Source organism: Opisthocomus hoazin, chromosome 4 (genome assembly GCF_030867145.1).
Source record: "Opisthocomus hoazin isolate bOpiHoa1 chromosome 4, bOpiHoa1.hap1, whole genome shotgun sequence".
Taxonomy (NCBI): domain Eukaryota; kingdom Metazoa; phylum Chordata; class Aves; order Opisthocomiformes; family Opisthocomidae; genus Opisthocomus; species Opisthocomus hoazin.
Window position 1 is genome coordinate 24,409,546 of NC_134417.1, and position 254,915 is coordinate 24,664,460.

The 254,915-nt window shown below is 42.8% G+C and overlaps 1 protein-coding gene across 7 annotated transcripts; it reads right to left on the reverse strand.

The window, feature by feature from the left end:
- Window positions 1-25,168: 25,168 nt before the first annotated feature.
- On the reverse strand, window positions 25,169-234,169 carry LOC104334451 (uncharacterized). Of its 7 annotated transcripts, XM_075418363.1 has the most exons (37): window positions 233,995-234,169; window positions 219,876-220,010; window positions 219,116-219,225; window positions 217,561-217,665; window positions 116,716-116,838; window positions 96,660-96,782; window positions 89,654-89,779; window positions 84,916-85,038; window positions 82,132-82,254; window positions 79,413-79,550; window positions 77,291-77,413; window positions 76,594-76,716; window positions 75,513-75,671; window positions 72,797-72,928; window positions 70,674-70,802; window positions 70,198-70,326; window positions 69,238-69,372; window positions 68,116-68,250; window positions 67,543-67,668; window positions 66,341-66,472; window positions 65,318-65,446; window positions 63,621-63,752; window positions 60,468-60,596; window positions 53,894-54,022; window positions 49,108-49,236; window positions 47,326-47,454; window positions 45,109-45,237; window positions 44,760-44,888; window positions 43,548-43,679; window positions 38,967-39,095; window positions 37,972-38,097; window positions 37,160-37,288; window positions 34,778-34,906; window positions 34,339-34,467; window positions 33,554-33,679; window positions 31,003-31,131; window positions 25,169-29,976 (listed from the first exon to the last, which is right to left on the reverse strand). In XM_075418363.1, exons 1-37 carry the CDS (start codon window positions 234,081-234,083, stop codon window positions 29,897-29,899), a joined length of 4,662 nt encoding a protein of 1,553 aa, XP_075274478.1. In that variant the 5' UTR covers window positions 234,084-234,169; the 3' UTR covers window positions 25,169-29,896. The 7 variants fall into 7 exon arrangements, 6 of the variants coding, with proteins under 6 accessions (XP_075274478.1, XP_075274479.1, XP_075274480.1 ...); XM_075418364.1 differs by lacking the exon at window positions 45,109-45,237; XM_075418365.1 differs by lacking the exon at window positions 44,760-44,888.
- Between the last annotated feature and the right edge of the window lie 20,746 nt (window positions 234,170-254,915).

Sequence of the window (254,915 nt, forward strand, 5' to 3'; positions counted from 1 at the left end):
CTCGGACCCGCGCTGCAGCCCGAGAGCCGCTCTTACATGCCTGCGAAAATATGTACCCCACTGACCACACAAGTAAACATGTGCCTCGTGAACTACATGATTCATATGTGATTTGAGGGTTTAGGAGCAGAGATTTTTGCCTTTTTTTTTTTTTTTATCATCCTATCCAGCGTGTTTGAAATCACAGCCCAGGAACACGAAGCCTCTACGTAAATGGTTTTCTATTATTTATTGTATTTATGTCTTCTTTTTATATATCACCCCAAACCTTACAGTAAAAACTGGCATGAAAGCTTTGAAAACAAAGGTAAAACCTTCACTGAGGCTTTAATGTCTGCTGGGAGTGCTGCAATTCTCCGCGGGAGCATCAGAAGCGGTGCCCAGCGGGGATGGCGGCAGGCGGTGGACGGGCAGCCCTGCTCCCCGCAGACCCCCTCCCCACGCCTGCTTGTACACACAACATTTCTTCTCTGTATCAATGTGTCTAACATGTGAGAAATAAAGTGTGGAAAACTTCTTTCAGCTGCATTTCATGGGCAGGCTCTTTGATCAGCCGGTGCCTGAATATTATTCAGCACACAGGGAAATGGACAACTTAGGTAGAGAGCTAGCTGCCGCTAAACGGCTGTCGACGTTGCCAGCAGTCATTAGGCAGCCCTTGGCTTTGAACAACAATATCCTAAGCCGAGAGACAAACTCCTCCTTCCCCTGTGCCGGGGCAATATTTCGCAGCTACCGCCCCAACGCACCAACCTGCGGCGCAACCTCGCAGCAGCTCGCGACTCGAAACAAGTAGCGAGAGTTTAGTTAACCCCGGCTTGCGTTCCTGACTGCGATTTTGTTTAAAGAGCGTCAGGCGAGGAGGGAATCCTGAGCAGGGTTTCTCGGAACGTTGGCGGTGATGTATTTTCCTTCGCGGAGCAGCGCAAGGCCCTCGCAGCCCTAATTGCCGGGTGCTCTCTCGTGGCTGCTCGGGGAAGTGCTCCCCATCCCTCCTCCAGCTCAGACCAGGCTTTCTTCAAAACAAATGAAAGGAAAGGGCCGGTTGCCAACTGGAAGGAACCCCGGGCGATTGCAAAGTCCCCGGGAAGAGGACTCTTTAGAGCCCAGTACACAAGTGCTGGGCTGCCGCAGCTCCTTGCTGGGCTGGTGTTGGGCAGCAAATTAGGTTTTTTACCTAATTATTGACTGAGTAGCCAAGAAACAAGCAGGAGCTAAACCAGGTCTTGCTGGGCAGAGCTACCACTGGTGACCTCCTTGTGCCGGCAGCAAGTTTCTCTCTATTTGCTGATAGCTACTACAGCGATTTTGAAATTCTACTTTACCTTTTTTTTTTTTTCCCAGTCATGCCAAGTATAAGAAACAGAGTATACGTGAGCGTGCAGAGCATTTTACATGAGCCAGACCTGAGCAGTGTGGAAAGGCTGTCTTGATTCATTGCACTCATATGATTTTGGCCGCAGTAAATTCACTCTCCTGCTACAGCATGCAATTTGAGGGTTTATTGAATACTGGCACAAACAGGAGTCATCAAAGTCTAGATAATTGCAGGGCTTTTTTTCGCTTCCGCTGTCATTTCTTTACCAGCTATTGTCTCGCTGCTTGGGAAAGCACAGCCAAATACCTCTCATAAGAAATAAAATATTAAACAAGTAAATTTTCTTTCTTCTATTTCTTTTCCTTGTGGTAAGACTTCCTCCTATGTATGATTCTTCACAGTCTCCTGAAAGTTTTGGTTTCTTCTCCTATTTCAGCATCCCTTTATTCACCGTTGTCTCTGAAACATGTTATACAAGATCCCATCTTTTTTCTTTTTTTTGTTAGCACCCAAAATCTTGGCATCTTTTGGTTAGAGATAGAAACCTAACACCTTTTCTTCACAGAAGGAGTTTGGCCTGTGCAGTCCCTGGAGACGCTTTCTGTTCTGCTCAGCAAGCAGCAGACGGTCTGTTGGGAGAGCACCTTCCCCCATCAGCCTTCGCCCACCATTTGTCTGCCCCGCTCTCCCCACACTTCAGTTCCCCTAAAAATTACCCGCAGCTCATTGGACATTTCAGAAAAGACAACTGCTCCATCACAGTCGAAATATGAGCTCACACATATGGTTGAAGTTAAGCTAAGGTCTTCTTCCCAGAAATGCTTTGTGAAGTTCTTCTCCAGGCAAGTCTTTTCCAGTAAGATAGTGTCTCCTCTCCTGCTATTTTGCTTAGTCTCGCTTTCTTTTATCTTCCTTGTCGAACTTAAATGTCGCCATTCACTGCTAGCAGATGTGGTTTGGGATTCCTACATTCTTTTATGCCTTTATTTCAGTGCTTTCATCACAGCTTCTCTTTCAGCTAGGTGAATCAAAGGCCTTTCCATAGTCCAGTCAATGCAAGCTATACATGATGGCTTGTTTTATTTGGCAGTCTTCTCCAGTATGTGATTCATTGTCTGCAGGTGATTCATAGTTAGGAAATTACTTCTGAACCCTGCCAGTGCTTGTGGTTGATTAAAGTTCAGAAGTCCCTGTAGTCTGTTCACCAGCGCTTTTTTGTCAACTCAAATATTTGTGTGCAGTAAAGAACAGTAAAAAGTGGATGTGCTATTGACATGAGCAATTTACTTGAATGTTTGCATCTTTAGAAAGTTCTACCAAAATCTCTAGAACTGGCATGAAACTGTTTCACAATGTCTGACTAAATGAATCACGTTTTACAAATAAATATCTGTCAAATTGTTCAATTACTCGAGATCCAGTCATTAAGCAATAAAATAAAGCAGTAAATAGGAGACATCTGCTGCAAAGTGCTACAGAAACATAAGCATCTTTCTCAAGTTACCTTCTTTGCATTTCGGTATAATGATTCACCAAAAATGTCTTACCCAAGGCAATCAAACATCAGAAAATTGTCCCCTGCAAAACAATATTGGCATAGCGTGGTACCTTACCCAAAGCAAATACAGCTTAAGGTCTCGGTGGAGGCTACCTAGGAACAAAGAGGAGAAGACTGATCAGTTGACATGCTGCAGCGTTATTAGGTGAGATCAGACAGTTCAGGATACTGAAACCTTGAAAGAATAATAGTATTGGAAGTCATTGCTTCTGATCTTGAATTCATTTTTTAAAGATGTAAATGCTGCCCTTCCTTTGAAAGATAATATTTCCCATAACGGCCAAGAGAGAACGCAGCTTTGTCTTTAGAGCAGAGCTGCTTGTGGGAATAACATTAAAACTCAAGGCATGGATGGTTGAGGGCTTTAAACACTCAGCCTCTAAGGACCGCCTGACCAAATCCGTTGCAGTGGTAACTGAATACCAAAGGTTGGTAACTTCTAGGTAGCTGCCGTCGGACCGAAGGAGGGGTAACAGCTTATTTCCATCAGGCACGTCTCCACATCAGGACTGTCACTTTCCCCAGAAGTATGAGAGGCTTTTTGGCAGCATCAGCCTACACTGTTGACCCAGCAAATAGTATTTCCAAGAACACAAATTAATTAAAATACCTTTTGGAAAGGCACTCAGATAACCAAATTTTAAGGAGCTGTAGCCTCTTCCCTTTGCTTTCAGGCAGCTCAGGCTCGTTGCTTCATCCAGAGTGTCAGTTTGCAGAGTAGTGCTTGATTCACATTTCTTTGAAAAAGAAAATATTTTTAAAACTTATCTTGATAGTTATAGAATTTCCTGTGAAAGATACATTTTTGCTGCCAAAAGATTCCTACAATTCTCAAGTAGCACTTCAAAAACGGTAAAGCTGGAATGACACTTGCATATTTTACTGGTAATGGAGCATAGTAAAAACAGAAATGGAAAGAATACTCAAGTATCCAAAGCTGTATTATCACAGAAGTATCAGCTTGTTTCAGACCTTTCTCTGTATAACATTTCAGCACCAGCAGCAATACCTATAACTTGGCTCATGGGTTATGTTTAAAATTGGAATTACACATATTAAACCCACACCGCACGAAGGTTTCTGTGTATAATTCAAAATTCTTTTCTAAACAGAAACCCTGTAACTGCTCAGTGCTTCAGGTTGCAACGTTTTCTCTATACATAGCTCCACTTACAGGATTGGGTGAGTTTTGCCAAAAGTGAGGTTTCAAATATCTATTTAGTGCTTTTAGTTACTTTCCACAGCTCTCACGCGGCTGAGAAGCTCCAGCAAGCGCAGTGTTTTAAACCTTCTCCCAAATGCTTGTTTAGACAAATATTTTTGCTGACTTCAATTTCTCCCAGGGGAATTTACTTTGGAGAAGAGCTGGTTTAAAAAAACCTCCCCCAGGATTTGACTATCACTGGCAACAATTTAGCAAGAACATTCAGACATCACGAAATGCAAAATTGGATTTAAAAAAAAAAAATCCCTAAAACAGGAGGTTAAGACCTCAGTTTTCCAGCTCATCCAAGAAATTGCAGCCACTGCAACTTAAATTAAGATGTTGAACAACCAGGAGCTGAACGCTTAACTTGTAGCCACCCTTTAAACCTGTCTCAGAAGACACAGAAATGCTCCCGCTTAGGCACGATTTTCCAAAAGCCATCGGCTCCTTTCTGCCGGCTGCCACGTGTGTTCGCAAGTCTTGCTGGCTCAGCAAACCCCCAGGTTAGATTTGCCCACTGAGACCAGCCTACCACGCTCCTCTTTTATTAAATAAACTAAAAGCAACAACAACAAATTTGGCATTTTATTCACACGCAGTACTCAGCTTTGAATTCCTGCCTCATTTAGCCAAAGATATTTGGCTTGGTCACTCTTCCTCTTTGATAGCTTAGATATTGGGGCGCTTCGCCTTGATGCAACATGTGCTTTTTATTTTAGGCTGTGCAAAAGTTATGGCGTGACGCTAGGGAAAATCTATTCCCCCGCATCCCAGGATAAAAAGGATGGTAGTCGATTCAAATTGGTGTCCACTCTTCCATGACAAGTGCAGGCACATCGAGCTGATAAATGTATTTATCTCCAGTCTTCCTCTATGGCTCAGACATGAAGAGAAGCACAAAATCCGCCATGAGTGGCAGAAGGACTTCCATGAGCAGCCGTGCCTCTGGCTCATCTACTCTGTTTCCAGATTACTTTTTTAATTAACCTGAAAATGTCCAAAACAGAAAGTGCATCTTTAAAGCAGGACTCAAAAGACAAAGAAGGCATACTGATAAAACACAAAACTACTATGGTTTTCTGCTTTTGTTCTGAGAGAAAAAACATTGTTATTATAAATCTCCAGTGTTCCTAGTTATGATATAGGGGCCCATCACACATGGGGAGGTGAGAGGAGGTAGAAGGATGATTTTCTGATATAAAACCGCAAGATTATGTGTCGCACTCGATTATGCACAAGGAGAAGCGAGTGGAACTGCACATGCAAACACCACTAGAGCTGATGTCCACACGCGGCCCGACTGCCCGGCCATCGCAAACCGGTGGGGAGGCGAACGGCTTCAGGAGCTGACTGGTCCCACTGGCATGTTTTTAGGACGTATAAAAGAAGTTTAAAACAAACAGTGAGCACAAAGCACTAATGTGGTGAGACCCCTTGGCGAAAGCCTGGAGAGACTCCTTGGAAACAACAACTCTTCAGAATCATTTACAAATGCTGCCCCATCTGTAAACACAAGAAACATCCCTAATGTAAACAGCGTCCCTCGCTCTGGAAGTGCGAGGAGAAATGAACAGGAAGCAAGGCAGCAGACGGAGGAATAAATCAATGACAGACTTTTATGAAACAAGACATCTTGGTCCTTACGCATATACTCACACACCAAAATCGCTTATTAACTCCACATGGATCAAGCGAACTCTTTGGAAAAGAGAGCCCGAGGAGATGAGGAACATGAAAGGAGCATCTAGAAACAGATGGGACATAACGTTTTCAATAAACCCGAATATTGATGGGAATCTCACATAGCGGCAGCTAAACTACCTCGTGCTGTGAGCCCATCAAATTTCACAAGCTTAACAACATCGGGCTGAATCTATACATGCGGATGCGAATTTGCAGAGGATAAATCTAGCATGTTATTTGTAGCTGATGAGCTGTGTGGTTCAGCAATAGGGATGCTCCCTTCAGGTTAATATGAGGTACTCACATAGCAGGAGCTTCTCAATGTGCTTTGAAATCAAGGGTATTATCACTCACCAATATGTCTTGCCTAGTCTATGGTTAATTAGCTGATCCGACAACTCCCTTTCCCAGTCTCTGAACTGTGGCTGGGTCAGAAACTCTTGTTCTAAACCAGGATCTGGACCTTACTTTTAAATAATTAAAAAAAAAAATCCTCAGTGTCTGGTAGCATTCCGTAGTTATTATTTGCATTACAGGAAGACCAACAGGCCCCAAAATAAGACCAGAGCCCATATGCTCAGCTCTGTACAAATATAGTGTAATTCTTCTTGCCTTGAAGAATTTACAGTCAAAATACACAGAAATGATCAGAAGTTCTAACACAGGTCATTAGCAATACAGAGAATAAATCCCACTTCCTTGATACCCCACTAACGCCTTCTAATGACTGCTGAAGGTTGGTTTTTGATCACGAGCCGCTGTACAACTATTCCCTGTGATAGAGAAGAAAAGCAATCTTGACTGAAGAGAGAAAATGCCTCAAGGTGCAATTAGATTTCCCGGTAAAAAGCTTTGTGTATCTTCAGATCTGACAAGATATTAATAGCCGCCAATTAAACCTGACACAACAGACAATAAAAATCTAGAGCTATCTCTAATATGTAACACCACCTACAACTTAATTACCTTAATCACATTTACCCTTACTGTGAGGCTGGCAATTCATGACCAATCGTTCCACCGACCTCCATCAAGCGTTTGATAAAAAACACCTCTGAGGAAAACCTGCACTTTACAAGAATTCTCCATTAGGCTCCGGATTAAGAAAGGAAATTAGTACCTAGGGTCAAATCGCTTTGGTACTATTTACATTGGAAAGGGTGTCCCTGATTTATATCTCTATAAATATTATCTCCTCACTAGGTGCCAGCTGCCAATGCTGGGCCAGGCTGGACGGCGTAGGGTGTAAATCAGGACACGCCATGGTGCGTCCTCTGCGTCTGAGGATTCCACCTGAAGGGCAGGTCCCTCTGGTAAAGCATGGTGTGATGGGGTGACCTTCCCAGGAGCCGTCCCTGGTGATGTGGTGGAGGTGTAGGCTGTGACACAAGATCCTTCATTTCAGGCTCTAGGAAATTCGAGGCAGAAATATGAGCCCAGAAATGAGCATCGTGGTCACAGAAGGTGGGACACATAGGTAGACACACTTCTGTATACTGGCTGTCCCATTCAGATCAACAGTGCACACGAACCAAGGGATATACCAGTAATTTGTAAGCACTCCTTTAAGCAGAAGCAGCAGCTGCCTGACTGGCTCGGGGCAGGATTTATTTAGAGGACACCTCGCCCTTTCCCCCAAGTCCGTAGAAATTGGGCTGTGCTCAGGAAGATGGGTTTTCTCCAGACTTCATGAGACAGTATAAGCCCTTATCATGAAGTCCTGAAAACGGCTCACAGACTGGGTTGGTCCTGCGTTTCCATCTCTTTCTGTGCTGCGAGGTCAGTCCTAACGGCTGAGCGCGAGACAAGTGTGGTGCTGGGCATCCTGCTCTTGCTCCAAAAGCTCTTCAGGACCCACCTTGTCACTCTGCATCTTTCCAGGGCACAAGGAGGTTGGACTCAATGATCTTAAAGGTCTTTTCCAACCTAAACGATTTAATGATTCTAAGGCAATGACTCCATCACTGTGTTTTTGCTGTGATCTCATGCAGTCCTGACCCATTCAACAGGGGAAGGGTGATGCCAAAGCAAAGAGCCCCACATTCAAATCAAAGCTGAGCTGCTGCTGTGGGGGATTCCCAGCAGAGACAGTGCTTGGGTCACCAAACCACCTTCAAGGATGCTGCCTGGGAAGAGTCTTGGTTAAGTCAGCAGAGGCTCTGCAGTGCACAGCCATTTGTAGGGGGTGTTTGGGAGAAAGAACATAAAATGTTTGCTTTACATTTCTGAAAAGGGCCTGTGCTGGTCAAACTCAAGGGTATTTTTGACAAAAGATGGCCCAACAGAAGTATTTCAAAGAGGAAATCTGTATCACTACGTACAGCGTTACTCTCCTACTCCAAGCGTTAGCAGGATTTATGGTAATATTATGCCTTCAACTATTGCTACCACAACTGCTAGTTCTACCCAGTCATTAAATACAGGCTTTTGGAATAGCTAAGAGCCTTTCATAGTAAAAAAAAAAAAAAAAAAAAGTATCCTCATTTTACTATTGCAGAAACCAAGGCAGAGAGCAAAGACTATAGATCTTCTCAAAATCCCACTCTGTGAAATGTCCAGACTGGAAAACTGCGACGCTCAGAAAAAAAAATAATATGGGATCTAGGAAAGCTTCAACTGTTTTACAGAAACATTTATGCACATCAAAACGTTTCATCCCACGCCGCTGCCACTGCAGGTAGCTGCTAATTAAAATCTGGTGTGCTGTGGCTACCGTCTTAAAAACTCTGGCCAGCATATGTTTTATTTCTCTTCATTACTTCTTTTTTAGCTTCTCAGCTTGTCTGACGATATTTTCAAAATTCAGTTGTGTGTTTAAAGATTGAGTTTAATAAGCTTGTATGATATATAAAGAGATTATAATTTATTATTTAAAAAGTTTCCTGACAAGACGTCTACAAGAAACATGACCCAAACCACACCGCCTTGTAATAATACCTCTTAAAAATTCCTGACCTCCCACTAAACACTCCTGCAGACTTCCCTGCTTCAGTCCTCGCTGAATATCTCATATATGTCCCCTATAACGTTACACAGCAGGAAATGAAACGGGAAAGTCATCAGCTCAGACAGACAAACGATGGCAATTATCTAGCACCATGTTATTTTCTCTCGGTATAGACACAATGCACTTTTTCTGACAGTGGAGAGCTGGAGGCTAACCAAGCAGATCTGGTTCCCTTGCGACATCTGGTCATCTTCCCTTTTCTTAAAAATGGGCTGCTAAGGAATATGGTGCACTGGAAAAGGAGAGCCAACACGGGCTGCATCGGTGCGTACAGGGTGCGGTGAGTAGAGCCATGGGAAGTACAGCTGTGGGAAGTACGGATGTGAGAGGTCCGGGTGTGAGAGGTCCAGGAGTGAGAAGTCCAGGCATAAATGTGAGCAGCACAGTCCCTCTGCAGAGAGCCTTGGTTGACAGGGATTTGGGTGCTTGGGTACCCCACCCAGGCTCAACCTAGGGGTGATGCTGCCTGTGCCCGCACCAAAGCAAGACTTCTCAGGGGCTTCTCCGCTCCCTGCTCCTCCCATCGTGTTTGCTGTGACAGAGGCTGAGCCCTATGTTCAGGTCCAACTGCAAATCCCGGCCGGGGGAGCTGGAGCTGTGGGCCACCACTGCCTTTTCGGCACTGCTGCTGCCACTGTGTCCCTGCAGCTGTCCCAGAGAACAGGTGGGTATTGCATTGACACGGTGATTTGCCAGTTTGCCATTTGTGTCACTATGGATCCAATATTCGCTAAAAAGGACTTGCTTTTCTAGATGGAGGAGAGCCATTTTTTTATTTTTTATTTGGTTTTTGCTCCTTGTGATGGGGGTTTGTAACTTTCAGGCTGTTACTGTAAGAGAGCTTTTGTGTGAGCTCGGTACACTGAGTCGCATGCCAGCGACTATTCATGATCACTAATAGGTAAAACTACTCCAGGATTTAAAGCTTTTAACAAGACCTTGTCTAGACTGGTATTTAGTGGCAATACAATTAAATCATACTGGAAAAGGAAAAAAAAAAAAAAAAGATTAAATTCTTTTAATTACCTTTTGAAGCCACTTCTCCCCTGCAGAGGTCAGACCTTGATCTGATTTAAATCGGTGCACATCAGGTGTCACTCCACTGACGCGGCAGCAGCGTAAAGGTTCAAAGGATCGCAGTGCCGCACTAGCTAAAGCCTGATCTATACTGATCTATTATACAGCTATATTTGCAACAAATTAAGCGGGTTTCTTTTTCTTTTTTTTCTTTTTTTTTTCTCTTACAGCCTTTGCCAAAGGAGTGCCACAGCATGGGGTGGTGTCTCTGGACTTCATGTGCAATGCCCGAGATGCACACACTGGGCAGAAACCTTCCTGGGGTGGATGGATGGATGTGTTTTCCCTGCCCGCTCCCCACGGACATCTCCTCGCTCTCATGTGCCACCCTGCCCCATAGACCCGCAGCGTGTAGCGAAGGCCAGCAATGGTTTTGCTGAAGGCAGATGCCAATGGGCTCCCATTGGTGACTGAGTCGTCTTTTGTGGCCACTCCACGTGGCACTGACCCAGGGACCATTCCACCTCTGAAATAGGCTCACCGTCCCCAGCCCAGAGTGGGAGAGGGCTGGTCCCTATCTGTTCCTCCCATGTCATCCCATTTATCGTTTCCCAGTGGATGGCTCGGTGGCATTGCTTCGCTCCTTGAGCTTTTGCAGCCCTCCATATCAGATGCATCTCCGATGCCTGATACTCTTTCCCTAGATAATTAAACCTTCATTTGTTACTTCCTTGCAACTCCAGATTTTAAAACTACACATTTTTTTTCTCTGTTAGGTTAGGACCGCTTCCAACTTCCAATCCCCAATTTAGATTACATGCTCAGAAACTAACTCCAAACATTTACTGCGTTTGAAGGTCACGGTGCTATTGATTGATTTCCAGTTATAATGTATGTTGTCCTAACATGAGTTAAAAACATTCTGGGCTAAATCCAAAAATGCTGGGATCAAAGCATCTGGACTTGTTGCTTTCATGTTTGGCACATAAAGGGGCTGGCAGTCACCAATGTGGTCTTGGCTGGGCTATAGTTGTTTTCATTCTCTGATGTGAAACAGTTGGGAATCACAGACCCTCCAACAGTTATAGTGGACTAAATAAAAATTGGCTTAATAACCTGCCAAGCATTTGAAAGTGCCAGTCTCCACAGTTTTTCACAACTTATTGGCTATGGCATGTTTTTCTTTTCATTTCTTGAGTGGGTTTTTTTTTTCTTTGTCTCTCTTTATTTTTAAAGGATTTTCTATAAAATTGGACTTTTTCAGTTGAGTATTTAAAATAGGTAAACTCTTCATCTGATCAGACTCAATTTATCATCTTTGATCTGACTTCACTCATTCCTTCAGCTGCTCCATCTGATTTTTTTACTTTTTGAAAAGAAGACTATTAAAACATTTTCCCTATCTGAATTATCACAGAAGAAAATAAACAAGGGCCGATTTCTTGGCTAGCCTGCCTTACAGATATCCCAGCACTGCCATATGCACATCAGCTTTTCACTTTCAAATCCACTTTAAACAGATTATTCCTAAAGTTTCTTTACTAGTCTCCCTAAAAGGCTTCTATTTATGTTTGCTGTTTATAAAATAGCATCCAGAGGCCATTGTGCAATGCGCTGCACATAGTCACAAGCCATCAAGCTCTCGAGACAAACAATGGAAATACTTTACAGATGGGAGCTGTTTTACAGATGGCGTACGGGGGCAGGAGAGACGCGAAGGTCGGAGAGAGGAAGAAATATGGATGTTGGCCATGGTTGCGAAAGAAGCCAGTGGCAGAGCCAGGCACTTAACCCATGTTTCTATCCAATTGCTTCCTTATTAATTAATTTTCCTCTCTCATCCTTTTAGAACACACATTATAATTTTTACCCCCTTCTCTCATGTTTCCAAAAAAATAAAGCACTTGAAAAATCTAATTCTTCATGCACATCACAGGCTTTTCTGTCACTTTGGCTAATTTCAAGAAGCTCTGCACTGGCTTTGGGAGTGATGCTCTGGAGCAGACATGGGGGCTGCCCATGGCGAGGGCACCCTGGGGCGGTACCAGGAAGGTCAATGCCTTCAAAGTAAAAGAGCTGCTCTCATTATTTCCAGCTGGGCAACGGCATCTTGTTGCACATTAGGTTGAGGTTTACTTTCAGACAAGTTTTAGTGTAGCCTATCGGTCAGAGAAAGCAATGCTGCCCCTCTCGCTTCCCACTCTTGACAGCTAATCCACAGGAAAAATGAATTTATTGCGGCCTCATCAGAGGTCCAGCATTGTACCAGACCTCGGCATTCAAGATTGATGCGATAAATGTTCTTTACTCCATCCCTGCATGGCTTTCAGCAACCATCTCCTGAGGGACCACATGCTGCAAAAACCCTTTTCAGCTGCCCAAGCTGAGTTGAGATTCCCTGAATTCATCAACCGATATCACAGGGAGAAATAGGAGGAGAAAAAGGACTGTATGGTCCTTAACCTCTGAATGAGGAGCAGGGTCTGCTCTGACTGATTTTTAAACAGCTCGTTTTCAACGTCTCTGTGAAGCTTCCAATCGGTTCTGGGACGGTAATGCTTAGGTTGAAGAGAGACTAAAACCAGCTAAAAAGTAATGTTTTAGAGACAGTCAGGACATGAGGGATGAGGTGTTTAAGTAAAGAGATGATTTCAGTTCTGGTGCCTTTGGCAGGGCTAAATATCTCTTTAGAGCTCATAATAATGAAAAAAAATGAATCTACCGCTAAGAAGACCAACGCTGAGCATAAAGAACATATTTACCATTAATATGTCATCTAGAGACATCTAAAAGTAAGATTACTTTGTAGTAAAATTAATATAAATTTGGCCTGCTAGAGGTTTTTAAGGACTTTTTTGTGTTCAGGTGAAACATTATCAATCGGTGCTGTGTGTGGCTGTATTTATACAGTTTGCTTTTCATATTGCCATTAGAAAAACCTGTGCACATTCTTTCCATGTAAAATAATTTTGTAAAATAACTTAGTCCAACAGTTACACCTAGTCTGAGTATCAAGGACTTTTTTTCTTATTTTTAATGTTTTGATTATAAGTGAGTAAATGAGCATATGTGCAATTATATTTTGGGTGCAATGGCTTCAGCTGCCACATTTTGGCATTTTATTTTATTAGCTAAAAGCTCACATATGGTTTCCATGTTTCCAATCTGGCTTTAAGGATGCAATGGCTGAATTAAGCAATGTTTCTCCTCACTCCAATTCCCTTAGATATACTTAAAAAGTCCATTCAGATTATAAAAAAAGTAAATTAAGGTTTATAATATTCAGAAGGTGGCCCATGGTAGTGACTAATACAGTGCTATCTTGTAAGTGCCCTTGCACCCTGCAGAAACTGTTAAAAGCCGTGTCTTGCAGTTTAAAATATTAAATCAGTTCTATGATCCTGTGGGGCAGAGTCACGCCTGAATGCCAAAATACTTCTTTTACGAACAATGATGCCATTATATCAGCACAGGAGCCGCCAGATAACAGGTCACCCTGCATGGCCACCCGGACGTGCAGGTTCTCCAGCACCTCCCAGTGTTGGACCTGGGGATCTGGGAAGGTCTTTGAGAGCCCCCAGTCAATTCAATCTAACAAATTCTGGAAAAATGACCCGAGGGCAGGAGCTCAGGGCCATCTGATGCATTGCCATGAGTGTGATCCACACGAGCTGAGTGGCAGATGGGACAGAGGTCTGGAAGAGGTGCACAGCTCCAGGGAGGGCATTACTGAGGAGAAACAAGTGTGCTGCAGCCTCAGAAACAGCCACGCTCAGGAGACCAATAGGGCTGAAGTACCATTATACATATGTATATATATATATGCATATATATATATATATGTAAGTTTGAGTAAAACTGAAAAGGTACTTGCTTTCACGTGGGAGACTATCTCCCAATGCACAAAGTGTGGTTATGAAATGGGCAATGAGCAACTGTGTATCCCATGGGGAAAGAAATTGCCTGCGTTTGCAGCAGAGGTGGCGTGCTCGGATGTTAGGCAAAGCTTCCCAACTGCAAAGGTTGTGGAGCACTTAATGAAAAGAATGAAGTTAGCGAGTCCCTTGAGAAGAGGTTTTCAATAACTGTGCAGGCAAACACATGTCAGGGATGGTCTTGGCACCAGAGCAGCAGCTTGACTATGTGACCTCCCCAGGTCCCAGCCAACCCCACATTTCTGTGAGCTCATGAAAACACATCTAGCATGTCTGGAAGCACAGGAGCGTGGGACTTCTCTACTGCATTGATGCAGACTCAGGATATCTCTCTTTTATATCCTTCTTCTCCAGGCTACCAACCTAACCAACAAGCAAAGTCCCATGGTCCCTTTTCTGGGCTTCGTAATTTACTTTGGTCCACGTATTTCTGCTGAAGTGGAACAGGTTCAGCATGGGGTGATGTGTGTGCACTCACACTACGCACCTGTGTTTGCTGCTGACAGTTGGTGTCACGTGAGGGGATTTTTTCACAGCCACCTTCTGATCAAGGCCACCCTATTTGGGTTGACGTGAGGTGTGCAGAGACCGAAGTATTGTGATCCAATCCGTATCGCATCTCACAGGCGTAAGAAAAATAATTGGTTGGCAGATACTGAGCCCAAATCTCTACCAGTTATCATTGCTGGGGGGCAACTGGTCTATGCTTACAGTACTTGCCTGAGTTTTTGTTGACCAGTAAGCAATCTGCCTGAGTGAAGACTGAAGGGTAGAAATACAGACTTGCTTCTCCAGATCTTCAAGTTTCCATCTAAATCCATCCTAATCCAGCAAAACATGCAAGTTTGAACATAAACCATATCCATAGGTACACTTAAGTATGGGATTAAACGGTTTGCTGAATAGGGTCACTACATTACTAAGGCATTGGCTGCTAGTCTTGGCTCTTATTTCAGCTAAATTGAGATGGGAAAAGGTTTCCACACTGGGATGAAGCCAAGGTATTTTTCTCTCCCTTTCTCTCTCCTTTTATTTTTTCTCTTTCTCCAATAGTACAAGATAGATGTCTGACAACTGTTTCTATCTTGCTAACATCCTGGAGTTTACATCTTTGGGTATGGGAAATTTAAGACCAAATCTCAGCTCAGATGCATTCAGCTGAGGGTTGTAATCCCAGTTCTTGCACAGGTGAGCTATTCTGACCGCTGGGCTGTTTAAAAGCAGCAGCTTTTCTTGTGATCTGAGTAAATCACAGACTAAGAAGCGGAGGCAGTGGAAGGTACGGTCTAAGGTCATCTGATCCTCCACAGAGCTTTGGTGCTGACAAATGATTTTCTAAAATTTTATTTGAATTGAAATGTCCTCACCAGCTCTAAACATTCAACTGATATTTAAAAGGCTGGCCCTATTTTTTTCAGTTCTTTGGAAATATCAAAATCCCATAACTTTGCGTGGAGTCATGGAGAAGAAGGTGACCTCAGCTTTTCTGAAAAATCAACTTTACGTATCATGTTTGCAAACAGAATTACTGTCTGTGAGCCCTTTTAAAGATGTAGACCTTGGAAGTCTTCCCTTCTTAGTACCAATGAAATGAAATAATCAAAACATTGAGAGTTTGGAGAACAAGTGAATACCGCGTTGAGAATTCCACATAGTGCCTGGACTGGTCCACATGGACATGTAATCTGCAAGATCAAGAGATGCTTCAGCCCTTCTGCTGACACTTGAAAAGATCATTACAAGGCTTAAGGAGGAAAACAAAGTAATGGAAACATCCGCTAAAAAGGAACGTTTTCAATCGCTGGTACTCCATTCATTACAGGCCTGAGTGGTTCCAGAGACAACAGAAAACTATGCATTGTTGCAATGCCAAGAACAAGAAAGGCAATATGGATGTCGTGTTGCTTCTCACTCATTGCAATCTGAATGTTTTCATGCCCTTCCCATCTTGCCCGGCTGCGTTCATCAGCCAGGACTTCAGTGCCGTTGTGTCACTCATGACCAAATGCGTGGTGCTGAGCAGGGGGTGGTGGGAACATTCTGGGGCCCTTCCAGCCAGACACTGGTTGGGGTGCTGGCACCGGAGCCGCATCTGCTTGCGCAGCCCCAAGAGCAACATAAGGCATTCGCTCAAGAGCAGGCAGACATTGGGCAGGATTTCTGCCTAATGCATTGTCAAGCTAAAAAGCTTTTATGGGAGGTAAAGTTTTTTATGGGAGGTAAAAACACAGCAGTCATTTAATTAACAATACCTCAAAGCCTTTCCTATAGAGAACCACATGGCTGAAGTTTTCCCAGGCCCACTGTGATAACCTTGTTAAAATTTGGACAGTATTATTTAATCTTTGCTCTGTAAGCCAGACTTCTGTGATTTCCCCAGTGTCACTACAGCGTGGCAATTGCCTATATTAGAGCACAGACTCTCCAGCATGGTGAATATTTGAAAATGTCACCATATGTTACAGGTATCTCAAGGGCACTTTGAAAAACTTCATCTCAAGGCCCAGGAAGACACACACAAAAACAGAGCACTGTGGTATTTTTCAGAAATTGAAGCAGTGGCCCTTTGTTGGAGCTTGCTTCCAACCCATGTCTAATGGAGGTGAGGGTGCACCGTTTCTGATTAGTACCCAAGGGACTTCTGCTCTAAATACTCACTGCTTCACCAGGCAAGGCAGAAATAACCCTACATTGTCCATTCTTTCCTGCATTGAGGTCAGCAGGCCAACGGACTATAACCAGGAGTAAGACATCAGCTACCACAGCCCAGTGTAAAGTCCATCGCTGTCTACTGCAGTCATTGACTTCTGTTGAGTTTTGATTAAGCTAGAATAGGTTAAGAAATGGGCATATGTGGTGAAATTGTGCAACTTGTATTGTTTTGGCACTACATGTATTCTAAACTAATGATCTTGGCTGAGACAGGCCCTTTTTTGATCTTTCCTTTTTGGCCTCTTGTAACTTAAGCTTACCCCAAAATTTATGGAAAGAATACGTATCCGCTTTCTGCCAGTCAGTGAAGATTAGTATTTGCAAAGACAATTTTTCTTGTGCTATTGTGCATCTTGGTGCTGTTTTCTATATCTCTTAAATGTAAAAATAAACAAACATCCATACATCTGGGAGCAGATTTCCAAGTGGAGCTCAGCGCCAGACTTTTTTCCTTTTTTGAGTGCTCAGCACCCACAATGGGGCCAGAATTTAAAGCCAGTTCAGCTAAACCAGGGCCAAGTTTCCACAGAAACACGGAGATCTGGAAGCTCCCATCATGACAAATATTCACAGATACATCATTCAACTCATCCTCCCACCCAGGGATGATAAAATGACATAGTAACATAGCATTAATAACATCAGCTATTGATAACAACAGCAACGACCCTATGAAGGACGCATAAACAGCTGGGAGGAATGTTGGCTGCAGAGGGCGATTGCTCAAGTCCCCGGTGAAGACCTGAGTGTTTGCTTATGTTCTTGCTTGGCAAGATACGGCACTATCAAGATACTATTCAATGTTTGAGTAAGAGTATCACTTCTGACATGCCTCTGATTCCTTGAAACAGAAGAAAGCCATTGGGAAGAGAGATATGCCGTTGGTAACTGCTCTTCCTTGCCGGTTTACTGGGCCTAACCCTGATTTATGAAGTGCGGCGCTGGACAGGATGTTGCCAGTTGAGGCTGTGTATAGCACATCAGCAGCAGAATTTAGGGATGGCCTATGTCCTGCAGGGAAAAGGCTCTACACTGGATGGAAGATGATCTGAGCAGGTGTTTTCCATCTCCAGCTTCTATGGTGAATAGAGTCTTTCAGTTTGATGCCTGCCAAGTGCACATTTAATTGGATAGGAGAGAGAGTTGGGTGAGCAAAGCGGGGAAGTCCTGCCCTTAGTCATACCAACAGCCTGATGAATTTCTTTCTGCTACAGTCCCTCCTGTTTTGCATTTATTTCCCACAAGCATTTGAATGAACCAAATTAATGGAAAAGCAATTTCATGCTCTCATGCAAAAGAGTTACAGGAAATCATTTTTGCACATACAAATAGTTGTGCTGCTAATCAGGGGACAACAACGTCATGTGCCAGATAAGCTGCATGGTCAGACTTTGGGTGTCTGATCAACATCTGAATATCAAACACAGGAATAGTGACTATTCACGCCACAAAAGTGTTTGTTGAGAAATTAATGAGAAAAATAAATGTTATGGAATAACAATTACATAGATCATCTACCTCGTAAGACATTGTGTAGCATGTTAGGAAAAACATTCATGGCGTGTGACTGCTTTGCATGCCTTTTTCGTAAGACTTTTTTTCCAGCATTACATATATAAAAAAAAACCCAACCCACACTTATTTGCTTACTGTTTGTAACACTCTGCAACTTTAAAAATTCTTCCTCCCCAGTGCAAACATACTTCCTCAGAGAGGCAGCAGCAGAGCCCCGCTAAGATGCTTAAGAGGAGGTCAAGAGAAAAGCCATTCACCAGGGGAATCTCTCTCACTCCTTAATACATTTTTATTACTACCTATGCACACAGTGTTCTCTCAGAGGCTAGATGAATAAATATGCCTCTTTTGAGCAAACATTTATAATGCTGTTTAAACATGGGGGAAGAACAGTTTCAGCTTAAAAATGATACTAGCACCATGTTTACATTTTTTTTTCCCAAGCTGCAGTTAAAATGAAAATATCCAGACAGACATTCAGCATGAGGCTTGGAAAAGCATGTTTCTTTTGGCCACTTCCACTACAGAATTTCACCTAAAAATGAAATACAAAAGATTGGGGTTGGGGGGGAAATACAAAAGAAAGATTTGTTTGTAGATGAAATACTCTGTGCAAATCCATCCAAATAATCAGTGTAATTCTTCATTAATAACAGACTTGGAAGATACTTAGAAATGTTTCTTTTGCTTTGAACTTACTGAAGGCAGAGTTCTTGAGCTGGCGATGTACTTGTGCACAGACTTGACTTGGAGTGAAAGGGTGCTCTTTGCCTCCTCCTCCAGCACCCGAAGCCCAGCAGATAAGGCACTGGCCCATTTTGGGCCACTCAGGGCTCAGCCCTCGGTGGCAGATCTGCCCCTGGGTGAGGAGCTTTCTCCCTCTTTATCACCTCTTCACATCCAGATTTTAAATTCCCTAGGGCAAGGAGCAGCTCTTATAAAATAAGATGATGGAGTCACAAGGTGGAACTTTGGACACTGTGTCAGCAGCGTTAATAACGCTGGTTTCAAGAGGACTTCTCACATACTGAAAGTTAAGCAGCCCTTAAGAGCTCCCCTGGCTGGGGACGGGAGGAGGGTAATTCGCCCCTCTAAGGATCCCTGTCCACCGAGCTGTGAGAAACTTCAAATCTCACTGACTTCACTGGCACTTCAGGGCACTCAGCACCTTCCAAGATTAATTCCTCAAGCAGGGAGAGGTCTAGAAACGTATATATTAGAGCACTTTACATCTTCAGCTGCAGTAGGGCTCTTTCTGGTGAGCTTGACAAAGGACAGATTATATATTATGCTGTGCCATAAACTTCAGCAATCTAAGAATTCGGAAAATACCCCATTCTATTACTCTCCTAGCTTTGACATGAAATATTAAACACCGCTTACCAAAGTAATGTTATTGAACACAGATGTCCGCTATCACATTCAAATTGTTCAAGTCAATCTAGGTTTATGTATTTTCTTTACTTAAGCGTTTGTATAAACCCAAGCGTGCCCTGACAGTAATGATTTCACAATGCACTATATTCAATTAAGGAGACAAATATGCATTTACATTTTTACTGAACTTGTTTCACATACACATGAGCTCCAGCTCCAACTTCTTTTTGATGTTTGGTGGAAAACAAAGGAATAGAAAGGGTGCCACCTACTGAGTCACTCGGACATTTTTGGAGGCTGAAAAATTGTGCAAATTACAAATATGCTCATTCCAGTTAAAAATAAACAAATGTTCAAGCTCTATTTATAAGCCTGTGGGAAGACAGCCATAGATAGCATTTTTCTTATCAAAACACTCGGTGACGAGGGCACTTACCAGGGTGTAGGAGACGCCAGCTCCAGCTCCCTCTTGTATCTTGGCGGGTTTGAATTCACCTATTCCTCTGGAAAACCCAAGCAAAATGAATCAGTATCTGTGATCGCAGTGCCTGAATATCTTTTGCAAGCGATGGATGTGACACAACGAATGAGGATCTAGAAGTGTTGCACCATCAACGAGAACCGTTCCTCAGGACCCATGTCATTTAGCAATCTGTCACTAATTGGAAATGTATGCTGTTAAATAGGTTGCAGATAAACTGTATCAAATGGATGAGATTTAAGCAGATACTTAAATTTAAAAACCCGCAGAGAAGGTGCAGGAAGCCTGAAGATGACCTTTGTAACATACTTAAAGGCTCACGAATGAAGACAAGCTCTCAGTACTTCTTAAAATCTAGTGGCCCTTTCTGATCTCCATCAAGGTACAGCCCTGTGTTTACCAGGTATATTGAAAGTGTTGTGCTGCTGCTGCGATTTCCTCACTTGGGGAGGATAAACAATCCAAATAAACTTTAACGTTGCCTTGATACCAGGCAGAGACGCTGCCATTCACGGTTTTTCTTTAGTGGCAAAGGTACACAGCCTAGTCAGCCTTGACTTTTGTGAGGGCAAGTTTACCATGCCTAGCAAGGGCTCTGTGAATACACCTGAAGCAGGATGCTCGCACCTCTGATAAATCAGGAGCCTGTATCTGGTCTGAACTGAAGCTGGTGATGAAGCAATGCCTTTGGAGGGATGGAGAAAATACAAAGAATCCTCCTGACTGGCCACCAAGGCAGCTCTCCTCCACTCGCCTTCACAGCTCTGTACTGAAAAGTTCTGATGTGCCACACATGGGTTGTTGCTTAACTTTCTTCCACACAAGGTACTTACACTGATTTTCTTTGAAAATGTTGTAGTCATGACTGATAGAGCCACAGTTTTTTATTCTCCCTGATGGCATACAGAGGAGGGGGGAGACACGACGTGATGTCAGGTGTGTCGCGTGTCAGGGGAATGGCAGGAAAAGCAAAAGTCTGGGATTTTTCATCTCTAATGGAAGCAGGCCAGCTTTGGGACTGAAAAAGGATAGATCAAAAACTAAGAATCACAAAGCTTGGCAAACAAATATCTCAAGCACAAATAAGACTTTAAATACTATGGTAAGGAGGCACTGGAGTAGGTTATTTTTCACTCACAAACCACCTTCTCTTCCCTAATGCTGGTTCCCAAAGGATCCCAAGTGCTTGCCCCACACATCCCATTAATCCCTCCCCACTGAGCGGAAGCTTAGCACCACGGAGCCCCCCCCCAGACCTGCAGATGCAGCTTTATCTTGGTCTCTGCAGATGCAGGCAGACCCGAGGTTTTCACAGGTATCATGTGTATTTAACGTTTACCAAAATTTCTTGTGTCGGGGACTGGTGTAGCAATAACTTACTTGGGGAAAATAATTGTGAAACATTAACAAGTCCTTATTAACAGGTGTTTCTGGCAGAGATTCCTTCAGGGCAACTTGGACAAGGCACCACAGTTGAGTTGGTAATGGCATTTTTTTCCCAGAGGGACCTTCAAAGTCTCTTGTTTGGTGCTTTGTATTCCTGGCAGCAGAGTCAGGAAGAAACCCAGTTTTCAACATCCTGCCTACTCAAAATAAAACATTCATTTCTTTGCCATAATGTTTTTCACGTCTCCCATGACTTGGCACACGTTTATCACGTGATGGCTGTAGCGCAGGGCACTGAAGAACCGTTTATATACTCCAGATAACAGGCGCTGCTGATGCGGCCCTTTATCAGTTCCTGAAGTGTTCGGGGGCTGCTTTCTGCTTGCACAAGCACTCTTTGAGGTAGGCATTAAAATGGATTTTTACCGCTGCGACGTTTAGGAGAAATCATTCTGTCCCAAACCCTTACAGAGCTTTTTTAATTTTTCCCAGGGGAGGCAGCCCTGGCTCCCTACAGGACGCTGTGTGGTGGGGATGGGAGGGGGGCTGTACCCTTGGGAGCAGCACCGTTTGGTTTTTCTTTTTTACAAAAAAAGCTAAGGATTTTTTTTGCAGCTAGAAATCAGATATGAGAAAATTCACTGCAAATTCATCATGACAGTACACTTCCTATTTTTAAGGTGAAAAACTGGATTTAAAGGGACGGATGCACTGCCCAAGTCACATTTCTCCATTATCCCTTGTAGATACCACATTATCAGACCAGTGACACCAGACCACCAAACAAACCTGCAAAGCTTTCCAAGAGAAGGAAAACTCTTGGTACCACTCCACAGCAGAAGAGTTTGCAACAAGAAACCAAACCAAAACAACCCCTGTCAACACTCTTTCCAAAGACATAAAGATTCTCCAGGCACTTGACATCCACCTTAACTTTTTAAGTAGCGTATCTTGGAGAGAAGATTCCTGTTGGATCAAAGGGGAGTTGGATCAAAGACTTTGCTACAACAATAGCTGTGCTGGCAAACCATCCCCTTTCAACACATTCCTGAGTTTGTATTTTAAGTGGTTTTTGCCACATTGGCAGCCAAAAATAACTATTTTCTGATCAAATTCATTAGTTCTAGTAAAAATGTTAACATGCTAAATGTGACTGCGAACAGTTCTAATAGTCCATCAAGGCAGCTGTTGAAACCTGTTGCTTTTGAGAGCGTGGAGAAGGGCTCTGCAAAGGCTCGAGGGGAGCGATGTCCTGGCCAGAGCGATTCGTTGTGAGGCTGCTCCCGCAGCACTCCCACCCCTCATTACCCGGGAATACGGCCCTTATTTAATGTGAAGCTATTATGCCTGCTGTTCTGTACTTCATATATACCCTTAAGGTTGAAGTAATAATTAACAGCAGCCTTCTCATGTGCCTAGGAGTACAAGGCCAAGATCCACAACGGCTACGACAATGTAAATGTCAAATAGAAAAAGGAAAAAAAGCAAACCGGCAGGCAGGAATTACCCCCCAGCCTCTGCTCACAGCAATCTTACTCTTTGCTGATGACATACAGCAAGGAATCCTACCGCATATCTTACAGGACACATAAATCATTTAAAACTGCATTTCTGGTTGAAAAAAACCCTCCAGCTACAAAAACCAGAGAACTTTCATTAAGTCACTTTGTAAGTAATTTATAGCATGCTAAGACTCACAAAGTAACAAAGAAACGACAGGGCAGTTTCTTGTTAATGAGAACTCGAACAACAGGGCAGCATCAGCGGGAACGTGGAGCATTTCCACCCCAAATATGGCTTCACTTCACCAGGTGACATGCACTCGGTTACCTCTGGTGCTCCTACGCTGGAAAGCCTCCATGCCATTGCCAAAGCAGGGGACAGGGACAAGACAACCCTTGAATTTCACAGTGGCTTTCCTTCCTATTTCTGGATGAACCAAGAAGGACTTGTAGGTAGAAAGAAAACATCAAAGCAAAATATAGAAACTTCTGCAAATTGGAAAGGTGCAAAATTTGGATTACTTTTGGTAAAAGGTTTGTGCAAGTACTAAGGCCACCTGGGCCGAAATGGAACTCAGTTGCTGTGGACAAACACGGTGGTCTTGGAGCAAGACCATCACCTTGCTACGTCCATGTAGCCTTTGCTCAGATAGGCCATTGTCTACAACTAATGCTAGTAGGTCATACTTTACTAAATTAATTAGCCAAGATTTGACCTCTGAGTAGCACCAAGCCTAACTCTTTGATCTCTTACATGTAGAAATCACAGACCTTAAAATAATTAATTAGTTTAATTATCATTAGGCTCTTGGAGTCACTAGAGGGAGACCTGAACACATGCCTTAAGCCAAGATGTTACATCTGGACTGGAAAAACACCCAGTAGATGATGGCACGAAACATTTTAAGCATTAACTATAATATCTACACCACATACAGCTTCTCAAGATGTTTCGCTGTCATCAGCTTGCTAAAAGATAAAGATTTATTGGGCTATTACTGAAAAGGAAGCTAGATACTGCCAAATGGCATGGACAGTTAGATGACTAGTTGCTGACATCTTTATTCATATATAAAATGAAACAACTGAGTTGTATTTTTTTTAACTACCATGCTTGAAGGAATCAACAAAGCAGTGTCTTATCATACAGAACTTTAAAGACATTTTTAAATCATTTCATGGGCTTTGGACAGTTGTGGTTTTTTTTTACTGTGTGCATACAGAATCCTCTGTTAGCACCCTGTGAACTTTTAGTGCTGGCTGAAATAAGAGATAAGCAGTGCTGGCTACAGATTAGTTCAGCAGTGCCTGAAGATGCCGAGGGGATCATACCACGGAGCAGTGCTTCCTGGATCACGGTCACAAATCACTCGTATTCCGCTGCCATGTATCGGCCGTAGGCATACAGGAACATTTCAAGTGCTGCAGAGGACATGGCTTTTTTACACAGACCTGTGCTGACTCTGCATAAGTTGAGAATATTACAGCTTAATAGTCCCATGTCTAGTTTTTGATCAGCTCTCAATAGCAATCATCGAAACTGAAATGTTAGTGCAGCAACAGCAATAATTTATATGAATAGTTGAACTATAGCTTCTAATAGAGAAATTATTAAGTTGCAATGATTAAAGAACTCTTTATGATATACATTAAAAAGACAACCAACCAAATGAACTTAATTACTCTCTTCTTCGTTGACAACTGTATGAAATGTGAAATAAATCACATACGACAAAATCCTGCAGTACTACAGAGCTCAGTTTAAAAGTGTTTGCTCTAAAATGTAGAGGTCCAAGCCTGCAGAGCTGTTCTCCCAGAAGCTAGCCATACCTGTCCACTTTTTATTCTGACAGCTTGATATACTGTTCCCCCTTTGTTACACATTCTGAATTCAATTTAGCGTGCTACTTCCAATTAACCAGCGCACACTTACTGCATTATTTGGCATTGAACAGGCGCATGTGTTCCTTTAGCTCCTGCCAACGTGCAAAGACAATACCCCTCAGGTGAACGGGGCTGTTTGCTCGCCGAGCATTAGGCTCTGGGAAGCGGCCAAGGCGGCTGATGGAAGCCCGCAGGTGTGCAGTTTCAAATGCCTTCAAAGTGCTTCATGTCCAAGTCGTCCAGAAACATTACACTTCATAACCATCCTCTTCCAGCAAGATTTATGCTGTGTTTTGAATATTTCTAATACTCTGGAGTCCGAGTGCCAGAAACCTCTCTTTATCAGGCTCAGTCACTGGACAAGCCGCTCCGGTCAGGGATCATATATAAACCCATTTATGTATAGGCCATTATTTATTCTATACAAACTACGAAAAGCAGGTGTGATTTCAGTGTGCTTGCTCTGAATGTGAATTAGTTTAACAAAGTTTCATCCACAATGTAAGCCTATTGCTTTAGGACTATCAATGAGGAGGAAACAGGAATGAGTTTTAATGACATGTTTATATAAAAAAATTAGCATCCTTTCACTACAATACGTGTACAACAAAGTACAGTACAGTTCTCAGATACATCCCACATATTCTTTGAAGGCGGGTTACAAAGTCACAAAAATAATATTGCTATGCAAGTGCTTATTAAAAGCAATAAAAAGAACAGAATAAACAATTTATGCTCTACAAGTCCAAGATTTATTGTCTACCACTGGAAATTGCTTTACAGTGTTTGAATATAAAGCTTTGACTCTGCAAAAGAATTACTGGGCACAGCTGCAGCTCACACATTGAGCTTCTGCAGCCAGCCACAGGTCAACGTGCAGAAAAAAATCCTTCAAGAACTGGGGACTGAGAAGGTTTCTGCCCGAACTACTAAAAAATTAAGATGGGGATGGGAGGATGGAGGCTTCTTGCTCCACCAGTTCTCTCAAGACCCCTTCCTAAGCTCTTCTTTGCTCTGATAAGAAGCTAAACTCTAACAGAAACATTGTTATTTGTCACTGTTAGATCAACAGCATGAAGCTATGATGGCTCCAAAATGTGTCTTTGGCTCTTCTGGGAAGGACATAGAGGTATCATTTCCATGTTTGTCCCTTTGGCAACTCTGGATACTATGATGGTTATTACTTACACAAACAGAAATCTGCAGCCAATCAAAATAATACGGTTGGCAAGAAATCTGGGCAAACTTTAATAGCTACAGTTCTTCAACATAAAAAGGATAAAAGTAGAATAATAATTTTGGCAGGGGAATCGGGGAATTTTTTAAATTCTGATTGTTTTCCTATGAGGATAGTGTTATAAATACTGAAGTCTAACTTAAAACATGTTGCTCTGGCTTCATGAATTCACATGGAGTAAGATTCTGCTGGACTCACTGAGTTACACTCGACTCCTTTCCACTCTTTGCAGACTGAAGCTATCTGGAATACACAGCAAGGTAAGAGAGTGGGACTTGGCACAGAAACTGCAGGGTTGAGATAATTTAAATGTCTTTCTGAAAGTATTTATCTGTGCATGCAAGTGTGTTACAGTGGAATACACAGAGCACTCTTTTCAAGAAAGCATAATTAACTTCAGCCCTCTGGGAAATGGAGAGCCAAGGCAGGCACTTACCAAGTGGAAGATGGACATAAATTTAAATATAAAAAGTATTTTCACTGAAGTTTTCACTTTCATTTTCAACAAGCTCCAGTGCTATGCTCAGGACAGTATCTGCCTGACAGTCTTTCACTGGAATCTGATGAAGCAAATAAGCAGAGTGACATGATTTTAATAGCAATTACACTCACTTGCCACAAAATTAATTGACGGAAAAGCAGATTTAGTAGCTTTTTTGATTTAAAAAGTCCATGCTGTCTAATAAAGACTATTTTGTAGGGACAGAATGAGGTAAATTTGTTAATCTGCAGCAAGGAGTAGAATCAAAACATATTAATAACATCACAAGCAAGCAAACTACCATAATTAGTAGGTAATGATGTAAAGTTCTGGCTCTTCTAGAAAACAACATCCTGTAAACATTTTACCTGCCTTGTGAAAAAAGTGAATAGAACAAAGAAAAGACATTTAAAACTACCCCAATCAAAATTCATCTTTTAATATTTCTGAAATATTGAATTTTGATTTTTACCTTTATATGATTGCACTTTGCTTTGGAACAAAAAAGTCATATTGAGCCCCAAATCAGAATGATGTGTTTAATGGCACTGAAGTGAACTTCTTTCACAAAGGCAATAACATAAACAAGCTAAGAAGTATTTTGAAGGAGGAATGAATAAAAAAGACTACTGTATATGAATGGTTTTGTATTAATTAGCATTTTCCGATTTAAAAAAAAGTTTGCTGAAATATTTCCCAGGCAGATCAACTGGGGCCTCTAATTCATTGGCACAGCCTCAGTACCAGTCACTTCAAGTATGTGTTTCATCATGTACCTAGAATTGTGACATTCTTTAAAAATACTTCGTACAAAAATCTTTTATTTCCTTTATACTACATATTTACAATTCTATTTTCAAGGTACTGCGGAAAATGTAAACAAGTATACACAGGTGTAAATAATATGGCTTGAGAAAGGTTTCCCGTTCAATGAGCTGCTCTAATCACACAGATAAGAAAAAACCCAGGACATTTTACAAATGGCTGTCAAACAGCAAAATGTAAGTTCTTGGGTTTCACGCGTTAGCTGCTGAGTAACCGTACCAGTCACCGGGCATCCTTCCCTAAACTGAACTGTCTGACGTACTGGAACGGGGCTGGTGGAGGGTCACCAAGGTAACTGGGGCTGACACAGTTGGGTCTGTGGGAGCAGGGTTTGCTCAGCCTTCAGAAGAGAAGACCAAGGGGAGGTATTACTGGTGTCTGCAGCTGCCCCATGGGGGCTACAGATGAGATGAAGCCAAACACTTCTCAGAGATGCACACGGAAAGGATAAGTGGCAGTGAACGAAAGCTGAAACTCGGGAAATTACGATTAGAAACTAGGAAAAACAAAACTGTGAGCATGAAATTGTGAGCACTGGGACAGGGGCTCAAAGAGGTGGTGGGATCTCCATCCTTGGAGATATCCAGAACTCAACTGGACGAATCTCTGAGCAAGCCCATTTAACTTTGAAGTTGGCCAGGCTTTGAAGTGAAGCCTGGACCTCCAGAGGTCTCTTACAACTTAACTTACTCTATGATTCTACGAAAAATCTTGACTATAGTGCAACACTTGCATTACTATTGTAGTTTGGCTCTGCGGTAAATACATAGTTAAGATCAAAATATGTCAATTGCTTAACTTGGATCGTTCTTCTCCAGCAGTCGCTAAGATTAAAACTAATCATCTCACATAAGATTTACCTTCTCAGTTCCAGTTCAGTGAAATTGCCCCAGATTCACATAATTGTAGGATCAGACCCAGGTCATCATATCTCCAAAAGAACCTTTAAAATGTCACAGCTGACAGCCAAGCCCTGCTGAGAGCCACACACTTCTGACTAGTTTGGAGACAACAACAATTTTGTGATATTTACATTGAGTAAACTTTCCAGCAACATTCACAGAGCTCTAAAGAAGAAATGACAAGGGATCAGCATCAGCCTCTGTGATTTTCTGGCTGAAGGCACAGTTGGTTAATTAATTGTGGCACATTCACAAATATCTTTACTTTGTTTAGGATGACTTTCAATATCTATAAAGTGACGAATAACAACAATAAGACTTCCATGAAGCTTAAAAAACACCTACCAAACCTGTATTGCTTCCAATAGATCACAGTTTGAATTAAACTCCCAGGTGAACAAGCGTTGTGTGCTTCGTACCGGACAGTTAATGACTACAGATGTGCTTAAGCCCTGAGGTGAACCTTACGGTAAAACCGCTACTTCACCTACTCATTATCCAACCACAACAACAAACAACCTCTTTAAAAATCACGTTAGTATCAATTATTGTCATGTTTTCTACTCCAAGACAAAAATCTTCTCTTGCAGAGTTGCAATTTGCTATGGCGTCTGAATGATAGCATGAACACAAGACCTGGAACGGCATGTGCCACCATGTCTACTGAGCCCGTGGTCCTGACGCCCTTTAGTAAGTACACTTTTGATATAGTCAAGTCTCAAGACGTTACTACACAGGTTTTGTAACCCTGAACCTAAAGAGAGGTATAAAGAGGCACTCTGAAACATTTTAGTCTGGTGAACTCAGAATATCAAAATAAAGAACATTATTTCTTTATAATGATTTAGTCCTATTATCAAAGAACAACCTGTTCAAACAGACAAAATAGCACCAAAATGTCTTTGTTCTATTAAGTGACCAACAGCAGCTGTTGCACTGTATCAGGACTTTTTAAAGCTGACAAACTATTGTGCAGTAAAAGCACATTATAATCCTTTACAAAAAGAACACAGAGATTATCTTTAAACATCTATCCTTGCTTATTATCTGCTTTCTCCATCCAAGGTAAAACACTTTTCTATATTATTAGGTACTACTTGATGAGAACTTCTCCACAGTTTGACTTGACAAACGACTGAGAAACTCAACTGATAAGATGGGAGAACGCAGAAAGCCAACAGAGCCTGACAGACGGCACCATGCTCTTTGGAAGACAGACTCAGACATAAGCAAGGTATAGATGGAGACTTTCCAACCAGTCAATCCACACTAAAAATGTGGTACATATTCTTAAATTAATTAACAACTTATCAAGGACTGTGGTGGATTTTTCTTCAGTTGCAAGTTTAAAATTAGATTGGATGCTTCTCTAGAAAACACAATGTTACTCAAAGAGGAATTCACCTGCTGAATCCCACTAGTTTCTGTGCCACGTGACTTTGCAGTGGATCCATACTGGCTTCACCATCTGTGAAACGCACATTAAACTTCACGCTGGTTGTCAAGCGCGTTTAGAAAGTCACTTATACGTGGTGTGGCTCACTGCAAGTTGATGTGTTACATGCTGCTTATCCTGATACTCTTTGGAGCTGGTCTTACTGAAAACATGTCCAAGCTTTCAAACAATGAATTATATTATATATCAGAAAGAATGTCCAGAGCAGATTAATAGAAGGGTAAGAGGCTAGTAATAAATATATGAAACAGATTCAACTTTTTAAAAGGATCCAGCTACTAAATGGCCTCTGTAGTCTTCCATAAGAAGTGTGAATACTTCAGTACAATTCAAGCTGAATTGAATAGCTGTTTTCATATCCAAATTCAAATACCGTCTGTGCATATAAAACAGTTAATTTATTAGTGCAAATGTTACTTTTGTACAGCTCTTGGAAAAATATTCCCTCTTTCTTGAGTTTGTTCTTCATAAATAGGAAGCTTCGGAGGGCCACCTAGAGAATTAAGTAGAAACATTGCTTCAGGTCTATATAAAATAATACTGAAATATTATACAGATTATATAATTTACGCTTCAATAATTCAATAAATTGTACTCTTCAAAAGCAGGTAGAGGACTAAGTTACACTGGCTTCCTCACAGAGAGTAGACAAAACAATAAAACATGTCTCAAATGGAAGGGTCCAAAATTGTTTCCTAAACTAAATGCAGAATTGCATGTTATCACCGTCAAGCCAGTTGTGATTAGACTACAAGTGGGAGGAAACTTCACACAGTACTACACCTCACTAAGAGAAGAAATTATCTAAATAAAAAAAAACAAAACCAAAAGCATTCTGTGATAGTTCAATGAGCTCTTTAGCACCCTCACAGACCAATCCGAATCTGTTTTCCAATGTTTTATCTACTTATCTGGCTTCTCACGTCTCAGCATGCTCTTCAAAACCTGCCACCTCTACACAAAAAAAATGAGCATGATGGCATGCACGGCAAGTAAACCTCCTTATTCATCTTAGTGGATATCAACTATTTCAGCGTAAGATTTCATACTGGCAGGCCTAGAAGTGTGTACAGCTCTCCTGCACAACTGTGCTGGAGGCAACCTTAGGAATTCTCGAGCAGGCTGTGCAAGATCTCCACTTCACAGCCTGTTCTGAGGGGAAAAAACTGCAGAGAGTCACTTCAGCTTGGCCAAGACCTCACAATCATCTGGAACGACTCCCAGCATTCACACCATCAGCACCATCGGGCTTCTGGACCCTTAGGAGGGCAACACACATCAACACAACCCTTCCAAGCAAAGGTGCTGCTATCATGAGTTCTGAGTTATCTACCAGAGATGGAAATGCAGAATGGCTTCTGCTTCACGCAGCCCGACGCAGAAAGTGTGGTGGCTGCTGCTGAGCACCATGTTTGCGTGGTGGGTTGATACTTCTGTCCAAACAGCCCACTGACCACCACCATGGCCAATGAGTGATTTCTTCTACTAAGAAAGTCTGCGCATCGCCAGCTTGTGTTACCTTCTCGGCAGGTTGGCCCCATCCACGCTGCTGGGCATACGCAGTTCCCATTGTACGGATTGCACTGGGATTTGCTGGCACACTGGCATCGCAGGGAGCAGTCGGGGCCATACTGGTCTGACCTGCATTCTGGAAGAACAGAAGTGTTTCGAAGAGGATGAATGCTCCCTAGTAGTCTCCCTGTTCTCCGGGATCAGGAAGCTACTCAGACAGCTACATCTGTTAACATTAAAACATGACATTTTGGAAAGCCTTGCACTCTTCAAGTTTCGTCTTCCACATGGTCTGCCCAAACTGTAGCCCAGCTGTCCTAAGGAAGTTCCCAGAATGGAAATCACTGCTGGTGCAAAACCAGGGGTTGACAGCCCAGCAGAAAAGATCTTGGGATCTGCTCAGGAAAGTTACTGTCAGCATCCTGGATCCACACTATCTCCTGCACCTCTCCACCGCACGGCTTGGCTGTCGGCGCGCGCCAGCAAAGAGCATTCACTCAAAGAACGTGAAACTGAAAATTAATCCCTTTTATGTATGCTGTTCTGTCTTACTCTGCACAATTCTGCTGCCTCCTGGCAAACTGAACTCACAAAACGTCTCACTCCCAAATACAAATATGTTTCATACCTAGGCTGATAAATTCTCACTGCAGTTCTTTTATGCAGTCAGAGTAAAGGCATGAAGGAAAAGTTCAGAGCAGGTCACAAGGCAGGGTGCTAAACAGGCTGTAAACAATAGCCCTCTCTCCCTCAGCTCGCTAGAAAACACTGTAAATAATCCAGGCGCTCACTTTCTCACATGGGTGCCATTAGGTAAATAAAAGTGCTGCGGAGCCCCGCATCAGCTGCAGCCCCAACACGTGGGAGAACTCTCCCCGTGCGCTCAGAGCTTGGCCTTTTCAATTAGGAAATGTTATGAGAAAAGGTCTCCTTGAACACCTCTGGACCTGATTTTAATTTATGTAATACCACATTTTCATGTTAATAACAATGTATATTTAAGACATCTGTTTGAAAGTCTGCAATGTTAATTTACTACAGAAAAAGAGCGCCCATAAAAGTCTGTTACGTTCTCTCTTTTTTTTTTTTTTAATTAACATTTTGCCTGTTTAATGGGTGCTTTACCAGAGTTCAAATTAAAATCAGGCCTTTTATCTTTATGGCTGCTGAACAGTCACAGCTGTTCACAGTTATATCACAGATGAACTGAGCCTAATTGAAAATAAAAATGCAAATAAAACCTACCCATAACAGCTTTTCATGGATGGGGGCTACACTAGCTGATTTAAGAAAAGTAAAAATGACTCCTAGAGTTTGCAAGAAGCAAAACCTCGGTTCACATTTTTGGTGCTGAGCTTCCCCCTTGCGTTCTGCTTCTGCCTAAAATTTCGCTGGAGAGGCCCCTGGCTGCGGGGGAGGACTGGTGTCTGCCCTCGGACCAGCGTCCACAGACTGGGTGGCTTCGGTTTCTGACCACAGCGCGGACAGGGAAGCAAATCCTTTTCCATTTGCTCTTTGCAGGTCGCACTAGCACTTCAGCTCCCAGCAATTACTTTGCATTAATAACAGGCTGTTTAAAGCCGTTTCCTGCCCTATCCTAGAACAAAAGGAGAAATAATATTCCCCCACTGTGATTCGGGGGCTCGAGAGGATTATGGTTCCTGGTGTGAACCTCCAATAGCAGCACATGCATATTCACTCCTTTTATCTCGTTTGCTACAACGTTAGGATCACAAATTTCTTCTTACACTTGTTTAAACCACTGCTACTCCTTTTACTCCAGTGATTACCCTAAATTCATGCCGGCATAACTGTGATCAGGATTTGGCTCAAGAACCTAACCTGCCATGGCTGCCGCGCAGCTCTGCAGTCATCTCATCAGGGTACAGCGGTGGGATCGGTTTTCCCTACAGGAGAATTTTCTCACCTATTTTTACACCCTCATTGCAAAATAATTCTGCTGTCGTGGGCGAACCATTTCCCAAACCCAGAGCCTAAGTGCCTGTGCTGCAAATGAGGGAATTTTATTTGGATTAAATGCTCCTGGACTGCTGCTGAACCCCAGAAGCAGGCGTAGCTGTTGCAGCTCCGCCACCCTCATCCGCAGGGATACCTCCCTGCTTCCCGGGGAGGGAAACCCGGAGCTGGACATACTGTTGCTTTGGTCTGAAACGGGTCACAAATGTCCGGTGACAAAACACACGGCAATCGGATCCCTTCATGCTCACTTGCACCCTCTCGAGTCTTCCCCTCTACATCTACAAAACCGTGGGCTTCTTGGCGTATTCTTCACCAGCGCGTGTTCTCCAAAACTCAAGGTAAATGACATTTTACAGCTGACCTGTAAACAGTTTTCCTATCAGTGTATCAGTGTAAATATTGATTATATCAAGAGGTACAGCCTGGTGATAAAGCTGTTGATAACCCCTAGGAGTAATTTGCTACGAACAATGTGTTCTTGAATACTGACAGACGTCCTTTCACAGTTACGCTTAGGCTAACAGGTCAGATTGGTTTAACTGTACCTAAGTACAACCCATAGGAAATATCACCCTTACCCATGCCACATTTGTCTCCAGTCTTCCCAGGCGGGCAGAGGCACTTCCCAGTCTCGTGGTCACAAGGAGCTCCTCCGCAGTCGCACTGGTGCCGGCACCTCTCTCCGAACCAGCCCCTGTCGCAGCCTGACGGCAAGAGCGCGGTTTTAGACGTACATTTGAATGGCAAGGTGTACATTAATCCAGGGCAGTTTTCCCCAACATGTCTCAGAGGAAAGCTCATAAACTCTCCACTGAAGCTAGTGCAAATGCCAAGGTTAATGAAGAAATTAACATAGCAGTACAGGCATAATATTTATATGAACTCACTTTATGTTGGGTTGATCTAATCTGATCTATCAAAGGTATCTGTAAATCTGTCCCAGAAATGCAACTGGCACTTATTTTCATTTTCAGTTAGAATTGTCTAGAAGACCATTTCACAACACTCAACAGGTGTGACATGCACCTATTTAATAATCTTATTTGGAGTTTTAGAAGCAAATTTAAAATCAGTGAAAGGAAGTGATTTTTAATAAAAAGCATATGGAATTCATTGCTGCAAGACATCACGGAAACCGGGACTTTCACCCTATTAATCGGAACCAGATTAGTTAATTTATAAGGAAATGAGAACACCCAGCTATATAACAGGTAAACAATTCCAAATCTTGTGTTTCAGGATATTCACAAAGCTCAAAATGTGGAAAAAGTTTATCTCAACATACATTTAAGCAACAGGGGTTTTGGGGGGGTTTATTTTGATTTTGTTTGTTTTTTCTTTTGCATCAGAGAGGCAGAAGTACCTTTCTCGCAGTAGACACCTTGATAACCCAAAGGGCAAATGCACTGTCCTGTCACCGCATCGCAGCTTGCTCCGTTTTTACAGGCACATGCGTGAAGACAGCCCAGTCCATAAAATCCAAGGGGGCACCCTGAAAAATCAGCGTATCCTATGAGGAAGGTTTATGAAAAAAAACACCTACCCCTTTAAAATCTTCTGTATTGTCAGCTACGCTCCTTGGGAACCAGCAAAAATGATATTTACCGTTAATTCCAATAATGCCATGTGCTTTTAAACGCCCCAGTGTCAGAGATATGCAAGTTACTCAGATCTGGAAGCAGCCGGCTAATCTGGGACACCCCAAAAATTTTAACTGAAAGGGGCAAGATGTTTATGTGACTGAGCTGAACCCCCCCATCCCGTCACTACTGGGACAGGCTGCCCAGGGTGCCGCCGCTTACTGTGCTCGCAGGAGTGGCCGTAGTAACCCTCGGGGCATCGGCAGCAGCCCGTGAATCTGTCGCAGGTGCCGTTGTGCTGGCACGAGCAGTCCAAGCCGCAGCCAGACCCGTACTTCCCTGGGAGACATTCTGCTGGCAGGACATGGACAGAAAAACAGATGAACAAACGAAAAAAATCACTGACCTCACTCAGAAAAGCTCCAGTGTGATAGCTTATATAGTTGAGATATAATGCCCATACAATAACTTGCAGAGCCAAGCAGAACATTTGTTTTGAAGACACATCATTTCTGCACAAATATGATGTATTTACATACATTGATAAGAAATCTTTTATATTATATAGATGCTCAAACAGCAATTTCGTTGTACTTTCTCTAGTCTACCTTTTTTAACTTGTCTGTTCATGTAGTCAATGTTGAACCTGCATCGTATGTTGTAAAGCCATGTAGTAAATAGCATAAATGGTATCTTCTATTTTTTTTCTGTATCTACACCAATATTTTCTTTCAGGCACTTAGAAAGTGTGAAAGAAAACATGAAGCTTTTCCTCCTCTGTGTTGTCATTGGAGTTCACACTGTTCCAATTCCTAATAAAACCAGGAGGATCTTTTTCACACATAGCAACAGACTTCCCATGTATAATGAGATATTTGCTTTTACAGAACCAAACGCATCTCAAATTACTGAAAGCCCAGTCACGCAAAAGTGACTGTGCCAATATAATTAACCTACGCATCATTTCTGCGTAAGTTAACTTCCCACTGCTGCGATAGTTTGAATCTGGGCAGACCAACTTAAATGAGTGTGGATGTCCAAATAATCAGATTCATAACTCTGCAAATGTCAGATAAGATCTTTCAAGAACATCATACCTAATCACTGGAAAAAGTACGCCTGATTACTGATTAGCTGTCTTCGATTTCTAGTCAAAACACGCTCAAAACCACACTGTTGTGGAAATCAAGACTCAAATTTCCAATAACTTGGCTATCTCTATCAAAAGATGAACAATGCAGCTCTTTCTACTGATACAACATGCAGTCCCTTACACCACGTGTGCATGTCTGCTCCCCGTGCTTGACATCGGAGACGTTTTCTCCAAGCACATCTGTAAAATGGACCCGCGATCCACTACTTCGCGAGGTGACATCTCCATGACCCTCCTGAGGCTTTTCCACCCAAATGCAGCCTACGAGTGGCCACAGAGATTTCAAGGAACAGACAAATACAGATGAACACAAGTGGCCTACACAACACGAAGTTTGCCAGTTATTGGTGAACTCTGCTTTTTTAGTGCCTGCCCATGGTGGTATTCACGATGAGAGTGCCTCCGTGTAGTCTGCATCTTTCCCTTTCTCCCTGCTCCTTCCCTGCACGCATGCACAGATTGGGTCTCTGAGTCTTCTCAGGTGCAAAGTGAAACAATTGCATTGAAGAATTCTGCTAAAAAGTGTCATTTCTATGTGACACTCTTATACAGGGACAATCTCCTATAATGACCGGTTCTTTGTCAAGATATGTATGGAGTTGGACATGGATATTCTATAGATATCAGGGACAGAAAGGCTGAAAATGAAGGCCCTAGAGTGTGTTGGGGAGATGGCAGTGCGGCAGTTACGATGTTATGATGACATTGTCTTGAATGTAAACTCAGAACTAACTATTTATTTGACATCATACCAGTAAACTCACGGTTTCCTGAACGTTTAAGTCTGTAACTATACAGATATCTCTTCCCTGGAGACATCAATCGGAACAGAAACACAGAATGACTTTTGGGAGGTGGACTTTGAAAAACTCTGCTCTGGGCTGGCAGGAGGGTTTCTGGAGTGAAAACAGATCATACTCTGTTTAAATGTGTTTTGTGTATGGGAGAGCTGTCACGGACAACTAAGGGCAAGATTGCAAGGCAATCTCAATTGCTTTGGACAGACGTTGTCAGAACTGTACTAGCAGGGAAGTCAATACATGGGAAGTTCAACTGCAGTCCAGTATCAAAGAGAAGAGAATAACAAGAGAGAACCTAACGAAGGAGGAGGGAGATGTGGGCTTCCGCTGACCTTGGAGAAGCACATGAAAGAAGATAAAAACCAACTTTCCCATGAACAAAAGAACATAAAAGTTGGACTGGTGAAGAAATAAGAGTGCGTGCAAAAGAATTCATGAGAGTTGCAGAGCAGGAATCACGAGGAAACTGTCTCTGAAAAAAGACCCAAAGCTCTAACTAGGGGCAGTTCTGCGTGACAGAAGCTACAGAGACAACAAATGCAGCTGGGAGGGAGTCTACTTGAGTAAAAACTGTCCCCTTTTCTGAGTCTGTAGACATCACAAACTCCTGTTTGAATGTACACATCCACTATCATCAAAGCAGAAAATTACCTTTCTCACACGATCTTCCTGTCCAGCCAGGCCCGCAAGTGCAGTTGCCATCCACGTGGTCACAGATACCACCGTTCTGACAGGTACATGTCAGGTGGCAGTTGGGGCCATATTGTCCCTGGGGACACACTACAGAGAATTAACAAAGTTTGAAAAAAAAAAAAAAAAATTAGCATCCCCCAAAAGAATGAAGGTGACAGGGAAAAAACACAAACGCATACTCCCCACAGAGTATCCCAAGTGCCTGGTGTCTCCCGAGGGCTGTGGGATACTCTACCCCATGCTTATTAGCAGTTTCATCCAAACACTCCCTGTCTTGCTGTATCTCCTCACTTGGCTTTGCTCCACATTTGTTCCTCCTGCTCTCATCTCTCAGGCCCTCTTCAGAATATCCTCTCCATTCACTTTTTCAGCTCAACCAATCTACTTCTAAGTTTAAACCCATCCATCCACTGCGCCCTCATGTTGCCCATGTTGTGTAGTACAAGCTACCCTTTTCCCCTTCTCTATCTTTGTGTTGTGCGGACTGCAATCACTGACAACACTGACTTTGGCTTTGTGGAGAAACCAGTGCAATGGTACCAAAGGTGGTGGAGGAAAGCAGTGAGATGTGGGCAGGAGACAGGGGCGGGACAAAGCTGGGGTGATGAAGCGGAGAGGGACAGAGGCCGAGTACACAGCAAAGAGCAGTGTTATCAAGCAAAGGCATTGGGAAACACAGCTATAAACAATGTTTGGCGCTGAGTTTTATTTGCTGGTTGTTTTAAGTATGTCACCAACTGACGAGATGACCTTGGGTCCCGCTTTGTTACCTTGCTGACAGCTGGGTCCCATTTGGCCGGGAGGACAGCTACACTTGCCAGTCCGTGGGTCGCACCGACCTTTACCGCATGCACAGAACAGGGTGCAGTCCTTCCCGTACCGATTTTCAGGGCAAGCTGAAGGAAACACAGCCTTTTGTTAAACACCCTGGGTATCCAAAGCCAGTTTTCATTTTCAACATAGGCAGGATCTTACAGGTAGAGTTGGCTTCATTTTTATTCCAGCTAATGTGCTTCAAAGCAAGAATTATGAAACAAAAACCCATCCAAAGACATGAGTGCTTCATCCTCTGAAACTTTACTTGAGGTTATAAATATAATCCATGGTTTCACGTGGAACATCTATTAGGTTTCCTACCAAAATGGTGAGCGTACAACATTCAGCTGCTCATCATTCCAGCTAAAGATGTTTTTCCTTCCGTAATATTGACGCAGTCTTATGCCGAAGAGCAAAGCTACAGGCTGCTAAACATTAAAGCATTGCCTTTCCGTGAATAAGCTGAAGAGACCTTCATAGAGTTCATAGCTTTGGAAATAGCACAGGAATTCAGCCATGAAATTTGGCTCTGAAGTAGAGAAGTAAGAGTAGGGTTGCCATGGAGTCTTTACCAGTTTTGCCATGACAAAACTTGATCTTTTTCCCATTTATTGAAACTAATGGCACCACAGTGTGAAGCAAAATATTGAGATAATTTCTCAACCTACAAGTTTTGGACAGGAAGAAGGAACTTGAGCAATTCATGCTGAGCTGGCTCTAGAAATAATTTTGGGCAAGCAGGTTGTAATCCTGGGATGAGTGTCTTGCTTCTAAGCACGCAGAAGAGAGGGAAAATATTTTGCAAGAGATTTTTTACAAAGTTGGAATCCTGATTTACAATTCAAGGAGGAGGTAGCTGGGATCTGTCTGTTTTTCTGCTGACAAGCTCTTATGCAGATTATTCTCTCTGCTGTTTTTTGAAAGAAGCAGAACACAAATGTTGGCTTACTTTTACTACAGTCGGCTCCAATGAAACCAGGCGCGCAATCACAAGTTCCCGACGCAGGGTCGCAACGGCCTCCATTCATGCATTTACAGGGGTTTTGGCAGTTTAAACCGTAAGTACCTTTTGGACACCCTGTTTTAAAAGAACAAAAAAGCAATTAGGCTATGCTGCTACTGGACCCATTGCATTTCATGGCTTTCAACCAAAGACAGATTTTCATTTTCTAACTCTATTCGCTTCTAGAGGGCCAGGAGTAGGCATTGACAAGCAGATGGTTGCCTCAGGCAACACATTCCTCAGGCCAGCAAGGCAGCGCTGATATGCAATGTCAAAGCCCTGGGGAGCCGGACCAACTACTGCTGCCAGGCCTTCTCCTCCTGCTCCTCATACGTGACCTTAGCAAGAAAAGCAAGCCCAGTTCCTCAGAGATTGTCCTCTTGGATTTCTGTTCCAAACCAACCCGTTCCCCCTTTCCCTCCTATGGCAGAGATGGAGAGATGAGGCCCTGGTCCCTCTTCCTTTGGGCAGCAACAGCCTGGTTTGCCTGAGATGGTGAGAAGCTGTGAGCCATCTCTGCCTCTTTTAGCAGTTATTTTAGCTGACCAGTTATGGGTACTAGGGCAGGCCTCGTCTTTTAAAAAAGTTTAAGTTGAAGAAAGTTTGTTTCCTCTATAACCTACTCTTTCTCTCCAAGCTGGAGCTGGCATTGCTCTGGCACATCTAGTGGGCTGTGGATGGAAGACATGATAATACCACAAAAATTCGGGAGACACCTTCTCAGAAGATAGCTATAGCTTAGCTCATGTCTTCAGGGTACTCTTTAGAGTGCTGGAAGGTGGAACTGAGGAAGAGAGCTGGGCAGAGCTGCTAGGCACATGCCTCTGTCTGTCAGGGTTGCCTCCACTGTGCCACCACTGAACTCTGGAGATGCAGGTTATTCTCCCAATTTTCCAGTGTACTAGAAGGGGGAGAAGCTGGTGCTTTTAGAGCAATATGATCATCATTCAACAACTACACTAGTGGTACTGTCTCTACACATCATTTCTTTGCTCCTTCCATCCTTCTCTTCCTCTGGCAAAAGGAAAGCCTATGGCTACTTCGGAAATGTGGTTGAATATATATTTGCACATGTCTCCAAGCAACAGATCTCTCACAATCTGTGCATAAATAACTTTATATATTTTCTCTCTTTACTGAAGGCATGAAAGCATGATCTGAGTGGCTGGAGAAATCTCTGGATTTCTTGAACTATTCAATAGAGAGAGAGAACTTACGGTAAAGCTTTAAAGGGATGCCTTTTAAAATAAAACTGAAAATTGGCTTCTGCTCAAATCAGGATAGCAGATCATCAAGACTAAACAGATACACACTTTTACAACATGCAATACTCTCCCCAGCCCTTCTCAACCATGGCTTCTTCTCAATGAATACTTCGTCACCAGTGCTTCCATCTGTCAGTACAGAAAATCTGTTCCTTGTGCAAACCCTGGCATCAGGGAGTGAGCCCTGCAACATCTATTTCGCTTCCACCAAGACATCAAATTGAGGACACACCCAGAGTCAATGATTTAATTGGACTCCAAGTGAGTTTCTCTTCTCCTCCTCCTTTTCCTTTCAGTCATCATTTGGCTCTTCTCTTCTTTAGTTCTTTTTCCCACACTCCCAAACATGTTACTTCTCCCTGGCTAAGCTTTCAGAGTTGCTCCTCAGCTCAAGACTAGCAAGACCTGCTCCATTACTGAAAGGGATGCAGTAATTCCACTTTTACCAATTTATTTACCTTCGCAAAGTTTTACTTATTTTGCTTCAACAGGGAGCAGCTCATGCAGGGCAATCATATCACCTGCGATGTTCATGGGATTATTAACAAGGCCACCTCATCTGTTACTGCTTTGCAGAAGAACTATGCAGATAGCCAGGGCAATCTAAACAGTGCCCTGCCATTTAAGCTGGCTCTGCCCTTATAACGAGCATTAGCCTCTAGCCACCAGTTATCTCATAAAGACATTTTCTAATTTAACAGTTTCCTGTGCATCTGACTTATGTTTTTCTGAGAATGGCTGAGCAGCAGCCAGATTTCTAACTCCTTTCCTGATATTTAATTTCTGGTTTGGGTGGGTTTACCATGACCAAGAGCTCCTAAATCTTTTCATACCAACTGCATACACTAGGGCTTTTCTTACCAACGTTATTAATTACATATTGTCCAAAAAATTGCTTCTGAAGCGTCCTGTTACCTACAGCTTGAAGGTGAAGCTGGTGAGGTCTTTCTGTTCCAGGGTTCACCCAGCCCAGCAGATGTTAGAGAGATGCAGCATGGGGGTTTTTATCCATTACAACACCGCTTACTGCTTTTTATTCATGTCTTCACTCAAGTAGAGCTGCCTGTGCACCCAGTTGTGGGCAACTGATGGGAACCTCATTGCTAGTTTGTCTGCTTCCTCTGGATCCTGCCAAGACACTGTTTCAGCTCTTCACTCCAAAATTTGAGAACATGAAAGCCTCGTTGCTCTTGGCTCCTGGAAATTTGAATTCCCAGCCAACTACACCTTTTATAGATACTTTCTTGAACCTTTTTTCACAGTACTATAAATACAGCAGTTGTTGCCAGGAATCATTTCCAGCAGCATCCAACCACATGTTGACTGGACTGAAGCCCATTTCACGTCTTTGGAAGCGGCTCCCTATGCTGTTTTTAATATTATATCGAAAGCTTCTTCATCCTGGAGCAGCCCCAGTTCTCTCTGCAGTGGGAACACGGAGTATTCCCACCAAAGTCACGCTAGTTATCCTTGGTTATCAGACAGTCACTTCAGAATCAGGTCCATGATCTCTCACTCCACTGACCTGAACCTAAAAATAACTTCCACTCAAACTGTTTTTCTTTCCATTTTTGTGTCTGCCTATGCATTTGTCAGAGTAGCATGGGAAAGAATTGAAAAAAGAAAAAAAAAACCTACGTAGATGCAAGATAAATTTCCTCTCTCTGTGAAGCTCTACCGTTCCATTATCTCTCCAGTAAACGTCTAACAAAACTATATTTATTAAGCGAGAATTTGCAGTGCGAGATACTGTGTATTTTTGGTATCCAAAAGAAAACAGCACCATGAAGACTCATGTCTCATTCGCTATGGGTTTAATCCTAGCTACACAGGAGCCCATGGCAAAATCCCCTCTGCGTGCAATGAAACACTTTTCATTTTGTAAGTAATTTCTTTTGTATCAGAACTTCAGTGTAATTATTAATGCTTTAAATTTTAAAATTCTGAACTAAAAGCCTAAGGATCTAAGCAAGCTCGAGGACATTTACTATAATCTACAGAGATTTAGTACTACACACACAGGTAATGACTACCAAAAGATTGCTACTTAAAAGTAATAGGCTAGCCACGATTAAGTCTTTTAAAATGATACTGTTAAATAGTTGATCTCCCCTACCGCTTTACTATAATATTTATTATAATCTAATGTATAATGGATCCAGATGGCTCTAGCCTAGACGTTGAAAGCTGGATTTCGATCCCATTTACACTGAGAACTGAGGTACAAAGGAGGACAGAATCCATCCTTACATTTACATTTTTATTTGAAAGAATAACTTGTGATGACGTGACAGTAATACAAACGCCCATCTCTAAAATGAGCCTCATTCCTACTTCTACTCGTGGAATAAAGCAGAGGTTTAACCCCTACTAGTGCTGCACGTATTGCAGCCGGGTTTGTATCCAAATTGTCACCAAAAAAAGCAAGCAAACTGAACGGAGCCACGCCGGTTTCCTAGGAAAGGAAAATCAGCATTTGCCAAAGACTGGAAGGCTGAGCTTGAAAGACGACAGCTTTTTTTGTTTGTTTGTTTTTAAAAATCAGGCTATTACAAGCCAAGGAGTAAAAACAAAATTAAAGTTGTAAATAAAAAGGTAATTAGCTGTCTCCTTTTTTGGAAACTTTCGTGTATGTTTCTTATCTGTTGCCACATTCCACCAGGAACTTCACAGATGTCCTAAAATACCGGCATGAGGCATGTGGATCTGGGAATACTTTTTATGGAGACTTTGGCCAATTGGCATTTTGTCCTCTACACTAGTCACCATTTTTCAATCCCGAATAACAATTTGTTTAATTTGATTGCTCCTCAGCAGGTCCTATAACTTCACTGACTTTGTGATTCACTTCCATTTATTGCGATTTGCAGCTTGTTATTTTCTAATAAGCATTTGTCCTTACTGAAGCACGCAGATATTTCAGGAACTAGTTTGGCCTAGGTATTTGGAAATGAAAGAGCTACACAATATCCAGGTGTGGCTGAAGATGAGAGGTGTTGTCATTCTTCAGTGTGGCATGAAATTGGAAAGAATTCAGCTAGTAAATGGGTCTGAGTTATTTTTTAAATTTATTTAAAAAAAAATTTTAAAAAATTAATCCCCTGCAATAATACAGGTATTTTTATTATTATAAGTTAACCCAACCTATGCTTACTTTATCTCAGTCAACACTGAAAGTACTGATACAGATCAAGTCAAAGACCCAGCTTCTGCATAACTGGGTCCTCGCTCAGAAAACGGGCAGCCCAGCAATGATACTCACGGAGGCTGCAGCGGGCCCCGTAGTAGCCCGGGCGGCACGCGCAGTCGCCAGTCACTGGGTGACATTCCTCATTCTCGGCAGAGCACTGACACACCCGGTTACAGTTTTTACCATACGTGCCCGGTGGACAAGCTTAGGGAAGAGGAAATGTAAACGAATAAATTAAATTTGTCTTGGTAAATATAGCACTCAAACAAAGAGCCAGCTCAAATTTATTAAATAAAACCCCTGCCTACAGAACGACATTCTCCTCTGGGACTTTGGATTTATTACATTTACTTGGGGGTTACTTCACTGCTTGATTTTGTTTTGTTCAGTCAATTTGTGCCCAACTGTCAGGGGCCAGATACAATTTTCTTGTCACTAGAAAAAATCATAGGGAAATGTCAGGTAAAATTGTCTAAAATAACAGTATAATTCACAAGGGACCAGGTGTGTGGATAAAGACATTCTACCTTTTGCAGGGACTTTCAACTTGCAAAGCTGCCGTACCACCAACATCATTCCCAGGTTTCATTCTTGGCTGTTGCATCCACATTGCCTACAGGCTTTGGACTTTGACGTCTAATTCCTACCTCTCGCTTCAATTAAGGTGCCCTGGTTGTGATTCAGGATTTAGAATCCTTTAGTGGAGGAATACGGGACACCAACATCTTTAATTCTTTTTTGTTGTTGTTCTTTTTGCTAAAGCGGTTCTCATGCAAAACATTGTAAGGAAGAACAACGTTAAAATCACAGAACGAGCCCTCTTTCAAAGACAGCTCCAGACGGCCAAACTGAACACTGAAGAAAAACCAGATCGTGACCTTTCCAGGAGCTCTGACAGCGGGAAGGGACAGTGTCTTGCAGGGACAAGGCCAACAGAAAGCAGAGCTGCTGCTGCTTTAGCGTGGCACAGCGATGGCCATGGGTGGGCTCTGCCAGCACCTCCTCGGCCTGTTTGGATCCAGCTCGGTCCCCGGCTTCTCCCCACCAGCCTGAGAGCTGCGAACCTGGAGAGGGCAAACCTCGCCAGCCCAAACCGCACCAGATGCAGGGGACAGAGCCGGCCAAACCGTCTGGGTGAGTGACAAGCAGCCCTTGTCCATCTCCACTGCTGTGAGGTTGGTGTCTCCTCCCTCTTCGGGCATTGTATCATCAGGTTTTGATTTAAGAAATTGGTTTCTTCATTAGTTTACAAGGAAAGTATTTGCATTCTTATGACAAACTTACTTTTCTCGCAGCCGTAGCCAGTGAATCCTGGAGGACAGCTGCACTCTCCCGTCAGGTGATGGCAGGGGGTACCGGCGGGACACTGGCAGCGCCGGGCACAGCCCGCACCATAGCGGCCGGGCAAGCAAGCTGCAACGGTGCAACTGATCCTCGTTAGGGCACGGGGCAGACAGCACAGGGCAAAGCTACTCCCCTCCAAGGGATCTGCTGCACCCATCCCCGTGAACACCTCCAGACTGACCCCGCTGCGCAATGTGGGAGTGAAAGGATCCAGTCACCGGCTCTGGATCCATGAGGAACATATGCACTAGCCTGAACTTTCCACCATAAACACTCAGCAGACACTCACGTTTGTCACAGTGCCTCCCTCGCCATCCCTTTTCACAGCGACATGCTCCAGTCTGGTGGTGGCAGGACAAGCTGTGTACGCAGTCACATTGCTCCTCACATCGCTTGCCAAAAAGTCCCAGGGGACAGGCTGCGAGGAGAAGCAGGAGAGCAACAGGTCTTCCTGCTGCACTGAAAGCATCCACCATTGGCAAAGGAGCCAATATCATTCTTCTTGCACACAGAATCAGAGAATGCTTTGGGTTGGAAGGGACCTTAGAGGTCATGTAGACCAACCCCCCCGCAGTGAGCAGGGACATGTTCAACTAGACCAGGTTGCTCAGAGCCCCGTCCAGCCTGGCCTCGAATGTTTCCAGGGATGGGGCATTGACCACCTCTCTGGGCAATCTGTTCCAGTGTTTCAGCACCCTCAGGGTAAAAAATTTCTTCCTCATATCTAGTCTATATCTACCCTCCCTTAGTTTAAAGCCATTACTCCTTGTCCCATCGCAACAAGCCCTGCCGAAAATATTTTCCCCATCTTTCCTATAGGTCCCTCCAGGTACTGGCAGGCTGCTGTAAGGTCTCCCCCCAGCCTTCTCTTCTCCGGGCTGAACAGCCCCACATGGCGATGGATATTTAGAAGACTGCATACCCAGAAGATATCACTGGAGGAGGATATATTAAAAATATCAAAAGCATTTAGCATTGGCTGCTAATGAGTCTGCACATGAAAGTTTGCAAAGGCTTAGTTGTAGTCTAGGGTACAAACCCCGGTGGCACCTATAGAGATGGCGATGCCATTCACCGTTACACAATTAGACACAGACAGAGGGACAGTTATTTGAACAGTGAAAAGACACTGTGCCCATGTACTGCTTTCCACCCGACAGGTCTCTGCAAAATGATCAAAGAGAAAGTGAGGCCTGAAGAAAAGGAAGGTGGGCACGGCGAAGGCTTTACAGGTCACACTAGTGGCCAAGGCTTTGTGAGCTCTCAGCACCACAGGAGACATCAGAAAAAAGCTTCTGGCTTGCAAAAATCACAGCACCTCAGCAGCCGAGCTGAAAGCACATTTCAAGTCATCTGATACCTACTGATTAGGAGATTTTTATTTCGGGGATTTACACGGCTCTAAACATGCCAGACAGCTGCGTGAAATTTGGGCAGTCTGGACCACGTGCAAGGCAGGTACAATCTGAACCACCACAGGCCATTTTGCTCAGCTCCCCTCGATGACCCACAGAGACGCAGCAGCATGTGGCTGATTTGGCAGACTCTCCTTACAACTCACTTTTGTCAGTTCTTCTACCCGTACAGTATAGAAATACCTTCATTTTGTTAGCAGGCAGGGAACAGAAGTAGGAGGAGATAAAGTGATTTGGACAAGGGCATGTGTTTGTGGTTGGGCAGAGACCTGCCTGAGGGGCTCCTGAGACACATGGCGAGTGCTCATACTGACATTATTTCTTATTGTCCTACAGAATACGGAAAAATTAAGATACAAGCTAGAAATGGACTTCATACTGAAGAGGAAAAAATGTCTGATTGCAGATGAAAGTGTTAAAATAAAGCATGCCTAGAAGGAACTGCCCTTATCAACATCACAGCTGTCCCCAGTCCAGCCGGCGCGGCAGATGCACTTCCCCGAGTGCTGGTCACAAACCCCATGGTGGCAGCTACAGTTCTGCTCACAGCCCTCGCCGTATCGCCCGTCCCCACACTCTGAAATGAGATGGGGCAGACTGATGGGGGGCCAGGCTGGAGGGGCTCCAGGGAGATCACACTCCTGCCTCTGAAATACGGTGAGCCACCTAAGCTAGCCCTAAAAATCTTCAGTGAAGGAGATTTTGAAACTTCCCTTGACAAAATTCTCTAGAAATACATCGTTCTCCTCTTGGAGGATTTCTTTTATTATTTTTTTCTCCTGAAATTGAGGTCATTACTTATCTTCCCTGTCCCCAAGGGGCAGAGAATAGCTTGCTTCTCTCCTCTGTCCAGCAAGTTTCTAGAACCAGGGTACGTTCAAGAGCCAATACCACACCTCCCCTCAGTCTTCTCATCTCTGACCAAAAAACCCCAACTTTTTCAACCTCTCCACACCTGGTGCTCTCCAGCCCTCTGCCCCTCCTCTCTCTTTTTCCTGGGCTGTCTCAAACCAGACCTCACCAGAACCGAATTTCCTTGCAGAGTGACTGAATCGCGGCGCCGAAGGGATGGAAGCCATGCCGAGACTCACCCAGCTCACACGCTGTCCCTGTCCAGCCCTGGGGACACCGGCACTTGCCCGTCACCCGGTCGCAGGTCGTCTGGCCGTGGCAGACGCAGCGCTGTAGGCAGTTTGCCCCGTACCATCCGGGAGGACAGGCTGCAAGGAGGAGGTAGGAGAAAAGCCTTCTGTTAAGAGAGCAGGAGGAGGACACAGGTGAAACACCACCTTTCCAGGCTCACATCTCCTCTCGCCTGGGTGATCGTGGAGGTGCTGTGGGAGGCACAGCCGAGTAAAAACAGGGCCATGACTGGTAAGAAATTACACAGGCCACTGTAAAACTCCTCTGGGAACAAAGTAGGCGACAAAGCAAATTCGCTGTGACGCACCAAATGACCTCAAGATTTTCTGTTTGAACCCATGAAAAAGATCCCTTGGTTCCCACCAGCTTTCTCAACACTGAGGAGTGGAGTTACTGATTTCTCCATTTTCAGCATTTCTTTGTACAGTCCTCTTCAAATCCCAACTCCTTTTCTAATTGATCCTGATACCCACAGCTGGCTGATGACATTTTACAGTTTACCTAATTTTAACTGAGCGAGTTTATTAATTTCCATCACAACCTGATCCTATGGATAGAAGTTCATTTTTTGGCATAAAAAAACACACACACCTGTCATGTGCCAGAGTGGCACCTTTTTAAGATGCTAACAGGAGAAAGTTGGCACTCTGCAAAACCTCAGTCACCAGAGGATGGCTTACCCAGCCTCACACAGTTATTCTACCTCCTTACTTCCAAGGAGAAAAATATCCCCAACCGTACCACTAAAGGGTATGATTGACAATGTCTCTGTATTTGACAACTCCTTTTTTTAACTTTTGCTTTGTATTTGAGGCCTTCGTGCAAACCAGAAAACTATACATTGTGTTGTACACGTCATCATGAAGAACGTTTTCGTGCTTTCTCAACTTTTTATTCCTTCATGGAAAAAGCTCTTCATACTCTGTTTTAAAGGGGGACCCCCCTTCGTTTATATGCTCCTCTACCCCTGCCAGCTTTCATTGCCTTTCCCTAACCATCCTCTCGGTACACTGAAGAGCTGCTTGCGTGGAGATGCTGACTCCAAGCCCCAGCTCAGGCAGGAGCATCCGCAGCAGCATCCCCAGCTCCGTGGCACTGCTTACAGAGCCAGGTACCTTGCAAAGCACGCACAGAAAAAAGAGCCTTCTGCAACAGGGATGGGCAGACTTTTTCTAGTGGCTTGGCTGCAGGGGACTGGGATGTGTAACATAAGCCTTAGCGCAGCCTTTCTTTGCCAGGGTCTTTTCTTAAGGCTCCTTGGAGTTGGGCTTGTGTTTGAGTCACACGCACTGGTCTAATTGCCAAGGCTGGAAGTCCCAATGCCTTTCACATGTTCTGGATTTAGCCTACGTCTAGAACAGCATATGGTAACGACAAGGATCAGTTGGGCGCATGGGATGGTAAAGCAGGCCACAGAAAAGAAACAGTTTCACTTCAGTGTCATAAATGGGAGTTTTATGGACCTTTTCTCCCTTAATCAGCCCTCTTTCCAGTTTATGACTGTTTCAACCCCTGCTGTCCTATGTACACCAAGCTCCTACACTCGGCCCCTACAACATGGTGTCATGGATTTATTTAATGGACTGATCTGCGTCACTGTGTGGATATAAAACCAATGACAACACAGGGCAATGAGCTGATAATTAACACACCAACGAAGTCCCCCTGAGCAGAAGTTTAATTTTTCCCTCCTATAACCCCTGGTCAGGGGTTTGAATTTCTGACTGTACCTTCTTGGCAGGTGGCTCCTTTCCAGCCCGGGCTACAAAGGCACGTCCCAGTTACGTGATGACAGAGCGCTCCGTTGTGACAGCGACAAGCGTGACTGCAGCCTGGCCCATAGCTGTCCCCATGGCAGGCTGCAACGAGAAAAGTCCATAAAACCCCATCAGCAAGCATCAAAGGAGCCATTGCACAGAGCAAACCTGAGACGCAACCCAATGCCAGAGAAACCAGCTGGAAATTGGTTTCAGACGAGACACTTTTCACATCAGAAGGGCGCCTGAGTCCATACATTAACCATGCCTGACACTAAATGACGTGGCTTAAAAACAGGTATCATAGCATGTTCTGGAGTGGTTTTTATCGCCGGGCAGGATCGCCCGGGTGATGGATCAGCTGTCATCCCCTGCCCTGCGGAATGTCTTTGTGCTAAACTAATGGTCCAGCAGAACCGCCAGCCTGACAGCCCGGGTATTTATTTGCATCCTGGTAAGAGAACTGACAACTTCATTGTTTTCAGTGTTCATTTTTCACAGCTGGATGCCTTCTCTCACCAAGAGTCTCATTCTTTGGTCAGAGAGGGGTGATATTTCCAACTCATTCAGTTAAGCAGCTGGCTCCCATGTGAAAACTTAACGCAGCCATCTCACAAATGTACACTTGCTGCAGCTCTGTTTTCTGTGCCGCTGCCTATGAAAAACAGCAGTGATAAAATTCCTGTAGTCACCATTGCACTGAAGATTTGAATAGCTTTAAATGGTGGAACACAGACAGTACTGCTACCCCGTTTCTTTTAGGTATTACTCACAGAAGACAAAATGAATCGATGCAGTGGATAGCCTCCTTGCACGGTTTTTGTGCCTGACTCGCAGAGGCTCTCCCCTTCAGCTGTACGAATCTGTCAAGAGCCTCTCCTCCCCGCAGCGCTGCTGGCACACATTGGAGATGCAAAAAAGGCTCTGATCCCTGATCCAGAAGAGCATCCTACACTCACTGGATGCGACACCTCCCAGGATCAGATGCAAACAGTGATTTTTCACCAAAACCCTCTATGCTGTTGAGGGTGCCAGTGTGCAGAACAAACTGCAGTGCTGCAGGAGGACATGTGCCTGGGGACCGAAGGGAGGAGCAAAACCATCTTGACCTCAGGGGTGAACTTGGTTGACATTATCTGACCCATTCTCAGCTCTTTTCTTCCCATCTGAGGACTTCCAGCTTCCCGGCACGGTTCTCACAGACACCATTTCTCCCAGGACTTTTCAACACTGTTCATATTTGTCATCGCTTGGACCCCATCCACACTGAAACCACAAGAAAGTGCAGGAGCTGGGTCCCATCACAGTTAAAAGTTTGTTCTGCAAATGAGGCTTGGTTGCCAAGTTAAAGGTTCAGCCCATCCTACAGAGCTCTGGCTCAGTTTTGGGAGAAGAACTAAATATTTCCACAATACAGAGCAGAACTGTATCACAACCAAGCCAAAGGAAAAACCAGCTCATAACCAGGTCCCCTGACTGGTTACTGGTGGTTCGTGTGAGGTTTTTTGGAGGCTGCATGCAAAGATCTTGTTACTCTTACCGAGAATACAGAAGAGTTTTCCAGTGAAAATTCTGGTAAGAAAGCAGAAATTTCTGGAGAAGAAAATTTTAATTGTCCTACTGGGTGCATACAAACGTTCCTTAGCTTCTTGGTAGGATAAAGTACTTTTCTGAAGAATAAGGTAACAAGTGATGTATTAAAGCTATTTTACGAAGCCCCACAACCGAATGTACAAATATCCCTGGGACTTTTCTCCTTTCTTTATGATGAGTGCGAAGGAAAGAAGCCATAGAAAGGTTTAATTTATTAGACTTCTTCCTGCTTCAAAATTTTCCTCACTGTGCCTTGCCTCTGTAAGTGGAGGATTTATTGACTTGCAGTCCTTAAAATCTCTTTTTTTAACCCAGAGTAAGAAACACGTGAAACTGGAGAACAAAACATTCAGACTGGAAGTCAACAGCCGTCAAAAGCGTCAGGGGGCACAGGGAAATGATGGGCACTAAGACTCTAAAGGGTGCCCAGAAGCTTTGATTTCATGCAGCTCCTGTGGATTCTTCTCCCCAAAAAGAAGCTTCAGCTTTAAAAGAAAAGGGATTTTGCAAAGTCAAGTGCTCACACACCACAAAATGTCAAACCCCTGGTTATCAGCACCCCGAGCAGAGACTCTGGCAGAGCAGATCTTTCCATACTCCTTTATTTTGCAAACCGATGTGGTCTTGTTTTGCCACAAGGAACTGCTTCTGTGAAGATCCTGTTGAGCTCCAACAGCTCCAGGAAGGGACATTTTTAGTGCTAACAGAACCAGGGCAAAATGCAGATGCTGAATTGGGTTCAGCTTCTACAGTCCCTACACAGCATGAGATTTTTTTTTGGTGAGTTATTTTTTTTGTCTGTTTTTGGAAACTGCAAAATTGGGATGAGTTTGTACATAAAAAGGAAGGTTACACCTCTGGCACAAAGAGATGTCAAATGTCAAGTCCTCACTTCTGTATTGCCGAGACATCCTGACACTCAATGGAATCATTTATTTTAAACATAGGCAACACACCTTTCCTAAACCTTTTTCTTGGAAACCTAAAATATCTCAGACAGACACTCACTCTCCCCTTGCCTTCTCCAGGATAAAAAAAAAAAAAAAAAAAAAAAAAAATCACCAAACACAACCTTAAGCTGAGGCTTGGCAGATTTCATCCCAGATTAATAGAATTCATTTACAAGGAATTGAAAAATACAATCCTGTACTGGAAAGTGTTTGGCAGCTTCAACAAAAGGCCCTACTGTCTGTATTGCCCATAATTAGATAGCAGTGTATAAAATGCACTGCCTGGCCAGCTTAAGATCAATTCAAATCCCATGATGTCAAAATTATTCATCAACATCCTCCAGCACACTGCCTGCAATCTGATTACTTGAACACGAGTGCTGTCTTTCCAGCTGCTAGAGCTGGCGAGTCCCAGGAACCGGCAAGGCGAATATTAAACACCCCACAGGGGTGGGGAGTTGTGAGCCGGTGTCTCTGACCCGTGGTTGCCTTACTCCGCGCAGCTTTGGAGCAGCATGCCTGATGTTCAGTCTTCAAATCAAAACGAAGATTCATCGTTTAGCCAAGAGAAAAGCAGGTTACCCTTTGCACTGTTAACTGGCCTTGCTCTTTTACTTACAGGCAAAGGAGACCTCGGAGGCTTTGGCATCTTCACCACAGTGAGGAATAAATCAACCCAGCATAAATCTCTAATTGCCGTGGCGCAAGAGAATAAATAGCTTTTTTCTCATGTGAGCAGAGGGGGACACAGAAGGCCGTTGACAAAGAGCTGCATTTCTTAATTCAATTTAATGAAATATGTAACAAAGCTTCCCATCCCTAACGCAGTCTAAGGAGCGGGGAAGGGCCAAGGTGACACACTGCTAATGCCACAGCTTGACAGTAGAAGTGGGCTGTGACCAAGTAGACATCGTACCTGTTCAGCAGCACCTTCTCTGCTCTGTGGTATGGCTGTGTGGCTCTGCATTTGTTTCACGGTCATCTCATTAACCTACACCCACCAGGGAGTATTTCCACCATCATCCTCTTCAAGTGGTGGGAGACGGAAAGCCAAGTGTTCCTATGGGGGGCCACCATGGAGCAAAATGGACTGCAGTGGTGCGATGTTTGCAGAAATATCTAAAAAGTGGCAAGATCCACCAGCACTGCCCCTCCTGTAAATCAAAAGAGCAGGGGATTTTGCAGGAGAAGCCCTTTCAGCAGACAGGCTGTGTTGCGTGGTGGGAGCAAACGAGAGAAAAATATTATGAGGAGCAAGCGCAGCCCTCAAACAGGGTGTACATCCAGAGAATAGCATTGTTTCAATAAAAGTATCATTTCTATTTTCTAAATTAAACTCTTTTTTAATCGCAGAAATCTGCGACCTATGGATTAAAGAAGTTTTACGAAAGTGTTCCCTAACAACAAAAGCTGGCTCCTTGTTGGGCTGCTTTGGGCCCCAGCTCTGCAACGCAGCCCTGCAGACAGCAGTCGTATTTTCAAAAGGAAGTACCGACCTTGTCATCACCCTAAAGCGAAACCAGGAAGCTGAGAGGCTAAAACCTGAAAATCTTCAAGAAAAAAAAGGTATTTGCTAAATTCTGCAAATAGGTTCAGTGATGTCCATATGTAATGCCATGTAGCTAAAGAAAATAATTTCCCATGAACTTTAGTGAACAATTTCTCAGAAGAGCCAATTTTATATAAGCATACACACAAACATACAAAACCCCTTATTATCTTAGAGACTGTGGGATAATCCAGACTTGTGAAAACCTAGGAAACTGACTTTTTTTTAAATAAGTATCTTTTCTAAGAATTAGTTAAAAGAATCATTTGTCATGATCAAACAACAAAACAGTCCCAGCTCTGATTTTTCTACTTTGTGCATTTGTGATCTACCACTTTATAACTGATAATTTGATGAGATACACCAGAAATGGAGATACAACATTTCATCTCCATGTTGCAGAAAAATAAAAAGCAGAGATTCGTCATACGGTAGGAGACAGCTCCGCTATTTAAAATCTGACGATTCCCATGTTTGACAAGCGTCAACCGCAGTTAAAAAAAAAAAATGAAGTTGATTATTTACACAGCTACCAAAAATTCTTCCCTTTTTGGGCATCTTTGGAAAGGAACGTGACCTATCTAATATTGCACCCTGGTAGGTGACCCTCCCTTCCAGCAGCAACCCAGTCAGCGCTGAGGGGCTGGCGAGCATGGCGCGTACGTACGCTGGTCGCAGGTCTCGCCCAGCCAGCCGGGCAGGCAGCGGCAGGTTCCCAGGACGTGGTCGCAGCCGGCAGCATTCTGGCACTTGCACACCTGGTGGCAGTCAAGCCCAAAGAATCCATCCGGACAAGCTGAAAATACAAAACATCCTTTTTTTTAGCCAAGCTTACTTTTCTTTTTGGTATAAACTCTAGCTCCGAGATCTGAGAACATAGGGCGCTCATCTTCTCAGGGATGCTTTGTCACACATCACCCTGTGCACACACTTAAGAGCCAAAGTTGCTTCAAAGGTTAAGCCTGCGCAATTCTGCTACATGTATCTCCGCAAAATGTGACCCATTTTACACAAGAAACAGATTTCTGCATAGAAAAACACGGCTGAGAATATTGAAAAATCATTAAACAGCAAAGAGAATGGATCTGGAGTCACACAAGCCAGTGCTTGCACTTCTGTAATGGACAGAGGAAAAAGGAAAAAATTCAACATAATGCAAGAGTAGGGGGCCATGACTGCTATCTCCCTGTCTTTTGAAATGCAAAACTTATGCTCCCATTTACTCTCCTGACACCTTTCTAAAGATTTTTTAAGAGTCAACATAAGCCAGTCTTGTAGTTCAGTGCTGAAATGAAAACTTGGCGAAGAGAATGAGCAGAGAAAACCAAGACAAATGAAGTGCAGCAGAACAACTCCAGGGAGCTTAAGGAGCTCGGTACATACACCTAGGACACATAAGGAAGAGCAGCCCCACGGAGTCAATTTACATCTGTACCAGTGTTGACAGTGATGCAAATAAGCCGTTGGTGCCTGTCAGTGGGCCACATCATACCCAAAATGCTGCATTATAAGAAAGTTAAGGCTGCTATGCAGAGCTACAAAAAAACTAAAATTAGGAATTATGTTGTCTATATAGCCTTAGTTTAACTTCCATCTGCATATACATATATGTGTATTTAGGTTATACAAGTGCAAGCATAATTCTGTTATACTAAACGATAATAAATCTGTAGATACACAATTTAAAGTCATTCCTTCCACAGAACCACTGAATCACTCAGCCTCAGGACCAATGATGCTCATTAAATAAGCAGTTATTCAATAAACCTTAGCTCTTTGTCCTCCTTTTTCAATATAAACTTTTATTTAAAACCCAGTTCACACACTTCTACCCATCCCTGGTAGTGTTAAAGGGCAGGCTGGACCGGGCTTTAAGCAACCTGGGCTAGTGAAAGGTGTCCCTGCCTATGGCAGGAGGGTTGGAACGAGATGGTCTGCACGGTCCCTTCCAGCCCCAACCATTCCATGATTCTATGAAATCAGAACAACTGGCTTCCCAATAGAGTCGTATGACATTTATCATCATATATGCTACCCAATGACCCTCTGCATTAACTTCATAGCTCTCTCCCAGGTCAGAATAACACCGTCATCCACACGTGTCTCTTCCACTGTTGGACTCTTCTGTCCCTTTTCTTGCCCTGGCTCTTGTTCACCCTCAGGTTCTTTATCTCAGTCTACTCATACTGCCTCTTCCACAAATGCAAATTCAGTCCTCTAACAGAACGAACTGCTGTCTGCTTTGGTTACAAGATGGGGGAAAAATCTGATATTTGTGGATACAGGTAAACCTGGAGCTTCCACCAGCGACGGTGACAGTGCAACACACGATAACACCTGCTTTGTCTTCTCTATTCTCCTGCTCAGTTTGTGACTGCATATGATTATTTCATCTACTCAAAATCAAAAGGCTGCTCTTCCCTTCATCCTGACCAGAATGCAGCTTCTTCTCTGGCATATGAAAGATTTCAGGCTTACACCACTTTCCAAGTATGTACTGTCTCTGAAAAACAGAAAAGTGCCTCATGCTGATACAAAACTGTAAGGCATCCCTCAGCTCTGCTCAGTTCGTACTGGAGAGCGAGCTGTTATCAAGTTGTAAGGAAGAGACATCAGCACGTGGTTTCAATCTTTACGTCCTTATTTACCATGCTTCCACAGCGTGTGCGGCACAGCGTACAAGAAAGGACTTCTCCTACTCAACCCTAGGTGACATCAAAGACTGACAAAGTTTTTCTTTGTTTAATGCAAGGACTACGTAGCATCGTCAGCTGTTCCTAGAAATGCACCGTATTTATTTTTCCCTTTTATCTCATTAAAATAGAACTCTTGCTAGGCTGTCTTATGATAATGGCGAACTGCTGAAATCCCAAGAGAGAAGCCCTGTCAGCCTGTCCTGTGGTAGTGCCGATTTAGACAGCAGTTCAAATGCAAGCTTTGAGTGCTGCACTTCACCAGGGCTATACGTTGCTATTATTTATGTATCAGTTAATAAACACACTGTAGGAAAAGTCCGAGACTCCTGCTGCCACCAATTTGTGGGCCAGTTCTGTGGCATTTTGGGCTATTCGGTCAGATCAAGCAGCAAACCAGATAATTCTTCTGTTGGCTTGATCCCGTCACTGGACACATGCCTTGGGTCACACAACACATACCAAAGCAGCAGGGAACAAAATTAAACGCAATTATGGTGCAGTGAAGACAACTGCAACCTTCAAAGCGGGAGCAGCAGATGCTCAGCACTTCACGCAGTTATATCAATTCTAACAACTGCCTTCCCAAACGGGAGCAGAGCAGCCCCGGCACAGGGCAGGGCGACCCGGCTGCCTCAGCACGACGCACTCGTAACAGAGCCGCGAGCCAGGATGGCAAACGCAGGCACACCTTGACTCCTCTCGGGTTTGCTGGTGGGCAGCTGGGCTGCCTGACAGGGGGGACACCATGGCCCAGGCTTCCCGCGTGTCAGATGTTAACATTTATTTGAAGAAACCATCAACATATTTAGCTATTTATTACCAGAAGGATTGTTCTGGGGTTTTAGGGTTTTTTGGGGGTGCTTTTATACTGTTCTTTTTTTAATTTTATTTTTTATTTGCCTGTTAGGTCTAAGTGCATTAACACCATAGCCCTGGAGCAGTGGGTGAATACAACAGGCACCTTTTCTGGAGAAAATGCTACTCACTCTATCTATTCTCTACCAGGTTAGAGAAAGGACTTACAAAGCCACCTTTTGCTATGATCACTGCCTTGGCAGAGTCTGGGAGTGCAGAGGTATGAACTGATACTTCAGTTCAGGAACGGCCAGAATCCCACATGTGCCTCAGGGGCCTCCTCCCCAGGCGCGCAGCATTGTCCACTCCAACGGGAAAGCTATCCAGTGGCATTGCTGCATCACTCTCAAGGCACCACCAAGAAGGATTCATTTTCCTTTGGTAATGCTAGACCTTGTCAAGACCCGTACATGATTTCTTCAGTGTTCAGGTTGTATCACTTGCTGCTTTCAAGAAAATGCCAAGGAAGCCTTTCCTATGTTGTTCAGACGGCCTGCAAACATTTCTTAGTAGATTACTTCTGTTTTCAGGCTTATTTGCAAACATTAGCCGCTTTGCAACTGAAACAGTTCTTGTTTTGCAGCTCTTCTGAAAGAGTTACAAGAGTCACAAGACTCGTTTTTGCAATGGACAGCTGAAGGATGGCGCAAGCATGTACCACCTTTAGAAATGTCTAATTTTCTTTCAGAAAGTGACTTGATAGCTTTATTCTTACCCATCATTATTTTATGTGATCACACCACTGCTGGAGAGGCAGCAGTAGGACTGAATGATACCAGATGGAGATGAAGAAGAGCCGATTGAAGCTGACTCTGAGCAAAGCAGAACTGAGGTGCCTACGGACAGACAACAGGACTGTGAAGAGCGTGAGGTCTCTTGGCACCATCCTGTGGCACAGCAGTTCAGCCAGCTCCTGAATAATTCACAGCAGGGTCTCACAGAATGGCAACCTGGAGCAACAGTGTCTCCTGCTACTGCTTAGCTTGGAAACTGTCCTGTGCCGGTGGATGATGGTGTGGCTTTGGTTGTTATCTGTATTACCGATGGGTGATATACGTAGGTACACAACAATTTCAATCACAGAATCGTTAAGTTTAGAAAAGACCTCTAAAATTTGCAGTGAATATTGCAAATATCTTCTGAGCCACCATACTGTCCCCACTCTTCACGCTCTTTTCAGGGAATACAATCAGATACAAGGTCTTGGGTCATAACCTCAAAACACTCTATTCTGGCAAACTGAAACTTTTGCCTTCATTCAATTAAAACTGAAATATGACGGAAGCATCACCCCTGCCTCTAACACCATGGCACACTCAAGCACGATGGAGCTTCTCCCTTAGGTTGGCTGCCTCACCAGTGGATGAACACTGGTCAGCTGTCAAGACACTGCAGCACCTCAGGTTTGAGCACAAATGCTCAAAGTGACAAATACAAGCTCGCTTCACCATAGTGCCAAAAATCCTCCAAGAGCTTTCTACAGTTGCTAGTGCAGAGTAAGGTGGGAAAGCTTGGTTAACTTCACCATAAAGAGCTATATTACAAAAGCCCAATGCTGAGAATTAGCCAGGGCTAAGATTACATTGACAATGCTAATAAATCATAACAGATCATAGAAATCTGTAGCAAATAAAGAACTTGGACATGGCCGCTGAAGTAACGTTTTGCAACAGGGACTGGCACGTAAGCCTACGAAGCCCTACTTCATCCTGAAGGTAGCAAATGAACCAAAAGGAACAGCAGTACTTTGTTCCCACCTGAACAAAGAAAACCAATCAGAAAAAAACCCGCAAAGGCAAATTCTGGGATGTCTGCAATTTCAATTTGAACCAGGAACACACGCTGCCACAATGCAAAACATCAGAAGCAACGACTGCAGGCTCAAATACGCTCATTATGCAGGGGTGATGTTAATATTAATTATTAATATTAATGAACATTAGATTTTGTAAGATACTGTCTTCTCCTAGGACTCTGAACTTAGAAGGCTGCAAAAGTTTCAGTTTCAATGTTTCTGTGATGGTGGAAAAGTCCCTCCCAGCCCTAGGATGAAGCATCAGCAGCACGTGAGAAGACCAACGCAACTCAGCCGCGTTGGGTCTCAAGCTCCACGTTCCCGTCTGCGAGGCGCGGAGCTTGGCTGGCGTGGGTGGATTGCCAAGAGGACGGCAAAAAGCACAGCCTCGCCAGAAGGAAACCCTGCCAGTCTCCGTGTCGCTAAAAACAGAAGTGCTACAGCTCCTCAGAGAAAAGGTGCCAAGAAGGTTCTACCAAGGGCAAACCACCCACACGTTTTGCTCCCTCTTCATCTTCTGGAACCAGTCAAACCATTCTGGCTGAAACTTTCTATGTGAAAAGGTGACACAGGTCAGCTCAGAGCAAACACCCTGCCTGCTTGAGAGAAAACATGCAGAAAAGAGGGTCTTGCAAAGGGTAGAACGCTCAATTCTACTCCCCCCTCCACAATCTTCTTCCAGGAATTTAAGAAGATGAAGATGTCCAAAGTGACTGATTTGGAAGTTGAGACTTGTATTTTATTTTTTTTTCCAGCAGACATCACCCAAGCTTCTCCATATTCCTCACACCTAGTTTGGCAAAGGATATTAGGCTCTTCGTCCTCATTTTGAATCGTGCTGGAATGAACAGATTTACACCACAACACAGATCACTGTACTGATTTTCTAATTAAAAATAATAGTTGAAAAAAAGGACAGACTGATGAAAACAAAGTTCAACTAAATCATTTTAAAAAGAGATGTAGTGGAGATGCAATAAATTATGAAGCACATAATGCAGCAGACCCTTAAAAAGACTATTTATTTTGTGTAAAAATTCCTGGTAGGAATGAGGGGGGAACAACCCGAAGCGCCCGAAGCCCAGCCGGGGGTGCTTTGCTCCCGTTGCTGGGGAGGCTGTGGAGCATCTCCCTTCCCATCAGAGGGCAGCAGCTCCCTGCAAGGAACTCTGCCTTCAGCGACCCGCCGATAAAGCTGCTCCCTCACCACAATAGTTGTTCCTTTGGTTTCATGATCATCATCTGTAGAATCTTCAATCATTTACACTTCAATAACTGTGACTACATCTGACTGGCTACGTGCTGTTTCTGTTGTATTCTAGACTGTACTTGTTATGATCGGCACAGCGATGCAGCAACACAGCAGCCTTCTCAGACGACGCCACAGGCAGACTCACAATAACGTGTCTAAGGAATCCCATCCAACCTTTTCAACACTTCACCAAATGATAAGGTAACACGAAATGGTCTGTTGGATTTATTAACATTAAAAATATATCCGTTCTTAAAGAGTTCCTTTGGGAAGATGCACAGACACATGTTTTCCTCTAAACTAGGATCAAGCAAGTTTAGTGCAGGACAAGCACCTTTCTAGTCAGTGGTCAAACAGCTTAAAAAAAGGGTCTTCATAAAGATGTGATACAGCAGGAATCTTAGGCATGTATCTAATTTTAACCACATCAAAACATGTGCCCAACGCTAGGCACATGGTGAAACACTTTGCTGAGCTAGGATGGAAGCGCACATTTCGGTATCGCCTTCCAGCCAAGTTCAATGGCTTATTTAGATCAGGTGCTGTAAATTGTAAAACCAGCTCTCTGGCTATCTGAGAAAACAAAACCCAAACCGAAACCCATCTGCCTAAGCCTGCAAGGGCCCGGTGGGAGCAGCGGTACCTCTTCCACAGAAGGTTCCCGTCCAGCCGGCCGTGCACGTACAGGCTCCGCTCACGTGGTCGCAGGCAGCTCCATTCTGGCACTGACAGCTGTGCCGGCAGCTCGGGCCAAAGCTTCCCTCGGGGCATCCTGCAGCAGAGGAATCAAAGCCAGATGATGGGTTAATCCTGGAGCAGATCAGGGATCAACGGGGAATTTTTAGATACGTGGGAATTCTTACTATTTCCAAAAGAAGAATCAAGGCATAATGGTAATGCCTTAAAACTGATGTGATTAAGTGTTCTTCTTGGGGTCCAGGTAAGCTGGGCTGTTTTTATTAAGGTCTATTTTAGAAAAATACCGGGGTGCTAAAAGACTAAATTCTGCACAGAAACCTAGTATTGTCTCGTAGTTTCAAAGCCTGTGACTTCATAGGTTCTGCCTGAAGACACTTTGCACACTGGTCTGGAATTGCTTATATGCACATCTCCCTCGGGACTTCATCAGCCAGGAGGGGAAAAGCTCTCAGCCTCCGCGCCTCCTTCTGAGGCCCTGTCCTCTGTTTTCCCACAAACCCTCCTTCCCCAGAAAGCTGGAGAAAATATGAAATGCGGTGGCTTCCTTTAGAAAGCTCCAGACTGAACGCTGCATACTTCACTTTCAGGCTCTGCTTTGAAAAATTCAAGTGAAAATGTTACATCTAGTGGACAGATTAACAATTACTTTTCCACAGCAGTTAATGTAAGGAGTTTTAAAAGATTTGCATGGTGTTCACTATTGGAAGAAAGAAAACAACAGTTGAGAACGAAAACAAATTTCTTGTTTCAGGATTATAGGAAAATCAATTAAGAATAGGGCCAGTTGCCTAATTCACATTAGATATTTTGGACAGGCTGAAATAGAGAGATATACTTGGCTAAACACTATATCACAGGGCCTCTACTCATGTTTGAAGGTCTTGTGAACTCCCCTCTAAATGAGTTAGGTATGTTATTGCCAGAACTCATTTCTAAAAGAGTGTATGATTTTAGCATTTACATCAACAAAGTGATTTTCAGGCAATCTGGAAAGAATCACAGAGAACAGAAAACAACGAGGATCCTCAAAGACAACTCTGCGTCTGGAATGAAGCAGTGCACTTGGTGCTGCCTGTGCAGAGCCTTAGGTGGGCAGTGAGAGGAGTCGACGTGAATTCAGTTGCTCCTGCAGCTTAGTGACTCTCCACCAACCTGAGCCAGCCCCTGGGGTGTCTCACAGGGGCTATAGGTTGGGATGGGCGACAGAAGAATAGCAAGGTTCCTACGTATTTCTTTGCTTTCAATCATCTGTGTTGCAAAACAGGCTGTTGTTTAAGTGTGGAGTTGTTTGGATGTATTTTTTGCACTTAGAGTTGAAATTCAGTCCCAGGGTTGGATCGGTGTCAAATCCTATTTGCACCACCTCCTATTGCCAAAGCTGCCGACCATTGTGCATCAATCCTCCTACACTAGTTCAACAAATAAACACATAGAAGTGCACTTGTGCCTTAAAAGCTTGATCCTCCTCAGCGTTTACGAGAATCTATGCAAGGAAAATAGCATTCCAGTGCAGTAATAGGTGTGGGGGTTTCAGCTGAGCTGTCTTCAAACCTACGGCGTTTAGCCTCTCAAGGTGACGGCAACGGGTCTGTACATGTCACAAATGATTTCGCAATCCGCATCACAGAGAATCTGCCCTCTGCTCGAGCAGGTGCAGGCTGCTGCAATGCGTGCCGAGATGCATCCACCCCGCCGGAGAACCTGAGCTGCCTGCAGAGCCGCACAGGGAAAGAGCCTGACCTGAAGCGTGAGGCTAGAGAAGCCCTGGGACCAGAGGAGCTCTCCAGTAAAGATCGTGCCTCCAAGGCAGCATTAAAAGTTTAGGGAATAATTATGGCTTTCATATTCTTGCACACACACACAGAGATATATATGCATGTTCTTACACACATATTCATATATATACTCACACAATTAAAGTGGGATAAAAAGCCAACTGAATAAAACAGAAAACCCACAGACAGAACATTCGAGGTTGCCAGATGTTTTGTCCGCAGCAATGGCTTCACTGATTACCTTGCCAGAGAAGATGACAACCAGCTCTTTGGGTACTTTCTGTCTGCAGACATGCTGTTTTGAGAGAGGTCAAGAGTGAAAGGGAAGTGGAACTGGCAGCTCCTTCTCCAGGAGCTGGTCTTCCCAACTAACTTCCATTCCCTCTGTGCCAACAGCAACAAGAGCCCTAAGATCGATTTTGCCGGGTGTTTGTCTTAGGTCACCGTTCCAGATTAATTGTTTTGACATTTCTGTGTGACACCAGCAGTTAATTCTGCCTACGCCACTGAGACTCTGGTGGCTACATGTGTGCTACTGTAAGACTGTTAAACTAATAGATAAAATATTTATTTTATTTAACAACATCAATATAATCAACAATAATAACAGCAGCTTAACTACGCAACTTCTTGCCACAAGATGAAGTGGATACCAAATGTTTGCACGGAATCAAAAAAGAAACAGGCACTGTAATTGGAAAAAAAGAAATCCAGTTGTATTAAATCTAGAGATATTGCTTCTGTCTCTAGAAGCTCCTTAGTGACAAATTGATGAAACGTGGGGAGACATACCAGGAATTATCCATATACCTGTTTTTATCCTCTTAAGGCATCTACAACTGACCGCTGTTAGAGACAGATTAGTGGAGATCATGGGCCTCTGGTAAGACCACTGTGCATTTTTTTTTTCAATAAATAGAGGACTCTAAAATCTTCCTGATTTTGCTTCTGGTATGTACATGTGAAGCATTTCTATATGTCCGGCCTCAAAAAGAAGATTTATGAAGAAAATTTGCAGACCTAAACCTGGATAAATAAAACTGATATGGAAACTTCTATGCCACAAGCCAAATTTATATCAATCTTATCACTCACATGAGGTCTTCACATTAAAAATAGCTGCTGAGTCCAAAACAAGTCTGAAAATAACTTCTCTGGAATCTAAATTAGGGAAACTACCCAACCCTGATGAAAGCCAAGAGCCCTGCGACGCGCTGGCCAGACCGGAGGCGGTACAGCCAGGAGGTCTTCCTGGGAGGGATTCACAGGAAAAGTAATTTCTGGTTTTGCAAATTCCCCGCGCTGACAAAGCGGCAACTTACTCCGTTCGCAGTGTTTCCCAGTGAATCCTGGCTCACAGAAGCAGGAGCCAGTGACCGGATCACAGCTACCATCGCTGTTGTTGCAGACACACGTGTTTTCACAGCGCTGTCCCCAACGGCCACTGTTGCAGGCTGCAAAGTAAAACAGTATTTACATTGAGAATCAGCTTTGAGCTCGGCTAACAGATTATTTTACATCTAAATGAGAGAACAAAAAAGATGCTAAATGGCTACTTAAGATACAGGCATTCTGGACCAGACTCATAGCTGTAGCATGGGGCATAGATTAATGGACATCAATGCAATTTTTGCTGAAAGTAGGGGTCCGTAGGCAGATATTATGCCATCCACATAAAACTAGTCATTCATAATCAATCCATATCCATCAATCCACAGTCTCCAACGCATAATTTCATGGAAATAAAGTATCAGCTATTGACTCAGTTAGCAAAAATCTGCCCAACCAGAATAGCTAATGGGTAAAACAAGACAGATTTGTGAGCACCCTCCACATTTTCCTCAAAATACTGCGAAACGCAACATGGACACCGACAGACAAATCTCACAATCTTTGTGTTTCACTCTAAAAATCCCACAATACTGCCATGGTTATGACAATGGACCACAGCATCTCCTTCCTTTCTTGTAAGGGTAAAGATGAAAGTGCCCATCAGGGCAACAGAAACCTGGTTTTGGAGCTGGGCATCTGTTTCCCGCCGCATCTGCAATAGCTGAAGAGCTGCCTTACAGAGACATCTCTGCAAAGCAACTTTTCTCATATCTTTTCCTGAATAGAAACATAAGCTTTTCTTTGCTATGGTCTCTTAATTCTTTAGACAGCCTAGGGAGTTATGAAAAGTTATCTAAATAGCTCTACACATTACCAGCTGGTTTGATTTTTAAAATACGCATATTCGTGGAAACTTCAGATTTTCCCAGTTTTCCTCAGTGCCAAGCCTGAGAAGCCAGGTCCAAAACTCACTGTCAATTAATTCATATGGTTTTATGTGTTCAAGACCAAGCTTAGAACGAGGTTTGTATTCTGTTGGCTTTTTGCAAGAGGGATCATAACGAATCCAGGAGAAAAGATGGGAAACAGGAAAAGGAAAGAATCAAGCAGGATGGCTTAACATTTATATGGTGCTACCCAAAAAGGGCAAACCTGCACTCTCACACGGCCATCAATATGGAGAGTGATGCTAAAGTCAACAGAAGGATGCTCTGCTCTTCTAGAGAATGGAATTTCTCCTAGCATTTATATTCACAAGTTAAGGAGTGACCTTAGGACACACAGCTGTACATGCCACTCACTTGTTGAATAAATCTCCCCTCGACAAAATGAAAAATGGAGAATTAATCTTAAAACTAATCTGTGCTGAAAATGAAAAACAAAACTGTCTGTCAGTCAAAACGCTGACAGGACAGATGGTATTGGGCAAAGGGATCCATAGTGTTGAAATAAGAGCTTATACCAATACTTTGCGCTTCATCAGCCATCTATTTCAATACGTTGAACCTAGATAATTAAGGATTATAACCACCCAGGCTGTGCAAACCTGTAAACATACCATTTCCGAAGCAATAAGATTAGCGAAAGTATATTAAAAAACCTGTAATAGACTAAGAACAAACAGAGCCGGTTCTCCCATTTGCCGTTAAGTCCCTGGGAGATGCCGTGCGCCCTGTGTTTGACTTACGGTGTTTGCAGTCGTGGCCAGTCCAGCCGGGGGGACACGCGCACTCTCCGGTGACGTGGTGACACTGAGCACTGCTGCTACAGCTGCACAAGAGCAGGCAGCTCTGTCCATAGTAACCATCAGGGCAGGCTGAAAACAGGCAAACAGGCTGCAATTTCACCTAGATAAGAACTCAGGCACAGACTGATCTTTTCGAACCAGACAGCAACAGTTTGCTCCCTAAAACAGGCATTAGGCGAATCCAGAAATCCAAACCGCAAAATGAAAGAAACATCTGCAATTTGTATACTAGGTGTCTGCGGCCGAGTCCTGCAAAGCGGGAACAGCTTGAGTGACTTTTGGGTACTTCTCCCGCACATCAGCATCAACCAGCAGAGGGCAAACAGCGTGCTGAGCAAACCGTCACCAAAAGCCATTTTGTGACGGACAAGGAGACATCATGTGCCACCACTGAGCTCACGCACGAAGCAGTGCTGTCCCTGAAAGCCTGTCTGTAGTGCCAGCATGAAGCCCTACCCAGGCAGCTTTTAATACCCAGAGGTGGAGTAAGGAGCCACACTACGGCAACGCAGACCAGTCGCTCGAGCATATTCCCATGGTCTCTGCTGGATCTGCAGAGACAGCGTTGGTATTACTCCTACGTCCTCACTACTATTTAATCCTAAATTATGTACAACAGGGAGTGCTGCTGTGAACATAACCCAGAAGTGGAGCCATAGGGGCCAACTGGTCAGCTCCTCTTGCCAAGCAACCAGGGTTCCAACGCAATATTGTGGCTATTCAACATTGCACATATTGTCATAAATTAGGTCTAACAATAACATCGATTTGAGATGCAATTTAGCTGTCATCTGCAGTTGTCTGTAATCTCCCTTCAGTAAATAATGTCACATTCAACAAAGGGAATTCCTGAAGCCAACTCTACCTCGGATCAGTGTGTGTAACGTAACAAGCATCTCGCAAACCAGCAAGAAGGCAAAAACCAAACTGACTTTCGTGGAGAAGGCTGGTGTGAGGACTTACGTGCCGAGCAGGATGCGCCGGTGTAGCCAGGGGGACAGTCGCAGGCTCCCGTTGAGGTGTTGCACTGTCCCCCGTTGGTGCAGGGCTTGCAGGCGGACTGGCAGTCTGGTCCCCACCGGCCTGCTGGGCAATCTAGGGAAAAAAACCCACACAAGATGTCCCCAGTGCCATTTTCCGTTTCAAGGCAACTATAGATTTTTGACATTACCTAGTAGAATTTAAAATTAACAGTATAACTAAGCAGGACAAAGAGTTGATGTATTATCTCTCTAGACCTACAGTGCTGTCACAATAAACCTGAATGAGTCAAGTCCCTGTACCGCAGCACGCAAGAACACATCTAAAGAGAAACCCAAAGGCTCTCTTCTGTGTCTGTTGATTGGTTTGGTTTCTGATTCAGTAATGCCGGGAGCATTTGAACATATCTGAAAAATGAATTACTGCACTCAGCGAAGGAAACCTGTGGAGGACAGTAATCTGCAGACAGATGCAGGAGGGGAGGGCTGCTGCTGTATTTTTGCTGGGCCGAGTAGGAGACAGGATGGTCATCCAGTCCAGAGGAACATGAGGTGGAGCCCAGGTCTCCATTCAGCTCCACGTCCTTCACCAGGCTCCTGCTCGGTGGTGCAGTAAGCCACCACCCAGGTCCATGCAGGGTGGGTGCTCCTCAGGCGTGCAACAGCCAGGGCTCTGCAGGTGGAAGGTAGTTCAGTGTCCTTGAGACTTCTTCCATCCCTTTACTTCATTACCCACAGGAATGTTCTCCTGTTTAATTCCTCCCTCTGTTCCAGGTCCTTCACTTGGTGGTTCCACAACAGCTGTCTTTGGCCAGAGCCATGTGACAGCTCCTGAGGCAGGTTGTGTGCATATGACAGCACAGTTCCAAGCTCTGCTTTGGGACTCAGAGCTGCTGCAATGCCCCATTATTTCTGCCCAACTTGTGCAAACCCAGTCCAGCATATAAATTACTATTATTAATTGGAGCAGAGATACGGGTGAGGGTAACTAAATCACACTCCCTCCTTTAGAAGCGATCCCACATGATGGATGTCATATGTTCTGCACCAAAACTGATCCTTTACCCATTCTGCAAATGAAGCCTCTTGCATTGCAGCAGTCTTGGTGGGAAGCAGAGTAACTCCACTTTTTACCATGTGTTCCAAAGCAAGGCACTCACCACCCCAGTCCAACACCTAACACACCTTGCTCACACATAGCACCGGTCTTCCCAGGTGGGCAAACACACTGCCCCGTCTTTGGATCGCATGGTGCTTCTCCACAGCTGCACCTCTGCCTGCAGTTCGCCCCAAAGCTCCCAGGTTGACAAGCTGGTCAAAAGAAAGCCAAAGACATAATCAGTATAACGAAGCATTTTGAAGACATTAGGAGGCACCACCAAGAGCAATTTTAAATTGCGCCGTGATGGTAAAAAGTGATCTTTGTTAGCATCAGTGTCTCAGCGACCGGTGGTCTGTAATTCACTGCAACAGAGCTCTAGAAAATCTGTGCCTGAAGCTTCAAAAGGAACTACAGCTACCTGGAGAAATGTTAGTATTAGTAACTAGCCTCGGCCTTCTGCCTCGATCTTTACAAGCAGAGTACCACAGCAGTTGCCAGGCTCCAAATATCAATGTGGCTTCAGTGGGGAACCACCAGCTCCTATCAACAACAAACATACCCTTTTATTTGCAACTTCTCTATCTGAACATGAGTTTCCAGAGTAAGCTTTCCCATACAATGTGTACTTCCCAGGGAAAGATGCAGCGAGTACCTACACAAATGGCATTTGTCTCCACGAAAGCCAGGCGGACATGGATGCCTGCAGACTCCTGTCTGATGATCACATAGGACATCAGTAGGACAGTTGCACCTCAGTTTGCAACCAGACCCATAAAAGCCAGGCGTGCACTCTGGAAAATGCAAGTAGACACAGAACATGTATAAGAAATAGGAAAAGTTAAGAAAACTGAATGAAAGTCAGAAAATAATTTGGACAGAAATTTGCAGAAAATCTATTATAATGCACATTTTAGAGGTGCTGATAATGAAGTCCAAATATGTATTAACCACTTGCATGAACATTTCAAAGAGGTTACTGCTTAAATCCAACCCAGAAACAGAGTGGCAGAATACTTAAGGATATATTCAATTACAGCCATTACAGAATTACTCTTCTTATCTGTCTGTACCTTCTGCTGCTCTCTGCCTCAGTGCAAAGACAGTGCTGGGCAAGGGATGCTCTCCCCAAAACCGAGCACGTCACCAAAAATGCTAAAGATATTAAATATTGTCACTGTTATTCTCCACCAAACCCCCCAGAACTAGTGTCGTAAACTCGACACATTCCTGCCTGCCCAGAGAGGAATCTGAAGGGAGAATCTTCATTGCGCGGCTCCATCGCTGTCTGAAGAGGGCTACTGAGACATGCCGACATGAATGTGGAATACAATTCTCTTTGAACTACCCCCAAAAACTACAAAGAGCAAGTTGAATTCAAAGGCCTGCAAATCTGAAGGAAAAGTAGCATTACTGAAACCGTTCACAAATAACCCTGCTGCCATAAAACACAGCTTTTGCCATTTATTTACTGTCTGTGCAGAAAAAGGAACGAACAAAAGTGAAAACTCCCACAATCTTCATTATTTAGGGCTGTGTTAGCATTTGGTTTCTAGGTTTCTGTTGTCGTTTGATCAGGCTAAAACTCCTGCATTCCCCTTGATGTCCCCGTGATATCAGGCACTCATGGAGTTTGCTGTATGAAGAACCACTGACAAAATAATTAGTAGAATATGAATAAATTAGTAGCAGCAGCAGTCAAAGCAAATAGGGGGAAGAATGAGAAATGACGCTAGGGCAAAGGAAGAAGCAGACGTAGGGACTCTGGCTTTCTGTTCTACCTTTCTGACACATTTTGCCGTGATAACCAGGCTTGCAGGTGCACGTCCCGTTCCTCGCGTCGCATTCCAGCGTCTGCTCTTTCACGCACCGACACTCCTCCGAGCAGCCAGCGCCGAAGGCCCACCTGGGACAGGCTGCAGCCAGATGAAAAGGAATCATTAGCTCTGTAATTATGCAGGAGTTATTTGAAACTGCACACCGCTGCAGAATACAACCGCTGCAAAAAGCAAAACGTTCATTTTACTCTCAGCAAATACATCCACATTCCTATGACAGTGCCTATTAATGTGTGGGTGTGTAAAATATAGTTTACATGATCGCTATATTAAGTAATTCATTTCATTTCAAGCAACATGTGGTGAATTCAAGAACTAGAAACGTTTCAAACGAAACTTAGTTAAGTTTCTGAATGAAAAAATATTTGGATACGCTCCAAGACAAAAGCTTTCACGAAAAAAAAATCGTATAGCTATTTTTCAGTCTTGCATAGATCTTACAAACAAAATTTGTAAGTGCAAAGACCATCTAGTTTGTAACATTTTTGATTTGATTCTTTTCATTCCCACTTAACATTTCACCCTCACCCTGCCCTAGTCAGCCCCGCTCCTCCACTCCCACTCCAACCGCATCGGCAGCCGCTAACTAGCTCCAACTAGACTCCAACCTCACCAAGAACCCTCATGTTAACCTACCTGTCCCAACCCAGCTCTACCTATAGTCCTCACCTTTGAGCATCAGTAAATCTCAGCCCTTATGTCAAAAATCTAATTGCTAGAGGAAAAGATTTATGACATTTCTGGGGTTTCCTGGCACGCATCAAAAGTCATCTCCTACCACTACTCCCAGCTCCTCGCAGAACCCAAAGCCTTGCTCATTTTATACGTGATGTGGAACCTTTTTAAGACCACTATGTTGTGCATGTGTTAAATAAACAGATCTGAAAAATCAGGGGGACTTACTAAGATGGCAGAAGCGCCCGTAGAGCCCGGGGTCACATAGGCAGGCTCCGTAGAGTCTGTGGCAATAGCCGTTGTTGGCACAGTTGCACGGCTTGTTACAGCTCTTTCCGAAGAGGCCTTTAGGGCAACCTTTCGAGTACACAAACACAACAGGGCATCAGCTCTGACACGAACACCAAATCCGCCCTCTTTCAGTTGGCGCTACAGAAAAGATCACGCCGACTTCGTTGCTGACCTGGGGCTCAGCGTAGCGCAACTTAGAAGGCACTGGCTTTCTCTCGCCCTTTGTCTTGCCTATTATTTAAACAAAAGTCACCACAAGGCAAGCTGCAGGGTTATCGTATGTCTCGCCCAACGGAGACTGTTCTCATCTGGGCCCCTAAGATTTACCACGCATCATTACATCTAGATCAAAACATGGGGAAAGACGTGGTGAGGTTTTGGGCACGCAGCACCCCACAGCGAGGGAGCCCTACCGTCCTCGCAGAGCTCGCCATGCACGCCGGGCGGGCACCGGCACTGCCCCGTCGCTGGGTCGCAGGAGCCGCCGTTCCGGCACTCGCAAACGCTGGCACAGCCTCTGCCGTACGTCCCGAGGGAGCAAGCTGTGGACAAAGCAGGGAAGATGAATGGGCCAAGACATCCTTTTCCTCTGCTAGAAACGAAGTACCACGTGATGTATCCAAATTCTCCCCAGCACTTCCTACCCTTCACGCAATGCGTGAGGCTGAAAAACATCGCCTCTAAAGTACAAACCTTGAAAACCAGAGAACAGTTTTCAATATTTGGAGATAACTATTTGAAACACCTTTTTTTTGTTCCTCCCAAATACTATTATAAAAAAAAAACCAACCCACATTGTGTTTTTCTAATATAGTCTCTTAAATTCCCGGGATGATCGTGGCAGAATTAGATCCACAACAGCACGGAATTCCTTCCTAAAGCTCTCACCGCTTCCGCACGAGACAAACTGTGAAATGAAGCCTTGCTCCACTGTCTGCAGCCTGAGCTAGCTGAGTAAATACAGTTGCCGGAGTCACCCGACTTCACTGACATTTTATCAATGTACATTAAGAAACTTGACTTTTCACATCAATTTTCATCCAGCTTCTTTGGTGCATTATTACAGAAATTCAGTTCCAGCTTTCTCAACTGTTTAGCATACCCTAAGCCCATGAACTATGCTGTGTATTAAGAAAGTGAGAGAAAGGAGTGAGAGAGATCACATATGACTAATTCATACAGATTATATATTGTATTTATCATTGTCAATGCCTACTTCACCAGACTGCAGGTTTGGCTCAATAACAGAGTCCCAAAGTTCTTTAAATTCCAGAAGCAAATTCCACCAGATTACATGCACGAATATCTATTGTAAATATAGAACAAAAATGTTCTTATTAATTACGATGTGAACTAAAGAATTTGGATCCTCTCTTGAAATGTTTATAACTTATCCTAAACCACTAGTGCACCATGAATAGAAGTAAGAACATCCTAACTTGATAGCCTGAACTGTCCTGAGTAGACTAGAAATTATCATTTTAATCCTCTTCATACCTATTCTCTCTACTGTCCCCAGTGTTTATAAACCAAACCCACGATCAGTCTCCCAAAATAACAACGGGCAGACTCCTGGTTTCAATCATTTTCTGTTTTTTCTATATCTCTGTCCTTGTGATGATGCCTCCTAAACAATCTTGACAGCCATTAACCTGAAGATTGCTGTCTGCCGACGCTAAGTAATAATTCTTTATCAACTCCTTGTGTCATCAGTGATAGCACAGACTTTGGGTATGATGGGCCATCGTGCCATACGCCGTGGAGGGACTCATCTCAAACACGCAGGAGACTGCTATGTGAAAGGATAAGTTTTGCCAAACCGCAGATGAAGTACAGTGCATGGTACATCAAGAAATCACCACTCTATCTTCCCAGTTGGTTTTGACACATACTTCTGAATCAGAAGGATCTCCTGCCAAGAAGCAGGAATCAGGAGAGTAAAAAGCTATTACAAAAGGCACTGACTGACTTGGCAAGAGAATTCTGAAAAATACAGTTTCCAGTATTCAAAAATGACCATGCCAAAAAAATTACGTTAATAATAAAAAGAATGATAAGAAAAAAAACAGGCCCATGTTTACCAACACAAGGAGGGAGGGGAAAAAAGGCAATGTCTTGGGATGCTATAAAGGAAAAATTAAGTTCAGCATCTATGTCCACCCAGATTGTTTACACCACCTGCCAGGACAGACTTCCGACAGTCAGTGAGGCAAGCTGTGCAGCAAAGCACGGCAGGCAAACCTGGGGTCTTCTCTGCAGCAGAGTGAATAGCATTGAACCCCAGCACAAACACTTCGGCAGGGGCACTGCACTGCACTGGAAGGCAGAGACCTCGCTGTTTGAGGGTTCGTACCGTATGCTGCAGCATCCCCTACACTTTCTATTTAATGTGCCACATTACAATAAAATTCTGATTTGCTTATGACACAGCTGTGCTCCTTGGAGAGCTTTACAGATTCAAAGCACAACCGGTTATTCCTATTTCCCAGCCACCCTGTAGGACAAAGCCCCCACCCTGCAGCCACACCATACTCACTCTCGTTACAGAGAACGCCGGTCCACCCAGGGGAGCAAACGCAGCCGCTGTGGTCACTGTTACACCTCCCTCCGTTCAGACAATCCTCGCAGGTCAAGCTACAGTCATTGCCAAAAGTGTTATCAAGGCAAACTGAAATGGAAAAATATACAGAAGGCTTGGTGAGCATCCAGACAAAAGACTTCCACAAGCTCTTACCGATCGTTCCAGATGCCCGACTGCAAAATGGAACCTGCACAACATTGATAGTCTGAAACAACCAGCATTAGCGTTAATGCTGGCAGCATTGCAAAAGTCACTGAGTTGTCCCAAAAGATGGACCCAAACGGAGATTCACAAATTTCTCGTCAAACTGTAGAGTCTAAATAAAAAGATTGGTGGGACTTCATCTGGAATTTGCTCCCTTAAATGCTGTAAGTCCCCAAAGAGCACTTAAAACTACTTTTTAAGAGTAAATATTTTGCCTTCAGAAAAAGTGAATTTGCACCTAATGCTTGATGATATTGTATATAATTAAAAGTATTTCTTGGGAGAGAATCTCATTTTCTGCTTGCTAGGCTCGCCTTTTTGTTATTCTGTTGCAGTAGGTGGATGCGGTGCTATTTAAGCATAGTCAAGTGATGTTTTCTACAGCATAGTTCAAGCGTTGTTCTAGGAAAACAAAGCATAATACACATTTATCACTTCCTTTTTTCTTAATGGATATGAAAAATAAAGGGTTAGTCTACATAGACAAATGAAGAAATATGAAACTGCATTCCTCCCTCACCTACCCCACCCTCCTTTTCTCTCTTGCACCCGAATACAAGCGCAGACACCCGCACCCTCCTGTTCTCTCTGTGGGGTCTATTGAGAAAGGCACAGAGCGTAAATGTTATTCTCTGCTAAAACATCTCGGTGACATTAGGATCCTACCCACACAGATGGTTTATTGCCTTCGAGGCTTTATGGCTGTGGCTGGAGGCTTTTTGGAAGGGGATTTTGAACAACACCTGAAAGCGAGCTGGCAGATTATTTCAGCTAAGAGTAAGTCAGCAGGCTGGTTGCTTTTCACCAGCAATTTTCTATGTGAGGCCAGATTTCCCCTAGGTCTCAGCACCCAACTGTTCCATTTTCTGCAGCTGAACAAACGCCCAAGCTTTCAGAGACATTCAGAATCCCAGTGCTCCTTCTTGGAACGGGTTACAAATTCATACTTCAGGAGAAGAATACAGATTACCATTAAAAAGATCATGCTTCTACATTAAAAAGGCATTCAGTCTATAGAAAATAGTTAATTACTTACACCAGCTTATTGTTTAAAGCTGTATTTTTATAATATAGATAGCAGCACAAAAATACATCTGAAAGTGTAAGGAATAAATCAAAATTTGAGAGGCATAAGAACTACTAAACCACTCGAAGTTGCATTATCCCATTGCTTTTTCCTACAAACCATCATGTGCTGTGAAGCCTCAGCTTTAGAAAAAGTGCAGATGCTCAGCTATGACTGATAATACCCAAATTTATGTGGCTAAACATAAATAAAACATGCAAAAACTGGTCAATAAATATTTCATTGTGGTTTCTAGGCCTGATAATTTTGCCTGTGGTTATCTCATTTATCAGTTTCCCAAATGGTTATCAGCGTTGTTGAGTCCAGCTGGATGCTATGTGATTTGGGAGGTCTTAACAATTTTGTTCATAAAAATAAGTTAATTTTTTATTAAAGCCAAGACCAGTTCCTGATTTTTTCCTGTAGGGCCCAGTCCTCAGAAGAGTAATTAGAGCTCATATAAAAGTCACAGGATGTACATAATAAAAATAAGAAATCGCCTTCCTCTCTGGTGGCCCACCAGCACGTACTGCACCCATCAGAAATAAAGCACAGGGTTTCAATCCGTCTCATTCTGTAAGTGGAGAAGTCTCCACCTTCAGCTGGGAAAGACTGAAGTCGTGCAAAGTCCAGGCGGGGGGCAATGCTGCTTTGCCCCCAGCTCCTTTGACTGAGTGTGCTCCCGTGCTCTCCTTGGCCAGCCTGAGCTCCACGTGGACGGGTCCGTGCGCTTCCCAGAGAAGATGCCCAAAGCATCAAAAGGGACCTGTATCACCAGAGGGCTGTTTTATTCCACAAACAAGAACATACATATCTTATGCAAAAATCCCTGTAATTATTATAAAAGGGCTTGGAAACAGGCACACATGACCCCACCCCCCCTTCCTAGCTCCTGGAGAAGGGGAATATTTCCCAAGGGCTTGTTCTCAGCAGAGCAGCTCTGGTGGGTTTTGTGCACTGCAGTAGCCCACGCAGCCCCTTCGCCCCTGGGATGGGCTCTCTCTGTCTGTTGCCTCCAGGGCTTTGAGCAGACACCCTGTTTTTCCAAGAAGCCTCCCATCCCTTGCTTGCTGTGCCGCTCACTTTTCCCACGCCTCCCTCCGCATCCCTCCTCTCTGCATCCAGGCAGCAGCAGCCACGACCGGGGAGCCTCCTTGTTCCCCAGACTGTCCCATTCGGGATGGGACATGCGGCGATGCCCCATTTGGGATGGGACACGTGGCAACACCTTTTCCCTGCTGGCGGAGGACAGGCGGAAAGCAGGATTAATGCTCACCCCTCCTCTGCTCCTCTTCATGGCTTAAACCCTGCCAGTCCAGCATCACTCTTGCTCCAAATCCTCTTTCCAAGATGATTTCCCCCATTTGCTGCATTAGCTAAAAGCGACACTCGTTCACTTACCGACCCTGTGCACCAGGGTAAGCTCTCCTCGCTGGTCTTCATCCTCGTAGAGGGAACCAAGCGCGTAGTGAAGGAGCTGGGGGGGACCTCTGAACTGCAGCCCTGGAGCCCCGGCGAACCCCGCTGCCTCCTCTGTATTGGCCTCCTCCCCGCCTAGGGCTGACACACACACACACGGGCCATCAGCACCCGGCCCCGAGTCTCCCCCTGCACCACCTTCCTATCATTTACATCTTTTATTTTTTTTGTTATGCTGGTACACCCCTGTGCAGCCTGCACAGCAGTCACAGCAGCTTCATTTTCTCATTTGTATTTATAAACAGAGTTTCTGCTATCCAAAAAAGAGAAAAGGAGGGGGAAAAAAAAGAAATCTTTCCATTTCCATTCTCCTGGAAAAAAAGTCTAGTCCTGGAGAGTCCAAAAAAATTAAATGAGGAGTTAAATTTTCCCCACTTAAAGTCTGAGATTATTTTTAGTTAATGAAGGTCATTACTCTAGCTCATTTTGGAGATGACAAACACAGAGTGAGGCTGGTTGTCCAATTTGTTTTCAAACCAAACCTAAAATTTGAGCCTTAAAATGAAGTGAAATCAGTTGGCTTTCTTTTTGGAATTGATTAAAATATCAAACTCTTCCCAAGGTTTAGCAGGTGCTAAATCTGGTTACAAAAAGAAGTTGCTAGTTGAAACTCTGTACTGGTTATACTGGCAGAAATCCAGAATCATGCCACTGAGATTGGTGGAAAACTTGTCTTGGTTCATCAAAGCAGAATGTGGCTACCTTTCTACCACAGGATGTTAAACTTCATCAAACAGTGCAAGAAAACTGTGAGTATAGTATTTATTTCTAAAACATGAGGCTCAGGTTTTCAAACATCTCCAGGAGATTTTAGTGCTCATCTCCCATTAATCTCTGGCAAAACCCCTTGCTTACGGATGAAACTGGGATCCACGTGTTGCGCATAGCTCTACCTTGGCTCATTCAGAGATGGCTCAAGCTGGGCTCCCAAATCCCAGGACGTGTGAAAATCTCAGTTAAATTCACATTTAAATCAGGCCTTGAAGACATAGACACAACTTACCGATGCAGGACCATCTGTCAACACCAAGCCTGTAACCCTCCTTGCACGCACATTCATACGACCCCAGAGAATTAACACAGAAATGGTCGCAGTTGCCATTATCAAGACGACATTCATCCACGTCTAGAAAACCAGATAATAAAAATGCCAATTAAGTGCAAGTACCTCTGCTTGGAGAGTGCATTCTGAGCCTGGCTGGCTGCAGCTGAAAAATTATTCTGCACATAAGAAAACTCAATTTTCTTAGCACTTTGGGGCTCTCTGTTTCTCACCAGTATTGAAGATATTAAAAAAATATCAGTGCAACATGGAATAGACTGTTTCACCTGTTTTAGTCTCGAGTGAAAACAGCTGCTTTAAGCTGCAAAGCTCAGTTGATCCTTTGGTTCTTTTAACGGCTCTCCTTCTGCAGAAGTAGTCTTTACCACACATCGATATACAGCGTCCATGGAGAGAGGAGGGAAAGTTCCTCGCTGCTGGCTCGTCTCCCGCAGCCCCGCTCGCCCGGGCTGGAGGCTGCGTTATTACCAAATTCCAGTCGCACAAAGTGGAAACGACACGATCGCAAAGCCTCATTAGCAAAGCTGGCTTACGGTCACTGATTCTCCTATTAGGGAAGTGCCCACCAAGCCCCGGGGTGAGCTCTGACAGCATTTCTTCTACCCACTGCTGTGCTTAGTTAGACCCAGGCACTCACCGTCGCAGGCGCAGCCGTCGGCGTTCGGCTGGAACCCCGCTTTGCAGGCACACTCGTAGCCGCCCGCGTGGTTGATGCAGAACTGGGAGCAGCAGGACTCTCCGGTCTCGCACTCGTCCAGCTCTGCAAGCAAGGGGCAGCTCATTCAGCCCTTGGGCATGGTCCAAGCTGCGGCCACAGTGTGGCTCCGTAGCTGCTGTGCTTTTCAGCACACGCTTTTCTACACCTTCCTCTCCCTTCACCCCCATTAAACACTGTCTGAGTCCTGACAGTGGCTGTCTTCCACCTCCTTCCACAGCAGCCAATACCCTCCACGTCCAGGGAGAGACATCTCTTCTGCAAGTCTTCGCTACCACGAGGCGATTTACAAAACAGACAACAACTAGCTCTCACCAGCCCACAAACACCATCTATGTAACAGTAATCTACATTTAACCATTTATACGCTCAACCTCTGTCAGTGCGAACAGTGAAACAAAGCTCTGATCCAACACCACGTTGGCTGGACATCAGCAGCCTGCTAGGTGCCAAAACAGTTTTTTGATAACTAATTGCCCATCGCCTTCTCCTGCCCTGTGCCCACCCAAAAGCTGGTATCGTCGACAGTGCTGTTCTGTTGATTAGACAGGAGAATCGCGCTGTTATCTTTTCACTGCAGGCTCGCAGCTGATCTTAGCCCTTGCAGCCTGCTGAGCGGGTCGGTGGCCATCCAAGGGCCACCTTGTCAACGCTGAGCCTGCAAAACGCTTTTGAACGTTACCCAGACGAGCAGGCGCGGATGGGAAAGGTCAGCGTCTCAATTAACCTTGGAAGGAGTACCAACATTATTAGGAAACACTGACAGGAGGAAGAGGAGAAAGAAAATGTAATTAATCAATTGAGGTGGGGAGGTCAGCACGAAAATGATTAATGCGGGTTATTTGAATGCGGAGTGTTTTCCAGAAATGTCACAAGCTGAGCTCCTCTGCAGTACATCAGACGATGCCTTGCTCTGGGGTCTAGCAACAGCCCCTTGTCTGTGTAGGAATGCAAAACGTGCATCCAACAAACAGGAGATTTTTGCCGTTACGAGCAGCTTTTCACGTCCTGAGCCTTGCCAATCCCTTCCCCTGTGCTCCCGCTCCCCTCGCTGTGGCTGCGGTAACTGCTTCCCTCTGAAATCTCTGTCAGCGGGGCACGGGCAGGAGGCTGCTCTTCCTCCTATCCCACCCCTGCGAGGCTCCGGGTCCAAACCTGCCTCCCTCCCTTTCTCTTCTTTGGGTTTTAAGCTCCAGCATCAACCGCCCTTGCAGACCTCGGTGCTTCCCTCTCCCCTGCTCCTCTCCCGTCTCCTGCACTTGGCTTTTTTTGTTGGAAGACTCTTCTCATCTGTAATGCCTCTCACATTTACCAGAGCTCCTGCTCCCTACCTCTCCTCATGTCTTACTACGCCACTCTGTGATGCCTCTTTCCTCGCCTTCCCCCCTTCTTGGCTATTCTTTAAAATTTTAATGGCATAGTGACAGAGAGCCTAAACCAGAATGAGATACAGTTTGCATAGCAAAAGCCGTAAACACAAAAAATCACATCGTAAAAATCATTTAAAACACGACAGAATTTTTAAGCTCTTCTCTCGAAATAAAAACAAATCTAACTATGGCTTTCACTTCCCAAGTGAGACTTCTCACAGCCAGAAGCGCAATCTCATCACTGAGCGAATCTGATGGAAATAGAGCAACTTCCCTAGCACAAAGTGGAGTTTGCGCAGGAAGCACTTCAGAAAAGCGGTCCTGCTGCCAGCTGAGGAAGGGAAGAAAACAAATCCAGCCAAGTGATGCTTGGGCTGGACACAATGAGATTACAGCCACGGCAACCGGCAACACACCAAAGTGTCATCTTCCATTTGGGGGGCAGAACTCCTTCCCCTCGTCAATTAATCAACCCAGCGAACACGCAGAGCGAGGCAAGCTGGAGCAGCAGCCGAGGAAGCACCAGAGGATGGTATTAATTAAAACTCGTAGGAGAAGGGCAAGGGATGGGAAGGCATTTCCTTGAGCGACAGCTCTCCCGCAGCCTCCCCTTGCAGGGGCCTGCCACACCTCCTCCTCCCTCCCGCGGAGATGCAGCATCTGCCATGAATTACCTGCGCATGTCTTGCCATCGGAGCCGAGGCGATAGCCGTCGTCGCAGGAGCAGCGCGGCCCCGCAGCCGTGTGCTCGCAGCGGTGAGAGCAGCCGCCGTTGTTGTCCTGGCAGCTATCGACAATTTCCATTTCGATGCCTTGCGGAGAAATAAATCAAAAGGATGTTAAAAAGCAAGCACAGGGGGAGAGCCACTGGAGAATAAGCCTTTCAGAAAAACGCGTCCACAAGCCAGCTGCTGTAGCACAGAATATAAACTCGGCTCCCACACACCCCCAAGAAGAGCACGTTTTGGAGTCACCAAACTCTGGATATTTGGCTCCTTGTGTCACAACAGTGGATGCTCTCAACTTTGGCAGCGTGAAGCTGGCTCACCGTTTCAGCAGTCTGCCTGCTGTGGGAGTGTCTACAGGTTTCCTGAGATTTACGTTTTGTTTGAACACAACACTGAGTCCCACCCTTGCCCCAGAGCAGGACAGGAACCATGTGAGAAACCCAGCCAGTTCACTCAAACCAGTCTGCTTATGCTTTCCAAAAAAGTAGCTTTCAGTTTTCCATGCGAACGGGAAAGCGTTGGGTTCTGAAACATCCATCGAACACAAAGGCCTTAAAACTTTCAAAGCAGAGTCCTGTTGCCGAGCCTGACACCTAACCACGAAGCAAAACAATCTACAGGTCTTGACCCTTGGGTGTCCCCTTCAAGGGGACACATGGCAGCTCCTCTGCTAAGACTTTGTCCCCCTACAATTACGGGCAGGGTGGTGGGACGACGCTGTGGACAGACCAGCCGTGGACAGTCCAGCCCACTGTCCTGCATCCAGCTGCACCGGACAGCCCTCACAACAGTTTGGCCAGGTCCAGTTGAAACCCTCATGGAGGAAAGGGAGCATCTGTCCACCTCATTCCTACCAAGGTACTTCATTAAGCGATTTGATCAGGATGAAAAGAAAATATAAGGTCGGTTATAAACTTTCTCTTGAAAGATTAGCCAGATTGTCTTGTTACAAAGCTATTTTGTGATTAATTCATTTCCCATACTATGTAGGAGAACCAAGAGACGTCCTCCCTGAAGGAACCATTGTACTTCGAGAAACACCCAGCTCAGAGCGATGGCCATCAGATCTGATACAGAAGGATGGCATTCCCCCACTGCCGTGGCTCATGGACACATCTGCACCGCTGACCCTGATTCTACCCCTTTTTGTGCCCCCAGGGAGCAACCTGCCGGCCCGACAAGGAATGCGAGTCTACCTTGCAGAGGGTATGAATTAGGAGAACGTATATTACAGGCTACATCTCATGCATGGTATGATTATTTGCACCAGGGAGAAGAAATCTAGTCTCCTCTGCAGTGTGTTAAGCTGGGATTTAGGACACCCAGTGATCAAACACAGAATCTGACTTAATACACTATCTTCATCATTTAGTGTGCCTCAGTTCTTCATCAGCAAAACTGGAACAACATCTCTTCCCCATGCCACTGGGGAAATGAAATAAACAAAGATTGGAAGTTGCTCAAACACTGGAATAATCCTGATCATAAATATATGCACAATGTTTTTGGTTTTATTGTTTGCTCTGTAATGTTGTGCCTAAGGCACAGAGAATCACCTTCCCCAGAGATCTGCTGAACATAGAGAAAAAATATCAGAAAATCACAACACATCTAAACGGTCTAAACAATTTTTTTTATCCGCGTAACAGATCATTTCATATCTATATATTAATTAAATTTCCTACGCCACTGCACTACGCACAGATCGCCATCACCAGTGAAATAATTCTTTTAGGATGTCTCTCTCGTAATTTTTTTTTGTTTTTAACGCACATTCATGCTTTAAAACACTCTTAAAGAAAGCACTCACTCTCTGGCATGCAGCATATTTTCTTAAGGAAATTCTGCTGGAAGTTCTTGCACAGTATTATGAGACTCCGTGATCTTTGCCCACCTCTGCTAAAACAGGTCATGCTTTCGTCTGCATTCCAGTGAGCTTATGTTAGGTCCATAATAACACCAACTCTTCCACATCACCTCCTTTATTAAGCTAAATTTGCCCTCAAAGACAGCCCAGGGATCACCTATCAACTAACAGCGCTGGGACTCAGTCCCCTGCTCGAGAGCAGCAGTGCTGATTAAGAAACCCCGCTGGCAAGAGGGAAGAATGGGAGGGAAGACAACAAGGCTCAGAATTGTTTCAGTCTGGGAAATTTGAGTTGTTCAAATATTTTTTTTTCATCCCTAGTCTTGCATTTCTGCCTTTTTTTCTTTTTTAAAGCATCTACTTAACAGTGTCAATACTCTCAGGAGAAACATAAGTAAACCTAGGCAGATCGAGACAAGAGCAGAACATCATGTTGGTTTTCTTTTGCATCAGATCCAGCATATAAAAAAAACTGGGAGGAGGAGGGCTGGAATGAATACATTTCATAGAACAGCAATTATTTTGGTCGCTCTGGAATCTAATTCGCCAGGCTCGGAAGATAAACCAACAGGGCTATTTGCTCTTTGAAACGCAGTAATTAAGGTCTGTGAGCATAGGCTTAGGAATGTCTCAACCTGCAAAACCAGCAGTAGCAGAAGATGAAGAAAGCAGTATTAAGCTTCAGCTTTTGCATACGTTTGTTTTGCTGTGAGTGCTAATCCGAGTGAATTAAAAATGAAGCATAGCAGTTTGCGGATAAGCTAGCCTGAAATGCGTAGCTGTAGAAGTGTCACTTACGGTAGCACTGCTTTCCATCAGCCCCCAGCTCGAAGCCAGGGTTACAGGCACAGGTGAAGGACCCCGCAGTGTTCACACAACGATGAGCACACCTGGCTCTCCCTTCTGCACACTCATCAATGTCTACGAAGCAGAGAGAAAGGCAGAGACATGCATCTGGGTATTAAAATAAAAGAAAAATATTGCTCTACGCGCACATGTATGTCTTTCCGACCATTCTCTGAAAAGAGCATCCTGATGTTAGTCTACACATGACAGCATCTGATGAACGCAGGAACACTGAACTCACAACATTATTCTCCAGAGTAATCTTCTTTTCTAAACACTGCCGACCTTGAACCTTTCAACATGACTATTTACAATATCAGACATTATATTTACAGTATCAGCCAAAGGAGCTTGTTTATTATTCCTACAACAAAAGCAATGGCAAAAGAAGTCGCATGAAGAACTCAGAAAAAAGTCCTGGCTCCCAGTAACCTAAAATTATCACTAGCTCCTCACAGCCATTATGTTCAAGTTAATGGAGCAGGAAAGATGTGATTATCTCCTGAATGTCAAATGAATTGGATTAAGTGGTGGCTGGGTCTCAGCAGGTACGATGGAGACAGATCTTCTCCGTCACACCCCTGAGCCCTGCAGCTTCCTCTGCAGAAGCCCAGCAGGGAGGCACCCACTCTAAGCATGGGAGTTTCACCCCACCTCCAAGCAAAGAAAAAGGCAAAGAGCTGTAGGTGGGGAGGCTGTTCTTCACCCAGTCCTCTGTCAAGCAGTCTGCTCCTCAGCTTTCCACTCACTAGTCTGCATTTGGAAGTTAAATGCCACCAAAGGCATCCATCCTCCTAAAATCTCAGTGGAGCGTAAAAATATTTTAAAGGAATAGTTACTGAAAGAAAAAAAAAAAAAAAACAAAGCAAAAACTTATACTTCATACTGCTGCTGGGGAGCACAGCTGCAGAAAACACCAACCTCTGTGCAAAGACAGGCGTTGTCTTGCACATGGCAAACCCCTGACCCATCTCCTGCTCCTTCTCTTGTTCTGACGTTGCGCTTGCAAAATACAGATTATTTTTTGCGCTGATCCTGGGTCAGTGTCTCGCACAAAGGAGACAACAGTCTGGTGTGCAGCTCCTCACCTTTTACCACAGCTAACCACTTTCTAACAGGTTTTTTGCTCCATATGTGCTGTCACCAGCGTCGTACTCACGGCCCCCTTGAACACAAGTAGCTTTACAAATGCAATCAGCCCACTTGCAAAAAGAGGCCCCAGGCAGTGCAACCACCACACACCGGCTCATGAAAAATTTCAGGATAAATGACAGCTTCTCTGAAGCAGCAATGGGAGTAGCTGCTGTTTCGAATAAAATGGGTTATCTCCCCTCTTTCTGTAATTAATTGTCACTTTGCAAGCAGAATATGTTGGCAAATGCTGCAAATGTTCTTCTCTCTTTTTCTGCTTTTTCAAATAGAAAATAGAAAAATAAAAAGTTAGAAAACTGAAGCACAGCCACCATCCTGCACATGTTGCTCTCTATCTTGTAAATACAGCTAATCGCTAAAGTCTGACATTTCAGCTGCCCTCTGTCTCCTCCTAGCTTGGTTTCCAAACAGTCAAATACCAGCCTGAATTTTGCAAAAGACACTGAATAACTTCTAGGAGAAAAAAAAAGTAACTGCATATCCATGGCAAGATGTGATGCTTAATGATTCAAAAGACTGTTGCCATGAGGTTGGGAAGAAAATGTGTTCCAGTATAGAAGACCGCAAGTTACCTAGTGCTTTAATTTATACATAAATTAACAGAATTGTCAACGCGTAGCTGAGATAAAACGAGTAACATGCTGACCCTAGAATTAAACCCACTGCTGTTTTCATCTATTGATCATCAGTGAAGTGTCTATGCTACTTGAAAATACTTTGTTTTTTCAGTAAACTTTGTGACGAGTAACCCCAGTAAGAGAGGGGAATCACTGAGGTGTAAAATGCTGCTCGTAGAAGGGCTTACAGGCAACTGAGTAAAATACTTAGGGCAGGAAATAAGTATTTTGCAAAGCACCCAGCATCTTCTATACATAAGACAATTTGAATACTGGCAAAATTTTGGCCAAGTTTTCCAAAGGAGGAGTTTAAAATTAGCGTCTGAATACGTACCCTGATCCTGACAAGGTTGTGCACCATGAAGTCCACAAGTGCTTTTTACTTCATAAAGTTGATAAACAACCTTCCAAGCATCATATTGAAAGAGGAAAGCAGGTATTTTGGTCTCCAATTCCCGCACATTTCAGGTCAGAAATGCTTTAAGTCTTGCTGAAAATCCCAGACTAAATACAGGACTTCGGAATCCAGCCTTCTAAGCTCCTGTCTTTGGAAATCTTCGACTTCATGATTTCTTCCTTCACAGTAGTTTCTTTATTAATATGGAAACTGTTCTCCAGCTGAAAATTGACTGCTAAATAGGTGTTCAGCAACCTGGTTCAGAGTGTTACTTGAACCAATTTTCCAGGAGCTGTATCTGGGGCATTATTTTAAAGGGACCCTACAAGAATAACACCACAGCATCTACAAACCCAGTTGCTAGAAAACATGATTTAAGAGCTCATAGAGTAATTTTCATTGCTATAATGGTCCTTCAAGACTGTCGGCTGACATAAATACCACAGAGAGAACTGCTGTTTCAAAATGCATACGTATGTTTCTATATCATATTCCTTTCCATTCAAAGCTCTGTAAGCCAGAGCACCGATTAATACCTTTCTTCCCAATAAATAGTCCATAGTTTCTTACCTACACAGGACTTCTTGTCTGCAGAAAGATAATGCCCTGGATGACACTCGCATTTTGCAATTCCTCTCTCACTTTGACAGATTTGTGAGCATCCGCCGTTCCCACTTCTGCAGGGGTCTATCACTGAAACCAATTAGAGCACACTGTCAACTTAAAGGTCACTTTTTGTCTGAAAATGGTCTTACCTGCCATCGTTACAACTAACAACGAAGATTACTGCAGCTGGAAGAGATAAGCCTGGAAAAAAAAATACATAGATTTGACATAATTTGGTGAACAGTAAAGCCGTTGTTTTTCTGTATGCTATTTTCTCTCTTGCTGGACGGCATTTTTCATAGAGCACTAGCAACGCTTTACACAGTGGGAAACGGGGCTCGTATTACACCTTGGAAGCAGGACAAGAAAATAACATTTTATCCTTATTTTGCCGTAACTTGAGCAGAATTCAAGAGCTGCTCTAAACAATAGCAATTAGCACTCCAACATGTGTGAACCCATAAACACATACAACGGTGGAGCTTGCCATGGAACAATGCGCATTTAAAAGTCTCCAGAGGAAACAAACACTGAAGAGCCCCAAAAGACCTCCTTCAGTCGAAAACCACATGCCATTCATGTTGCACATCAAGATTTTTTTTATTTTTTGAACAATAACATACCGTTTTTCATGGATAAGCTGCTCTAAGTGGCAAGTACTTAGAAACACTATTTATAAAGTGTCTGCAGAAGTCTTCACCTCAAAGATCTCACTGCATTCCATGGGTTTATGTCAGGAACACATACCTGCTGGAAGCATACTGATGTATTTGCCCAGTTAAAGACTTTGCACGCATGAAAATAGACCTATTGGGACTGTTTGGATAAGTCTGATTTGGGTTAAGAGCCCGAGTTTTCTCTGTCAGAATCTGACATTCTGCACAAGGTTTAGGTTTCAGTGTGGAGTACTATATACACAAACACACTGGTGAATAACATTACATAGGCAAATGTGGAGGACACCTTTCAAAATGTGTCCTCTAGAGTTCTGCTTAGTTTTAAAGAAAGCTTTTTAAAAGTTAAGCCTATTTCCTTTCCATTTAAGCTCTAATTCAGTTTTAGCATTTTGCTAATTATTGTCCAGTTTGAGACATTTGACCAGCCTGACATCCCCTTCGCTGGCCATCTCAAGCTCTGTAGAAGCCATCCTCTGCTGGGGCAAGAGGAAAGTCAACATCACCTCACCAGTTCTGGCAGTGAGGTCAGGGCTTCAGTAGTCCTAAGGAAGGGCTGTAGGTCTTTTCCTCCAGACCTTGCTGTTTTGCTTTTCCAGCAGCTAACCACACACATATATAGAGCTACGCAGGAGAAAGGAGTAAGGGGGAAAGACCTCATACAGACACATTTAAATACAGGGTGGGTTTTTTTTTCATTTTCTCCAGTTTTCACTTTCCTGTGTACCCAGTGGCATCTTTTGCCACTGTTCGGCAAAGGAGGACGTTGCCCCAGAACACCTTCAGATTCCCTCGTTTCACCTCCTGGCATCTCAAGAACACAACCATTCAAGTCTGCAGGCTGAGTTTGATTTGACAGCATAAGGAAAAAAAAAAAGAATCACTGTTAAGGTTGTAGAACTGAAATTTTCTTGGACTTTCAACACGATAGGTTGCAAATAGGTTTCAAAGGGACAGCAGCACTTCATTCTACATGACGCTTTCAAGGCTGACAACTTGGCTCTGCAGTTCAACAACTTGAGGTCTACAAAGGATTTAATTTCAAGCAAGAATTCGTTCCTTGTTGATATGAAATATTGAGTTATTTGCCGATTTTTTTTCTGTTTGGATAAATTAAATTAAATCACTATCAAACAGCATCTGTTAAACCTGCATATTATAAAGGTTTTCAGAGCATCCAAAGCTTTAATTTGAGAATGATTACAGTGTAGAGTAAAACTTGTGATACTCTGTGACATGACAACAAGCAAACAACAAATTACAGGCTAGCTGCTAGTAAAACATAGTAATTTGAATAAAGATAGCAGCCTTGGAAGTCCTCAGACAAGAGAAAAGTTTGTAAAGGAAAGAACTTCAGGACATAAGGCAACCACTGATTGTCTTGTTTTCCACCGATGTATCTGTTCCTTCCTCTTATAGGCAGGTTTCAGGAAAAGCTGAAAATAACTCCTTAGTGTTCTTTTTCCTACACATATGGCTCTTATTGTTTGACTTCATAACTTTAGTGGATAACAGACTCCATCCTACAAAGCTCTATTCCAAGCTGTTAAAAACTATGGCAAAAATTTTACTGGAATTGTTTCATTTCCTAGATGTCCCAGGACATCCAGGAACTTCATCGGAAAAAGCCATGGTGATGCACTGATCTGGGATGACAGCAATGTTCTCAGTGAAGCGTGAGTATGGACTCCGCATGTACTGTGGACTTTCCAGAACCTTCACTGGAAGGCTGTAACAAACAGGGTCTCCAGTCCTATCTACCATGACCTCTAGAGCACCTAAAGAAAGAGAATTGGGCTTTAGCAAGTTAATTTTCTTCCTCACAGCAACCATGACTTTACACTTGAGAAAAAATAATGTGGTCAGGAGTAAAATTCTGATTTTATGGCAGGGAAAGTTAAGGGGGTAAAATAGCATTGACTTATAGGATGGAAACTCAAAGTGGCTTGAGAAAGATATTTGTTCTTACTATCCCTGGATAACCCAACAAGGAATTCACTCTAGCAGACATTTTTTATAGCCCATTCTCTTACGCAAGTATCACATCTACTGCTGACCACATCCATAGATGTCTCACCCCCAAAGCAGCTACCTCACCACTTTGTCTGATGCCATACCAGTCCATCCTATCGGTTTCCCTCCGCGCTGAAGGCTGCACCACCCTGCTAGGCTTGGGTATTTCTGTAGGGCCTTTCAGGGCTACGGGGTGCAGCACTGGCTCCCAAGGAGCCAGCGAGGATGCCTCCACACCTGCAGCACAGCCACAACTACTGTAGTAAATACTCACACAACGCTGTAGTGTCCCTGTCCAGACTAGCACTACAGCAGCCAGGCTCACGTCCTCCCACCTTTTCTACTTCAAACATCTCTAAATGCCAAGCCAAATGTATATTCATGGCTACCTTATGCTCATTTGTTCCTGTAAAAATCTTGCCCATCCGCTTAACGAGCACATTTTGCTCCCAGGTGTTTATTCACTAAGGTATTTATGGGAGAAAAACATCCTACTCAGTCTTCATTTTACCAGCTGAGCTCCCCTTGCAAGAGAGATTCTCCTTCCTCTGACCACAGCTGTCCTCCTGGGGGGTTGTGCTATTATATTTTGATTTACACCAGCCTGAACACAGGTAACCAGGCATACACGCCAACTCCAGATAAGGTCTCACCGCAGACGAAGCTGACCTTGCCCCTTCTCCACTGCTCAGTAATTATGGCTGCTGATGAACTGCTGCCTTCAGTAGGTGGCTGACCCTCATCAGCCCCACGATGAGAGGGAGCGAGCAGCCACAGCTGCCTGCACGATGTCAAAACCTCAGCAATTAGGGACTGAGCCTGCTCATTTTGCTGTTGAGCTGAGCCAGAGCGCGAAGTGGCCCATGAAGCTTTGAACCGCTCCATGACTGCCCAAGGGACAACCCTCACCTAACCGGGTATCGCCACACTCAAACCCTGCCGATCCAACCTCTGTCCCACCACAACACCATAAAAACCACCAAAAAGTTTCACGCAGGGGTCCGCACGCCCAGCTGGCTTGGCCAAGTACATCTCCAGAGGAGCTCAAGGAGCCACGACAGCTTTGGCAACGGGCTGGAGAACCGCAGAGGAAGGTCTCTGGTGTCCTGTCCCCACTAACGCTCTCCTTTTCCAACTCCTCCTGATAATCGCAGGGACACACCGCGGGCACCCCGCGAGAGCCGGAGGTGAGGCGAGCTGGCCGTGATGCTCGCTGGAGCGCGGCGTGAGGTCCCTGTGGAGGGCAGGACTCAGGGAGGCTGAGAGTGAAGGCCAAGCGCTCGCTGCACACAGCGTGAGCTGGAAGCAAGCTGAACAGCAGGATTTACTTACACTTTATACACAGCACAGAAAATCTCTGAGCAGAAGAGGAGCCATATGGAAACGGTTTTGTGACAGGAATTCTAGCGCAATAAATCCATAAATTTGGCCCTGTCTTTCTCTGACATATTCAAGGGTAGCATGTGTGTGCGCTTGTGTTGGGGAAGATGGGGGCGTTGACTTTAAAACTGATGAATATGTTAAGATATACGAGAAAAAAAGCCAACAATCAGACCCAAAGGTAGCATTTCTGTTCTGCTTGTGAGAGTGTTTGCTTAGAAACCTGAAGGGGAGGATGAATGAATCAGACTGTGATCAGGAGCAATGTAAGCCAAAAGCAGATAAAGAAAGGGTTTTATGTAGAAAGCAACATGGTACACAGGCCAAGTCTCTATACAACTTGACGAGTAATAAAATGTTAGAATTCATCCACAATCAAGTTCCTAACCTATGTCATCATTGTCAGTGTGCAACGAACAGCCAGGGGTCTACAAGGCCAAAATCTTGCTCAAAGTTGTGAACCGACGTGAACTTCACACCTCAAACACGTGTCCTTTTAATCCTGTTAATAAGTGATTCCTAAAGCTGCTTTTGGCAAGCAGGGTGAAATATGAATGAAGCAATCCGAAGCACTATCCTGGCGTCTTTTAAATGGCCTTTGATGTGCATCTCCGGGCAGGTAGCGCAGGACTTACCCTCGCAGGATCTGGCGTCCCTCTTCAGCTGGTAGCCCGGCCGGCACTGGCACTTATAGCGGTCTTCCCCGAGCTGAACGCACTCCTGCTCGCAGCCCCCCTTGTTAACACTGCAGGAATGAACGGCTGGAGCGAAGGAAGCATTGAGGGAACGCATGTCAACAACCCTAGAAACTTATTTATTTCCTATTTCAAATACGTAAATGACAGTAGAAACACACCAACCTCGCCAAGCAGCTTTCACAAATGCCCCTGTCCCCGTCCCCTGCGTGATTACTCTCCCCTGCATTCGTGGTGCTTGTTTGACGCCGTGTCCGGCACTGGCAAAAGCCCGGGATTCCAGCGAGAGGCAGGGGAGATCTCAAAGCTGTAACGCTGGCTGAAGTACAGCCGCTCTTTGATCTGACAGCGGCCAAGCACTCCAGAATCCACTGGGGTAAGGAAAGGGACTAAAAGAGCGGCCCTACTAGCACTTGCTCATTGCTGGGTTTTTTTGTCCCTCCTATCATTGATTGAAAAAAAATCAAATAATTGTCTTTCAGGATGATTTCCTCAGGCTCATGCACAGCAATCTGCAAACGACAGGAGTCACCAGCTCCGCAGTACAGACTGACAACGTAAACCACGAGGAGCAGCAAGAGGCCCTTGAGCACCCCTCTAAAGATGCTGCTGCTTCTTCTACCCAGACAAATGAATATTCTTTTTTGTTCAACATATATCCCCAGCCTCTGGAGAAACATTTCTCCTCCTGCCAAAATACACTGACACACACCCACACCTATTCGCACACTGTGTATAAAAATAAACTCGGTCGTTTGAACCTGTTGTTGTGCCGTACGTATGCAAGTGTGAGCGTGTGCACAACTGCATCTATATGTATTTGAACAGTAGGGATGTACATGAGTAGCTGGGAAGACTATTTAGTCCTTCAAGAAAGGCAAGAAACTCTGGCCCCAATGAAGACAGCAAAGAGCTTTGATATTTATTTTTGGAATATTAATATTAATTCATTAATCTGTAATAGGCATTAACATTAACCACAAAAGCTGCTGTAGGATGCATTTCACCCTGTGCTCCCAATTAGCAAATACTTAGTTTGTGCAGTCGAGCATGTGTTAAAAAGACAAAAAGAAAAGCAAATTGTTACATTAGCACGGATGCACACACAGCAGCAGCCAGGAGACACCTCGCCGCACGCTGAGCCTGACCCTGGCTTCCGACCTCCGCCTGTGCCTGCAAACCTCCCGCCCAGCTAGCGATGGAACTCGAAAGCACCTCGATTCCTATGTGGGAGACAGCAGACCCGACATGGTCAAAGCTTCCTGCTTGCTGCACATTTGTATCCCAAGACCTGTTTTTCAGCAAGAATATTCAAATAAGATGAAAACATTTCAGAACATGAAAAATGCCTTAAATCAGCTCCAAGTGACAGAATAGACATCTCCATATTTTAAAGGTGCCATTTTCTCCCTCCTTTTCTGGGCATAAGCCAATTTGGATGTAAGAGGAGGTAAGAAGCAAGAGAGATTTGGAGGCTTTGAAGACACAATGGGATGGGCGCGAACTCCTGCACCGAGAGCTTGCCCCGGCAGGGCCATGCAGCCTGCCCCGTCGCAGGGCTCTGCCGGCGGCCGGGGAGCGAGGGATCTCACTCCTTGCATCACGCCTGCTGCTGAGGCATCGCACAGGCTATGGGAGAGGAGGTGCCAGACTGAACGGGAAGAGCTGTCGGGGAAGGAACAGGACAAACCGTGCGTGTGCTGCCAGGTGCCAGCAACGCGTCTTTGACCAGAAAAAGGGAGCGACTTGGGATGTCGTGAGCCTAACGGCATCTCTTGTAAAGGGGCTTGTGGCTGGAGGACTGAGCGTGTGCATGGGTTTCAGGCAGAAATATGGCATGCCTTCCACTTTCAAAGATTTATTCTTGAAGTTTGGTAGAAACCCAGCCCCACTTCCGAGTACAGACAGGCACAGCAGTAGGAGCCTGGCCCCGGCTCTTTGCCGGGGTGGCTGGGGAGGGAGACAGCATCGCAGGAGAGGGGATGGCAGCGGGAGACATCACACAGGAAAGACAAGGATCTGCATTTCTCAAGCCATTATTTTTTTACAATAATGCTCATATCTGTGCAAAAAAAACCTGGGTACGAAGCTGTAGTTGGATGTATACATAGCAAGCATGGGGTTAGAACATGCGGCCTCTTCAAGCCTGTGTTTTCCATCACCTTAAATCCAACCTTATCAATGACATGAAATGCAACTTCAGGCACACTGTGCTTTTACTTTCGCGGAAAAACACAGATTATAGATTTGTAGAGATATTTTCTTTGTTACTTCATCTATTAAGAGCCCTAGTGTACAAAAGTCTCCATAAAAACCTGCACCTCAACAGTTTTTACATGTAAGGCAGACATCAAAGGGAAGGTCTGGCACCAGAGATTAATCGGGGTCTAAAGACCATGCTCTGCTTTCACTTCCAGGAGTTAAACCAAGAATAGATTCTAGTGAAGACAATGAATTTGCATCAGTCCAAGAACACAGTCCAATACTACAGTAAACATGTTCTCTGTCTGAGTTTCTGCTTTCCAGACACCAGTTGGTTAAACTTTAACGATGTTAAATTCGTCACATTAACATAATCAAGGCATTAAAACCAAAACAAAATGGACAGTGTTAGCTTTGGTTATTCTAATTACCTAATTTGTAGTGCACGCTCAGTCTGGCACATGTATCTAAAAATGAATTCAACATTGAGCAAAATTTGTGGGACCAAAAAGCTAAGAAAGAAAAGGAGCATTGAAAAAGACGGGATTCTGGCACGGCACAAAGTATCAGAAATCATCAAAGGATTGAAGAAGAAAGTATTTTACTCTCACATGCTAGTTATCACTGAACAAGGCAACCCACTGTAGAGGCTGTTCGCCTTAGGGTAGGAGTAGCAGTTTCTAATGAGAGCAGGAGGAATGACAAACAACAGAGAGATTTCTTCAAACCATGTCTTTTGAGGTTCATGCTAGCAAAGGAGGGATGGACCACCAGCAGTTAGTCAGGACCCAGACTCACTGTGATGACCTGGCAGCAGGAATGGACTCCCTGGAAAGAGCTTGTGACAAAAGTTCAGCAATCTTCCACGCAATCACAGGAGAAAGCAGCTTATGCCAGGGGTTTTTGACTCTTCAGATGTAGGCTGAATATGTTTTAAGAAGACAGAGCCACTTCCTTATGTATGGGAGACTTCCAAGCCATCTAGGCTGCAAAATCTGCTTCCCCTCAAGTGATTTTGGCACTTTTGCTCCCAGAAACATAGGGTTGCCAAAAAGAAAAGGAAGACGTGGAAAGAATGCACATAACAGAAATCTGGGCTGGGTTCCTCTGAAAAGCCTGTCTACAGGGATGCTTGTTTCTTCTTTCTGCAGCTGAGGTAATCACCTTCCATAAACAGCTCATTTCCAGAACGTAGTCCCTTTATATTCTTAGTATGTGGGAGAGATCTTTCCATCCTCTAAAGTACCCACAGAACAAATATTATTGCTAATGCAAGCCCTATTTGAAATGCTAGATGTTCTGCTCAGCTGCATTAGGTCAAAAGAGAGGTGTATTACTGGGTTTACTTCTTGATCAGATGAGTGCTCAAAACTGATGTACGAACTGGGGCAGCAGAAGAGGCAAACCCCATCCCCAAGGGTCAGGGCGAGCAGTCAGTGCCCAAATCCTGATGTTAGGCACTCCTGGATTACTGGTTTATAAGAAATACTTCTCTCCAACCTCATCCATTAGTAACTGTCTTGTGCTCCAACGCATGAGAGCTTATTATATCCATTTATTTTGGTGTCTTGTCTAAACGGCTGAAACTGAACTCAATATCCTCCGCTCAGTATTGTGTATATCCATTATCATGATAGCAGCTCTCTCTGAAACTTGCTCCTGTCTCTCATCTTAGGATTTATTTCTGTTTCTCCTCAGTAATTTCTGAGATACTGCAAACAGAACTGAACAGTGTATGAAGTATTCTTAATAACTTCTTGTGAATACTTACAGCTGTGAAATGAAAACTTGCCTTCTGATCATGTTCATAGCTAGGACAACTCCAAACTGAGCTTCGTGGTTACTCGTGCCATGAGAAAACTTTACTATGCTATGTCCACAGAAGGTTTTACATATTACACAGGCAAAATCATTTAATTGCCATAACACCTACTTTTTGCGTTTATCATTGAGTTATCTCGTGCTTTTACCCTTGAAGCCAATTTAGTCCTTTTTTGCATAAAATTCCCTCTGCACCACAGCTGAAAATGAGACTGTTCAGAGAGAGTAACTCCACTCAAACATCACATCTTTCACTTCTGGGTCTTCCCCAGTCAGATCTGATCGGAGAGGGATGAATTTCTCACTTTTCTTTTAATTCACAGAAAAACACTAGTGTTTCTAGTTAAACACAAACCTCTCCGCTTTTACATTATTTTTTTCCCCTCACACTAGTGTTTCCTTACCCTTCGCTTCTCCAGCTAGGATAATCAAGAAAAGATTGAAACTTCACCACATTTTTAATTGCAATTAATTGCCAAGACACTGAAGGTCTCTGTATGCGGTAAACCCCAACAAAGCTAAAAGGGTAAGTTCTTGAAATAAAAAACATTATTCCCTCAGCTTCAGCACTGGTACATCTTGTGTTCTAGTTGCACCAGTAAATTTACTGTTATGATAATACCAGAAATGACTGATGACATATTCGGCTGATGCTAAGCACCCCCAAGGGACTTTGTGCGAGAACCGACACAACGACCAGACTGCGAGCGAACTTATTCTGCAGATGTGGTCTCACCATACTTGACTGTTCATCTCATATTACCTAAAAACAGGCTTAAAAAGTTAAACAGATTATGTCCTTTTCTTCTTCCCAAATGACAGAACTTTTTCATCCTTTCTGCAGAATTCAGCAACTTGACTTTTGTACCGATGGAAATGCAACTCAAGGACAGCATATTTTGTTTTGTAATTAGTATTCGCAACACACAGAATTAACTCTGTAGGTCTTGTTTCAGGGCTGACGGTCCACCCTAAGAAACACAGGGATTATTTTGACTGGCAGAGCACAGAAACGGGCGTTGTGTCAGGGGCTGCCCCGCTGAGCTCCGCCGTGCTTTCACTCACATGAGCATACACGGGGTACCTCCGTGCTGTAAATCAGTGGCTTTTCACCCGAATCTGAAAAACGGGGTACAGCCTTTGGGATCATACCCACTCTCTTCCTACTGTCTCCTAATACCTGCTTATTGGAACAGGATTCCTCTGACCAACAGCAGACGTCTGTCAGTACAACCACCAGCATCGTCCAGATCCGCAGAGCAGTCGCCGAGACGAGACCTGCGGCCAGCCCGTGCTCCATATTTAATGTCAGCAGCACGAGGAGTGCAGCTACAAGCAAGCATTCATGAATCGAAGATCTGCGATACGGGAACTTTAAAACTCACTGAAGGAAAGGCAATCAGTTTGGTTTGCAACTTCTTTTGTTAGTGGCTTTCATGTGTTGACTTTTGCTCAAGCGTGCCATGGAGGAGCACAGCACGGGTTCTGCTGGCTGAGCAAGGGACATTCGGTATCAGTTGTAACGGAGATGTTACCAACAGGACTGCAGCGGGTGAAGATGTGTCCCTGATGTACAGGAGCAAGGCAACCTTTCAAAGACCGATGTAGATAAAGGAATGGATCCAAGGGCATAAGACCGCTCTGGGCACAAGTAGTTTTCACAAATCTATAGCACCCTAATTATCAGGCCACAGCATGAGCAGAATCTCAGGAAAAGTGCTCAAAACTCTCAGCTTCACATGCATGAGCACCTCCTGCTAAAAAGATTAGCACAAGCTAAACATCCATGCGTCGGAGGAGAGTCTTCAGCCCACCCCATCCATAATTCTCACTGTGCCTAATAATTAAAATGTAAAACAGACCCAAGCAGCCAATTCTGCATTACTGTTTTACCTGAAAAATTCAACATACAGCAAAGGGTGATGAGAAGAGATGAAGGGTAGAGGCTTTTTCCCTTCATGCACTTTCTGAAAACCAGCGAAGACCTCTGAGTGCGTATTTAAACACTTCATTAGCCTTTTAGAGCTCCCTCCCTAGCTACCAGTCCAGAGCACCATATTCCCAAATGTATCTTAGTAATTCACGAATATGACCTCTGCTCTTGAGCATCCCAAAGAGGATTTTCTGCTCTGCTCAGTGTAGCACAGTCACAGAGATTTTACTTCATCATCTCACCCCTTGCCCCAGTTAATGATGTCCTCCTGCCTCTGCTCCTGCCACCACGTGGGAAAGGCCACAGGGTCCCAGTCTGGGCAGTCTGATGGAGATGGTCACCTACTGCAAGGTTAAAATCAGTTTCAGGGTGGCAACCATAGGATTTTAGTTTGTCTTCATCACTGAAGACGCAAGCTGCACTTTGGGACTGCTTGGCTGGAAGAGCAGCGCTCTGCCAGGCACCTGCGGGCAGGAGATATCGCTATCCACTCTTCAGAAAAAACTGGCAAAAAGACTCAGCAGGAGGAAGAGCAACAGGGGCAGAAAAGCCCAGGGCACAGCTGGGACACGGAGGGGAATGTGGCACAAAGAAAGTAAGCTCAGCATTGGAAAAAACATTTTCACTGGAAATGAAGACCCCCTATTTCACAGAATCACAGAATGTTAGGGGTTGGAAGGGACCTCTGTGGGTCATCTAGTCCAACCCCCCAGTTTCTTTAATGCCTGCTGCGAAACAAAAGAAAGCTTCACAGGATTGCATCACAGAAACATAGGACATCATTCCTGCTTTGTCCTCAAAAAAAGATGATGTTTAGAAACACCTGAATTTTTGCAAACCACCTGAACTGGAAGGGATACCAACAGCCTTTGTGAATTAGGCAAAACTCAGACTGGGGAAGCCTACAAGCCTTTCCACTTACGCACAGACAGCTTTAGCAGGGAAAAACACGCCCTGAAGCACGTGAAGCGCTTGTTAATGTGTCCTTACCTATGCAAGTGCGCCCGTCGGCATGGAGCCTGTATCCCGCCCGGCACTGGCAGTGGAAGGAGCCTTGGGTGTTGACACAGCCTTGCTGGCAGCCACCGTTCACCACCGCGCACTCGTCCACGTCTAGAGGAGGAAGGCAGACGGCGAGAATTATACAAGACAGCCTCGGCAAAGACATAGCCCGGCTCTCCTGGACAGCACGTAGCTCATACATAATGCAGCCTTCACACTCGGCCTGGGTCTTTGTTTACTTCGCTTCTATGCTGTAAACAGAGCAAAACAAATGAAATTTTATGGTGTTTTCCAGCGTTCCTGCAGGCACTGTCTCTGTAGTCTCTCCTTCTGAAGCCCTTGTTAATTAGAGTGATCTGTGACAGGGCTGCTTCCTCGGGACCAAGAGGAAAATACAGGGAAAGAATTCGGGTAAGATATCACATTTGAGCTTATAGGTACCACTGGTCAAACATGTGGCTTTTGTAAAAATTTGCTGTATGAAGGTTTCCTTTTGCATCAGGCCTTTAATCCTATCAGCAATTGTTTCTGAGGGTACAAGCACGTATAAATGCAAAAAAGCCACGCTAGAGCAACCTTACATTTTCAACCACTGAATACACAGAGAGCTTAGACATTACACTTAAAAAGAAATATGATTTTGTGCCACATTTTCTGTAACTCTTGTCCCTTGGGTTTCCTTGTGTTCACCTGAACTTCCCATGGCTTCTTCTCAGATGACGTCTCAGAAAAATGATGTGATTTCCTAATGATACCTTTTCTGAACCTAGGCAGGTAACTCCCTATATCTCACATTTCAGGGGATTACATTCAGTCAAATGAAGAGGAGAAACTAGCATTAAACCAGCTTGGAACGCTGCTGTAATGTTTTATCTGAAAATGACGGGCAAAAAAAGATAAAGAACAGTTTAAGTAAATAGGTGAATGTTTAAAACAGACCACAAAGCTGAATTTCCAAAAGTAGCACACAAGCAGCTTCTGAACCTTTTCAGTAACACCAGGCTACTGTAAACAGCATTTGATTGGCACGGTGACACCGTTACCTTCAAAATCGACACAGAAGCCATTGGAAATAAGGGTCAGCTAATCCATCTCCTGACACAATTTCACCTGGTAGATGTTTGCCTCGAGTTTGTCGGTCCTTTCCTTAGCATCCGCCAGGGATGGCAAACTCCACCTCCATCCGTCTCACCCAGGGCAATGCTGGTACCCGACCATCCTGACCGCCGAGGCCATTCTCCTCTTGCCGAAGCCAAACCTCCCTCCTGCAGCAGGCATCTATAAAGATCTCCCCTTTCAATGTTTAAAAATCCCATTGATTTAATTGCTCATTAGATCATACTCTCAGTCGTCTAAGGGGTTTAACCACATAAGCAGGTGTGAATGAGGAGACTGGGATTTAAAGAAAGAGAGGAGTGGCGGCAATAAGAGGCAAGGCTGCAATTGCTGCTGTGGGGCCGCGAGCCGGCAGCCGAGCAGAACACAGCAACAAAGAGCGGTTTTTCCCCCCCCATATTGCACTTAAGGAGAAAAGGGTCTGGCTTTCCTATTTTTGCTGTTGATACATCTGCTTTGCATTTAGCTTTCATGGTTTAATTTTTTTTTTTATGCTTTTATGTTTGTTCCGTTTTAGAAAAGCTAGAAAATTAAATGAAAAAGGAAGTTATAAAGATGAGCTGGAAACACACAACATCCTGGTCCTAAGGAAATGTATGTACAAAGTAAGATTTTAATACTTCACATGTGAAGTTCACTCACCTAAAATGAAGTCCGGGTGTTGACTAGTGTTTAAATTCAGACCATTTGCTAATGTGCGCCACTTTTTAATCCTTCTGTTCTATTTGCTGTTCTACTGGACTGTATACTATGTAAATTTCCTACTTCCTGGAGACATCTGGAATAGTCTTCTTTTAAACAGAAGTTTTGCCTTTTTCATGTAAACTGTAAACAGAAAATGTTTTTCATCTTGTTGAATTCTATACTGTTAAGAAATAGCCGGCTGAAAAATGCCAAGATGAAATCAAAACCAGGAAACTATTTGTCTTGAGTATCACAGAAGTAAAATAAGCAAAAAAGGCTTAGAAAAATATAACCAGGAAGCAGCTGAACTATGTAGTACACCACATTCTAGTATTTATACCTCAATAAACTCTAATACTGGGAGCTTCAATATATTAATTTTATAGGCTACAATCAGCTGCAGAAATTCTCTAATATACCAAACACAGTTTTAAGTGGGGATATCAGCACTTACAAAGGAGAAAAAATAGCTAGTAAAACCAAGCGCTTGGAGATAGCTCTATTTGTTAAGTCTTTATCTGAACATTTAAAGATGTGACTTGGTTTATGGGGGAGCTCTGCACCCAGCAGCTCCCGCTGCGGCTCTTCCTTCAACGGCTTTTCCCTCGTGCTGGCACATCCCGAAAGGCAATATCACTAAATGCAAAAGAAAAGACCCTAAAATACTTGTATAGACAAGCTATACCTAACCCCACCCCGAGACTCCCTGCAGCACGTCGGGGGGAAAAGCAGAGGTGAGATAAACCAGCCTGCAAGGCAACGCCCCGACCCTTCCCGGGCTGCCACGTGATGACAGCCGATCCCTTACAGTCTCCGGCTTTCTCTGCAAGATCAATATTTCAAGGATTATGTGTTGAAAGATTCCTTCACACACTACAGATAGAATCAAGAAAAATGCAACGTGCAGTCGCCTTTCAGTGTCTCCCACATCTTAAGGCCAGGAAACCACTTTGCCCCCAGTTACAGAAGAAAAATGCTGTAATTATTTTGTCTGGGGAGCAGTCTGCAAAGTAGGCACTAATCTAAACGCTGGAGCTGCACTTGAAAGCTTGAAAAGTCTAACCGGTTTGGACTTTTATATTCAAATCGCTATACCAGTAAAGGACATAACACACCAGGAAAACAACAGCTTATGCTGTTACAGGTACAGAAGTAGCCATTTCTTTTTCTACACAAGAGTAACTACAGAAATAGAAAATCATTCTAGAATTATGAAGTTATAATACCATTTAAAAATATTCTAGAAATATTAAGTCACTCTACTGTAATTCTGGAATATTACAGGATTATGGAAGATTGTATCTGTCTAACAATACACTATAATTAAGTCTGGATTAGTTTCCACTGCAGATCAAACTGAAAAACCTACATGCTCAACTTTCTATGGTTACAATTTAGGATGCTTATCTGAATAACCCAAATTTCAAGCCATTTATGGCTTGCTTATCACAAAGTCAGACCGTGATGAAAGCAGCTGCGTTCCCACTAAACAGAGGGAGAGCAATTTGCCGGGACAAGAGGCGACATGAGAACGGCGTGCTGTCCCAGGGCTATCCCGCGGAGGGGATTATGCTGCTGGGTGAATGGAGCAGCTTCGCTGTGTGAATATCCCCCTTCTCACCTACGGAAGATTACAAGAGAGATGCATTTTAGTGGGATTCCCCGCTGAAGGTATCTCTGCTTTCCACGCTGTCCGTACGCAGCACATGCCCCGCAGACGGGGATCGTGTTCCCATTTACCCACTTATCATCGGGAACAACCTGGTAAGAATAACCTTACGGTCAGCCACACAAGCCAAAAGTGAATCCTATGTGTTTCCAAGATGTAAAGTGCTTTAGCCACCATGACATGCACCTTTTTTAGCTCTTCATGCTCCTGAGGTCTGTGCATTTGGACTGAGCTCTGCGCATTGCGACTGCACGCTGAGCTTTCCTCTGTCCCAAGAGGACACACATCTCATGTCCCGAACATGGGAAAAGAGGATGCAGTGGATGAAGGCACAACCGGCTGCCAGCACCATGCCCTTTCCAAGGGCAGATCCTACTGATGAAGCTACACATTTTGAAGTCCTCTATATGAGGGCTCTGCTAATCTGTAAGGAAGCTTGTCCCCAGTTGATCTGATGGGCCATGTTGGCAACAGCGTGATTTCCCTGACCAAAACCTGTTTAAATACAGAGCTGGGTGATTGCTGGTTTGGAATTCAGGGTCATCACATCAGTGGCTTTTCTCATATTGTTACTAAAATGTTTAGGAACAGCTATGACCAATCAGTGCCTTAAAAATAAACTGACAGCAGCGTTAAACACAGAAAATTGGTGAACCTGCAATTGTGTTTTTATAAAGGAAAAAAACAAACAAAACAAAGAAAGATGCTGCCAGCTCAATTCCCTACTAACAAAACAGCTTAGCTTTTTAAACCATTAAAAAAATGTAAGTAACATGCAAAAGTAAATGCCAAAAGAAGAAAAACCCCAGTTCTGATGGCAGCAGGACTGAGTGTTTGCAGTATCCTCTCCATTTTTATGATCTCCTCCCCCTTTTCTGGCCTTATTGTGCAAGACAGAGTTGTGAGCGGGTGGACTACTTTTCACAGCTCCCAGTTTTGTAGTTCTCCACTTGCAACAGCCCAGAACCACTTGTAGATCAAGAGCAGGCTGCAGCCACAGCTCCCACAACTCCAAGCAGAGCAGAGTTGGTACTGCCCAAGGCCCTCATGGTTACACTGCAAACCCTCCTTAAATCTGCACTCAAATACCTGAAGGATCACAAGCCTCCAACGGGACTCAGAAATGCCACTTCATGCAATCCCAAGTCCTCTTTGCTTTTAAATCCTTTTTTTTTTTTTCCCAAGGAACCTTTCCAGAAATCTCCGCAGTGACTGCTCCCATGATCACTGCATCCCCCGCTCTCCCATAGGTCTGCAATGATGCAGCCATGATCCCCTGCAGGCATACGCACCCATCTGGGCTCTGGTGCAGGACAATTAACACTTCAGGTCTCAAAGCTCCTGCAGAAATATTGAAAGGCAGGTCTGCTTTTCTTTCTAATTCAGTTTATATGTTAAAGTACTGCATTCCTCACAAGGTCATTATTAGGTCAATATTTGCAAATTTTACTGCTTTTCCCACGCCTTCCTTCTGCCCACATGTGTGCAGCTGCTCTGAAAGCACAAGATGAAAAGGTCTTCTAATACTATGTTTATCGCACACTTTTCCTGCTTGCACATTATTAGTAAAATGAACGGTATAAGGTTATTTAAAATACAGCCTCTACTGCAGACCAGAGTTCCCCTCTTTGGGTTGGCCAAGCCAACGACGGCACTACCATTTTGAGAATCCCAGGTGGAAAGGGAGATGCTGTGCCGTGGGTATCCCTGCGACGGCATTCACATCGAGGACACCTTGTCAAAAAAGCACCACGTGAGGCCGAAGCAGGCACAGGGCAGCAGAGCCAGGTTTACCTCTGGGCTGGGTCCACGGAGCCAGTGGCATTTCTTCTGGGTGATAAACCAACGGACTTTTTCTCCCTCGGCTGTACAAACCTGCACAGATTGGTATCTGTTTGAAGCCAGTACTTCCCGATAGACAAGCAGATAAAAAATTTCCTCTTCACCGTGCTCAGGCACTGCTGGAGACTGAAACCAGAACTGTATAGTATGGGCCTCTTCGTTTGAGGGTTTTATTTTTTTTTAGTTTTGGCAAAAACTCTTTAGCTTGGCAAACAAAGAGCAACATGGAGAGAGGCAGAGACCAAACAGTTGTGAGCATCACCCACTCCACAAACACCAGAGACGTGATACGGATGAAAATACATCTGCCCAGCTGGGAGCTGATGCAAGAAACACGCCCTGGGTACGTTCTAGCACAGTCGCCTGCACGCAGGGACCCGAAACACCACGATACCATCTGTGGATCTGGCCCTGATGACTTTCACAGGAGAGTAACTGCACCCTTTTTCCCGGATGCCTAAGAAATACTACATAAAATTGGAATGAATGACACATGCGTGTTGCCATTTTCATTCACCACAATCCCCCCAGCTCACCGCAGCATCCACCAGAAGCAGGGAAACACAAAACCCTACTTTACTCAGCCTTTACGCAGAGGATGGTTTACACTGATAGTTTTAAAGTCAGCTTATAATTAAAAATAATTATAGTAATTATTTATAAAAAGTCATGACCAGAAAGAGGAACCGTAGTCTACTCTTTGCAGCATTGTCTTAAAATTCAGTAAAATTAGGGTTTCCTCTCTTCTTTGCCCAGGGAGCTCTGCAGGTCGTCGGTCCACACACAATATCGTGAGGATTAGTCAGTAATGATGGTGACAGAGAAACAGGGGAGGGAAGGCTGGATCTTATGTAAAGAACCACAAACCTTAAGTGGCTATATTTGAAATCATTGCAAGTGGATAAACTGTTCAGCTCAAACCATTTATCTGGAAATAAGTTAACAAAAATCTGGCTTACCGCTCCCTCACCCTGACTAGCTCGCCTCGTCTCTTCAGCTGCGGATCATTTCGTACATCTGACATGAAATCCCCTCATTGTTTGTTATTTAACACGATATTTAAAATCAACAAAGATGTACGACAGCGCTTTCCCTTCTGTTATTTTTTAACAGCACTGTGATTAGTCTCTTTTATATATTCCAAAGGATGTTTAAACCTCACACAAATTTTGAAGTGAAAATATCATATGGTATTTCCCCACTAATTTAACATGGCGGATTTTACATATTAATTTAGTGTGTTTCTAAATTAAATAATTTATATACTTAAGGGAAGGAATGGAAACAGGCTTGGTTCCCAGTCACTGATCACAAAAGTCAGAAATTATTTCTGTAAGAGTGAAACATAAAACAAGACCTGCTATTGCTATAAGTAGATAAATTTGTGACAGATTCAGCTCACAGCTTCCTTTAACTCACGTACTCTCCCAAGTCTCCAGTTTGAAAATGTCCATAATTTGACAACCAGTGTGAATCCACTCACAAATGTCCTCACTATTAACCACGACAATTTTCTCTTGCAGCAGAAGTTTTCAAAATTCTCTCTCCTGTTTTACTAACACTAAAGTGGTTCTCAAGGTTGGAAAGTTTGATTGGAGGGGTTTTGAAACTCCCGTTGTTGGAAAAATATTTGTTCAATTCTTCCACAATGAAGGCAGTTTGACATTAGTATTGACTCTCGGAAGAAAAATACAAGTTTAAAGCCCGGTCAAAAACAAAGCCTAAAATTGAACAAGAAAAAGCAGAATTTCTGTTCATTTTAATAGAAAACATATTTCTGTTTCATTGAACCAAACTGAGCAGCAAAGAGGGAAAAGAGCAGTTTTTGATAGCTGTGAGATTTCAAATTGCAAAAGCCCTAGTCTAGGGATTTTTAAGCTTCACAAAAAACCCCATAAATATGCTACAAGCTCTTTTGAGTGGTCTACTAGAACCTGATGTTAAAACTCCTTCATGAAATAGCTTTCAGCATAGATAAATGTGCTCCTGCAGAGCCAGCTGGGTCATTTTGAACTGTTAGCGCTCCTAGGCTTTTATTTTTGCTCCTCAGCTATTTGTTTCTGCCCTTTCCTGGCCCCTCCGATGGATTATATGAGCATCCGTTGTCTGCTCCGGCTCAAAGCCAGCCAGGTTAGCTCCGAACGCTGCTGAAGCTGACTGAGCTTTCAGTAAGTCACAGGTGTCTGAGGCAAGCCTGCTACAACAAAATTAATTAACGGCATAGCTTCAGCAAACCGTACCGAAAGGAACATGTCACATCTGATAAGAGATTGGTTAAAAGGCACGGTTAAGAGATTCCTTACCCAATTTAGTCCCTGCGAGCCAACTCCACAATGAAAGAGGACCCTTGTTAGAGCAGTGAGTTTTCCACTATGTTTCTTCTTTGTCCGGGATTAAGGGCAAAGCAGCTTTAAGCAGCACCTATTTCGGCAGGGCTAGCCAATTAGCCACGCATAGAAACAGGCTTTCCAAGTTGCCTGATTATTTACCTGTCCCTGAAAATCAACGGCATTAAAAAAACCAAAGCTTTTTATACTGGCTTGACTGGCTTAAAATCTGTCACCTTCCTTTAGACCTCCCCGGTGATTCGGTCACATTGCAGAGAGGAACCGTCTACCCCGTAGTTGGTACTTTGCCCTAGATTTCAGATGTTTTCCAGGTAGCTACAGTGACTTCTAGCTGTCTCCAGGTCAGGCTTCCTTTCTCTCACCCCTGGTTTCTTTTTCTTTACACTGAGAACACCAAAGGACAGGGACCACGGCACTGTGAAATGCTGAACAGCAGAGTCATCTACGGGACTAGGTCTGCGCTAGGTAATAAATATTTATGTCCAGGTCTGAAGGGAGATGCATTTCCCGATGACTGTTCTCAAGGAGGGAAGAGGACAGCAGCATCTCTGAGGGACGGCGTTTTGGGGAGATTCATGGAACGGTTGTGGAGGAAAGGCAGAGAGCTTCTTCCAGCACACGCGCCCAGCCCAAGCTGCCCCAAAACCCACTTGTGGGGAAAAGACTTCTATAAGCACCGAAAGGGACAATCCACCCGATCCAGTCATAAAGACCTGGATTTAATTTCCTGATCCGTCACTGGTCTTATTGGAGAATAAATACATGGATAAATTGCTGTGACATGTCACACAACCCTGTTAGTCGGGGCCACAGATGATTTAATGACATTGATTTGCCAAAGATCCCGGTAATTTGAATTCATTGTCGGGATGGGGGAGGAATGTATCAGGGAAAAAGATGCTCTAAGATTTTTTTTTTTTTTACCTTTTTTTTTTTTTTTTTTATATTACTTTCCTGTGAATACTGGCACAACGCAACCATTGAAAGTGGTGACTTGTTCCTCACCAGTGCCTGGATCCCGCAATCACAGTTCATTTCTCTGATGTCCCTCAAGAGCAGATCTCCTGGACAGAGTGATGTGAAAAGACAAAAATGGCCAATATCTGTACTGCCAATTTCTGCTTACTTTCAATGCCTGACATGCCAACCTCTCCAGAGACACTTAACAGTGGTTTAGCTCAATAAACAGCCAAGAGCCCCTCATCCACAACTCTATATGCAAACCATATGCTGCAGTTGAAAACTCTGATGATTATTATTAGAACTGTCCGTTCAATTTAAATGAGGTCAAGAATGAAAACTATTTCAAATTCAATAAACAGGCCATCTGAAAGTGTAGACGCTGTGGAGGACAAGCTTAACTTAATTGACAGGTAAAGCTTCATTTCTAATCCTCATTTTGATATCGTCTGTAGCCTCAGGAGTCAAAACACATCACTGCTCAGTCCTGAAAATATGCAGAGAAAATGAAAATGTCAGCTGAATGAAAAAAAAAGAGAAGCATCTGTTTGATAGCTGTGTAAGCCTGTGATATGTAAACTGCTTTGGAATCAAGCAGCCCTAATTAGAGTTTAAAGGCATTCTTCATCAAATATACACACACAGACATACATATATGAGTTTTAAGCAATTATTGAGGCCAGATAATTTGCAAGAAAATCAGGGTATAGAATTAAAGCACGGAACATCAAAATTTCATGGACCAACGTGACACAATATCGTGACATTTTCACACAGCCATGGAGAAATACTTTCCTCTATCTTTTCACAAAACAGATCTGTACATTTCGCTCCACTCTCAGTCTTTAAAACAAAAAAGGACGATCCACTTCTGAATCTCAGAGCAGTACAAAGCATCGCAGCAAAGTAAAGCCAAAAGGAAGACTGCTAGGGTTACCAGCCCCCACAGTGGGGTAATACTAACACATATTTTGGCAACCGTACACCCTTCATGACTCCAGCTCACATCAATACGAAACCCGCAGGGACGGACGCAGACTCTCAGTGGAAAACTGGTGCCAGGGTAAGTGAATGACCACATGAAATAACAAGGCAGTACAACCCGAAGAATGACAATCCAGACAAACGCGTAACTTATGATCTTTAACAGTGTTTATATACTGAAGAAAACAGCCTCGTTAATTTTAGTGTTTCCTGCAGAAAAGAAGTGAATGAACCGGCTGTAGACAGTGCAGTTGGAAGAGGGCATTTTGCCTGCGCATCACAGCAGTGTGCGCTGAAACATGATAATTAAAGTTTTATATAATTTCTGCTTAGGAGAAAGGCTTTGAGATCACTGGCATCAGCAGCTTCACCGCAACCCTCCTGCAAGTGTTTCTGATGTGGGGCAGAATAGCAGAAGGAAAAATCTGCTATGGGGCCATCAATTTTTAAATACTATTCCTCAGCACAATTCAGCCAGGCCGTGCTGGGAGGCGGGAGGGTGGCAAAGGAGGAAAGGACCTCTATGAGGAGATGTGCTTAATAAGCGACAGCATGATGCAGCCCAAACTCCTTGCACAGATTCAAATCTGAGATATACTGAGGAGGTTTATACGTTGGGCCATCAGTGTCTTTTCTCGGCAGGATATGACAGTCTGAAGAAACAGTGATGGAATAAAAAAAGAGCGAAATGACTGATCCGATTAGAACATCTGTATTTTGTTAGCAGCAATATTAATGCCCACTTGCTGAGCTCAGTAAGTGTCTTTACTACAGGATACACAGGGAAACGTCTTTTCCACACACAGTAGGTAAAATATGCAAAAGAATGATAATCATGCAAATACCTTCATAATCTGATGTTTCCGCTTACAGTACATATGGGCTGCTGGTCGGAAACCTGAGCGCTATTTGTGACAAATGTCCTACCTGGGTTGGTAAAAAGCTTTAAGACATCACACGGATAGACTTCTCTCGCAAACTAACTGGAGCAGGAGCCAATCTTGGTAAAAATTGGTCTGGGAGGAGCAACCGCCAGTCAGAACCGCGTTGTTCAACATGTGCAAGGTGGGCAAGTCTGGCACTGTGCTTGCAGCGACAGGACTGTGCCGGGCTAGGGAAACAGCGCGGGAACACGCGCCATTCGGCCACAAGCTCCGTCTCTCTGCCAGTCTCGCCCAGCCAAGGTCACAGCACAATCCGCTCTGTCTCTGTAAAAACTGGCTCAGACACTGCTCCACAGCCACTACTCACAGGGTGCCTCCTCAAGAAGCCACCACAAGCGTCCGTCCACCACCGGAGCTATCACGATCCAAGGCCAATCTGCAAAATAAATCACCCGCGAGCAGAGGACAGCCTGTTACACAGATTTTCTTGCTCTGCTTCCTTATGACATATATTAATTGTGACTCTGCCAAAATTCATCCATGAGACGACAGAATCGGCATTAACACATCCCAGACCTGTCTATACCAACTTCCAGAGCTGGATCCCAACAAACAAGGTCACCAAGCACAGAAGATTCCTTTCCTCTTTCTTCCCCCCTTTTTTTTTTTTACTTCTTACTGAGATTAAAAATGACATCAAACTGATCACTTGATTGCTCCATTTTTATTAGTTGTTTTTGGACTCTTCGGCTGACATGGAGACTCTTGCAGGACAGTCACCGTTAACAAGGTTCTCAGGTAGGTCTTTCACAAAGATCTGGTATGCAATAACAACAGGTTTATTTCAAGTTGATCTTCTAATAAACCCCAGTTAAAGCCCTCAGGTATTCATGTAATTGAAGTTTGAGTAATCCAATATGATGTTGATCAAACTACTGATCTTTTAATAACGAACTGTAGCCCTCCCAGCAGTTGCCGTCTTGCTGACAGTCGTGTCTGGATCGCTTCCTCTGGGCCAACGCTTTGAACAGAGAAGCTGACAGCTTTCTGTTTGGTTTAGATTTTATCACAAATTGTTTTAAAGCTTCTTCAGGCTATATCAGACTGCTACATAGAAATGGGATTTCTATTAGTTGTCCCAGTGAAGACTGGTATTAAATGCTTCTAAAGAGGAGTATAAACACCACGCAGGAGTTGTACTTCTTCCTATCTCTGTATCTGCTGTTAGTCCTTGTTTACACGGCCTGTAGGCAAAGCCATAGAAAAAGCACTAGTTACCCTGCACAATGCTCTCACTGAAAGGCAAATGTGCACATTTTTCCTCTCATAATTTCCATTTAAAGTGTGAATTGAAGGTTTCTAAGCCTTGCCTCTCTACACAAGAGTAATTCAGTCGCAATTTCCATTTTCAATGTGCTCAAAATGAACACCAAGATGACTCATGTGCTGTTTATAAGATGCTTATATTTGCTGGTAAATACCTTGCTACAAACAAGCTATAATTTAAGTATTCAAAAGTCTTGCTTCTGCATAAAATTACTACTAACCGTAATTTTGGAGACCATGACCAGAGCTTCAATTTCAGGCTTGCAAAGCTCTTCCTACACAATGATTCTTAAAAGTACGAGTGTATTTTCTTCTCTGACAACGGCAATCATTGTATCTCTGTAATTGCAGAAAAGATTACCTAGCTTTTAATTCACATTAGTCAGCTGCAACAATACCAGGCTTCTTTCCCTTCCTTTAAAATAAACTAATTATTGTCAATCAGCCCCGCAGAATGTTAACATTCTCCATAACCTGCCTTTCAGAGGTAGTCATAAATGCTAGAAACTAGCTAATATAAACTAATCAGAGCCCTAGAAATATCTCAAAACATATTTGTACTGCAGTCGATCATTTTTGTCATATTATTCCCAAATATTATATTTTGTCTGGACAATAATAGTCCTTTCGTATAGTTATATAGTGCTTTTCATCTAACTATTCAAAGCTCTCGCACTAATTAAACCACATTAAATCCCTGAGCGGTGCAGCAAATACTATAGTATTTCAAAATCTGAAATGTTTCCATTGTCACGAGCTGATCAATAAAGCTTTATGCATCGAGCAGTTTGGACAAAGAAAACTTTTCAGGCCCGCGTGTTTGCTCATGCCCAACTTTCTGCACAAACTCACAACTGCAAGAGCTGGAACCACATGCAGAGAAACCACGCAGGGGACGACTGTTATTCTCCCCGCGCTTTACACGACCACTCCTTTCCAAAGATAATAGCAAGTTACAGTTCCCACTTCGTCTTTCCTCCCAGCTGGTAGAGCCCACGTGAGGGTTTTCAGCTCCCGGAGGAAGACACGGGCGCTGGAAGCCTCAGGGAAGCAGCCCATGTGCCGAGTCTATAATCAGCCGTGACGCACGGCGAGCTTTCAAGCGCCATATGGACTAGCCCAGCAGACGCCGTGGAGATGGGACTCTGCGTTTGTTGTTACCTGGGAGGCCCGTCACATCTAGAAACAATTTTTCCCTTTCAGTCCGTATCAGATCAGTGATCAATAATTCATCTGATAACTGAAATGCAGAAAGGGGTGCCAGTTTTCCGCGGTTTGTGAATAATACCGCGCTTTTTGGAAAACACCCTGCTTTGGAGCACAGCAGAAGATGTGCTGCAGCAAACGTATGACACACCCATATGCCACGACACACCCAGCCCTGTGTAATCCCCACATAACCTGAAAATTAAACTGCCAGTTGCGTGGTTGGTTTATGCAAAAGGCTGTTATTAAAATGCTGCAGCTGAATTAAGCATTCAAAGAGGAAAATCTAGACACCAAAATAAACCCTCTGTGAGAAAAAAGGGATTTTTCCTGCATGGAAAAAAGAGATTTACCAACATAATCTTGAAACAATCATTGAAGTCTTGAAATAGAAGTGGTCCCAGTCTGTCCAGAGAGCCAAATGCAGGTAGGACTCCTTCAGCTGTTGCTTTGGAGTCTGGGATCAGGATATTCCTCTTGACAGCAGCCATTTCTACCCAACTGGTTCGCATAAAACTTCTGCTTAAAAAAAGGACTGAAAACTGACTGTGCCTGTCCTCAGCTCCAATCAATAACAACATGCATCCAGGATAAACGAGCTCTCTCTTCACTGGCAATATTCACTCTGGAGGAAGCTGTCACAACTGTTAGCTCATCTGCCCTGAGGGATATCAGATGTGAGAAATTATGTGGCTTAGCTCACAGCCGTCTTTGCTCAGTGTGTAAGAGAGGAGCGGGGAGACTTTAGCAACAGCCGAGCATGAATCAGGAAAAATCTAAGCAAGTGCAATTAAAATTCAAAAATAAATCAATTATCAGAGCATCAGATGCTGTTCTCTGCTAAGACCACCACATAAGTGCTCAAAAAATAGGCTGGAAGTGTCTGTTCTGGTCCAAGTGATGTGTCTACCTTTCCCTGACTGAAAAAACAGGTCAGACCCAAAATGACTCTGATTTTGCTGAGTATATGATACGTTTTAATAAGATTGAAAGGGTTCGTGCGTCCCCAGCTGCCAACGGAGTGGGTTAGGCTTGGGAGGACACACAAAATGAGAGGGGACTGGGCAAACCAACCCTCGGCACTCGCTCCACGCCGAGAGCCTGAGATGAGCCTGCTGAAATGCAGCTCGGGTTCCTGCCTGCCTGCATTCAGGTAATTCATTTTAAAAGCCCAACAATCTACAGTTCACACTACCTTTATGCATCTGTCGTCACTTTTAGTACTTCTTTTGAGAACATTTTTTGCTGTAGTGCTACCATGAAGAGACAAATGCAGAAAGATGACACTATTTGCCTAGGAGAGTGCAAGTGCTTCTCGCAGCTATTGATCCCAGCTGGCTCCGGATGCAGTCCAGGAGCGTGAAGAAAGGTCAGGCAAATGACCCCCAGCCTTCATTTCCTCTCAACAGCCAGAGACAAATGCTTCAAAACGAGAATCATGAATTTCCAAAAAGATTTACTCAGGAGCAGAAATAAAATTACAATCCCAGTAAAATTCGCAAGCGTAGCTATGGATGCCTTCAGTAGTTCCTGCCCGGACCTCCTCTGCAGCCGTGCACAAACACCACGCCCTTCTCCTGCCGAAAGTCAATAGTCTCCAGAAAACCATGGAAGTCTGACCGCATAATGCTAAATAGTGTTTAGAATGCACAATTAATCCTTAATCTTCATTAATATACTTCCCTTTATGAAAGGAGTAAGGGAACCCTTGATTTTTTTCAGCTGCGATCTGAAATCAAAAGCAGTAATTATGCTTTTTATTTGTGACTAAAGATACTGATTTGACAGGTAGGAGCAACCATAAATAGACAATATTTAAATGTAAAAACAGATATTGCTTCTTGTCAAATTCACTTCAAACGATCAGACATCTACAGGTACTCTGGATGTACAAAGTCATGGAGAAGAAAATGTTTATTCTTCGGCCTCTGACAGTGTTTCACAGCTTTTTTATATTTTGAAACCTAAATACTTGGAGTTTGCTGATTCAGCTATAAGAACCCATGTTAGAGTCCCAAGGTACACAAAAGCATGTAATGACAGGGTTGGAAATATCAGAAATTAGATTTTCTCCTCTTATCTCTCACAATTCTTTTTCTTTTGCCTAATTTTTTTCTCTTCCTTTTTGAACTGCTATAAAAAGCAATAGGTTAAAATGTCTTAATTATCAACAGTGTTCATCCAGGGTCTGTTAAGTTCACAAGATGCAGTTGTCCGTTCCCCTAATTCTCGAGGCGGACATTAAGTGGGCACAGTAATTAAGTCACAAATAATTAGGTAATTGTGATATAATTCCTACAACTGGTTTTATTTCCATATCTCAAGACAAGGCCTGAAAATAGCGAAAGATGAAGAAGGCTGGGCGGCTTCACCTCGTCTGGGATTGCCTTCACTCGACTGCTCTATGATTTGAGTTCATGCCAAGTGGTACTGGTTGCTCCTGTCATCAGAAATGGTATATTTTTATTTTTGTAAAAGAGAATTTGTTTTCCTTATTCTCTTTCTATTGAAGTGTTCCTGAAAGTAACTAATTCTGTGTCATGGCATGCCGTAGTGTTACGAGTCAAATGCAGCTTTCTCAGATAAGGCAATGCAAAAGCATCCTGAATGCCTCCAGTGGACTAATTTATCCTGTTCTATTAAAAAATAAATTAATTAAAAAGCTCCTTGGCACCTCCCTGGAGGTGTACAGCATTAGGTCCTTGAGGTTCTTTTTCACAGGACAGGGCCGAAGCCTGGTGCATTGATTTGCTGGGCAAGGAAAACCGGCCAAGTGCAGAATTAGCACTTTTGTGTTTGTCCTCTTTGACAAAACCAGAGCTTGCCAAGAATAAGTTACTCCTCAAACCTTACAGACTAAATAAATGCTGAGGTCATTTTAATAAACACTGTCTTGCTCTTAGACACATCCCTCACTACCGTGTTTAGCCCAGCTATTCACTCTTCTGTGGCAACAGTGTTTGAAGAGCTCCCGTCCAACCTGGGATCAGGCTCAATCCGTAACACCAGTGACTGTGACATTACTGGGGTAAGGAGCGGTGGCCCGGCAAAGTCACACACCGGCTCTGGACACAGCTGCTCCCAAAGTCCCACCGGCAAGGGGCAGGAAACCTGAGGCTGGACCGAAACCCCTGGGGACGGGGTTGCAGTGATCGCAATATTACTCTAATCAGTAAAATCAAAGCTTCTTTTCATCAACAGCTAATCAAAGGACTTCATTTGTCTCTAACTTCCTCTGGTTGCCTTGATAGATGAGAGCACAATAATATAAATAAGAAATGACAGTTTACTAAAGAAGGTTAACATAAGGTCACAACCTTTTTCTATTTGACTTCTGGAGCTTACTCATGTGTGAAAATGTGCTTTTGTAGCTGTAGCCTCAGCAGTCCTTACAGATCTGGACTTGTGCCAATAACTGAGTTTTAAAATTGTATTTATGTCCAGAAAACACCATTTCTGCTTTTTTTGTGATGTTCCAGTAGAATTGTTCCGCATCACCATAAAATATTAAAATACCTACACTTCTCACAGCGTATCTCACTGACACAAGTAGTCGGCAGTACCTCTGCTTAAGAAACAAGGAGGTACTGCACACGCACACACACATTTCTTCTCCCTTCCGCAGACCAAGTTACAGCTTTCTGAGCAAACCCACCCATGGGCACCGGCCAGACTGCCCCCAAAGCACTGGACACCAGTACGGATGCACACAGCACAGAATCAGGCCGACAGCCATACACTCGTAAATGTCAAATATTAATTTGTTGCATTATTTGTGCAGTGATTTAAATTCGAGTCTTTTCTCATCATGAATTTCCATCAGACACGTGAAGAGCGAGAGGTAAGCATGAGCTTTCTGTCAAAATCTGTCACGCCTACGCGACTATCTGCCAGAAAATATTTCGCTGTCAGATAAGAAAACTGAAGTTCTGTCCAGAAACACCGGAGAGTACAATCTGCAGTACACCATGTAGATAATTAGTTTTGAAAGGCTAATCAGTTCACCGGTCTCGCTGGCGTTTCTACATAGACGCATGTGCCTTCACCTTCCTACAGCTTGTCTCTTGATGTGAACATCCCTCGTTGAAGTGGTCAGACTTTCCATACCACAGAACTTTGAATAATGTATGCTGCCGTAAGAGCCCCCAACGAGTTAGCAAAGATCCTTACGGGCCTCAGGAGGAGTACGGACCCCACACTTGATTCCTTCCCCACATAGCTCCAACCAGCTGCCAAACCACCCAAGAAAGGGAAGGTTTAGTCAATGCTGATAGCAATAACTTATTTTAAGATTATCTCGTCTATTTTATGCTGCTGTCTCGTTCATATTCATGGAGCCTTGCCTTGCACACACCTTTGACACCCTAGAAGACAGAGATGCTGAGCATCCTCAGCTCATTCCAACTGTGACATTAGGGCTCTGGGTCTCCTGAAGCGGCTCACAAAACTCCCAACTATTATTGATCACATCAGCAGTACATTCCATTATGTTATTGTATTAGTGAATTTTTACCCACTTTCCCTTCCTTAGCATTAAACAACTACAAAACGCTAAAACCTTTTTTATTTTTTCAAAAGATACAGTTATTTCCTGACAAGATTTTTGCTTTTTGTCAGAAGGATGCTCTGTTCTGCTTCTGAAAAAACAGGATCAATCTTTGCACTAGGAATGACTTACTGAATAAAACCTGTGTTACTTCCACGGTGCTCTTCTAATGATACACCTTATTTGTACCTTGGCTTATAAAAAAACCCGTACACCAATTGATCATTTCGGTCACTAGTGAAATAAAACCAACCATGAGATGGATAATGGGAGCAGAACAATAGTACACATCTATTTAATGCTCGAGTTCAGACTAAGAGGTAACATAAAGCACAATGATGCTATAAAGAAAGAAAGAATGCAACTACCCAGAGCAACTATCAGCCTTATCCTCCAAAAACGCTGGCTAACCTGAATGAGAAGGCTGTTTGACTCTCATCTGCAAAATGACCCCTCTGGGCAATGCAGAGGCATCAATAAAACACCAATTCAGCGTCAGCTCCTGACAGACCAGCATCTTCTAGCCCCACGCGCACTCTTGTTCGGAAGCTCACTTTTCCCTTATGTAGTAATGAACCACTAAGTTACTTCTGTTGTAATATCCGACGGCTGGAAGTTGGCTAAAGCTGGCCTTCTCGCAAGTCAGTATAGCCATATGCTCATCGTCAATTATCACCTCCACAGAAGATCAGGTGTAATTAGCATCACTTTGTCCTATGACTCAAGCATTTCCAGTTTATTGTATGCTTCCATTTTTGTCTGAAGATTTAAAAAAGCAGTTTCGAAACAGCTAAGAATATATTCTCCCATAATTCCTGGTAAGGTAGTATATAGTGGAAGAATCAAGTATCTTCAGCTCTGTTTGAGTTTTTAAAGAATGTCAAAATACTAGAATTTAAAGTATATTTTAAGAATAGAATTGTGCAGAAGGAACATTAACTAATTTATTAACACAAAAATATTTTAAAGGAATCGGGACTCTTCTATGCTAAGCAATTCAGGATTACAATGAGTAGGATCCCTGCTTTCAAAAACTTAAGTTTTTGGACAGCTTTTACGCAGACCTGAAAGCAGTAGGTAGTCATCAACATATAGATCCACCCACTGGTTCATGGCCATATTACCAGCCAGTCCCCACAAGAGGTCAGAGAAGGCTGAGCCGAAGTAGCAGGAACCTGGGAATCACACGAAGTATTTCCGGCCTGAGCTCTCAAAAAGCCAAAATGAAATCATGGAGGACCATAATGAAAAGCTTCAATCAAAACAAAATAACCATCTACAGCTTATTTACACTGTCAAGTTGGATATCAAATGATAGGTTGCTGTGGAAAATTATTCTACCATCTTCTAGTGAAAAAAGGAGTGCAGTCAAATAAATTATGAAGTCAGGATAAAGCATACGACCACAGCCAAAAAATACATTGCTTTGTAAAAACTTTAAGAAAGGAGTTGAAGGACAACGGTAAAATGAAATGCTGGAAGAAAGGAATTTGTGAGATACTACGCAACAGGAAAAGCCAGAGAAGATGGTTTCTTGTGAAAAGATGACAAAGAAGTTTATGAAAACCTACCTAGTACCTTGCATCTCGAGATAATCAAAAAACCATCAACAACATACTTTCTGCAGCAATGAAATGCAATCGAGGGCGCAATCCAGGCACACAGCCAGCGCACACAAGATGACAGGGCAGCAAACCTTCATTACCTGTGCTGGAGGAGAGTTCAGGAAGGAAGAACTGCTCTGGTCTGCAACACAGTACACCTTGGCCACTTTACACCTGATCTCCCCTACATTTTGCAGCATCTGATGATGCAAAAAAATGTAGTGACTGTAGGTCCACAGATCAGATGGGCTTATTTACACCTACTCTATGTTTACCAGCGCATCTTTAAGAAGTCTAACCATAATTCATTATGCATTCTAACATAAGCTTATGTGATGTTTTGCTTCTACACAAACTCAAGCTTTTGCATAAGTACAAATTTTACCCCATAATGCACCAACTAGACTTCTATTTCCCTTAGGAAGAATACAAATGGGTTTACGTGGCATGTGGTTTTAAATCCTTTTATATTCAGCTAATCTCTAGCTGTGGAATTGTGATTGAAATGCAAAAATGTATGTGTATTTTCTGATAAAGAATATTCTGGTTTAGAGACAGAAGAAATGTTATCAAAGATATACCCTTTCTTCAAGTTTTCAAAGTGGTGATGAAAATTCCATAATCAGAACATGGCACAGTCAATCCATGTTAAGCGATAACATTTTTTCAAAAAAAAAAAAAGAAAACAAAAATCCAACCCTTTGAAGTGTTCTTATGGTTACACCTTCATAATCCAGACAAGAGAAGATCTGCACTCTTGACAACTCTGAGTATGTGTTCTTCAGCTGTCTCCAGATAAAAGCTAACATTTCCTTTTCCTTTCTAATGTCATCTTTGATTTCTTCATAGCAGTGAGACACAGTACAAAACATTACCTCCACACGATTTTCCATCTTCCTCCAGCTTCTGGCCAGTTGGACATTTGCAGTGGTAGCTGCCGATGGTATTCCAGCACTGGCCATGACAGCCGCCGTTCTCAGCGGTGCACTCGTTTACGTCTGTCGGAAGGAAGCATACAGCAGTCAGCAAAGAGCAGGCATCGACTACATTACCCGGTTAATCTGAAGACCATCGTGTATGATTCTGATGTGACAAAATGAGAAAGCTACCATGACATACAGCCAAGGACCTTGAAGGCAACCACACAAGCAGTGACTCCCAGCTCCGCTGCTGTGCCCCCAACTCAACCAAGCGGTGCAGCGGTGGGATTGGCCTCCCCAAGTTCTGCGCAAGGCAAGCTATGGGGCCCCCCAGCTCGGGGCCCTGCCCAGGTCACCACCTTCCCACTTCTGCGCAACAAGATGGGGAACCATCCCTTTACTGTCATTTCCACCAGGCTTACTTGTGCATTAGGTTGCTTTTAGCAGTCACGGCAGAGATGCGAAACCTCTAAAAGACGACAGTATTTTAAATCAATTAAGGTCCTTCTTTCCCTCAGATCTGTGTGCACTAGTATCTACAGACTGTACTTATTCACCTGATCGAGTCAGTGCTTGCCCACATGCAAAAATAGAACTTTACACATTATAAATGAAGAACAGTAAAGAACCACATAAATAAATGAATAAGTAATTAGGTTAGCCAATGGCAGAGAAAAATCGATAGTGAAGACATTTGCTTTTTAACCCGTATATTTATATACCCTACATAAAAGTTTCTGAAGAAATGCGATAGAATTTATCAGGCCAGTAATACCGCCCTGCTGAACAGGATCACGGACAACAGATGGTATGGAAGAAACTCTAAAGCAGAAAATTTATCAAACGGAATAGTAAATGGAACAAAACCAGCAGGTAGGTGTTTGCTGCGCTGATTTCATGTATTCTGGAATGCAGACTCGTGCAATGCTTTCCAGCTTGCTTGGCTCTCTCTGAAGCGTTTATGTCACACAGACACATCATTCATCAGCGCAGGGGTAAGCAGGGACAGCAACGAACCTGCGTGAGAACTGAATCATGGAGTGGTTGGGGTTGGAAGGGACCTTATAGACCACCTCGTTCTAACCCCCCTGCCAAGGGCAGGGACATCTTCCACCAGATCAGGCTGCTCAGATTCCGGTCCAACCTGACCTTGAGCACTACCAGGGAGGGGGCAGCCACAGCTTCTCTGGGCAATCTCTGCTGGGGCCTCACCACCCTCATCGTGGAGAATTTCTTCTTTATATCTAATTGAAAGAATAACGGGCTGTGGCCGTCTTTTTTGAAATGTTTTTGCTTTGACAAATATCTTGAACTGGCTTGGTGGCAGAGCAGACCTCGGCATGTGGGTAAGGGGAAAGCTAGGGCTAAGGGGACACACCACTTTCTCAAAGCCTGGCAAGAGGGTGCAGGTGACAGATCTCATGTCCGCAAGGCCTTTTGCACTGGTGGAGATCACACGTTCAGCCTAGAGAGCAAGAAAAGCAGGGGAAGGGGAAGGATTAAGCAACAGAAGATAAGCATCATCTTTGACTGCAGAAATCGCAGGCAGTTACTCTGTATTAGCAGCACTCTGCATCTCCAGTGGGGATATGCAGCTTCTTAAAAAACTTCTAATCAGACTCTGGTCAAAAGAAATACAAAGTGTTGTAAAGACAAATGGAAAAAAGAAAGAATTTCACATTCATGAAAAAGAAATGAGAGCCTTTCAACTGCATCCTTAGCTGTTCAAGATTTACCAAGGTTGGTTAGTTTTTCGATGAGCTTGAGCTTAGCTTTACTAGCTCATTTCTGATCCTGGCTAAAAAACAGAGGTTAAACGAAATTTTGGGGAGGTTTCAGACTATTAAAAAGCTAAAAGAAAAGTGTATCCTGAAACGCTAACATTTACTAAAATGCAGCTGAAGAGGCACAAACTCACTAAAGCCATCTCTTTTCTCTATAGCTCTAAATTCCAGTGTAACGGTCGACTCAACAAAACTTCCTTTCTCCTCAGTAATACTGAAAAACACCGGCAAGCTATATAAAGAAAATATTCAGTTATCTCAGAGCTACACAACAAACCAAATCCTAACTCGCGTGAAGTCAGCAAGGCTCTTCTCGATTTCGTGGGAGCACAATTTAGACAGAAACTTTTCAGAAGAAAAACACTCCCTTCTGCCCGAAATTGCAAAAACAAATCGTACCAAAATAAGACATTCGTCTGTTCGCTTCTGTGCAGCAAGAGATGGAGAAAACATATGACAAGTGACAGATTTTAGACATATTCCTCAAAGCATTGGAAGAAGGCACACTCGCGCTGAGCATCGTGCAAATCGACAAAGCAGGCATGTTCCAAATGATTTACTCCCTCTAACTAGCAGACATCTTGATGTGCCTTGTGGTAATAAACAGTAATGAGCCACATAATAACCCTGCTCCACAGCTTCGACTTCTATTTATACCAACAGTATCGAAAACTAATAAGATCTCTTGCTCTTTTTATTTTTTAAACAAAATAATGGGAAGAACTACTTTATTCTTCTACACTGTGTTGAGCACCCTCAATGCTACCTGACCTCCTAGCACAAAATATTGACTAAGTGATGTAGTCTATGATATACAGCCCAATTTATTAACACCAGGGTCTATTTTGAACCAAAACATTGGAAGAAAACCTTTCTAGCTGAGGAGCTAATCATTATCCTCTTGATTTCACTAGGGTATAATACATTCGGAAGTGTATAGTGCTATTGCATACTAATGTATAGAATGTTTTTCCTTCTGATTGCAGCAAGTTTCTATTAGCAATCAGAAATCTTTTCCTTTCTTCTTCAGCATAAAAGGCTGTGGTCCGCCTAGGAGTTCTGCCCCCAGAAATCTCGGTGCTATATGACTGATAACCTCATCTTCATCTTCCAGGTCTCTGTCTTCTTAATGCTCTGTCCAGGATTTCCTTGTCTCTGCCTCAATACTTGTTTTCATCCTTTGATGAAATGTTTTCACCCATTTCTTTGCTGCTTCTTACACTAGAGATCCCCCGCTTTTTCTATCACTCACAGAAAATCTGACTTCTCATCCACGTCTCTTTAAAACTTATACCTCATTTAAAGCTAATCATCATAACTCAGAAGTTAAATTACAGTTTATTTTAAGACACCAAAATAAGCTTTTTGATGCAGCTCTGTCCCTATTAGATATCACTCACATTTGAAGGAATACACTCACTAGGTATAAACTGTACTAGTTTTAACCTTCATGTTACGAAAATTTGCTCTCTAAGCATCTGCGTCCTCGGCTGTACTGTCTCGTGTGCAAGAGCTGCTCCATTACCTGTACGCTGCCAAGTTGTTTCGTACAACCCGGTAAGAAAGGTCAGAAGTTGCCTCAGTCCAAGACTCATGAAAATAAATGATCTGAATGTGAAGTAATAAAGAATGTGTTTTACATTTGTAAAAAGATGGTTCATATAGCTCTTGTAAGCCACAGTCAGCTGTTCTGTATTCCTAAAATACACAGAGTAGTCAGCATTTTAAAATACGATTACAGCTTTGCCACTGTAAAAAAGGGGAAAAAAACCCCAAGAAAAACAATTCTGTCAAATGACAAATTTCTGTCTGCTTTCCATATCCAATGTCATTCAAGGTTGCAGATAAATTTGCCTGTTGAATAACAAGAAAAATGACAGAAAATTTCTGACATGTAACAAGTCTGCCAGGTTAGGTCTGACAAGAGTTCAATGTTATCAAGACTATCAATCCATCTGTAATGACACGCTGTAGGCGCTTCAAAAAAAATAAATGTGATGTTTGCTACTGCAATGTTTCACATTTATTTATAGAGCCAATGTTGTAACACAAAAACATTATCCATGGGACGTACTCCATGTGAGCTTTCAATCCTGCCCTGTGTCTTCAGGAAAAACAACAAGAAAAAACACTTCATCTACTTGATATTAACTTCATACACGATCTGTCTACCATACGTGTGGAAAAAACCCACAGCTTATTTTAAATCCACTCATATTCAAAAATGTGAATTGTAGAGAGGCACCGATGTCCCACATTCCCTGCACATGTGGTATTACAGAACTGCACTGCGTAACAAGGTATTCTTTTACCTAAAAATCTCATCAAATATTTGAAAAGTAGAGAAGAATGCCTTTTCTCCCTGAAACGGACCACCTTTGCACAAGTAAATATGCCTAGGAGCTATATGCCAAATGGAGAAGGACTGATTCCAGTCTTGCTACTTCTGTATTCTTCTTCAGTGTTCCTCACTCCCTGCCTGAAAATCTCACCCAGCAGAGCAAGTCAGAGACACCCCCGGCTCCAGGGAAAACCACCCCTCACCGGGTTTTGATGCAAGCCTAGGCGACTTCAGCTTTCCTACAAATAAATGAAAACCTCATATAAAAGCAGCCACTGGACAAAGTGTTTTTTGTTGGTAATTCAGTCTCCTGCACACACCCCTACGCTGAGCTACAGGTGAGGGCTGCAGCCCTGTGGGTCCTCTGCACGGAGCCAAACGGAGCATTTTCAAGTGCCAGCAAGGGATCCAGCCTGCCCTGGCTGCCCGGCTGCCGGAGCAGGGTCTGCACCGAGCAGGCAGCACCCTGCGAGGAGAGGACCTCGTTCCGCAGCAGGAGAACAGCAGAGTGAATCACCACTTCATCTGGGCAGCAACTGGCATGTTTAGATCTATGGGACACACCAGCTCACCTACTACCTACAGGTTCAAGTATTTTAAAGTATATTTTACCTGTACAACAAGTCTATGTAACATGCATTAAGATAAAGACTCATTTCTAAGATAGCAAAGAGAATTTCCTAACTGCAGCCCAATATTTAAAACCTGTTTTCCAGGGTTTCTATATTTATCAGCTGTATATGAGCAACAACTTCAGTGATTTAATGCAGCCGCATGCAAACTTGCCATTCCAGTGACCAGCCTTTGGGGCTAACCCGCGCTCTGACCCGTAAGCCGCTGACTTCAGTGCATGTCAGAGCTCGCTGGACTCGGAATAAATCACTGAAGTGGAAAAAAATCTGTAAAATCATTCACATTGTTATTGCAATACCACGAGAACAAAGCCTACCATCATGGAGAGTGGAGGTTATTTTAATTAGCTGAAAAGTGTTAGGCTAACACATTGTACTTCAATTAGGGGTCAAAGTAACAAGAATATATTTATTTAGGAGGAAGACAGTGTTTCACTAATAGCACTTCTTCCCAGTTGGGATTTTCTCCTGCAGACTATGAAGAAGATGGTCTGATTTCAAGAATCTCAATGTTACATCTCTATCTAAGAAAGAGATTTGATTGCTCTCTCTAACCGGCTCTGGTAGCTTCTATTGACTTTAATACCCATCTAGAGACGTAAACTCCTAACTCAGAAAACATAATTTGAATACTTTCAGGTACAAAACCCTCATAAAGGTTAGAAATAAAGCTTAAATAGAGTTTATAATGTGCAACTTCAATGCATCTGGATGTGTACTTCATATATCCCAGTGCCCGGCACATGAACAAAGGAGTACATATGCAACTGTATTACAATTTGCTTTTATAAGGAGGTGTTACAGGCAAGTGTCTACAAATCATAATGCACGCTTGACAACTTCTCACTTACAGATCAAAATCATTTGATTCAACTTTTTAAAAGCGCTAAAGATCCAGCAAACAGGTAGCTCCTTACCGTACAGGTTTAGACACTGTTTTTTAAAATTATGGCCCAGATGGTCTGCAAGCGAAACCATATGTCTGAAAAAATCCCGAAACCTGAGAAAGTTGATTTGAACTTTAAAGGCCACTCGCTGCTATGATGCAACGTAGCACATGTTAATACCTATGCACACACATCATAGCGATGCTCTGTGTAAATACAATGTAAGGAGCAAATACATCGGACAGGCTGGCGAGCACAATGCTCACACCCCGGAGACTGCATTTGTCTTTTTCTTCATTTTGTGCCAGAGCTTTGTAGCAGTCATCTTTGAACAGTAATTGTCTCTAAAACATAAATTACATCCATCACTTCCAGTGCTAACCACAAATTATCTGCCTGAATAGAAAACAAAGCTGCTCATTCTGATAGTCAAGCACAGTCCTACACGTGTATTGATTAAGCACTCTTCATGCTTTATTAGGTTTTCTTCCTCCACAAAGTCAATAGCAGGATGAATATTTCTTCTTGTGCTGTTTTGAAGTATCGTAAATCTGAACTGTTATTAACAAGCGTCTGATTAGCAGAGCAAACTCATCTGAGAGTTTGGCACAGACTTCGTGCGTGAACTCCCAGAAAACACCCGTCACTGCCACCATCTCCACTGGCAGCCGTAGCCCTTGTACTTTCACGAGTTATCACCTCCTCTTTTTAATTTTTTTTTCCTTTTTTAAAAAGAAATTACTGCTGCACTCATTCCTGTCTATCCCCATGCCACATCCATATACGCAGAGCGCGGCAGTCACGTCAGGAACGCGTGCGTGGCCCGTGTTCCCCGGGGATGCGGGTCTCTGCCACGGTTTCCTTTTTTTTGTTACTGGGGCACTAAAAAATTCCGTTTCATGAAACTTAGATGCAAAACCAAAATCAAACAAAGCCCCTTGTTAAACACACTGTGCTAGTATTAATTTTTCCTTATTAAAATCAGCATCTGAAGAAGAAAAGCAAACAGATTCATCAAGCATTTGCACTTGCTCTCATTAAGAGCAACTCCTTTGAAGTCAGAATAAAACTCTGCAGAGGGAAAAAACAGGTTCAAAGTTTAAAGAAGTGAAGCAGCAAGGCCTTAAAAACCCGACATTTCTTTTCTTTCCTAATGTCCTGAGCACCAATGACATTTTGCAACAATAACATCCAAACTGTTGTCGGAAAAAATACCAGCTTTGATTTTTTTTTTTTACTCCCACTTTAAAATTCTGTACCAAGCCGGAATAACGATGTCCTAAAAGAGAAATGCAGGACCTAAATCATGCACAAAGTTTCCCTTTCTACACCAAACAAAATAACTAAAATGTGGCAGGGGGGGGGGAATATATCGCATTACAATGAAATCCTGTAATAGTCCTCATTTTCAAAATACATTTTCCGAGATAAGGTATGAATAATGCAACTGAACAGCCCAGCGCATCTGAATTAAGCAACAACAGACTAACGGATGCTAACTGGCAATGATTGGAGCTGATTGTGGAGTACGGCTGGAACTGTGATTACAAACAGAGCTTTTGCATCCCGCCAAACCTCAAGTACCGCTGCTGCAATTAAAGATATTTTATCAAATTAGACAAGTGTTTGCCTCTGCCTGCTCTGATGGTTACGAGCAAAACATAAAAGAAAGCATCATTTGCTGTACTGCAACTTTCTTTACATCAGAGCTCTGCCGAGATGGGTTTTTTCTGCTTCGACTCTTTATGCCACAAAATGGAGCATTTTTAGGAAGAATTCAGGACTCTGCAGTGACATCCTTAAAAGCCTTTGCTTTTGTCTAAAAGTGCTTTTGCCCTAAAAATGCATGCTCTTTGTGGTATATCTAGCTTCCTGCACCAACAAGTGCTGGTTATGCCCAAACAAACAGAAGAAAAGACGTTAAACTTTCAAAGTTTGATTTCCCTACATAAGCCCTTATGTATTTTGCAGGCAGGTACACATTCTTCACAGATCATTTCCAAAGCAGTGACTATTAGCAAGACTTCAGGACTCTTTGCAACCGGATTTCTTTGATGTTTGGAGTGCTAAACCCCAGGCATGAGGTGCAAGCACAAGTCAGGCAGTTGCCCCAAGTGAACCACGTCCTGGTGCCTGAAGGGGAGTTCACAAAGCGCCCCTTGAACCTGAGACGGGCTTGCTTCTTGCTGCCTTCTGCTTTCCTGGATGAGAAAGTCCGTAGGAGACGTCAGCCACTTGGTCACAAACTAAGGCTGACTCTTTTCCAGTATTTCCTAATTTTCCCAACAAGATGTCCAACTTTACTCTCTTGCTCCTGTACGTCAAGAAAATTTATAGAACTTACTTCTTCCAGAACTTCTGCCTTTCCTCCAGCTTCCTATGATCTCCTACAAATCTGCTCATCAGAACTGAATTGAGAAAGGATATAGAAAAAACAGGCATGCTAGGTCATTTCTAAAAGCTCAGCATTTACAATCGTTAAGATTAGTTTTATAAATCTCCCTAAGAACTAGTTGCTTCCGTCTTTTAAGAAAAATCAAGGCTATGCAAAACTATGGAGGTTCTCAGGCCAAGACAGCTGGAGAGCGACAGCCAGTATATGCGTGTAAATAACCTGAAGGTACCCATGGGGTAGCTAATGTCAACATTTTCAGGACCAAACCCAAGCTCAGACATACAGCACTGGCATCAAAAGAGCACAGCAAGGAAATGAAGGCGGCAGCTTGTGCGCTCTGCTCAGCCCGTATTTTTAAAGAGATTTAAGATGTCACCTCCTATGAAGAGCACTGCAATAGTCCAACACATAAATAACAAAAGCAGAGATAAAGACAGAGCTGTAAGTTGTTCATGCCTTTCAGACTCACCAGGATAAAAGGTGAACGAATGATTTCAAACAGAAATAAATATCCTTGCTCCAGGTAAAACCTGTAATGATGGGTCAAATTCTACCAATTCAGCGGCGGCATACTTTGGTACCCATGTGCAATGTGGGATGTTTAATAGCTCTGCTATGCTATTACTTGAAAATCTATGTACAGTAGCAATTTGAGTTTGTGACAGCAGGAGCCTGAGCAGGGCAAGCTCCAGCCGGCAGGATGCAGGAACAGGGAATTGGGCGCTACAAGAACGGCTTATCTGGAAATTGGCTTCCAGACATTCACGTAAAGGAAACTCAAACCAAGGTTTTAGCTTGTCGTTGCATAAAAGATGACAAAGAAAAGTACTGTTGTAAGTGTAAAGTAAGGTTTTATTCTACCTTTGTCTCCTTCTCCATCTTTATTCTGTACTCAGAAAAAGAACTGATCAATCATCTAACCAAGTGCACGGCTCCTTTTCTCCAAGCCTGTAAAAAAAAAAATGCCTCAAACCCAGAGGTGTCCTCCCTTCCACTGCCAGGCAAGAGGGAAGGGAGGGATGCCTAAAGCATTACGCAGCAGATCTTGGTACTTCAATTCACAGAATCACAGAATGGTTGGGGTTGGAAGGGACCTCTGTGGGTCATCTAGTCCAACCCTCCTGCTGAAGCAGGGTCACCCAGAGCAGGCTGCAGAGGACCTTGTCCAGGCAGGTCTTGAATATCTCCAGAGAAGGAGACTCCACAACCTCCCTGGGCAGCCTGGGCCAGGGCTCCATCACCCTCAGAGGGAAGAAGTTCTTCCTCATGTTCAGACAGAACTTCCTGTGCTTCAGTTTGTGCCCATTGCCCCTTGTCCTGTCGCTGGGCACCACTGAAAAGAGTTTGGCCCTGTCCTCCTGACCCCCACCCTTCAGATATTTATAAGCATTTATAAGATCCCCAATTCACGTTGGGGTAGGCTCTCACCTGGTACAAACCACAATTTGATATCACGCCAGCAATGTGGCCAGAGCCGCTTGTGCGAAGCAAGGGGTGCTGCGGCAGGAGGAACCCCCCAGCAGAGCACACACCGAAGCCCACTGCCTGCCACAACCCTCATTATGGGGCTGAACCCACAGGTCCAGAAGTTTCTCCTTACCATACAAACAGGCTGATTATTACAATAGTTAGCTTGCTCCAACTGTACAAATTAGGCAGCTTAAATTTCAGGGCACTCCTATTGTAATGAGCCAGTTTCTTACAAACTGTTCTTTTTCATAGTACAATTAACCCCAGGACTAAGCATGTGAGCAAATTAGTTCATTTTTCACATGAATAATGAAAACTTTTTTCTTTTTTTTTTTTTCCTGAAACCATTACAAGCTGAAATGAATGTAAAAGATTTCTCAGTAGAGAAAGGATGATGTGCACCCAGCTTCTCACCTAGAATTGGAATTCATTATTGAGATTTAAATGGAAGCCCCTATTTTCTTATTTTGCTTAACAGTTGTCCTTGCCAGTCAATGTCAATCACCAGTAGAACAGACTCTACTCATCAGATATAGCCTGGGATTAGATCAAATCGCAATGAATGGCATGCCCCGCTACTGACTTAAATGGGTTAAATATTTCTTTCTTCCTATGTCCTCCTGAATATTCTCTCCATCTTTTGTTTTTCGTTTCTAGAAGATCTTCCTAACAGTTATGTGGGCAGAATTACTCACTTCCCTGACAAAAATCCTGCACTAACTGTAGTTGTAAAGTCATCTCGTTTTCTGCTACAGAAAATCACTTTTCTGGAATCATTCCCTGCGTGGCTGACACACAACCATACAACCAGGTCACTTGTTTACAACAGACATAAACGACAACTTGGTATTTGGTTTACACAGACATATGCCATTACCACTCAGCTGCACTCAGTCACTGTGCCTTCTAGTAACTGATCTTGTGTGTCAAGGGCAAAGGAATCCATGGAAAAAAAATTATTAAACCTTCAGTTTAATTTGTAAAGAAACCCAAGGGAAGTCATTATTCCCAGAGACTTCATTGCCTAATTTGTCTTCCAAATTCTTCTAACTTCTCTGACACCAACGGGTGCTTGCTAACTCTTGCTTCGTGTGACTGCAGGGCAGGTTTGCTAAGGAGCGCAGCACGCAAAGAGCAGCATCGCTCGGTGCCGAGCACCTTGCTGAAAGGGAGCCGCTGGGTGCTTCAGAAAGGCGGCTGTTTCATTTAGCGCGAAACGGGAGCGCAGGATTTCAGAGAGGTCTGGATCCTTCTCACTAGAGATGGCAGCGAGGTGAGCGTCCTTTAACTGGAAGGGAATTCCCACTGCCGAATTCAAGCAGGACACTTAAACTTGGACATAGGGTTATATCAAGCTGGAAGAAAAGCAATGTACAAACCATTAACTTGCATACAGTTTTTGCCAGGGACAAGCAGGAAGCAAAGAACGGAAGAAAGAAGATTTTCTTTTTCCAGTTAAATTAACAATGAGTAGCAGAGAACAGCTGAGATTTCTCGAGGCCTTTCCCAGCAGAACAACACTGAGGTCTCCTTTAAAACAAATAGATCAGGCTCAGTGTGATGCTGTAAGCCAGACACTGTGCAGAAGGAACAATCTGGCAGAAAGTTACCTCAGCCTGACCCCGGCATTTGAACCTGGGACCTTCACCGCTTGTGCACGCACATCTGCTGACCACGTGTAGCGGCTCTCGTTAGCAGGAGCGGCAGACTTCGTTTTACAGCCTGGGAGTTCTGGTTATAAAAATATGTGATGTCAAGATTTTTAAACTGTCAAATGCCAAAGGTGATCACAGGCAGAAATTAGAGGGCTGGAATTCTTAATCCTGCATTGCTAAAACTGATTCCTACCAGAGCCAGAAAGAACCAGTTTTATGTAACTTGAACTTTACACTCTGGTTTCCAATACAAACTAGATTTGCCTTTTAAATCTATCTGGATGTCAGGCGTCTGGTTTCAATGGAGAGCCATACCCAATTTTTTCAGGGGGTATAATGAAAAAGAAATTTGCATTTGTGTTTTCAGCAAGGCATCAGTGAGGTGGTGTAAATAATCTAAAACTTTGGAGTTACTGCATCTGTTGGTCTTTTCAAACATGACCATTTTACCCTTTAAAACATGTGTTCCTCTACCTCTCTCCCTACAAAGGGCAGACATATTTTATTTTACGTTCCTCACTATTAACAAAGGGTATACCGTTATAAAGTCTTAACCACTACTACCCCTCCTATAAAATTGTTGGGTTTAGGATAATCAACTCTGTTTTTTGAGCAGCAGTAAGGTCAAAGTATTAAATTTAATACTCTTAAACAGAACATGTATTAGAAGTAAGTTTAAAGCTCTTACAAGCTATTGTAAATGTTCGACAAATTAAAGACAGACATCAAAGGGCAAACACTATCAGGGGCAGAAAAATGCAAACACGGCCATACAGGCTATGCAGAAATAAATATGCATCCACTTGGCACTTGTGTGCAGCACACATAACTTAGGCAAAGACAAGCATATCCCACAGACACCGAGTCCTGTTTTCAGAAGACCAGGGAAATAAATCAATAAATATGTTTACCTTGATCTTTAACTCGCTCTTACGGACCACTCAGAGCATCTAATTTAACCAAACCTCTTCAAACCAAAGGCTGCTCGCTCTTCAGCACGTGGAAAAATAGTTGAACAACATATGTCAGAAGAATCCAAGGCTGAACAGCCTGGCCTGAGCATACCCCAGACTGGATAGAGCACTATTTAAAACCAGGACCTTCCTTGCTGTATGCCTAAGGCCCTCCTAAGTGTGAGCATCTAGGCAGGAGAGCAGTGGTGCCAGGGCCATAGGTCGACGCCCGTTCACAGCTCAGATTTCCACATTTGGAATTTCACCCTTCAGTTCCAATCAAAAAATAAATTCCTCACATTCAACCTAGCCTAATTACGTTTTTTGCATGGAAGAGACAGCCAAATTCATTCTGACGCACAAAAGGGAAGTGTGATATATGAGCAAAGCACATGTAGTATAATGTTACGGATGGTTCTGAAAATCTAGCCAGAAACATACGTCGCTCCTAACATCGTAGCTGTTGCCAACAGTTACCACCTAATGTTGTCTGAGAGACTGCAGCAATTCTGTGTTCAAAGGAAAAGGCAAAGACTCTGGTATCTCAGATCCCACCCTGCCATTAATGATAGAAACAGCGAATTTTTAACAACTGGAGAGCATTCCTAGAGAAGGCAGCAATCCTCTTCATCAGGTGGGACGTATTCACTGTGTATGTGTCCCTGAGTTACTTAAAAAACAACACACAGCCCCCAAATCCCGACAGTTGGCCGTGAAGCTTTCCGAGGAAAGAACTGATGCAGTGAGGCCAGCAAGCTGATCTTCAGTTACAGGATACTGCAGTGGTGCATTTTACTTTGTCTATGTACACTGTACCTACTCCTTGGCCCACCTAGAAGCTTAAAAGACTTAACTCTACTAAATATTTATGCCTGGTCTCCCAGGTACCCACATTAGGAGCATTAACAAACAGTGAAAAGGATTGATAACATGTGGATACTTCTGCACAATTTTTTTTTTTAAATGTGGGAAAGGTGTGAACAGTGACCAACACACCTAAGGCTAAAACCCTGTTACTACATCACCAGAGCAAAAGACCACAGGTACAAAGATGGGAGAGGAGGAAATTAATAGTTGAACTTAACAGACAACCTTCTATATGACATAAAGCTAAGAAGGATTATTTAGGAGCTTTAGACTACCCCAAATTATTAATGGAAATTGGTTTAGCAGCTGGCCTTTCTACCTAGTAGCCAACCGTACTGCTAGTATAGCCCACGGTTGACCTTCCCGCTGGACGTTACAGGGGTTTTGGTGAGATACTCTGTGGCGACAAGTCCTGAAATCTGGAGAAACACAGCCCCAGTGTACACCTCTGCCAGACCCGTGCCAGCTCCGCGCAGGATTAGGTCACCGTCCCCGTTGCAGTGCAGTCACCAGGTCCAGGTGATGCTCTCGGTCTTTGCACCAGTGTGGACAAGCGATCGGCAGAAACAGGAGGATGAAGAGGACCATTGCAGCCCAGAGAGCAGCGGCAGCAGGAGACAGCCAAGCAGAGATGAGCTCAAAAGGAATCTGCCTCATTTTCTGGCACTTCTGTAGCCCATGCAGAGTAGCATCCCTGTGGCTGGATCAGTGGTATCCCAGAAACCTGAATAATTGCATCTATGCACTACTCCAGAAGAGCTTTGCAACACTTCTGGATGAAAAGCAATACTTCAAGCAGAAGATACCTGCGCCTGGTCTAATATGAGAACATTAACATGCAGGGGCAGCCCTGTCTTTTCTGATGCGCATCGTCCAGAAAGACCCAGCAGAAAAACTCACTAAAATAAATGCTAATAAACATGCTTATCAGAAAATATCTTTAATGAATGCTCTGGTATTGTTGAAAATAATTTCACACTCCAAATGATGAAAAAAGTGAAAAGAAAAAGAAAAGCTCAAATCTGGATGTAGGCACTGCACCGAGAACAGGAGCTTAAAACAGCAAAGCAGGGGTAGACGTGAGATGAAGGAGACAAGGCAGTGGGATGTGACTTTTTCCTCTACCTTTTTTTTTTTCCTCCTTTTTTAAGGGATCACTTTCTGCAATCCCTCTTGTGCATCATTGTCAGAGCAGGGACTGAGAGACAGCATCTCTAGGAAGAAATCAGCTGGTTGGGAGGAGGACCAACAATTTTTGTGACACCAAGATTCAGGCTGTGGTTTTAACTGGTCTCCTAAGCCTGCGACCTGGAGAGGTAACATTCCTCACACCATATACAATAATCTTCTGCATCCTCCAGTAAAAGTTCTTCAAAGTGCAAAACACTTTCATGTAATTTTGTCCTTTTTCCCTCCTTTTCCCCCTTCTCAGCATCCATACACTTCTGATTAAATTATGAACTGGCTGACTACTTTTTTGTGGGGTTTTTCCCTCAAATGCTGAAATATAATTATAAAAAGGGGGGAATAAAATTACAAATTCAACCAAGGTCATTAATGTACAAAATGCAAATTGTCTCCCATTTGTCAAAGACCCTGGGGAAGTCTAGAGATAATTGAAATGATAGATGAACAGAGGAGACTAACTGCTAATGGTCTGTATATCAATGAATCAATGTCATATTTATGAAAGGCTTTGGGAAATTATTTTAAATACTTCATCTATAGCTAAAGTTTAGCCTACTTTTTCTTTTTACTGCTGAAAAATCAATGATAAAGTTCAGTTTATAGTTACACATGTGTAAACCTGCAGTAACTTAAGCTCAGTAGCAAGGTATCAAAAAGACTACTGACGTTTGTGCCAGAAATCATGAAATTACTCAATTACCATGGATTTTGCTATAACTAAGAGCAATATACATTTCAGAGATAATCAAATATAGGACCAGCCCTCTCCCTCAAAGCATTTAAGCTCCTCTGTTTTCCTGCGCACCTCATTTTCTCCAGAATTTGAGTAAGTTGGAAAAACAGGGAGTACACATATCACTGATTCTCCCCGCTTCCCCGTTTTCCTCATACGTTCAATTCTGAGCTGAACTGCTTTGGGCAGGGGCTATTTTCAGATGCATTTCTGGGGCACTGACTGAACAGGCACAGGGGAAAGGAAAAGCAGAAATATTTCTTTTTCAAGCAAAAAGTGAAGCAAATCTTGGAGGTAACTTTGGTACAGTGGCACAGAAAAGCGTATTTCAACTTCAGCTGAGGAAATACTACAAACCAGTAAGTCACTCTGCAAAGTGTCCTCCCAGTTGTGTAGGGGCTGTGGTACACCAGCAAGCGACAGTGAGGACAAGGCGTAAATAAAGAGGAAGTTTCAAACATTGATAATTCATTTTGGTTGAATCTCTGAATAGTTTGGGGAAGGGGTTGGTTGAGAGGGTTTCTTTTTTATTATTATTATCCTTCTCCACCCACTTACCGTCCCCTGGTATTTTTCTGCTTTTCTTCCCGCACCACAGGAAGGGTTCGGATGAAGAGAAGCCAGTAGGACACCTGCAGGCTTTTTTATTATCAAAAAAAAAAAAAAAGCTTTTTCTAGCAAAAAGAAATAAACCATCACATCCCATTTAAGTGGCAGATTGCAGTACACTGAAACGGGTAACATCACTATGAAATCACCTGAATGAAACCCCTTTTCATTCCCTCTCTCATTGAGCAAAACCACGCGGGGGGACGGGGAGAAGAGGGGACTTTTTATGAATGGCCTGTAGGATGGAGGGAGACTGGCTAGTACCACGATCGGGCAGCTGGTGGAAACACCAGCTAATATGGAAATGACATCTGGATTTCCCCAGAATTGGAATAACCTGGTTATATCTCAAAAATACAACTGATTCTCCTATTACAGGATTTGGCACACAAAGCAAGTGAATAAGGCTCTCAGGAAAACATCGCTATCTAAGAAGAAACTTTCATGCTGTCTGAGAAAAAATAACCCATATGCACTGCAGGTAGAAAGTCCACACTAAATTTTCTAGTCACTACCGCTTACAACCACAAAAATTTATAAAAGAGTAAAGAAGTCCCATCGAGCTGCTGCGAAAACAAGGGGTGACTCCCATGTGTTGGAACCAGCCCTGATTACACAACACCGCTGGGGATGGTGGAGATCTGGACCAGCTTCCCTTGTGGTAACAACAAACCTTGCAGAACACAAGTCACACATAAAAGGACTCTGCAAATCCATCTGTTGAGAACCAGCACTGGCCATACCGCAAATCTCTTCTGATAAAGACTTGTGAATAAATACTCCAGAAATTCTCCTCAGAAAGGGGTTAGTTTTACTGCATAAAGCAAAACTTGCAGTACTTATTTTATGGAAGACAGAAATAATAGCTAGCAGCACAAACGTAAGAAGGCGCCTTACAAACTACAAGACATTCTTGGGGAGAAAATCCGAGTTGGATGTTTCAGTTGGTTGCAGAGGCCTGAAAACACACAAAAATACTGCCTGCTTGACGCTGGTTTGCTTATCTACCCGTCCTTTCTCCCCCCACCACCCACTTTAAATCGTCATTTCTGTCAGTCTACCTCATCCTGAGTTCAAAATGACCACTTTAACATCAGTAATGTAACATCTCACCTTAGTTAAATGAACACATATTTTTCTCCTTTTCTCTATTATTACACGTTTACTCATCAGTGATCAGGCAGGGGAGCGGCAGTGCTCCCTCTCCACAGCCCCAAAGCTGCCCTTCCCTCCTGCAGGCTCCCTCATCCTCCCCAAACCCTTCCCCCAAGAAAGAGACCCAGAGAAGAGAGAAAAAGGTCTCCACCAAAGAATACAATCTCCAACAAAAAATAAAGTTGAGCTTTAGAGAAACCTTAAACTTTCCAGGGAAGGTGGGATGTAATCAAGTTGTTATGCTGAGCATCTCAGTTCTGCTGCTTTCCATCTGTGCTGAATTTCCACCTGAGGCTTCATGGAGACACCAAAGGAGCAAAAAACCTGGCCTTTACGGATGTTAGGGGAACATTAACTCTCCATCCCCATGGACTCTAGCGCTATGTACTGGGAAGAGGGATATCAGGCAGTGAGCTCCCCTCGCAGGTGTACCACGAGGCTCGATTAACGACGCCTTGCGAAGGGCTGCGTCTCTCCGCTGTTGTTGTTAGAGCTTACTAAGCAGCCAATTACCAAAACATCCAATTCCTCCTTTTGCTGAAGTACATTTGTTCTGCTAGACTTCAATTTTTTGAATGAGTGAAATAGAAGTAAGATAATTTCCATGAGTTAATGACACAGTACACGTTAATCGATCAGTTACTCTGCACGAGGAGATCTCTATTTGCAGGGAACAATTTATATGCAGCCTTTCAGGGACATGATTACTTGCAGTCCCAGTGTTTCAGCACACTCTTCCCTTTTTATTTTTTTGCCGTTTTACAGATGTGTGTGTCTCAAACTCCTACATGAAAGCAGATTACCCGCCACTGGTTACCCAACACATCCACAGAAGTTAGGTAGGGGAGGCATCTCTCCAGCCACAAGTTTTGATTTGTGGATGAAATTCCCCTCTTAATTGAGTCATGCTTCTTTTGCTAACAAAGTCTTGCCGAAACCCTGCGATAAATTTGCTTCTTTGTAGATTAAGTCTTCCCTCATGTCATATCCTCCACTTTCTTATTATTTCGTTAAGGTTTTGAGTTATTTATACAAACTGTTAATTTCAAATACTCATTATGGAAATACTGCAAACCCAGAAGATGTCACAGTCATTTCTTTTACAGCTTTCCTTTTTGTAGGCGACATTCATATTGCAGAATAATTTAGACAGTAATTTAATCACAGGGTTTAGAGGTCCAGCAAATGTTACATTTACATAATGTCAGTCTTTCAGCAGATAATTTGGTCCTTTGCATGTGTTAAAAGACGACATGGCTTGTTAAGATCATGTTAGTACGTTTAACCCAACAGATGAATGGCTGGTTTGTTAATCTGCCATATATTTCTAATTTTCCCAAGGATGATTAGAAAATTCTATTTAGAGTAAATTCATGAGCACTTTCTTTCCATCAGAGTGACAAATCAAAAAGATTATTAAATCTCAGGGTCTAGAAATCTCCATAAAATGGTCATAAGTCCCTGCTTATGCTTCCCAGTGAATACGAGTGCTTCCCTTATATATTACATTAGTTAATATTTTGCTTATGCCTGCTTTGAGTACATGTGACTGAAGATATTAAAATGTGACCCATAGCTTAAGTTTATAATATTCTCAGAAGAAAGTATGAGCAGTCCGCAGTCTGGAAACATAATATTCTTCTTTCTCCTGTCAACTGCTGCTAAAGAGAATGAAATAGAATGTAAGAAATATGATTCAGTTTCAGTGTGGTAATGCTCTTATCCTACCCTGGACCCTCAAATGATAAAATAAAAGGAGGTAAATCATTATTACTGAAAGAGAAATCACATGTCCATACAAGTGATTTTCAAAAAGTACTACTGTGTATTTAAATTTAGAAGAATAACAACATAGTCAAACAGCATCTCAGCAGCCTTAACACTGAACACCTACAGTTAATACTGTATTTCTGGCTTTTCATTTTGAAGTTGTACATTGTGTCCTTGGTACTTACATTAAATGAAACCTCCCTTTCAATTTAAACTTGTACAAGACCAAGATTTACAACAGAAAAAAACTGATGCATCATCTGCCCAGCCCATGCCCCTGTAGGATATTCCCCTATTTTCCATTGCCTCACTTGTCTGGTTTTAAATGTACTGTAGCTAAACACAGACAAAATCAATAAGCCAAAAATTACACCTGAGGCCGATAGCACATTTTGATCATTTACTTGTATCTTGGAGCAATTTCACCACCCTTTAAAACAGAAATGTGTTTACCTAGAGGAAAAATTCATACAGTCTTCTATCAATGAAATATATAATAGACATCCAGAGCGAGGGTCTGAAAGAAGCTGGAGAGCAGGGTACCAGAACAATACGAGAAAAGAGACACTCATTATTCTCCTTAATCCACTCTCAACTGATGATTGTTACCAGTTCTACTTCTACATCGCAGAGAAACACTCACTTTCTCTCCTGGCATAAGATTTTGAAAGGATCATATTTCATTTCTGAAACAATTTTATTTCTTCTTGTCATATACTTAATAATAAATTGAAGTACTGCCACTTCCCCCGTATTTGTGTGGTACCCTCTCTTTGCAGGATATTGGACATACGGCTGTAGTCCTCGCTGCAGGCTGATAAGAAACCTAATTTGAGTTGTGTAAGAAACCTAATTTGAGTTGTGATGCGAGGGCCAGCGTAAGGAAGGGGAAGGTACAGCTGTTTGGTAATACAAATCCGGAGAACAACGCACAAAAGTTTCAAGTCAGTAGTTTGCAATCTGTATCCCTTATGAATTATTTTGACTACTTAAACCAACTGAATGGGTTTTTCCATTCATTATTTGTCTTCAAAGTTAAATCCAAACAGCACTTCTGTTACAGCAAGTTTGGGCTGAGGACTTCAGGAAAATAATTAAATCCTGCTCCTTCAAGATGCAAGACAACTGTGTATCATCTTAGCAACAAAAGAACAGAACTGGTTAATTTGCATTAATACTTAAGATGATAAAGTTCTAAAACCATCAGAATTAAATCACAGATTTAATTACTACTAAGGTTAAAAAAAGGAGTATTTGGTGTTGACACTTAAATACAGTGAGTTCCAAATTTAAAGTTAAGACATAGCATCTACAGGCAACTCCAAACGCACTGGCAAGTTTGTCATCCAAGTGATCAAATCCTAAGCTCAAGACACTTCCTTTGTGTATTCTTTAACATAGTTTGCACTATGGCACTAAGACTGGATGACCCATCGCCAGATGTCTTCCCTTACTCAGTCTCTAGCTCCTTAGACAGTTTCAGTGAATAGCCCACCAACAAGGGACTGGATGTCCTTGAGTCAGAAGGTCCCACCATTTGACCCCTTCGACAAACAAACTGGCACAGATGCTATGACTTGTGGATGTGCACTAGGAACACGTCGGAGACAACATGCATGATGTCAAACTAGTCCAAAAGTCAATGTGTATACTGATGTAAAATGAGATCTTTAATGGCAAAATCCTTTAAAGTTCTTTATATCACCCAAACAATAAAATTAAAAAGAACTACTTGTTTTCCTAATTAAACACCATGAAGTGCCAAAAACTGATGTATTTTCATCTCCAGCATGTTTTTGTCATTCTCCTCCTTGCAGCCCCTGACGTTTACCTACAGAAAAAAAATCTCATCCACCTGGAGTGATAAAAAATAAAAGCTGGCTTACAAATCCAAACAAAATGCCCAACTCTTATACAAGAAAGTAGTGAAAAGTTATAGAAGTTACTCCACAACGTTCTCATTAGCACTTCTTTACATAAGAATGAGAGCCAAAAACACAGCTCTGTGAGGAATAAATGCCACAGCTATTTGTTGAGGCTACTACAATCCGACCAGTGGCTTCTTGAATTTCGTAGCTGTACCTCCTTCACTGACAACTATCAGGGAGCTTAACTCCAGATAAAAGCCTAAACCAGGATGAAGGCACGCACACAATATGCTTACAAACTGAAGAAGGAAAAAATCTCAAAAGGTCAGATTTACTTTATGGTGAATATATACTCAGACACACACATAACACTCCGATTCGTATCTTAACCCTAGTAAAGCCACAGAAGGGTAAGACATGAAGCTGAAATATTATATGTGTATTCCCTATTGTATACCGACAGTTCACAACATAGCACGATAGAGAACATTTTACCACTCTTCTTTTGCAAGCGAACATCATTCATTGCCAGGAGTGAGGCACTACTATGGTTTCTGGTACCAAAGAGTTACACAGCATTATTGGGACCCAACTCCAGCCTCCACCAGTGTCAAACCTGCGATGGGCAGCAACAACCCTCCAGTACCAGGCACGGGGTGCGCAACCTGCCTGCTTTCCCTGAGAACCCACGATTACGAATAACTGGCTGCTGGCACCGAAGGAAACCTTGCGTAATCCTCGCTAACACAACTAATCCTCCTCTTACTGTAAGAATGAGTCATGCAGTGCAAAGCGAAGCAGTGCCTTTATGATATATAAGTTTTTCATACACCCAGGTTACACATTTAATTTGCTATTTACTGAAGCCGCCAGACTTGGCAGTAGAGGGAGACTGCACGATCGCCAAAATAATTGGAGAGAATTAAGACTAGACAGCACAGTGATGACAAATGCCTCAGGAGAGATCACACAGATGTTTCCTGCTGCTAAACAAACTACCTGCAACCCCAGTCAGAAAACAATAATCTCATGGATACAAATCCTCACCCCAGTGCAAAAGGGGAATATTTCGGTGACTTGATGAGCATCTCACCTCCCTGCACCATCCTGCACAAGGCACGTAGCTCCTGAGCTGATGTCATGGCGAAGTCTGGAAGGTGTCAGTCTCAAATGGGCAAGCTGAGAAACAAGATCTCTGATTTAATTAGGCCACAACTTTATTAATCTATTTCTTCAGGGAACTACCAGTGATAGCTCACAGAGTGTAGGCCACGATTCATTTTTTAATCATTTCTGTCTGGTAAAGAGCTGTGTCAACTTTTCCCTCCCTCCTCCTCTGCATGGCGGTGTTGGGTTTGCATGGCAAGGTTTGGGTAGCTGGGAAGCCACAGGAACGGCTTCCGTGAGCAGTTGCCAGCAGCTTCCCCTGTGTCCGACAGCAGGACTTGTGACCCCGTGGGGCACCCACACCGGAGCGGTCTGTTGCTGAAGGACCACACCCCGTGGAAGGGACCCACACTGGAGCAGTTCGTGAAGAATGGCAGCCCATGGGAGGACCCATGTTGGAGCAGTTCATGGAGGACTGTCTCCCATGGGAGCGACCCTGCTCTGGAACAGGTGAAGAGTGTGAGGAGAAAGATGCGGCAGAGAACATGGGAGATGAGCTGACCACAACCCCCCTTCCCCATCCCCCTTCACCGCTTGGGTGGAGGAGGGAGAAAAACCAGGAATGAAGTTGAGCCTAGGACGAACGGAGGAGTCGGGAAAGGTGGTCTAATATTTAGTATTTATTTCTCACTACCCTACTCTGATTTGATAGGCAATAAATTCAATTAATTTCCCCAGGTTGAGTGTGGTTTTGCCCATGATGGTAACTGGTGAATGATCTCCCTGTCCTTATCTCAAGCCACGAGCCCTTCTTTGTGTTCCCTCTCCCTTGTCCAGCTGAAGAGGGGAGTGATAGAGTGGCTTCAGTGGGACCCTGGTGTCCTCTGAGTAATAACAAAAGGAAAGGATATGGGGGGTTGAGGGGGCAACTTTACTGCTGTTGACCCCGTGCTGTACCCCACTTCTTTCTAAGGACAACCTCAATCCCCTAGGGAAGAAGCACTTGCACCAGCAACCTGCAGGTATCACGTATTTGTTCATCTCCTCCTCCTCCATCTCAGCCGAGCGTGGAGATAATTAACAGTTCCCTCTACGGAATGTCCCACTGGGAAGGTAGACATTAATATCTTTAAAAAAATCACATAAAATGCAAGATATTCAGAGGGCAATTATGCACTCACATCATTCCTGCTGCCTTCAGGCCTTGTCACCACCTGAAGATAAGTCCTCCACATACCCTCCCCTTGTCAAATCCCAAATGAATGTTGTTTACAGGAAGAACAAACACTTCACAGGGCTCTTCCTCGGGGCAACGAGCCCATCTGGTCTTGTGTTGGCCAGCCAAGAATTCTTTTACCTTTGAGGTACAGCTGCAAATTTCCAGGGGAAATTTGAAGGCCCAGCACACAGTAGAACCAAATATTAGCTCTCATCATCATCATCTTTTTTTTTAATTTTTTTTTTTTTTTTACAGAAAGGCTACAGCCCAAGACATGTTCAGATGAAGGCACAACAATCAACTTTTCTGGCACTTGCAACTTTTGGGCCAAGTACTCTGCAGGCAGAGCTCCAAAGACTTCAGAGTTACACCAAGAAAGAGTATGTTAATTGTCTGGCCAAGAGGATAAAAAAATTGTTCGTGTTATTGTTGTTAGAAACCAAATGACAAGCAATTCATTATTGTACTATAATTCAGTGCAATTTATTGGTTGATTTGCTGTGAGGGATTTTAGCTACATACTAATATGCACGCCATAAAAAGAATGCAAATTCAGTAATGCAAGTCTAAATGAATGAGAAGTAACATTTTCTCACAGTTTGCAAGAAATTAACCTTTAACGTCTTTCCTATGCTTTGGGAACAGCACTTGGCCAAAAGCTCTTATAGTAATAAAGCAGTGACCCATAGCAAAGAATAAATGTCAGAGTGAAATGATAACAGCAAGCCTATTTGCCAGAAAGTGGTAATTTATAAGATTTTAATTTGAGATCATCATGGGGGGTCAGCCTTATCAAATAATTCAAAATGTAGGTCACAATTACAGCCCTTGAAGCATGGCTCTACTCTGAAATGTGACTGTAAAAATGGCATGTTTATTATTTCTAAATGATTTCTTTATCAGATATATTGAGTTTACAAGTAAAACGGTAATGGGACAGATTTGCTTTTTGCTTTCTCCAATTTTTACCTTTGTGTAGCTCACTGATTTCAGCAGTCATTTCTAATTCACATTACCCTAAAAGGAAAATCAGACCACTCGGTTTCTCACCTTCCTCCTTAAAGTTCTGCAGAGCCAAATTATGTACTTGTTGTTCCCTGTGTCACCGTAAGCTTTCAACAAATTTGCACATGTCTAAGCTAACTGGAATGTAAAAAACCCAAACCTAATGACAAGGAAAACAAAATACAATCCACCTCTCACTTCAGGCAAATTCCTTGGGTGGTGTTGGTCAGAGTGGCTCCATCAAAATCAATGGAGCTCGCTAACGTACAGCTTTCTCTACAGCGCTGCTGTCTTTTGGCTTTGTTGGCTCTTCATGTCTAACAGCAGAAGGAGAACAGACACTTAGCAGGTTTTTTAAATCACCCTGTCCAAATCAGTAGCTGTGAAACGCTACTACCTGTCTGGAGCAGATCACTAGGAATGACTCATATGCTGGATTCCAGCCAAAATGAACCATCCAAAGAAGACGGTCCAGAAAGAAAGAACGAACCACCAAACGCATTTCTTACTCTTCCTCACAACATTTTTCACACCTGTGAACTCCCAGTTCCAGATGGATTCTTGATATAACACCATGTAGTCGCTTATTACTCCAGGCTCCTCAGCCTATTTTCAGAGACAAATTTGGGACAGTTCTTGACCGATTTCCAGAGAAATAAAATTAATTCTAATGAAGCAACAGGACGGTGAGCAAGACCCACCAGATAAAGACAAGTGTGTTTGCTCCACCATTGCCTGTGCAGAGATATGGAGACAAGGATGTGGTTTATGGGCAGGAGGGACCTCGCCTGTCAATAGTACACACAGTGGAGTCAATTCAATACTGTTGCTGCCGAGAAGCAAGTCCTATCCATCCTGTTGTGTCTTGAGAACTTGTATCTTCCCTTCTTTTTCCTTTAAACTACAATGAGAGTTATCAAGGCTGAAAGAGCCCTTACTCCTTTCTTTGGCAAAAGAAGCTGTAAACACAGAGAACAAATCTATCAAGAACAATGGGCTGCTTCTCCTTTCCATTGCACAGCTTGGAATCAGAGTTTGATTAAATCAGACTTAAACGCAATGCAAGTGAGAAGATGACAAAATGTCTCCATGCTCTCCATTCAAAATAGGGTCATATTCTAACTTTGTCACACCTCCAATTTTATTTAATAATTTTATTCAATAATTACATTTCCTCAGTAATTCTGTATTTTCACATTCTTCTGTCACAACTTTCTGTAAGCCAGTATATGCATCCATAAAACTCAATCTTGGCATGCAAATAGATGACCAAAACAGACTGAAGTCTGTATTTGTCTGTGCTAGAAATTGTCATGGACTAAAAAAAACCCAACCTGCAGAACACAGATTTCGTGGGACTGCTGAACTCCACAATTCCAACAAGTAAAACTCTGCCATTACTTCAAAATACTTTTAAATTGATCTCATGTTCTCCAAGACATATTCCCCGAAGAACGAGTAACTGGGCAGTTATATAGACTGAAGAGCTGGTGGCATTGTCTGGGGGTGACAGCTGAACCCAAGGGAGCACAACATTAAACATAATACCTTTCTTTATAAAACAAGATGGGAGAAATACAACAAATTATTCCTTACAGACAATTTGTTGCTTAATGGCCTGAAGCAATACCAAGGGCTGTTAGAGCTGATAAGACAGTCCTTAACCATAGTAACAATCTACACGCTGGGATTAACGCTATCATAAAGTTCAAGCAATGGTTTATAACTCTACATATTGGCAGAAGCAACCAATTTTCTGTCTCTCGGAAAGCCAAATATCTTACATTAAGTAAATCATCATCCAAAAGCAAGGAGGGGGGGAAAAAAAAAAACTTCTGCCCACCAAATGAATAGGTTTCACTTATTATAGTATGTGTTTGAAAATACATAATTATATGTCAGGAAACAGAAGATGAAGTAATGCAATGAAAACACCTTTTTGCTCTTTTCTCCCAGGTTGAGTCAGCGTTCAGACAGCATTTTAGGGCTGATGCACAAGGCTTAGCAGACACAGAAGGATAAGCCTGCTTTTAGGAGGCAAACGCCTGGCAGTACACGCTTGGTCACAAGCACAGGTGAAATGACTGGAGATTTTCCAGAAGCAGTTGATATTTTGTCTAACAATCTACCAGCAAAAAATGTCTGAAAAACACATCCTCTTTAATGGGACCTATCTCTTCAACGCTTCCATGGACAGCAGTCCAAATCTCTTGAAAACAAAGTATGAAAAGCTGAAGGTTGACAGTGAGAGTCAAAGTAAGCCCAAACTCATTCTTAATAAATACTGCATACTATTCAAAGCTTTTAAAAACTCTATTGGGGTGCCAAATGCCACAACAGCAAGCTACCTCATTAAAATTTTAACATTCAACTTCTGATCAAGACTGGAAAAAACTCAATAATCATCTCTCTCCAAGTCATCTACTGCATTTGAGTTTCCAGATGGGTCTGGAGCAGACGCAAGTTCAAGAGCAGCAAGGGCTGAATTCCTACTAGAACAGCTTGCTTTTTCTTACAAAGGATCAAAAATAGGTTAATTAATATTAGAACTATCTTTTAAGTTCTCCCGTACAGTAAGAACTTTGAAACTAAAGCACAATAGGTTTCTATTCGCACATCTGAGTATTTTGTATCTTTGTTTGCACTGGAGAAAAATGAAGAGGGAGTTGGCAGCGTTGCACTGTTTGATTTTATCCCTATCGCCTCCTTAGACAAAGCCTGCACTGGTGTCTGTCCATGATCGGGCTTCTACGTACTGCTGGGATACAAAAAAAAAACCCTAGCATGCATTTACCGCCCCCCCCCCCTTTGTCTACTGTAATTTAAAAAAAAACACCAAAAGCACAACAAACCACATTTTAAGTAGGAAGCTTTCATAAAATATACTGGCCTTCTGGCATTTCAACACCCTGTGTATCATCTTGCTACTTTCTTCTTAATAAGCAGCTACATTACTCTTGCAAACTAGCAATGGGTGTGGAAGTATTTATTATCGCATATATTTTCCATACAGATCATCAAAGGATAGTGCAAATTGTCTGTGTGCAGAGAGGGTGAAAGAAAAATGTAATTACTCTTGCTTGATCTGTTTATTTCAGCAGTTGGACACAAGTCATTGCCATGACATTTTCATTTTCCTGGGTACACGACTGGATTCTAATCTCATTTGTGCTGGTATAACTGCAGGAGGATGAGCGAGCTTTCCTCCCATTTACATTTTGGTAAGCAACTGCAGGAATCAGACCTGTAACCCTTGATCATTCATTCTGGTTCACCTCTTGCATGTAACAGCAGCTGTCAAAAAGTTTTTGGAAAACTGTCAATCGCTGGTACGAGATAAAATCTTGATTAATAAAAATAATTTAAAGCTGAGTTTGTTCTATTGAAAAGAGAGGTCATTGGCACTACAGTGTCAAGAAGCCAATATTTTTCAAACACATGGTATTCTTAGGGGAAATCAAAGCAAAGTCTGTACAGAGACTCCTGCCAAGTGAGCTAACAACTCCATTTAACAAACAAAATCATCCTGATGCTTAGAAGAACTTCTTCCTTAACAAATAAAAATCAAAGCAAAATACAGACCAAAGTAAAATTACTCCCATGATCAAATCAGAAACTAAGGACCAAACTGCGTGTTGAGGGAAGTGGAGTGTGTGTGTGGGAGTTTTGCTTTTAACAAGCAAAAAGACTAATGGAAATGATCAACGGTGAAAATGCAGTTATCTGAGCTTCTGTTTAGCTGTTCCGTGATTTACCGAGAAGTTGCTTAACAGATTTGACTCCACAGCTCTGCTCAAACTGAGAAAGTCACGAGAAAGACTCTGTAGGATTTGAGATGATCTTACTCAGCCCGACTGTCCCTTTATTTGCACCCAGTTTACGGGTGGGCACTCTCTCCAACACCAGCCAGCTGGGTACCATTGCTACCGCTAGCTCACCTGAGAGTGGCCAGAGACTTGGTGCGAGGGTCGCAATAACCGGGTTACTCCACCCGCATGCACAGATCTGCAGAACAGCACTGGGCTTGGCAGCTTTCAGTGCTGATACATTTCAAAAACAAACCCAAGCCACAGAGGCCATTCCCAGACAGGGCTTTTGGGGATGCTAAATATCCTTTCCACCTCCGATTACTCATGCTTTTATACCAGTACAATGCACAGATAACAAGGTGGTGAAGTATCCCACCAGATAGCAGATACATGGACATACAACATTATAATGAGTTAAAGACTAACAAGGAAACTTCACAGAGATACAGAGACTCTTGCTCCAAATTTTAATTTGGAGGAACTACGCCAGGGCTCCAACAGATCCAGTGCGGTATCAGGGAGGGTCACCTCCAGCTAAGCTCGGAGAGCAGCTCTGGTACCCTGAATTCTCCGATCGAAACCTAAAACGCCTTTGCATCAAGTTTTCTTTATTGAAGTTACTAGAGGCTATGCCTTAGAAGGAAAAAAAAAACCAACACCAGAAGTCAAGATTCTTTCTGTGATTCTATGAAGATGCGCTTCTACAGATACGCGTCTGTGTGTACGTTGCAGATAACTAACTCGCTACATGACAATATGCATTGGAGATGAAACCAAAGCAAATGCCAGCATGATATACTGTGTCAGTAACATCAAAGGAGAAGGGGAGGGGAAGCGAGTGTGAAAATCAAACAGAGTGCTTGGGAAAGAAAGCTAATTTTGAGTTTGATGTGCACAAGTGACACTCATTAAAAATTGACGAGTGCATGTGAGAGGATGCCACCTGGGATTATGCAACTGCTAATTAACATTTAACACCATTTTCTAACCTTATAAAATATTCTTAGCCTGCTGAAGGCTTCTTCATAACAAGCACAATGAAAAAAAAAAAAAACCCACAACCCACCCAGCACCTAGCAACAGCAAATCGAATGGGAAAACTTTCTGAACTTTGTAAAGCAACACAGGAGACACACAGGGCTTGCTTAAAGGGACTCTGCCATGGCCAGCACAGTTCAGCAACAGGTCACCATCTGTGTCTGCGCCCTGCTCCTCCCCAGCTGCGGGGACACGGCTGAGGCCAAAGGGACAGAGGAGCAGAGGGCCATGGTGCTTGTTACAGGTACCGTTGGGCGAACGGGCCTCCTGGTGCCAACAGCTCCTGCCTGGATTTTCATGGAATCATTCAGGTTGGAAAAGACCCTTAAAGATCGTTGAGTCCAAGTGTAAACCTAACACTGCCAAGTCCACCGCTAAACCATGTCCCTAAGCACCATGTCTACACACCTTTTAAATACCTCCAGCACATATTAATATCAAATTAATATGAAATCCAGCACATATGAATATTAAATATTTTCCAGCACAGCACCTGATTTCACCCTGAATGACGCCCTCCTATTTACTGTAAGCCACAGCTGAGAGTATTACGGGAGGTCTCTCACCCTTGAGATTTAGCATGAGCCTTGCAACAGCTGCTAATTTTCCCGCAAAAACCCGTCTCCTGGATAGACGCCTCTACCCAACCGCCGAATCCTGGTTTCCAGTCCTTTGTGACAGCAGTCAGAGGAAATATGGACTCCAAGGCACCTATCATCTCTCCTTGCTGGAAGTTCACATGGCCTAGGGGTCCCAAAATAGTAATTTTGAGAAGCTGGGTAGGAAGTACTGGAGAAACAAGAAGAATAACTGAAAAGAGCAGGACAAAGTAAAAAAGTGGACAGAAAGCAGACAAGATGACAACAAGACCTGCGCCTGGTGGAACAAATCATCACAGTGAGGTGAAAGGGACACACTTGCTGATTCAGCACAAAGTCTAAAGACCCTGGGAACTTGCACTTCAGGGCATTTAAAAAAACCTAAGCCCAAAGCAACAAAGTTTATAGATGACATTTGGGCTTGGCTATTTATGCTGGGTGTTTACACTGTGCATTTCATAGTTTCAACAGCGGACAGAGACCAGGCGGACAACCCAAACAGAGCTTGCTTCTACTGGGCCCCGTGCACGGGCACTTCGACAGATCTCTCTGCAGGAAGGACAATATGGTTCTTTGCAGTTACGAGACATTTGTATAAACCCCGGAGACTTCCAGACTTTTATGTGTCCCAGGAAGAAAGTGTTTTTGTAAAAGATCTACATCTAACGCTGTATGTGTACACTGTAAGATTATGAAAAAAAGATGGCCCCATGATATCTTAGATATGGCCCTAACTGCAGCATACCGACATATTTAGATAGATTTTAATTAATACACTGGTATTCACACAGCACACCCAGAAGGATTCTTGGGTCTTTCTTCACATGCTTCCAGATGAACTTGCTAATTGAATGGTTAAATGCTTTCCACTGAGGCAAGATAAGAGATTCTCCCTCTTTTCACTGGAAAAAGAGAACGGAATTAACTCTTACAAATAAGTCTTTACAATAAAAATCTTTTAAAACAGAGTAATACCTCCAGCACTTTCAGATTTGTTACAGTTTACCCACGTTCCTTAGGTTTCATAGATACCAACAGCTATTGATGTAATTTATCCACACCCAAAAGATGTGCTGTGTTGCCTTGCAGTTCTCTGTTGTCATCAACAGCTACAATGGAACTTCTATCCTGGGCAACTCATAAGAACAACATGCATGCAGGGAAGACTGAGCATACAGATAACAATACAGGATGTTTCCCTAAAGGAGAAGCATAAAAGAGGGAAGAAAAAGGGCCTGGTAAATGAGCAGCAGTGATATGCCATCTACAACAGAAGACAACGTGAAAGACCAAGACCAAGAGGAGCGAGTTGGGGGACAAGCAGCAATAGACATTGGCTCTGCAGACATGGTACTGAAGAAAAGCAGGGAATTGGAAGAAAAATAATTTTTGAATAAAAGGAGAGTTGCTTTTTCTTGCAGAATTTGAAGCAGTGCACTTCAGATGTTCTGCCTGGGACTGTCCAAGGCTCCATCCACAGCTCCTGCCCTTTTGCTTTTAGCGGGCAGCGTCAGGAGCAGGGACAGCTCTGGAGTTACTAGAGCTGTACCCAGAGTAGGACATCACAGCACATCCAGAACGGAAGGCTATAACCTGTATAAACTGTACAGCAGATACATTCACTAAATAGAAGATGAAAGTGTTATCAACATAGGAGAGAAGAACAAAGGATGCCTAGGATACGTATGCTATCAGTAAATAAGAACATTTTCTTTTTTATGGGCCAATTAAAAAAAAAAAAAAATCAACTGCTGTATTATAGTAAACAGTTTCCTGGGCTAAATAAGAGCACCCAGTCAGACCCAGCGCAGGACCACGCTTCATGACCGGTATCCACTTGCATCGCTGAGCATGCCTGCACTCAGGTTTGGATTTACAAACCCCAGATAATATGCTGGCTTTCTCCTTACAAATTGCAAAATCTACACTGAGAAAATGTACAGAATGAAGTTGAGATTTTTTTTTTTTTTTTTTTTTACCATTACACATCATTGCTTTAAAAAGTTGAAAAGGATGGCCTTTCCTGAAATGGCTCCTGTTTAAATGTAAAAATATATTTTCACATAAAGAGGTACTTATTTTTCAGAAAACCCAGAGAGATAAAGCTTACTGATTACCATGAACTGTCATCTTCACAGGAAAAAGAGAAAAAAAAGATCAAACACAGACTTAAAAATCTGCCCAAAGCTTCTAACCCTTAAGCTAACAAAAGAAAAACAGTAAATCAGCTTTAAAAATATACGATCCAAAACTTTATATTCCTGGAAAAGCATGTGTCTGAAAATTATTACACTGCAAATATGAAGTAAGAGAAAATAAAGACTCTATCTTACATGCCAGAAGGAAATAGAGCAATTAAAAAAAAAGACACGGGCTTGAAAAGCCTGTTCAAAGAATGGGGGAGCAGGTTACTTTGATTGCCAGTATGCAAACGAGGAAGGCTATAGAGAAACGGCATGCAGGGATGTGATTTGTTTGTTTGTTTTTAAAACTCTTGCCAGAGCTTTCCATGAACTTTCTGTTTGTATTGTAAAATATCATTTTAACATTTTTCTTATTTCTTTATTTTCAAGCATTTGAGTCTGGAAAGCCACTGAGAGTGAATTTTGTGACACACTTCAAGCAGGCGGGGTTTTTTAAGATTATTGTCAACAATCAATCATATAACAAAAGCTTACATTTCTCCATACTTCCTTTATTTATATGTTTCTGTCTGTACTCAGAGGCAAACCAAAACCCCCAGGACATGGCGTGGATTTTCTGCTGATTATGCAGTCCACCACGTTTGCCAGCTGTTTCACAGCGTACCAAATCCAAGATATACTGGAATAATTAGTTCCGAGAGCTACACCCGCACAGGCAAGTATGATCAGATCCACACCCGGGAGAAATGGTAACGTGGATTTACTGTATTCCACAGGAAACCAGAAAAATCCCATCCACTGGGAAAAACCCCTTTTCCAGAACACTGGACAGGCAGCCAGGCTCACCTTGCTTCCTGCTGGCTTTACCCCTGGTTTACCTGCAGTTGATAACAACACAACAGGTGGTTGGAAACTTCCACTCTCACAAGAAGGACATGGAACTGTTGGAGCGGGTCCAAAGGAGGGCTACAAAAATCTTCCGAGGGCTGGAGCACCTCTCCTATGAGGACAGGCTGAGAGAGTTGGGCTTGTTCAGCCTGGAGAAGACAAGGCTGCGGGGAGACCTGATTGCAGCCTTTCAGTACTTAAAGGGAGCCTATAGGAAAGATGACGACAATCTTTTTAGTAGAGACAGCAGTGACAGGACGAGGGGTAATGGTTTTAAACTAAAACAGGGTAGGTTTAGGCTGGATATAAGGAAGAAATTCTTTACAATGAGGGTGCTGAAACACTGGAACTGGTTGCCCAGAGAGGCAGTGGAGGCCCCATCCCTGGAAACATTCAAGACCAGGTTGGACGGGGCTCTGAGCAATCTGATCTAGTTAGTGGTGTCCCTGCTCGCTCCGGGGGGGTTGGACTAGATGACCTCTAGGGGTCCCTTCCAACCCACAACTTTCTACGATTTTATTTGGTAAATGGGGATCTGAGTAAGTCTTTCGCTGTGCCGAATGAAAATTTGTATGATTTGGCCAACAAAACTGAAATGATGAAGTTTTGGTACTAGAAGATTTTTAAAAGTTAGTCATTACTGCAGGACATTTCTTGATGGACTTCTTGCCTAAAACCAGCGTTCGCAAGAGGAGAATTAATTTGAATTGTCAACTCTTCAAGAAGGAAACGTAGGGAAAAGTAAATACAGCATAGAAAAATGCAACTCTCTTCCACCTCTCTAAACTACAGCAATACCAAAATCAAAACATGATGAATTGTAAGTGGCAGGTTATGTAAAATTGCAAAGGAAACAAAATTTTTCCTATTTTTGCAAAGAAGCTGCAGCCAATAAAGCCAAGGTGCTTTGCACAAAAATACACACCATCTCTGAAGCAGCAGGGATACATTTCGTTTTGTTTCCGGTCACTGTGCCTTAAAATCTCCCTCAGATTCAGGACTAGGGTGATAAAAAGGAGTGCAAGAGTTTAAACCCTCCCTGCTTTCCTTCTTCACCAACAAAAAGTAGGCTTGATATTTGCTAATGCAGAAAGGCATCTTACTACAGTTCCATTCAACTTTTTATTGTCACGTACTTCACTGCAAGCAGGGGAAAAGCAAAGTTGTCTCTACTTGCCATGCATACAGTATTTTGTGTAGGAAAACAAGACGCGTACACACACGCATGCACCAATTCGCAGCGGTGAGGATAGCCACACAGTCCCTGAAACCAAGTATGGGTCGCCTTCAAGTTCGCTTACGAGGTCTTACCCACCCTTGATTTCTGGAGCCATGGGGACGGCTTGGGGCGAGCTGCCGCATCTCTGCAGAACCCAGCGCGGGGTGAAGATGCTGAGTGGGGCATCCATCTGCACAGAGTCCTTATGGATTGATCATAAAACAAAGGGGTTTTGGCCAAGAAACACATGTGCCTGACCTAATGACTTATATTTCCTGCACAACATTCCTCTTACATCATTTGTACTGTCTCCGTTGCACTTTACTGGGACTAATAAACATTCCACACTTACTCTGCAATGTATTTTCTCCCTGCGAGACAGCCTACTTGCCATTAGCATGTAAACTGCACACTTGCCAGTCAGGCTAACCTCATCAATCCCGGCCGAGGCAGAGGAGCTTGTACCCTCCTACAATATCTCTGGTATTGTACTTTAAAGCTATTCATGCATTTATTTAAAAAAAAAAAAAAAAAACAAACAAAAAAACAAAAAAACCCACCAAACTGAAAGATTCAATCTCTAGACTTCAAAAATAGTACATATTAATGGAAAGAAAAAGGATCACTTGAGTTATTTTTAAACTTACACTTGAATTTTTTAACACAGAGGAATCCATTTTTGTGTTTCCCAGAAGAATATATTACAATTTCATCCCTGGTTTGAATTAAGAAAGCAGAATGAAGGAATTAAGATTTTTTTAAAACAACTATCAAAACCACGCTCCGGATTTCTGTGTTTATGCACTCTCTCAGTAATGACTAGTAACTCACCCCCTGAGGAGCAGAATAAATTAAGCGTGTACCACGTTAACACAGCTGCTTCTTCTGGGGCGGACTTCAACAACCCCGCAAGCCCCTGCACTGCATGGAGAAGCTGATATCCTCGATGCCTCGAAGAACAGAGCTGTGCCCACACGCTGCCCGCACGCCCCGCGAGAGAGGCAGTCAGTGCCGGAGGAGCCCACAGTTGGAACAAGACTAGGCAAGAGGGGACCCGAAGTGTCCCCGACAGTCAGAGCCTGACCTGGTTCAGCATCCCGGCTGGCTGATGTCTGGGGGATCAGCACATCAGGAGGGAAAGGAAGAAGTCCTCTCCTCTCTTCCTATTCTCGTTGGGATTTATCGAGACAAAAATTGCACCTGGGGCACAGGATACAACCGTTGCGGTTGGGCACAGAATTTGTCTCCTCCTGCTGAATTAATTTGTACTTTTTCTGGCCTCTACGTACTGTAGAGCTGAGTTCCCTCCTCTCACGTTGCTTGAACTTCCCACTTTCTCTAAAAAGCAAGCACGGGTAGCTTTGTTTTGCAGTAAGAAGAGAAAGGAAGAGAAAGACTCTGAGCCTCACTCAAGACTGTATGAGAAAACCGCCAAAATAATAAAAAGACCTTTTCAAATTTCACCTCTGGTATTTTAGAACCAATTCCTGAATTCCTCTGGAGGATTTGTGAATGAAGAATTTCAATATGTTGCCTATGCCTGAATTAACATGAGACTTCATTAAACAGAAGTAAAGCCAAAGCCTGAAAGATCAGACCTCAAAGTGCAAAAACATTTGCCATTTCAGAAGCTCCTCTCTTTAGCAGTGCTACTTCCTAGCAAAGCTTTTCCAGATGATACTTCACAAACTGAACATTGCTCATAATGTGAACAAAAGCTTTCACTAGTAGGAAGGGGGGGAAAAAAAGCATCCACGTTATTTCATTCTGCAGAGTGGCTGTTGTACAGCAATTACTTTGCATAAAATCTTCCATAATGAATTAAGAACACTGAGTTAGTGCAGCAGCCAGTCTGACATAGCAGGCAATCCATCACAGAAATGATTCATAAATTAAATCATCCCCACCTAAGGCCTTCACTTATCACTGTATAATAGCTCCTAAGGAGTCATTATGGGTATTCTGTCAATAATGCATAAACTTCATGACCCTTTTAACTCCTGCCGCCCCTCAGATCCAAGCTGTAACAGCCCATCGCTCCTTTCCCCTCATCCACGACCGCTGCACGCTGTTTTCTCACGCCCGCCGAAGCTGATGAGTGTGCTGTCATTGATCTCCAGCAACAGAAACTCTCCTTCCCTTCACCTTAAAAACAAAGAAATTCAAACCCAGCAGCGCAGCCAGGGCTGAAGCTGCATGCAGAAGACGTGGGGAAGCAAGGGAATTTAAGAATTAAATGCCCACTTTGCTTGTATCGCCAAAGCTCTACCCAAACCGTCATTAGCACGATACACAACGCGCATACAGAGGTGGGCTCGTTCAGTCAGTTGAACTGCCAACAATTTTATTAATCCTTCTCAGTTTTCTGCTTTCACGTGGTGGTTTCGTGTGCAATTTCACCGATAAGAATTGCTAAAGCCAGATGGGAAAGCCCTGTTCGACATGGCCTGTGTGACTCGGTGGGTTTTCTCATACATTCCACCCTAGCACCACAGCCACCAGACCAAGGTGACGAGCTATCTGCCAACTGCCAGCGCTGCCAAGGTGAAAGCGGCTCGAAGAATCACAGAATCATGGACTGCTTTGGGTTGGAAGGGACCTTTAGAGGCCGTCTAGCCCAGCCCCCTGCAGTGAGCAGGGACATCTTCAACTACACCAGGTTGCTCAGAGCCCCGTCCAAGCTGACCTTGAATGTTTCCAGGGATGGGGTCTCCGCTGCCTCTCTGGGCAAGGCACCTCCTGTAGCATCAGACACCTAGGAAGCCTTTCAGCATTTACATCGAGGAAAGAGGCTTTTCAAGTGAAGTGTTTTATGTCAAGAAGTAAGCAAAACTGTAACTTCAAATTTGAAATATATTGGTTAGGGAAGAGAACAACTGAATGTGAAATTCTGAGTCTGACGTTTTACAGCCCTTGTTTGAAGCGAGCTATTTTGCGGAGGTTTCTTTTGGTAGAAGAAATACTAGGGCCAAATTCAGAAACGAGCGTATTACTACTAAACAATAGCATAATAGGTTATACCTTTACTAGTTTAAGGACTGCTTCACAGAAGGAAACAGTGTTTGTTCCTTTACAAACTTGAATAAGTTAAGAAACCAGTTTAGTTATGTACAAGAAACCATCCTGCAACTTCGTAAGAAAACACAAAAGTGACAGTCTGAATATCACAGACTCTCTGCTTAAAAGGAAGATTTATGAAAAGAAAAAAAAAAAAAGAAATCCCTTTTTAGCACAATGGATGTACAAGAGAATTTGTACTTCTGATAAAATCTCTGTCCAAAAAAAAGCGCTGAAGAGTTCGGGGGTCTCTTGGAAATAAACGAAAACTCAAATTCTGAGTTTACCTCAGGATGCCCTTTGCTGTGCAGCACAGTGTAAGTCAGCGCAGTCTGCAGGTGCGTACATCTAGTAAAACCGACTAAAATACAGCCTGCCTCATTACTGTAGCTTTTGCAATTTCACTGCTATTCATCTTACACCTCGCAGAGTTCACTCGTGGATCAGTCACATCAATTACTGCTTCACGCTACGAGGCTCGGATATTACCTGAAGGAAAGCTCCGTGCATCCCAATTCAAAGGCTGCCAAGGTGCAGTTGTGACTTAAACATTGTCATTTAGTTTTCACACACAACCAGGAAACCTATCATTGTGAAAATGGGTAATCAGCCCAATAATCTTGCTTTCACTTCAATTACAAGGCTGCAGTTCACAGTTCTAAGAAGCAAGTGAAAGTGTATTTTTTTTTTTCCTGCAGTAAATATTATTTGTGGTTTACTGGAATTTTCAAGGAAAGACAAAAAGAATGAGAATGAAATAAAGAATAGATAAACTGCAAGGAACCACACATACTGGGTTTCTTTCTAGTGTTACACTTTGGGATGGTTCAGGTATTTCTCTTTCAGGGATTTTATGCACGGTAAGCAGTAACAGTAACCAGAAATATTTTCATTGCACCAGCCTTCTGGATCCACTGGGAAAAATCATCTCTTATAATAGCAGCACCAAATACTTCATGTCATTTTAAACCTCTGGATGCCTAAACCCATCCTTTACTTCACTAGTAATTACTTTTTTAGAAAAAGGAAATATTACCTGCCCGACAATTTAAGCCAGCACTGCCACATCAATCTCTCTCCTCAGGCGGCGTCTCAGATGGAGTGTTCCTCCCAACAGCGAAGCCCTGGCTCGGGGACACACAGAGGGCTGAAGCATCCCAATACGACTTTCACTCTTACACTGGGGAAGGTCAAAGAAATGACAACTTGCATTGCTTCAGGCTAACAGTTGTTAGATTTGGTACAACTAGGTATTTTTTCCTACCACTTTGCAAGACAGAAGGGCTCAAATAGAAGCATATTTTCATTTTTTCTGTGCCGTTTGCATATCTGAACACTACAAGCTGTGGACTCTCCCAGAACTAGTAACTCCACTTCTGCCGACGCTGTCTCTGACACTCTCTGTGTTGAATACACAAACACATTTTCCACAGGATATAGAATATCCTGAAAACCATTATTTCCACTAGCAACATTTCTGAGAATTGCAAATTATTCAAATCCGACAGGACAAGAGGCAATGGCCACAAGTTGCATCAGGGGAGGCTGAGATTGGATATTAGGAAAAATTTCTTCACTGAAGGAGTGGTCAGACATTGGAACAGGCTGCCCAGGGAAGTGGTGGAGTCCCCATCCTTGGAGGGGTTCAAAAAAACGTGTAGATGTGGCACTTCGGGACATGATTTAGCAGGCATGGGAGTGTTAGGTGGATGGTTGGACTTGGTGATATTAGAGGTCTCTTCCAACCTTTATGATTCTATGATTCCAATTTCCGTTAAGAACAAAGCCAGATTTCCACTGATGTGACAGGCGTTGAGCAGAAGCTGCCAGTGAACCACGGGATACATGAATGGGACAGTCACACTGACACAGTGTCATAGGGACACTTCCTCCAGTGGTGTAAATGATGGGTGAACCTCAACAGAGGCAGCCAGGAGGATTTACAGGAACTGAGGATCTTCCCAACATTATGCAGCAACGTGACCAACAAGGACACGGCATTGGCTTCAGCTCTCCCACAGGACGATTACACCAGCACCATGGTTCAGCTGAACTTGTGTGCTACCTAGAACTCTCATTTCACATCTGATACAGCTGCACAAGCACTGAAATCTCTTAATTGCTGCTCTTAGAGTACGTGAGCAATAACTTTTTTAGGACTCTGAGTGGGAGGAGAAGCAGTCAGGAAGATGGCTGTGCTTCAGGGGGAGGGGGTTTGGAAGGCAGGCTTTTGTTGTTGTTCTCCATGTTAATATAAAAATACATGAACATGGGATCTGACGTATATTTTATAGACTCACAGCTCTTTAATCCTGGCTGCTCTCTGGCTAACCTGCCTTCAGTCACCCCGTTGTCACCTGTCACTCCGCAGTAAATGTGTGGGTTTGCACTAACACAAAGCTATGGGCCCAGCTTTTCTTCTGGCAGAACTTTCCTTTTGGTTTTTTTTCCCCTCTTTTTTTCCTTTTTCATTTCTTTACCTCATTCTGTGCACCTGTGCACTGGTTTATATGAGGAAAATCAGCTTCATGCAATCAGTATAACTTCAAGTGTATTTGGTGAAAAGCCACGTCCGCAACTCAGCTGCGTGTTGAACTGGGTTTCCTGCAAACTTACATCGAAGGTATTTATCTGAAACACAAGATAACCACCTGCCTTGGAAGGTAACCACTTGACACACACATACTACTTGGGCTACTTAGAAGAAAGAAAGAAGAACTTGCCTAGAATAAGCATTTTCCTTTCACTGAATTTATTGTGTACCCAGATGCATGGCAAACCTTACTTGATCTCTCTGTTGCGTGTGCACTGTGTCTTATTCAGATTAGAACACAAATGCAAGCCGCTGGCTTCACGTCTTTACTTCGTATGCCTTGACTTTTTTATACCCTTACCTGGCCCAGTTCCATTTATTAGGAGCATATAAAAAACGACTGCCTTCTATAACTCTCCTAACAATGCCTCCAGCCTGAAGGCTTCATGAAGTTATAAGCAAAGATTTATATGTAATAAATTATTGAAAATGAAAAAGGTCTTAAATAAGTTCTGTCTTCAATAAAAGAAGTAGTATATTTCCGAAAACAATGACTTTTCCAATGAAGGGGAAGATAAAATGGTATTTAACAGGTATTCTGATACCATAAAATAGAATATAATATTTGCATGCTCTAATATATTTCAGAAAAAGATGCTAATTCAAACCCTGCATTAAGAAATGACTTACTATTGTAAATTGGAACTCCAAAATAAACCAAATAAACTCCACTACAGACTTATAGCTACACAGCCCAGTTGGCAAAGAGAATCCACTTAAAGATTTAATTAAAAACCCCACAAGCATATTATTGCTAAAAGAACAAGAGGAAACCTAGACTGAGATTTCCTGCCTTTGTAGCACATGCTTTCTCTCTCAAATATCCCTTTCATAATTTTCTCGTAGGAGTCCTACATCTACACTCCATCACTCAGTTCATAAAATGGACACAGCTTTCATACAAAGAAGCTGCTAAGTGGATTAAAACTTATTATTCATGCACGGCTTCCTGCCTTACTCTGTTTTGCCAAGACTGCTCCTTGACCAAACTTGGCTTAATTCATACATTATTTTAAGATAATGTTACCTATAGAAAACACATAAATAGATCACGAAGCTATGCTACTTAGATTCAACTCTTGAGTTCAAACTCTAAATACAGTTCTAAAATCTACTATCATGTGCTTTTTATACTTTTACTTTAAATGACAGTAAATCCATTTCCACTATACTGGCAGTTGACTTTGACTAGACAGTTTAGGATCAAATTAAGCTGGTTTTAGATAGTTTACTTCTCTGTCTTATGTTGCAGTACCTACAATGTCCGTAACACCGTCCTAATGGAATTTATACCCACATTACACAAACACCGTATCAAGCATGGAAGCCAAAATGAGAACGGCACTTTCCCAACAACATGAATGAAATATTGAAATAATATCATACAGAAACCTCATGGGCAGTTTCTTCTAAATTACAAAGTCTTAAAAAGCTGTGCTATGGTTTCGTTGTAAAAAGCTTCCACCTATTATACTGACAGAAAAACTTCTTAAAAATTTGTTTTCACTTTCAGTACGCAGAAGGAAGATAATGGTATAAGAGAAAGGTTATCAGATGGCTGCAGTAGAATCAGTAGGATAATGTCAGTATTTAATTATCTTAAAAACAGTAAGTTAATGTTAATACTGCTAATGAGCAAGTTACCACTTCTGTACCCACGACAAGTAGTTTCCCCAACCAAAGGTGAGAATTAATGATAAGGCTTGAACCTCAGCCGGTGCGGGGATGGGAAACTTGCTGTGAAAGTTGATACTCTGCACACTGCTACTTTCCACTCCTCTCTGCAGACTCCTCAGAGAATCACAAAAAACATTTTAAGAATTCGATGTAATAAGTAACTAGCCACCGATTTATAAATACCAGTAGGGACCTACCAGCAACTTCAGTTAAGGCCAAAGCAGAGGCCAAGGGGAGCACGCTGCTCAGGAGTTCACAACAGCCATGACTGACGTCCATGCACCTGGAGCTGATTTCAGCTGCTGCGGCTACATTGCTAAATAAATTTAAACATGGATAAGGAAATTTTGCATTGACTAGGACAACAGCATCACGTGCCTGGTTCAGTCAGTTGTATTGGAAATGAGAAACACTCTCCGACTTGAGAGGCTTCTTGGGAAGCTCCTGAAGGCAAGAGGAGGGAGCTGCGTGGTGGCCAGGCAAGAGGACTGCGAGCCTGTCCTGTGTCTCTGGTCACTGGTTTCCACAACAGGAGAGGGAAGACCATGAAACTGAAAATACAACAGTAGTCTGAAAACAAAAATATGTAAGGATTTATATTTACAGCAGCAGAACACTGGACCTGATCACCCAAACTGATCCAGCTACCCCAAATTCCCACAAAATGGGCACTTCTATTTGGCCACCACGGCCCCAGGAAGTCCTGTTCTGCTCAGCACACTTGCACAGTTCCTAGGAATATGTCAGAAGAATTAGTATTTAGTTCAAGGCTTGGTTTTCCTTTTTAGCCCTACATACTGCTGACTAGGCTCCACACAAAATTCCCTGGAAATCAAATATGCATTTTGCATTTGGGAAAGAAAAAAAAAAAATTAACACACAAAACTCATTTTTCTTCACAGTCATACATTTTTCCAGCAAAGCAGTATATTCCCTGCTAGCAGTAATTTTTTGACCATTGAAATACTGTTTCTCTTTATAAATATTGTGCTCTCAGAGATGTCCAGGAGATTGCCCCATTCCCAGGAGAACTTTAGCTTTATCTTGATCAGTTTATTGCCTTCCTCCCATTGATTTCCATCAGCCCAGCAATTTCATTTTGATCCTAAAAACCCTGACGATCATTTTTTTCCTTGCTGAATGCATCACTGGCCATGAAGATCCTGCTATCAGAGCTATCCTAAGAAGTACGGGTGGGTTTGCTTAGCCCTCAGAAAAGCCTAACGCCCATTTCCAGGAGTGTGCTGACTGCAGAGCTGCCAGCAAACAGAATCTGGTTTAGTTTCTTCCATCAGCAGGTTGGACTGTAAATACATGCAGAAGTAGACCCGCAAGTAAGAAGGTGTCATCGTTACCGACTTGTCTTCAGGATCATGCCAGGCTTTACTATCTTCATAATCACGATTTACCATTTAAAAGCTGCCCCAAGCTATTGTCAATTTATAGCGGACACCCATGCTGAGCAATAATGGCTCGCACTGTGATAAAATAGATTTATTCTCAATATAAATATACTTACTGAAACAGCTTTTCTTAAATCTTTATTTATGAGGCACATCAGATAGCCCAATAAATGAAATTTTTCTATGTATCAGACTTTTCACTTCATTTCCTAGAAAGATTACAGAACACCATCAACACAAGGATCACACTAAAGGCTACCCATTCTAAACAATCATTTCAGAGAAAATAAAACACTATGCAGAAAGTTATCTCTACAGAAATCCACACAAATATCAGTCTATATGCTTGTGCTCAGCTTTAAAATGGACAAAGGTAGCTCAGACTTCAAAAGAGATGGAGTCTAGTTGATGGACCTTCTGGAGATATTTATCTGACAAAAGACTTTCAAATTAGCCCCCTCCCCCTTATGATATTATCTTTTTTACGTACTAAAAAAACCTGGCCTTTAATATTCACCTAGCAGTACATTGGGTTGTGTTGAAATTAATAAATAATAGAGCCACTAGCAACACACAATTGATTTTCTGCTGGATTTGTCTATCTCGTCAGAATTTTAAGAACTGTTTAAACAGATATATCCATTATGTGTTGGAAAGAATTTTAAAACTCCCCAGTAGGGCTGTAGCTGATGACATATTGACAGTCTCTCAGACTGAAATAATTTTGGACATTCCGCTTATGCAGTCTGCAGATACAGAGCCAAAACCACCCAGCTGAAGGGCAAAGTGAAGGTCAAATGCCTAAAGCACTCACAAAAAGCAGCTACGCTACACCACCACTGCTTCTACCCTTGGTCATCACTCAATGAAGACAGAAGCAATTCCTGTTATCAACTGTACAAATAAAATTATTAAAGCATCAGACTGTTTCTCCATCGAAAAGAGTGCCCGAAGGACTGAGATTTTAACTCCACTGCTAAGGAACTGAGCAGTTCTTATCTTCATTTGCTAATGCAAATAGACTACCTCCACCAATTCCCCACAGCAGCTCCCAGCTCCTTTGCAAAGCACTCCTGAAGTTACCTTTCCCCACGCTTCGCGCCTGTTATGGCACAACTGAAGAGAACACTTCATGCACTAAAACTTGAAGGCTTCAGGTTTTCCCTTTGAGATGCAGGGCACCAGAACGTTGTCACCTTGCTAATAAAATGGAATGATGCGGTTTCACATCCATTTACCAATCCCTTGGAAACTGAGGTAATTTTTCTCTTTTTACATTTTGATGCACTATTTTAATAGAAGAGTGTAGAAGAGTTTTGGTTCAACTTTGACAGGAGACTCAAATAAGAACATGTTAATCAGCTGCGTAAATGCTCCTCCTTGTACTGCTCCTATTTTCTGCTCCTTTGCTCGAGTAGAAATGTTTTCCTCATTATGGTCTTGATTAAGAAGTTTGATGTGCTGACCTTGAATATCAAATTAAGCTCCATGCTGCAAGCAAAGCATCCTATCTTCTCTGGTGGCTTATAAACTCATTAGGCACTTCAGACATAGTTTTAAGATTTGCTGATGCTAAATTCATTTAATATAAAGCAGAACTTTTAAGATTTATGTCGCAAACATGCAGTTAAGTGAAATACGCAATCTCCAAGTGATTTCCACCAGGAGTACGTTCTACTTAGGTTTCACCTTGTTTTTAAAACAATTCCCTATTAAATATCAGACTGTTAATTATCTTTTCATTTTCCAGTCAAGTGATCAGTACAAAAAAGAGACAGCAGTCTGGCAGCTGGCGGTATGAATCTGAGCCAGAAAGGCTGCAGCCCTGAAAGACGGCATTTTCTTGGTGCCGTATGGCTCAAGACAGTTGCGTGGAACACCACACCAAAGTTCAAAAGGAATAATTTCGGCGTAGAAGTTCACTTGCTGTTATGTAGTGAAAATAATTTATTTCAGATGCCATGTTTTTGAAGCTGCTGGAGCAGAATTTTAAATCTTTTTGCCATATATATTCCCCGAGGGCACGCAAAGCGAATCAAGGCTCTTTTTTTCGCTTTCATGAATTCTAGACTTTGACAAGAGTTCACAGAAAAAAAATAACTTCTGAACATCAGTCAAGCCCTGTGTGCCTGGTCTTTGCTTAACACTCTGTTTTCATTTTGGCAGGATATGTTTTGTTTGCATTTAAAATGGGGCATTTGATATCAAATACAAGTCATTAGGTAAAAATCAGTTCCACCAACAATGCCAGTCTCACCTAGCATGCAGGATAAGAGTTAAAAAAAAGTTAATTCAGTCATTCGTAAAGACACTTCAAGGGAATGTCAGGTTGTAAAACCTGCTCACAACAGGAAGGAAGGATGAGGAGAGGGAGACATAGGGTAAAATTTATTATTGGAGTAATATTCTCACCAGACCAATTTATCCGATACAAGGAAAAGTATGTGTTGTGCACCCTCATGCAGACAAGATTTAACTAGGCAGATACACTGCGGAGAAAGGGTCAATATGAGGACACAGAGGCACCTAAAATATCCAGCAGCCTTCCCTAAATACTCAGCTGAAATTATTCTCTCTCATCTTCCACATGGTGTGCGACACAACAGTCTCAAGCCGTATGGCACCAAGGATGCTGATGTGCACTTCTGCTGCCATCCTGGCCAGGAACCCAGAACAGCAGCAGCTGCCACAGGGATGGCTCTTCTTTCACGTTGATCATTTTGCTAAATACTGAGGATCAGTGCAGCTGTATGCATCACAGCTCCAGGGTGGAGGCCGTGTGGCTCATACCAAGACTTTCTTGGAAGTCTGGGATCCATCTGCAGGTTACTTGCAAGAAGAGGATCCAAAATCAGAGTGGCAGACAGGGTATTTAACCAACAGACACAACCTTCAGCACAGAAATACTTTTTTTCCATGAAGATTCACTTAGACCCAATTCTGCCTCAAATATTTCAAAACAGAATACAAATATAAGTAAAAATTTGATATGCTGATAGAAGCCATGTACAAATTCTTGGGACGGAACTGTTTAGAGAGTGATCCAAACTGGCCTGAAGAAAGAGAGTGGCATCAACAGAACCTGATATTACTGTTCTGTTGACTTCTCGGTTCCCACAGCTGTCTGAGAGGAAGCAGATATATCTAATGTCGGCATTAACTGCTGGAGCTGCAATTCAAACCAGGATGGCAAGGTGGAAACAGCGGTCATACGCTGACCTTGTAAGCAAAGAAAATAAAGAGTGTAATTTCAGTCCACGGAAGACCAACATGCAAACACAGAAGGACAACAAAAGGACTTTATTGTGGAATAAAGCTGACATTTCTAAGATTTATTACAGAAATGAAGGTTTTTAAACAGCTGACAACATCAGAGAGGAGTGTGACCTTCACTAACCCAAGTAAAAGCGAACCTAAATAAAACAGACAATTAAAAGATGAGGCAAGAAACAGGAGGAGACCACCAACCATTTCTGCTTCCGCTTGAACTAGAAAGTAAACAGGAGGAGAAACAACTACACTTATCCCTGAACAGGGGGAAAAAAGCTAATGTCTTCTACTATAGCTAATCTTTCCCTGGGCAAATACAATTGGCTTTAACATGCAACAACAAAGAAGTCTGCCTTTTGCATTTTGGCCACTGCAAATTTGAGAAAGTACCATGGAGTGTTTAACAAATACCACAAATCTGCTTTCTGAAAACCAGAAATAACGCATTGTGGTTTAGTTACATGTAAAACAAAATGAGCAACATAGCAAAACACACCATGAAAAGTTGTGCTTTATGCCCATGCATGTCACAGAAAGCAGTGTAGGCTTTTGCTTGTATTTTTTAAGAAATATTTTGCACTTCATCTACAGCAGCATGTCTGAAATTTTTAAATGAAATGCCATAGAAATGAAACATCACAGTAACCAAAAATACCATCTTCAAACACAATTTTATGTTTGTCCTCTCTCCCTTTTTCTTCTCTCCTGTTTAATGGCACAGTGCTTACATTTGATATTCCTGTTAATCATCTGCTTTTGTTCTAAAACAACGTCACTGGATTCACCTCTCCTATCTCTCCTCTTCCCAGATTTACTGCAACTTTCTTCCCCACTCGTGTCCTAGAGCCCCACGCAAGCTGATCAGGCACCTCTAGGTGTTCTGCCATGGCTTGCATTAGCATGAAGTTGTATTTTAAATTTTTAATTGAAATGGAGATAGAAAATTTGTTGGCGGAGCGTGGTGTGTTGAAGGGAGATGTTCATCCTTCTGTCCTGTTCTACAAGGGAACAGCAACTGCACCACTCTTTATACCCCAATATCGAAGGACTGCTTTGCCTTCTTTCCAAGTATGTTTTCCTTCATGGCTGACTCTACATAGAGAAAAGTGTTCCTCCTGGCGTGAAGGCAGACAAACTCGGCAGGGAAATGAATAGCATTTCTTCCCCTCTTTCTTTTCGTATTTTCTACTGAGTTCCTGGAAGAAGCCCACACTTTACACAAAAGTCCAAGTTGTATAATATTTTGTGCTCCAAAATGTTTAACTAAGCACAACAAAAAAAGCAAGATTTCCATCGTAACAGTGAAGGTTCACTCTATGTTCTAAATGAGAACTGCCTGCACATGGGCCACATAATAAAAGAATTAATAGCAGTTTAGTCCTCAACTCTTCATTTCTTTGGATCTATGTCTGGTACTAAACTAGGAAAGCAAAACCCAACAGGAAGAGATGAGGAAAACCTTGGAAAAACGAGATCTGCATCCACTGCCAGATGGTTTAACAGCAACAGCACTGAAAAAAAAAATATAACGCCAGTAAGATCTGAAACAAAGATACCATACTAGAACATTAGGTTTTTAAAGCAATTGCTTAACAAGTTTATAGAGAGATTAATAAGACACATCGGCTCATGCTAGCTGGAAACCCTGTCAGTGGCCCAAGAGCTTTCCTCCAGTGCTAGGTCTGAACTATGTGATGGAAATCTCTCAAGTCTTCAGTGCTTTACCACCAATGCTCTCCTGCTAGGCAGGGAAACACTAATCCTTCCACTTCATGAAGGAAAGGGGGAGACTGAGGGCTCTATCTGGGCTCGTGGAGGAAGCAGAGATCTGCTGCACCAGTGACTACACAAACCACGCCAGTCTTACATGGCTTAATTTCAGTGTTTGACATGTTGCTGAATGTCTCCTTGTTGAAACACTTCACTTTGTTCTTTTACCTACAGTGAGTTCCCAAATTCCACACCTTCCCTCACTGCTGCCAGACACCTGCATACCGCGTGCGTTCAGAATTATGCATCGTCTGCCTAAGTGCTAGAAGCTCTAACAAAAGACTTGTGCTTTCAAGTTCTCCCAGGCCTTACGACCTCATTTCTATTACTATTTCACATTCATTTGCTTTGGCAAATACCGGCTGCTTGTTTTTCCCTCCCCTGAGTTTGCACATTTTCAACCTTTTCCAACCTCCGATCAGGATGCTGTGTTCTTCTATAACAACGTGATCCCACGGACCCTGATCGCATCCCAGCACCCATTTTCCCCTATGTGGTTTATTCTTCTCTGCAATGAAATAATTAGCTATTCTCCTACCTTTCCCAAGATCAATGAATCTCAGTCAGCCCTCATTAGTGTAACGCTCTTACACACAATATGACTCTATCAAAATTATTTCCTGAATACTTCATTCTCTTATTAACAAATCAGCAGAAGCTTCTGGACGGAAGGAGTTTAGATACTGCTATGTAACATACAGTTAAGTTTTGCCAAATCAAATTCTTTCTCCATCCATCCAAGAACGCATATATATATAAAATACATGGTACAAATTGGTTTTAAGTCTGTAAAGAGTCAGCTGCTCTGTTTCTGGTGTGTGAAGGGGGTACTGATCAACAAGCAGGTATTGCCAAAAAAAATGAACAAAGATAAAAGAAAACCAGCACAGACCATCTTGAAATACCCAGATTTCAAAAGAGGTCATCTGTCTAGATTAATATCCGTACCTCAGGTTAATCTACAGCTGAGTTCTAATTACTTGCAATTTAAAGACACCAACACTACCAGATGGGTTAAGGATGTACCACAGCATTATCGAAGGGTATTCACCATCTTAAAATACTAAATGTCAACATACTGAAAGGGTTTGATTTTCATTTCATGTTCCAATACTGCTGTCCTCTCTCAGGTTCCTCTCTGTTCTCCTCCCATTGCCTTCTCCAAAGATATGCTCATAGGGGGACCAATAAGTGGAATCAGAATAATGCTAAATGTGGCAGGGACTCAGTTTCCAAGCTCAAACCTCAAATTTTCAGTGCTTTGCAAATCCCCAAAAGATGAGGCCAGCCTATAGGAACTTAGGCACACCAGGTTCTGTGCTCAAAACCACTTGCTTCTGTCCCACCCCAAAAGAAGACAATTCTATTAAGGGGAAGTAGCAGAGTGGCTTAAACCACACTTTAATTCTAAGCTCTTTGCAAGGTAATCAACCAGGCATTAAGAACAGCAAAAAAATTAGCTGCAAAATTATCTATTCCTCCAGCTGCTAAGGATTCACAACCTCCTTCCTCTGTTTTGCAGCCTGATTCAAGCGGTGAGCTTCTGATCACAGAAAATCATCTGCCACTACAGAATGTTAAAGCAAACCAGCAGCCAGTCCTCGCACCCGAGGGCAGCCCAGGAAAGCCCGCACCTTCAAACCCCAGAGCAACGCTCTTACGACAGTGCATAAGGAGATGGAGGGTTTTAAGAACTGGTGAATTTTCACTGCTGGGTAGCCCTGAATTTGCTAAAAATGTTAAATCCCCTGCTTAGGTCAGGAGAAGTGTGCTTTTCTACCCACCCCCTTTTTTTCTTTTTTTTTTTTTTTTTTTTTTTTTTTTAAAAGTCCTCCAAGGAGGTGCCGCATTTCCATCATCCCCTGACTGCCCATGTTGGAGACCCCTCACAGGTTAACGAGAGTGATGAATTTGACATTCTCATCTAGCACAGCCACAGCTTTCTTTACCAGACTTGCCTAGCGCAGAGCCCCAAAAAGCCACAGAAATCTCAGCTAGCAAGTTCTGTTTTGATCAGAAATAAACATGTGTTTATTCCTAATTAATTTTAATCCATAGATTAGATTTCAAGATGTCTAGGCATACTTTAAATGCAACAAATATGATGTTGGATGTCTTTCTCCTGAAGGAAAAATGTCTGATAAGGAGAGGGGGGAAAAAAAAAAAATCAATTTTTATCACAAGGCAGCTAAGTGAAATTAACAATATTTCAGGATGGCTGCAGATGGATTCTCTGAGTGTCAATTACAGAAGTTACATTCGCTTTACAGTCTTATGCTGAACCTTGGGATCTGCTCATTGTTTTAGTCTCCTAAAATTAGTTTGGAAGCCTTGCTTGCACATGATTATTTTTTTCTGTTTGTCCTAATTTTACTTGAAAAATTATCCCATAAAGGCTTTTAAGCGTGATCAGTACTTTTGATAAAACCAGAAGGTGCTTTGATCTATGGTGTTTATTGTTTTAATTTTCTTTTAAGACCTAAACATCCCCCTCCTAGTAATTAATTAGTTCAGCAACCAGATTTTTCAGTTCTGCTGGAGGAAGGAGGATTCCCGGTAGTTCTCTGTCCTGCAGAAGCCAGAGATGCTCACGTGCATACTTTGTGCTGCTTCACAGCATCTACAGCTCCTCTTCTCGACAGCTCAGGAGCATGGTTTACTTAGAACTGTGAGTGACGTGAACCTCAGCCACCAGATCTGTCTTTGTAAGTTGCAGAATCCTGTATGATGCCTGTAGGAGCTGAGTACGACAAAGAAAACGAACTTGAAAGAAGACAGTCCCAACTATGCACTAAAGGAGTTTATATTTGAGGATATTCCTTTCCTCTTGTGTCAGTGAAAGGGATAGAAATAGAAATCTGCCAGCAATCACCAACAGAGAGCTGGGTGTGAAGTCTCATTTGAATCCGAGGGGAATTTAGCTAGACGAATTAAACATCCCAATTTAGATTTTAGCTGGTTAACACAGCATAAAAGGGCAACAAGAATAAATTTTTGAGTTCAGAAGTACCCAGAGCTCATCACCTACCAATATCCTATGCCAATTACTTTCAAGCTTAGGCTTTTGTTCGACCCAGAACCAGATGACATCTCTGCTTACCACACTACATTTAAAAGTAGTTTCCACCTCATTCTCTGCTTTCCCATCTTAACTGCGGACCAGATCTGACATAATTAAGCTTTAAAAACTAAGGCCACTGTTGGGTTATTCGTCTGAACAAGTCTTGTAATCTTATATGGTAAACTTTCTCTTCTTTTTGTTTAATTTTTCTAGTCATGGAATATTTTGGAACATGGCAACTTTTAAAAAAAATATAGGTTTGAGCCGTGGGACGAAAGGAAGAAAGATTCAAATTACACACTGTGCATCGCTTTTGAGAGAAGCTGTTTTTCTGTTAGGAGAACACCAGAGCGCCAGCGCCTTCCAAGTGCACTTAACGGGATGATGGACATATCGAAGAGCGCACAGCGGCCAGCGAAGCAAGAACGAGGAGCAGCAGCCCACAGGCAAGAGACACCTCAAGGCAGGGCGGACGTGTGCTTGGCTAGAGATCAGCGTGCTGCAAAGCCGGTGACAGTGCAACAGATTTCAGCAGAGGGGGGAAAAACCCCAAGTTATATAGACGTTGAAATGATGTGGGGGAAAACCTGAAGGCCTGGCAATAATCATGCAGCCGGACATGGGGAAAGCCACTAACATGCACCAGAAGTACCAGAAGCAGTTCTGGTTAGCAGGGATTTTTTTCAAGTTATGTTCAACTACCTACTCCACAGTCAACTTCTAAGTGCTTACAGAATGGTAGGGGTTGGAAGGGGTTACGGAGTCTCTCAGCAGAGAAATTTCAAAAGGACAACTGGAACTGTACTTTTTCAAGATAACACTTTCAGACCTACCACCAGCCCCCTCACATACTACTTAAAGATTAAGTTTTCTTTGGAATTTGCTCACAGGATGGTGGAAGAGGTGGCATTTGCCTGGCAGGTTTATGGCCCACCCCCATGAAATGTTGCTAAAATTACTTCAGAAACTACAAATGGGTGTGAAACCGAGAAGAAAAAGTGCACAAAAAAATGACACTATTCAGTTCTGGGTCAGCAAAAACAATTAATCTAGGTTTTGAAGTTTTACTCCTGAAAGAATTAAGATTTTTCAATCTTATCAGCTTGATGAGAGAAAAGTTTTCCACCCAAGTAACTCTGTAGGAAGGCGCGAGTTGTTTTACACATCGATGCAGTGCTAAGCCTACTTCACATCAAAGCCTCCCTTTTCAGGGGACAGTTGTAACTGCCAGTGTTCCCACAACATTTCATGTTCTTTTATGTCCTGCAGCACTGGCTCAGTGCACTGGTATAAAACCATCAAGTGCACCAGAAAATTGTCAGGAGTTACTGCAGAGCTGTTTCTTGAAACCAGAAGCTGGGCAGAACGGTCGGCCACAGACAATTGAGCTAATTGAGCATGTTCCGCTTATCCTGTTACTTAAAAGCCAGCGATACCGAACGTGCTGGTGAATAAAAGAACATCTGCCTGATAACATCCATTTCATGCACGAGTTACAAGTTTCAGAGAGCAATTACACAGCATTTTTGTTTCAAATCCAAATCAGATGTTTAAACCATTCTCTGATTGCACAATTATCTTGTTTTACGAGGCAACCCAAACATCATTTAACAAGATTTGAGTATCACTGTGTATTTTCAATTTATTAACAAAAATACAGAAGCCAAGCCCCCAAACATGACAGGGAGAAGCAACGGAAAAGGCATTTAACAAGGTGGGGAGGGGGGAAAATTCCAGCTCCTCAAGGCAGCGGTGAGAACCACCTTGTCGAGCCAATACCACTGCCCACCTTAACGGGAGTAGAGATGCTCCCAGCTCTCCCACTTCGTTATCGCAGGATTATTAACCATGCAGTAGCTGCTGATGAAGCAGAGGCACAAACGAAAGCCAAGGCAACTCATTCCTACCAGCTTCCCCAGAATTCTCATCTGGTGAGGGGACAGCGAGGGGCAGCAGAGCCCATTTCCCCCCACCCCCCCCCCCCCCAGCACAACACAAATCCACGAGGAGAGGCAGCTGCAGTGAAAGCTGTCCTTGATCTTTGGTCCAGACTGGGCCTGCCATCTGCAAATCTGGTCGAGCTATGCAGTGATTTCTCACAGAAAGTTAGAACATTGGAGACAAAAACACATCAGCCCTTGACTTTGGTACTCGGAGACTTCCCAGAACCAGCTACAGCAACAACCTGAGAGCTAGAAAGGGATCTAAGCAGGAGTGGGTCCCCCAGTTACTTGGCCAACTGCTGCGCAGGCCGGAGTGTTCTTATTTAGACTTTATCCAAATGTAAAATTGGGAAGGAGAATAAGCCAGATGCTGCCTTGGAGAGGATCGAGGCTGAGTAGACACAAACATAGTTCTGTTACCCAGGAATTAATTCTCACCAATACATATTTCTGCCACACTGAAATTGTAATATTCAGCTTCCAAATCCACAAAACTCATTCCAAGAGCACTCAGTAAAATTACACCCTTAAAAAAAGCTTTGACTTATCATGTCTCATTTATATAACCCCCTTCTACAGTCTAAAGCTAATTTAGTGTTTTCTAACAGAAGACTTCCAATGTTACTGTACTGAATTAAGCAGTAAGCCTGAAAAGTCAAGGCCAACTCTCAATTCCTAAAGCAGCACTGGTGAGCAGGGCACGACAGAGTCTAAATCTCATTTCTGCCTCCCAGTTTTCACCCTAGGAGCACAAACAATCCCATGCAGGAGGGACCAGTCAGGACTTTCACTTGCAGAACAGTGTGGGGGCTCCAAACGTTCACCTTTTAAGGTCAACCTCATCTTGTCCTTCTAGTCTTCAGCAAGGTATTTTAAGACTCAGCTTTTTCTTACAAGGTCATGAAACACATCATCTGTGCTATATAACTTGCTCTTTCAGGACCCAACTGCTCAGCGCAGGCTTTAGTCTCCCACCCCCACCAGGACCTACCTTTCGTTCTCATGACTCCAACGGGCTGGAAAACCAGAACTCTGCAGAAAGCCACCAAGCCGACCGTGCTTGCAGTGAAAGAGCAGAAGCCAGGAGCAGTGGCTAGAAGGCCAGACCGAACAGCGTGCTGGACAAATCTTGACAAAGTAGGAGGATCACCACTAAATCTGGCTACAGTCTGCCTAATTACTTGACAGCATGTGGTGGGAGACAAGCAGGGCTGCTGCCATAAAAATGTGGCAGAAATCGAGGACTGCAGACATAAGGCATTTGGAGAACAATGACAACACCAAACTTCAAAGATAAGTGTAACTGAAAATAGTTGCTTACTAATTTGCCTGCCACTAACACTCTTAGTGAAGAGCCATTACTCTGTTCAGTTTTATGGAGCAAGAAAGTCTTTAATGGAAGCAAAATAGCTTAATCATTCCTCTGCATTTAAGAGATGCAAGGTCTCCAGAACACAGAAGACTGAATAACAGCGAAATATGTACTGCATTTCCTTTTCTTTCGCCACCAAGTACGTTTTCACGGGCAAAGCACTCAGACCTGCTCTTTCTACAAGGACTTCAAAGATGTATACCAGAGGAAATAATTCTGCATTAGTACAGGGACAGACTAGATGACTGAAAGGTCATCCAGAGCTCCAACTTTTACCATCCTGATTTTCTGCACTTTCAATAGAGGCTATATGAGTATACATAATTTGCAAGCTCATTTCTTCCTGAGCCATCTTTTATTTACCTTTTTTCTCCTTGCTGACTTACAGAACTAACTTTGTGACTAAACAACTTTGGTAAGCCTTGCAATGAATGGGATTAAACAGCGGGTATTGGGTGAACTACTGACAGAATTCATTTGTCAGATCCCCAGTGCCCTGGCTTTAATCAGGGGTAATAATAAAGCCAGCAGTATTGCTAATCCAATCAGCAAGTCCAATGAAATAATAAATTTGTAAATGCAGTTCAAAAACTCTTCCACTGTGCAAAGCAAAAGTGCATGAGAAACTCTCCCTTCTCTCTCGCTCCAAAGGACTCTAACGAACAAAAAAGGGAGGAGGCAGAGCGGAGCAGTTGCATATCAAAGCCCAGCTGTCCCTTGAAATCCAACTTTAATAATTAATACGTGTGATGTGCTGAGCAGAGAGATGATGTTTTAGGTCTTGCAAGCTTACATTGCAGAATGGTATGTTGCAAAGCCACATCACTTAAAACCAAGCAGACTGCCTTTTCAAGAAATTTCTCCTAATACATTGTTTATCTGAATATGGTATTTTTCTACTCTTTTCTGAGTAATTGTTTCAAGATTAAAGACATTTCTTTTCCCAGGAAATTGTTCTCAGCGGAGAGCTGCTTCTGTATTCTACTTGCTGAGGGGCAAGGTACAGCCCAGAGCACTGGAAACTACAGCAGAGTTGCAATTTCACATTGAGAAATTCCTTGTCTTAATAGTAAGACATTAGCTTCATGGGCATATCCTAACGAGGGCAATGACCAGAATAAGAAACTTTTTATACGTCATACCTTTCTTGCCAGATTTCTGCAGCAAGAACCACAGCAGTGAACGAGCACTACGGACCTCACCTACCTTAGCCCATGTGCTCCTCAGCCTGAGCTGCCTACCCGGATTATGATCTTTTGAGATCGAAACTGTAAAACAACTTCACGGTTGTTTTTGTGTGGTCAGAAGGAAAACTGAGTTCATGCCAAACTCTTTCAAAGCAGGTGCTTCCCTTAAAGCTGCTCCTGTTCTTATAGCCACAGCGTCCCTAAATCTCTTTCTCTGGCTGATACTATCTCAACCTAAAAAAAAAAAAAATTTCTCTTAAGTAAAATGTAAAGAAGTCTGGCCAAATTTGAGACACTTGAATACACCTGTAGGGACATTTGTCACTGTATCATTGGGCTTGGGCTTCTTCCCCATCAGACACCACATTTCTTCAAGCCTCTCAAAAAATGAAATTAATGCCTGCCTTTCAGCCTCATCTTCCACTTGTTGCTTGTGAGAGTTTCACTCAGCATGGTTCCACAGATCCGCAAAATCCTTTTGTCCCTCCATCAATTTTTACAATGATAAACTCTAAAAGGGTGGCCGAGAATAGACAATTTTTAAAAAAATCATTTTTAAAAAAATCATTTTTAATAAAATCTCCCCAGAAAGCATAGCTATCAGTAGGAACTTTAAAAATACATGTCAAAATAACACAGGTTAGGAGCAAACCCACACCTCACTACGACATTAGATGCTTTGAGACCATATTTTAGATCAGATTTTGAAGAGGTGCAGTAATTGCCCAAACTCGCTGATAAGTGCAATGCAGTGCTAAGAGGAGTTTGCGTTAATGACAAGATGGTAACGCCTTCATGAGGTTTTTTATTATTAGAAGCTACATTCTCACCTATCTGATGGTTACTTTAGACGAATTGGTTGTTTGAAACAACTACGCAGCTGCTGTAAAATAACCACTGCTAATACTTCAAATATAGCAATATCATCATTAACTTGTGCTCTCTCAATCTGTTGCCTCCTCGTGTTATTGTTACATTTATACTTTATTGTTCAGTTTATTTTTTTTTATAATACCTTGGGAAAACTATCTTCCTATTATGTAGCTGTACATTGCTTAGCAAAATGGGGGCCCAAGCATGACCAGGACTTTTACAGACTACCAAAGGAGGAGAATAACATTTGTAAAGTTCTGTTTTCTCTGTTGCTACTGGCATGTGATGTAACGCCCGAGGAGCTCCAGGCTGGAGGTTAATGCATTTTCATAACAAGAGAAGCAAAGAAGTTCATAAACACTTCATCAAGCCCACAGACACTGATGAAAAGCAGCACATACATCAAATACAAAACGTTCTTCAGGATGCCTACGGCTTAGCAGGTAGGCACTACCTATTTGCACAGCTATTTTTTGTACTGATGTTGGTTTAATCAAGAAACTTTTGCTAGTTGTAAAAGAAAAATCATGTCTCTTTATTCCCCCTTATTATCCTAGCCTGTTGATCACTGAAGTGGATGCTTTTTTGATCCTCTGAATCACAGCCGGAAGCCAACACTGAAGCCATGGGTTGACAGGAAGTCTGTGATACGGGCTTTCGCTCAGCTCTTGAGCAATGGTGTTTCGTTTTAAGAACAGTGACAGACTGTCTAAAGCTGGAAAAGTGTTCTGTCACACATGACAACTCCAACACAAGTCCACGACACCTTCCCTGTGAGCCCACTCAAAACTGGGGAACAGCAAGAAAAGTTTCTGAAATTCTCTCTAGACAACAAAATTACTTCAAATTTTCCCCAGACAACAAAATGACTTCAATTAATCTTTACACTGACAGAGTGTTTCAGGGCATATTTGTAAATGGCCTAGGGAACAATAATTAAGCACTCAACTTGATGAACAGCAGCACTTGTTTGAAACCAGTCATTAAAAGTAAGGGCAGTTACCTGCCTCATTGTTTAACAAGATCTATTAGAATAAAAACATGAAATAGTAACCCTGGAGGAGAAATCGTTCTTCATAAAATATTAGACGGTTACATTTGGTTTCCCCACAGAGTTCCTTTCCTGGCTGAATTTCTTCGTGAAGAAGGCAGCATCTCATTACTGCACTTGCACTTTTAAAAGAGCAATGCTTGTAATTTAGCTAAAAAAAAAGATCTCTCAAGGAAGTGGGTGACCTCTATATCCTTCTGGGATATAAGGATTCAGGAAAGAAATGCGGGTCTCGGTTTCTTGGCATTCCCAGTTAAAATAGTATTATCTACAGTATTAAGATGCCACAGTCACAAGAGAGGAGTGTTCTTCATAAAGCATTTTCTTAAGTCATTTTTTAATACTAATTTTAATTACTCAAAATTTTTTTCATTTCTAAATACTGTACACTCATTGACACATACAAGTTCTCCAAGACCTTTCAAGTTTCAAGACCTTTCATGCTGTCAAGCTTCAACAAAGAAAAAAAAAATAGGATGCTTCGGTTTTGAAAAGAAGTTGGCTGGAATAGCCAAATAAATCTTTTAGGTTCTTTATAGCCAATTGCTTTACCAATCCACTGTAGAACAGATTAAAGAAAAGTATCTGAAGATATACTTCATCCTTACCAAGCTTCACAAAAAATTCTGTTTTTTGTATGACCTTGGTCAGGTTAATGGGAGGACTCTGCTGACTTCCACTCCTGATTTTATCAGGACATTCCTACAGGACACATCAAAAGGAAGTGCAAGAGAAGCATCGTCATCATTATTATTTTTAAATCTCAGTTCCCTTTGTAGAACAGAGTCAATTTAGTGGCACCCAAGGTCTCTTTCTGAACACAAAAATAAATTAATTCAGAAAAAAAAAAATAACCAGTCAAGAGGTCAGCCTTCTCACTAAAGGGACAATTAGAGCCTGGTCTATTCCCGAAGTAGATAATGGAAAGACTTAGGAGTCTTTGGATCAAGCTGAAGACAGGAGGAGTAAAGAAGGCCTGACCTGGCTACACATTTCAGATTTGTTTCCATTTCTGGCGTCCTTAACCTGGAGGGGGAGAGCCGAGGCAGGAGGAACTGTATTTCAGCTCTGGACAGGTTTGGTCTTTAAGATCTCTTATGCTACACTGTATTTTACTCATTCCAAAGCACTTTTGACTAAACACTTGAATATTTACAAGCGTCACAGCACCAGTAGAAGGAAAACTATTTTTCCAGAACTGGTTGAACTTTGGAAGACTGTGGGCAACATTTCACAACCCTGAAGTCTTGTTTGCAGAGTTGTCAAGCTCACTTACCCCCAGTGACTTCCCAGATGACTTAGGTAGCCGGCATTTCTAAAAAAATCAAGCTAGAGTAGCTACCTGTTCTTCAGGAAAGTGAACAAATTACCATCAAAAGAGATACCCTTTGACGCCAAGAGTTAAACCCTGCATAAACTGGCAAGTAGGTGTTACAAAAATAGCTTCATATTGGGAAATTTAGCTTAATTATTGCCATTTTCACTAAGTCATTGTATGTCCACAAACACTGAACAATAATGTGCCTCAGTTCCCCTCATTTATCACAAAGTTTATATACTCAAACTGCCAGGGTTTTAGAGATCAGGTGGCAGGGGGATGCCACTTGGAAAAAACAAACAAACAACCAAACCCCCAGACATTACTGTATCGATGTCCACAACTCATCCCCTGAGAACGAAGAGGCAGAGAAAAGCAATTTGGGAGTCAGCCCTGCCATTTCAGTGGCTCTGCAGCAGTTTGTATTAACTGAGGAGCTGCGACAGATGAAACTACATTCTGTACTTTCCTTATACTGGAGCTTTCAGTGGGAAAAGCAAAACATCCTCGAAGCTCTAACCTTGTATGAGCATGAAAGGTTAACCTGCAAAAAATCAGGCCACATAATGAGAGACCGAATGAAGGGAAAAGAAACCTTTCTGGCCAAAGTAGTTATCTGCTCCAGGAGCAGAAAACAGTCAAAGATAACCTAATTTTCCCCCAGAAGATAAAGTCTCTGGCGTCTGTTCAATGCAAAGGCTTGTGCTTGTTCAGCACAGTATTTTTTTTTATTTGTTTCCCTTAGACCTTGGTGATCTTTCCTGCATTCAATTGCTCGGCTCTATTTCTCATCATGCTGTGTGTTACAAAAGCAACTATTCTGGACCTGGAGGTGCTGAAACTCCCTATCTTGAATTTTAAGGACAGATTACACTAACCTCACTCACAGCGAACAGTATTTCGCACCACCAAAGTCCCCCGAGACCACCAATGCTACAGAGCATGGCACAACAGACGCGGAGATATCACAAATGATCAAAATGTTTTCTTGGCACTTCATGCTGGCTGATAAATATACCAACGCAATACAAAATTTCACTGATACTAGAGGTCACTGCCATTTATTACTTCAGAAAATTAACGCAAGAAAACCTCTACCTGCATCAGAACAATATGGCAAGCTGCATTCACAGAAATTTGTTTGTAGTATCTATTCTCACAATATTTCTCTCTGCCTGGATTGAAAGCTCTTGTAATATTCTGACCAAATCCAAAGAGGAGGCTAGATCTTTCTTGCTTTGGAATAGACTCAGATGCCAAACCACAGGGATTGCTTTGACTCCAGAGAACCAAGTCTTCTAAATTTCCCTTTATTAGCAAAACTTACAAAAAGCATATCAACCTCTATAGAAGAATGAGGAAATACAATGCCGTTTCCAAGAAAACAAAATTGCTGGACCTCATCTGTCATAGCTCAGAAAATTGCAGATGAGCAGAGTAAGCATCCACGAGTGCAGAGTGACACGCAAACCACTCCGTCTCACAGATGGGGCTGACGTGGAGAGTGTCAGATCCAACAAGGTCAAGCTGGCAGCAATCCCAGTGATGACTGGACTATGGTCCAGCCAAGCGTACCATGAACAAGCTGCCAAACAAAACTCCCACTCTGACCTACGAATTGTGCCCATCAGTTGTTTGCAGGTGAAAAGCAGAAACACTGAAATATTGCAATGGAGTTAACTTGTTCATATTTTATTCAAGTCTGCCTACAAATTGTTTCTTCCTCAGTCTTTGTTGAATCAAGGGCTACAGTAGCTTGTTAAGCTTAAGATGAATTTCTAATGACTCTACAGTCACAGCGCATCTTACCTGCCCCTTAAATGCCATCATCTCCCTCACAGATGCTCCTCTGAATGCCAACAGCACCTAGGGCATTTACCAGCCCCACACAGCAAAAAAGCAAAGGCTTCAGTCAGCCAGAACGAGCTAAAATTGACCCAGGACTGATCCACAACAATGGCACAAAAGCTCTGTAGGGTACCTTTTAAGTAAATAAAACCATCTATCAAGGTATAAACTTTGTCATAGTATCTCCTACACACCTACTATCTTTTGATCTCAGGTTTCAAAAATTGTCTTAAGTAAAATTCGTGCATGTAAGTGGTCCAAGAGCTTTTTTTCCAAATGACAATCTCATGGAGATGGCATCACATGTGCATATCAGCTCAGAGACAAACTTTTTTATTAAATCCTTAATCAAGAATGTTAAAATCAGTATTCCTTGAATTTATTTGAAAAACACAAGTCATTTTATTCAAATGCACATCATCAGATTAGAAGTTCATCATCATGTTGTAATGCTCATAGCATTGGCCAAGTTTTATAGCGATACATTTCTAGAGGAAAGGTATTATCCCTCAAAGGAGCACATATTGCTGTTTAAAACAGAATTATCCTCCAATTGCCTGCTGAGGGATCCTCAGCTCCGAGGTAATTACAGGTCTACACTCCATCATCCTGTACATACACATGGACCACAGGAGACTGTACAAAAGTGGCTGCTCTTCAGCATCCAGCTTAGAGTTATTTGCAATATTCTTTAAGAAAAACCCAAAAGCCTCACAAATTGTAAAGAGTCTTTCATTAGTAAAAAATGGTTTACTAACAAGTCAAGCTATCACACTTCGTGTCAAGTTCTCTCAGCTGTAGCAGAGGAGATGAGGCTAAATCCAGAGAACCTGGAGTGTAGCTTTCAGCAGACAGCAGTGGTGAGGGAAAAGCCCTGGTCATCTGCTATGTTGTAAATCTGCTTTGGAATTAATTTGCTGTAGTTAGAATGTCAGTCTATTTTGTTTTTAAATTGAAAAAATGAACATGTTTGTGGACGAACAGACGAACATACTCCCTCACACAAAAAAAAAAACCACTATTCACCTAGTTTTCAACAATCTTACACAGTCCTAATCTGTTGCCTAACTTTTGGTAAAATATATCCCCAAAAATGCATTTCGTGGGGCAAAGGAAGAAAAGGAAGACTTCCTGCCTGCTTTTGATGGTCACACATGTCAAGACGATTCACATACTCTAATGCAAAGACCAAATTTAGCAGGCATTTCGAAGACCATACTGTTTGGGTCACACTGAGTGAGTAACCCTGGCCCGTCAGCAGGAAGCTGCTTGCCTTGATAGCACAGAGAGATATGAAATACTACTGCAGAACCACAGAAAAAAACACTCCAAGAAAAAAAAACTATTTAGACCCAGGTATGGGAGAAGTCTCTATTCTCTCCCAATCCACATTCAGTTCTTACCCAAATTCAATTCAGTTCCAATCTGAATGACTATATGGGAAATTAGGAACATTGCCTACATAATATGGGGTTAGCCTTATCATTTATGCTTCTCTGTATACTCTAAGTAGGAGTGTATGTAACTTCCAAAATCACAAATGTTCTATTACTCCAGAAGTATCATTTATTTAAAAAAATACCTCATGGCTTTACAGAGAGAACACATGCCATTAATTTGAACCATCCCATTTTATTTCTTTGTATGAAATTAGTAATGCTGAGAAGTAAGTCACATTAGAGACCAAAGGGAAGTACAAAAAGACACAACCTGACTGTATCTTAATCAGCCTGTCTAAAACCTGCACAAATATGGTATCATCCAGAGGTCTCAGCTATAATAACCTGCACAAAAGCAATCAAGGTGCCTACACGGCACCGCAAATTGCTATTTCGAGTGCCTCCTACAAGCTTCGAGTAAGTTAGCTCAGTCGCCAGATGCAGCATGGCTAAATTAGCTAGAAAAATAGCAACAGGTAGTCTGGGGGGAAATCCAAGGTAACACAGCTGAGAGCAAATAGCAGGGTGAAACTGTCCCCATTGTGAATTAGCTCAAAAGAAGAAGAAAGAAGTAGTAGGAGGTGGAAAGTAACAATACAGCAAAGCAAAAAGAACACAGGCTATGCAAAAAAAAAGCCTACAGCAACGCCAACACAGAGCCGGGTCTCCTGACTCCCCCTGCTTCCCATATATATCGCTCCCATCACATATGGTGAAATTCTGCAAGAATACTAATGAGCTATAAAAACCGTGATTCTTGAAGTTAATGCATTTCTGCACTTTGCAAAAGGGGCTTTATGAAGTCCCTTCTGTTGGGCCGCAAGAAATATCATAACACTCTTCAGAGCTAGAGACTGCCATTGAAGCTGTTCCACAGATGTTGCTCTCAGATGAAAAAGTGCTTTCTGAAATGCCTGCTCCCTTTCCGAAACAAGAAGTTCTACCTGGCAGGATTACCACTCTCTACAACTACCTGAAAGCAGGTTGTAGGGGGGTGGGTGTTGATCTCTTCTCCCAAGTAACTAGCAATAGGACAAGAGTAAATGGCCTCAAGTTGCACCAGGGGAGGTTTAGATTGGATATTAGGAAAAATTTCTTTACTGAGAGAGTGGCCAGACATTGGAACAGGCTGCCCAGGGCGGTGGTGGAGTCACCATCCCTGAAGGTGTTCAAAAAAGGTGCAGATGTTGTACTTCAGTATATGGTTTAGCAGGCATGGTGGTGTTGGGCTGACGGTTGGACTTGATCATCTTAGAGGTCTTTTCCAACCTTAATGATTCTATGATTAGCAAACCCTCTCGCAACTGCTTGGATCCATCCAGCAGCAAACCCCTCCCGGCCCTGCCCCAACCACCCTCCTCCTCCGCAGCACTCAGCAGCTTTGCAGAGGGCACAGGCCCTTGTGCAGGGGCTGCCCATCAGGCAGCAGGCTATTCTGTTTCCACTGCAAATGTTAGTCATTACCTGTCACCAAAGGCCATCGATATTTGGTATCACATCAACATAAAGATACTTTCCTGAACAGAGAACGTAGACTCACTGGCTCTTTACAGATAGAAAAGAAAAAGGTTTACTGAATATAGATGGTACCTTAAAGTAACCAAGCATTAATATGGTGAAACAAGGACAAAAAAATACCAAGCAATAGCCTATACAGTTTTTACCTATCATAAATAAGGAATCAAGGCCTTTGATATGTAAAATATAAAAGAAACACTCTGGAAGACTTGAATTAATTTTAAATGGGTTTTGTTTAGAGTCACTTTCAACTCCTCCTGCTTTCTTACAAGCCTCGGGTCTTCATTTTTAAACAATGAACCCTTTGTGTGCTGTCACACATTCACAGTAGTAAAAGCCAGATGTGAACTGCAGAGCCTCATTAAAAGCACCGCTGCAAAGAGGTGATGGAAGCTTACAGGACATATGACCAAGCAGGGAGGTCTGAGATTTCAGTCATTCTTTTGGTGCAAGAATATATTTTTCAGAGAATAAAGCTGTCTAATGGGAAACAGCCTTTGAGCTTTCAAAAAAGTATAGTGCTGAGAGCACCGCTGTTTGTAACAGTGCTAAGAAATACAGATAACCAGCATTTGTTAGGTTTACTTCATTCTACACATAATGAAAATAACTAGTCAAAGAAGTCCTGAGCTCCCAATACTAGTTCCAAACACAAATGGCTTCAACCCAGATTACAGCTAATGCCTCACCACACTGAAAACAACCTTGACTTGCCCAAATTGCCACCTTCGAAGCCTGGAGTGGGAACACAGACAGACACCGCTTTGCTTGGAAGGGTTCCCACCAGGAACAGCATCACTGAGGGACAGTGGTGGCCCAGTAACTGAGAAGGCAATTCCCTACTCCTGTTCTGGGACAAATGATAGGATCCAGAGCTAACTTTTCACATGGTTTCATTTCTTTTTTCACAAGCATCATGCTTGCAAGAAATATAAAATATAATGCAGACTGAGGGGAGCCAGGACTTCAAATGCATTTTGGATTTGTACTGTGACCATTCTGTGTATTTTGCTTACAGATCACTTCTGTTGGCAACTAAACAGATGCAATCTTAAATATAGTAGTAAGATACTTATGAGCACTTCGGCTCAAATGCTTAACCCTCAAGCCAATACTCTGCCAACACAAAAATATATCCAGTCAAAATTAACATTCCACCTTCAGCATCAGACTAGATAAGTCTCCAAACTTTGCACCTTGAAACTGTCAAGTTATTTCAGTAAAATAGTATGCTTCTTTCCTAGAGGACATAAGAAAGCCAGTTGCACCTCTGTTTTGCTAAATATTCATTTTATTTTAAATAAATCCACATCTCCCACTTTCCCAGTATCTGAGGCATAAAGAAGACATCGCACTACACAGAAGCTGGGCAGATTTAGCAATTCAAACTTATCTCCTCTTTCAGGAACGATATAAGTGAATTTACTCCAGGAAAACTGTATCATTAATATGTGCTTACAGGTGTTCCCTTGAGCTTTCGAGTCTGGAGAATGGTATGAGTAATCATATCAAAAATTGTCAGCGCCAGACAGCGAAAATGCAAGTTGCAAGGTCTATGATTAAACTTCAGGGTAGGGCGAGAAAAAAGTCTCATTTTCACATATGTAAGTTCATTTTTCTTTAAAAAACAAGTGTTAAATTTACCAGCCTTCCCAGCACCACTGTTTGACTCATCTTGTGTTTGTTCTACTAACTATGATTAAAAAGAGATGAAGTCCAACTCTGTTCTTTGTGACAAACAAAAAAGGTAGCAATGAATGAAATCTTTCCATCTGGTAAACAAACTGCCACGCAAATATCAGAACCACTGTCAGGGCTAGCAGCAGCAGCAAGGCAGAGATTCCGACTCAGCCTTTAGCTTTGCTTTATCTGAAGTACTTCATCTGTTCTTTCACTTTGTAGTAGGCTGCTTGAAAGGGAAAATAATTCAGTGTTCTCTATGCAGAAAGAAAACAAAACTGCATCTTATTATAGCAAATAATATTTTTTCATTAAAATGACTGCCTCCTAAGTTTCATATACAAAAACGGTCCTGTAAGTACCACTATCAGGAGTGACAGAGAATAAAAATTATAGGGATTTAACTAGGACATAGATGAATTTTAAAATTAAAACCCTGGCTTTTTTAGTGAGATGTCATCCAGATATTTTAAAAAAACCCAACCAACTACAGAGTTTACTGGTAGATGTGGCTCAGACACTGCATCATTACCATTGTTTGTTATTCACAGCTCACACAGGCAAAGTATATTAATAAGCATCCCCTTTGTTTACAGCAGGTTACACCATCCAGTTTGCAAGTGTTTGCATAATATTGCAATAGCTGGATTGAAGAAACTGCACAGGGAAGAGATCCCTGACCCAGATGACGACAAATTCCTCCTCTGAGACTTCCCACACAACACAGAATAATTCTGAAGCACCTGATAAAACAGAGAGACATCCTCGGGTATGCAGAATAAGGGAACGCTGCTGACAAAGACAAATTTCCTACAGATAGCACATGAAAGGGAAAGCTACTTTTGCAGGGCTGATGATCACAGGGCAGAATAACAAAACACTGAGCTACTAATTTCACCCAAGCCAGAATCATACTCAGCTGAGAAAAGGCAGATTTGCTTTTGAATAAACAAAGTGCTAGACATGCAACCAAAGCTTGCAATTAGCTACCAATTACAATATCTAGTAACTTGTCATGGCACAGTCAGACTAAACAATTGAGGTAACGATAACTTCAAACAAAAGTTCCTGCAGAAAAAGCATTTCTGAAAAAAACAGAGTATTGGCACTTTCCACTGCCAAGCAATAGCAATTAAAAGCTATTATCAACAGAGAATTTGCTTTCCTATATAATCACATTCATTCACATCTGTATGCTTGCCACACGAGAGGAGGGTCAGGCAAGAGACAAACATGCAGAGAGCTGCACAGGTCAATTCAATTTATTTGAAAGCCTCAGTGGACTTCCAAAATAGAGAACCCTTATGGAGCGGGGAAGCATCAGCCACACAGGTCTGAAGCGAAATATATTTCAGCTTTAGAAAAGAAGATACAGGAAAAAATAAATTATGAAGCACTAAAGATTAATAGTTCTGGTCATTGTCAGGCATTTGATTAATTTTCTCAAACTGACAAGGTGGGAAAAATGAAGATCAAAACAACTGTTAGCAGCTAAACAAATAAAAGGAGAAATAAAATGTGAGGACAGACCCTGCTGCAGATAACAAAAGGGAGCACACACTTGATGGTGAAGAAAACTCTAGTTTGAGACTCGTCCAAGTCCCCGGGGTAGCTTTTCCAGTTAAATGAATTGCTTGAGATTTAGTTTATTGCTAGTTTCATCTGTATTTTCCTAATTCTCAAATAGTTTTGCTCAAAACAGGAGCTAGTTTACTGCTTGTTCTTACTTGGGTTTAAAATTCTAACTGTGCTTTTCCACAGAAACTGGAATTCCCATTATTACAGTCCAATTATTTCATTGGACTCCTAGGTACGTACTTGTGAACGGACAAGCTAATTAACAACTTCTTTCGATGTTTTAATAAGGTAGTCTCCAGCTCCTTTAAGGATTAATTGCAGTGGGGAGAACAGGGTTGCCATGTTTTCTGTCTGGGTGTTATGTGGAGTGAAAAAACGTTCCTGCTACATCTTCTCTTGTCTACCAGGTACCACATCGCCATCCTGCCAGGCAGCCTGCGAGTCTGCACAGCATCTGCTCTGCCTGCCAGCTTCAATAACAGAGCCTTCGGCTGAAGAGCTTCACTTCTTTTGGAGGCTCTCATCGTTTTTACATGGTAACTATCGTACAAAGATTTTACCGCACTTTTTTTTTTTTTGGAGCCTGAACATTACAATTTCCCTTGACTCTATACGTACAGACTTGTGAAACCACTAGTCCAGGTAAGCATTTGCAGCCAAATCTCAGTGCTGTTTCTTCTACCGATTCCCTTTTCTCTGCGACCTCAAGCATCTATTTTCTTACTCCCAAGCTCTTTCCCATCAATCAGGACATCAAACTTCGTTACCCGGATGATAAAAATGAAAGCAAACATCTCTCCTGGCACATCATCTTACCTTGTCCCTCACCCTGCAGAAACAAGCAGGGACACAGCTCTCCTTGAACAAAACCAAGTCATGGCCCACCTTCAAAAACCCCTCTAGCAACTTACTTTGTTACCAAGAATATCAACAATTAGGTCACGGATACAACAAAACCACAACCTAAACCAAAAAACAGTTTAGACTCTCATTGGTTTTCTACCTCCCTGTCTGTTGGTGTCTACCATCAAGATGTAATTCTTGGGAAGGGATAAGCAAAACTCCTTTGTATTTTCACCACTCTGAGGACCTCATCCATAACAAAACTCCACTGTAATAAATACTGTCAAAAAAGTGAAATACTTCTTATCCCTACAAGTTACACAAGAAAAATCTACCACGTTGCATCTGTAGTTTCAGTATAGGTAGATAACCCCTCTATTCTTGTTACTCTTTCCCTCCAATCATCACGAACACACTCCTCCTCCCTCTGGCCTCCACCCAACTTTTCTGTGTTGGCACGACTGCATGTTGATATATTAGGTATTGTATTTTCCAGTGAACCATCTCAACCCTCTCCAATATCATGCTCTGAGGGAGAGTGTGCTTGCTTATGTTCATGTGGTTTTATTCCACTTACCAATATTTTCTAGTCTTCAAATATTCCTAACTATGGAGTATATGGAGTGTGCTGGACAGGTAGCGTGTGTTAATCTCACTGCCAGAAAGAGTAAGAATTTCTTACTGGAAGCATCTGGTAAAAGCACACAAGAGGCCTTGAAGTCATGACTGGTGCTCTTACTATTTGCAAAAATATGAGCAAAAACGCACACTAATTTGATTTCCCAGAACCTGTTTGGCCAATAGGAACCATCTGCTTCTACCATTGACTCCTATGCACCCTGATCCAAAGTTCACGAATCCAGCAGCAGTCATCCATCCTTTGTCAGCAACGGTCTTTGCATTAATTCAAAGCAGAAGACGAAATAAAGAATGTTAAAATGAGCTTTAACGATCTATAAAATTCTTCCACTACGCAGTTTATGGCACACTATTATCACTACACTCTGGATTCCCATAATGAGTTACTTTCTTAATAGCCTCCTGAGGGCATCATAGAACAGAGTCAATGGTTGAAAATTAGACAGCAAACGAGACAGCTCTGAGTCAGCATTTTATATTCAACAGCAAAGGAGATACAAGTGGATTGGCTTGGGCTCTGCATCCCAAGATGATTTCAGTGATGAGCTTGAGTGAATGTAAGAGAAGAATTAGCAAAGTTCCTCTCAACTTTACTCAGCAACGCCTGTATATTTTTGTCCTCTGAAAGTATATATTTGAGACATTTAAATAACAGCAGATATTGCTGGCACAGAGCAGCAGATTTTCACAAGGAGGAGGAGTTGCAAAAATCCCATGTTCTGGACAGCACACCGTTACTCATCACAGACAGCAGTAATGGAAATACGGACTACGTGAATCATCTCTGCTGCTCTCGAGGAACACACTGGCCCATTCTACATAGGCCATAATAATATTCCTTATTCCACAGTGGACTCTTAGATTAACTGTCTTATCTGTTGTTGTGATGCTATGCTTGGTGCATTTCAACACAGCAGTCCCACAGAAGGTAAATCATCGCACTAGCTCTAACAAGAAAGCTAGAGTGTATCTTTAAGGAAGAACCTATTGATCAAACCTCTGCCATAATTACAGACTCCGCAGAGCATTATATTTTCACCAAGGAAATTTTGCCATCATTGGGAAAGACTATGTATCTGCAATGAAACCTGCTATCTCTAAAGATTAGATTGGAAGAATATGAGTACTGGCCAATATTTATTACAGCTCTAAATCATGCTCTTTTGTAAGCGATAACCAGTGAACAGATGTAGTATTATCAAGTCAAAGCTCAAACAGGAAGATGCTGCAATATGCGTAAATTCTTTGAGCGTTTAGCTTAATGATACTTACTTTTCCTAAAGTTCTGAGGAACTTACAGATGCAATGCAACAAATGCCAACATGCAGAAAGCCATTTCCTAGATTTTTAATATTTTTTTTTTTAAAGGCTGGCAGCGACAAAGGTGCAACCTTCGAAGAACCATAAGAACGTAAGTATATTAAGCACAAGGTTACTAGAGTTTCTGAAAAACTTGCCATGACTACCCTTGCTTATTCTGGTTAGCTATATAACAGTTGTCAAACATCTCATTACAAGATAAGCTCAGTTTTATTTCAGAAACTGAGGAACAGACAAATTAACTCACAACCCCAAGAACAAACCGGTAGTACGAAATGGGATCAGAAGCTTCTTTTTATAACCCTCAAATATATATCTCAAAAAAAGCATCATTAAGGATTTTTCTTAGAAGCAACCTTTGAAACTTTGTTTTAAGAGGTGAGCAACACAAAAACTAAAAATAAAAACAAGTGGGTATAAAACCTGAAATATCTTGAGCTATTTTCAAATCTCCAGATACAAGAGAAGAGAAAAAATAACACAGGAAGAAAAGCATTACAAGAACAGTTCAACAGACAAAGGTTTTCATGTTTCAAAGGAGTTAATAATCTACAGAATGCTAGACATAATTACTTGTTTAAGCAAGCTACCCACTGGACAATTTTTAGAGCCATCAGCACGTTTTTTAATACAATGCACTGGCTCAATTCTGCTTGAAAAAGTAATTTATTTTACTCAGGAAATAAATTGTAAACATGATGCTCTCTTTGCAATCCAGTACAAAGCCCCATTCTGCTGCAAGACATGCTTAGGGGGAGAATCTGTGTTTCAAATTTATTAATGATTCCTCAAGTTGTTATAGAAACGCAATTGCAGGAAGGCAATGTCTAGAGACACAGGTCTCTCCTGCACGCTTTCACAGAACTGGTTGCTGAGGTTACCTAACGATGGAGTAACATGTACATCCAATTCCCTCTTTACAAAGGCATTACAGAACCAGGGCTTTACAACAGCACGATGCTCACTAAAGCAACTACTGTGCTTTATTTACCCTGTATGCATTTAAAAAACATGGTTCTCTGGTTTCTTCAAATACCCGTTGGCCATTGTAAGTAGAATCACTTCTTCAAAGCAGACATTAACAAAGCTTTAGGTGGGGAAGCAGAACGCTATAGTTATAAAACAGGCTTCAACTCTACCAACTACTTAAGAACTTACAGCATATGCTAAATTCATTTTTAATTTCAGTAGGATGATTGAGCACTCAGTGAGAAGTCTAGGGTGAGATCTTAAAGACTTGTACGCACTCTGATACCTTTAGCCAGGACTACAGCTACTTTGGCTTTCAGTACCATCTCCAGAGGTGAACAGATAACCCAAGCGTATTTTTTCAGACTTGTCTAGCACGTTCTACTTGCTGTCAGCATCAAAAACAATCTGGCTATTTCTTCTCTTCAACAGACACAAGAATTAGTGAGCAAAGTTGATCATCCAAAAGAAACAAAGTTTGTCGTGGTTGTTACAACATGTAAGTAAGAGCGTTTTAACATGATGCAGGCAAGTAGGGATGAAACTTGAAGCAAGAAGAGAGGAGAAGGCAAAGTAAAAAAGGTAAATGTTTGTTTTCATAATTAAAAACAAATTCCAGAAGGAAAACTCAGGTTCACTACAGTCAATAAGAGTTTTTCCATCAATTTTAAGCGAGCCATGACTTCACCCCAGCCAGCTATGAAGTGCAACCAGCTATTACTTCCCCCCTCCCCGGCCTTTTTTTTAAAGGAAAAAAAAAAGATACAAGCAGAGGAATAGTAAAATGAAAAATCTTTGAATCTGGCAAATCCCAGAAGAGCAGTTGAATATAAATGAGGAGACAGATGATGAAGAATATGTTCAAGTAATTTTTCAATAGGCTGGAACAAAACACAAGTTTGTAATCTCACTCCATATTCCCAACATCATTTTTGTGACCAACATTATTTTTGTGAAACTGGAACTAGAAAAATCAGGGTTCGGTAGGGGCAGGTGTCTCACTGCAGGACTGAAGTCTCAGTGAATTCAGTAAGCAACTCCTACAGTATGTCTGTACACACGTTTGTGCGTGTTACAAATAGCCACATTTGCTAGAAAGAGACAATATTTAAATAGACAGTGTCAAAACAAACAAAGCATTTCAGAATTTATCTTTTTTGAAGGTTTGTTTCTGGTGTTTTTTGGGTTTTTTTTGTTTTGGGTTTTTTTTTTGTTTTTTTTTTTCAACAAGGGCTCTACAAGTATTCTTTGAAAAAAACTAGCTACTGCTGTACTCTCTGGTTTTTCACTTTGGCCTCTTCACAATTTAAATTCTGATTACACATGTTATGCTTGTGCCTGTTTCTCAGAGACAGCCTTTAACTAGACCACTACAAAGCATGTCTGCTCCTTGGCCTTTATACGAGGCGAGCATGGACAGCAGGGCTGTGCCGCCATCGTCATTTTGCATCCAACACCACAGAGACATTCAGAAACATTTCCTTGCTCGTATAGCTTGCACTGGGTCTCAATATATCTATAGCCATACTGGTCCCAGTATGAAGTACTGGAGAAACACTGTGTACCTATGCAATTAAAGGAATTGGCCTTATTTACAATTCATTTATCCAAAGTGCTCAACTCTGTATCGAAAAGAAAGAGGTGACTGAATTTTAAAATGGAGAAACAAATATGCTCAAGAAGATGTTCTTAGTGTATTTGGTTTCCAAAAAAAAAAATGAGTCTCTTCTCTTTGTAAGCCTTCTCTACACAGACTATCTTTCTGCTCAGCCTTTGTCCAGTTTTTAACAGGAGCCTCCTGGTACATGGTCACAGTGCCTAAAAACTCCAGTTCAACACTAAGGAATGCAATTCCCTATTCAGAGCTCTAAAAGATTATTAAAAAAAAAAAAATCTATTTTTTACAGAAGTGGTACAAAGAACAGTCAGTAATTCCAAATACATGCGTTGTGTATCATTTCTGTGTATGCACCATTTATATGATTAAAACAGTAATGGCACATATGTCTAGAACTGGCAAGCTTCACTTACTGCAGGAAGATATTAAAAAATTAAATGCCTTAGTTTCATTATGCTATTCAGAGGTTGTTCTTGCCTCTTCTCTGCACCAAACAGTCTGCAATCTAGATTAATCTCATAAATCATTTCCTGTTGCAAACACCTGAACCATGGACCAGAAAGGGAATTCATCACCAGCTCTTCCCACCTATTGTGGCATTCTCCAATTCTCTAATGAAAAGATCTCAGGCTCCAAGCACAGCCTTTTATTTTCTTTAATGGTTATAGTTTAATAAAACAGATATAATCCAGAAAGGCTTTAAAAGAAGATATCCACTGGATAAGATCCATGTATATTGCAGCTTCGTCCAATAAGAAAAAACTGTTTGCACTCTTCTGACAAAATTTATGATGAACCAGCCTGCAAACTATCCCTCACTAGAGCCTCGCAGAGCCTTGACAGCATGCCCACGACAAATATTACACTCATCCACACAGATGACTGATGATTGTAAAAGACTGCAAGTCCAGTGTGTCTTACTGAACTTTACTTAAACTCATCGCAGCTATATCATTGCTCTGGAGATCTCATGGAATTTCTCTCATTTAACTGCCAGACGCTTATCAATAAGTTTGAACCAGCAATGAGGCTTTCACTGCCTTTTGCTGCTTTACGCTCCAGACGATCAGGGACTTTGGGAACGCGGGTCTGCCAAAACACTCAGCAAAATGGTATTGGACCTGCTCAACCCACAAAGTGAATTAGTGGGAGGTATCACATCTACAGGAGATACCGAGGTATAAATTAACTGGGTACCTGTCCCTGCTCCACAACACACAGGCCAGGTACCTGACATAGTATCTCCACAGTGAGAGAAAAAGTTCCTTCTCTTAAAACAATTCCTGCCACAAAACCTGTGGCAGGCTGGTTTTCAAACTCTCCAGCTTTCCCTTCAATGACCTAAAGCAACTTCAGAAGGGCCAGTACAGTTGCTCCTGATTTACAATGATGGAAATAGAGGAAAAAGTAGCAGGAGAGTTCACAAAAAGTTAATTAGCTGAACTTACAGACAGAGAGACTTTCTCCATTCGACTGTTATAGAAAATATAGAATTAAGAAGAAAATGACCCTCTGAACTTTTGAGCACAACTTGGTCTACAGGACAGCAGAAGGGGAGACAACAGCAAGTGCTCAGCTCCAGCCCTGACCCAATTCGCACAATGATCATCCCCAAAACTGAATGCAAAGCCGACTGCCAGCAGACAGACATTAATGTATGTTTTATAGATGCTCCCCTGCCCCTGCTGCATTCTTCCTCCATCCTCTCAACGTTTGCTCTTCCTTTGCAGCCCTCATTGCCAGGTCCTTAAGGTTTCCACAGCTGCTAGCGACCCTGAGGGGCAAAGATGTGGATGACTCAAATAGGTAACTACGTTGTGGAGGAAAGAAAGCCACCGAGCTGGCAGACAGGAGCTTTGTCACCACAAACTCCTGCTCTTTATATTAAGGTGTAAGATGCACAATAAAGTTGGCAACAGTGGGGCAAAAGGACAACTGAGACACAGAACAGTCTTAAGCATCAACGTTTCTTGTACCTCCTCCTGTAATCCAGAACAGCCTCAAAACCTGCACCCACTCTGCTGCCATTGTCAGTACCAGCCCCTGGAAAACTGAATAAAATTATATCCTAAAAACTTCACCACATAGAGGACAAGTGTTTGAAATTCCCACTAAAGTGAAACAGATGTTGGAAGGCAGCAATGGAACCAAGTGTTGCATCACAGCACAGAAATTATCTTGGAGAACTATTAAAAAGTGTTTGCAAGACAATGTTTCTAGAATTATGCCAAGTTGTAGCAAGATGAGCATTTAAATTTTAATATAGAACAGAGCTGAAGGCTCAGCTCTCATTCCTGTTGACTGTAACACACATGTCTCCAGAAAATGGGTGATGAGAGAAGACATGTTTTCTTTCCATGCCAGCCGTGCATATGGATCTGAAACTGAAGAAAGCGCTTCACAGTATCCCCCAGTGGCTGCAGCCATGATCCAGAAACCAATCCTTTAAGCGCATTTAGTCATGACACTGGTACTTCACGAATAAATCAAAAGCAAATCAAAGTGGCCACTGCATTAGATAAGACATTGGATCATTTTTTCTTAGGACTGTATTTACCAGTGCTGGGAAGAGCCTGCTCCGCTCTTACTACAGTTTCTTTGTCTTCTGGTAGGACTGGAGTTTAGAGGGAGGAGTGACCTTTTTCTTCTTTTTTTTTTTATTTTTTAAAAGTGATGCTGTATGTAATTCAAATCCTGGTAACCTTGGAAACAGACTCACTCCTCAGATATATCCCTGTCAATTAAAGTAATTGGGACACTCCAGCTACTGGTGCCTAGATTTCAATATCCAGGCTAGTGCTGAAGCATTAGTCCTAGAGGACTCAGCTGAGGAACAGGTCCTCCGGAAAGAGACTGTCTTAGAGAGGGTCTTCTCTTTTTGTAAGCAGTTCTCAGAAGGTTAGCTGGAAGAGGCTAGCTTTAAAGAATTTCTTTGTATGTATACAGGATGCACAGGGACTATTTAGTAATAGCTAACTCAGAGTTTATTTGTATGTGTATGTAAACAAAGCTCCCTATGCAAAGCAGAGAAACACCATTTACTTAACTTTAAGATCTTTCACTGACAAGCTTTACAGATTTACAAATCTGTAAAGACAAAAATCAGTCTTCTTTCTTACCCTTTGTATACGTATGTGTCCATACTTATGGGCACACCTCCCGTCCACTCAAAGTTATATATTCACTAAGAGACAATTTCTGTGTCAGATGCATGAACAAACAATATTGACTTTACTAAGTATGTTAGGTGATCCTAAAAATTGGAATAAAACTTACCGAATTACCACCTTGTAAGACAGGTGGCTGGGAAAAAAACCAAACAAAACACAAAAACAAAACCAAGAAGCTGTTAGGAATCTCTCACAGTATCTAAAAGCAGCTTGTTCCTTCTGCCTTCACTGAAACCAGAAAGACTTATTTTAAAAAAGGAAGATTCTCTAGTGTGCTTTGAAAGCCATACAGCCACCAATTAATCACTCAGGTCAATGACGTGCATCACCACCTTTCGGCAGATAGGTATGTACACTTTCAGAAAAGGTTTTCGCGAAAGTACGTCTTGAGACCCATTCCCTCACAGAGAATGTTCACTGCAAGGAAACCGGCATGTAGCAGTGCTAATTAAAAGGTACAGACATTTTAAAGATATTTGCTTAATTTTGCATATTAAATTATTGTATGGCAGAGAGCAATTCTTAGTAGATGCTTTTGGTTATTATGAAAACGGTGAAGTGACTAGACCACATCTGACATCTGTCCTTTCCATCCCTGTCAATAGCAGGGAAACAGTGAAGGAATTACATAGTATTTGGGAAAAGTTATCTAAATAATGATGGTCTGAAGCTCTTCTTACTGGGTATTTCAACTATCGCACATATTACTGGCAAAGGGAATAAAATAAGCAAGTCCAAGCTTCAAGGCTTTCCTATATTAAAAATCTACTTTAAGTCTTTTCTAAATCCTAGACGATCCAGGCCTTCCAGGCTGAGCGACCAAAAATGATCAGCAAATAGCATATTCAGATCTAGGCTGAGGTGACTAAGCTATACTTTGATATTGTTGATAATGGAAAAGCAAAAAAAGAAAAAAACAGCCAAAAGAGTGCAGAAGCTGAGTCAGGACCGATACACACAGTCACTGCCAGCAAAGGCAGAAAAAGATCAGAAAAATCACAGTCCAGAACTGGCCGCCACAACTGTTGTTTCAGTCCCTTTGAGATTTCAAGTTATTTATATAAGAAATCTGTAATAGAACATGGAATAACTCAAACAACAGATTTAAAATGAGAAGCATACAAGTCTACAGTGGAACAGCTGCCAAACTGGACTTGGGACAGCTCAACTCTACAAGGCCGTTTTTCAGTTTAAAGACTACAGTAAGCACAATCCTGAAATGTTATGCCTATAAAACAGTTTGGAAATATGCTGTAATACTCAGTAAAAGCAGCAAAGGTAATGCAAGTTTCAACTTGTTATTCATTACAGTTTGAATATGGAAAACACATTTGTGTCACTGAAAACCTAGACAGGAAGGTTTTCTGTAACAATTTATTTGTATAAAGTAAAAAATTGTGTGTGTATTCTCACTTTAAAGATGTAAGCTAAGGGTCCAGCTCTCCTTCCACTGCAGGAAGCCAAGTTTGACATTCACATCACCAGCAACTGAATTTGTCTACAATTGCATATAAAGAGCTGTCAATCCCACTGCAGAAAAAAACAGAAACCCAAAACTAATTCAGAGTAATTATTTATATAGGCTTAAGTGAGAGCAGCATTGTAGGTTTTCTTCTTTGGTGAAGATAAGAGTTCTCCTTGTTTTACTACCTTCTTTTATGTGAATAGATGCGGAATACTCTATCTTGCTTAAAAAGATTTCATATTTTAGCCTAAATCTGTACGCCCAGTTTCATTCTGAGGCAAAGTGGTTTACCTGGTCTTTTATTTTACTAGTTTTACATTTTAAAAAAAGTAGTTAAAATCTCTTCTGATGAGAATATAATGTTGTACACTAAGTCCTTTCTGTTGACCATCTATACGAAGAGGCCCACTACAGTCGATCACGCCAATCAGATATTCCAGAAACATCAGCAGAATTAAATATACACTCAAGGCTATTGAGAATTTTCCAAGAAAAACAAGCTTTTTTGTTTTCAGATCCTTCACCGAAATAAGTATCTTACAGAAAACACATGAGTTGAACTCAAATTCTGATGAAACAGGGAGGAGGCATATGCTAGCGAAGAGCAGAGCTGCTCAGCAGCCCATGCAGATGGCTGCTAGAGATCCCTGGTCTGCAACAACCCATGAGAGCCCATCTGGAGGGGTTACGCGCCCAGAAACCACAGGGTTTTCCTTCAGTCACAGAATTGGGATGTTCTTGGGAGACAGATGTCCCTTGCATCTAGAAGCCTTGCTGGCTAGGGCCCTGCACGGCCAAGCGGCAAGGCTCATGCAGAGCCAGGGACACGTCATACTGTGCGACTGACTAGCTCTTCATTTTATCGATGAGCATTATGGAAGCTGCAAGATCATTTCAGGTCCTGTCAGAGCAGGTGTCCTCTGAAGTTATACATGTACTCTACCCAAAGCAGAACAATGGAGATCTTCGGGTCCATAAAGACCAGAACTTTGGTACTCTGTGCTGAATTAGAGCCAGATCAAAACAAGACAACTTTGATCTTGAAAATGATCACGGAATAGAAATATTGTTGCCTGGCCAGTCCTACACTATGTCACAATTTCTCTCATGCTATTTGAAAGGCATCTGCAATCTCAGCCCTCGCTGTCTCTAATATTCAGTGTTTTGTTCACTTCAAACTCAGTACAGGATGATGAAAACTCATGAAACATGATGGTGCCAAAAGAAAATCTGCACCACCATTAATTGCTACATGACTACATCAGATCTGTCATGAACAGTGACATGCCAGGCATAACAAGCATCTCTGAAGTCAAACTCCCAGTTTCGCTCTGCCACAGAATAAAGGATGCTGATGACAGATGGGCAGAGTTAAGCAAGCCGTCCGGCCAAAATCCTAGATAGATGACTGTAGCTGCATTTCACTGCCAAGAGCAGAACCTTAGTTTATATCAGAAACCACTAACTTTCTGGCTTCAGTCAGGAAATAAAATTCTGTAAAAAAATTAATGTTATAAAGAATGAAAATGAAACCATTATCTGCTTTCCTGGCTCCTATTCCTAGTTTTCTAGTTTCCTCCTCTGGCTCCAGGACTATTCCCTCTGCCTACATAGTCCCTGTTGCCTTTGTTGGCGTGGCGACCTGGTTCAGGAACGGCACGGCGACCTACCCCAGGCCGCTCGGGCCATCAGCTCGCAGACACCAATGTGGTGGACGGCAAATGGCGTTTATTGACGGGTAGCACAGTATTATATAGCTTAGGTTTACAGCGTCACTTCCGTCTGCTTACACCTATGGGCTAAACGCTACTGGTTATCAGGAGAGGAGGGGGGGCCCTACCTTTCCGTACAGCACGACATCTTCCGACCGCCAGGCCCTAACTATCCACATTTCCCCCCTCCTTATGCTTAACTAAATAGGTTAATATAAAATATAAAAGTGTTAATACTTAACCTTAAGACTTAAACTTAATATCTGGCCAGACTTAACCTTACTTAACCTTAACTACAATTTAAAAAATGTAAATATTAAAATCTTACGATTACAAAGATAAGGTACCTTAGACAAATGCATTTGTAAATTAGCTAAAATATAATCTTAAAAATTCTATTGTTATTCTTATTCTATATTGTACAGTAGTGTTAAAAAGTATATGCTATAAACTTGAATAGAAAACATAAGGCACAGTAAACGGGTAGAAGTTAACTTTTAGGGACGATTGAGGGTAACACTGGGTAGGTACATTTTTAAAGCAGTTGTTGGTGTTCTACGAACATGATGTTAACTTTCTCTAGCCGACTCTTGACGAATGACACGATCTTGTTCAGTATACAGGGTCCAAAAATTAGTGTCATTACGATCATCGCAATCGGCCCTATCAAGGTGGATATCAGGGTGGTTAACCATGGCGAATGGTTAAACCACGACTCAAACCATCCTTGTTGGGCTTCTTTGTCTCTTTTTCTTTTTTCTAGACCTTCTCTAAGTTTGGCCATGGTATCTCTGACTACTCCGGTGTGATCAGCATAAAAACAGCACTCTTCCCCTAATGCAGCGCAGAGGCCTCCCTGTCGCAAGAAAAGAATATCCATTCCCCTCCTATTTTGTAACACAACTTCTGATAGTGAGGAACTTCCAGGCTTGGACAGAACGTTTGCTGACTTGTCATCTTTTCTGGTCACCGAGGTATACGGGTTACGGGGGTGTCCGATGATCCGGTCCTGTGAACAAAAACTCACAGTTTTCATTAGTTTTATTCTGGCTAGTATGGTGCGAACAGCCACCTGGATCGGGGTTAGATGCTCTTCCTTCGCGACATGCTTAATCATGTCTGCGATACTCGACCCCGCTGATAGTGATCGCAGGATTTCTTTGGTTGTCGAATTACACTGCTGACGTAAACATTCTGCGACGACTGGGCCTTTTGCCTCCACAGGCAAGGCTGATGAATCGACCGCTGCTTGGAGACGATCCACAAATGTTGTGAAACTCTCACTCTCACTTTGCTTAATTGTGGACCATGGCGATGGTTTGGCAATGACTCTAGAGGCTATGCGAATAGCTTCTCTGGCCGCACGAGTAGTTGTAATGACTTCATGGGCCCGTAGGCCCTGGGCTTGTGCCTGGGGAGTAATCATTGTGGGATCTGTGCCCATTAACCGCTGCAGGCTGGAGCCATGCAGTGGATGGTCTGCCCCAGTTACTTGGGCCAATTGCCTCGCACAGTTGTCCTCCCATTCTTGTTTAAAAACGATCATCCCTGCCCCGTCAAAGATCAATCTACAAGTTTGTTTTATATCGAACGGGAGCATATCGTCTCCCCCGAAGACACCATCTATGAGGGCGGAGACAATGGCAGAATTAAGGCCTTTATCTGCGATTGCCTTAACAATCGCTTGTATATCCTTAGGGTTTATCGGTGTGTGGACCCTCTGTCCCCCGTCCGTCACCCGGACCGGGAACGCTAGTGCGGCCGATGGGGTCCAGTCGGCGCACGTAATCTTTATTTTCCTCCAGTCTGTGAGAGGGATTTCTCCCCCTCGCGGTTTCTCTTTAATTTGGATGGGGATATTTTGGCTCTTGACTTTATTTATCTTTGTTTTCTTCTCTTCTAAACTTAAATTAGTTACGAGCCACTCATCCCCGCTAGTGTTTGACTCGGAGTCGGAACTCGACTGACTGGTTACTTCCGGTCTCCAGTACATTTTTGCCGAGCTCTGGCCCCCTCCCCTATGGGCGGGCCGCTCCTCCCCCCGCCCGGGCCCGCCCCGCCCTCTGCTCAGCGGGGTGCCCACCTCACAGGCGCATCTTTTGAAATGCACGCGCTGGTTGGCTCTCTGCCCCCCGCTGGCCCCCCTTTCCCCTTCTAGGTCGCTCCTACCGCTCCTCTCCCCCCTGTTCTCCTCCGCCTCCCCTTTGTGTGCGCTTGATAACTTTAGCGCTTCCTCCCTGTTATCACCAAAGGAATTTTCATCCCGCCTTTCCCCTTTGTGCTCGGTGCCATCTTGGGGCGCATAGGGCGGTGGTGTGGCCCAGACTTTATCAGACTCTGTTTCTTTCGTGGCGCCCCTAGCCTTCTCGGCTAACCCGCCGCAGAAGGATTTAGCTTGTTTCTCTCCCTCCGTAAGCGGATCGGGGTCCGGGAGTTGAGGGGACGTGTCGCCCTCTTGCTGATTTTTAGGCTCAGCAGAACCGTTATCGTCTGGGGGGTGCGAAGTCTGTGTAGCTGCCCCGATTCCCAATTTTGGGGTAGCTAACAAACAGTTCTTTGCCGCCTTCCAGGTCTCCTGCTCTTGTATAGCTTTCTGCAGGGCCTGCACGACTTTCCCCCACGACTTAAGCTTTTTCCCACAACCCGAGGACATCGTTTCCTCGGCTAACGCTTTAGTGCACTTATCCCACACCTCAGGGTGGAGAATATCCGCCAGCTGGTCAATGACCCCAATTTGCAAAAGCCTCGCAACTGCGAGCGTAAAATCTTTGGGCTTACAATCAATTCCCCACTGCTTATGTAATTGCGATACGACCTTCACAAGGGCTTCCATCCTCCTTGTTGGTCCGGGAGCGTCCTCCCCGCCGGGCTGGTCCTGCCGCTCCGGCCGCCGTTCACCCGATTCCAGGCGAGTCTTTCCCGGGTTTCGGCACCACTTGTTGCCTTTGTTGGCGTGGCGACCTGGTTCAGGAACGGCACGGCGACCTACCCCAGGCCGCTCGGGCCATCAGCTCGCAGACACCAATGTGGTGGACGGCAAATGGCGTTTATTGACGGGTAGCACAGTATTATATAGCTTAGGTTTACAGCGTCACTTCCGTCTGCTTACACCTATGGGCTAAACGCTACTGGTTATCAGGAGAGGAGGGGGGGGCCTACCTTTCCGTACAGCACGACATCTTCCGACCGCCAGGCCCTAACTATCCACAAGTCCCAGATCCACACAATTGCAGAACTATCATTCCACATCACACAGCTATACACCTATGTCAGAATTCCTTTTTTCCCTTCTATCCAAATATTTTTTACCTTCTCCCCCTGAACTACCATACGCTTTTATTCTGTCTTGCTGACTGGGCATCAGCTTGGAGTCACTGGACTGAAAGGTCGAGCTGTGCCTCCTCCTCAAAAGCAAAACTAATGAGAACAGAAGTTGTCTGTGAAGTCTAGCAGCACTACCACTAGAAGGTGATCATTTCTCATCTACTCCACGGCAACAGCAGGGACCCTGCCAGACAGATTTGTCATACAATGTGGTATTCTACTGCCTTACTCCTGGCTCTCTCAAATTCTGCTGCGACAGTTTGTTTCAGGTTCACACAACTTAACCTGAAGCAGCATTGTTTCTCATGAAGAGTTCCCAGTGACTTCAGTAGGAGCTGCAAGTATCCAAGAATCAAGAAGATCCTCTATTTTATTGAGGTTAGTTGTGCATCAGCTCCTCTGCTGCCTCACATCCCTGCCCAGAAGTCAGCAGGGCCAAGAATAAGTTACCAGACAGGGTAATTTCAGTCAAAGTCTCTTCAAGGATTTGCAACGTTCTTTTTTTCCCCTACCTACGAACTGTAACAAGTTACAGAGTAGTGCCATTTATATAAACTTGCATTTTAAGCTTCAATCTATTCTCAGTAAGATGAAGACAGTGTTTTGCTTAAGTGTGAGAAAGAATGAGATCGTTACAAGTATGCTACAGTCAAACAAAATGGCAAGAAAGTTTTCAAATGTTTTTCGTTGTTGGCAACTTGTGTAGACTTACCATCTGGTCAAAATGAGTACAATCAATAATACACTTCTACTAAAAGAGTAATCTAACATAGCACAATACCATATTGTTGTGTGCATTAAATCAATAGACCTCCTCAGTTTAATGTAGTTGTTGCAATACTTCAAAGAGAATTTTGAAAGGAATGTTTTTGATACCACAGAATTTTACTTCCTTCATTGTGAACACGATAGGCTTTTAATGAGAGTTTCTCTATACAGATAAAATTCTGTCTAAAAGGAAAATACGCAAAATTCAGAGGGGCTTTGCAATTCTTATAAAACCCAAAACATTTATAACATTCAGTTCATAGGTGCATAAGATGAGGAAAAATCCAGGGGCTGCTTGCTCACAGCCATAAAACAAGCCAAACAAGCCACAGACAGACCCACAAAAAAACCTCAGATGTTTTAGGGTATCATTTCATCCCCTCTGTGCTCAGAAGCACAGTTTGTAGGATCACTCATCTATTTTTCAGTAATATTTGCTCCTGCCTGTAAGCCCAGGTGCAGGGATCTCTTCACGAAGTGTTGCAGAATGGCCTACGCCACCTTCAAGGGAGTCGAGGAGGCCAGCCAGGCTGAGCAGGATGGGGTGAGGGGGCCCTGGGGAGCTCTCCCCAGTACCCCCTCACCCCATCCTGCTCAGCCCGAGCTCTACAGAATTGCTCACTCTGTTCCTTCTCAACCTCCAAGAAAAACCCTATTACTCCATACTTGTAAAAGGAATAAAAATTTTACTCGCTTCTATTTCTAGCGGGGGTAAGAGGTAGGACAAGTGTCTGAGCCGCTCTGGAATATCTGCGGGTCTAGGCATTGCTGTTCTCCCCAGGAGGTGGCCAGAAGTAGAAGTATGGCATGTTTTACATGTCAAAACCTTCATATTTATCCAAAACAAGAACAGACTGTTCAGCAGAAAAGGTCAAAAAACTTTGAGGAAGACTGGCTTATATTTTGCCTTTTAAAAAGCAGTATTATAAGAAGTGAAGAAAAGATCTGTATGATTCGGGATACTGAAGGAAGAGGGAGAAAGCTACACATGAGTAGAACTAACAGAATGGTTTATTGTGCTCATCTAGCAACATCAGACAGTAATAAGCCAGGAAAAGGAAGCAATACTCATCCACCTTCTCCACATTCATGGGTTCAGAACATTTTGACTGATTTTCATCACTGGGTTCATTGGGGAGGATGGTTGATTTTCATCACTGGTTTCAAATTCACTCTACATTTAAAAAAAGAAAAAAAAAAAACGAAAACAAAAACCACATTGCAATAGATGACTCCTAAACGAAGGAAAGCAAATACCACACACTAGTCCCAGCCATTAAAAACTCTAAATCAGAAGAACTGAGCCAAGAAAAAAAAAAAAACACCAAAAAAACAAAAAAAAAACCCAATAAAAATCCCTCAACCCTGCAGAAGTGCCTCAGACTCAGCCCTAGTAACTAATCCAAGAGAAACTGTGACCTGTTCAATTACTTACACACAACCATGAGCCTTTCTACAAGAATCCACGCATGCAGAGGTAGGAGAAATGGGAGAAAGAAGTAACTTTTTAAGAAAATCTTTGTCCTGTTAGGCACTCCTGGCTCTGCATCTATCCAGACACACAGACACCCTTTTTTCCACAGAGGTAGACTCTCCAGCACTCGCTTGCGGGGTCTCTGGATGAATACCAAAGCATTCGCTCTACACTTAAGCATCTCATTTGCAGAGGAGCTAGAAGAATGAATCATGATTCTATTAAGACGATCCACCATCACCCTGTGGAAAACAACACAGGAGCTAAACCCAAAGCGTGCCACCCTCCTAGTAACCGTCCTTAACCTTTCGCTGTGGATTCTCAGCATAAAGTGGGTTCTCTCGCCAAAAAGTGCTGCCAGTTTGTCCTTCCAACACTGCGTTTGGACTGTGTCTTCCCTGCCTCCACTGGGCCCAGCTCCAAGGTGCAACTGAGTCAGACTTTCCTTCATGTCCACACGTGCATATGGTACTTTTGATCACTGAGACCTATTTTCGCAATCTAAAAGCTGGCTGCAGATTGCAACAACCAGAAAAACATACCGGTTTTGATGTCATTTTCTTACATATAATTTGTTGAAAGGTTAAGTGCTCATTTTCTCTAGAAAAACAAAATAAACCTGATGTAGAGTTTAAACCTGGCTAAATACCTGTCACACAAAGCCTTCAAACAGAGGGTATGAGAAGCCAAATGCAATGCAAACAGCTTCTGCTAGGCTGTGCAAAAGCAGAGATGGGGCAAGTGCTTGTAAAGAAAAAAAACAACCTCTTCTGCGGTTCTGTTGGTGGGTGCACTTAAAAGCTACTGCTTCCTGAACTGATTCCTGGCTGCTGATTCTTCAAGGCATGGAGACCTATAGTAAGACCTACATAGTTCTCAGCTCCTCCAAGGAAGCACTAATGCCTTCATCCCAAATTGCTGAGCAATAGGAATACAGAAATAGAACTATCTTCTACAGTGGAAGGAAAGCCTTGGAGAGGAACAGGCCCGAGGACACTATGCCATTTAGCATTTGTCTTTGCAGATTCAAGCTGCTGGCGCAGCAACAGGTGCTTCCTGGCTTGGGAAGGAGATGAGATGCTTCACACATGCTCTCCAGGATTTCTGTACCGACTTTGATCACACTCCAGTGCAATAAAATGCAATGCAGAAGACATGTTCCACAGGAGATTGCAACACGCTCTGGCCCATGTCCTAGGGACTATCAAAATAAAGCCACCTACCTCTAAGCCTCATAACTCGTGCTAACATCTTGCAAGATTAAACACAGAAGGAAAGCAAGGAAATACATTGCAGTGAATTAAAGACCATCCCAAATTGCACCGGCAGCAAAGAGACTTCAGAAAGTTGGTGGATTCTTTCTAGACAGGGCTGGAGAAAGGAAGGTCCCTCAGCTGAGATCCCCACACAACAGCACTGGAGCGACCTCCAGGCTCTCTGCTCTCATACAGCGAGGCTATAATTATTTTCTTTTCCCCAAGATGGTGCACAGTGTAAGACACATGAGCCACATTGATGTGGTTTCTGGACAAGTGTAATAACCCATCCTTCGTCCTCACGCCTCAGTGCATCAAAGCTGTGTAAGTCATCAACTAATTCAGCCTAAAGACATTAGAGTGTCATTAGGAAGAGACTGGCACATTTGTCAAGATACTGTGCTATGCAGGTAAGAGTTCTTCACCATTACGAGTTAAAAATCTCACAGGTTTCCTGTTAGCACTGAATAAGGTTAATGACCACACAGAAAACCTTTGAAATGGTGACAGAAATATGGGCCTCCCAACAGAGGGGAAAAAAAATACGACCTGTTTAAAACTACTAAGTCAGGGAATTTAATATTGGGAGAGAACAAGCCCAATAAAATAAATCAGGTGATGGTTACTAAGTACTTGTATCAGGATAAAGGGCAAATGAAACTAGGGTCACTATATCCAACGAACTGTACAGACAGGATGAACTGCATTGCAGGGCAGCCAGAGATGCTTGGGCAAGGTAACTGGACCATAACCTTCACCACGATGAACCACCCTTCAAGCACACTCAACTTCTGAATCCCAGAGCACAGTGCTACCCTGATAGTGTATTCTCAGCTAGTTATAAATTTGAATGTGCTGTTCCCATACACAGTTTCCACTTGATACATCAATATGTTTATTACAGTTAAAAGTAAAAGATACTGGCATTGAATTTGCATTTTTGAAAGCTTGTGTAAATGAACACTCATAAAGAGGGCATGAAAGCAATACATCAATTAACAAGGGAAACTTGCCCTGACAGAGTAGCCCTGTTTGAAGAACTTCTGGTTAACTGAGACCATGCCAGAGCAGATTTAACCTCGAACAATTCCTCTCCTGTCAGTTCTCCCCCACTACAGCCTGTGAATCTCACTTTCCTAGATGCTTAGGTACATCTGAAATGTCTCAAATATGGGCGACTGGAGATGCTGAGGTAGTCCAAGGTTTTTTTCTTTCGACAGTCTTCCGTATTTGTTTTAAGACTTAAGCATGTGGAAAGAATCATTCCCCAGATGCAGCAACTGAACTATGCAAAGTGCAGGAGTCCACTAACTTCAGCTAGGCTTCCACAACAGAAGCATGCATGTAGCATACCATAAGTTCAGACACAGCTTTTTCTTTTTTTAATAAAGACAGCATGCTTATGTTATAAGTGCTTATTTAAGAATACACAGAAATTTTGAGAAAATGACAGAAGAAGGGTCAGGTATTAACCAAACCTCAGTTTGAACTATTCTGGACAGATAACTCAAAATCTGAAAGAAAATTTTGGTTATGTTACCCTTCATACACGTTTCTAAATTCCTGGTTAGCTTTATCCTTCACCTCAAAAAAGCTGTCCATATTCCACGATAGGATTGATGGGATTTTGATCGTTGGCAAATTGTTTTATTTGCCATCCCATTTTCTTACAGACTTAATTGAAACCAAGAAAAAAATGTTTTCAGTGAAATTGAATTAGTTGCACAATCCAAAAATCCTGAAGTATTTATTCACATATACAGTAGTTCATCAGCTCTAAAACTCTTGACTTTATTATGCGCTTGTCAGAATAACTGATAATGCCAAGTGGCTGGCAGGATAATGAACAACTGCCATGATGAATGGATCATCACACAAAGCAATCTGAAATACAAAGCTGATGACGAGAGCAACACTTAGAGCTACACTTACAGTTTCTCATTTTCCATTTTTCCCTTATGTGTTGTGCAATTTTCTTCTGTCTTAAATTTACTTGGCTGGAATAGAGGTGGAACATGAAACAAATTGTGGCTAAATTCTCTAGAGATGTGAAGTACAACTCCACTGCAATCAATGTAGAATTGTACAGTCATGCCACAGAGAAATTTGCTCTCCGTGCAAAGAACTTGGCAAGCATCGTTAACATATTCACTTATTTCACAGTTAAGTTTGCCCTCTGATGAACATCTATCTGTTATCTACTCTGTTAGCACATTCTCCTTCCTGTTGCTTTGCACACCATATAAAACTAAAGGAAGATTATTACAAGTGGAGATTGTTGCTTTACTATGCTAACCTCAAAAATAATTCCAAATTCCGTTTCCAAATACATTCCTATAGAACCACCTTCAAGTTGACAAAAGCAGATTTTAACCACAAAGCAGAGAAATCAGGGAAGAGGATTTCATTGAACTCTCAGCTTCTTTGACTGTGTAAAGATCCAGAAGTGCTACACTGCAGACCTCAGCTTGGAAAACACCACTTAGATAAGCCCTCCTTCTTTATACCAATACCAGAGTGAGCAGACAAGGCTATCCAGCTAAGTAATCATTACACAACCCTTCCAGAATATGTTCCATATAGTAAAAAGATCCAAAATAAGAAAAATATTCAGGAAGCTTAGCATCGTATGGAGTTTGATCCCCCCCGCCCATCTCAAATAAGTTACATTTACAGTTTCTACATTATTAACAGTAGAAGTGTAACACTGGGGTCTAGAGGCCATAGTGGCGCAGGGGTGGGGTGGAGAAAAGAAAAAACCAAAAATCACACTCGTACCTGCAGGTACATTTCAGATTGGGGCAGGGGTGTAGGAAGAAGAAATGGATGGACAATCAAAAGACTAGCCCCAAAAACTCTCCACTGGAATGGGCTGTTTCCCCCGCCATCAGTTAGCCTTTATATTATTTACTAACAGGATTTCTAGTTTTCACAAGTGAAGTAAACGATGTCAGACACATCTACCATCTAACAGGTCAGTATTGCCTCCTCTAACTCCTACCAGATTTTCTGAGCTCCAAAACTGTACAAGATTACGGTGAGGAAAAACAGATTCAGGTCAGCAACCCTGAACACAAAAGCTATACTTGCAGTACAGGTAATAGCGAGAAAAGCAATTGCCCATGAATTCTTGGTGAACCAAAAGCAATTAGATTTTACAAAAAAGGAAACAGTTAGCAACAAGTTTTCTTTGAAAGGATAGCACAGACCACTTCCCTCTCTTCAGTGCCTTAGAAGGGATGCACGCCATCAGTCTCTCCAGCATCTTAAAACCAGGAGTAGCCACTTGTATTCCAGGTGGCCACGAAATAACCTCTTCTAAGTTGAAAAGGCTGAATTTATCAGAAAGTACCTGAAAAAGCAGAAAACAATTCTGAAATAACTGGATCTAAAGTCACAACCTGAGGCTTGGCAAGCAGCAAGCATGGGGGGGGGGGGGGGGGGGAAATGAACATGAAGGAAGAATGATCAAGACACTCACTAAAAATGAAAGAATTTCAGAGAATCACAGGGCTAGCACCTCCAGAGACCACCTCATCCACAGCTGCCTCCTGCTCCACAGGAGATGTGACAAAGCAGAAGTGACAAATATCTGCCTAGACAAGAGCCACACTTTCTTTAAGCAGTGTAATTCAGTTCTTCGTTATTATTGGGGGAAAAAAAAGGGGAGAAGCTAAAAACAGACCTAAGAAATGCCATGCAAGGGTCAGCTCTGAAACACTTCAGTCTGGAATTCGACTGACTTTCATAGGTTTTTCTGTGCCCAACAAATCATACCTCAAACCAAGCCTATTTTCAGAGAACAGCAAGTCTCACGGCAGAGAAAATACAAAAGAATTCCCAATGTTCCAAATCATTACTCGCCACAAAATTTAAGAGAGCATGGGATATCATTTCAGGAAGCGCTGTGACCAGTGATGCTGGAAAATGACAGCAGGGAAGTGTCTGAACCGAGCAGAGCTGAAAGCCTGCTCCGCAGCTCAAGGCTAACTGTTGGGGTTTGTACCGTCTGGTTACCATCATTTCAGAGATGCCAGAAAGCCCTTCTGAGCAGGAGAAATTTAAGCAAGAGCAGTTCAACTTGCTTCACCCAAGTAAGGTGTTGACATTTGTATCAAAGTCATTTTTTCTTCTAGAGTTAACTTTTAGACTCATCATCACCCACCAGTAATACTAACCTTAAGCTTATACAACAACTTTCAGACATTAATAAAGAATGTTATAGGTTACATGCCCATATTACCATTAAAATACTACCTAAACTACTGGGGGTAAGATAGCAACCTACTAGTGATACAACAGCATTAGAAAGGAAATTTTTCAAACAGTTGCCAAGGCAGGTCCTTGTGTTACAGATGACACCACAGGGTCTGTATCTGTACACAAAATAGTGCAAATTTACTTTATAACTTTACACTGGCAGGCAAGTAATCCAATGATACAGAAGAGGCAGATTTGCCTTCCTGCTGGAAGAAATCATAGCAGCAAACAGTTTTTCAGGTGTAAAAGACATGTCATACTAAATGGCACCAGTACAGTCAAGTTGGAAACTAGGCGTATAATCCGCAACAAACTTCGAATTTTCACCTCTTTTAGACCTAGTTCTTGCTCCAATCCAACCTGGAAAAATATTTGAAATTGCCTGTGGAGGTTGCAGTTTGTAGTTTTAATTTTTCAAGACTCAAATTTACTTAAGAATTTGAAGTTTTCCATTCCATAGAAACTGAAAACTATCAACCAGAAAAATGAAAACACAGTTTCAATAGCCACATATTATCCCATAGCACGTCAGTTGTTGTGGTCTATTACTGACACATCATTGAATAAAATAACAAGTAAAGTGAAAATTTCAGGTGCCTTTAGCAAATGTTCAGCCTTCTCCCATCCTTCTCCCTCCTTGTGTTTTGGGCAGGGATAGTGCTTACTCTGTAAGACCGCTACAGAAATACAGCAAAATCCAGTAAGTATGATTTCCTTCCTAACTCATTTAGCCATGTTGATCAGACAGCCAACACTTAGCCCTGACTGCTCAGCCCTACAGAAGTCACTCATAACACAACACACACATGCACACACATCACTGCTCAATATGTTTGGCGATTAAATACTCTGGGGCTTTTATTTGTGAACAGTCTCACATTTTTGGGTGGACGTATACAATAAAATACTGCATGCCTGACATATCTGAGCAAGAGCCAAACAGACAAAAACAAACCTCGGACTGCAGCCTCCCTGGGGAGATATTTGTTCATTTTAATACTTGTTCAGTCAGCTGTCTCCGTGAACGACAAGGTTTTATCTCTAACATGAATGGCTTCGAAGGCCACTTGCATTATCCATTCTTCCACAGCTGCCGCTGAAACCACAGGGTTGCAAACTTATAATTAAATCCAGCTGCCACTACTGTGAGTTCAGTTATATCAAAGTGAGCAGTAATGCCTTGCGGTTGCTGGCAAGATTCTGTCTCCATTTCTAGACAATGTAATTAACTTTTTTGCCCCTTTTAGATGAAATAAACATCAGTGCTGAAGAATGTTGTTAAGTGACTGTAAAATAGTATTTATATAGAAAAATTCTGTTGCAGTCATTATACCTGAGAAAACAATTTTCTAGGTGGATGACGGCTAATGACAAACAGCTGTTTCCTTAAAAGCACTGAGAAGACACCAAGGAGAGACAAGGCACAGGATGGAAGGAATTTCGTGTAGAAAGGAGATATGGCAGGATGCACATTAACAGATCTACTCTTCAGCCTTAAAACACAAGCTCCAGAATAAAGCAAATATCAAGATCCAGCTTGAAAGAACTGCAGGCAAGGGCTGGAAAGGAACGGGGAAAGGCACTACAGATCTTCCTCTGATGCCAAGACCATTTCTTAAAGACCACTGCCCATGTCTTAAATCAGACTTAGAGACACAGCCCTGACTGAATAGCTGCACATGGGCACTTCTAGAGGTATACTTTTTTCTTTTACAGCTAAAAATTATTCATATCTGTGTGTAACAAAGTGTTTAGGCCAGTAAAAATAATTAGCTACCTAAATTTTACTTTCTCAGCTGCTCAAGAAGGCTCCATCTCCTCACTTTTATAAGAAACCTTGCAATGACCATGCCTCAAAAACATGTCATGGGAGTAAACGCAATCAGCAATGACAAGCTCAACTAATGCCACCAAAGCAGAAAGCAACAGTCAACTGAGCTTTGCTTGTGAAGAGCTCTCTTCTTACTTGTGCCTCTTTGGAAACACGCGACAGTCCAGTCACTTCTGAGGATGGTTGAGAAGGCACAGCAGAAGACGAAAGCCCTGACCTCTGGCTCCAAGGGCCAACAGGTTAAGGCAAAGGGAGAGCTACCTGTTGAGATGAGAACGAGCAGCATAGCAGCCATCTCAATTCACCCTGCAAACCTCCCCAAGTACAACAGTAAAGATCAAAAGCGTCTTCTGGATATTTCACCAAATCGCAGTTAAAACTCTACGTTATCTAGATGTCTTTTTTAATATATGGCTTGCATACAGGGCTACACAAAAATTGCATGAACAGGGTGTTAGCAAAAGTCTCGCCACAGCATCACGGGCTATTTAAACTCACCCGCATTACCTGATCTAATTAATTGTGATCTAGCTCAGATACCTCTACACTGAAGCAGGCAGGCTGGATAACCAAATAACTTTGTCCATGGTCACATAAAGACCGGCAGGAGTCGTGAAACAGAATTCAGAGGTTTCCAGACTTCAGGTCTGCTCACTAGCCTTTTGATAGGGGGGGTAATAAAAAAAGCACGTACCTGCAAGCATCTCTGCACAACGCTTATCTCTGCGATGGTTTGCTACCGCATTTCCTGAAGCAACATCAAATAAATGCTAGCAGGCAAAAAGCAAGTTTTCTTCCATTAGTTTTTACTTTCATTTTTTGCAGCAAGTACAAAGTAAACAGCCTTCTTTACCAAAGACAATAAGGGTGAATTTGCTCTCAAGCGGTTATTCTTAGGTTCATTTACTTTTGACATATTTGTTTGCTGTTTCACTACCGCCGTCTGTCTACCTGTCGCTTTGTACTAATGGCTGCGAAGCCCGGGCACTCAAGAGCATTTCAGCAAGATGGACTGATTATTATATCCTGTCATAGCTAGGTGAGAGCCAGTCATGATTTTTCAATCAGTGTTTTACCATTCCCATTTTAAAATGGGAGAGCTTTTATTCCTCCTAGCTCTTTAGTGGCTACTTTAAAGGGCTTTTTATCTGTAGAGGCTTGGATCTTATCGATGCTGAAAGGTGTTCGTATAGAGGACACTGGCAAAGACGAGGTGTGTGTGTGGAGAGAGAAGTGAACGCAGGGGGAAGGGCAAAAAAGAAAGAAAGGAAAAGTTGGAGGAAGTCACGCTTTGGGGTTTTTCGAATCCTTCATAGGATCTTGCTTGCAACTGGAATTTGTCTCTGAATCAACTGCTATCCACCACTAGAACAGACAGAGTCATTTTATCTCAACCATAGCTTTGTCTTGAGAGATTATAGATAGCTTGGACCTTCTGTAGTGTGTTGTGTACCACATTTGTCTTGTGCAAGTCTCTGCACAGAAGAACGTTCACCTCATCTTTCTCATGGGTTTCTAATCAGCTCCAGCTTTGTGACATTTTATATTCAGGTCCATTGTTACATCTGCATTAATTTGTGACTATACACATCTATAGTTTATTATTCAAACCGCAATCTGTTTTAATGTCAGGATACCTATCAGTTGCCATCAAAGCGCAGAATACAGACGACAGACTAGAGAAAGGTATGTTACCATGAGACCAAACCCAGAAGGCATTATTCAGTGACAGCACATGACTGTTTTGATAGACATACATGCAGGGGTTGACATGGTACATCAGAAACAGATTTTTTTTTTTAAATATCTAAAATACTATTATTTTTCCTTTTGCAACATTTGAAAACCTAATGTTAAATTTATATTCTATATTTATAAGCCTTAAGTGGGGGAAACCCACAAACAAGAATCAACCTGCATGTATTTGTTTCTCAGGAAATTAGATCACTGAAGTGCTGAAGGTCTCCTACTCTCCAGTAAGACCAAAATCTGCTCACAGGTTACATCAGAAGACTTTACCACAGCTAAAATTTCATTGAAGTTGATAAACTAATTATGCACTGAAAGAGCAAGACACCCATGTTTTTCCAGTTTTCCTACAAGTAAGACAGGACGAGATCAATTGGTTCTAAGCAGTATAGTACATTACAGAAAAAACCCTATCAATTCAGTTCACTAACTATAAATAACTGCTCTGATTAATATACTAATTTTAAACACCAAAGGTCTGTTGGCATACTTTCTCTTGCAAATATTTCTGATTAACTACATAAAATTGCCTAAAGCATTTGGTTTATATAAAATCCTTCATAAACTCAGTTTTTACCCAGATATGCTCCTGACGAATCATGCACCTTTTCTAAGCACAAGAAACAGGGAAGCATACTAAGGTCCTTGCTTAAACAAGTTGTACGTATCTAGTAAAAATGACCAAGTCAAGTGTCAAGCTCTTATGATGGTCTAAGGGAAGAGCTGGCTTTGTGCCTATACTTCTCCACTGTTCCTGTGAACTCTCAAGCTGCTTCGACAGAGATGGATATCCCCACCCTGCTACTTCAGTTGATTCCTGCCCTAATATTCCTCCAAACCACGCCAGTACCATCTGCCTTTTGAAGAATTACATAAGCCATGTTTTTGCATGGATGCGAGATCCAAATTGTTTTTTGAAGTGCAAGGACAGAATCCTTTCACCATTCCTACCTTCCTCTCTACTTTTTGCCCCAAATTGTATTATCTTAGTTGCCTCTCTGCTTACAGAAAGCCCAGTCTGGACTTCTGTGCCACTGCGGAAGCTCCAGTGCTATCACACTTTTATATGGCTTCTGGAGGGGCCAAAACTGGATTTGTCGATCTCGTGAAACTTCACAGCCCCCATCCGAGGCAGAAGTAGGCAGCGCCGTGACAGCAGCCTCCAAGGTCACCAAGAGGCAGACCGCACAAGCAGCATCAGAATTTAGCCCTGACAACTCCAACCTGACAGAGGTTGATGATGCACTGAGAAATACAAAGGCTGCATTGGGTACGAACTCAGCCGCTGCCAGCATCCTACAGGCATTATCAAGGAGGGTGCAGAGACGCAGGCCTGGAGTACTAACACAGTAATAAAAGCAGTATCTTCATATGAAATAAAATACTGATTTTTAGTTAATGAGAAGGGTAATCTGGAAAGGTCGTCCTTATTTTAGACTGAGAAGAACTCTAGATCTCCTTATGGATTGGCTTTCTTCCCCATAGGGCCACTGCACACGAGTTAAGCATACAACTCACTCTGCCTTACAAAGATGCAGCTAACAGTTTTAGCCAAGGCAGAGCTGTCCAGTCCACTGAAGTAGGACTTCAAATCCAAAAAAGAAAAATTTAAAACAAGTTAAATAAAGGGCATTTTTCAAATGCATGTTGGGGAGTAGAACACTTAACATTGCATAAAACTCACCTGAAACAGCCTTTGAAACAGTTTTCAAACAACTGTAAAATCTTCAGCGTTGAAAAGAGTTACAGCAAAGAGATAGATACTGGATTCTTGGATTACTTCATCTAGATCAAGGGCTTCTGCAGTTGTAATATGACCAATTTATATTAATGCTGTTTGAAACCTAGACTGCCTGCTATTTCATGGAATTAAAACAATCTGCTTTAGAAGCGGCCGAGACATCAGCAGTGACTACTTCCTTAGCACAACGTCAAGCATCCGTTGCTGGCCACAACCAGCCTGCCAGGTAAGAAGTGAAGACAGTAAAGCACCACTGTACAGAACCACCTCATGCTGCTCCTTTCTCTGGCATGGCTCACACACGACAAGCAGAAAGGAAGTCCCAGAGTCTACTCTTTGCTAGAACTGCATGGGACTCAGCCAAAATACGCAAACAAAAGGCCAGAACCCCTGGCAACAGTGAGGGCCTTGCCATCAGCAGCACTGCGTCAGCACATTAAGAACTGGTCTACCCTCCAAGTACTCAGACATCATCTAGCTCCACTGGGAAACAAAGAGCCATGAAAACTGAAGACATCTCTACGGGCAACAGACGCACGGGAGTTTTAAGCTTGTCGTTTGCTATTTCAAGGGAGCTACATAGAACGAAAATTTGTGCACTGCTTCATGGCTATATTCTGCCCTGTAAAGTTTGTCTCGGTCATCAGTCTCAAAGAAGAAAATATGCATCTCTACAACAGACCAAAATGGCAGACAGGACATTAATCAGAAGTTTTATCAAATAACTCTTTGCAGGAAGAAGTATTTCCTAGAGGAAAATGGAAGGAAATTCTTTTTCACAGTGAATGAGAGAGTATGTTTAGTTGTAAGAAGATACACCAGCACTCACGCCATTTTAATCAATGGTTTAAAAAAACCCCACCTTTGTTTTAAGTAGTTCTGTAGTGTAAGCTCTGATCTACCTGGACTACGAGGTGCTGACATTTTTGTTTACTAGAATCTTTACATCGTTCAATATCTTAACAGCGTGTGACCAGAGTTAAGGAAGAGACTGACAGCTAGTCAATGAACTGATGAATATCTATCTTGCAAGCATTTCATTTTAGCTATCTGTGCAGTGTGCATTTTGCCTTTATATATATATACACACACTCCAATGCTATTATCTTATGCTTAATTACTTAGGTCTCAAAGCACTTTACAAAGGAATGAGCAATCATTATCAACATTTCGTATACAAAGAAATTGAGGCATAGCGGTATAATTTGCTAAAAGTTATTGAACTCATATCCAAGGTCAGTAGCCGGTGAAGAACAAAGCTCTTATCTCAAATATCAGGCAAGTACTGTATTCAGCAGACCACATTGCCTATGAAGATGTGGTAACTGCTTCCCAATCACAACATCTTTAGTAATCTACATCAGCCCGTGTAAAAGAATTTAAAATTCCACCTGCATTACAGCAAAAATTACAGTGTAAAATTTAAATATATTAACAGTTAATCTGTTAAACACCGGAATACCGTGTTAATTTTTTTTTCAAATGATTGACTAAGCTAAGACGACAAGCATCATGCCATCATAACATGACTGTCCTGACAAGTCTGCCCTGGTCATCTCTCGCCTAATTTTAAACATCTTCCGAGAATACCCATCGTCACGGAGATGCTTAGTTGTAGTTACTCTCTCAACCGTGGTAGCCTCTTGCAAGACCTTTGTAATGCTGGCATTTTGTTTCAGCCATGAAATTACAAAGCCTGTTCAGTTCTCACTCTTGCTTTTACTTTAAGTATTAAAATCACCAGGAAGCATTTGGTAAAACCAGCAATAACTTGATGTTTGATGACAAAATGTTTCAGAGTCAAAACTAAACCCTCATTTTGCATTGAGCAATTTTATGTACATGAGGAGTAAATAAAGTTACCCTTGTTTGTAGAATTTGGAACCCTTTCACTAGCTGCCTGTCCAAGTACAATTCCCAGGGCTGAATTAAATAAGCTAAATGAAATTAATTTACTTCCATGTCCAGCTCAGGTGGCTAGCAGGCCTTGAACAAGATTACCAGGACAACTAGTGAATAACAATGAAACCAGCACTGCAGCAGATTTTATTCTTGGTGCTGAGTTTCACCGTTTCTCTTTTTTGTTAGTAGCCTTCCCTCCCTTTCACTGGGCTCAAGAGAAGTGGGAATCTCAACTTCAAAACAAGTTAAAAAAATAGAAAGAAATACAGCTTGCAAGTTTACATCGTAATTGATATAAGTCTATTATTACAAGACAAATTGCAGCAGACAAAGAAAGAGACAGCTCAATCTGTTACTGAATCCCTCTAACAGCTATATGAAGAGCTCGACCACTCCACTCATAAATCTTTCTTCTAAGTTTGTATTGCTGCTTTTGTGGGTAAAAATAAAAATACAAAGCAAAGCACACAAGAGATGCAGTAATGCATTTCTAGTCACAATTACATAAAGTTCGTTACAGGAATCGTAACCCTTTCAGCCTCTAATCAGAAATAACGTCATGTTATACGCTGCTAAAACACCACACAACATCTTTAAAGTGTCATTCGGTGCAGTCATGCCAATTGTGAACAGCCATCTCTGCTACAGGTCGCTCCAACACGTCGGGCTGTCCCAAGCCCTTCCCAACGACCCACCACGAGCTTTCTGCAGGACAGACCAGGACAAAGCACGCAGCAGCTTGATTTTCAGGAGGCTGACCTACTTACAAACTTAGTGGCAAATATAAACACAGCTAACAGGAAAAGCCAGATTAGACAATTCGAGATGTATGTTGCCATTTATTTTTTTAGAATACCTGATACTAATAATACTCTTCTAATCATTTCTCGTCTATTGTCTGCAGATCGCAGTGCTCAGCAGGGAGATCATGCAAGCTACCGCACAAGTGAAACTTTAGAATCAGCTGTCAACACTGAAGAACAGAATCGGAAAGAAGATAAGCACAGAGGCTGGAGAGGGGAGGATATAAAATGGGATACATGCAACAATTTTTCTCAAAGGAGTGCAAGTACAGTTATGAAACGCCCATGGTTCCTCCTCTGTCAGAAGACTGACAGGAGGCCACACCACCAAAGTGACAGAAGTGAAGACTACAACCAAGGATGCCCAGCGGGCAGCTTTCTGCCAGCAGCTTGTGGTCTTATCTCCAGTTCGAGCCCCCCTCGCCCTGCAAAGCCCCCGCGTGAGTGCCCTGGAGACTCCTGCCAAAGCGATGACCGCGGGGTGCAGCACAGGGATGCGAGGAATTGTGCCTCTGTACCAAGGACTGTCCGCTGCCACAGCTTCACACAGCATAGCGTAATCTTTTCCACTAACACTTCACAGCACATGTTCTAAAAACATAAACCATGGCTTTCCTGGCACTCCTCTGTTCTGCCAAACCGTCAAAGCAAAAGATGCTGGTGGGAGAGAGTCCTTTTCCTTTGAGTGAGCGCTAGAAGGAAAACAGTTTGTTTTAGAGTAAGGTTACACATGCAAGTAGGGAGAAGGGGACGGACATTTAAAACCACAACGTATTACCATTAAGTAATGCAGTCAAATTAAATTCAAGCTACTTAAACAGCAATATACCAACATGAGACAGAAAGAGGCTATAGCTGCTAGTTCCACAGTACATTTTTTTTTTTAATTTTGCTTGCAACAAACACAATACAAAAACTCGCAAGCATCTAACTGGAGACGCCTGCAACAGTGAAGAGGCCTTACACTCTAAATTACCTGGCTTTTGTTAGGCAGGCGAATTGTCCACAAGGTTCTTTCTGAAAGGAGGTTTTTCCCTTCAGAATTTAATTTATAAACTCACTCCTGTCAGGCTGCGATAGCAGCTACTGTATAAACCTGAAAATGATGACCACTGAAATTCCATTGAAACCTTAGGAATCAGAAAGCAGACAAACCACCAAGATAAAGTTGCACCCAACTGCAAAAAGCCAGAACTGCAGGATACCTCACATTGTGCAGTCTCTGTTTCACAGGTTGGTGACTGCAGACGCTGTAAAAACAATCTCATTTTGGTCTGGAAGTCTAACCTGTGCTATCCACAAGCTGCGCCCGCATAATCTGCCTGTCAGAAATGCCTCAGTGCTGTAGGTCTTTCCAAGCAACAGAAGGAGACTCAAAAGACTAGCAAAACCATTTAGAATTTGCTGAGACTTACAGCGCATTTGGTAAAAGCTTGTTATGTGGGCTCCTCCGAGATTCTGATCCTGCTTCGCTTGAAATAGCAGCTCTACTGTCAGTCAATAACAAAGCAGCCTGTGCTGGTGTCACTCTGGTTCATACCGAATCCCAGCATGGTCAGGGTTGGAAGGGACCTCTGTGGGTCACCCAGTCCAACCACCTGCCGAAGCAGAGTCACCCAGAGCAGGCTGCACAGCACCGCGTCCAGTCGGGTCTTGAATATCTCCAGAGAAGGAGACTCCACAACCTCCCTGGGCAGCCTGGGCCAGGGCTCCGTCACCCTCAGAGGGAAGAAGTTCTTCCTCATGTTCAGACGGAACTTCCTCTGCTTCAGTTTGTGCCCATTGCCCCTTGTCCTGTCGCTGGGCACCACTGAAAAGAGTCTGGCCCCATCCTCCTGACACCCACCCTGCAGATATTTATAGGCATTTATTAGGGCCCCTCTCAGCCTTCTCTTCTTCAGGCTGAACAAGCCCAGCTCCCTCAGCCTCTCCTTGTAGGAGAGATGCTCCAGTCCCCTCACCATCCTCGTAGCCCTCCACTGGACTCTCTCCAGTAGCTCCCCATCTTTCTTGAACTGTGGAGCCCAGAACTGGACACAGTACTGCAGATGGGGCCTCACTAGGGCAGTGTAGAGGGGGAGGAGAACCTCCCTCGACTTAGTGGCATATATAAACTTGTTGTTTCTGTGGGCAGTAAAGAAATACACAACTAAGGCATCTCCCTTGGAGTCTGCTGAAGTGAAATTACACTGTCTGAAGGCACTCTGGCATGATGTCAGCAGAAGTTTTGTTGTAAACAGCTCTGCATTTTATTTAAATGCTTGCTTTTAAACGCAAAATGTTATTTATGACCAGGCTTCAGTGAAAACAACCCTGTTGCAAAGTCTGCTGACTTTTTGCATTTCCCACTTACCATGCCTGCCGCAACTCCAGCTGCTTTATTACCTTGGCTGAGGGAGGCTGCTACCCAGATACACACCACTGCTCTGGTGCAGTGAGCCCACAGAATCATAGCATGATAAGAGTTAGAAGGGACCTTAAAGATCATCTGGTTCCAACCCCCCTGCCATGAGCAGGGACATCTTCCACCAGTCCAGGGTGCTCAGAGCTCCATCCAACCTGGCCTTGAACACTGCCAGGGAGGGGACAGCCACAGCTTCTCTGGGCAACCTCTGCCAGGGCCTCACCACCCTCGTGGGGAAGAATTTCTTCCTAATATCTAATCTAAATCTGCCCTCTTTTAGTTTACAGCCCTTCCCCCTTGTCCTATCACTACACACCCTTGTGAAAAGCCCCTCTCCATCCTTCCTGTCGGCCCCTTCAGGTACTGGAAGCTGCTCTAAGGTCACCCCGGAGCCTTCTCTTCTCCAGGCTGAACAGCCCCAGCTCCCTCAGCCTATCCTCGTAGGAGAGGTACTCCAGCCCTCTGGAGCCCACACAAGGCCCAGCCCATCACACAAGCCTTGGTGGAGTGCCAAGATCAGAACACGACAGAGGTTGTGAAGCAAGCATGATACAAGCCATGTATTGAGTACAGAGCTTAGCTTTTCAGTTCTTAAAGGGACTGTTGTAGACAGTCGTTATGTCGCTTCTCACTTCTACTACATGACAGACAAGCCGGGTGAGGATGTGAATATATTGGAATTTAAAAGCAGAAAACCTAAATATTCAGAAATCTGCCTTTCTTTGAACAAAACACAATGTGCTTCTGTTGAAAAGGAAATTATCATTTGTCTAACACAAAAGAAACCCTTTCTCCCAATCACAGCCTACTCTGAAGGAATGACTTTTTCCTCCCCCTTAAAAAGCCAAAACGGATGCAGTTCTATAATTTTGGAGAGCTTTACACAGTATGCGAGGGTCTTATTTCACATAAATTACAAGACAACCCATTGTCGGTTTATCAGATTGTGAACCAGCATATGAGAGAAAAAGATTCCCGCTGAGCGTGGATGATATTCTAAGTTGCAGAGAATTCAGTCTATAATATGCTAGAACACAGTTATTGAAATGAAAGATTGGTGCATGAATTATTTCAAGAATACTAGGAAATATTTGGTAGCAATCTGTAAAACCAGCTTTCTTACTTTCAGGTGCACCAAAAGAAATCCCATGAACACACCCATTTGGTTCATTTGCTACATTCTTCACCTACTGCTCAGCCTGCTTTGACTCAGAATTCACTCACAAGGACAAAAGCAATGCCGAGAAATTTAGCAAGAGTACCACAACAACACACGAGTTCTGAAGTGACAGAGAGCTATTCCACTGACACCACTGCTGTTATTCAATGGCATTGTCTGTTGCAGAAACTCCTCTGATACGAACCAAATCCATTTTTCATCTTGCTTTGTTATAATTCAATACCAAAAAAGGCAAATCCTGTGACACAAGAAAATGACCAAACAACCAGCTGGAGTGCAGCAGAGGCAAGTTTCATTTTAAGACAACGTTAATAAAATATTCATATTTTCACAAATACTGTTAAACATGTATTTTACCCAAACACCAGATGCATTTGAGACAATTCACATTGGACTCACCATACTGGCAGCGAGGACCCTGAAATCCTGCGGGACACTGGCATATCTGGGATCCCGCTTCAGAACATTTCCCTCCGTTGAAGCAAGTGCCAACAGTGCACAGCGCTAGTACACACAAACAGAATGAAACGGAGGGGGATTTGTTGGGTTTGTGCCAAGGCTCTTCCAGAATTGCTTTTCCTGTCCTAGTCCTGCTTTAACAGGAATTTCCAACCAAGAAGAAATCCAGCTTTTTATTTAAGTGGAAAGATTAGACTGAGATAGAACTTGTCATTGTGGCTTACCACATTGATATGAAGAAATCTAATTTCATTATGACTAAGACAAGGCAGTTTACCCTGAAGGTGCTTCAGAGGCAAGGACAATTTCTTGGGACTCAAAGCAGTGTCTGATTCCAGAATGAAAGCAGAGATGAACTGCTAGAGAATAACGCAGCGATGGTGAAGAAACACCACTATACTAAAAGATGCTATATACGTCCCAAGGGAACTGCAATACTTCCCCTCCTCCAACACAGAACGTTATTTGTTTACAGTAAGTTAAATTCTACATACTTGAGCCAAACTTGCAAAGAATATCAAATACAAAAGAATAATTCAACCACTTTGGTGCCTTAAAGAATTCAAAGAAAGTCTGCACGGTTCTTTCAGGAAGAAAATAATTTCATGTTGCCACTGGTGTTCAAACACATTAAATTTCTTTACACCAGAGATTAAAATACAGATTGTAAACATATCTTTAACTTCTTACAACAAAAGAGATGCATGCTAAATATGTAGATTCGGCCTGAAACTAACAGGAATCCCTCTCAGGCTTGTTTTTCTTTTTTTAAATACAGAGACAAGCATAAAGGCAAGCTCTCTGACTGCAGCCCTCAAGTTGGTATGAAGATTAAAAAACCACCCAGGAGCAGATGCTAACTTTCATACAGAAAATACAGTTACTGACAAAACAGTCGCAAAACTAAACAGTGAGTAAATTGCTATCTTCTACTCATGTCTTGTTACTTGTGGCTAAAGTGCTTCATTATCATTTAAATTAAATTCCACCTTTTAGGAAAACTTCCAGCCATGATTAGAAATTGCCGACAGGAACAGGCTGTCCTCAGATGGAGAACCGTAGGGTAGAAACACAATTGCTTCAATGGCAACAGCAGCAATGAAAAAGCCCAAACCAGTCAGACTCTGCAGCCAGTGCTACGTCCAAGAAACAAGTGCCTTACAGCAGGTTTCTTTGCATAATTCAGGTAACAGCAGTAAATTTGGTTGGCCTGTCAAAGCCAGGCTGGCACAAAAATGCTGCAATAACTATAATCAGAAATTCAGTTTTTACCATTTTGATTTAAATTAGAGATACTTGGTACTTCTACATGACAGCTTTTGTATTTTTAAAAGAAGTGTCTTTCCCTATAAATAGATTACCTCTTCATAACTGGAAATCCCAGTTGTAAATTTCAAGAAACAAAATCCATCTTTCTAGAAGCAAGCATCAGTAGGAAAGTAAGGCCTAAGGACATCACCTCTCTCAGTCTGTCACAGTTTTGCCATCAACTTACAGTGCAAACAGCCAGGTTCATCATTGTGTTGGACCCAACCTGGGCAGCACTTATAGACAGTCTGACGCTCCATTCTGTACACCTGCTTGTAAACGGTGTAGTACCCAGACCTTGAAGAGAGTAAATTTAACAGAACAGTCACAACTTCTGTTCCATTTATTCACATCTCATCAGTAACAATCTGTACTCCTACATCATGTTCACTATACATTTTTTCAGCCCCTATGAGTAGTTCTTGTTAAAAATGAAGCAAACATAGCAAAATGCATCCTGATCACATCCAATAGCTCTAATATACTATGCCCACATATTTTCTGATGAATTTGTATTCAGGCTAGTCAAAAGTGAGCGATTTTGTTTTGCAATCCATTTTGCTTTTAGCTGTTGGGGGAGTCAGATCTCCCACCAGCTCTAAGCATATGACAGAAATAGAAAGAAGCTCAATTTTTCAAAGCAGATGACTTGACAGATGGACTTCACCTGAAACAGGATGAGACAGGAGCATTTTCTGATAACAGAAAATTGTGATCTGAAGCCAACCCAGACAACCATGACACACCCAAGCCACAGAAAAAGTCACATTTTCCACTCAGTAATAACAGACTTCAAGTCTCGGCAGGACACAGTACATCCATAACTAAGTTGTACACATTTCAGGACCTGAAATAGATTACAACTTGTCTTCAGAAATAAGAAGGTATAAAGGATTTGCACTAAATTCTATAACAGAATTCATTTGTAAGGATAGATAATATCTTACCTTCTCTCATAGCCCATACACCACCTCCTCCCTGTGCAGCCTTGTTTCCACATCTTGACCATACGACTAAAGGCTTGAACACATGGCTGTTGGTGTCCCACCAGCACCAGCTCAAAAACTGGACAGACATTGGGCCTGGAGGGAAAGAAAATGATATACTTTTATTTCTAGCACAAAATTTGGAAGTCTAGAGAAATATACATAGTATTATATTATGTATAACAGTTAATAACAGTTTGAAACAGATTGTATATGACCCACAGAGGTCCCTTTCAACCCCTACCATTCTGTGATTTAGAAATACTACAGTTCTATGACTTTTTTTGCCACCTTGAACTGATCAAACAGCTCTCTTGCTAAAATACAGCATCCCTAACCACCTGACAAATCATGATGCAGTGATTTCAGAATGGCAAGCGGTCCGCAGACACTAACGGAGCCAAGATGTCATTAATACATTGGTTGCACAAGTCACGAGCACGACCACGTTGCTGATGGCAATTTTCACATGACTGACCCAGCTAGGGAAACGCGGCTGTACTTTAGCTCTCATTTTCTGGGAACAAAGTGCCGGAGCAGGGTTTGACCGACGACGCAACAGCCACCCCGTGCTGCCTCTTGACACCACCAGCCTCCAGCGACCCCTTCAGAGGGGGCACTGCCTGGCAAGGGCTGGCCCCCCACGACCCAAGGAGCCGACGATGGAGGCAAGGGACCTGGGGGGCTCTGCCAGGTCTCGTAGATGCCACAGCCCCTGTTGGGGCTGCCGGGGTGGGAATCAAAGACCCGACAGCCACAGCCACTGACCTCCATGGCTCAAAGGTGCCCAATAGCCAGCCTCTGTACGTACACAACAAAAACACCCCTTTGCAAACAGTACATACACTGAAAATACACAACGAAATTCATGCTCCACACAAGTCAGTGGAAGCTTTACCAGCGATTCAAGGGCAGATAAGGTTTATCTAAACCATTGCTGTGGAAAATGTATATTCTGTAAGAGCCCTCCTTTGCTATCAGTCCCCTCAGGGAAACACGTGAAATTCTTCAGAGGAAGTATCGTTGGTCTCTGCTGATTATTCCTAAAATAACAAGACCAAAATAAAAGTGTTGCTTTGCAGTATGATACCTAATCCTCATCCTGCTACCTAGCCCTGGTTACATAAACAGCAGGATTTCAGGAGGTACGGAGGGTCAAGAAAAAGGTCATATGGGGATGGTTTTGCAGAGATTCTGCCAGCCTTATTCCAATTTCCCTGCCCTGATGTAAGTTAAAGTTGCCAAAAACCAACTGCATAAACCACACAGGGTCTAACTAACACCACAGAGCATTGGGGAGGGGGTGTTGTTGTCTTTTAAGACAGGAGCCTACTTTACCAAAAACGAAGTTACTGCAGTGATTTGCTGAATAGTTAACAGATTGTTAACCTAACTAAACCATCGATTTCCCAAGACAGCCTGCTGGAGCTGGTGAGGCTTTGCAAATTTAAGCCTCAACGACTAAAACACAGGGGGAAAACAGGGACCTCGCGTACCCACCCCAGTAAATGGTAAACAACGTGCAGCAGTGTGTCGTACTGGCTAGCAGATGCATCCATCCCCAAATTTCAGTTTGAGACTTCTCTTCAGGCTAGAGACTAACGAAGGGAGTAACGCACTGAGACGCTCGTTGCCTCTGTCAATTGGCAGAGGTATGAATGTAAGCCCGTGCTAAAAAACAGGGCGGTTTTCTGCATTAATAAGATAGATAACTGTTCTCACCCAACAGCTGCCTGGCAGTTAAAATTATCATTAGTTACACTGGAGCTTGTTAAAAAGCACTGTAAATCTTGAATGAGATATTATCTTGGAGGCCCAAAGTACTTTATAGCTCCCTGTTAGGTCTGAACACCATGCAAGGTAGCCTTTCTAATAAAACAGTACATCTTTCATCTGCACGTCTTCAGGTAGTTTACAAACATTATTAAATTGAGCCTGTGCAGAACAGGATAATACTAGAAGCATGCTGATTTTTACTGCTACATACCCGGAAGAAGCACTGCCTGTCTAGATCAAAGCCACTCCAGAATATTCCCAGGAGACTCTCAGTACTCCGCAGAGGCCACCGGTCTTGCAAAGCAAGCCCAGCATGGGAAACCCAGGCAGGTCTCCCAAAGGTGCTGTAGGTCTCCAGCGAAGGGAAATGCTGGGGATATCCACCTCAGGGGAAAGAGGACCTTTGCCCAAAAAGGATATTCCAGTAGAGAAACAGATCAGATTTAAAACCAAACCAACCACCCGCTTGGGAAATCAGGGTAGCCTACATAAAGGAAGTTACGAAAAGAAAGTCCAACACTGTATGCTCCGGTTGTCTTATCTCACCACGGAAAAAGAGTCAAGAGTGTGTTTGTACTAGAACACCCTACCTTGGCAGAACTTAGTTCCCTATACTAGAATGCCTAATTCTCCCAGGCTTTGGAGGAACTGCTCATCTCCATCAGCCTAGATATTTAGTGGACATCCCTCCCACATCTCTCCATGTTCTTCCTCCTCCACTGCAGAGTCCATTTTCTACATTTCTTATTTCCCATTCCTTGAGTCTGCCCTAGCTGCAGCTGCCAACACTACAAAGCAACACAGAAGACAGTAGCCACGTGGTTTCAGATTGCCTTAAATTCCTGCAGAAGCCACCCTTCCTCCACACTCCCATGCCGTCTCCATTACTTAGCAATCCTTCCCACGTGTGCCACTACCATCCCTTCCTCTCAAGTTACTTCGCCATTTAGCACACTTAGCTGCAGTTCAGAGCAATTGTTCCCAAGCCATTCTTCGTGCAAAGTCTGCCGTTTGTTTCACATCCAAAGGAGGTCTTTGTATGCCCAAAATCTTGCCTGCTTTTTTCCATTACGTCAGCTGGTCTAATAAAACCCGTGCCTTACTTAGCAACCGTGCCTCACTTAGCAGGCTTTTTAAAACGACTCTCCCTCTAGTGAATAGAACATCATGTACTGATAATTCATGCATATCTCCTTTTATTAGAATTGCCTAAAACTTTCCAGATAAAGGTACATTCATATGCATCACTCTTTCATAAATAAAAAAGAGAGAAGCTGACAATTGTTGTAATGACATACTGAGCCCATCCTATAAATTCTCACTCATGTGACATTGCCATGTTTCCAGGAATAGCTGTATTGACTTCTACGATAAAGTTAATAGGAACAAATGGCGCTCGCAGAACAAAACAAGCCAGCAGCATAAAGTCATAAGTTTATTAAGATTTATTCAAAGTAAGCCATTCCTCCTAGATGCCCTTGGGATAATTTAAAGGCAGATATCAAAACCTCTGCTTACACTATAATTAAATTGCAGCAATTGCATAACATGTAATCCTCTTCTGGCAAAGCTGGGAAATAAAACATGCCCTCTCAACACCTAGCTGTCTTCACAACTCCCCCCACACACAGCCAACACGCCAGTTTAAGCCATCTGACTCATTGCTCTGATACGTTACCTATAAACTTAAGAACAGTTTCTTGAACAAGACTACAGCTTTTGAAAAATACAGTTTGGTATTACAGCAGCCTATTAATTAGAGGACATCTAAGACTAACCTGAAACCTCAAGCAGATGTCATGATATGTCTTAGAGGAAGACAGCTCCATTTTTACTTCCAAGCCCTTTGCATTCAGAAAATATTTCTTAATGGGAGTTTAAGTGTTACAAAAAGCAAAACACACTAATGCATATTATGTCCTATGATTTGATTGATACACCAGTCCCTTAAAACCTTTCTATACTGATGCTCTCTGTTAGCCAAGACTAACACGAAGGCTATTATTAGCTTGTCAGTCTGACTTGGGCAAGCCAGAAAGCTCTTTTAATATTTGCATTAGGAGACTGCCCTTTAAACAAAGACACCCTACACACTTCCAGCTCAAGACTTAAGATTCTAATGAAGAGATAATTAGACCAACACGAAGCAAGAGCAGCCTTGGCTAATCGTATGGCTGTGATGCCTGTGAACCACTGCACAACAGGAAAAGTTCAGAGAAAATTAAAAGCATCTCCAGGCGGGATATAATTCATTCCTGTATTTAGAATTTCAAAAGGAGTATGTATTATCACACAAAAATACAGTCGAAAAAGCACCCACAGAGGTGTATTAAATACAAAGATGGCAAACCTGGCTTGGGAAGTCCCTGTGCCTCAAGTTCGTGAGGCTGAGCAGGTATTCAGGCAAAGTCTCACTGCATGCTTACCCCTTTTCTTACCCTCCTCAGTAGCCATCTGCTGCCATTCCAGGAAACAGCCCACAAGCTCAACAGACTCTGGTCTTGCCCACCCAGCACCTCACAGCGTTTGGACACCCAGACAGCATTCCTGAGTCCTTCAGTGAGTCACTGGCAGTTGTGGTCATTCGTCCTGAGCTCCCACTCTACAGCTTCCACTGCAAGCTGTCCTCACCACCAGCATCAGCTCAACCAACCTCCTCCGAGAAGGGACTGCAGCCTTCCCACAACTCCTGCCAGAGAACGGGTGATAGAAACAGCGTGTCTACAGTCTCCCAAGCGATGTTCTCTGCGGTTTTATCCTTGCCCACGATTCTGCAAGTCTGAGAAGCATCTCAGCACAGTTACCTCTTTCACACACACTCACCCAAGCATAAATAATTTTCTGTAGCAATGGAGGGGCTCTTGTGATGAAGTGCACGTGGTTGTCACAAAACAAAGGAAGAGACAGTTGCAGGCCATCTGCTTGTGGGAGCAGAGAGGCAGCTTTCTAGCTCTTGTGTGTTCAGTTGTCTTCCCATCTCCTTACCTCTGCCCTTGTGAACCACATGAGCCAGGAGCATGTGCAGAAAGCTAACAGCTCCACCATTTCAAAAGGTACACCACACCTCTGACAAGGATATTTTCTTATTCTGCCTCGCATGATCCTAACACCTGGCTCTTTGAATGACAATTAAAGTAAACTGCTCATTCCATCAATCCCCTTTTTCCCCAGCTCAAATCAAGAAGCTAAGCGTAGGTAGATTTAATGGTAGTGAGAGAGCAAACACACATCAAGATGTCCCTAAAGGTTTCTTTCAACAGCGCAAACTTTAAATCAAAATATTAATGAATACGAAGTAAAGAACAATTTGGCTGTCTGATTTTAGGTCTTTCCACAGAGACTAAGAGAATGACATCACCTTCTCCAGTAAGCCAGAAGGCTGTTAACATCTTCCTAAAAATGAGATGTTGTAGCCTGCATTGCCTCAGCTGAAGAATTTGCAGCCTGAACACTATTGATCTTCCCGCGAACCAGTCAATAGCTGAGACCTGTCATCAGAAGCGACTTGCCAGAATTCTGTATTTTCAAAACACTAATTGGTCAGCTCTCCTTCCTTTTATGCTGTTATTAAGAGTTTAGAACAGCATAGTCTATATGCTTTTCAGATTTAGTTTGAAAAGATCAAATGTAAATTTGCCTTAAGCAAACCAAGATTATACTCAGGGCTAAGGTCTCCACTGCTGTGATAACAACTACTGGTTTTGCTCTAGAGATACAACCACATTCTGATCAACCTCAGTGCACATTGGTACGATGGCTTTGCCTAGAATCTTCTCAGGCTAGAAAATTGCCTGAATCTCCTCACACCTCCAATGACCTAAGCAAAACATCCTCAGCTTCTTATAAAAAAAGAGAGGCAAGTTAGCACCATGCAGAAACATACTGTGCTGCAGAGGAGAAAAGGTCAGCAACATGATGTTGTATGCAAACAGGATGCTCATTAAAAGTTTGCTATAAATATCCTCTCAAGTGGAAAAGAGAAAAATTTCATCTGAACACAGAAAAAACAAAAAGTCAAATTAGGAAATAGGTCACAGGAACAAAAGGTCTAAAGAACAAGTTACATACATTTATTTATATAGAAACAGAGATAGCAATAAGTTTTGTCTCTAGATATACATTGCTTAACGGCAACAATAATTCAGAAAGGCTGGAATGACAGAAAAGCCTTTTCTTCCTTTTTAAACTGCCAAGCTCCCCTTTCTAGTTGGAAACCTTAATCTATTTTAAGGCTCATTTCCCCACATTTCACAGATCAAATTAATCAGCACTACCAGAGAATATTAGGACATCCTGCTCCCTTGACCACTAATCAATCCCTGCTCTCTGCTGATCCTGTATCAATAGTTGTGATGTTTATATGCCCTCTGGGATATGGATTGTAAGCACCCAGCTCATTTAGATCAGGTCTCATTATCACTTCAGTTCTCTGGATCTGTGGACGAAAATCCAGCACAGAAGACTCTCCTAACCCCACAGGTTACTAATGCACTGCGGTGTCTTATTCACATCCTCTCCCTGATTAGATGGAGCAGCTAAATAACATGAGAGTTCTTTCAGCCTTTGTGAACTGCATCTAGATTAAGAACAAATCAATATGAGATGATTAATTACACACTCAGCTATTATAACAACAATAAGATTTTTAGTTCCTACTGCTACCAAAGTGCAGCATCTGTCGTTTTGCTTCTATTTAACTATCCTCCTCCCTCCCCCAAGACAGAATCATCTATTTTCCTCAGCAAGAATAGCTGAAGATAAACATGCACATCCAGATCATTTAACTATGGTTTGCCAAGTCACCTTTTTTGCATCTTAAATCAAGGAGTGTTTGTTTTTTGTGTTGTGTGTTTTTTTTTTTGTTTTGGATTTTTTTAATCAAGTTTGGGTGTTTTTTTTGTTGTTTTTTTTTTTTTAAGATAACATTACATAGCCCCAGTCCCCAGCAACATCCAGTTTTATAGTTTCTTCTACTGGCTCACCTCTGCAGGCACCAAGTGGCTTCTGCAGGACCAGGTAAGGAGGCCTCAAGTGAAGTAGAGACCCACAGGATGGCAAATACAGTATCACCACTTTCACCTACAATTCTGATAACCTCCACATATCTATCTTCATTCACGTTCAGGGAAGCGTGCTCATTACTTTTATCTACTGTATCCAAAAACAGTTGATTATCCCAGAATATGGCTACTGTGGAACAGGTCTTATTGGAAACAAAGAAAATTCACTACCAAAACAAGTCATACAATAAGTGCAGAGATTACATGACATTAACTTCTTAAATCCATTACATTCTTTATTGTTAGATGCATTCTGTGCACTTCCACAGATTTCTACACTGTTGAGTTGTTTATTTTTTAAAAAAAAGTGACTAAAAAAGAACAGCATCACTGCCAGTGACCAGATCTGCCAAGCCTCACACAGCACTGACAAACCCTTCTAGCACGCACATTGCTTTACAGACAATTTAAGGACCTTTGTCCCAAGGATACAACTTTAATCTAATTTAAAAAAGTATGGAAGGTCACATATAGGGAGAATAAACAGTTTGCATGTACTCATTGCTAAGACAAAGCAAATAATTGTCCAGAATTCAGACAAAACTGAGCGTTAAAAAACCGTGAAGTGATAAGAGCAAAGCATCAAGCAGCAGCAGTCATCTCCAGATGAGATTTCACTTTAACGACACCCATCTCAATTATCATTCCACTGCAGAGAGTGAATGATAACAGTCACCCCAGTAAATCTGCCAGGCACACACACCTGAGCTTCTTTTGGCAAGAAGGCACAGGAAGGCATGATGATAAAATATTTAACTCAAAAATCACTCAAAATGTCACATCTTTCGTGTTGGAAGGAGAAAAAGCTCATTTTGGTTTACAGCAGTGTCACGTTGCATGACAGTGAAGCTATTTAGAAGGTAGCGAAATCCTTGGTTTCGATTTGGCACCCAGTATCTAGGAATTGTTCGCTGCTTTTCTGGTGGATGTCAGATTTTAACAGTTTAGAGCCAAAAACTCTTTTCTTGAAAACTTACTTTGAACTACAACATAATATATGCAAGAAAACTTAAGGTCTTACACGCCAATGTTTTAAGTCTTAAAATAGCCCAGGTCATTTACTGCTCCATAAATCCTCAGCTTGATACCACTGATGCAAACGCCCATTTCATTTTTTTTAACATCAAGTAATTTTGGTAAAGCTAAATATTTTATGAATGGTAGCCACAAAACCTCCCACAGCAACCAATAAGCATGAATTAGTGAATGTGTTCTACAGTGGTAAACTTGGGGAGAAAAAAAAACAACAAACAAGCAAGCATTTGTATCTTTCAGAACAGAAACTATTACTGAGGTTCTAAATAACCCAGAGGTTCCTGGTGTTATGTTCCAGGAAAAAAAAAAAAAAAAAAAAAAAAAAGATGGACAGAACTTGTCTCACTAAGAACACAAGGGTAAGAGATAAGTTGATGCAACTGAATTTTTTGCAGCGATGATGCATCTGTCAGGCAGGGAGAGAGCTAGCTAGTAAGTACAAATAGCATAACCACTACAGAGTATTGTAAGAGGCAAGGAGCACAGGAATATTCTCACCTGAAAAGACTAGGTCCAAAATACACAAGTGTTTCATAATTCATCTTTTTTTTTTTAAAAAAAGTACCTTGAAAAGCCTTCTCAAGCATAGCCCGAGATATTGTGTTTTCAATATTAAATTAATTTGTGTACATAAAAACACAGCCTGGGCATGGTGTTCTCTACCAAGCAAAAATCAGCACCAAATTGTGCTCTGACCTACAAAGGGAAGGCAGTATGGTGTTTCACCTAAAGAATACCAAAAAAGAACGTCAGCTCTCCAACTTCAATAACATTCCTCTTCTCACACACGAGATCAAATATTCATCTATAGGTCAAAGGCACCGAGAGAAACACAACTAAATGTACGGCTCAGCTTGTGTACATATTATATCTGAAAGCACACATCTTCTTATGCAAAGGGCAAAAATATCAAGTTTACCTCGGGAACAATTAATGATTAGTTTTAAACCAAGAGCAGCATGGAATCCAAAGTATGAAACCAAGACTACATATGTTCAGGATGCAATTTTTAAATGCTTTGTTTTAGCAGTAATGAAAGGAAATGTCTTTTTCCTCAGACACAAATTAAAAGCAATAGATTTTAGAGAGAACGTGAGCAATAACAGGCTTGGATTTCAGAAGGCGGAAATCTATTAACTGTGTTCAAAGAGAGAAGGTATTTCATTGGTGAATAACATGAGTCTGCAATCTGGTCTGTTAACTCCGAGAGCCAAAGGACCACTTCCATCAAAGGAGGTTCTGCTGACGAGTCATCCAAAGACCAGGTTTTACATTACCAGATAATCTTATCCCTCCTCACCAGGAGCTTTCCTCTAGTTTATTAAAAATATTCCATGTTCTTTCAGATCTAGATCATGGCATGCCTAGAACTATGATAAATAAGCAGCGTTGGATATAAACGATGCAGAAGAAAGAAGCTGAAAGAAAAAGCAGGCAGTTTTCCTAGAAGTCAGAAATACTGCGAACACGCAGTACATGCGCATAATAAATGTATGCATAAATAACTAAACTATCAACACTTCATAACCCAGCACAATTAAACCTAAAGAAGTGCTGACAAGTTCTCCCCTCTGGGTGCATTTATGAAGAGTAATTTAAGAACCCAAATCCCATTAAGAGTGAACGGGAGCAGGGGCTTACCTACCTTCAAGTTGCAGCTTTAACACTCACACAGTGTGTATAAACTACTGCAATCACGGGTGGCAAGTTTCTAAACCTCTTGTAGGTATCTTATGTGATGTCTCTGATATCAAACAAGATAATTCTAAAACTAGAAAATATTTCACAGTCATTCATGAGATCAAGCTCGTCTTTGATAAATACAGCTACTTCAGGCTATCACATTTTATGGCCATGTATTTTTATAGTCCTATGGCTATTTCAGAGTTTAGGAGGAAGTCTCAATCTCATTTTTCCCCCTAAAGAACAGGAAAATGTGTCATAAATCGGGAAGAGAACTATAGTACGATGACATTCATTATCTCTAAGTCTCCTGCCAATGAATATACCGGGGGAGAAAAATAGCCCTTTACCATCTGTTAAAAGACTAAATTCAAAATTAATTTTCCTCTAGAAACTCTGAAACAGAGGCTTTAAGTGCAAGCTCTTGAAAAATGTGATTCTAAGTTATAATGCTGACCAGCATGAGCTCTATCTGGTGGCAAGACACTGTAGTGCACAGGCTAGAATGCCTTTTTTGTTCAGCATGATGTTCATACTCACAGAGATGAGAAACATTACAGTCTTCTGCATTTATTTTTCTTTCCTGGCAACAAATACTGGATATTAAGGGATTGGGGGGTGGAGGAACAGGACTACAGGATGAGACTGCCATAACTTTTATGCCAAAGCTTTTAAACCATGCTTACTAAAATCACAGTATCATCCAAAGCTCAAAGGCTAGAGGTAGCTACCATTCAAGAATACTGAGGGTTTACTGCATCCTTACAGATTCTGGGCAGACTGGACTGGGAAGAAGTACTTGAGGTTTCAGCCGCAAAAAAAAATTTTAGGTAAACTTCAGTAGTCTAAATGAGAATATGGCAGTGACTCTGGGTTGCCGGCATCACTTCTACCAAGGTTGAAAAAGAGCTGATAAAAAAGACTTAACTTAATCTTACTTAGTGCAAGATAAAAATTTAAATACACCACAGTAGCAAATCAGGTCCGTATTTTCACTAGAAAACCTGCAATCTGTTTTTTAACTCTCAAATCTGTGAAGACATGACAGCCCATTCGAAGAACTGGAAGGAGATTCTACTACATTACTCATTTCAGCTCCAAAAACTAAGCAAACCTCAAGCCCTTACTTAAGGCTAGAATACCAACTTTCCTCACACCTGCAAATTGGCATTACTGGAGGTGAAAACACAGCATATTGACTAAACAGCCAATATACTGAGACAATTTCTCACCAAGAAATGATTATACAACCTACTTTTCACATCATTTGGACAGTATTATACTTGGAACCTGGACTTTTATCATAAGCTGTATCACCGCATACTTTATAGAAGCCTTTCTTTGTGTTACTTTGTTTTCCACACTACATTCCAACATATTAAGAATAACACACTATTTGTTCCGCTGTAGCAATCAGAATTCAGACACATCCCTTCACATGGAAACACTCTGTACACCAGTGGTTTGTTTTGAAATACATTCCAGTCCTCAAAAGAAGTGGATTTTTAATTACACCCACTTGCCTACAAAAATTGTTATTTATATTACTGTGAAATATTGCCCGCAACCACACCTGCCTGCAGCGAGACACGGCGCAACACTAGCCCTGTACCTCTGTAGCCCAGTCACAGGTGCAGCTAAAGGACCAAGTTTGCCCAAGTGTTGCAAATGCAGATACCGTCTGATTTTGCTTTTGGGTATAGGATTTCTCTGAAGGAGTATGAGTAAGCCTACAGCACCCCATAGAATTGAAGAAGCTGGAAAACAGTTACTCAGCCAGGAATCCAGCTCTAAGTCCAGGTGTTCCTTGGAATGTGACCAAATTTACTTGCTTATGGACAGAGTGAAAATATGCAGCTGCAACATTTTAGCAGACAAAAAAAACCTGAACAAAACAGTTTTCATGCAAGACTGAGTGGATCCTCTGAAACCAGATCAGACCTTTTAGACATCATCCCAGACCTGCACAATCACAGGGCAAGGCAATGGGCTTAACGCTGGCAGGGACAAAGTTTCTCTCGTGACTTTCACAAAGAAGTCCTCACTCACATGTCACTTGGGAAGGGAAGAATCCATTCTTCAGCCATGTCTCAGTCCTAACTATGAAAGGTAATATTTATTGTACAAGTGGGGTTCCTAGCACATGCCTCGTAAGCGCTCCTGCCTTTTGCTCTGTCGTATAGAGCTAACTATGAGCAAACACCTGTACTTCTCAAGCTTGTGATGGAATATTTCTCTAGGGGAGGATTTACGACTTCCGACAGCAACTGAAGCCCTCTACTCTCAGTTTGCATTTCTGCACTGCCCCACAAGTACACCCAGCCTTATGTTAAGCACGATCCTGAAGGTAAACCCCATGTGAGGTAACCACACACCACAGTTACAATGTCATTACATACCCCGATTTTAAACTACAGAGCTCACTGCAAAATAAACTGCTAAAAATGCGCTTTCTATGATGAGAGATGGTTAATGCCTGATTTCAAGGCCTAAATAGCATGTTTTCCAATGAAAACAGCATATTTGTTCTCTGGTCGTTCCCGTGTTCTCTAAAGTTCTAATACAAGACCATCAAGGGCTAATTGTCTGGAAAGGCAGTTGATGGAAACAGCTAGTCATCCTATAATCTGTTCTACATTAAGGCTCCTCAGGGGGCTTGGAAGCACAATACCAACATCCACACAGATCCCTTGCATTTTTAGCTAGCAGCAAATACTCAAGTTAGCAGCATAAAGAAAACAATTATAAAGAATATCCTGTATACCCACAGCCACATAAATTCTCAATCAAAACCACAGCAAATGCTAAAGAAGGAAGTGCCCGGCATGGTGTGTTCCAAGGGATACATTTGTTGTTCTTATCCCATTGACCACAGGTGACCGATGTCAAAAGAACAAAACAGAATTACTAAAAAAGGTTATTCGTGAAAAACACGAATCCATCCTTCATGAAAGGTTATTCATGGAAAGCATGAATCCAGCATCCTTCTGGACATTTCACTGTTTTATGGGGAAAGCTGGCATGCTTGCTCCTAAGGAGTAATGGCTTCTATTTCTGTTTATATCAAAGTAAAGTCCCTAAACAGCGTAAAATAAGTTTGGAGTAATACTTCTACACACCCTAGCTGAAGGGAAGAAGTAAGAATTATAGTAATTGCAAGAATATGCCTCTTGGGAAGAGCACCCAAGGCTCTGCCCCATGTATAGGGTGGGGTTTGGGTGGGTTTTTCTGATCACTGCTGGCTGACAGTGCACTGCTGCTCCCAACACGCTGAGCCCAACGGTAACAACCCTCACATAGCTTCATTTCCAGAAGGGAACATTTCCTGTGTTTTTCTCAGTGACACCACCATAAACAGGTAAAAGCAAACAAAAATTATTTGGAAGCAATTCACAGTTAATACCACCTCCAGCTTCAAAAGTGCAGAATCATAGTAATTACCGAGTTGTCAAATGCAAACAGATCAATGTAGGCCAACAGTATTCCTCCTCATAGTAATTGCTTATAAACACAGCGAGCAGCACACCTGAAAGAAACACTGTGCGTTTCGAAAACAAAAAACGCTTTACCAGCAAAAGGACTCGACTTGTCTAAACACTGTGATGCATACTTCGTGCTCTAGCAAAATGGAGTAATCTAAACCACCTTAAAAGCACTTCTACTAAGTACATATTTCTGTGATACTGCATAGAAGACCAACAAGAAATAGGCTTAGAAATTTCAGTTTTGTGACAGAAGAAATTAACTACCCTGAAATCAAACACAGGCCGAATTCATTATGAAAGGGTGGGATGAAGTGGATCGAGTCAAAAAAATAGGCAGAGAGGCTGGCAATCGGGGGGGCACACCGGGAGCTGCCGTCAGGTTGCTCGGGAGGGGAACGGACATGCCTTAAACACACACGGGGAGCTTTTACGGCGAGAAAGGTGCCCACCACAAAGCGGGGAGCAGCTCCCAGAAATTCTGGTTTCTATCAGGACGAGCAAAAACTTTACCCGTAAGGTTTTCCGGCGCGAGCTGTCAGCTCTTCTACTTTACCATTTGACCCGAAGGCTACCTCTCGGCGGAAACGCTACGCCGCCTTTACAACAAAGGGCAGCGGCTGCTCCCGCCGCGCAAACCGCCTGCTCGGGGCTCGCTGCGGGGCGAGGAGCGGTGCGGGGACCGCGCTCCTTTGTGCCCGCCAGCGAGCCGCCCGCCCGGGGATGCTCCCCGTCCCTGCTCCTCCCTCCCGACCGCATGAACCTTTCATTACTCGCAGTTGCCCGTTCCTGCTCCCCACCCGGTGAAGCCCACCACAGCCCCGCCACCCGCTCGCTGCTTCAACGCGAGTAACCACGCACATAAATAACTCCGCGGAGCAGAAATCCACGCTGCCGCGGGGAAGTAGAACTTGCTAAACTTTCTTCCATCGCGGAGTTTCATCGCCAGCTGATTCCAGCCGGTGAACCCCCCCCCCAGGCCCTCACCCCCCCCCCCCCCCCCGACACAAAGGCAAGGGGTGGGTCCCCACGGCCCCCACTCACAGTCCCCGCAGCAGCCGCGGCTCCGTCGCTCCGCTCGCCCGGGCAGCCAGCGCCCAGCACAGCCACAGCCAGGCCGGCCCCGCTCCCATCGCCCGGCCGCGGGAAGGGAATGGGGTGCGGAGAGGGAGGGGGGGCTGCGGCTCTCCGACAGCAGCCACAGCCGCTGCCAGCCCTCCAAATCATTTAAAGCGGCGGCGAGGCGGGCCACTGGCTGGGCGGCCTCACGGAGCCCTCCTCTTCCTCCTCCTCCTCCTCCTCCCCCCCCTCCCCGAAGGGGGGGGGGAGGAGAGGGAGGAGGAGCTGCTCCCTGCCCCGGACCCCCCGCTGCCCCATCACCCGCGCGCATCCTCCCCTCTCCTCCTCCTCGGTGTCACTTCGGTTCCCCTCCTTTCAAGGGACTTTTCTCCCGGTCCGAGTTCCCGTTGGGTGCAAGGCACAGAGGTGGAAGATAGAGAGGGGTTTGTTTTCACGCCATAATATATGAAATTGGATGCAGCCCCGTGTTTGTGGCGGTTACCGGTTCTGGGAGGAGAGCTGACCACCCCCCGCACGCTTTCTCTTCTGCTCCGGGATGCCAAGCTTTGTATCTTGGCTTCTCTTTTTTTTTTTCCTCTGGTCCTTCTTTGTTCTGTGCGTGACGGCCATTGCAATCCCACCCGAGCGCTTCAGAGAGGTAGCCGTGAAAATAAAGGCGTTTAACATCATGAGCGAGGGGTAACACCACTACTGCTGAGAGTTCGTGGCAGCGAGGTGGTAAAGCTGGGAACTGCGGAGTGGTTTCTCAAATCCCAGAGTCACACGCTGTCCTCTAGACCATCCTTCCTCTCCTCTTCATCATCTCTCCAGACCTCTGCTGCTGTCTGAAGGCAACTCCTTCCCCTTTACTGGCAAGACGAGGGAGAACCACCTGACCCAGAAAGGGAACTGTGCATACTAGCAAATAAAAAATGGGAGAAGCACACCGTAAGCATTTTATGATCTGATGTAGGACTCGAGGTCCATCACACCATGATTTTTCCCATCTCTAGAGAGCCATGACCAACCAACTGATGGGCTGTGAAGGAGCAGATGGGCCCTGAGCCAACTGATGCTGAAGACAACTGCGATTTCCTTCCACTCCGGTGGAACGGGCTTGGTCTCCAGTTCCTCCGATTGCGCTTGTGTTTGTGACAGAGAGAACTGCACGGCTACGCTAACATCCGCATGGGTTAGGGGTCGGCCGGAGTTTTGCAGTGCATTAATTTGTCTTCCTTTCAGTCCTGTAACGAGATCCAGCGGCTTCTCCTCTGCACACACTTTACAAGCACAGTTCCCTGTACGGTTGTTATTTTCCAAGGCCTTTGCGAAAGCCGGTAAACGTTCACCCATCATAAGAAGAAAGCTGTTTTTATATTGCTCGTTGCTTTGAAGCTTGCACTGACATGATGCCCTTCGGATTTTATCAACTGATTTCTTTTTCATGGTAAAGAAAACATATAGCCCTATCTGACCTTAGAGCAGATTAATCACACCCTGAAATTTCCATTGAACGGCCAAGCCTTTCTTGCACCTAGAGTAGTTTTACCTCTGCAGGACCTCGTGCTGAGCTAATCTCATTACCTCCTGCAGAGCCCATTGTTTTCTAATAATTTTATTTCTTAAACCCCAGAAAATCATTCTTCGTAAAATAGTAGACCTTCATTATGTCGAGGCTGAGTGTTAACTGTGTCCTGAGATGTCATCCCAACCTGCATTATTTTCAGGATCACATCACAGCAAAACAGGAAAGGATCTTATTGCTTAGCTGTTTTTTCCAGGAGAGGTAGATTAGTCTTTCAACAATATTTTAATTTTTCTGTCTTAAGGAACTCAGCAATAAACTGTTCCACATTATTTTTCAAACCTGTATGTGATCATTACAAATTATACACAACATTTACTACACCCAGTTACCGAGAATAATGGAACCGCACCACGCAGATTGGGAGGTACTGAAGTGCAGAGCACCTCACTCGCTGAAGGCCACTTAATAGGTGAGACCTTTGCCTTGGGGGCCACGCAGCCGAATACAGCTGCAGCGGAGTTCTGACGATGGAGCAATCTCCTTGCAATCTCTGCAGACACCCTTGCAGGCCTCACTTTAGCCACTGCGCCACTGCCATTCTCCTGAACTGAAACGTAAACCCAGCCCGTGCAATGCGCCCTGCTCACAAATATTATCTCATGCTTTATCCTCAGCTGTGTTTTTATTGAGAATACCCTGCCAAGCTGTTGACTTTAATGGGACGATTCACATGAGTAAGAGTTGCAGGGAACCAGCGTTGGTGAAAGTAGTTTCAAAAGCCTACTGGGATAATTGATCCGACTGTGCCCAAGTCAGTTAAATCTTCAGACCTGACACAGATAATGCGGAGGTAAAAGCAGGCTCATTTATTTTAGTTCTTACAGTGGTAACAGTGGGCTATGTCAGGAAAAAAGGGCAGTGGATACAGCATTAGTGACTTCTTCATATTCCACATCCCTGCCGTGACCAACTGGGCACACGCCCACTGCCACGAAACTTCTTTGCTATACGATTCGCGTCTTTGATCTTGGTGCCTTCAAAGCATGTCATGGCCACCACCAAAGCAAGAACAGAACATGTGGACAAAAGAGTTCCCTTACTGATCGGTGAAAGGAGTAAACTGAATTGCACCTTGCTCTGCTAAACCAGCTTTTGAACCGAGCAGCTAAAGTCCCGATTCCCCTGAGCGGCTTTGTGCAGGGGAGCCATAATCTAATCCCATCGCATTCAACACAAATGGTTGGAAAAAAACAGCACATGCCCTCCACGTAGTACTGAAGGACTTCCTATGGGATGGAAAATACATAATTTTCATTATTCTCCTCTCTTCTTGATCAGAAAATTGCTCTGGCAGGTCCCAGGGCAATCCAAATTTGGCACATTGTTTACAATAGCGCCCAGAACATGAGTTCTGTAGAAAAGTTGGTCTCTCTCATGAAGTCCCGTCCTATCCTCTCCATTTTAAAGCACATTTCCCTCTCCATTAACATTTTAATTTTGATTTATGATTTTGTCCTCCTACAAAGATGTTGTGAAAGTTGTTGTGTATCCCCAAGCATAAATGAGTGTGCCCACAGCTTCGAGTCAGTAACACACCACCCTTTTCTATTTTCATTTTTTTCTGTCCAGTCCTCAATATCTCCATTTCCAGTCTTTTTAAATCGTAGCTAGTTACAGGATTTAACATTCCCTTCTGATATAAAGAAATTTTCGTGCAGAGATTGTAATTAGGAAGGCTGTGCTGTGTTCTGTTATTAGCAGGAATTGTGATTTTTGGAGTGGTGGGTTAATTGCTAATAACCATATGCAATGCTTCTCTCAAGATGTTTCCCATTACAGTAATTAACTTAGCAGCTGGGGTAACAGACATTTACCATTTGTCTTCACAGTATCCCTGATTTAGGATTGTTCCAAAAACCTATTTGGACTTTGTTTGTTCAATTCCCAGGTGTAAGATGAAAAAGAGGGGATGCTGAGAAAGGAAGGTTTGGAAAGAACAAGTTGCAGGGATAGTACATGATTTCAGATGCAAACTGTCTACCAGTGTATCCTCAGGAATTCTGAATTTTTCTTCACTAGTCTTAGTCTCGGACCATCATTTTCATCAGCGCCGACCGGATGGAGAGCATGGCAGACCAGCCTGAAACAGAGAATGTTTTCGAAAGTATTGATTACTCTGTTGCTCAAATTAATCTGATTAATCTTTAGCCTTCTTGAGGATTCACTAATTGAAAAGTGCAGAATTTATTATTGCCTACTCATATCATCAACCTCAAAGTCCCCACAGTCTGTGATTTTTTTTTCATTTGTGTTTCGTAGTCAATTATATAGATATAAACAGTTTTAGGTAATTACTTCCTTTCTATGTTGTCTCACTGGAGTTCCTTCCTCGACAACAGGCAGTAGAGCTACGCCAGAATTACAGTAATATTTTTAAGTATATGGCTAACCTGAAATTTAAGAAGAAAATAAAGTTGTTCTACAAAGCCAAGCCACATGACAGAGCAATGGTAGTTGTGTTGATTCAATTCATCAACAGCATACACTGAAGGAACTAATTCTGCTTACAAGATAATTTTGAAGACTTTTAGGAACACAGTGCTGGATTTATCCCCTTTTTTAAGCTTGTTCTGGCCAAACAGAGAAAATTCTGTATGATGCTGTTATTAGAGGTTTGTTGATACCCTTGAAGATGTAAAGCAGCGTACGGAGGCCATTGGAAGCTCTCTCTGTTGCAACAAATTGGCATTGCTCCATTGCAGTGAATGGGGGGACGCTAATTTACAGTAACTGAGGATCCAGCCCGTGTTGTTAATCATAATTACGGACTTACTTCAGGAGGTACATTTTCCAAAGCAGTTGGGTAAGACAAGGAAATTAAGTTCAAATTATTTTCTTCCACAGGACGTAAAAGTAATACATAAATAAATACTTGGTATTGCGCTAGATCTTTAAAACATACAATAGCTTTCTGGCACTGCATCATTCCCCGATAATTTTTCCTACAGCACATAATAGTAAGTTTCAGATAATAGTGCTCACAGACAGCTTTGATTATAAGCACTTGTCAGGGAATGGATAACTAGGAAAATAACACCATATTCAACTGTAAAAAATGCTGCCTGAAATACATGAATACAGTGATAATTTCTGCTAATAGAAGCCTCCGAGCCCCATCCATTAGCTCTGAACTGGAATTCCTGCTTCATTTCTATCTTCCTGAGCATTTCTGCCCTCTGCCCCCTCTTCCATTACCTGGTAGCAACACAGCCATCGTCAGACATTAGCTGCCACCGAGGGCCAAACCCCCGCACGAAGCGTGACAACAGACTCGCCGTGCGTTCGAGCAAACCTGGCTGGGTTGGGAACCGGGAGCCTTGCCGCGCGATGCTTCGCCAGCGCCAGAGGCAGGGCACGCGTGGGTCCATAGGTTGGCCTGGTGTGGGAGTTCACTGGCAACATCCCACTCGTTCCCCAACCACTTCCCACTTGCCCAGGACAACAGAAATGGAGGTTTTCACTGATGTCTGAGGTTCATTCAGAGGAGAGGGGAGGAGGGGTTGGAAGGGAGGGAAAATAAAAAGGGTCTGAGCAATCTGACCCCGTAGCAGTCTCTCTAAAAGGGAAAAAATGTTCAAATAAAGTATTTCTTTTTGACAGAATCAGTAGAAATCCATTGATATTCAAGTCAGGAGCATATTTCTGTAGGGAGCTATTACGTCTGATTGGGAAAATAAAATGTTACCCACATTCACAATTACTTATATAAAGGCCACTGATCTCATTTCTTAGCTTTTCTCTTTAGCATTAGTTAACCAAAACCCTAGCAAGAACGCGCTATTGACAATATAATCCTAAAGTAAGTTTTATGTTGGCAGGTAATAACAACTGGGAGTACTTTTATCTATTTCTGGATTTGGGATAATGGCACTCCAGTGAGTGGCTAATCTAGTGTACTTACTTACATTCAAATTAAAATCACACATCTGGGGGGGGGACTCACATCTCCTCTGACCTACACAGGTGAGCGCCAGATATAACTCAAATAAACTTAATGGAGCTACTCTAGCCTCATCTCAATGCAACGAATAAAAAACAGGGTTTAGAAACTTCAGAGCCATCCACTATATTGCAGAGCAGTGCAAATGTTACAAAATATTTTCTAGGAGGAAACATTTTTTTATTTTTTAACAATTCTTTTCCCAGTGATCATCTTTAGGCCATGCTGTTACCCACCTGAAAAGTCTGTAAACAGCTGAACAAGCAACTTGTTCAAAAACCCGGCAGAGTACCTGCATGCTTATGCGTTCAGAGAAATCAAATTTGGGGTATTCGCGCTAGGAGTGTTTGAAAGCTCATCAAGTCAGGAAATACAGAGCACCCTTTGAGACTAAGCCGACCGACCGTATGTAGACACCACAATCTGATTTTCAAATATTCTTGATCTAGCCAGAGGGTAGGAAATTTCAAAGAGTTATTCTTTAAGAAAATCAAAACAAATAAACGCAAAAAATATTAAAATATGTGATAAAAGAGGTCTATTTCACCTAGTGAATTTTTCCGTCAGTTCATAGCGTGGATCAGTGAGTGTCAGGGCTGTACTAAAGGGATGAACTCAATCACACAAAACAGGCAACAATAACACTCCAGAAACCGCTGTGTGTAAAACTGCAGTCTTAACTAGCGCTAATACCTCAAGTATTCTAATTTAGCCTCTAGGGTAGGCAGCCCCCTCAAAACTGGGTTTTTAGATGTTAAGACTGGTAACTCATCTACACCACCGCAAACGCAGTCGCAAAATATATCAAAGAAAAAAGTGCTCAGAAGTAGAATTCTCCTCAGGGCTTCCCCGTCCCTTTGGAATTGCTCATGGATTTCAGATGCGAGCTGCTTCCAAAGCCTGTATTTTCTCCTTTGTCTAACACAGTGCTAAGCACATCACTGGTACTTAAAATACTAAAATTCAAAGGAATAAATGCTTTGTTTGTTTGCTTCCAATTAGGAGCTAATGAAATCCCAGGAAAACGCTTTCAGGTAATTTGTCACAGAAGAACCGAAACTCGATAGCGCGTTTCTCTGTGTAACTTTCCTCCCTGTCTGTTCTGCTGACACAACTAGACCACACTTCATTCTCAGAAAGACATTAGAGCATTACTTTACTGTTTTTTCCTCTAAATTACCTGCCTGGCTACTGTCACCATTGATCTCTTAAGTCCTTGACTGAGTAATCAGTCAGACAGCTAATTAATGTAGTGGCTTGGAGGGAAAGAGGGAGGGAAGGATGAAATGAAAGAGGAGAGTTTTTCCCTTATTCTTCATGTTTTTATTGCCTGTGAAAGGTGCTTTATCCGTAGCATAAAGGAGCTTTTGTCTGTGCTTTTTTCTTCTGAGACACAGGTCACCTACTATAAATCTATTTACCAACTATTAACGGAAACCAGGAGAATTTCAGGGGAATGACGAAAATGAAACCTAAGCAAAAAAAAATCTAAGATTTCATATTTATTTTTCCCCTATTAACACTTACGGACTGCAGTACGTATTTTGAATGAGTAGAAACTGCAAGGCCTGACCCATATTTTCAGCTGGTTTTAGAACTAAAACAGATGTTTTAGAATTCAGATAACTTTGTCATATTTTGATAGAAAGAGAAGGGTTTTCTCCCTCCTTCCCTCTTCCTGGGTCCCTTCCCCATAGACCAGAGTGACCCATGCTATCTAAAAACCCCCAGATTTATCCAGATTGGTTTTTAACTGAAATGGCTCAAACTCAGGTGCCCGGACTTGTTGTTTAAACACCATCACTCAGTCTGACTTTAGTCTGAGACCAAAGACATGAGGAAAGGGAATGCCTCACGTTAAAATGTACGTTCTAAATGTACTCATCAGTGTCCATGATTTAAAAAAATCAACATCTAGGCATATTTTTGCCTTGCAGTGCTAAAGCACTTTGCTCCAGATCCTTCCCTAACTCCTAAACTTTTTGTAGGCTTTGTTTTCAAATGTTAGGCTGAGGAGATGATGCCGGCACACTGCAGTCGAGGATATTTGCAAGCTTTCCCCCATACTTTCCTATCAAATGTTAGTAACCAAGTTCTCGTAAAAGAATAAATGAACTACTAAGAAAGTTAGCAGTAGATAGATTCTGTTTCCCTAATCATGGATATTTGAGAAGCACAGAGGATTCTCATCTTTGTAAGAAGTATTATACATGAAAAGGTATTTTAATTTCCTTTATTCTCAAGGAATCTTACATATCCTGGGATAGCTCTTTAAATACAGACAGCTAACCTCATACCTCTATGCACATATATATAGGTATTTACGTATTACAAGGCCGGATTTAAACAGTCTTGTCTACAGGGAACTGATGAACTGAAAATGGTTTAATAAGCTTTCTTTGTAAATTCTTAAGGGACACAGATATTAGCATCAGCAGCATTTGTTGCTAAATGCAAATAAAATCATTCTGAGTATGGGAATTGCGCTGACCGTGCTTCATGAAGCAGCAAGCACAGGACTGCAGCAAGAAAGTGGCAATTAAATATTTCACACATGCCTGCATGTCTGTTTATCAACAGCTTAACGGGTTGTACCATGATCATATCCAACAACAACAAAACAATGTTGGAATGGAATGCCCGACTAATAATTCTGTGCCTATTATCAGCTTGTGGAGAAACCCACATTGCTGCAAAGACTCACGTGAAAAGTGCCTGAGAAGAATATATAACAGTCAAAAAAGCAGTCTGCACTCCAACAAAATCAGCACTGGGTAGGCTAAGTACTGCAAATCAAGCATGTTTTATTAATGCAAGTATCAAGACAACAATAAATTAAGCACCTAAATATAGGGAGGAAAAGGGTAATGTCAGCAGTTCAGGCTTTTTAGACTGACCTCAAAATTTGTCTAAAAATAAAAAATGTGTCTGAAGGTTACTATAATTAAAGATTAATGGAAATGGTATAAAATTCTAAAAAGTCTATGAAGCTAAATTATGCCAAACTAACTCCACATTCTTCTTTTATTATTGACTTTCTAGATGCAAACTCTAATCTATACAGACTTCAGTGAAGCATTTATTACATGTGGAAAATGATTAGCGTAACCTCAAGCAGCTTACTGTACAAGAAAAGCTAGGGAGGATATAATGGTGAGTCGTGTTCAAAAGGGAGTTGTTTAGTTATGGGAAGCTCACTAAGGAATTTCTCAAGGATGAGCCTGGGGGGGAAAAAAAATAGTATCTCTGCACATGGCACAAATGATAGGCATCACCTCATGAAGTTTGCTGGTGAAAAGGTGAGAGGTGTTGAAGAGAATGAGAATATCACACTGGAAAAACAAGAGGAGTTGGAGGCTGAAGTAAGACATGGATGAAATCTAAAAACACAAGAGGCTGCACAATACCCTTGTGGACTAACAATAAACAACAATCTTTGCTGTGTTTGCCATGACACACAAAGAGAAGAAACGGAGTCACTCATGCAATTCTGTAAACCAGTAACGTGATAAGGCAGTAAAAAAAAAAGAAAGATTAGTATGCTCCTATAATATTGTGATACAGCAGCAATAAAGATACATTGCTCCTGCTAGGAGGCCTTCTGAGATACCACGTACAATTTTGATTATTCAGGATTACGAAGAAAAGAATTCAGCATGATGCGGGTATGGAGCCGGCCTATTAGGATGAACAGGAGAACAGGCAGCCAGGAAACTGGAAATAATTTGATCTGTTTAGACGAGCAAAACGAAGGCTTGTTTAAACTAGCAGAATGCAGGCAGGGGCAGAAAGGGGGATGGTTATGTGGCTGCTCACTTAAAGCACACTATGGAAAGGGGGGGTGGGACAGGATAAATACCAGGGATACGCAAGAATGTTGGAAAAGCTAAAAGGCAATGCTGACATAAGAACACGCCAGTCCAAACCAGCCATACTCTTATGTTTAAGCAGGAAATTACGAGGGAGTTTTATCTAAAGTGAGTGACTGGACTGGCTTCCTAATACAAGCAATAGGAGCAAAATAGAAAGCTAGCTACATGATGGAACTTTGGAGGTTTATGAAAAGATTTCTAAAATAAGTTTTTATGTGACAACAAAGAACTGGATTTGGTCACCAGGCGGTGCCTTTCAATCCTACGATCCTAGCTGGCTGTCAGCCTTTTAATTACAAATCCCATCACTATAACCATAGTGTGTACCATGGTTACCTTGTACTTCAGGTACAAGAACAACACATTAATCTTTTTCTAGTAACTCGTGTGCTAAAAATGGGGTTCTACCTCAAGCAACTACATGAAGTAGCTTTGGAGGTTGCCAATGTAACAAACTTTCAGTGACTGCCAACAAGTGAGCTTTTTGCTGCTTGAAGTGGGAATAATCTTTTTGGTGTGTGTTTGGGTGCAATGGAATCCTGAACCTTGCTTGGGGATCTTTAGCCTTACGCTAGTACAAATAACAACCATGAAATGGCAAACCAACCCTGACATTACAGCATGCTATGATGTTTTCTCTTAGAAGGAGAGAAATATATTTGTCTTTTAGATCACAGAAGATCTAAAGGCTGAATAAAAGCAAAGGCCAGCTACAAGTTCAAAACGTGAATTTGCATGCACCCATCCGCTGTCGCAGCACAGGTAATTACACCAGTGGTGTCAAGGTAGCCCAAACCTGCAAATTTACTGACCATGGGAAATGATCAGCTTTTATAGTTTAGATAGAACTAGAAAAATAATATGTGTCAACTTTCTTCTCAGTATAGCAGCATCTTCTTTTGTAACCATGTATTTTCTGGTCAGCCAGAACTACCAAAGTTAGCACTGCAGGGCTAACAGGAGAACAAGATAGGTTCCGTTGTACCTTTGCACACCATCAGCAAGTTGCTTCCTAAATTTTCTTCAGAAGACCTTTATCTCCAGCAACAATGCATGCAGGGAAGAGACTGGAGATTGATCAGCAATTGCAAAGTTGATTTTGTAAACGATCGCAGAAGAACAGAATCTCACTCCTACGATGTCATTCCTTGCAACAGCATTTTTCCCACTTTTGTGCTGAACTTACGGTAGGAAAATATGACAGAAACATTTAATTTCATATGGTAGACAACATTCACTTAACACCAATTAGCTTGTATTACCGCTGATAATTTGGATCAGGGCAATATGCAATTGACATTCAGAGCTTGGTCCAGACATGATACGGATAAAGGGGGATGCCTCCGCAGCTGCCTTGCTCCTCCCCTGTCACTTAGCTATGCCTGTGTTGAACGAGGTAGCAGCCCCCCAGGACATCTGCTCCTGTTATTAGGAATTACAGCAACGTACTAAAAGCTACTTTGAAAAGCAGTTTCTCTTTGTATACATTTTCTTCTAATTCTCAGTGGAAAGGGAATTTTCTTCCTGAACTGCTACGCTGTATTTTGGCTGTTGCAGCACTACTGAGCTGGAATCTTCAAATTTATGGTGGCTTTTGTATTTGCTCTTTTTAAGTGTTGAATACAGCAGTGATATCATTCAGATACACATTATTAACTGATAAACTATTCTATTCATCTTAAGGCTTGTTTTCACTTACTTAAGAGTCAGTAAATGCAGCACAGGAACCAGAATTTGATAGCTTAGGCATTAAAATTATACGGGACATTGGCTTTATATTCTTGCTCTCAAAGCTCTTAGGTGATCTGAAAGAAGTCATGAGAAGAGTTGTAAAGTTGTAAACAAAATAACTTTAGTCTATTTAGCTCCTAATCTTGCAGCAGATAAGAAATGGATCCTCAGCATCACCAAGAAGAAAGCTATATAATCTATCCTACAGAAAAATACGAAAGACAGACATGAAGACATGTCCTAAATCTCACCTTCCTCTGGGCTTAAACACTGGCCTATGAAAAAATAACTACGTCTGTTTGGGATCTGCAGTCTGGGATTACCCTGATCTTTATGTCAAGCAATCACTAGATAAATCAGCAGTCTTTAGAAGAGGGATCAAGACCAAGTAATCTCTTTTTCAGCACAGTGCCTCCATCTGCTCCTGCATCATGCTGCACCGCACTGAGGAGCCAGAGCCTGCCCAAAACTCCTCCATCCATCTACACTCTTGTCTTGGCTTCCTCTTTCTCCCACCATTTCTCCAAGAATCCCCAATTTCTCATCCCTATTTCTCCTTTGCCAGGTGCTTCCATAGGGGAAGACTGGCAGAAGCACAGGAAACACTGAGCAAAAATCTCTTCTTTTGAACTATTGGGCAAGAACAGAGACCTATATCCTCCAGCATAAGTTTTAATGAAGATAGCTACTTTCTTCACGTCTTCTGGAGAGGTTATCTCAGGTAGCAGCCTGCCCAGAGGGATGTCAGCGTGGGACAGGCAAAGCTGCTGAGCCCTACTAAGACAAAGACAGTTCTGGACACAAGCTGAAACAGAACGTTAAGCATCAGGGAAACATCCCTATCAAAACCATGGCCATTATGAGCTTTAGGCTTGCAATTCTCACTGTGCTGCCAGGATTTAAGTACTTGCATTTCACCTCAATGTCCTAAAGCACTGGGGGGCTGTGTTTTAATTTCAAATTTCCCTTTAAAATCTCCCTGCCTTGCCAAGGTGGCCTAAGGACAAATCCATTAATGCATGTGATATGCAGGTACTTTTACATTATGGGAGTTATGTAAGCAGGTAAACCTCATCAATAATTAAAGGCTCTGTGGGTAAAGTAAGATCTGACCATTTTCTTCTTCTAGCTTCTCAGGGTTTCTGTGCAAGTCACGCAGCCCATATGCTTTTCTTGTGGATAATTTTAAGGGATGACATTTTAAGGGATGATGGTTCCAATTCTTCCGTCTACAGAAGGTTGTGTGAGCCCCTCTCTTTTGTTTCTCGTAGAAACAAGCTAGAGGAATTAACAATGTAAAACAGGAGTTAGTAAGGGAAGGATCAAGCTCTCTAGTTCTGTTTTGATGCCAATCTGTACAAGGTGTAATAAAATCAATAGTTTCTCTTGCTGAAAGGTTTCTTTCTATCTACAGCAATGACAAGAATATAGTGGGCGAAGAGCTCTATTAGCTGTTCTTTAGGAATCAATCACACTAAAAGCAATAGCCAGTATGACAACAACTGCACAATGGACTATTAATTTATTGACACCAATATCCTGAACTTCAGAGAAGAGGGATACTTTTAAAGAGATAGGAAATAAAATGTCTGTTTCTGTAAAAATCAAGAGAATACTAAGCATTTGTTACTAATGATGCAGAAACAAAAAAGCTTACACCTTTAAGGGGTAAAATACCAACACACAAATTTAGTCCACCTGAAAAAGAACAGCATCCACAGCCTCACAGGCCACTGATCTCAGTATCTGGTGAAAGACGTGAGCTGATCCAGCACAGAGCCGTTGGCTTGCACCAGCTGAGAACCAGCTGCATTCTGCCTCCGTGGTGCACCTAGAAACAAGATGCATCATAAAGATGTAATTGGCAATTACAAGGTCACATTAAATGGTATGCAGTGAGCTATTTAAATACATCAGAAGCATGTATAACAGGAGCGAAAAATCAAACTACATCAGGTAAAAGGCCATATTCATGCATAAGTAATGAGGGGAAAATAGAATGAACCAGTTTGTTCTATTGTATCACATTGAAATTTCCGTACCGTCTCAGTAGTGTGGAAGAGCAAATGAAAGCCAGAGCAAAGAAAGGAACTGTGTTTGGAGAATTACTCCTTGCTGACACTGGGTGAGCATATTGTGGCTCAATGGCGAGCATGCAAGCATGATCAAGACCAACTCTGGTTAACATGCCCTGACTTCTGTCTGAGTGCAGAGGTTTTTTGAGATACTACGGCTAAGGAACACCATCACTCACTTTGAGAAAAAGGAACAGGCAATAGATGCATGTTGGAGCTACAGATAGAATGACGCTGTAAATGTGGACAGCAGACTGTACTCTGTCTTTTCATGCTGTCATCTTTCTTTTGTTGATGTCTCTGTTTTAAGATCAGTTTGCTCCATGCATCACCAATTGTCTTTTGTTTTCTCGCAGCAGGGAAGGCTTGGTTAATCCATATGTCATGACAAAAAATGCAGGCTTCTCTTTGATAGGAACCAAGCATGACAGCAATCTATTGAAAAGGTGTTTGGGACTATCATTTCTTCCAAGCTAATTTATTGACTGGATGGCTTTCAAAAATAATAGTTCTCTTTCCCAAGACAATGAGCTGAGATGTGACTCATGAAGTCCACATGAGCACACAGACAGGCTAATTACGAGAAATAAACTAATAATGAACTATCAGTCTCTAGAAATCAGTATCTGTTGTGACAGACCAGTCTAAACTTCAGAGAATGTGAATGTTTCCACCTGTGCCCTACTGCAATGATTTTGTTTTATTAGCCTTAGATATGTAAAACAAATTTCTTACTATTAAGCCTTAGATAGACCAGGATGCTAAGAAAGTACCTGATCTGTGGAGGCGGGGGATGACAGTTTAGCTGAGCAAACTCCAGTTCTAGCACGTAGTTATATGGGGCAAATGCTATCCCGCTAACATTTAGTCAGGGTTCCAGAATCCAGAGATTTATACATCAGAGGTGGCAAAGTGAAGCATCCGTGAAAATAACACAAATAACAACTTTAACACATCCCACTGACCAACCTTTTTTTTTTCCCAGTGTATTTCACTTTAAGTATATATACCACAGTGTAACTATACAAACCATGTATCTTTCCTGTAGCATTTGTGGAATAATTTTAACAATTTTAAACAAAGAGTTTCTGTCACTCATTCTCCCATTTCTAGGACAGGTGATGGACAGGACACAGCCACACTGTGATTGTAGAAAAGGCATACTAAAGAAATGTGGCACACTTAGGAAACGTGAATTGTTCTCACACAATGAAACTTCTTCTTCTAACAAACAAAATGCCCCTAATCTTATCATCCAGAAAAAGGGACTATGCCCAAATTCTGCTGAAGCTGTAAGAAAGACTGCCACTGCCTAGTCCAGCCAATTTTTGACTCCCAGGCTCCAGAGGAAATTTTCATACAGCAAAGAGCTTTTCTGGCACCTTTACAACATACCAGAAAACGAGTACTCAAGAAAACCTTCACAATGTTCTCCTCCCTTTCGGTGTAAACCCAATGGGACTTTTTATGATTACTGACTACTTATGCTCGCTCCGGAGTAATCAGCTATAAAAACAGTCGAACAGTAGAAAATTCTGGGCCATTGTGTGTTCATGACTCTTTTAAGGCTAGCACTTTTAAGGCTGACCCTGAATCATCCTGACCTTTACTTAGCTGTTGAAACGCCTATGCCTTATGTTACCAAGGAAAGAAACTGCTGCCTTAAAATGTTCTTGACCTTGTTCAGCACATTCCTCATGCCGTAACTGACTTGCTTTTAGTTGCCAATAAAGCACAATGAGTTTAGAGATGACAAACGAAGGTTGCAGAAGTGGCATTCCAGGAGCATTTATAATTTATTCTAAGAATTAAGAGCTCCCTTCTAGCACTGTGAACTCCAGACCGCTGTGGATGCTCTGTCTTTTGCTTATATTTCTGTGAATTATTATGTGATTTCTACAAACACACTTCAGCATATTGTACTTACATCAACACTTACTAATGCTTAGCAAAACTTTTGACAAATACGGTCTGTTCTGGGTATGTACAAACCGTGAAAATAATATGGAGCTACAGAGTCATTATTATTTTCTAAGCCCTGTTTTCTCTTTAGCACAACAGATGTCCATTGAAAAGAAAAATATGTTTCCAATGCTTTTAAAATTACGGGGATTTTTCCTCCACAAACATTTCCTAGAAAAGCTGTTCCTGAGAAATGTGAGTGACCAAAAGCCCTGTTTGGAGCTGCCCTGGTGACCCCACCATGTAGACAGATTTCCACCTTCCTCTCTATTTAGGGCCCTGAACAAGGCCTCCAGTTTGAGCAGTTCCCGGTAAATGTGGGACTGCGCAGTAGTAAAATGTCCATTCAGCAGAAATGAACAGATGCATTTTTACTTGTGAAATAAAACCTGGATGTTAAGGGGTGAAATTCTGAGACATAAATAATCCCATGGTGCCACAGGAACTCTGTTACAATAGGTTTTAAACCAATTTGCCATAAATATTTGTGCACAAGCCAAAAAAGCAGTCCAAGTATACTAAATTGATACCTAGTAGGTCATTTCTAACTAGTGCAGGACAGACAGTTACCTGTTGGCTTCAATTAAGCTTTGCAAAACCACCCTTGTGTCATGGTGTACTGTGAGGAAAAAACAACAAGGCAACGTAATTCACTTACAATGCAGACTTTGGGCTGTGTGAAATCAAGTTTGCACTGAAAATAAGCAACTCACTAGTACCCTGAGAACAGCGGGTCAATGAAAAGCAGGACAAAGTGAAGAAGGTGGCAAAAAGAAGGGAATTCGAAAGTTTTGTAAGACCTCAGTTTCCGTCAGATGGGTACAAGCACTTTATGACTTGTTTCCACTGAAACTGGAAGGTAATAAATCCAATGACATTAAAAGTAATAAACCTAATAATATCAAAGTAATAAACCTAATAATATCAAGGTAATAAACACAGGCTATTATCATCTCACTTGGCACTTCGTTAGCATGCTCACTGTGCAAAGGTGGCCTTAAAGTTCTGGAAAAGTTTTCCTGAATGTTGTCAGCAATTTATAGACAAAAATAAAATAAATAAATAAATAAAAAATCATTGCCGTCAAATAATTTTTCCATTATATTAATGTCTAGGGATACCCACGGAGTCAAAATCAGTTGTGAAAAAACATACAGCGAGAGATTAAATTTAAGCAAAAGACTATCCCTAATTCACAGAGAAGGAAAAGGCAATATGTGACCTGTCCCAAGCCAAGCAGAAGCAGAGGAAGGACACAGTTGTCTTCGGGCTCATGCCTGTGCCCTAGGCACAAGTATACTACAATGCAATGATCTTTTTTTTCTTTTTTAAGACAGTAAAAGGCATGTAACTAACACATGAAGGTGTATCAGCTGATGGAAAGTTTAGATGACCATTAAACGTTCAGTTACAGTTTCTTATTTAGTGACATGGCGAACATCCTTGAACACTGTGATGAAATCTCCACCAACTGGGGAAGGATTTTTTTTAATTTCCTATTCACCGTTTCTTTTTTGACTCTGAAATAAAACCGGGACACACGTGGATGGGTGGCCCCAACTAGCTTTTCTTTCGCTTGGACAGAGTCTGCTCTCCAGGGAAGCGGGAGAAGAGTGTCAGTGTGGCATCCGCTGCCTCGTGGAGGGCGAGATGCTGCTGCTCCAGGTAGCCAACCGCTTCAGCCAAACGGCCCGTGTGAAATGTCGGAACCTGCCCAACACAGATAGTGAAAAGATGGTAATAAACAAAAATCCCGCTTATTTACATGTGTACCAAACTGAAGACAGCAGGCCCTGATGACGCCACACTGATTACTGAACTAGTGGAAGCTGTCCCTGCTGATGGCAGGGGGGCTGGAACCAGATGATCTTTAAGGCCCCTTCCAACCCAAACCATTCTATGAATCTATGATTCTATACTTCACCTCCAAACCCACCGGCCAGCTCAACCCAGCAGAAAGCAGATGTACCTGTTAACGCAGAGCTTTCACCAAGGCAGCTACCGACGGACTGGAGCGGTGCAGAGCAGCAGCAACACCACCTCAGAGCACCTCGTGGGGTCTTTCCCATGAGACGGACATGGAACTGCGCCGTGCAGCGGGCGTGAGGAGAGGGCAATGGGAAACCCCAACAACGCATAGCCGTCCTGCACCAGGCACAACCCGCCCCGCGAGCAGCAGCCAAGCAGCCTCGTGCGTCCCCGTGGAAGCAATACGCTGCCCTAGGCAGCTCTGTCACCAGGGCTTTCCGTCAGCAGGTCGGAATATCTGGGAGATTCGGGATTTCGTTCCCTCGCCACAGGCAGCGGCCGGAGAACACGAGGAAGAACTTCTTCACTCTGAGGGTGACGGAGCACTGGAACAGGCTGCCCAGGGAGGTTGTGAAGTCTCCTTCTCTGGAGATATTCAAGACCCACCTGGACACGGTCCTGCGCAGCCTGCTCTGGGTGACCCTGCTTCGGCAGGGGGTTGGGCTGGGTGACCCACAGAGGTCCCTTCCAACCCCTGCCATGCTGTGATTCTGTGATTCTGTGACGGGTAACATCTGAAAGGCAAACCGGAGCGGTTTCGCCTCCCCAGACCCAGTTTTGCCAGCCGAGAGGGGACGGAGCTGCAGCCCGGCCCGAGCCTCTCGGCTGTCGCCGGCCGCTGTCGCGATCAGGCGGGCACGCTGCGCCGGGAGCGTGGCGCCACCTGGCGGGGGACCCGCGAACGCTGCGGGAGCTGCCGGGCTCAGCGCGGTGACGGGGGGGGGGGGGGGGGATAGGACACGGGCGGCCCCCTCCCCCCCCCCCCCCCCGCAGCCGCTGTCGCGATCGAGGAACCCCCGCAGGCGAGCAGGGACTAAAAGCAGTGTGCCCTGGCTGCCAAGAAGGCCAGTGGGATCCTGGGGTGCATCAAGAGAAGTGTAGCCAGCAGGTCGAGGGAGGTTCTCCTTCCCCTCTACTCTGCCCTAGTGAGGCCCCATCTGCAGTGCTGTGTCCAGTTCTGGGCTCCCCAGTTCAAGAAAGATGAGGAGCTACTGGAGAGAGTCCAGCGGAGGGCTACAAGGATGAGGAGGGGACTGGAGCATCTCTCCTACAAGGGAAGGCCGAGGGAGCTGGGCTTGTTCAGCCTGGAAAAGAGAAGGCTGAGAGGGGACCTTAAAAATGCTTATAAATATCTGCAGGGTGGGTGTCAGGAGGATGGGGCCAGACTCTTTTCAGTGGTGCCCAGGGACAGGACAAGGGGCAACGGGCACAAACTGAAGCAGAGGAAGTTCCGTCTGAACATGAGGAAAAACTTCTTCACTGAGGGTGACGGAGCCCTGGCACAGGCTGCCCAGGGAGGTTGTGGAGTCTCCTTCTCTGGAGATATTCAAGACCCGCCTGGACAAAGTCCTGTGCACCCTGCTCTGGGTGACCCTGCTTCGGCAGATGGTTGGACTGGATGACCCACGGAGGTCCCTTCCAACCCTGAACATTCTGTGATTCTGTGAAAAGCAGTCGCAGTTCGAGACCTGCGAGGGGGAAGCGGCGCAGGCCGGGTGCACAGGAAGTGCTTTTCCCCTCACACGTACTCATCACCAGGCACTGACACGGGCTGACAAATACACTGCTCCTCTTCAGCGCACAACACGGCCATATGTCGGTCAGCGTCTCTCTCCTCGTTAAGGAGTAAAATGATCTCTCATCAGCACAAAATATCCGGTGCGGCGGATTCGCACCCAGAGGCTTCCCTGTCGCGGTCACTTCTTCAGTCATGAAGCCACATTTCACCGAAAACCCCCAAAAAGGATTACTCCTCACTTCAGAGGAATTCTTATGGGCCTGCGTGAACCACATGAAGTTCCACAAGGCCAAGTGCAAGGTCCTGCCCGTGGGTCGGGGCAATCCCAAACACAAGTACAGGCTGGGTGGAGAGTGGCTTGAGAGCAGCCCTGAGGAGAAGGACTTGGGGGTGCTTGTGGATGAGAAGCTCAACACAAGCCGGCAATGTGCGCTTGCAGCCCAGAAAGCCAACCGTATCCTGGGCTGCATCAAGAGAAGCGTGGCCAGCAGGTTGAGGGAGGGGATTCTGCCTTTTTACTCTGCTCTCATGAGACCCCACCTGGAGTCCTGCGTCCAGCTCTGGAGCCCCCAACATAAGAAGGACATGGATATGTTGGAGCAGGTCCAGAGGAGAGCCACGAAGATGATCTGAGGGCTGGAGAACCTCTCCTATGAGGACAGGCCGAGGGAGTTGGGGCTGTTCAGCCTGGAGAACAGAAGGCTCTGGGGTGACCTTAGAGCAGCTGCCAGTGCCTGAGGGAGCCAACAGGAAGAATGGAGAGGGGCTTTTCACAAGGGTGTGTAGTGATAGGACAAGGGGGAATGGCTGTAAACTAAAAGAGGGCAGATTTAGATTAGATATTAGGAAGAAATTCTTCCCCAACGAGGGTGGTGAAACACTGGCAGAGGTTGCCCAGAGAAGCTGTGGCTTCCCCCTCCCTGGCAGTGTCCAAGGCCAGGTTGGATGGAGCTCTGAGCAACCTGGTCTGGTGGAAGATGTCCCTGCTCATGGCAGGGGGGTTGGAACCAGATGAGCTTTAAGGTCCCTTCCAACCCTTACCATTCTTTCATTCTAGGATTCTATGATTCTATGATCTGAAAGGTTCCTGAAGACCCCAGAAGGATTTGTTGGATTTGTTTCTGCAAATACTGCCACAAATGTACTCGAGTCATTAACTTCTGTGCTGCTTATTGTCGTGGAGAGATGGAAGTTACTGGTCACGTGTCTCTCAGTCCAAATGCAGACTCCTAGCCAAGCTTGGATATGCTTCTGGCTGATGAATATGCACTAGAAACACATAACATGGCGTAACACGGGTGGTCTTCGTCCGGAAGGCAGCCATGTTCTAGAAGGAACAGAAAATAAGACACACCAGGGAACCTGGAGTAAGGATTCTTGTCGTGTGCTTTCCTCCTTTTAAAAAAGCTTACTAACGAGCTGGGTATCTTCAGCTAGCCTGCTCGCCTCTTCTTTTTATCTCCCTCATCATCCTCTTCAGTTGTATCTGCATTATTGGCCGCTAGTAGATAGGTGCTAGTGATGGAGATACGCTAGTTAAGAGCTCTTTACTGCACATTTATCACGTCCAAAATGAAGTGCTCATACCCCGTATTTTGTAATCCCTTTTCCAAACTCCGTTCAATGGCAGGATCCTGATCTCAGGGGTCGATATGGCCTTAAAGTCAAGTCCGCAGAAACTTCAAGGCAGAAGGTATTTATAAGATATTGGGCAGAGAAACAGTGTAGCCAAAGTACAACACCAAAAAACATTTTTTCCAGACTCAATCTTTATGTGTAAAGGAAAACAACTTAAATTGTCAGGAGCATATTCCTAATTGGTTGTTTCAGTAAAAGCAGCTCATTATTTGAAGTGAGAAACTCTCCCCCAACCTACAAAAACTGGGGATTTACGGTACAATCCCCATCTGGCTCGGGATGACATCAAGACTTTTCAGCACGGTATCCAAAACAGCCAGCAGCCCAGTGATTTGGACATCAATGTAGTGTGCAGAAGCCATGGCTGAATTCTTCCTTTCCCTGTTTCAAAGAAGACTGTAACCTCCATCTGCCATCTCTCAAGGAAGTTTTGTCTGTACCCTGCCTTGCTGAGGACTCTGACAAGACTTCTCCCTCCATCTCAGCAAAGAGCTTTGACAAATGGGGTGTTCTTTTATCGCGTAGGAGATCTTTATGTTAAAAGCAGCTCAGA

Bases quoted from the DNA above. Each gene is read 5' to 3' on its own strand.
- LOC104334451 (XM_075418363.1), bottom strand. From the start codon at position 234,083: ATGGGAGCGGGGCCGGCCTGGCTGTGGCTGTGCTGGGCGCTGGCTGCC. The intron at 116,839-217,560 runs GTGAGTCCAATG...TCCTTCCGACAG, and splicing joins GGGTCCTCGCTGCCAGTATG to ACGTAAACGAGTGCACCGCT. The intron at 60,597-63,620 runs GTAAGTTGCCGC...CCTCTGCTGCAG, and splicing joins TGGGAAACACTGCGAACGGA to GATGCCCCGAGGGAAGCTTT.